The sequence below is a fragment of the Melopsittacus undulatus genome, chromosome 4, assembly GCF_012275295.1.
Source record: "Melopsittacus undulatus isolate bMelUnd1 chromosome 4, bMelUnd1.mat.Z, whole genome shotgun sequence".
Taxonomy (NCBI): Eukaryota; Metazoa; Chordata; class Aves; order Psittaciformes; family Psittaculidae; genus Melopsittacus; species Melopsittacus undulatus.
In genome coordinates, this window is record NC_047530.1 from 73099597 (window position 1) to 73387954 (window position 288358).

The window sequence follows — 288358 nt, forward strand, 5'->3', positions numbered from 1 at the left end:
TTTCATTTCTTTGTCTCTTTTGTCCCAGAACTGCAGGCATGGCACACCCTGGCTTCTGGAAGGGGCTGAAGGCATGCATTAAATGCTATGAGAACAGATAAAAGAAAATGCTATTATCAGTTTGCATTTCAAGGCAGGTTAGTCTTGGCAGAAGGAGACACTTCTTTCTGTGTTTAAAAGGCTTGGATTTCTCCTATTTCTGAGTGGGATGTGGTTATGTGTAAAGCTTCTTCCTCTCCGGACTGGAGATAAGCTTACCCTCACAAATTTAGAAATGAGCAAAAGAGCAATGATGATTTTTTTTTTCACTTGGTTTCTCTCTCACTGACAGGTTTCTCTGCTGCTGCTTCAGAACACACAGAAACCCCAGCAGTGTGCTTGTGCCTGTGTGCACAGAGCATTCCTTGGACTGAGGGATGTAAGGAAGAAATTGCATGGAAGGAAATCCCAGTGTACCCATCCTGGCCCCATTTCTTATAATTCCCATGAGCTGAGCTAGCTCTGCTCCAAGCAGAACTGCCCAAAACTTCCCCATGCCCAGGACCAGGTTCCTTTTGTCCTTTCAGTGGTTTTCAGTGCTAATGCAATTTAAAGGCTCTTTTTGTTACGTTCACAGGATTTTTAGCCCTGTTTTCACTGGGGTTTGTGAAAAGCCAAGATAACATTCTTGCAAAGGTGGATGCTGGCAGTGCTTGTGAAAGTGGTCACCTGTGGCAGGCAGGTTTTTCAGCACCAAGGAAGGAAAGACAGCTAATGAGCTCTGATGAAGCTCAAGTCCCCATGCATGGCTCTCAGTGGGCTCAGGGAGTATGTCAGCTGCTCAGAGGAGCAGGAGCAGCCTGAGCCTGTCCTTCAGATCCCTGACTTGTTAGTACAGCACCACGGTGTGTGCTCAGCCATGAACACTTCATTGGCAGTTAATCTCCCAGTGCTAATCAGGGAGTGAATATTGTCCAAGATGTTATTTCCTTTTGTCCTCCTCCAAAGTCAGGATGCAAAGAGCCCCAGATTCCCTCTTCTGCCAGAAACAGCTGCCAGACCTTGATCTTCATCTCATCTAAGGAGAGACAACTGCCAGAACAGCATTTATTTCTCTCTCATGTGTGGTGGCATCAACATCTGACAGGAGCTGAAATCTTTTCCTGGGCAAAGCAAGTCCTTGGCCACTGCAGAAGCTGCACATCTGGTGACAATTCATTCTGCTACCCTAGGACACATACACAGGAAATGTGGGATAAGGGGAGCACATACAAATCTGCCATAGAAAGGGACAAAACCTAAGGAGACAAAAAATGAACAATGGGACACCAGCAAAGACCTTCATTTGGGAAACATCCTCCCAAGGACTAACAGAGAGCAACCAGTGTCACCACCTGTTTTCCAGAAATGCTGTTTGGGAAGAGGGTGGCCAAAGCTAAATGGGACTGTAACCCACTCCATGCCCAGGGCCTGACCTCACAGTGGGCACTGGTGGCTTTGACCCTTGTGTCTTTTAGGCTGGCGATGGACAAATGGCCATTACGACCACCACCGTGTGAAGAAGAATTCAACACGAGCAGTATGTGTTGATACAATCAAACCACACCTTGGGAACTGCAAGGGACTCAGTGTGTAGGGCCATTAGTTTTCTGAATGTTGAGCACTAGCAGTGAATATATGAGCCTAAATACTCAAACTAGTATGGGTATGTACAATAGAAGAACTTGAAGGTTCCCAATGACATGCTTCTCAGAAACTTGCTTATAGCATCTACCATCAGCCAGGTTTCTTGGATCATGTTGTTGAATTTAGCTGTGTAAACTCCAGTCAAATTGCACTTCCTGGCTCCCATTCCAGAAGATTCTAATCAGTGAAGAATTGAAACTCAGTGTGTAAGAGCCAGAGACAAAAGGATCACATCGCTGGTGGTTTTCTTGCTTTCCTGCCATTGTATATAAAAGCAACATTAACGCTCTCCCATAAATGGGCTTTCCAGATACAATATTTAATTTCCTCCTAAAGATTCCCTCTGATAAAAGTGCTAGAGATTGATCAGCTGGAGGGGAGTGGCTGTGCACTCAGCCCTGATGTCCCAGCTACCACACAGGGGTGCGGTGAGCCCAGGTTCTTTGTCTTTGTTATCACACACCTGCATATCTACACAGCATCTAAGTCCCAGCTAACAAAGTTGGCACCTGTTGCTCTTTTAGTTACTATCCTTGCTCATAAGGCTGAGAGTGTGGCTAACGTGAGCTTGGAATATGGCTTTAAGGGTATATTTGTACCAGACTGTGGGTGATAACCGAAGCTGAATAAGCAGCAAGAGCAGAGAAAGACATGACTCACGGCACACCAGATGCTCTGCTGATGGACTTGCTGTGTCTTGACCACTTTGACACGAAAAGTAGCAAAGTGACAAAAAACCCATCCCCAACGTCACAATTGTCCTTGAAGATGTGAATTGCTGATACTCATTTAAATTAGGACACAATTCAGGTTATCGCTAACAAGTTAGGCACAGTAATGAATGCCATGAACCACAACAGCACTCTTCAGACAACTCAGCTGCTCCAGATGAGAACTGTTTAACACAGGCTATGGACAATCTGTTTTATTCTTTAGATAATCTTCAAATAAAGCCCAGATTTGACTGAGAGTACTTTCATTTTGTAGCATAGGCTCCTAATTTGTACATAAACCACTTTCTGAGAGATATTAATCAGTAAATGGATTATCTCTCCATTTATCTCTATAACCATTTGCAGTTCTGACTGAACTATCAACAGATTTAAGAACAGTGTGAGCAAAAATTCTCCAGCCCATCCATTGTAATATGGGAAACGGCAGGATTCTATTAATCCACCTTCTCTTGAATATCACACAGAGGATCCTCCTGACAGCTTGGAGGAAGACAAAAGAGAAAAATATGGGAGAGGGAAAAGCAAATCTCCCCATTAAAAACATTTTTTAAGAAAGATGGTGGGCTGAGTTCTTCTGCCAGGACCAGGTGTCCAACTCCTTACTCACCAGCATACACTGAGCTACTCTAACAAGGAAGGGTGGCAGAACCAGAGAAACATGGACCCAAGTCCCCATTGTGTTGCCTGAGCAGCCACTAAAACTCTGCGGCCCACATTTTTAAGCCCTATTCTGGAGGGATGTAAACAGTTGTTCACCACAGCAAAGTGCCCCAAACATCAGGCTGCAGAGGAACCTCTGGTACCTTCAGCTAGCCAATTCTCATACAGCTGCATTCCATAGAAATACTACTAATTGGTTTGAGCCCAGCTCTCCCAGCATCTGTCACTTCCAGACTGCAAATAGCTCTTTACAAGTCAAATCAGACAAGACAATCACAACAGACAAACATCCTACCACCAAATTCCCCAGCACGTGGGAATTCCTGCATTTCCATCTACCAAAAATCAAGATTCGGAAACCTCACCTCTGGTTCTCCTAACTCCTGCCATGATGGATCTTTCTATTGCTGTCACTTGTTTTTACGCATGGTCCGTGGTCTGCTCCAACAGACATACGCCAGATTCCCAGTCCAGCTCCAAAGCTCTGCAGGCATACCCCTAAAGCACCAGGAGCCTGAGAGGCAGTGGAAAGCAGCTACAAAGTCTTGAAATGCAACCAACTTTTTGCCTTATGTAATTGTAACAACAGTTACATTTTGTTAGAAAACAAGTCTATGAGGAGCTTTAAAATCCATTCTCATTTAAAAATTACTCATTTTCACCATAAATTCTATTTATGTGTTGCATTCTGAGATGACTGAAACCCAGCAAGTAATTGTCACTGAGCTATCTAGGTCTGAAAAACATCAGCAGCATTTGCCCCAGAAAAGTCCTTGCTTTTCATATCAAAAAGTCTGCTGCAGTCTGCTGCTGAAGGCTATTTTAAAAGAGCCACTTCCCTACATCTTAGTCAATGTTTAAGAGATCACGTTAACATCAGCCCAGGTAATTAAATTGGACATCACAAGAAGTGCAGGAGATGCTCACAGTGATGGGAGAATGATCCCCATTTCAAAGTAACTCACTTGAACAGTTAGTTTTTTTTGTGATTTGGAAACATGAAATTCAGCAATACTTGGATAAAACCAAAGCACTGCTTTTACTAATGATTAGCTCCTTCTTTTAAAGCAACTGCATTTTAGGTGGACAGCACATTAAACTTTGCCACAAGTGTTTTCACCTCCCTCATTTTCTACTTGTGGTTTGCTTCTGTTACCTTCAAATATATTTTATGGTTTATTATACAATTGGATATACTGACAGTGTTTTACTTGTGGCTTTTTAATTTCTTTTGTTTAGATTATATGGAAGAAAATCTATGAAGAGTAATGGTAAATTTTATAAGAAGAATAAAACTTTAGGGCCTTTATAAATGAGATAGATAAAAATGAAAGGCACAGATAAAGGTTTCTTTTGTTAAGGACTGTAGTCAAGCCTGAGTAAAAGTTCTTCAATAATAAGTCTCCATTGTTTCCTCCTGCTATTTACAGCAACAGAAATGTGGAACAAGTGAGAAAATCTGTTTATTATTATGTTACCTTATGTTATTGTCTATGTGAAGCAAAGGATTAAACAGTTTTTGATGGTGATCTCTCCTATGAGTAGTTTTTCCCAGGATCAAGTGATTCAGCTTGTTCTAATTGTTTGATACTGTTACAGGCAATTACAGAGGCATTAAGAGATGCATCATCCACCAGTAAAGTGAGATTTATCTTGGACAGTTTATGTTCTCCATGGCCCAAAAGCTTGCTGTACATACTAAACAAGTTCCAGGGTTATTAATGGGAACCTTTTGGGAGCTGTCGTGGTTTAAACCAAGCTGCACAGAGCTTGTGCACTCCCCCCCTGCCCTTGCTCCCCCAACTCCTGGAGAGTTGGGAAGGAGAATCCAAAGACTGTAGCCCCCACGGGTTGAGATAAGAACAGTTTAATAACTAAGGTATAACACAAATCACTACTGCTACCACTAATAATAGTAATAATGATAAAGGAAATAACAAGTTAAGAGAATACAACACCTCACCAGCCATACCTCACCCATAACTCACCCCACCCTGCCCAACTAAGCACCGACCGATACCTCCTCCAACCCCCCAGAGTCTCAGCCCTTTTGGGTAATGCTCAGTTACATCCTGGGTATGACGTGCTACGGTATGGAATACCTCTTTGGCTAGCCTGTGTCAGGTGTCCTCCCTCTGCTTCCTCCCGGCCTCCCCTCCTTCCCTGGCAGAGCATGAGCTCAGAAAAGGCCTTGGACAAACCAAACATTTGAGCAGTAACCCAAAACATACTTGCTATCAGCAACTGTTCCCAGCCTGAAAGTCAAAACACAGCACTGCACCAGCTACCAAGAAGGAGAAAAATGACTGCTACTGCTGAACCCAGGACAGGAGCTTGTTTTAAAATGCAAGTATTGTGCATGAGCAGCAGCCATGCAATTAAAAATAAGTAACTACTTAGCAGGCTATGTAAAAAAATTTTAGAGGTGCTCAGTAGAGTGTCATGGACAACACCCTCATGCCATGTAAATCAGCAGCAAAATTCTCAGACATCTCAACAGTTGTAATAATTTATTATGTTTCCAGGAATTTCTTCAGTACTTTTTTTCCCATGCAACTCATAAATCTCCAGTGGGTTAGGCTGGAGTTACTGCTAGTAACAGCTAGTAAAGCTGTTGTACACTAGGAGACATCAGTCCTGACCACAAAGTCATTTTCATAGAATCACAGAATCATCGAATAGTTAGGGCTGAAAAGGACCTTAAGATCACCTAGTTCCAACCGCCCTGCCATGGGCAGGGACACCTCACACTAAACCACGCCATGCAAGACTCTGTCCATTGAACTGAACACTGCTTGTGATGGAGCATTCACAACTTCCCTGGGAAACCCATTCCAGTGCCTCACCACAGTCACAGTAAAGAATTTCTTCCTTATAGCCAATCTAAACCTCTGCTGTTTAAGTTTCAACCTGTTACCCCTTGTCCAGTCACTACAGTCCCTAATGAAGAGTCCCTTACCAGCATCCCTGTAGGCCCCCTTCAGATACTGGAAGGCTGCCATGAGGTCTCCATGCAGCTTTCTCTTCTCCAGGCTGAACAGCCCCAACTTTCTCAGCCTGTCTTCATACAGGAGGTGCTCCAGTCCCTGATCATCCTCATGGTCCTCCTCTGGACTTGTTCCAACAGTTCCACATCCTTTTTATGTTGAGGACACCAGAACTGCACACAATACTCCAAGTGAGGTCTCACGAGAGCAGAGTAGAGGGGCAGGATCACCTCCTTTGACCTGCTGGTCACGCTCCTTTTGATGCAGCCCAGGATATGGTTGGCTTTCTGGGCTGTGAGTACACACTGATGCTGGCTCATGTTCATTTTCTCATCGACCAACACCCCCAAGTCCTTCTCCGCAGGGCTGCTCTGAATCTCTTCTCCGCAGATTTTCACAAAGTACATTCAGACTCCCTTGTTAGATGTAGCTATACCACCTCACAGTATAACACTACTCCTGGTACATTTTGTAGACATGCACCAAGTATGATGCCCATGTTATCAGCCTGGCCTAAACTACAATACTATGGCTTAAAATGGATGCAAGCATGGTGCAAATATTGAAGATGTGCCTCAGCTCATCACTAGGGGAAACAAGGACTCATACAGGCATTGCTGCGTCCTTCAGCATCTCCCCTGCCACAGATGTTGCTTCTCACCCCTGCCCTCCCTCAGTCTGCTTGGATTATTTTTGCTTTCTCTATTTACCCCTTGCCCTTCTCTGCTCTGTGTGATCAGTGCGACATTTTTCCTGAGTCTTGAATGATGAGATCCCAGCTGTGCATATTCTGGGGCTGGTATCCGAATGGAATATGCCTTCAGCAAATAAGCACACCCAGCCCTGCCTGCCACCTGTCCCCAGCTCTAGAGGTGTGAGAGAAATTATAATTTTTATTCTCTGCAATGAGTATTTGGTATTTAACAATGATATTCTACACTCCTTGTGATAAAATAGTGTAAGCCAAAACCAGAACCTGTATTCTCGTATTTAAAAGACCCAGCATACAGGTACCATCTCTGCAGCTTAGCAAACCAAGAATGCTGCTAGCACAAAAGCCACTGAGCAATTCATTATAGAAAGCCTTGTTAAACACAGTTTGGGGCACTTTGGATGCCTCATTTTCATCAGAAGTTAACCCTGCAGCTAATTGAGGGATCATAACTCGACTTTCTGATTATTCTCTGTAGGACTTAACAACCCTGAGAATATCCACTTGCATCATTTTGATGACACTGAGCGTTTTAATCAGGCACCACAGTTTGCAAGGTCTGCAGTGTTAGTTATCTGTTATAAATAGTTCACTGCCAAAAAATATCAGATAGTTTCTGCAATATTTATGCAAGAAGACTTACTGAAATGAGCATCCTGGCATTAGCAGAGGAGCTATTTCAAAAAGGGTGATATTCAGAAAGGTTCAAGGTGCTGTAAACTGTGTGATATGCTACTTAAAAATATATAGTCATTATGTTCCATGTGCTGCAATGTCTATGATGTTAATGGAAGCAAAGATCCCTTGATTTTTCTGTCCTACTGTCATTTCTTAATTCTGGAGTTGCCCTGTGGGAGTCCCTACCAGAGGGAGGGCTGAACCAGAGAAGAAGGTGATGGTGTGGCAGTTGCAAGGGCACTAATGCACAGGGGAGGGTATACAGATATGGTTTTCATGGCAAACTTTACTGCCAAATAGTTGGATCTTTTTCAGGGTTTTTATCTGGATTCAGAGGTACAGCAATGAAGACAAGCACATCTGTCCAGCTCAGTGGGTAAGATACAGTCTTATTTGAACTGATTGAAATTACCAGTAATATTGATATCTGCTGTTGACTTCATATATTTCGCATGCAGCTTATACTTTTGGGAAACAGGCTCATGCTTTATCACTCAAGTAGACAAAATGAGTTTGGGTATACATCTTAGGAAATTCTGCTTAGGAAATAACACTGACCAGATGCCAAAAGATGTAAAAGATGAGTATCTGAATAAAAAATGCCAATCTGCAAGATAAAATATTCCTAACTATAAATAATGAATATTAATCCAGCAAAAATGGAAGACATAAGTGGGAAGCATTATTAAAAAGATGGTTATTAGTCTTTATTTATCTCCTTTAGCATGATAAACACTCCTATTGTCTCCTCAGTCTACCTAATTGCAACTGGAAAACTGTTGCCATGGATGCCACCAAGGTATGCAGATTGATAGTTTCTATTTTTTTAATGTTTCAATGGTTCTTTGTACAATACGAGTGGAAGTGCCACCAGAATTCAGATCAAAACATGCAGTTAGCTGAGTGATGAGACTCAGCCACTTTGCAAGTGGACAAAAGCAGAACACGGTTTATATCACTTGCAAACCCTTTTGTAAGACTTCAGCTGCTCAATTAGCACACAATGCTCTAGGAAAGGGACAGGGAGCTTTGATGAGCTCGCCTCCGGGACAAGCAGCATTGTGCATGTGGGGTGACCTGGCTGCATCCTACAGCAGTGGCTGCCGCAATGGGATAGCATCTCGTTTCACCATGCTCTGGCACCAGCCCACAAATCTGGGCTAAGGAGCAGCAGGCAAGTATTGTAAGCAGCGGCCAAAATGTGTATTTAGCAAAACCACCACAGGTTCAGCTCTTGAACTAAAACTCAGTGCTGGACAGCAGTCATTGTCTAGACTTGTGTCAGTCCTCAATTTCCCCAGTGATGTGCCAAATGAAACTCTTGCTTCGTCATCCACCTAAGGTCTGCAAATGCCATTGACCCGTAGTAACCAACTGTCCAACAACAAAAAAGAGGGACTTTTAACAAGGGCAGGTAGTGATAGGACAAGGGGGAATGGCTTTGAACTGACAGAGGGCAGATTTAGGTTAGATATTAGGAAGAAGTTCTTCACTGTAAGGGTCTGGCACAGGTTGCCCAGAGAAGCTGTGGCTGCCCCATCCCTGACAGTGTTCAAGGCCAGGTTGGACAGGGCTTTGAGCAACCTGGTCTAATGGATGGAGTCCCAGCCCACAGCAGGAGGGTTGGAACTGGTTGATCTTTAAGGTCCTTCCAACACAAACCATTCAAGGATTCTATGCAACCAGTCAACAAGCTTTTCAAAAGGAACACTATTACAAGCAGTTTAGTTTGTCAGAGAAGGAGAGAGAGAGAAAGAACAGGAGAGAAAAGAGTGGGTTTATATTTTGTTTCACCACCTGCTTCTCATGCCTTTCCCACAAACTGTTTACCTTTTCACAGATCAACATGCTGCACAGACCTCCCCAAACTGGTATTTTAAAAGATACCTAAGAAATCAGATTATGGCCACAATAATCAGACACACCACTCCCTCCTCTTCCTCTTTTACAGATTTGCAAAGAAAAACTGCGTGTCCTGACACATCAAGGAATGTTTCCCTGTAAAATGATGTTCTTCATCTCAGTTACAAAACCTAGTTCTGTTCCTCCATTCAGGACCAAAGAGTAACAAAATAAAACACCATTTCCCAAGAAAACTGGTAGTCGCACTGGTGACACATATTTGTTTTTTTCTCCCACTGCCGCGGCCAGGTGGAGGGGAGAAAACACCGATACGATGTAGGTTCACAAAATGCTCCGTTTATTGATTACAAGGCTGCTCTTAATATACTGTCTTACACGCGATCACGCATTACTTGATTGGCTGCTTCACTTTGCCCACGAGGGGTACAAGCTCCACTTTGCCTCTCCTGATTGGTTTCACACCTTCGCTTCAGCTTAGCGTTACATCATGCTTCTGGCATCTTGTTATTGCGTTCCTGTTTTGCTGATCTTGACGCTTCTTCTTTTAGCCTGGGGTCAGAGGTTCACTTTCTCACAGCTTGCTGTAGGCCTGTTAAAGCGCCCATGCTCGACCCCCAACACTCCCACCCAGGCTTTTCTGAGCCTGTCAGCCCCACCAGGAGTGAGCAGGGCTGGGGACGGCAGCTTGCGCTACTAGGGACCTGTTGGGGTTTCTGCATGTGAGCCAGCAGCCGCAACAGCAACAGCACTTAAAAGCTATTTCACAAGCCTGTTGTGACCATTAATTACACCCTATTTGCAGAGAGCTTGAAGGATACTATTATGTGAGGAGCAGCCTTTAGGAAATCATTTAATACCTATATATAACTTCCACACAAAGTACTATTTAACATTGGTCTACAAGCGTCAGTACTAGAATCTATCAAATGCCAGTGGTACAAACTAATAGCTTTTTCACATTCAAAAATGCTAATATATTTAGATAAAAACCCAGAACAATAGAATTTTCTATTTATTTATGTCAAAAGCATCAAACTCAGCAAGTCACATTTTAACTACTGAGCTAGATCATTTTTAAATCATTTCAGATTAATAATCCTCCAAGTTCAACCAGGCTTTCAGCAACCTGATGTAATGGAAGGTGTCTCTGCCGATGGCAGAGAGTTTGGAACTAGATGGTCTTTAAGGTCCCTTCCAACCCAAACCATTCTGTGATTCTATGAATAGTAGAATTCTGTCTTAGCTGACATTAAAAAGATGAGAATAAAGTATTTTAGTAGGACTTCTTTAACCTCTTTATACTTACTATTTCAGCCTCTGTCTTTGATAAAATAAGCAAAAAAATACAAAACTAGTGCCACTGCAGGCTGTGGTTGAAGGTGCATGGTTTCTTTACACAGCTTTCCCCACTATTCCCCCAAAGGTAAGTAAAACAGTAGAAAAATGCATGTTGCAACATGGAGACTGCCTTTAGGTCCTGATGTGACCAAAGCCTGCATTGACAAAAGGGCATTTGATAATATATGTACACATTATTTTAGTCTAGCAGTCTATAGTTAATATAATAAAACTTGGCAAGAGAATTATATGTTGGAGTCTTAGCAAGAACAAAGGCTAAAGCTCTCTGGGAAAAGAATTATATATAAGCTGAGTCTCTCCTAGCTTGTGTTAGCTCTCTTGCCCCAACAGGTATCAGCAGTGGCAGATAGACAGCTGATGTTTGACCACTCTCAAAGTATCAAATGAGTGGCACACTACTCAGAGCAGCAACAGTGCAGAAAACATAATCAGTATCATAAAAACAAGACCTAGTACTAATTTCTTTAGTGTGAGGCTGAACTGGGCAGTTACAGTCCTTGCAGTGATTCTAATCCTGTCATTTTGAGTGTCTAATGCCAAAGGTAGTTCCATTAACACCAGCTGACATTCTCATGCCTTTTGGCTTTCTACCATTCATCCCCAAGCACAGCATAGAAAGGACTGCCAGATTCATGACTAACAGCTGGTCACAGCACCAGTGTGGAGGCCTATAGTACTGGCAAAAACCCGTGATAGCAGTAGTGCTTATTTTCTAACAAGAGCAGAAAGAGAGCAACAGGGTTTGACAAGTGGTTCTCAGTGCCTGATACCTATGTCACCTTGTTGGGAGGAAAGTAAGACTTCATTTGGTTGACTGGCACTGCTGCCTTCTGCCATCTAGAACTATGTTCATAGACCCCTAGACTGGTTTGGGTTGGAAGGGAACATAAAGGTCATCCAGTTCCAACTCCCTTGCCACAGGCAGGGACACCTTCCACCAGACCAGCTTGCTCAAAGCCCCATCCAACCTGACTTTAAACACTGGTAGGGACGGTGCAGCCACAGCTTCTCTGAGCAACCTGTTCAGTGCTCTTGCTTTGTTCCCAATATTTTGCATGAGACTCACTGGGTATTTTTGTAATGCATCTTTACTGCTAAAAAAAAATAAATCAGCAAGCATCTCAAAATAGACATGCACAATATTTCACTGCTGACAAAGCAGGACAGCAAAGACCTGTTTTGAACGGCAGAAAGAACAAGAAATTCTCATCTAGCTTGCAGTAAATTTGCAAAGAGCTATTTGATGAATAAATTAGCTAAAACAGCATCATTTGCTTTACCTGCAGCTTTCGATGACAACTTGCTTGTTCTCACATGGTGTAGTCAATTATAAAAATGCAAATCAAAACAAGTAATAGGCTCTGTTTCCAAAACAAAAAGAAAAATCTAGTAATATTTAAAGGTACTACAAGACCAAAACAAATAGTACCTATAATGGTAATAGCCTATTTAAAGAAATATTTTACTAGAAAGGCATTTGCTTCCCTTCCATTCTCAGTTCTTTGCACAGGCTCCATCAGCAGATAACCAGCGCGCCAAGTTAGAAATTCGTAGGTGAGCCCATTTCACAGCAGTTAAGCTCATGGTTCCCACAGTCTGTATAAATTGCTGTATCAATTCAGTATCTCTAGGAAAATGCAGACATCTGTGGCAGTAATGGCTACTGGGACTAATGTTTTGGAAATCCCCACTTCGCCACTGGCTGGTGATGAAGATCACTAATGAACCCAGCATTTCCTGGGCTCCAGGAAGAGTTAGGAGTATCTAGAATGCTGCATAAGTAGCTGAGGCTGCCCAGGACCGGTGTTCCCACCAGGTACAAACACATCACATCACCAAGGGTGGGATGGGATTCCCATGGATATTCCATGTTTCTTAATGGTGGGGTTGGTCGAGGTGTCTTGTTTTAAACACCTTGCCAACTTTAGCTCCTCTTTCTCATCAGATGTATTCTTTTAAATTAGTGAAACAAGCTAAAGTAAAGATCTCTCATCTCCATTATGAAACATGAACCAATGCCTCAGGAACAAATGTGCTATGAAATGTTGATCTTTCCCTCGCATAAAGCCAACACAGTCCTCGGACTGAACCATTCTCCCTCAAAATCATAGCAGCTTAGTCTGAGTCTTTATACTTTTAACTCTTACAGTTTTGTAACATATATTAATATTTCACCAGTAAAGAACTGGTCCTCAGGCATAAAGTTGGATCCTGTTTTATGTACTCATTCCACCAGTGGCTGGAAACTTAGATACATAAATGCTGCACCATCAACCTCTTTTCCAGTTGCTATTCTTTAATTCCTTCTGAAAAAACTTCTTTCCCATGTCCATTATAATTCAAGGCAGAAAGCAGAGACTCCATATGCAACACTTTTGAGCATCATTCAGTTATGGTAACCATTTTACCTTTACTGCCTTTTCTCCATCTTCTGTGGTTTACTTGACATGATTTTATCTGGCCTCCAGTAGCCCTTTCCCCTACCATAGCACAGGACAAGTGCCAGAAGGGGAGGAACGATGGGATCAAAAGCTCAGTCTGGATTTCTGAAGCTACTCTTGCATCTACAGTATGTGTGAGCATCTGAATAATTCATTGCTTAGGATATTATAGTACTGTTTTTGTAGGTCACGGTCTTCAGCGACAGACGTTTAGCATACAGCAACTGCTTTAAATTGCTACACAGAGTGAAATTTAATCCAAATCTGTGAATTATTTGGAAATGCTAAAAATAAGCTTTAAAAAACCCTAGTGAATGTTATGCATGCTCTAGGAAGCACAGACAATGATTTCACACACTGTATAATAAGGAAATAGCAAATCACCTGCAAATGTTAAAGATGTTTTGGACACATTCAGGGGGATGACACTGTGTGGAATGACTAGGGCTGAAAAATTATGTTTCAAACCACAAATGAGTAAAAAAGAAGCCACAAGGTATAATGCCACCCAAGCACAACTGCATTAACTCTCAACACTCAGTGACATGGAATTGGACTGTATTGACCATCATTGCTATGAGCCTCCTGAGAGCTGAGTGGTGAGAGAAATCCTAAATCTATAGCAAAAATCTGACTCTGCTCAGAAGGAAGGGTGCAAGGGTGTACACCAGGGCCAGGCAGTCTGTCAAATGCAGCCACTGACCATACAGCAACCTTCAAATCACTCTGCAAAAAGATCCAAACTCTCTATTTGTGTGCTTCAAGAAAACTTGATTGAAAACCACCATGCAGCATAGTACCCTAGCGAGCAGAGATATACCATGTGTCACCTGCTTGCCAGCCTCACATGCACACAGGGGATTTGTCTCCATTCTTCATGGGAGCATTGATCCCTTCCTCCCCACAGCAGAGCAGCTCTTTCCCCACCAACTAGGCAGGACTCTGCACCAGCAACAGTCCTTCCAAGTTTCAAAATGCATTTTATTTAATAGAAATATTTCCTGAAATATCTTAATCAGACCCTGTGGAACCCTATTAACTATAGATGGTAGGTTTTTTCCATAATTCTTCAAATCAGTGATAGTTAAAAGAGACTTGGAAAGGGAGCAGCAGTTTGCTTTCCCATCCAACTGCTGGAGGAGGAACAGGACGGACCTTCTTTGACTGCTTTGTATAACAAGTATAAAAACTTGGCATAAGATTTCACAGATGTTGTGTGCATTATTAAAAATATATTTTTATTCATTTTTAATTTGAGTTGTCAGTCATAAAATACCTGCTGTGATTATGGCTGATTTTCATTCACATATTTGAAGAAACTTGCTTTGACAGGCATATTTTCATGGTTACACTGCAAAGCACAAAGTGTAGCTTGGATGACAAGCTAGATGGCCAAGCTGGCAGGCAGGGTAAATGATTACAGCACCTTTCTCAGTGGGATCTGGTGCAAGGGAAGGGTACTACCAGCCTAATTCAAAGAAAGCTCACCTTTTCAGTGAGCTTGTACTTAATCCAACTGTGACCCATTCCCAGGCACTTTAATAAAAGCAAAAAATCCAGCACACTCTTTTGATAGCATGGAAATACACAGTCTCATGCAGCTGCGTTTTAAATAAAGCTCCTTTTCCAGATCAGTGATACTCATGAAGTCCACTTAATCCATGTACTTTTTCTTTCTTTCTTGAACTGTAATAAAGCAGCATGTAAAGAAGGACAAACATGTAAAGGATTGCTCTATGATAGGGAACTTTTGGCTAAAGCTGTCTCTGCCAACCAGAATTTTGCCACTGCTCATCTTTTGAAGGAACCGTTCTTCACTGGACAGTAACAACAGGAATGCAAAAAGAACACTGAGAGACACAAAAGGAAGGATCAAACCTATTTCATGTGACCGTAGAAGGATGTGGATGGTTCAAGAGGAGGAAAGTGTAACTTACAGAGGTCTCGCTTCCTTCTTAGCTTCTCACAAGACAAGAAAAAGGCCTGACTCTCAAAGGGTGAGCATTTCTGTATGAAATACATTGGAGAGCAGGATCTGGAGATGTGCCCAGGCTCCCAACACCAGCAGGATCTCAAAAAGAGCTGTCTGCACCATGTCCAGACAGTTGTGAGAAAAGGACCCGTCTGTGTTCACATCAGCATTTCAGGCAAGCACCACACTTCGCTGAACAGGCTGGGGGTCTCAAATACAGGTTCTCAAGCTTTACCAGAGCTCATGCTTGGTCTCTCCCTTACATGTGTAATAGGCAAGACATATCAACAGCAACAGATAAAGTCCCTTTCCTGCTGCTTGCATTGGGCATTCCAAAGGGCTTTGCAGGTCATGCCTCCCACATCCAAATGGTCTTAGAAGGGAACTTAAGGATCTTCTTACTGGAGTTTTTTAATACCAAACTGGGTAAACACTGAACTTTAGATGCTGACAAGCAGATTGGAGAAGCAACAAGTTATCTTGCCTTTACTCCAGACTGTTGGCAAATTAAGGGGTATGCTTTAATTGTACCTGGATTTCAGCTACGGTACTCAGCTATGAAGTCACTGGCAAGCTGGCACCTGGCAATCATCTGTGTCAGCTAGTCCATCAGTAGCTGCACAGGACACAGCACACAGGAGGAAGCACTAAAACAAACACAAAGTCTTCCAGACCCACCCACCCCCATAAATAATCTATCACAGACATATTTATCCTATTTTATATAGACATTTTAATCAAGTGTAATACAACTGAAGACCACTTTACATGCACCAGCTGAAGAAAATTACATTAGACTTTCCAGAACGAAAGTCTGCCACTAACTCAATTAGAAAAGTGCTGCATTCATAACCCTCATTCTGCCTTAAGCAGAGAACGTAAGAATTATGGGCTTGAATAATTGAGACAAAGGGGTTTTCAAGTGAGGAAAGGTTCACATGGTTAAAGAACCCAGGTGAATCGTTCCACCTGCCACCAGTGTTTGAAAAGGTATGCACAAACATGCCAATAATAAGCTGCAACAACACAGGTAATAAAATATGGGTTAAATCAAGTAGATTAAAGTGTAGTATTTTGATCTACAGTATTTTCTGTGCAGTGCAAAGTGAAAAAAGGAAGACACTGCATTTGATGACAGCTACATGTATAGATGTACATAATGAAAATTCAATTGCAAATACATGTGTTTTCATATGGAAGCAGGTTTTAGAGTATAGTCAACTACTGTTGCATTTATCAAATCAAATACCAAGATTGTAAGTCCTTAAGTATATGGACTTTAAAAGAATATACATGTATTAAAAGTGAATGTTTTGTCACAATTTTAGTTATGACATAAAACCACTTCACATTTTTCTAAACCAGACTTTTTTCCTGATAAATTATATTAAGCAAATTAAGTGAGACAAACCAAACTCCATCACCTGTTGCTTAACCATACGTGACTGCAGGCCCGGTCTTCTCTAAACACAGAAGAAATACTGCAGAGAAAGAAAGCAGCTTTATATATTTGGTAAAGATAAAATCCTGCATAATAGTTCCTTCTGCAGTTGTTTTGTGTGTACATCTGCAACACTAATACAGACCAGAGGGAAGTGTGTAATTTTAATTACACCATTTTAATCTTTTGTTTTCTGTCAAAGTTTTTTTATATTCCTAGTGAAATTACTTTTGTATAATCAGCAATGGCAGCACACAGCTTCATTCCTTGCAGGTAAACACCAAGCAGTTTACACACAAGATTGAGATAGCTTGTAAAAAACCTAGGAAACAGCAACATCTAAAATCAGATATTAAAAAATCATTTTTTCTCCAAATCAAATAAAAATGCTTATATAACTCATTCCCCACACTGTTGGAAAATAAAACAGTGTTGTACAAAGAGAGCCCAAGTACTCCACTATATGAACTAGAAACTGATGATTTTTATTAGGTGTAAGTTAAATGGCAAGAGCAGTGGTGGAAAAAAGAAAAAAAGGTTACTGGACTTTGTCATATTTTGAACTGCACCTTAGTTCTGTCTCCTTTCACCTTTGCCCCTAAGGCACAGACAAAAAAACCCACAAAAATATATTAAATCAGAAAACATCCCATGAATTTGAAACATTATCTGTTTTCCCAGAAGAGTCATATCTTGTATGTAAGCACATGTCCCCTTTCCTTTTTCCTTACACATAACACCCACCAAGTGTAAGGCTTCCCTGTAGATCTGAAACACACAGGGAACAGCAAACTATTCTATTTTAAAACCTGAACCACTGCCAGTCTCTACAGCGTTAAGGCATCAAACTCCACCAGTAGGCTCTAAGCACATCTTCAAGGAAGCATTACCAAACACATTGATCACCATACCAGCCACAGCAAGTACCATAAAAACACAAGAGCAGCCACCACACTATTTGGGGCTGCCACTGTACAAACAATACAGAAAGAATGTCCTGTTGGTCCTTGTAGAAGGAAATTAGAATGCTGATTAATACTGCAAAATTAACTCCAAGCTTTACCTGTGGCAGACTCCTCCTCCTTCTTGAGAAGACTAAGGTAAAAGGTAAAGCCATGGGTAAGCAGACATATCACTCTGTATAGTTTTATAGATCCCAGCAGGTTGAGGGAGGAGATTCTCCCCATCTCCTCCACTCTCATGAGACCTCACCTGGAGTACTGTGTCCAGCTCTGGGGCCCCCAGCCATTCTGTGACTCTATGACTCCTATAAGAATGCATGATGTGAGATGCTCTTCTGAGACACATACCTATGCATAACAGAGGGCAGACTCTGATGTTTTGCATGGGCATTCATACTGTTTCTCTTATGAATTTTTTGTTCTGCAATAAGAGCTAAGATCACCCAACAGTTTTCCTTTTGTGATGGGGAAAAACACTGGCTCTTCCACTGATCCCTTTTCTTTCCTACTCCTTTTTTTCTGTCGTTCCAGTTTTGACAAAGGTGCCCAGCAGGCTCCAAGGGTCCCTTCTGGGTGGTGATGGGGAACAAAACACAGAAGAAATAGACAGCATATGCCCTCATCTCACAAGCTCCACTTTATCAGAAATGAAGCTAACATAACAATTATCTATAGGCTTTGTAGGATTAGGAGTTCAGAAATCAATTCAGTTGCTCCAGCTTTCAGGGGACTTGCTGGCTGCAGCCACCAAAGTGTGATTGCTGCCCATGTTCAGCAAAACAGAGGAGCACAAAGGACCAAATGGGCAGACACTTCAGAAAGTAAACACCTTGGATTATTGTTTTAAAGCATCCCTTAGCAGCAGCAGAAAACCCACAAAACATTTTTATCCAAACAGAAAACGTTCTCAGATTTCTACAACATGCCCTAAATTCAAACTCCTTGTTAGTGGATGCTTATGCTTCCACTGGAGCTACTGGGTAGCATAGCAAATAACTTTAAAATAAAATCTGAGCAAAAAAGCACAAAGAGAAGAGAACCTTGCATGCAAACCTGATCAGTGTTTTGACAAGAACAAACATTAATTAAGCTCTCCTTCCACTATCTTCCAGACAGCTGTAGGATCCATACTGAGAGAGACAATTTGCAATCATTTCAGCTTTACAATTTAGAGACTATATTGCCAAAAGCCATTAGCAGCAATCTTTATATAACATGGTCAGGATCCAGTCTTCCATGCAACCATATGCTGAAACTTCAGAAGAATTTTAGATATTTATAACATATTATCTTCAAGGTCCTGCAGTGTACTTCCACTCTCCAATCCTTCCCAGTCTGTGGTAGAAACAATAGTTCTGATATACAATCAGCGCTGCTCGCACTCCTCGGAGCCCTGATGGGAATGTAGATGATGACAATAATTCAGAAGTAATCTTTGCAGAAAACACATTTAAGCCGCAAACTCTTCGCTATGGGATTCAGGGAGAAGTTCTGGTCAGGAAAAACATTTGGCTCTTGAAGAAAAAAAAAAAAATGAAGCACACACTGGTGCAAGAGTCCTAAAACCAGAACACAAGTACGAACAGCAACAAGCTTGTCCCTGCCTCTGCAAGCACCTGAGCCCACACATCACTATCAGGTTAGTGCTACAACTGCTGACAGCTTTGCTCTGATCTAAACCACCTATTTTAATGCTATAAAGCATGAGAAAAGGCACCATTCCCATATTAGCCATCCATAGTGATGAAATAGCTATGCATCAACATCCTGCTGTTGTAGGAAGTGTCAGTTATCACAGCACTAGCTCCCTGTACAGCATTTTCATGGAAGAAGGCAGCAAACTGCCTGCTGCAGGACCTCTGCCCTGGTAGATGCTGGAACTCCCTGAGACAAGACCCCCAGTATGGGAAGCTGATCCTCAAGGGCTGGCTCTGCTCTAGTGCTGGCTTGGACCAGGCAGCCTACAGGGACTCCTTCCTTCCTCAGAGTTAGATTCAAAGATGTTCATGAACACAACCAACCACATGATTGCTTTCTGAAAATATGCAAGAACTCCCTCCAATTAAGATTATTTAAGAAGTGAGAGGGAAACAATGAAAATGGACAGCAGAACTTAGGCCCAGCTCAATACAGTAGACACTGCCAGAATTAAAATACAACATATTTTATTTGCATTTTGTATACAAACTAAAAATAAACCTGATTATATCCAACATCTTTAAACATACATAAAAATATGCAAAAAATCTTCAAGAACTCTCTCAGAATCATGGCCAACTCCATAAGCATAGGAAGCTGATTAATTAAATGTCTTAATGATGACAGTAGGCTTTGATCTGTCTGGTTTGCCCATCTGCAGGATTAGACAGTCATCAGGAAATCCCCCTCCTCTAATTCATCTGCAAACGCTTCTTCAAACCCCGATATTGGACAAGGTGGTGGCCCTGTGGACTTCTGCTCCCCATGAAAATGCACTGTCAGCAGAAAGTGTTGGCTGCAGGACACACTGTTCTGCTCTCTACACTGGCTGTGCTGTGAGCACACCCGGGGGGAAGCAGTGTACCAGCAGGAAAATGTGAAAATCTGACTAAAACTTTTAATTGTTGGCATTATTAAAAAAGTTGCCTTACCAGACTTTCCTATTGTGCATAAGGAAGAACAGTAAAACTGCTGAACTGTGCCAAAAGCAAGCAGGTGTACAGACAACATTTGGTACTGTCAAACTGATTTCATTTTCCATTAAACACCATGCAGGTTGCCAGTACATTTGAACAGCATGGAAAAAATGAGCAAAAACATTTTACAGCAAGGCAGGCTGAAATTTTCTCTTTGTAAAAAGGCCTCCAGAGCAAGAGGTAGGGGTAGCAAATATTCAAGTCAAAGTCAAATGAAACACTAAAAAAGGTCAGTCATTGTAAAAGCCATTTTAAGCTGAATAGAAACGTATGGGGATAACCAACCAGGAAGTGCGGGATTTTTTCAAATGAATTACTGAAAGAGACGTTTTCAATTTCCCCATTATTTCATCCTGTGAGCATTTGTCAGTGCAATTAAAAGGCTTTTTTTTAAGGGACTATAGAGAGCATCACTTTGGAAATGTGCTCCTAACACCTCTGTCACAGGTTACTTCCAGGTGTATGACAATTAGAAAAGGAACTGCTTTCCGTGTGCCATACCTCTGCCCACATTTCCCACGTTCAGCATCAAGTTAACATATTTATTTTAGTTCTTTTGTTCCTCTCATACTATTTTTTGCAGGGTTAAGAGACAGATTAGAAAATGCACATTCAATAGGATGGTTTTTTTTGAACATTTAATTGTGTGTAGTCCTGGTAACTTTTGTTACCAAAGGTACTCCTGGACCTTTCCTTACAATGAGCTCAGAACAGGATGTGCTGTAAAGTAACACCAGAAGATTTAGATAAAGCAATCCAAGCAAACCCTCTCTGCTAAGTGTTACGTCATTTCTGAAACACTCTAATTTTACATCCTTAAGGAATTCATCTCAACCTCCATAAAAAGCTCTACAATAACTGATGACTTTCACATTGACTGTCATGGTAAAGCGCCATCCTATGAAGCGAATAAAACTAACAATAAGATTAAGCTCGGTTTTATGCAACAGCATTACAGATAGTAAAGCCTACTTTCTGTGACCCATTAGACCAAAATTTAGCTATCAATTTGCTTATACCGATAATACTCATACGATGTTTAGGCACGTAAGAACAAATCAAGGCCACCAGAAACAAGGAAATACATTTTCATCAGAAACCTGATGAACACCATTCTTCTGTGTGGCCAAGTTCATTTACCTTGATTTTCAAGCTTAATTTCACAGAAAACAACTGGAGAGACAACTTCCTGGATCATAACAAAGTGACTCTTTTCTCAATGAATTAAAAAGTTTCCCTAAGACACAAACTGCAGAAGTGAAATAAAGTGTGTAAGACTTACTTGCACTTGGGGGTGGAAGGAAAACAAAAATAGCATTCAGGAAGATTATCAAAGATTTCATTTGCCTTCCTGAAGGACAGGCCACTCTGGGGTAATAGAGCAAGCTGCACTTCCACAACTAGTTCCAAATATAACCTTTTAGGGGTTTTGTTCTGACTTTTCCATCACACTTGACATTAAGTTGAAAGGACGTCGCTGTTTTTCTCTCAACTAAAAACCCCTCCTGCTGACAGGTGCCCTGAAGAGAAAAAAAACACCTTCAGAAAAAGGAAGAATACCCAGGCATTATAAGATTTCTCTTCTTACTGCTAAGATTGTGAATTAAATGTAGCTCTATTGCCCTTCAAGCTTTAGCCCTACGCTTTTATCTTTACCTTCATTAGTCTCTTTAGAACACATTTCAGACAGGCTTTAAAGCTTTCCCACGTAGAGAATAAACATTTCCAGTAACCTGGACTGCTGTTTTATTCTGATTTTTCTCACACACTGCTTCACTCCCACCATCCCCCCTTTTATTTCCCATACTTAAATGTTTTGAAGATTCATAACTGTTGGTTGAGAGGGCTGGATGCTATTAAGCAGATGTCATTACTCTCTTTGTTTTTTAACATTTCGCTTGAGAGATTTTTTTTCCCCAACTTTAATCCTCTCTTACGACTTCAGGATTTGTTTTTCAACCAATAGTCCAGAGCACATTTTTATTTCTAGCACTTGCTGGTAATGAAATACGGATTATTTGTCTTAAATCCATGAATTCATCAGCTATACAGCAGTAGGATCAAGCAACAAGCATTACTGATCCATGTTTCAGTGAATGATTTTATGAACCAAAACAAGCATATGAAAACAATGAAGTGGGATACGCAATTATTTAGCATAAAACCCCTTATTAGCTTTATCAAAATCAATAATTAGTCACTCTCAGCAAATTTTAACTAAGACTCTGCTGAAAAGCAAATCAAGTGGAAAAAGTCTAACATTTACCATACAAGACCTGCAAACACACAAATTATCCAGCTCAGAGTGAGATTTCCCTTGGGCATAACATGCAATCACAGAGCCATAAATTACCCAAGGTGAATATTAATTTCTTTTTAATTGTCACATACTTTTGCTTTCCATTTTGCCTTAACTTCCTACAACTGCCTCACATCCTTCCTTCAGCACTGGGTTTAGGGTGCTGCTCCTTACAGCATCAGACAGTTAAAGTGCCACTTAAATATTTCCCCACAACCTGAGTTTCTCAAGCTCCCAAATTCCCAAAAAGATTCTCAGGAAACAGACACCTCCACGATCAAGAAGCTCAGAGGAAGTTTCAGCACAACCCCCCCCCCCCCCCGAGGTACCACCTCATTTCCAGAGGTATTCCTGTTCTGTTTCTTCTGCTATCTATGACTGTAAGCGTGCCCTAGAAATAATGCTGTATTAATTCTTAGCTTTAGACTTATGTCAGGAAAAAAAAGTCAAACATGCTCCTGTTACTCTTCCTGATATTGAACTGATCTGAATCCAGCCTCCTACTGGTCTGACGTTTTCGATTATGACAGTGCAAGTAGAAGCAGAACACCATCACAATAATATGCCACAGTAATGCAGCACCCAGCATAAAACACAATTCCACTGTTTATAAAGCCAAGCATGTAACTGGAAATTTAAATTAATTTTTCATGGACTAAAGAGTAAAAATAAGTAGAATTATTCAGAGGAAGAAATAAACTGCAAAGAATATGTTCAGAGCATGGGAAAAAGCTCCCCACAACTCTTTTCAAAAGAGACCAGGGATATATGCTGAATATATCTAACTGGAATATCTTGGACATCCCTGAGACTCCTTGCAAGGAGCAAAGAAAAACTAGCCAAACTCACCCTTACTACAACATCAAACCTGCATTTTTAAAAAACAAAATCAACTCAATTCTTGAATAACTGATGAAACTCTAATGAGAAAAAAAAAAACATAATCCTTCAGTATAACTTAAAGCACATCTGTTGTGAAATAATCAGACACACCAGCAAACCAGAAACACAGCCAGCTTCACACACAATGGGATTTCACCCGTTTTGCCCTTTTTTTGTAAATGCCCATAGAGATTTCTCTAACTCAGTGTGTTAGAAATCAACAGTTCTAATCTATCCAGAAACTAACACCATAGTTGCTAAGGCAACACTGCATTTTAGACCTGCTTGCTCTTGCTTAATAGGCCAACATTTGAAAATATTTTACCAGGGCATATGAAGCAGGATAGAATTGTAAATGGCACTCCAAAATACTAATTTAAAAGAAAATAATCTTACAAAGTTTTTTGTTTTTTTTTTTTGGTTTTTTTTTTTCTTCCATAACAAGCTGCTCCTGTTTTATTAACTGAATCTCAAGACAGACAAGCAGGAAGCTTTGCTAATATTTCCTTTTAGATTTCCAGTCTTAAAGCTTATTCTGTGTACAAGCCCTCTCCCTGCTGGCCAGACAACAGAGCGTCTGTCCTGGAAACCACCATGTTTCCAGAAATTAAGCATCCCCACAGAAAATTACAGGCATCTAGAAGACACTGGAGAGTAATTTTTAGTTTATACATCGCAAGTGTAAGCACATTTCTAAGAGCAAAAATAAAAGACCATGGTGTATTTAAATATACTCTAACTAGTAGTGCTGTCATGCCATTGTAAAGGAAACTTAAGCATTCCTCCTCTCTCTAGGTGCCTATGAATTCTGTATTTCAAAATACAGAGGTACTGGCAGGGGATCTTGAGACAGGATCAGAAAGGAAGGAAGGGTGAAAGATAGGTGCTCTATTCACACATATGCAAACCAATGCAAAAAGCTAAAAACTTCAGGGAGGGTGAGAATCACTTCTTTTATGCAGCAATGCTTAAAAAATAATAATAAAAAAATGACTGGGTTGGAATTAGATGATCTTTAAGATGATCTTACAATCCAAACCATTCTGTGACTTTATGACTGTAAATAGCAACCTTACAACTCAGGATAACAAAAGCAGCTTTAACCCTCTCTTGAAGCTATGCTCGCTACGCAAAACTGAATGCAGACAAACTCACCTCCTCTGAACACCAATGTAAAACCTACTTCATCAGTCCTTAGACAACTCAGGCTTTGAAATCAGTCCAGGCAGGGCAGTTCCTGTAGCAGACTGGGGGGCTCACTTCACATGCATTCAAGTCTGAACCCAAACAGCAGAGAAGGGGAAGAGCCAGAGGGTAAAGGAGTGCAGCAGCCACTGGGAGTCACAGCCAGAGGATGCAAAAGCATGCAAAAGGAGTGAAGGACTCACATGAAAGGAGCAGGGTGTCTTTCAGGTGTCCTCCTTTGGGAAGATGCAGCCAAGAAATGAGGAACTGCACCTACAGCTTATAATGACCTGTGCCTGAACCAATTGTCAGTCATAAGGCTAAGAAGAGTGACTCAGGGAGGGCTGGCAGAACCAGAGGAAGATGAAACATGCACCTTTGGATTTAGAACAGGACCCCTTCTTTTCCTCTACAAGGTGAGCAGATCTCCATTGGACAGGAAGACACTTCATATTAAACTTTATGCTTTAGAAGCATTGCTAGTTCTTGGTAACTAATTAAAGATTTTAAAATTTAATTTCACCATGGCAGAAAAATCTGACAAAGGACTTCTAACGTTTAAGTATATAGAAATGGTTAATTTGAATTCTGCCAGAGGTGCAAGGATTATGATTTACAGTTTTAACTCTGAATACAAGATATGTGTGAATTTCACAAAACAGTGATCAGTATCTCCACCCTGAAGTGGCAGAATAGGCTTGGTGTGACACTGGCAATGGGAAAAGCACTGCCAGTTCGATTTCACTACTGTTACAACATTTGGCTTAACTTCCCCCTGTTTATAACAAACCTTAAAAGCTGAAGAAGCAATGTCTACAAATGGGGTAAAATTGTCTTTCTTCTATACCACTGAAGAGTAACACCTAGTTCAACAGCAAACATTAACACCCACATCAGAGATACTATATAAATTCCTCACCAGAATATCATTAATTCATATACTGAATAATGTAAAATCATAAAATCACAGAATGGTTTGTGTTGGAAGGGACCTTAAAGATCATCCAGTTCTAACCCCCTGTCACAGGCAGGGACACCATCCACTAGACCAGGTTGCTAACACCCCCATTCAACTTAACCTTGAACACTGCCAGGGCTGGGGCAGCCAGTGCCAGCACCCCACCACCCTCAGAGTGAAGAACTTCTTCCTAACTTTTCATGTAATTCTCTCCTCTGTCAGTTTAAAACCATTCCCCCTTGTCCTGTCACTAAGTATTCTTGTCAAAAGTCCCTCCCCAGCTTTCTTGTTGGACCCTTTAGGCACTGGAAGCTGCTCTAAAGTTTCCCTGAAGCCTTCTCTTCTCTCAGCCTGTCTCCATAGGAAAGGTACTCCAGCCCTCAGAGCACCTCCATGGCCTCCTCTAGACTTGCTCCAACAGGTTCATGTCCTTCTTATGTTGGGGGGACAGAGCTGGATGCAGCATTGCAGGTGGGGTCTCACAAGAGTGAAGCAGAGGGGGAGAATCACCTCCCCTGACTGTCTGGTCACAGTGCTGGTGATGCAGCCCAGTATACGGTTGGCTTTTTCTGCTGTAAGTGCACACTGCCAGCTCACGTTGAGCTTTTCATCAACCAACACCCCCAGTACCTTCTCCTCAAGGCTGCTCTCAATCCAGTCTCTGTTCAGCCTGATTCTGTGCAACATATAAACACATTCCTTCAATACATATACACATGTATATGCATTGAGTGAAAATTTTACAAGCTGGCTTCATTTCTAATCTCTAATCCACAACTTAAGAACTACAGTGGGTATTCACAAAGAAATTTTCCTGGATCCCACAATCCAAGAAAGATTAAAATGGCACTCACAGTGCCTCCTACTTGGCTCTGGCTGGGTCATCTAGCCCTGATGAGCTGCAGAGCTGTGCTAACAAGCCGACTCAGTTCCCCATTTGTGGTGGCTTAAAGCTGCTGTCTCAGTATCTTAGCTAAAGAAGCTCACAGCTGACTGCAGAAAAGGGGTTTAAATGTCTGTACCCCCAAAGTGTAATATGAATAGTGTTTGATCATAATGGTGGAAATCATAATACCAGCATAAAAATAAAAATCACATCCCTGAGTATCTACTCTCTTCAATAGGGAAGACAATGTAACATGAGATAGCAGTGTGAGGCTAGGAACTGTGAAAATTGAAGTTTGGCAGTTAGAGGAAGTACATTCCAGTTACAACAGTAACACCAAGCAGATATTAGTTCCAGGATCTCTTGAACTCTGTTGGTGTGAATTTCAGGACAGCACTCAACAGCTCTGCAGCACCATGCCACTGTTAACTCACTGCACTCAATGTCCTTGGCCCTTTCCTACATCACTGTTGCATCAGCTGTTTCCACAGCTGGACCTTAGAAAACAACCTCTATCACAGCTAAATCTGGTGTTTCAATTAAATGTCACAAAACAAAACTATAAACTATTTGGAATTTTTCTACCTTTATCACCCCTCCAGCCCTTCTCCTGCTCTATTCAAGTACCTATCCCACTGACAAAGTTCAGACATTACTTTTAGTATTAAGGTCATATGAAATTATTTCTTACACATGCAGTTTTGCTGGTACATTCCTATCAGATTCCCATTTTCTCTAAAACCAGAGCATTTTGTCCAAGTTTAATGAGCACATCATATTTTAAACAATACACATTGCGGGAATACTCATTTGAAAGGCTTCCAGTTGCTCGGTCAGCCCACACGAACAACTCTACATCATGGCAAATCAACAGGGCTTGTTTCTTCTGAGACCCCTTCTTGGTGGTTTGCTGCTTAAGCTGTCTGGTGAATGGAATGTATTGGTGTCATCAGCAAAGGAAGAAATCCACTCACTTGCCCTCTGGAGAGACTGAGAACACAGATCAGCTGCTACACAGCTGGTTCTGTCCAAACAAACTGCTCAACTTCCTGCCATGTTCTTAAACAAGAGATTAGGTAAATTCTTCTGGCAAAACTCTCAGCTTCATTGTCTATTGGACACTGTCCCCATGCCTTACAGGCATCCATCTCTGTTGTCAGCTTTGAGTAATAATTGTTAGGTTTTTTTACAGTGAGTTCCTGTAACTGCCACGAAACTTGCTGGAACAAACAGCTGTTGCCTTTGCCAAGGGCACAAGTTCAACCCTCTCTGGAACAAAGAGAAATCATCCAGGAATCCATTCACAAACACAAAAACTTAAAACTTTGTTTCCTCTCTTGCTTGCTCCCCCCATAAAAGAAATAAAAGTATCATAAACCAAAACTCATGTCTGAAATTGTTTTGCCAGCGCATTAGAGTCAAACATCATCTTTACTGAAGGCAACAGTGCACTAACACATCTGAGCTTTCCCTGTGAAAAGCAGGGGAAAGTCTCCTCTTAGATGTTGCCACCTCAACGGCGACACATGGCAAAGTCAAGCCTGCCACAAAACCCATGGGCTCCACCAGTGTGCAGACCTACCCCACTGTTAGCACCTACCTCTTCACAGTTGCTCCAACCACATCTTTAAGACAAACCTGGTTATAAAGGAGCAGGATTTCCACCGCTTTTCTGACACAGACAGTAGCCTTTATTCATTGTTTTATCACAGGAGCAAATCAGGTGAACAGCACTGATAACTCATCCAGTGAGACCCAGGATTTTGCAGACAGTGGCAATTCCTTCACAGGACAAACACCAGAGATCTTTTGCCAGCAGTGTGCTGCCTGCGACTGCATTTAAGCCATGCAACACAGCTGCACCTACACCCTATTTATACAGAAACGGGCTAGAAAAGCATACACTGGTCATTATGCAAAATACAGTTTCCAAAATAATCTTCAAATTTACATTTGCCAAAGTGGCAGTGATTGAGATACATAATTTTGCATTTGAAAACATACTGAAGCTTAAGAATCAAATCTTAAGTCATGCAAACAGACACAATGAACTGTTAGGAAAGGATGCCAATTTTATAGACTGATGAAGATAAAGTAATTTTTCAGATGACAGAAATCAATAGCCTGTCCATAAGCTGCCCTGCTTTATGACATGGCAACACACCTGTCCAGAACTTTGACATGCTGAAAACACACATTAAAGTGCTGCTATGAATCAGTAACTCAATTCTTCTGCATTATTACTCCTGCTTTTTAATTTTCTCTTTTGGTCCTGGCAAAAGTTAACATCAACCTGAGCAAATTTAGCATGTTTCTTCACAAAAGGATAACTAAGAGGCAATCAAAAAGATGCTGCAAGTTAGAAGCGAGGTATGTAGTTCAATTACTGGCCTAATGCTTTTGTCTCCTTGAAGACACTAATATGAAAGTTTGTTTAATGTGATTAACTTTCTCACAATTCACCTACAAAACCAGCTGAAAGCATCCAGATAATGCTTATCTACAGTCATCTGACAGAGAAGCACAGTCTGCTCTCATTGCACAACTAGCTGAGAATACCTTATTCAGATAAGAGTTCTCAGTTAGAGCCTCTCACACAAGCCCAGTGACATCAGACATATATTCTTTCTGCCTGGATGTAGTATTTTATTATAGTATACATTATAGTATAATATAGCACATATTGTAGTATTTACAGAGTTCTAAATCTGTGCACTTCACACAAAAGAAATTAAGTTTCAATATGTTTTGCTCCTTATTAAGGGACAACAAATGGATTTGACAGGCACATCTGGTACAGAGTGAAACCAGTGGCAGAACTAGAAATTATTTCTATCAGCAAATTCCAAGTTCCACTCCAATCATATCACTACGGTAGGATGATCCCATTGTACAGTCACACAGACCACAACTTTGGATCTTTGTAGGACTGCAACTTACACAGATCCCACTAGTTATTACATGAAAATTACGAATGCTGTTAAACAGACTTGTGAAGCTACAATAGTACAAAACACTTCCCCATTTAGAAGATGGCACACTTATTCCCAGGATCAAAAAAAAAACCAAGCCAAAACAACCTTCCACACTATTGCATCTGAAGTTCCACACAGGCTTTAAAAATTTATAAAAATATGTGCCTTCTGGTCACCTCTAAGTTACAGATACTGAGACATAAAACACTGAGTTAATGTTACATAAAAGAAACATATAATTTTTACTACAAAAAATTAACTTCTTTCTCCACACTAGAAACTTTTCAGGTGTACATATGTAGGTGTACATATTCTTATCAAAAGCTAGCTAAATACCACATGCAAAAAAAAAAAAACAACCCAAACCCAGATCAACGCAGATTTTACGGTTTTATTGAGAAATGAAATTACATTTTATACTTAATTTCAGTTCAAGTTACAATGAGTTTTAACACTGGGTCGAATTTCAGCTCGCCTTTTCTGGCCTCTCCTCCTCTTCCCCCATTTCCAGCACTGAACATCATCACAAACTACAGAGGGGGCAGAAGGACCAAGACAGTTTCCACTGCAGGCCTGAAGTGGTAAAACACCTTCTGATCTGAAGCGAGACGGAGATTACGAGGTGAGAGAAAACACAAAAACACAGCGTGAAACAGATGTTTAAGAGTCTGTTGGATAAAGTCAAGCTCTATCAAACCCTGATTATCTAAATAAATAGCATGAAATAGGATTTCTTCGTAATTAAGATTACTTTGAATCCATATAAATGCCCATCATATTATCTGTAAGGGCATTTTTAAGTTTCCGATTTACAGTACAGGGAGTTAATGAAAATGCTGCACAGAACTCATGAAACACCGACACTTGCAACATCACACCTTGTCCAGCGCAGCCTCTTACTCAACTCTCATGTGAGGCAGCTGAACAGGACCCCTAAAAGGGACAAAAGCTTTCAGTTTTTTCTCCAAGTCTTCTTGGAAAAGGTCAAAGACTTTGGTACTCAGAAAAGCCCTAACTTAAACAGTGCTCGACAAGTACCGCAACAGTGGTTACTCAGATTTAAACTAAACGAACTAGCGATAGGAGCTTAAGGCACGGCACCTTTCTCCTCTGAACTGGAATAAGACCTGCAGAGCTGCCAGCGCAGGGTTTTTGTAGGGCGACCGTACGGAGCAGCGCTAGCCGTTTCTCTGGCCACACAACTCCTCCATGACCTACAGCTCTCCCCCGGCCGGAGCGGCACCGCGGGCCCACCTCAGCCTTCCGCCCGAGCAGTCCCAGGCTCCCGCTCCCAACTACGGCCTCGTGCTCAGGCGGCGCCTACCACCACAGCTCGGGGCGGCGGGAGGAACCCTGCCACCGCACGCCTCCAGCAGCCCGCTCGGCACGTACCAATCCGGCTCTGCTTACGGGGGGACGATTGGGGAGGAAGACAATGAAGCAGAGCCGGCAGGAGGGCGCATACCATCTGCCGTAGAGCGGAGGGGAGCGCTCCTACCACCTCCCCGCGTACTTGAACGAGCAGCTAAGAACGCGGTGAGCGTTTTCCCCCCTTTCCTTTAGGCTCCCCTGGTGCCGCCCGGGTCCTAGTTCCCGCCCCCGGACCACGTGAGCCCTTTCCCAGCGTCCCTTCGGCTCTGCCCCCGCCGCAGCCACTTCCCCCCGCGCGAGCTCTTCGGCCCATCGGGCCTGAGCCCCTCTCCCCGTCGGCAGCGGCCCGCTCTCTCCGGGAGGTGTCTCTGCTCGCCGCCGCCGTGCTCTCGGCCCGGCGAGCTGCCTTTTCTTTGCGGCTCCCCCGCCCCGGCGCGGGGCCTCTCTCTGTCCGCCGGGTCTTTGCCGCCACCAGCAGTTCCGGTCGCTGACGCTAAGAGAGGCGGAGAAGAGCTTCTTACGGCTGGGCCGGCAGCCAGGATGTCAGGTGGGGACTCAGCGGCGGCGGCGGCGACCGCCTCCCCGCAGCCGCTCCCGTTTTCCTTGCCGAAGCCCCCTCCCCTCATGCAGCTGACGCCGGGGGATGCCGTCCGCCCTGTGGCTTCCGCTGCGGACCAATCGCCGAAGAGCGCCCGACTGGCGGGCCGTCCGGATTGGCCGGCTGGGAAGCCAGTCAGTCTGCTGGCCCCGCTACTCCCGCCCCGCGGGGAACCCGAGCCACTCATGCCCTTTGGCCCTTCGTCGCGGCAGCCACTCAGAGGAAGGCTTCTTGGCAGGTGCAGTGGGGGCAGCCTGCTTAGCCCTTCGATGCGGCCCGGTGGCGTCGACCGCAGTTCCCTCATGGTGAGTGCGGGACGGTGGAGGGAGTCGGGCGGGCGCGCGCCACCGCGCTTTGTGGTGTAAACGGGGCAGAGCTGGGAGGGCACCCGGCCCGGGCGCGCTTCCGCCTCCGGAGGCGGCGCGTTGCTGTGGAGCCGTGCGAATGGGTGTGAGGCTGTGGGGTGTGGAGGTTTAGCCCTTCCCCCCTAAAAGCCCCCGTCACAGCGACCGATGAGGAACAGCGCTTGGTTGGCGCGTTCTTCAGAAATTAAAAATGAAAATGCGGTTACACTTAGTGGAAGGACTGAGTGGATTCTAAGGTTGTTTTCCTTTACCTTGAGTTACTTGAGCAGCGCCTGAGACTCAATAAACGGGCGAGCTGCCTCTGCGTATCTTGGGAGACTCAAGGATAGGGTGGAGAGGTCAAGTGCTACGTTCAGAAGCTTCAGACGTTTTTAGTTGATCGTGACTTCTTTATGTGAACCAGCTTTGGAAAGTTTTCTGGTACTTCAAGAAAGAGTAGAAAAATTCATGTAAAATATATAAAAGAAAAATATTCCCTTTTATCTGCTAAGGACCATTCTAAAGTAGTATTTTGCTTAAAAAAAGTTCTCAAATAGTTAAATTTGTACACTTCTCTTATTTCTTTATGTGTGTGTAAGTGTTACGTTCTTTGAAGTAAAATGGTTTGCAGGGTTTATTTTAAGGTAAAGTCTAGAATAGAAAGCTCTTAATGTTTAATGTGTTATGGTAATAAAAAGGTAGGAAAAAAAGTCCATATCCATTTTCATACTAGCAGTGACTACACTAAGTATTAGAACAGCATGTTTTGAGAATATGGACACAGGGTGGTAGTCAGTGTAGAAACTCTTTCAAAGTTGGATATTGGTAATAGAAGATGGCTTGTTTATCTGATTGACTTCTGTGCCACAGGATTACTTGAGTCAATTGTCTTTGTAAGAGTGGTCCTGAATTTAGTCTGTTTTTCTGTGACAAACCATAAGATGAAATATTATGAGGGTTGGTTGGTTGGTTTTGTTGTGGTTTTGATTTGGTTTCGGGATTTTTTTGGGGGGTGTTTTAGGTTTGTTTGTTTTTGTTTTATTTTTTGACTTGGATGATGGTTTTGAAATTTTCAAATGAATTTGTTAATTAGGATTAACTGGCTTTAGAGGATCTAGAATAGTGAAGAGGATCTTGCTTGCTGATTTGTGATACCAGTCTAAAATTGCCTAAATAATTTTCAGTTCAGTGTTGAGCACTGCTTTGTTGCTAATGATTCTGTGGGGGTGCAGGTGTTTGGCTTCATGCTTATTTTTCTTGTATGTTGCTGTCTTTCAGATGGGACACCCAGGCATGCCACATTATCCTCCCATGGGCATGCACCCTATGGGTCAGAGACCACCAAATATGCCGCCAGTTCCACATGGAATGATGCCTCAGATGATGCCTCCCATGGGAGGACCACCAATGGGGCAGGTAGGGCAGCTTTACAGAACATTTTTGTTCTTACTTTCCTTCCATAATGATGTCAGGTGATCCTTAAGGGAGGTGAGTCTCATGCAGTAGCTTACAAATGGTAAGGTTAATGATTTGGGGCTCCTATCCATGCAGAAAGTTTTCTTATTTGTAACCTCTTGTGTAGCTCTAATTGTAAATAGCTGTTAACACAAATCCATAATTTTTTTTATTAAAGCTTTTTGGTAGTTTTCTTTAGATTTTGAAGAAGATCTTACTAATGCATACTAGAAGCAGAAAGTAGTGTTTTTTTTCCAGAGGTGGTAACAGTAGAGAACTTCATGCTTCTTTAATTCTTGTTTTAATTCTTCTTTACTTCTTGTAATTAAGTTTTAAATTTCTGCAGAATTCCTTCTTGAATCCTAGTGGTTTGTAATTCTTTATACACAGTTGTTGCTAGAGCCATATGATTGAAAAATGGACTTGGCCATTTAGATTGACAGGTGGTAGCCTGGGTTGACACGTAGAGTAGGCATAATCATATCTGTGTTTTTTGCAGCTTTAAAGCTTTTATTTTCAGAGATAATCTCACATGTGGTTTCTAGTTAAATTCTGAACTTCTGAAAGAAACAATTATGTTTCTGGATGTAACAAACATTCTAGTAGTGCTGCTTTGTGAATGATGATTTACATAAGCAGAAATGGAGTGTCGTCAACTAGATCAGAAGGATGGAGTAGACCAGAGCAGACGGAGGACGGCAAGAAAGATAAACCCTTTGAGAAAAGCCCACTAGGTCATGCTGACAACTCCTTGTCTTTCTTTGCAGTACCATGGATAGAGTGTGTGTCTCTTTAAACTGGTGTGGAAGGGCTTTGTAGGAGTCTATTCAGCATGGTTTTTCAGCCTGTTAGAACTGCTGGTGTAAAATAACACAATTGTACAATATGAGGATTGTTAATAGCACGAGCTTTTGTGTTTACTAGGAACTTGGGTAGCAATTCTATTTTATTCCTCTACTTAACAGTTCCCTTGTGCCTTCCGTTCCACTGTTCTCACTCTCATGCATCAAATATGTCAATATTTATTATTTTAGTGTGCAGCATAGAGAATTTGGGACTTTTTGGCAGATGTAGAACAAAATAAATGGTATGATAGGGAGTTAGAGGCTCAGTTACCCTACAGCTTCATGGATGAGGCAGCATGGTGATGTTCTCACACCAGACCTGTTGTGCTGAAATTATCAGCCCATGTTGGTTTGTTTCCTTGATCAATAAGTTATTTTTCTTCCAACAGATACCAGGGGTTTATCTGTGACTTTGCTGAACGGGATGTTTTTGTAGCTTGTTTTTCTCCCTTCTCAAGTGAACCCCTATAAGACAGGTACTTTCCACAGATAATAGTAGCAGCCTTCTGTCAGCATCATTCAGAGTAAAGTCTTTTGGAAAAGAATTCACTCTCATCCCCATTGTTTTTTCCTTTGCTGACTGGCTTAGTGTTATGCAGAAGCTGAGCAGTGCTCAGGGTTTCTTCAGGACCTGAGTCAGGGCTTTTAAGGAGTTTCACAGTCTCAGAGCCCCCTTAGTCACAAGTAGAGGTGGGGCAAGAGTGCTTTCTTCTCCTGCTTCTACAGGATGGCGAGAAATAGGAGGGGCCGCCTTCCAGTCTTTCCTTCCTCCCTTGCCCTCCCAAGAAAACCTTGTGGATTTGAGGGTGGAGCAGTAGCCCTACCACATATCCCTCTCTCCGCATGAGATGCAAGATGAGAGTGGTAACCTGATGCTCCCTGAAGATACAGGGGGATGGGGTCTCTTGGCCAGCCTGCCAAGGACAATAAAGGTAAAGGGGCATAATGGAAAGGTTGAAGGGGGTTGGCTAACCTCTTTGGGATGAGTGGCCAAAAATTTATGTTCATAATGACCTAAATTAAATATTTGTTCATTTCACTACTTTTTAATGTTAGTTCTTAAAAGCCAGGATCAGCAAAATGTAACAGGAAATGGGCAAGGTATTAAACATTTTAAGCAGCATTTTTAACATCTTTTCAGTGCATTGTTTCAGTGATGCATAGCTTGTGCATAACTCTCCCTTTGAGACTATAAGCATAAATATTTGAGCAAAAGCTGCCTTATTTGAGCAGCAGTTCTGTGGTTTTTTGGTCTCATCTGACCATACAAACTCAGATACAAGTCTAGATTCAGACATTTCACTTACGTAGCATCGTATGTCCCCATTTACCAAGTTCTCACTGTACCTGCTTTGTTTAATATTGTATGTCTATATTAAGTTTTTTCCAGTCCTTTTTTTAAAAAGTTCAGAACTGGTTTAAAGGTTTGATGCTTAAATTGAATAGCTCTCTTTACCTTGAAGTTGTTTGCAGAACTTCATTCTTCTAGTGTCCCTGTAAAGTGTTTCTTCCTATTTCCAGAGGTAAGAAGAAAGGGAGACATGTTGGAAGTTGTCAAAAAATGTGAGCAGAAGTAATCTTGGGCTTTAAGTTTAACTTTTCTTTGTTCCATGTGGTCTTGGAATTTTGCAGAAATCTTTCCCAAGCTTTATTTTTCCTGCTTTAACTTAGGATTTCTTTAATAGCTTATTAACAGATCATGCATGGTGTCTTCTATAGTTTAAAAGGTTGTCTTATTAATAAATCTCATATCAGACTTCAGAATACTGTAAGTGTGTTATTCCTAATGTCACTTTTGTGGAGTGTAGTGAAGGGAATAAGAATTCTACAAACCTGTCTTTCTTTGCCAAGGGTTTTTTTTTTATTAAAAACTAGTACCAGATAATAAATAAAACAAAAAATAAATAAAAATAAAAGAATCTTCACATTTGTTTAAAATATTATAAAATATATCTAAAATACTATTTAATTATAGATGCCTGGAATGATGCAGTCTGTAATGCCTGGAATGATGATGTCGCACATGTCTCAAGCTGCTATGCAGCCTACAGTTCCGGTGAGTTTAACTTCATTTTCCTGTTTTTTGGAAGATCTTTATGTCAGTTGCTGTCATTACTTCAGTCTGGGATGTCTTTGCTTGAACTGGATTATGAAAAAGGCATTGCTAACTGCAATGAAGTTGTATCCAGTTCCTGAATTACTGTAAAAAAAATTCTGTGAGAAGGACAAGTGATACTTGGTATCTTGTGGATTTTCAACAGTCTTTAAACTTTTCTCTGTATCTCTTCGTTTTTCCCTTCTGTTTTCTGTATGGATTCTGCTGGTCACTTCCCTTGTCCTCACGTGCATATGGCTTGGCAGGAATCCAGTGTGGACTGTGGCTGTTTGGAGCAACAGCTGATTGTAATACCACTGTGTATCTGATTTTTCATAAATGTTTCTGAAATTCAGCATATTTGAGACCTTGAGTAAAGTTTGCTGAAATCTTCAGAGGTAAAAAGAAGTTATTTGGGTGGAAATAGGGTGGAGTTAACAAATTACAGATGAAGTCTCTAAAAGTGGAAGAAGCCAGTTTTCTATGAACATAATCTTTTAGGAGATTTAAAATAGCTATAGGAGACCCACTTAACAACAATTCTAGCAGCTTAAATTTAGAAATAAATTAGTTTTTTTATTTTCTTGCCATGCAGATACTATATCCCCAAGTCCCAAGTTCACCCTTGTAGAACTTTCAACTTTTCTATAGCACTAAGCACAAAACCTTTGCTACTGCATTTGATTAATTTTGAAAATAAGTTGGTTAATACTCTACTTTTTTTTTCTTTGTTAAGGGTATTCTGGAAGAGTTCTTTAATTCATCTACTGAATAGTCTGTGTGTAGCCAGATGTATTGTGCTAAACAGTCCATCTGCCCTCTGGACTAACAAGAGAAATCACAAAGATACAAAGTTTCTGTGAAAGAAATGGGGAAGGGACTGTTAGGAAAAGGATGTAATGTCATGTCAGATGTTGGCACGTGTTAAATGTCCAAGAATTCATACCAGAGGAGGGACATTAATTGTCTTAACAGTGGAGGAGAACTTAAATTTAGTGCTTGGGCTTTATCAGGCAGTAGAGAATCTTCCTGCTGGTTACAAGTTTGTTTCTCAGTGCTGGTCTCTGTTTAATGAGATGTGAGCATGTGTTGCAGCCTTAATGAAATTGAAGTGAGTAACTCCTTAGGGCAAATTCTTGGGAAGTGAGGTTCATTAGTTTTTGTGCTCACATAGGTACTTTCTAATGCACTAAGTAGTTTAGAAGCTACCAAGTAGATTGAAGTGATTTTCTTCCACTTATACAGAAGTTGTTACAAATTTCTAAGTGATGCTCATAAAAAATTTTGAGATCGTTTTAGACCTTAAGAGGAAAATCTTAGAAGTGCTATGGCCAATTAAGATTTAAAAGGTGAGGGAAACTAAAATCAGTCTAATCTTAAATTTCTGTCTATTTTGGCAAGAAGGCAGATAATTTGGCTTTCTATTACTGGATTAGGAATAAATTTTGAACTGAATCTGTGGATGCATAGTGTTTGGGAGTAAAAGTAGCACAGTGGAGGGCTCTAGCTTTTAATTCTGCCCTTAAACCTTTTTGTAGTGATGCCAGGACCTCACACATTCACGCATGTGTAGAAGGCATTTGTCTGTCACAGCAGCATCCTTGTACCTCTGTCACATGTGTACCACAGTCTGGAAAGTGCTTTAGGCAGAAAAGAAGAATTTTACCAATTCCTAATATAAAATTTGTAGATGTGTAAAAATTACTGTGATCAGCTTTGCAGCCCTGATTATTTGCTTGATAAACTTCATGAGATTATTGGCTTGTTATAAATTTGGCTGCCTGATGGAAAATATGTTCTCAAGTGAAAAATGTAATCTGCAGCTCGCTGAGGCCAAGTGGATGATTTGTACTGGTGTGAGGGATCTTTGGTCTTGGCTGTTTCACCTAAGAATGGTGGTCTTTCAAACCATTCCTGTGCAGGTTCACTACCTGTTGTGATCTACAAAGTGTTTACTTCCAGAAAGCTGATTAGAATCAGTGTAATTCCTAAAAATGCTTATTTCAATTAGTGCTCTTGTGCTACACAAATTAGAATGGGATTTGGAGAAGTAAACATAGGCACAAGTAAAGAAATATGTTGGAAGGATTAGTTACTGGAGATACAAAATTAACTATGGCCTTGCTTAGCTGACCTTACACTCACAGGGGTATGCGCACACAGAGTTGCTGAAATATTTAATATACAAAATGCATTTTAAAGGTGTAAAGTTTGTTGACAATTTGTCTGGTTTAGTCCTATTGGATAATATCACATATACTTGATCCAAGATGATTTCTATTTTTAACAAATTCTGCTTTTTTTTTACTCCTCAAGGAGTTTTCAATTAATAGTTTGTAGAAGAGAGCTGAAAGATTAAACCCTAGCAAGGGATAAACCTATGAGCTATATTGTTGCTTACAGAAGAAGAAATTGGGAAAACTACTTGAATTCTGTTAATCTTTTTCCTTAGGTTGAAAGAATTTCAAGAAGGGCATCCATAAGAACTTTGGCTATTTGCAGGAAGCGTTATGAACACAACACCAATACATTCAAAGGCTTAAGTCGCATGATTATAACAGAAGCCTACTAAGTTACTTGAGCAGAAATTCAGAATCTTTTTTCCTCCTAACCTACTTAGTTAGAATCATAGAATCACAGAATAGTTAGGGTTGGAAAGGACCTTAAGATCATCTAGATCCAACCCCCCTGCCATGGGCAGGAACACCTGGCACTAAACCATGTCACCCAAGGCTCTGTCCAACCTGACCTTGAACACTGCCAGGCATGGAACATTCACAGCTTCCTTGGGCAACCCATTCCAGTGCCTCACCACCCTCACAGTAAAGAACTTCTTCCTTATATCCAATCTAAACTTCCCCTGTTTAAGTTTAACCCATTACCCCTTGTCCTATCACTACAGTCCCTAATGAAGAGTCCCTCCCCAGCATCCCTATAGCCCCCGTTCATATACTGGAAGGCTGCTATGAGGTCTCCATGCAGCCTTCTCTTCTCCAGGCTGAACAGCCCCAACTTTCTCAACCTGTATTCATATGGGAGGTGCTCCAGCCCCCTGATTGTCCTCGTGGCCCTCCTCTGGACTTGTTCCAACAGTTCCATGTCCTTTTTATGTTGAGAACACCAGAACTGTACACAGTACTCCAAGTGAGGTTTGAAGGGATGAAGATGGGTACTGCACACATGGCAGGGGACCCCCTGGTGTAGTTTATTGTATTTTGCCTTTCTGAAAAGTAGCTTGATGCTCCTAATTGCCTGTTTAAGAAGCAATGATAATTAAGTGGATGACAAGAAGCTAGGAATCCAAATAGAAGGCTATACAGCATTTTGTTGCTAAAAACAGTTGAGTATGTGCTTTATTTATTGATGATTTAACTACAGCTGCACTCAATAGTTAAATGTTGATTTTTACTTTTTCTACAGCCAGGAGTGAACAGTATGGATGCACAAGTAGGTAAGTAGAAACAATTTGTTACCATTTCAAAATATGTTACCAAATTAGGTGAAGTATTAAAAAAAAACACAAAAGCCCAACCAGATGAAAAGAACAAAACTCTTTTCGGTAAACCGTCATTTAGTGCTTTAGTAGCTGACATCTTCGTTAATTCCCAGATTTTGTTCTTTCAAACATTGATTAATTTGAGACTTTGTACAGAAAAATAAAGCAACCAAACCCTTTTAATTTTGTTTGTTTGTTTGTTTTGTGTAGGTGTAGCACCTCCTGGAACTCAGGTATGTAAAAACAAGATTGTACAAGATTGTGTGGTGGTATGACTTTAGAGGTGTAAAAGAAAACCTTATATCATTGGTTTCTTCTCATGTAGAGCTTCTCTGCTTGTTTGACTGTCACTCTGTAGGTAATGTTAATAGTTAAAGTAGATGTGTTTTCTGTGCATTGAAATCTGTTTGTTTCTAGTTCTTGCAGTATGCAGGTCAGCAATATGAGATATTTCTTGTAATGTTTGTAGGTCTTTTTGCCCTGCCTGTACAGCAAGTGAGTTGTAGCCTAGAGACGAGACCTCTGTTACTCTAACACTGACTGTTTTCAGATTGAAATCTTTGCAGGTATTGGGCTAGATTGTTTCTCAGGGTGGATCTGGGGTGTTACATGCACAGAAGAAGACTGAAGGTTGTTCCCCTTATTGTGTTCTTACTTTTTTTTCACTTTTTTTTCCTTCTATACCAGTGAACAGTTCATAAACAGACGTTTGTTCTACTTAAATTTGGGTAACTTTTCACCTGTTAAGAGATTTATGAGTGTTTCGCTCTGCAGTTCTGATGTGTATAGCAGAATTTTGTAGCCAGTGATTAAGTCTGTCTCGCTGTTCCTTAACTCACTTGCACTTAGGAGGAGAAACAGGTCGAAGTTCTGTTCAAAACTTTGTTCAGTCCCTTGAAACCTGCTGGAACCTCTGTTAGCATTGTCCGCTTACTGAGAATTTTATTACAGTTAGCAATAAAATGAGTAGTCTGTCCAGTTATCCGTAATAATTCTGAAAGCTTTTGTGAAGAGTATAAATTACTAACCTCAAAAGAATGGTGATTACCACCTCATCAGTTTTAAGCTAAATTGTCAACAAGCAGTAACTCTCTTCCACCCTCGATGTCTTGATATTATTTGAAATTTGCCTCTCTTAGTGTGTGTGTCCATGTTTGTGGAACACGTTATGTTTGTTAACATCTCTCAGTAGCTTAAATAGGAAAAAATATTGGCTAGGTTGCAAGGAAGGTAATTCAGCATGGAATGAACTTGTATGCAGGCCAGAGTTACTTCCTTTGGTGACTTTTTCAGTAGTTTTTCACCTTTCCACCAGATGGATTGGAAATAGCTGATGGAACAGAACTGGTGTTATATATCTTAATAGTGAAATTTTTGGACCACAAAGCAAGGTAACTTTGTATTGGGGTAGGCAGGTCATCTGGAATTAATCCCGAATTTGTCTTGCATTGAAAGATGACAAATAGCTTTCAGTCACTATCAAAATTCTATTTAAAATTTTGTAAATATTTAATTACTTCTCTAGACGATATCCCAGACATTTACCTTTGAGATTTTAAGATGAGGAAGAAAATAGTTTAAATAACCAAGAGGCAGGAATCTGAGAAAATAAATCATGTGGCCTTGAAGATACCCTGCTGTAATTTTTTGGTTGTTGCTCTGAAATTTGGGGATCTTGTATCTAGCTTAATTATTAAATATCAGTGAATATCAATTGTCCTTTTATTCCTATGAGATTTGTATGCTGTGGAATTGAACAAGGCAGTTGAACCTATAGGAAAGTTGTTTCTCTTCAGCCATATCCAGTAACTGAAATGGAGTAGATGTCTAAAGCTGCATTCTACCAGCCCTTATTTCAGTGAGTTTATATAAGCTGTCACTGAAAAGCAGTAGGAGGGTGCTCCCAAGTTCAGGCCAAACTCTTGAAGTCAGAATCTTCTTCAGACAAATTTTTCTTACGTTTTGAGGACAGGGTGTGCTTCTGGGACTTTCACTTGTGGTTGTTAAGACCTGACTGCATGCACTTTTGCTTTCTTTTCTGATGGTAATTGGTTGCCTTGGATTGCTGAATGACTGGGGAGAGATTCTTCACTCTTTGTCGCAGTTTCTTGAAAACAATACAGGATTAAATGTGTTCAGATTTTTGCATTGCTGTCTTCCCTTTGCTGATAAATTACTTAGTATGTTTAATATACACATGCAAATGAAAAACAAATATTAACAAGAATGTCTTTTCAGAGTTCTGTTTTGTTTCGCCCTCAGACAACACATCCTGTAGTTTGTGCAGCCCAGCAAACCACCACAACCAACAGTTCTGTTAGTGAAGAGCACTCTAAACAGGTTTATCTGCTTTCCACTTGTATTTAACCTTTTAGTGGCTTTTGATAACATTTGGTCAGCAATTATTGTTCATCATTAATGGTGTCTTTTATTTTTTCCTAGAAATCTTCTACGTGGACAGAACACAAATCACCTGATGGAAGAACATATTATTATAATACTGAAACTAAGCAGTCTACATGGGAGAAGCCAGATGATCTCAAAACACCTGCTGAGGTAAACTAAATTCAGATGAAGATTGCTGTTCTGCGAGTTTGTGTGAATGCCAGAATTTGGTAGCATAGCTATCATGCATGAGGATAGCTGTGCCAGTAGATCTTTTTTCTAATGGGAGCAAACTCTTCAAATAAAAAATGCTGCAAAAATGTTTATATTGTCATTCTTACATTGATAGTACTTGAGGCTGTAAAATGGACAAAATTCTCAACTACTTTTCTCAATCTTTTGATGAATTTTCCTTATGCAAAGTATGCCATTCTTCAATATTTAGGTAGTTAATGTGTGTGTTTACCACTGGCTATGATTTTCTTTGGAAAGTACATGCCTTGTATTCATTGGTCCTTAAGTTATTTCTTGGTGTAGTGTTTGTCTCACTTCTAACTATCCTTTAAATTTTAGAACACCTTTGCAAGTTTGATTTTATGTATTTGTTTTTTCTCCATTAGCAATTGTTGTCTAAGTGTCCCTGGAAAGAGTATAAATCTGATTCTGGAAAGCCCTACTATTATAATTCCCAAACAAAGGAATCGCGCTGGGCAAAACCGAAGGAGCTTGAGGATCTTGAAGGTAACACTAGCAAAAATGAGTAGGGAGGGTGACAGTGTGCTGCAGACTGTGCATATCAAAGCGTGTCAGTCAATAAATCTACTGAAATAAACTGTATGTAATAGAGTTAATGCAGCCTGGGATTTTAATGGAGCAGTCTTGTCTCCTGTGTCCTCATCACCATCCCTTTTTCCATTATACCCTTAGTTCTTCCTTATGTGGCATCAGCATCAGCTCCCCCTCGTGTCCCTAAGCAGTAACAGGGTTATGATGTAACCTGTTGCGGCTTGTTCCAGGGCTTCATGTATGCTCTCTCTCTGTTAACAGCAGGTAATGCTTCAAGTCTTCATTTTAGGGCTGTTGTGGAATTTGGTTCATACATAGCCACCAAACCTTTGGAAACTTGCAGGAACTTGGTAGGTTTGTGATGTGGTTCAGGTTGATCAGGCAAGACAAGAGGCAGAGGGGCAGCTGTACTAATCCTCAGTCACCTGGGATACTAGGATAAAAGGCTGCTGGACTTCCGTGATGCAATATAGCTTATAATAGAGTAAGAATTGCTTTTTGTTTTGATGTCTTGAAAGAATTTGAAAACAGTAATGTATTTTATACTCTAAGCAGTAGAGATACTGCTGCCTGGGTGCAGAACCTGGCGGTGAAGGTACACCATGTAGATGCTCGTGGCACACCATGTAGTGGCAAGTTGGGCCACTGAGGAACACCAGAACAACCAACAAGTGGATAAAGCTGCTAAGATTGAAGTGGCTAAGATGGACTTAAATTGGCAACATAAGGGTGAATTATTTTTGGCTCGGTGGCCCATGACACGTCAGGCCATCAGTACTGGCTGGCTGCTGAAAGGCAAAATTGTGTGTAAGGCTTTGCTTGGGTGTCAGTTCACTTTTAATTTGTTACAATAATTACTTGAGAAACTATGGTGTGGTGCAGATCTTAGTAATTTTTTGTTGCCCTTTGTATCATAATGGCAGTGTCCCCTTTTGTACAAACTTCATACGATGTTCTGGTCCTGGTTTTCTCTTTTAGAAGGGTTTTGTTTAGTATTGTAAGGTGGTGAAAAATCTACAGTGTCAGCCGGGGTAAGAAATTAGTATTTTAAAAAAGTACTACAACAAATAAGCACCAGTGACTGTTAGAATGAAAAAGGAGAGGTCTGTTTCAGTGAGCCTGACTGTTCTTTAAACTAGTCTTTTAAGGTTGAAATAATTATTCCAAACTGAGAAGTTGTTCATTGTATATCCTGATCTTTCTTCAGTGGGATTTGTGTGAGTTTATTTCAGTCTTTAAAGGGTGCAAATATTGAAATTATTGATAGTAACAAAACTATTTAAAGCTATGCTTTTATTAAATAATGTTAACAGTAATTTTTTACCATGCATATATAAACTATTTTAGAAGCTATATTTTGATTGTTTTCTCCCCCCCTTTCTCCTCTAGCAATGATAAAAGCTGAAGAAAACAGGTATGTTTTTAATGGTATGCTAATGTTTTTTTCATTAAGCTGCCTTTTGCTTAAAAATGGAATCACATCCTTGAACCTTATAACATTCTCCTTGCAACTTTTCATTCCAAATAGTGGCTTAATAAATAAAGCCTCAAATAATGTATTCTAGGTTGCTTTTTGACTGAACTGACTGATCTACATATGTGCAGTTTCAGTAAAGCATTTACTTTTTCTGAGTGAAGATTATTTTGTGTTCTTCTGAAAAGTCTTTGTCGCTAGACTTAAATCTTTCTTCTTGTGCTTAATTAGCCTACTTAAACAATGTGCTTCCCTAAGCCGTTAAGTTGTTGCATGTTCATATGTGACTGTTCCTGTTTTTTGATACCCGTAGCACAAAGACTGAAGAATCGACTCCGGCAATATCTACTCCGGCTGCTGCAGCAGAAGTGACAACCACCACAGCCACAACTGCTGCTGAAACTGCTGCAGCTGTTGCTACCACCACTGCTGCTTCTGCAGCAACAACAGCCCCTGAAGCAGAAACTGCTGCAGTCTCCTCTGGGGTAGAAAATGAGAGTACTGGCACAGCCACAGCTGAGGAACAGGGACAAGCAACTTCTACACCTGCTGCACAGGAGCAGAGTGCAGAAAGTGCAGCTAACACAGATGACTCTATCAAGCAGGAGGCCTCAGCAGAGTAAGTGAAATGAAAAAGCATATGGCTTTGCTGCAGTTTATATTTTTTTCTAGGATCTGGTTAGTCTCCAGTTGTAAGTGGCTCGGCTTCTTTGACAGCATTTCTGCAGCAAAATGTGAGCATGAATCAGTAGTAGCAGAGAAGAATAATCAGGAACAAAGGGAAGTATTAAATACACTTTTCGAAAAATGAATGCCCTCCTCTTGCCAACCATCTCCCAAAATTCTTAAACCCTGCAGAGAACATGAACATTTGCTAAATATTTGATAACTCTAATAGTTTCCCAGGGTAACATAATATGCTTAAATGTTTTCTCTTCCTGTGCAACTGGCTGTTAGAAGAAAATGCAATACTAAATAGATTTGTATCTGTCCCAGCAGAAGCAGCAGATCCTTTGTTATTTAATAATGAAGAATTAATTATGTGGAGAGTTAAGCTCATGATTTTTATCATTCAAGCAAAAAGAAATGTGCTTTGGGGGATTATAACCAGCAGGAGATAATTAAAGGCGAAAGGCATATTTTTAGGGACTCCCCTTTGTACTTTTATGTAATACATATATAAATATTCCTGCTAAATTTAAGTATTAGTTTTATGAATCCTTTCTAGATAACTTGAGCAGGTAGCTAATTGTGTAAGTGGTAATAACTCTTCTGAAACAGAGTTTGGGTTTGCTTTTTTTGGTGTTTTTTTTTTTTCAGATGTGTATGGTATCTGTAAGGAAAAATCTTGTACAAATTGTGCTCTTAGATGTAGCATTATTATTTTCCTTTGTGTTGCTATATAAAAAACATACTCTATCTGAATATGATGGTTTGTGACTCTTCAGTGTCTCTAATTGAAATAATAATACTTAAATATTAAAATTATTGATTTCTGTATATAGTGCTGCTTTAAAGAAGGAGGATGATGATGCCCAGCCTGTTAAAAAAACCTACACATGGAATACAAAGGAAGAAGCAAAGCAAGCATTTAAAGAACTGTTAAAAGAAAAGGTATTTTGGTCAACTATTCTTAATGCATTACTGAACTGCAAAAACTGCTTTTGTCAGAATGTTTCTTTGGTGAAGAATTCTTCACTGTTGTGGAAGAGGACTTTTGTACTAGACAAGAAATGAGGGAAAGGATACTACAGTGGAGAAAATACACAGTTTAAACTTTTTTCCAGCATTTTGGGTGAGTGAGGAAGTGCTAAATTTTCATCAGGACTCTCAGTTCAGTTTTGCATTTTCTTCCTTTTACATGACCCCCACAGTCATCCAGACTTGTAATCTGGTCTTTGTTAAAAATTCAGACTGGAACAGGGAGTGATTTGATGGACAGCTTCTCTAGATGCTTCAGTGACAGACAGTGTAGAGGTCCATATAGAAGAAGGATGAAGTGTTAGATTTAGTTTCAATGGGTAGTCTGATTTAAAGACTTTTCCCTATGAAGTAGTAATTCTAAAACTGTATTTAAAGTGTTGCAGAAATTATGGTTCTCAATATTTTTGCTTGACAGTGAGGTATGTTTCTAATAAAAGTGACACCTGATCACTCGAGACCTCAATTTCCTACCTGTGTTCTAAAGACGGAGATGAAGTGAGAGTAAAAAGAAACTGGCTTGGGTTTTCCTTCAGGGTATATGGGGTCTGTTTGTGTTCTGTACAGTGAGTCAACATGGTTTTATAGTAAACAGAATTCCAGAAGAATTTATTGTAGAAGCAGCAATAATCCCAAAGTGCCATGTTTCATTTCTGTGTTCACTGCTAACAAAATCTAAAAAACAAACAAAAAAAATAATATTTGCTAGAGTACTGTTTTAACCTCAAAAGTATAGTGCTTGTTTTTTTCCACTAAGGAATTTTCTTTTAAGGAATTGATTGTTGTTGTATATTTATTTCAAATGTAATCAGTTTATGATTTTATGTCTTCACAGCGGGTACCATCCAATGCTTCTTGGGAGCAAGCTATGAAAATGATCATTAATGATCCTAGATACAGGTACTGCTTGATTCTTTCCTCCCTAGATTTCTGACAAATACTATTTTAGGTAGTTTGACTTCACTGACATAACTCCTGCTTGTTTTAATAGGTATTTGTGCATTTGTGAATGTGTACCATTGGCAGGGAATTTTGTTTCTTTCCTGTGTAAAGAAATAAGTCTTAGGCTTAATTTTTCATTTGGAAAAGATTTGGCAGTTGTTGGTTGTGTTTTATGTGTATTATTTTCATTGGAATAAAAGCATATGTTTACAAAGATGGAGCTGAAGAGTTTCTAGGTTACTTTTGGAAATGAGTGACTCTTATAAAAATTGTCAGAAAAGTAGTTGATATCAATAATAAAAATAGTATTGTAATGTGAAATGTGTAAATGTAACCTGAAAGTATGATAGTAGCTTGTGTTTTAACTGCTTTTATTAGTAAGTACTGGTTTTATTGTTTGAGTTTTTTAAATGATTTTCCACTAATCTTGAGAGAGAGACAGGGTGATGACTGGCTATTTAGGTTCTGTTTGGTTTTGTCTCAGAAATCTGGATTGTTAGAATCTGTTATTTCTTGGTTCTTTGGTTTTGCTTTTCTAATTTAATTCCATTTGGTATCATTGACATTGTTTTCCTTTTCACATGAAGTGCTTTGGCAAAATTAAGTGAAAAAAAGCAAGCGTTTAATGCGTACAAAGTACAAACAGAAAAGGAAGAGAAAGAAGAAGCAAGATCAAAATACAAAGAAGCTAAAGAATCCTTCCAGCGTTTTCTTGAAAACCATGAAAAGATGACATCCACAACAAGATACAAGTAAGACCAGTATTAAATGAACTTCTAGCCTTTCCTAGCTTGCTGAGTTAATAATCAAATCTTGCTGGCTTGCTCTTAGTGAATGCTAACCCTAGTATGTGTTCAGCCGGGAAAAGGCTGTAACTGAAATTCTTACAGAGCACAAAAAGTCTCATTTTCATAAAATGTGTTTTAAGACCCAGGCAAAAAAAAATTCATGAGTGGTGTGGTGATGATAGTGAGTTGGGCTTCTGGTAAGTAGAAATGAAAGATACATAACAGAGGAGTTTTATATTACACCTGCCATTAAGAACAAAGTAGTTCTGATAACTTGTTGATGGAAGTTCATGACCAAATGGATATATATATATAATAAGCTTGCTGCTGAAAACTTTGTAGCTCTGATGTCATAGGATGCTTGCTAGGCCAGTGACCTGAATATGTGCTCCCCCTCAGAAAAAGTACTGGTGCAATGCACTGCAGGTGAACTTCCACTGCTATGGAGAGGTGTGTATAGTGGCATTGGCTTTAATTTTTAGCTGGTACCTTTGTTAGTAAGAGAAAAAAGGTGTCACAGAAAAAGTTTCCCAAGAGAGAAAATTGGAGAGATGTCATATAAAAGTATTACTGCTTAGAACAGAGACAGTTAACCTTATTGTAAGCCGATGGGACAGTTTAAGTTGGTGTTTGCCCGTAAATGATTCCATACTTTTTCTTTGTTCTGCACAGAAAAGCTGAGCAAATGTTTGGGGAGATGGAAGTCTGGAATGCGATATCTGAGCGTGATCGTCTTGAAATTTATGAAGATGTCTTGTTTTTTCTGTCTAAGAAAGAGAAGGTAACTTTCAAAATTGTTATCTGTAAGATAATTTCTACCTCTTAGTAAAGAAATCTTGCAAGCAGTGCAGTTCTGAATGTTGGTCAGAGACAGTCAAAAGGCTCACAGCAGGGGAGGAATCTAGGAAAGGCTTGGAGAGCCAAATGAGAATGTTTCTGTGTTGGTACAAACTGTGCTGCTCACAGGTTCCAGGGTCTCTTACCCTCTCTCCAAAGGGTGTGAGAGAGAGCAAAGAACTTTAGAAAGATGTGATGAGCAGGGGCACAAGTAAAAAAGGCACTGGTGGAGCTCTTGGAAACTATGACTTATTTTGTAGGTGTGAATTTAGAGACAGTTGTTCTGTATTTCTTGTTATACAATACAGAAGGGAAGTTCAGTAGAGGTAGCAGGCAGAAGGTGATGAATCCTTACCTAAGCAAGTTGCTGGAAGTTCTGTTCTTGCACAGTACACAACTGAAGATGAGCTTTTCAGCATCTTTCAGGGACAGTCAGAGGTAACAGTACTGAAACAGTTTATCTCCGGATGCAAGCAGTCATACTATGTAAAAATTCTATGTAAATCCAGTTAGCATATGTTGCTTTACATATAAATGAAAGGTTATTATTTTTTTGTTTTCATGGAGAATAGATTTAAAGGGTCATGTATTTTTGCCTACCCAACCTCAAATGTAACGACCAAAAAATCATTTTTTCTCCTCAGGAACAAGCCAAACAGTTACGAAAGAGGAATTGGGAAGCTTTGAAGAATATACTAGATAACATGGCTAATGTCACTTACTGTACCACTTGGTCAGAGGCGCAGCAGTATCTGATGGACAATCCTACGTTTGCAGAAGATGAGGAACTTCAGAGTATGTTGGAAGTCTTACATGTTTCTTTTGAGAGAGGGAATGAATTTGTCTTTAGCAGTGAGGACTCCTGACTGGGTATAGCTTGCTCTTGCCCAGTTCATAACTGCTCTGACAGCTGCTGATCAACCTCTGTAAAGGACCCTGTCTTGTTTCATTCCTAGGAAACAGTTGTCAGCTTCAAAAATCCTTGCTGATTAATCTTAATGGCTGAACAAAGGATACCTTTCTTCAGGAGGGAATTGAATTGCCCTAGTAGTTGGTAGCCTTTGAAAATTGAAGTATTATTTGACAATGTAATCTGTGTTGCAGATACTTGAGTGAGGTTTCTGAGAAAAGTAGTTGGTTTTACTCTTCTAGAGTAAGAAGGCAGTTTTTCCATTATGAGCACATCTTCTCAAAAATGAGTTGATGCTGTATTTTAAGAGCACCATAGCCATTTACAGAGCTGCTAAAACATTTAACAAAGGTGCTCTGTGTTCTGTGTTTAAGATGCCTGTGGTAATGCAGGGAGATGCACAAGTGCTCATCCCCAATACTATTCTTATAACGTACCTTCTGTGCTCTTTATTGGCAATGCAAATTTATCCATGTTGGGGGAGGCTGGGTTTTGCTACTGCACAGGTATGCATGTATTTCAGTGCTCAGTGAAGCTTCTACTCACAGTAACAATGAGCAACCACTATAGTAGGAAACTCTTTACAGTTAGAAGAAATGCCTAATTTTTGTTCTTATCGTTCTTGTAATCTTTGCTAGATATGGATAAGGAGGATGCGCTGATTTGTTTTGAGGAACATATAAGGGCATTGGAAAAAGAGGAGGAAGAAGAAAAACAGAAGAGTTTGCTTAGAGAAAGAAGGCGGCAGCGTAAAAATAGAGAATCTTTTCAGGTTGGTGGACTTCACTGTGTCCTAGAGGTGTCATGTGGTTAGATATTCTGTGCAGGTTTTTAATTTCTTAGGGGGGGGCTGACAGGTGCATATATGGCTTTTATCAGCATTGTAGTATTTTGTCTGCTGCATAATACAGCTGCTTGCCAGAAAAATACAAGTTTAGGGAAAAGGAAAATGGGTTAGAATGGAAAACAAATGCAATTGCAACATTGTAAATGGTGGAGGAAGGCAGGAAGAAATTATGATATATAAAATTATTTTTTAACTGCATTTTTAACAAAACCAGAATTCTAGTTATTAATAGTATCTATTCCAGCTGCTAGCCAAGTAAAAGGATGATGAATGACTACAAATTTCCATTTTATTTGTATTTTGTAGCTATTTTTAGATGAACTGCACGAGCATGGACAATTACATTCAATGTCGTCTTGGATGGAGTTGTACCCAACAATAAGCTCAGACATCAGATTCACTAATATGCTTGGTCAGCCTGGTAAGAGTACTGTCTCTTGCAGCCCTGTAGAAAGTAAGATAAAGGTCTTGGATTTGGGGCAGTCTAGAGCAGGATTATTTGTATATTTTTCTAAGTGTCTAAAAAAATGCAGCTCTTGTATTAGAGCTAGCTTTTGACTTATCTAGTTTTTTCATCAGGATCCACAGCACTTGATCTTTTCAAGTTCTATGTTGAAGACTTGAAAGCACGTTACCATGATGAGAAGAAGATAATAAAAGATATCCTAAAGGTGAGAGGGGAAAATGCTCCTCTTTGTGGTTTCTTCTTTTAATGCCCAGTTCATCATTCAAATGAACTCTTTGCTGTTCATTTGGGGTGTGATTTCACATTGCATTAATGTCACCTGCATTAGAGCTGAAGTGAGAGTTCCTGACTTGCTGATGCCAAAGAAGTGCTTTTCTTACAGGATAAAGGTTTTGTGGTTGAAGTGAATACTTCCTTTGAAGATTTTGTTACGGTCATTAGCTCAACTAAAAGAGCTACTACTTTAGATGCAGGAAATATCAAGCTGGCTTTCAACAGTGTAAGTATTAATATATAGGAATGTTCAAAAACTTGCAATACAAAATCTCTTGTTAAAGCAAGAATTGGCACTTACTTTTACTTAGACTACTTTCATAATACTTGAGAGATGCTGTGCTTTGGAGTTGCTTATCCTCATATGAGTTCCCAAAATAAGGATTGCAGAGGTATATCTTTATTTAAAACATAGCATTACTTAATTCCTACTACAGAATTTCTCATTTTCACTTTCCTCACGAGGGAATATTTTGGTCCGTGTGTTTCTGTAGTTCTTGCTTGCATGATGTGTTAACTCTGAGATTCTGTTTGAGAAAAAGCAGTTGCATGCTTTAAAAATAAATAATTGGTTCATTTTCCTGTGAGCCCAAGTGACCTGTCATTGGGCTTTCCAAAACTTGCATGGAACTAAATTATTAGGTTTTCATCTGGTATCTTTTGAGCAGTCTTGTGACTTATGTTTGATACAGCTGCTAGAAAAGGCAGAAGCCCGTGAAAGAGAGAGGGAAAAGGAAGAAGCTCGCAAAATGAAGCGGAAAGAGTCAGCCTTCAAGAGTATGTTGAAGCAAGCTACTCCTCCAATTGAATTGGACGCTGTCTGGGAAGATGTATGTATCATCTCTGAGTTATGCAGGTCTTTCCAAATAGATTTAACAGGCTGCTTGTACAAGTAAACCTGGGTTCTCTAAGCTCATGGTGCAACTCTCGTAAAAATTGTCTTGCCATTTATTCAGTAAAAATCGAAATTTGATGGCAATAACTCTATTGACTGATACTTTCATTCGGATACAATTTATAACAACCACCGCACCCAAACCCAAACAAAAAACCCCAAGCAAACAAGCACCCTGAACAATAGCAAAGAACCCAAAAATTAAATCCAAATAAACCCCCAAAAAAAAGAAAAGAAAAAAAAAAGTCATACAATGCCCTAAACTTAAACTAAATGGAGATAAAGCACTTTGCTTGCTTAGAAATCTGGAATCTTGTTCTGGTCAAGATAACCTTTAAAAACCTTTCCTCTCAAAGTATACATTGTATAGAAAATACATGCTGTAACAAGCGTGTGGCTTAAATGGCACATGAGGGAAGAACAGTCTAATTCTGGTACAGTCTCATAAAGACTGGTTGTGAAGCTGGCATAAAACCCCCAGTGTTTAGCCTTGTAACAGTAGAGTGGCTTTTTCAACTGGTGAACTTGTGTCTCTATTATTTTTATTTCTGACTGGGTGTATTTCATATTAGTATTTCATTGCTGCTTTTCTTACAGATCAGAGATAGATTTGTGAAGGAACCAGCATTTGAAGACATCACTCTGGAGTCTGAAAGAAAAAGAATATTTAAAGATTTCATTCATGTACTAGAGGTAATTATTATTTTATCATGATCAGAGGGTATACAAAAAGATTCTTGATTGGTTGACTCTTAAATGGTGTAGGAAGGGAGAGGGATTTAGCAGAATTCTACTGATTTCTGTTTCAGTGGACATGGCATATTACCTAAAAGTAACAGATATTAAAACTTCGTTGTGAAAGGAAGGAACTGAAGATGTGTTAAGAGTTACTTGAAATTCTTTAATACTTTAAATCTGCTTCCCAACAAGAATTCTCAGAAGTTAACATCAAAATTTCCTGGTTTATTTTTAGAAATACTGTTCAGTGCTGTGATTTCATACAAAACCTGATGCAACAGGAAATAGGACTTCTGCAGTATTTTATTCGCTGCATATCTGCAACTTCAAGAGCATACTAAGCACTGCAGATGAACTTTATTATTTTACTGTAGCAAATTTTTGCTGATGTCCAAAAGGGATCATGTTGTTCAGTTTCATTCTTAATTTTTGGGTGGGCCACAGTAGGAGTTAAGCTGCAGAAGATTTGACAAGCCAGTCTTATTAAATAAGGTGCTGTTTTCTCCTAGATAATGCTAGCTTTGCTTTTGCAGCATGTGCTCTGTGGGGTTTTTGTTCCAATTCCTGGGGTTTGTAAGAGGTTTTTTTAAATGGCTTAATTGGCAGAGCAAGGCATGCAGTGTGTTCTAGGCCATCTTGAGCAGTGGTTTTAAATGGGGAACACTGAAACAGGGTTCCAGGTAATAGAAGCGGTGTGCATCTGTGCCTGTACTTTTCCTTGCTCCTAGACACTTGTTAAGACAACTTTAACATGGGAATACTGGTAGCTGTTTATGGGGTTTGTTGCAATAAATGTGTGATTACGTTGGGTTTTTTTAACCACTGCTAGCTGTAGATGCCTTTGTGGATGATGAGAAACGTCGTTACAGTTTCTTGCTGTGTCCTATAGACAGACAATGATAACATTTCTCTTGTCCTCTAGCATGAGTGTCAGCATCATCATTCAAAGAACAAGAAGCATTCTAAAAAGTCTAAAAAGCATCACAGGAAGCGATCGCGTTCTCGCTCGGTAAGGTGTTACACAGCTTAAAATCTGCTTCTGTAACCATCTGTAATGCTGTGTTCGTACTGATTGCATTGGGTTCATGTCTCAAGGGCTCAGAGACTGAGGATGATGACAGCCATTCAAAGAAGAAAAGGCAACGTTCAGAATCCAGATCAGTTTCTGAGCGCTCTTCCAGTGCAGAATCTGGTACGAGATTTTTCTTGTTAATTTTTAAATTAATGTTACTTTTATTCTGAGTCCTTATAATTTTACTGATTGTGATTGTGCTTCTTTCTGTGTCTGCAGAGAGAAGTTACAAGAAGTCAAAAAAACACAAGAAGAAGAGCAAGAAGAGAAGACATAAGTCTGTAAGTACAATTGACTTGAGTTGGCTAATGGACAACCCAGCACCTTACAGTTTCAGTCATCCTTTCTGGGTATCTAGTCAACTCTGGTGAGACCCCCATTTGGAGTACTGCATCCAGCTCTGGGGTCCCCAGTATAAGAAGAATGTGGACCTGATGGAGCAAGTCCATACGAGTCCACAAAGATACTCTGAGGGCTGGAGCACTTGTTGTGTGGAGACAGGCTGAGAGAGCTGGGCTTGTTCAGCCTGGAGAAGGCTCTAGGGAGACCTTAGGGTAGCTTCCAGTGCCTAAAGGGGCTGAGAAGAAAGCTGGAAATGGGCTTTTGACAAGGGCAGGTAGTGCTAAGACAAGAGGGAATGGTTTTAAACTGACAAAGGGTAGATTTAGATCAGATATTAAGTTCTTCCCTGTGAGAGTGATGAGGCACTGGCACAGGCTGCCCGAAGAAGCTGTGGCCGTCCCATCCCTTCTAGTGTTCAAGGCCAAGTTGGAAAGGGCTTTGAGCAACCTGGTCTAGTGGAAGGTGTCTCTGCCTGTGGCAGGGGTTGGAACTGGGTGGTCTTTAAGATCCTTTCCATCCCAAACCATTCTGTGATTCTATGATCTGTAATCGTCCAGTTGCCTTTGTAATAGGGACTGCGTGAGATCAGGCTTGAGGGGAGGGTAACATAATAGCTTTCTGTTTAAGATTATTAAATTGGGTGGCTTAACTGCAGCCGTGCAAGCAAGGTGTAAGGGATTGCACTAGCAGCCTGATATTTGCAGTTTATCATGGCAAATCTTGGTGTTCACTTCTGCTGTGGAGAGCTGTGAAGGTACCCAGCCGTCTTTACCTTTTGCCTAGTGCTGGGCTTCATTCCTTTTGTCTGCTTGTGTGTCAGGGTCACATTAGAAGTTCTGGATCATCAAAACCATGTGAAGAGCAAAAAGCTTTTACAGTATCAGTTGAGGGCAAAGAATATATTTTTGTCCTGGGTAACGAAACCAACTTGGGTCTCTGCTGGCTGCAGAACTCTTCAGAACCTGTCTATTCTTTTGTGCTTTTCACTTACAAGCAGTTAGCTGTACCTTTCAGCAGACAGTGTTCATAGCGAGAGGGGAGATTAATAGTTACCTGTTGAGTAAGATACTAGTGCTGAAGGGTTCTGACACAAACAGGTTCACATAAGCTTAGCAACATTGGGATGAAATATGGAATAAAACCACCATTGTGCCACCTATTCCCTTACAGTATGATTAATATCCAGAAAAAGCCAAGCAGCTGTGTGACAGAGAAGTGTTTACCCAATTTCACCCTTTCTGGAGATGTTATTGAACAGATGACAGTTGTGCCCAGGAGAAATGTAGATGTACTGTATGGCATCCAGCATGTCCCAGTGCTGCATGCACTGGGAATGGTGAACATTCTTTGGTATTGGACAAACTTCTCTCATTCTCAGATCACTTCAGTGACCTTTCTTGCATTACTTATTTCTGTGATGGTTAATAAGGTGTGCTTAATTAGTAACCACACAGCTTTCCTAATATGGTCTATACTGATATGAAGTCAGCCAGTTTTGAGGTGTGATTATGCTAGAAATAAATATTTAATATATTTAATATTTCCTCCTTATTTACACAGGATTCGCCAGAATCAGACATTGAACGAGAAAAAGACAAAAAAGAAAGAGAGAGGGAGAGCGAAAAGGATAGAGTTAGGCAAAGATCTGAATCAAAACATAAATCTCCTACTAAAAAGCGACCTGGAAAAGATTCTGTAAGCTTTCTTGTTTCCTTTTTATCTGGTGCGTTGTGCTTCCCGTGTAGGTGTGATGCTCTAGTATAGTACTTGAGCTTTACAGGCATAATGTAAGGCGCTAGAGCTTTATTTATGTCCTGCTTCCATTTATATATATAAAAAGTACCAAATGCAATGCCTGCCCTCTGGAATTTAAGTAGCAGCAGTGCTGGGCTGACAGTGGGAGGAAATCTCAGTGGAACAAAGTTACGCAGTTCTTGCACTTTTCAAGCTAGCAAGTCCTGTGGGAGCGTGTTTGACTGCAGTCCTGCCTTTGGCTACCATGCTGTGCTCTCTGACTTGTTTTGGAGGGGGTTATGACAGTGTTTGAGAAGATGCATACAGGTATTTGAATGAAAAAGACAAATTGCTTGTGGTTCAACATTTCTGGGGTCTCTTGGAGGGGGAGATTTTTGCCTTGCTCTGGTTATTTAGACTGTGATGGTGGTGGCCTCCTCCTGGGTACAGCCCCATATATTCCACCTTCAGGAAGAGGTGTCAGGGCAGGTGTCTACTTCTTACATTATTGTCTTAAAATAAGCTGCTTGTGCCTCCAGCTGCCTTTGGAAAATGCATTTCCTGAGAACTCGGGTTTGAGCTTGGATGTGATGGAGTCTACAGGAGGACCAGGGCTTAGCTTGCTGTACCTCCTGTGCCCTCCCCACTTGTTCTGGCTGCCACTGTTAGGGCTCCAGAACATGACACAAGCAGCCTCCTGTACCCTGTGATCCTGTATTGCTGCTGTGGCACTGGAGTAATGGTTGGGCACAGGTGGCACCACTGATGACCAACATGGCCTGGAAGCCCCATCGTTCTTACTACTAACTGTGCTTCTCTCTGCAGGGGAATTGGGATACTTCTGGCAGCGAACTGAGTGAAGGGGAGTTGGAAAAACAGAGGAGGACTCTTTTGGAACAACTGGATGAAGATCAATGAGAGCGTTATTTATACCAAATATGTTTACATTGTGGCATAATAAAAGAAACCAATGTCTAATTCAGGACGCGGGTTCTGATATCCTGAGTTCCATTGCTGAAATAACAGTGGGTTTTAATTTTACTACATAAATACATTTGAGTACTACTATTATGGGCCTGGCATCAAATCTAGAGAAGCAAATGACATTCCAAGTGCAAAGCCGAGTGTCCATCCTGGAGCTGCCAGGCAGCACGGGTGCTCTGCTCACCATGGAGGGAGTGCTCCTCAGGGAACACTGCCAAGGAAGGCGGCGTGGTGCTCGCTGGATCTTGTCTGCAGCCTGTTGTCTCCTTCCTAGCAACGCATCGCCTCAGTCCGGTCCTTCCTAGAAAGGTAGTAACACTGGTCATCTGGCCCGTGTAGGCAGGTAAAACTTCATTGTAGAAAGAGATTCTTAATATAGTTTCTTGTGGCTTAATTTTTTTGATGGATTTGTGTTTCTTTTGGGGAGGGGAAGGCAATGGGAGTAAGGAATCCAGTTCTTGCTCTGTGCCGCTAAAACGTACCCGCTGTCGCCATTGCTCTTTTGTGAACTGCGTCACTGGCCAAGCCACATGTAAGCTTTTGTACGGACACCTGACAGCAGCTGCCTCAGGCCTGAGTCTGGTGCTGTCTGAGTTTGCCCTGTAAATTTTCAAAGCCCTGGATGTGCAGTTGATGGGGATGTTGACCAACCCTTCCTTGTGGTGCCAGCAGGGGGGCGCACGCCTCGCAGCTGCCTTGGGTTCCCCTAAAACCCCATTCCAAGCAGCCATGGGCATTACATCAGTGTTTATCTCCACATGAGCAAGATCTAGTACTAAAAATCACTGTAAATTAATGTGTTGCCTTAAGAACCTGCTGAGGAATGTACCACCACCTTGGGCTGCTGCCGTGGCCAGCTGCTTTGGGGGAGGATTCCCAGCCATACCAGGGGAGTGGTGGCTGCAGAGACCAAGGTCAGAAGCTGTTCCCGTTGGACTATTTTTGTACATTTTTATTGATGATTAAACTTTCTCTTCTAGTGTGTACTAGTACTCATTTCTACTTTTAAAGGCTCTGTACAGCTCTGATAGGTTATTACTGTCTTCCACGTTTTGGGTTTAAGCAACAGTCACTCCAACAAGGGGAAGACAAGTTGGAGTTCAGCTTCTGTTGCTGCACTTTCCTAACCCCGCATCAGACAGCGGTTAGTAGTGCATAAATCCCGGAAAGGCCTGATTTGTACAGTGTGCTTTCCTGCTGGGCCGGTTCTGTGATTCAAACTAAGAATGCTACTGGACTGGAATTACTCATTAGCATTAGAAAATTCTGGTGATGGATGACCCCTGTGGATTGGCAGAATAATTAATAACCGATTACTTTGGGCTTCGCAGGAGGCTCCATATAGAGCATGTGCCAATACCACTGTTTCCCCCGGAGTGCAGAGCTCTGGGGGAAAAATACCCAAGTTTGGTCAAACAGGATTTGAGTAACTCTTTGTTACTGTGTGGCATGTCTGGGAAGTTGCCACTGGAGGCAGTGGTGGTGGTGGCAGCTTTTCCAGGTTCCCCTGCTGCAGAACAAGTGTTTCTCCTGTGCTAGGGGGTGAGTGGGTAGTACTTGATCCTCCCAGGTCTGCCACCATTCCATAAATGTGTGTTTTGTGAACTGTGTAAATTCCCTTTCCTAGATAGAGATTTAAAATGGAAACACACAGCTTGTGTAGCCCACAGCATCACCTGGGTGCAGAACAGCCCCACAGGAGTGTAGTGGAGCAACACAGCTGACAGAGCACTGGGCTGCAGGAAACAACAGCTGAGGGCTGAAGCTGTCAGCTGTAACAGTTTGCAAATGTGTTAGAAAGTCTGCACAATGTTTTGTTGCTGCCTTGCATTTGTGTAACCACCCTAAGGAAAAGTGTTTCTAAGTCAATATTACTTTTCAAAGATTTGCCTTTATTTTTCCATTAAAAATAAAAAAGCCACAACTATGAATTTAAATTACTCTAATGGGATTTTTTTTTTGTATGTCTTTAGCAAAATCCAGTTAAGAAATGCATCTTAAAACAAGACTGCTTTCAAATAATCCTGGGAAGGCCTGGTTTAGTTTCTTAAGGGAAATGAGTTGGGACTTTTTTGTAGGTTGTTCTTTTCAAGTTCAGGACTTCTGTTTGTCCTGGTGGTGTTTGTTTCCTTATGGCAAACTACTTACTCATTGTCACTCACTTTCACAAGGAGGGGTGGCATCTGCAGGTGTGCCTGGTGTCTCACAGTTCAGGCCTTGAACAGGGATCTGGAATTCATCCCATCTTCCTCCTGTGAGTCTGGCTGTGCTGTAGCCAAGGGTGAACTGATGGTGTGAAGGACATGGAAAATTATCTCCAGTGTTTATCACTGGTGGTGGAGCGCAGGAAGTGAATTCTGAGATCCCAGTGGATGGGAGCACTGCTGGGGGGTGTCTCCCTTCCTCTCCCAACTCCAACAGCCCCAAAGAACTGCACTGCAGTGTCAGCACAGTCACTTCTGCCCTGCTGCTGCTGCTGGCTCCCAGCAGTCACCTGGCACATGCCACCATTCATTAAAAAAACCTATGAAAGTGGCCCCAAAACACCCCTCTGGATTACTGTGTAGTAGTGTAAATAGTTTATTTGATCTTATGCCAGGAACAGACCAGGAAAGTAACATGAACTGCTTTTATAAAACATTTCTAATATTGCTAAGAAGCAGGTCTATTACTAGAAAAATATTAAAGAGAACATGCCAGCATTGTATTCTAGTTGTATAATAATTTTTGCTTTCCATTAAAAAAGGACCTTTGAGCTTAAGCCTGTGAGAGCAAGTGCTTTTAACCCTTTGTCTAACAATTGATTAAATTAATGGTCAAATTTTCTTATGCAGATTAAAATACTCTTCTGTCACTGCCCGTGAAGAAGGAGGTGGGATTGGCATGTTCTCTTTAGCTTGTCAAGTACACGTTGCTGTAAATGCAAGAAGGTGGCAGTTTTTAAAGTAAACTTCCTGTAAATAGGTAAGCAGAGGTCAATGTGGTAACTTTGAGCTCCAAACTGTCCATTTAGTTAAATATAAAACCAAAAACTATAAGTTAAAATAACATTCAGATTGTATAGCACAGGCTGATGCATTTCTTTTTAAACAATATTTACAGTATTACCCAGAGGCTAAAGTGGGAATAAAAGAGAAGTGTAAAAACCATACAAAACTGCACCAATTTTGTAGCAAAATATCTGTACATTTAAAAACAGATTATCATATAACTACACATTATCCAAGAAAACAAATGGGACCTTCACCAGTGGTTCACATAAGCACAACGTAAAAGAAAAAGAAATTCAGTGGTTAAATACTATACAATAAATTTTACAATTAACATATTGATGCAATGAGACCAGGCAAGGTAAGCTGTAAGCAAAACGTATCTCGGGAAGTTCAGTTCAGTCCAGTTCTGTACGTGTGAGAAGATCGCATGCCCTGCCAGCACGAGCTCGGCTTCATCTTGCTGCTCGGGGATTCTGGTGCAGACCAGCAGTGCGGGGGGGCAGCATGTGGCTACAGTCACTCTCATGTCCCTTCTACCTTTAAAAAGCAATGTAGAACCTACAACCTAACCGGATTTTTAGGCTGGGCTTTCCTTTGCTGACCAATGATCTGGAATTTGAACCAGATTGTCCAAGGAACTTTGCATTGGAGCAGGGTGCTAATCCGACAGGGCAGGGAAGAGGATGGTTCTCTGCACAAGGAACTGAACCATGACGGTCCTCAGAACCCTAATACTGATTACTGAGATGTTAATACCGTAGTGCTAATTAATAAATACACTGTTATTCCAAAGCTGATGCTAGCTGGAGAGCCTTTGCCACCCTCCTCCCCCTGTGCATTCGCCCCCAGCACTGCCATGGCCTCAGCCCCGCGCTGCACACCCTAACTACTGCAGCTGCAAAGTGAAAATTTGTCTCCATTTGTTGCACACCCGATGCTCACTGGTGTACAGGGTAGCACAGCCTCGCTACAGTGGTACACACTCTGGATGGCAGGAAAAGGTACGGGTCTCTTCCAGGAACTAATTCCATATTACCTATAGAAAGCCCTTAAATGTCTTCCCTTGTTTTGTTAATGTTGGGTTTTGTTTGGGTTTTTTTTTTCTGATAAAAAGGAAAAAGCCAGTAAGTGTGGCTGAAGCCAAAGTTAACCCCTTGGTGGACAGCACAGGAATGCACTGAAAAGCAGAGCAAGTCCAGGTATTCCCTGTTTACAACCAGTCAGGATGCAGGTCAGGTCCACAAGAGACCAGTCACTAAACTTTTATATAACCAAACCAAACTAAACACCCAAACCAACACGGTATTTTACATTTTGGTTAAAAATACTGAATAATGTATTGGTGTAAAAAGATACCCAATCAAATCAAGTCCTATTGCTTTGATTAATTTGAGCAGGTACTTTAGGCACTTGTTAGCTACAGTTGAGTTGAGAGCCCATTGCTGACGTTCCTATGCATTTTCTAGGTCTTTGAGCCCTTTAGAAAGTAAATTTTACCATTCCCCAGGCTGTAAATGAGTGGCAGAACATAGAGCTGACACGGACAAGGTATCATGCAAGCACCCCCTTTCCTTGACACCTGCAGGCCTCCAGCTCACATGGTTATTTCAGCACCGTTTGCAGAGCGCAAGTTCTGATCATCGAAGCGCCGCCTGACGCTTCTCCTCACCGCGTCGGCCCGTCGGTACGGTTGGTTTCTAAGATCTGCAGAGAGGAAAGTGGCGTTTGTGAGCACGCACGGCTCACCCCATGCACGCACACACACACACACACACGCAGTCTAGACAAGGAAAAGTCCTGCTGGAAGCCAGTCAAAGCAGCTTGTGTAGGAACAGGAGAAAGGACTTCACCCCAACCAGAGCAGAAGTGAGCAAATACTGACGTGCTCTTTTACTACGCCCCCAAGCAGCAGGTAATACTGGTGAAATGTGCCAAAATGCTGGCAAACTAACTGGAGTTATGCTGACAGGTTGGTTTGACCGTCTTCCCGCCCAGGGGCCATTACTGCTTGTTAGTGTCAGTCAGAAAGGCAGCATCAACTGAAATCAGTTTGCTTGATATACATCTTGGTCCTTCACACAGCTTCTGAAACACCAGGGTGCGCTGAAGGGGATTTCTAAGGCAGGATGATGTGTGACACACTGGAGACGTGTGACACATTGTACAATGGTGCAAGTGTTTAGCATCACAGAGTAGATCTACAATCCCTATGTACCCATTTATCTAAAAGAGGGTGCCCTGAGATAAAGCAGCTGCAACTGGCTTGCAGAGCTCCAGCTGCCATCCTGCCCCACTGACACCATCCTGCCAGGCTGCAGCAGAACAGCCAACCCCTTCCTTCCTCCTGGACCCAGCCTGCTGCGCTGCTGCTGTTGGGAGGTGGGATCTCAGAGGGAAGAATAGATGACATGAAACATGCAATGAATTGAACAGTGAAAAAAGCTGAAGATGGACATACTGATGAAAGCCTGTTACATGTGCTGTTACATGTCCAGCTAGGCTATAATAAGCACATCTGGAACACCTAATTCAAGTTGGAAAAGAAATTTGTGTTGGACTTGGAAAAGCCCTTAAATGTTTTGGGTATTTTTTTGCATTGGACTGGGCAAACCCTTCCTCCAATTTCCTGAATGACATATGCCTTGCTTTAAATACAGCTCCCAAACTTGTCAGCTCTTGGTGTACCCAGCAGACGGTGCGCCTTTGTTCAAGACTGCCCTCTCCCGTCTGCATTCTCCAAGCTGCTGGCTGTCCACTTCTCCTGCCCTGTTCAGTGGCTGTAGCAGGGCCAAGACAGGAGCAGAGGAGTATTCAGGGCTAATGTGGGTCTGAAACAATCTGGGGACAAGACTGCCTACCTCAGGCTGAACTAGGAAGGGCCAAAATGGAAAGAGCGTGAAGATGTTCCCCAGCCAATGGCTTGTGGATCCCCTGCACCACAGAGGGTGAAAATAAATGGCCTCGGTCTCCACTGGCCTTTAGGTTCTCACCAGTATTACGCTTAGCCACATCTACCAACAGGCTGTCTGGCAGACAGAGAGAGGAGGAAGCTAAGTAAAAAGTGATGCTTGCCAGCTCTGTGTATCCTCCACCACCGGTGTGCTAGAAGAAATCCTTACCCTCGAGTGAACATTTGGAAATTTAGTGATATTATTCTTCTTTAGGGCTAAACAGAAAAAAAAACAAAAAACAAAAAAACAAAACAAAACACAAAATGATGGTTAAGTAAAAAATGGGATGGAAAATGAAGAGCAAGTCAACTCAGCATTCAAAACTCCCAGGCACATCAGCCAACAGAGCAAGAGTGGGGAGGCCAAGGCTATGAGAGGAGGTTAGACACAGAGAGGAAAGGACAGGAGGGCCACCCTCGCTTCTCGCTAACCGAATTCCAAGCTGCTTTGAAGATTGGCTCCAGGAAGATAATACTGCAATTAACTTGAAAGAGCAAATAACTGTTGAGCTGATTATAGTTTGCAATTTTATTAGAAGCATTCATAAAAATACATATCATAGAAGAGAAACACTGTTGTCTTCTTAAGCCACAGAGTCCTTAATTCAAGACAACAGTGTTAACAGACATGCTGGGTTAAACACACCCTTCTTACACTTTACACCACACGATGTAAACTGCTCAGTTCCATGTCAAGTTTCTCACTGTCACCATTTCTACAGTTCTGGCATGTACCAAAGCGTTTTCCCAGCTCGGCTCCTTCTCTCTTCCCCAGTGGATCACATACCGAGCTCAACCCCAGCACTGTCCAAAGTCCAAGTGAATTGGAACTGGTTAGCACTCAGTGCACGCTTCTGATTTTCTTTAGATCAAGTTGGCATGGAACTGAAAAGAGTTAATGATGGATGTGACCGAATGAGAGAAGATTTCATGCTGTTTATTTTATCCCATATCTCACATGCAGAAAAACATGCAGGTGCTGGTTAAGAAGTCTAAAACACGATACTCCTCACAGAGGATGCAGGTTATTGCAGAAACCCCTTCCAAGCCAGAAAGCCAACCCCAAGAAAGTCCCACTTAATTCATGCCACTTGTAATTCTGCTTTGGCATATAGCTGATGTATTGCATGCATTTTACATTGGTAGACTGGCAGACAGAGAAAGATCTGTAGGCCAGAAGAGATGACATAGAAAAGCCAAGGGAACTGTCACTTTTTGACTCCATTTGATCTCCTAAGTCTTGCGAACTGTAGGAAACCTGTACCACATCTACTGTGACTTCTGCCACTTGCTGTTCTATGGTATTTGTCATGAGGGTGAGAGATGCCTTTGAAACGCAAGGATGGCCAAAAGCATCAAGTGCAAAGTTGATGGGATGGAATAAAAAGTTACTGAAACACAGACATGCAACAGGGGTGATATAAATACAACTTCAGGTGACGCTGGACACTACTACACACTCAACATTCACATGATCCTGGCTGAGATCCGTACAAATGGAGAAGTGTCAAAAATCTACAGCAACCTTTCTTTTTTCTAAGAGCATCAGATGTGAAAGAGGAATAGTTTAGTAATGGAATTCCTCAGTGAGAACAGGTTCGCAGAAAAACCGAGAGCCCCGCTTGGCGGTTCGAGCGGTAAAGGGCACAGTCTTCAGCACTGCATGGGAATAACAGCCAAACAGACAAACAGAGCCGTGAGAAGCAGATCTATTGCATTAGTACAGTGTTAGTGCTCGGCTACGGACACCCAGGGACAGTTTCAACCAGCTGCCTAATAGCACTGCACTTCAGCAGGCTTTCAATGAGGCAGTTGCAAATCTCGGAATAAGTATTTCTTATATTACATCATTTTCAATTGGCTTGAGAGACTATTGCTAAACGTGCTCCAGAAAAGGGTGTGGTGTTAGACAGAGCTCTGCTGTGGAGCAACAGAGCTTTCTTCTGCATTCTATGCACAACACTCTAGATCACTTCCATACCATTGACAGGGATCTCATAGGCAGCATTCACCTGACCTCAGTCCTGCCTTTTTGTGCTTAACTTTTAGTATTACTTTATTATTAGTCTAGCACTCCCCCCACTGGACTGCCTTTTGAATGTGGATGGTCTTTTGCCACATGATCTGTTTCTCCCACAGAGCAGAACCACTTTACCAATTAAACGAGCTTCCAGGATTCTGCAGGAGTTGTAGAAGCAGTACCAGATTAGATATTATAGCAACTCTGCCCCTTAAATTAAAAATAGTAGGAAGCTATTAATCAAGGTTAGAAAGAGTTGTGAAAGCTCCAAGCATTTCAGCCCTATCATCTAGTTGGGCAAGAATTCCCTACGTTTCCTTAGTCAGTGGTAAAACAGCTCTCCTGTCCTCCTACAGGAAAAACTTTCAGGAGCAGTACCCAAGAAAATCCTACCCAGTGAGCTTTTTTTGAGCTTCTGTGAAAACAAATGACTGTTAAGCTACTGAAATACCAAAATCACGTTCCTTCCACACCACAGGTGAAGAACATGCAGTAAAATCATTGCAGTAAAGTACTGCAATCAGAGCAGCTGTACAAACTAAAAATTATCTGATTCCTGGAAAAATGCAGTTCAGAAGGTGTCTCTTTTTATCAGCAAATACTTGCACTGAAGTCCTGACTGTGTTGGGCTACAACAGTGGGTTCTGCACCTCTCCCTCCAGCTCTGGGTTGGAACCAGTGCAGACTTTGCCTACCAGTCTGAGAAGCAGTAAAACCAGAAGCAGTTTAGGGTAATAAATCATTCAGGTTTGACTAAATGATTTGCTGTAACTGTGCGATAATGTGGTGCCATTACTGTTAGTACATTTTAATGAAAACGTAGGCTCTTAATTATGTTAAACATCTGTCATTCATTCCATTTACGGGGAAAAAAAGTTTCTGGGAAAGATCTGCACGGCATGCATATCCCCACCGGAGCATCCGCTGAGATCAGGCACTGAGCTGGCTACTCTAAAGATCAGAGAATGAGCATGACCCCCATGCTAAAAGAGAAGAACTAAGAAACCAAGCATGTGCCTGAGCTGTGTGCACACAGCACTGGCATTGACACCTGAAGGCAGGTTATTGGGGTTTGTTTGTTATATACCATTAGCAAAGGTTTCTATACTTGCTTCACATCATATAAACACTCTCCTAAGCTCAAGTAAGGGTTTTTCAAGAAGTACATGAAGCACTTACAATAGCGACTAGGCAAATACACATTTTTATCCTTTGTGAAAGGGCCTCTGAGATTACAGAACAAAAGGTTGTTACCTGTTATAATATCTTCAATAGCACCATCCTTCCCTTCATATACATGTCTGTTATCCTTGACTTGCCGCCGCCTGAGCTCTGCAATCAGCTCTTGCTGCTGTCTCTTTGTTTTATGCGAAGGAGACTGAAAGAAAAGAAGAGAGGATTTGTAAGGCCTGACCTCCAGCTATTCTGTTTCTCTTTTCCTGAGTGTGAAACACCAGGTGATTGCACTGGTGGCAACAGAAACTGCCAGTTTTCTACCCAGTTTTGCAAGACTGGGAGAATACGGCAGTTAGCTCACATCCCATGAGGAGGATGGACAGAGTCACAGGTTAACCTGGCTGCAGAGTTTCTTACATTTGTAGCCTATTTCTAAGCCTTCTCAGCACTTAGAACTGGAGCTTCACGCTCTCACCCCTGAAAAGCATTAGGGGAGTAAGGAGAACCATCTTTCCTTCTGAGGGAAAAAGCATGGCTGGAATGAACGATCCCAACAACAGCTGCTGGAAGATAAAATGTGTTTTAGAGCCACGGGCATCTCCAGCAAATCTGAAATGTTAACTCAAAAACAAACAAACAAAAAAAACAGGAAAATACCTACAAAACAGTAACATGGAGCTCAGTCCTGCCACCAAGCTCTGACAGGTTAGGGCTGGGGAAGATTGTTCCTTGTCCCAGTAAGCAATCGGAAGCTCTGCACACTGAACACCCACCGGATTTTAATACAAGGCCACAGAAGAATGAGGTTTAGCTAATGGCAATATGGATGAGATGACTTTCTCAGTCATTAAATTTTATTTCATTCAGTTTTTCTTAATTTTGCAGAGTTCAAAAGTAGCAGAACCATACACTATAACACTTCCAGCTTATTTCAGTTCTCTCTATGTAAGAAGAAGAAGTCCATAGACCCTATTTCTAGGGAGCTGTAAGTTGGGCAACTAAATTTCTTACACAGAGCTGAGGTTTCTGAACTTTCTAGGAAAAAACATGAGATGGCTTCTGCCAGTTAAGATGTATCTGTTTTTTACCTTTTGGTCCTGTTGTTCCATCAAAGCTTCCTGCTCCATAAGTTTTTCCATTAAGGCCTGTTCTTGCTTTTTTCTCAATTCATTCTCTTCTTCTGCTTGCTATTTATCACAAAAAAAACCCCACAGGTTATAGCTTTCAATTGCTACAGGTAACCTAAAAATTACAAATTAGTAGCGCTATTCACTTGCTACCATGGGGTTCTCCAAGGAAGAAAGATCATGTACAGTAATTTAGCTGCCTCTCAACACAGTCTGAAATCACTAGGCTGGGAGAGACCTTCCTAGGTTGCACAAACCATCCTCCCCCAGTCTCAAAAGACAAGTATTCAGTGTTAAAGGTGTAAGCTGCAGCCACTCAGACATTCTGAGGATTCCTCCAGTAGGTCAGACAGCCCTGTTGTCTTTCAGCCCTGAAAATAATCCCAAAACAACTACTTGTGCTGCCTCAGGCTGCTGTTGCCGCGCGGTCAGGGATAGCTTACACTGCATCAAAGCTAGAGGGAGCCATAAGGTGGTTTGTTGGGAGTCTGGAGCCGTGCAGGTACCAAATTGGGTTTGGAGGGACAGAAGAAGAGGATGCTCCGTTTACCTTGTAGGCCTTCACAAACCGGACAAACACTGGGAAAAAGACAGAGGGGGGTGTCGTCTTGGGATTCTCCCCGAAATACTTCACAGCATCATCAAAAGCATCCTACAAAAAGAACAGATGTACTGCATAGCATGTATTTCCAGATAAACTCCCCATCCATTACTGCAGTATTCAGCATAAAGAGCCTGGATTTCATCCGCATATGAAACCCCTGGCTCAGACGAGCACATCTGCATCTAGCACTTGTACACAAACCATTCTATGATTCTAACATTGCTGCACCTTCTCATCCCTGCTGTATATATAAAGCACTTCCTTTGCAGTGACACGCTACTACTCACAGTGTCACTCGCACACTAAGAATAAATAAATACCTGGGCTATTTTGGCGTCATCCTGCAGTTTCTTTAGCTTCCCTTCATTGTTCTGAATGAACTCCTTCAGCATCGTGTTGTGGTCATGCATGGTGTACTCACGCTTTGTCAGATCCAGGCCCCTCTGCAGCTCCTTCACATCCAAGAGGACATTTTCAAGAGACACTGGGAAATCAAACAAAAATGCTGCATAATTTCTGCTGTGCAACTGCCTGAAGCTTGAACAATTCCCCACCAAGAGCTCCCATAGTATACTGTGAAGTCCCTTGCATAGCATGCATGCCACCACCACTCATCAGGGACAGCAGGGTCACAGTACCTGCAGCAGCCTTCTCCACGTAATGAAGTTCATTGTAAAAGAGGGATACATGTTGGTACTTCTCCTTGACCACATTAGAAATATAGTGCAGCAGAGTCTGCTTTCGGTCTGTTGACTTTGTTTCTAGGAGCTGGGGAGAAAAGGCGAAGAGACTGTTGGGTGGAGGCACAGGAGGCTCCAAGCAAAAAGACTCAGCCACAGCTTCTCCATCTGACAGGCATGGCTGTAAAAGCTTATTCAGCTGCTTAGGAGGTAGTTTTCAAGCTGTGGTCTGCAGAGCCTCTAAAGACATGTGCCTTCTCCTAAGCAGCTCCCCAGGACAACAATAAGCAAAGCCAACTCACACCCCTTGGCAGGGAGTGCCTGCCTTCACCACATGCCCCAGAAGCCGCTCTTGCCATATACATGAAACATGTTGCCACACCTGGTGCCCGAAAGGCACCTCTGGTTTACTTACCAGATCTAAACTCTGTAGTTTAAATCCATACACAGCTCCTCGTTTACTGCTATTCATGTAGTTTCCAAGAGCCAAGATTATCTGCCCAGATGAAACAGAACAGAGGATGAATTTTCAGGACAAACGCATGGTGCTTTAGAAACCTCTGGAAGGAGAGCTGGTATGCCAGCACCCACATACTGCTTTGGTACATGTAAGAAGACACACCAGTGAGTGATGGAGGCATTGAACATATCTAACATCACACCTACCTCCAGTATTTTCTTAAGCTTTTGGGATGACTTTATGGAGACAGATGCAGCTATTATTGCATGAAGTTGCTGCAGGTAAAGACAGGAAGTGCTTTGGTTAATGCATGTCCAACCCAAGAGTGAAATTAAAATCAGAAACACTCCAAGAAAACCCTCTTGTTTTTTGTGCATCCTGTGGGCCCTAGCATGAAAGTTATGCTGCCCTGACACATGAGGATTTCCAACAATTCATTTGCACCACAGACTTAGCACACTCAGATGTAGTTGGGTAAAACCATATTTACATTTCAGTCATCATGACTGTGAAAGATGCATCAGGCTGAGTGGTACACACTTCAAAGAGCCCACGGACCAGCACTGATGATAACTTTCCCTAACAGTCCAGGCTATAAGCTGCTGTACAAACAGCCCCTGGGATACTAGAGTCATTGCTCTATGAAAATACAGCTAGAAAACCACTTTTTCATTCATGTGTTTCTCATTCTGTCCCTGTTGGAACTCACAACTGTCCCACAACATTTGAACAATCTCCATGTCTTAGAAAAATTAAAATCTCTATAATCCTCTCTGACCACCCCACACCCTGTATCGCTCCCCACAAGCTGACCCGCATTGCACAGCGCAGCTTTTAGGCAGTGGCTGAACCTCATGCATCACCACAGTGTCCCCAAGGGTTGCCCCTCACTCACTGGAGTCAGCATCTGGATGCTTTCTGCAAAGTTGCCTATAAACGCCATGATGGTCATCTTCTGCATCAGCCTCTCAATCTTGCTGAACTGCATCATGAACCGGTCTTCGTCAGACAGGTTCTCGATGGGTTTCCTTTCCCGCTCGTAGAGCCGCAACACTTTCACTTCGTTCTCAGTGGGCAGGAACCGCATGAGGCATTCAACAAAATCCACCGGCAACGTTTTCAGGTCAAACCTGCATGATAACAAACCAGAAAAAAGTGGTGTTAGGACAAAGCTCTACATAAAATGATGGAAAAGTAAAAGAAGAGAGAAAGCTGCCAAAGGCAGCTCTGCTTCCTACACTGCTCAGCTACACGTTAGCCTGAGTCAGTAAAGCAATGAGAAACTATGAAGAAGCTGTGAAGTGACTCTTGGTCTTGTTGCCCTGGCTGGGTCTGGGGGCATGGTCCTACATGTGAAACTCTCTACACATGAAGATGTGACCAAGGTCACTGTGCTGACATGAATGGTGCTACTGGGCACCCTGTTTCTGTTTCCAAAGAATTTTCATCAGAGAAGACAGGCAGGGAGGAGCAAACAGCAGTTTTATTTAATTGGGCCAGAGCCCTGTAAACCCCAACTGCTGAACCTGCATCAATCTGCAGCAGGTTTGGGTCACCCTACTCACCAGATCAAATGTAAGAATTATGTATCCAAACTTTGAAGATATTCTTTATTGGAGAAATGGCAGATGTTTGTCATCGCCACAAGTACTAAATGCTTCTGGATGGATTCAGGATCAGCCCCACAGAGCAGGTATACCTGTGGTCCATCCCTGGAACCTGCTGGAGTCAGCTGGCAACAGTCCATATCAGCATGAGATGAGACACACCTGTATTACACTGGGGTTTGGCACTGCCTGGGGCCATTACATAAACCTAATTCTATGCAAAACCTTCTGCACTTGGACTAAACTCATGCTTCATGGAGCAAAACTAAAATGATTGCCTCTTCCTGATACTCTGGCTTTTGAGTGTTCACTGTACCAGAAAGTACCGTGCCAACAGAACGAGAGATGCAGTATGCAGTGGCATACTCTGTATATATATGAATTTGCTTCTTTAATAAGAGAAGTGTTAATCTGATAAGCCTCAATAGTGATACAGTGACATAAAGCTGCAAGTTTTTACTTTTATTTCAAGGGAATTTGATTTCTGGGAATTCAGAATGGTTCCATCCTTACTCCTGGATTTTCTCCAGATGCAAAAACATTTACATCAACTGCCAGTTCAAACCATTCCACTTACCAAAATCACAGTAAATCTTGAATATGATTTCTTTGCTGACAAGTGTTTTACTTACACGTGAATAGCTTTGCATATTTCATCTGCTGTCTTTCCAGCTTTTCTTAAAGTAATAGCGAGATTTTTCGCCCTGTTGGCATCCAGTAATGTGACTTTGTTTGACCCTTTCTGAGTTATCTTTTGCTTGCTTGAAGTAAGATCAATGGCTGGACCCTGGGCTTTTGTTTTAAATATTTCTTCAAATTCATCCACATTTAAATCCTAAAAAGGAAAGAAAACTATTTATCCCTCCTGCAGTGAACACTAAAACCCATGCTGCCTAATACTGTGCCAAAACTACAATAAAAACCTTGCGGTGGCTGAGACTATAGCGAAGTACTTCAGTCAGGGGCTGCAGATGTAACCACCACGCATTCCTGAGTTACTGATCAGGAAATGTGGCCTCTTCCCCCAACAGCCCTATACACGTTCAAAAGTTCAGGAAAACACTCATGTTAGCACTCGTGCTTTATTCAGCCACGTGGATCTTCAGGGCACAGGGAGCACGCAAGACCTGCATGCTCAGCTCTGCTCTATGCTGCTTTAGGCTTCGTTCCCTGGCACACAGCCATCACCCAAGCCTAACTCCTACAGACTGATCAGCAATTTTAGGCTGGGAAAAAATAAATCATTCTCATCTTGGATCATCTGTTTTAAACAAATGCACACAACAGGTATGAACCCTTTACTATCAATACTACTAGGTATCATCCCTAATTCTCAACTAAGGCACTCACGTGGACCCATGGGGCATCAGGGGCCACTGGATGAGCCATCTGGTAACACAATTTCTGGGATCACTGATATTCACTTGTGTTATGGACAGAAGTGGGAACAGAAGACAGCAAGTGGCATTCATACCTCCAGGATCCTTTCGTCATCTATTTCATTGAAGACCGTCCCATTAATCTGGTTGGGTTTCAGGGCGACCCAGTTGAACACTGGCATGCGGAATTTGGTCTTGATTGGCTTCTTGATTTTCACAGCTAAAGATACCAGAGGAGAGGAAATGACAAATTCTCCCAGCAAAAACACCCCACATGCCTAGACTGCAGCTTTTGAGTCGGCATTTCAGCACTGGAGGAAGAACTGTCCAGAGCTAAATTATCACACTCGAAAACCTGGAGAGATCTTGCTGCCTGGACAGGCAAACAGTGCTGAAAGGCTTTCATCCAGCCCTCCATCTCTTTCAGGCCCAGCCTCTGCAGAACAGGACTAAATGCCAGAGACTGTGACAACTTCACTAAACGAAATGTGTTATTAGTTTATTACTGCGTGATGCTGGAGTGATTTAAAAGCCTGAGCTATTTTTAAACACTACAGAAAAAGGAGAGAGTGGTCCAATTTAACCCTGTCCTGCTTGCTGAAGAGCCCACTCTCATGTGAACTGATGCACAGGCATGTGCAGCTGATCTGTGACTTCTGTCACAAAACTCAATGCAGAATAGGTGCCAAGAAGGGAAAAAAAGCCTCTTTCCTCAGGTTTTGGTACAGGGAGCAGCCCTTCCCACTGCCTGCTCCAATGGGGCATTACTGCTTCTCACCAGGTTTGTCTTTTCAAACAAGAAGAGGTAGGCTGCAGCACACAAGTTTTAACAAAGTTGAAATAACTGGTTTAATAATCTTCCTGTGCTGTGCAGAACCAGTAAACTATTTAGTAACTTACACAGATAAGCTATAAAAATGAAGACTGACTACTCATTAATCTGTGCAAGAGTACAGAAAAGTGACGTTAGAGCAAGGAAAACAACATGTTTCTGTTTCTTTTGCAAACAGGTCTGGAAGGCACATGAATAATTTCTGTAACTGAGTTCTCATTTCTTTGTATCTTGATGTAAACATGAAGTTGCTAGTTGCTACAAAACCAGGCTGCTCATTAAAGTCATCAATCAATGTTTTGCTCCTGAAGTACTGAGAAAATAAACTGCTTCTTTCCAAGGTGCAAACATGAAACAGAAAGCCCGGTTCTTCCTCTCCAGTGCTGGAAAACGCCAGCCATTTGGTTGGTGGCAGAGGGGAGGCAGGAGTACCCCCACCGGGGATGCCCAGCCCTGCAGCACACCTAAGCAGGTTCACTGCTACCCCCAGGTGAGCATGGATCATGTTTGGTTTTGTGCAGCCCAGTGTTTGCTCCTCACTCATGCCTACCCTGCACTTGTAGCATGAGTGATCCTGCCAAGTATTCCATGCTCTGTAAGGTTGCTAGATTTTTGTCCCTCCATTTCAGAAGATTCAGGGTCCCAGGCTGCAAAGCACTTGAGCAAGTAATTATTTTACTTTTCCATAATGATTCTATGTGCATGTTTTCACCAGGACAGAGACGACCTAATTCAGGGCACAGACCCATTGTGCAGTGGAGTCGGGTGAATGCTGAAAACACTTCTCTTGCTTTGTCATTCCACTTTAAAAACAAGAATCAAGTTGTATGTCCATGTCCCTTTCATGCTCATGCTCATTTTGCATCACAAAGAAAAAATTACTGGCAAGAGCATTTGCTTGAAACAAAGAACCATAAGTGAACAACAGGGAATATACATAATATTTAGCTGTGTATTTTGGGAATTATGTTTATTCAACTGGAAGACACGAACACACGTGATCGAATTCTGTTCATCTAAACTAAACAGAATTTTACTCTTTAATTATTGTGGTTACTTCAGAATAATCCCTAAAATGAAACTAAATCTTGCTTTTTCCATCTGAAGCAACCTTAAAAAAAACCCAAACAAACAACATTTCCGCTTGCGCGTGTATTAGAATGGATTATTAACTGCTCCTGGGTTATTTCAGGACAGGAAAGGAAGCTAACTGCCTCATGGGCCAGTTCCTGATATAGCTAATCAAAATCTCTTACAATTTTCCTTCCTCCTCCACTATAGAGCCCTGGCAAGGTGACATTCCCAGGAATCGTGCTGCTGCCAGCAGCACAGTGGGGATGCAGTCACGCTGGGGACCAGGCCTCACAGAGGGTTGTCACTGCTGGCAAGAGCTGCTGCAGCTTCACACTTGTCCTCTCTGGAAAAGGCCCATCCCTGGTGTGACCAGTGCAGAGAGCACAGCTTGAGTATAGCTCAAAAGAAACCATGTGTCTTAATTACTTGCTGAAGTGCTTTGCTGAATCAGGGTCTCCTCGGTGCCAAATCCTGATGGCTGGCAGCATATCCAAAGCTAACACATGCTCCGGCTCTGATTTTGGCCAGCAAACCCCTGCACCAGCCTCCCCCCACCCCTCCACTGCCTCCCCATTGCAGGACGCAAGTCCACAGGCACACACATAGGCACAGCACAGAGGGAAAAGCGGAGAGGTAGGTAAATACTTAGCAGAAAGCAACCTACAGAAGAGCTTGATTGGCCCATCTTACCAGGAAGCAGAAAGAACAGAGAAAAAAATGTTAGCAATGGTCAGAAAAGCACATTTGTTCCTTCACTTATTCCCCTCTGACCCAGACAAAGTTCCTGCTCTGATTTCTGTCAACGCTCCTTTCTGTGCAGCCATTGAACCAGGACAAGATGCTTTCTATCTCCTTCTTTCTCCTAACCCACTGAAGAACAAAATATCCATCCCAGCTGGCTTTTGGCATCTCATTCAAGCACATAAGCAAGAAGCTCTTGCTTCAGGGCTTGCTACTTGCCACTGGTGCAGCTCACAGGAGCCATGTGCAGAAGTAAGGCTTGCCGCAGTACTCCCATCCCCAAGTAATGCCACAAGGATGTAGGGCTAAAGCTTGATATCTGGGCACCTGGTGGCACAACCCCTGCTGCATGCAGCAGCTCCTGTGCCCCCGTCAGCCCAGCCCCAAGCCCCACCACAGCCACATCCAAGCACTCCCTGCCACTGTGGACTGCATGCCAAACAACCACTGTGGACTCTGCCAAACCCCCCAGGGAGGATCAGCCTATAACCTCAGCTGCATTGCGACTTCCGTGCTTTTTCTTTTTTGCAAATACACTCTAGGACCCTGGAGTTCCATGACGCTTTCAGCTTACAGAGAAAACTTTAAAGGCTGGAATACTTAATCAGTTTAAAAATTAGAAAAAAAAAAACAAAAACACCTATCGATCAGAGCTCCTCAGTCTCTCTTTCTGGGCCCAATAACATGCTCATGAGAGAGGGACTGGTGTGATGCCAGTTAGCATTCACTTGCTGCCTGAGATGCCTGTCATATGCCAGAGTGCATAAAAACATGATCAAAGATGGTCAAGTAAATTCTTTCTTCTTTCCTTTCAAAAAAATTACCATTTGCTTGCACAGATATTTCTTCACAAAATTCTCAGAAGAAATCGAAGCCATGAAGCTTTGTGTTTCTATCAAAACCATTTTTGTTTCCTTAAAGCCAAAAATGATCATGTTTGAAAAATATTTTTGGCAATAGCTTTAGTTTCACTAAAGAAGGCATCTCTTCCAGACCAAACCAAAACTGTCTTCTTGATACATGCTCTTTCCTTTTATAAATCCTTCTTGCTGTAATACTGGTAAGAGATAATGGGTGACTAAGTCCCACCTTGGCACCCTGTCCACTCTAGCTGATGTGCCCTGACCTTGCCTTTGCTTACTTTGCCAGTGACCCGCAGCATACCAGGAAGATGGACAGGTGTTTTACCTGCAAGTCCTGAGTTGAACACCACGGTGGGAGAGGCTGTCCCAGGCAGCGGGGGTGCTGATGGCGGGGGTGGTGGAGGCAGCAGAGCTGCGGGAGCTGTCTCCAAAGCGGGACCTGGGAGAGGAGGTGGTGGTGGTGGTGGAGGCGGTGGTGGAGGTGGTGGTGGAGGTGGCATCAGCACTGACACAGGACCATTTTGCACTACAAGATCAGGGAAAAATTAGGTATTTCAATGAACATAGACTGAAATAGTACAAGCATGCTTAGAAAAAGTCACAACATCCACCTTATCCCCCCTATACATCTCCTCTCCTTCACCAGACTGGCCCAAGCATTAGTGGACCCTTCCCCAAAGTACTTCAGTGCATTAACATGGGATGAAACTACCCTAATGAAAGAAACTAGTATTTTTTTAATGTTGACTGAAGGGCTCAGAAATGGATCAGACAAACACGGGAGCCACCTGGAGAGTGAGAGTGCAAACACAGCTGGGCAACTCAGCATCCTCAGCTGCTGCAAGGTGCCGTGACCTGCAGGCTCGTTGCAACTGAAGGTGGTTTTATCAGCATAAGGCTGCTGTGACTGTCCCCAGCACAACAAACTCCACCTTCAGCTCCCAACCAGCCCACATCTCAGGGACAAAATGCTTCTTACCTGCCTCAGATGCCGCTGTTATGGGGGGTAATGGTGGTGGAGGTGGTGGCAACGGTACTGAAGATGTAGCTCCAGCAACTGGTGCAACACACGTTCCAGACCCAGCCTCTGACCCTGCTGGCACCATCCCTGAGGCCAGAGCAACAGGAAGGATAGAGATGTCACCATCACCTTTCTTTTGGATCTTAATGGTTCCCTGCTTCTCCAGTTCATGGATCTTTTTCTCCAGTGTTGACTGTCGCTGAATGGCTTCTTCTTTTTCTTTCACCATTTTTCTCAAGGTATGAACCTGGGTATTTGCATCTTTGTAGATTTCCTGAAAATGCCACAGAAAACAAGGAATTTGCACTTGTATTCACAGAACAGAATACCAATGTCAGAAACAGAAGAACAGCCTGACACTGGATGGTCACTGCACAAGACTGTATCTAACACTGGGCTCTGACACAAAGCATGTCTTCAACAGTGAGGAAGAATTCATTTTGTGTTTTTCCCAAGGTAGCAGCAAGGCTGTGTACAATACTGAGTCCTGGGAGATATCTCACCCGTGGGCATCAACACCTGGGGGTTCAGAAATTCTCATCACTGTTTTTCCATGATGTCTCTCATTTCTTATGCTAGTCTTGAATATGTAAGGTAGATATGTTATCTCAGTTTTGACTTCAGCAGATTATCTGCCACCTTTGTTGGTTGTTCTACCTATAAGCAGATGTTGGCCCATACAGTGAAGCAGGAACAGAGCTCCTGATCTAGAGAGGAGACCGTGCCTGCACAAACCCAGGGCAGACCCTCTGAACGAATCCTAGAAGGAGCCACCCTTTCAAATGACATTTAGGCTGAAGTCAGTTAATATTATATCAATATTTTTGTTACTAAAGTTTGTATACCAAGAAGTAATGAGTCTGGACTGTTCACGGAAAGCTGGCTGTGCTTGACAGCATGGACACAGGGCACTTGCTCCTGTCCTGCAGCTGCACAGGCCAAGAAGGACTTCAGGTCAACCTCAAATGCCCCTCCACAGCCAACCACATGTGGAAAGCTCCAAATAGCAATGTTACAGAACAAAGTGATAGGATGTACCACATTCACTGATGTGCTGGCACATTCAAAAAGCTTTTATGTCCATCTTCGAGTGCGTGCACAAGTAACTCTACTTGAAATCTGTCTTAGGTTCAGAATCAGGGAGCTACCAGAGGTCACTTGTGCCAGAATTGTTACCTCCCATACACCAAGTGCTAGGAAGACTGCTCCCCTGAAGCATGGCATCCAGTTAGAGCTTTCCCACTGCACTTACCCGAATCACATCCAGTTCTTTGTTTCTTTGCATAAGCTGTTTTTCCAGTTCCACAATCTTTGCCATGGCTTCATTCTCCGTATCTTGGAGTTTTTCAGATAACTACCATTCAAAATGAGAAACAGATTATATAAGTGGGTAACAATAGTTTTCTCAACCAAAATGTCAGTAACAGTTACAGCGGGGGTACATGGTAAATTATTGATCTTCCACCAAATCCTGAAGTTTTTCTTTGGAAAGAGATAGGGTTCCTGCATGCGATCAGAAGGCACTGAGTGTCCTGCTGAAGGTTCTTCTGATTAAGAATGCTGTCCTTCGGCTATTACCAGCAAGTAACCTGGCTGAAATGTAGCTATGAAACTGTCCAGGTTAAGAAAGTCTATTCTATAATAAAGCACATAAAATGCAATTATTCTCATAGACACTAAGTCTAATCTGAAACCCCAAAACCCCACAGAATACCACAATGGCACTGTTGCAAAATGAACAGATGCTGAAATGGTGGAATGTATAAATATCACCTCTCACAAGGAGGTTAATTTGATTATTTATGAATGAGTTTATTTTGTTTTTTACTTCCATTGTCTTCTGATTCATTTTCATTTTCTGCCAGCCCCACAACCCTGAGATCTGAAAGCCTCACAATTCTTGTTGGCTTTTCCACCACCACCACTATCACACTTCCTCAGGAGAGGCTGTAGTGGTGAGGTGGCACCTGTTGCTGTGTTTTTAAAATAAAACTTCCATAATTCTATTATTAGCATTTCTGTCAACACATGACAGAAAATGATGTCCGTGGTCCTGGGATGAGTATGGTTTATGTAACTAGATCAGAAACAAGCCCTTAAAAATTTGCCACCAGAGTAAGCCCATTAAATTTCTGAAGAGCTAGAAGCAGATCTATGACGTGAACAGTGCCATTTCTACTAAACTGTCTCTCACAGAGAGGCACCTCAAAGGGGAAAGTGCTGCACAGCAACTTGCTTTAAGAACATTCATTCTATATGATGGCAATATAGGAATTGTAACAGAATGATGAACCGTTTATGATTTTTTAATGCATGGAAAAACATTTTGACTTTAAAAAAGCCAAACCATGTTTTCTGGACTACAGTAACTGACAATAAGAAGGTACGGGACAGAAAAGCCGTGAGCAAACAATGAACTGTGCAAGAACTAGTATCTCTTTTTCAGTCCCTTCTTGTATAAGCCCACTAAAGTGTTTTAAGACACTGATTGGGGGGTTATCTGCTCGATTTACCAGTACTGCATTACTGATGAATTTGCAATTTCTATGTAAATTAGCTTCCCCAGCTTATGAGACAACCTGCACAGAGGCTCCGTGTGCCAAGTGACTCTACCTAGAACTGCAACCAAACTGAAGCTGAAGCCTCTGAAGCTGCAAACCTGCTGCATCAGGGCCTTGGGGGACCTCTGCTCAGCTGGCCCCCAGACACAGGGGGTCATCACCTCCCAGCTCACAACAGCTTTTAGGGATAAACTGGCTGATGTTACTGAGGTGTGATGGCACTGCAGCTGTGTCCACCCGAGTAGTCATACAGGCAGACACAGGGCAGCACAGGGCAAACTATCCCTTTATGTACACAGAAATACCATGTCAAGCCCCACATTAATAAGGCAATGACAACCCTTTGTAATAAGCTAGGGGCTGCATCAGATAGGAGAGTAAATAAAATGACAGAATAAGACATTTTCTCACCAGGTCAATAAACACCTTGTAAACAAGCCTTTGTAGCATGTGGAGCACACAGAAAACTAAACACACAGAATATGAGGTTCAAAATACAGCTTGAAAGCACCTGGGAAGTTTACCTGCCCTACATCTCCCAGATTTCTTCACTTGCCAAAAACCTGATTATTCCCCCAGTGCAGAAGCATAGTATTCATAAAGGCTTTTTCTAAGTGAACCTGACCCCAAAGTTTGTACCCCCTGCTGTGTCTGTGCTTCCACCTCCCAAAATAGGCCATAGCAAAGCCCATGAGCAGAGCGGGCTCTGAACTACTTCAGAGGCAAAGGTGACAAAGCGTGGTACTAACATGGGAAATGTTTTCTTCCAGTTCTTCAACTCTTTCCAGGGCTGCATTCTTGGTTTCAGCATCCTCTAGTAAAGCTCCTACATCAAAAACGTTATCCAAGTAAGCTTGAATTTGCACCTGCAGTTTGTCACTCTCCGTGTGTTTCAGCTTCTGCAAATCCAAGAAGACAAGCATGTCACTCAGCACTGACAGCCATTTGCAGCAAGAGGGATGCAGACAGCAAATGGGGTGGAGAGAGCAGTGAGACCTCAAGCCACTACCATCACTCAGGACACCACAATCTAATGTTAGCTGAGATCATAAAATAAAGTCATTTTTTTTAAGACCAAAAATACAGACCTTTCAAATAAAGCTAAGCAGCATCTTATCTTGTGTTACTACAGAGGATGTTACTGCTTTCTTCTGTGCCTGCTCATTGACTATGGCAAGCTCTGAACGTCATGTCTCAGCTCTGGGACAGTGCAAGGCCAGGGAGGCATGCAGCCAGTGGGGCTGGCCCTGCTGCTGCCCATGGTGGTCACCTGCTCAGTGGCCAGTAGGCAGAGGTGAGGCCTGTTTGGGTTCCAAGCAGCCACATGGCATGGAGCAAATCCTCAGATTGCTCTCACTGACCTTGCATTGGAGTTTGCTGTGTTCAAAGTGATTGTGCTTTATCTCCAAAGATAACACCAGAGCACCAGTTTTGATATGCTCTGCCTGTTCCCAGTGGACCTCAGGGTTTGTGCCACCCTGGATCCCCAAACAGATCTGTGTTCAGTCTTGCAGACAGCAGAAAACCTCTCTCCTGGTTACTGCTGAGCAGAATTCAACAGGGACAAATTAATCCCTCATCAACATAAGTACCATGTTCATGTGCACTCCCAAGGGCAGGAACAGGGAGAGAAAGAAAAATACAAGAACAGGAAATATAAAAGCAGCTTTCTTCTGAAAGACAGCATTTCCCTGAGGACATGAGAAAACACCTGGCTGTCAAGAAAAAACTCAAAGGAGGATTTTTTCATGCAGAGATGGAGGGGGCCCTGGCAGTACCTGAGCTGGGGTCAACACAAGGCCTGTAGCCTGCAGCTGGAGGTCAGGGACGTGGCATGGGCGAGGACGACTGCGGTTCATCCTCCCTTTGTTATAAGGCAAAGCTAAAAATTTAGCTCCCACTCTGTAATTGCAGTTAGTTGCAGCTGATTTTTCTTCTGCAGGGATGGCTCCAGGCCACAGCCCCCAGTCAGCAGCCAAGGCATGGCATTTTTAGCAGAGACCATGGGACAGCCATGCTCTGCCCTCCCAGAAGCACTCGGGTGAGGGCTTTAAGGAGGTTTAAGGCTAAGCTGGGCAGTGGCAGGGCTGAGGGATGTGGTGTGGACCCACCATGGCTGTAGGTGGGCATGGCTCACACGTGCCCAGCCTTGGGGAACAGATCCATGCTGCGAGGCAGTGGAGACCCAGATCATACTCACATCCAAGTACTCATCCAGGCCAAGCTTTGTAAATTCGTACTGCAGGTGGACTCTGAAGTTCATGTCCTCCACTGAGTGGACAACGATGTTGATGAACTGCATGCAGGCCACCTGTAAGCAAAAACGCTGCACGTGAGAGGAGGCGTCAGAGGGTCAGACACAACAAATGACCACATTTCCTTGCAGTTATTACAAGGGGAAACTGTGATCTGCTGTTCTGCAGGTCTTTTCCAAGTTGGTGCTGGACTTGGGCTTGCAGAGTGTTCATCTGCTGTGATAAAGGGAAACAGGGTTCCAGAAATTAGTCATGTCTGCAGTCTACCTTTTCTGCGTGCTGGTGAACACAAATGCTTTCCATGCCAGCTTGCATAGCCAGACACTGTACAAGCACACAAGCTCTTTAAGAAAATAATGCCATTTCTACGACAGCCTGTAAAAGTGAGATTAATTTTGCAACTGGAATCCCTAGTTTAGGAAATGGAACTTTCACAAAAGGCACTTTGTTGTTTGCAAAAAGCATATTTCCAAAGCTGTGGTTTGGTAACTGAACCAGATCATAGGAGTTGGCATCCAAACACATCCCAAACAAAGTGAAAGAAAGGAAAAGAATGAAGCAGGTTGTCAGTGGTATGAGCAGTGAGGGAAACCTCCTGCACAGCGGCCAGAATCAGGCTACAAATCCCAAAAGGTTTGTCCTTTACTTGAATGTAAGGCACAGCCAAATCCTGCTCTGCACAAGTTTCCCCAGCCCTCTTTCAGCTCACAGATCATCATGTCTATGATCCTCTGAGCTGCTTTAAGAGAGGGTTTGCCTGGTCCTTCCTAGGCTTCTCAAGGGCATAACCCTACCCTGCTAACAACACTGCAACTGGGATGGTAACCAGCTTTGCAACATCTACTGAGATACTTCCCAAATTTCCAGAATGAACCTGAGAAGATAAATAAAAGCAACCTAATTTTACCTGCAGGAAAAGTCCCCAGGAGACCCCACATCTCTGTATCATTTTTTGGGACGAATGAACTGAAGGACACTTGCTGGATCACCAGTTTGATACAGGAAAATGGCCAGTTTTCTGTGATCTCTTGCAGGGCCCAGAGGATAAACTCATAGGCAGGCATCTGCCTTTGACTGCAAGTCTGGCCAGGATGCTCAGAGCTGCTCCTTCCCACCAGCTGAGCTGCCACAGAAACTTTCCCAGCCAAACTGTCCAGTACCATCCAGCTCCGGAGGAACTGGGACCACAAGGACCCAACAAAGGTCAGTCAGAATCTTTCAGTTACATCTTCCCATGTAGAACTAACTTTAACCATTCTGCTTCCAAAAGGACTTCAGCCCTAGATAATGCAAAGCTGTGAGACTCATAACACAGCTAACCCCATGGAAGAGAGAAAGAAAGAAAGAAAGAAAGATGGTCTAGAGACTCATTGAGGAACCCCTGTGATATGCCATCCCCACCTCTCAGTGTGTATGCATCTCTTGAATGAACAATCCAGTCCATGCAGTTAGAAACCTAGCTCCAGGTTTCAAGTCTTTGCAGGACCCTTTCCAGTTCCTGTGGTGAACTCTGTTTCCTTCCAGTGCTAGTACTGGCCTTCGCCAGCTGAACCTTGCTGTCCCGTCATATAACGCAGAGCCAAATTCCCCTATTTCAAAAGTGCTTTTGTTATGCTTGCTTTGGCTCTCACAATGTTAGGGCCAAATTCTCATTTCCCTTCTCAGATCCTTACACACACAACTAAGGAATGTATCAAGTGAAAGAAAACTAATCTAAGAAAGTTGCTTTTAAAATGAAGTAAGTCAATGTCAACAACAGGAACCTTCTCTAGAATACTTTCAACTTTTTGCTACTCTTCCCTCCCTCTCGATCCATGCAATTAACCACAGCCCCCACCAGCTCCAGTTTCCCAGACAGCTCTTGCCTTCTCCATTTAGGGCAGCATGAAAGCCAGGTCCTGAGTGAATAGGTCTTTGTTTATGTTCAGTCGCTGCAACTCCTTGAATTACTTGAACTTTAACTTAACATCTGGGAGCAAGGGCTACAGCACCCATTTTATCCTGACCTGCGTAAAGGCATGATGCCTGCCCTGGGCACAGCTGGTGTGACCCGCAGGCTCCCGCAGCTCTCCCTGTGTGCCCCTGAAGTGCGCCCGCCGGCTAGCGCCTGCTGAGCACAGCATGTGGAGCTTGTTAGGCCAGATGGTGACAAGAACGAGAGGATCTGCCAAATCGCTTGTCATAAGCGCTCTCTTCTAGCTTTAGGCTTGTCACAGAGTCAAGCCCATGGCTGGTGGAAGCATCCCAAAGATGCAGATTTTATTAGTATTTAAGCAAGACCTAAAAAACCCATATTTATTATTTTTCAAGCAAATTTCATCACTACCTTCAACCTATGGCCTGAGAGAACCAGGGAATTTTCTTACATGCCGTCTGGATGTTGAGTATTCGCAGGCTTGTACAGACACACGCTCACATGCATATTGCCTAGTATATCCTTACAATACTCTGATTAATATCTTAAACAACAATGAGCGATTATTTTATTTTTAAAATGGCTCACAGCAAGGTGGCTGCAGGCTGCTGCCATCCTCTTGCTTCCAGGCTTCTCCAGGCTGTGCTATTCTCCCACTCCCCAAGTATGATCACTACTACCTGTGAGCACAGGAGAAATGACTAAGAGTGGATGTTGAGAACTGACAAATCTTTCTGCTACATTACAGACTAAACTGTATGCACATCTGGGAATACTTAATGTATACTATGACTACCAACATGTCCTTACTGGGACTGCAGTAACAAGGAACAAAACCAACTGTAGTGCATCAGAGTTACTGACAGCAGCTTGCTAACTTGAGTAAAATTGCGAGGATCACTAACTTTTCTTTTTTTTTTTAACAGAAGAAAGAGACCATTCTATCTTGCTCACACCACCTCCTTTTTATTCTGTTGTCCCTTCAAGGGTGCGAGCCTGCCTTGGCCATCAGGGCTGCAAGCCACTGACACTGGAGTGTACAAAGCCTGTAGGAAGCACCATGCTGGATGCTTTAACACCTAATTTCTGGCAGAAGGAGGTCTTTAACACAAAGCTCAGCAGTAAACCAGAATGAAGTGTCACAGATGTTTAACAGAGGCTTCCGGGTGGAAAGCCCTCCTGCTCTGCTCTCACCTCAAAAGAGGATCACATCAAATCTGAGGCACTGAGTAAGAGCAGCATAAGGGAGGCTGCACTGACTATGCCAGCATTTGTTTTCTAATTAAGAATAGGACTTAAATTTCTCACACTTCTGACATGATTACTCACTTGCCTTAGACTTTAAAAACAAATGGATACAGAAATATTTTTGATACCAGACACATAAGCAGCTGGCTCATCCTCACTGTCACAACCTCTGCCTTTCACGCGATGCCAACATGCAAGCTGGCACTGGTGTCTGTGGGTGACAGCCAGAGCTTCCTCTCTCGCCGTTCCCTCTTGTGCTCCAGGGGAAGTGGATTTGGTGAATAATCATGCATATGCACACTGAGGAACTAAAAGTGGTGCAAACTAATGCTATATTTATCAGCAGATAAGGACAGACAGCAGCTGCAGTGAGTCTCTCCCACACTTCCCTGTCTGTGACTCTTAAGATATTGGCACACAGACAGAATACATATCTTGATACTGCAGAAGCTGCTGCTTTGCCACAGAGAAATAGCACACGCAACCAAGAGGATGCTCTCCTCTTACCTTCAGTATGGTACAAGGCATTTCTTGAAGATAACTAAATTGAACAGAAGCTAAAAATGAAATATACATTATATAGGTTGGAATATAAAAACATTTTACTGTTTTATTTTTAGGCTAAGGACAAGACAGATACATCTCTGCCTATGACAGCAGGACCAGACATAGTAAACACTGAAACCAGAGTTTGCTGGTGATAAGTAGCGCTCACCATGAAGTCTATATTGTTGTCTTCATTTCGGAAGTGCTCCATCAGCTTCTCAAAGCGCTGTTTCTCTCCACACACCTGCAAAAGAATCACCACATGTTGTCAAACTACAGCTTGCTAGAGAGAGCATGAAAAACGTTCAAAAAGCAAACACCATCTCCTTGCTCAAAATCCCTCTAACAGGTCAGGTACAATTATAAGCCTTTGTATCTCTTTTCCCCTACAACATTTAATTATACTCACTGATGGTGTAAACATAAACAATAGAGTTGCACTAAGCTATGTCACAGGAAGACTTGGCCTCTCTCACACATCAGAACTCGCTTTCCACTGTCATATATTTTAAAAAGATGACCAAATTACTGGGAGGAAAACCAGAAAATTTTCACCAGCTAAACAGGGAGTGAAATACATCAGCATAACTATCGGCTGGTCAGAATTACAGAGCTGTAATACAGGGGTGTTGGCAGGAAACACAAGCAATTTGAGGGAGAAATAAGACCTAAGACAAAGCAGGATACTGCTAAACCTTACTACTTCCCAGTAGCTTCTCTGGCTCAGTCCTACTTTTCCCAGCACACAAATGACCTAGAGTAATCTATACCAAAATCACAAGCTACTAAGTAAGTCAGAAAGCAGAAGGGAGCAGAGATTCATTCCCCCATTCTCTCTACTTAGAAACTGCAACTCCTCCCTCTGTGGTACATCATTTGGGATATTTTTTCTGTCCCCACACAAACGGACTACTATAAACCCCTAAGCTGTAGGTCTAGGAGCCAGCGCAGGGAGCTGCCCCACACACAGCTGCCCCAGCGTGGTCAGATGGAACATGATGGGAGAAATGCAAAATGTCCCACATGTTCCCAAATTCACTGAGAGCTTCCTCATATTCTGCACCACGAGTTGACTTCTCTCACCTGCTGGATTTTCCTGTCAAATTCAGCAGTGAATTCAGGAAGAGCACAGGCATGCTCTTCTGAACAAAGTGGTAACTGCCTGGGTAGGAACATCTGTGCACTAACAGGGCTCAATGTTGCTCCCAGCTTCACCCTCCTTAGATGCTGGCTGCTTACAGAGGGACAGAAGGAGCTCTGAAAGAAGCCATTTTGCTCTTAGAGGTCCTGAAAAAGAGTCATCTGGAGAACTGAGACTTCCCTTCTGCTGAGGAACAAAACCCTCAGTGAGCCCAAGAGGCTCCTTCCTTCCTCAACCAGATTTCACTCAAATGTTCCAGAAGCACTGGGAGATACTGACCAGGAGCAGGGGACACAGCAGTGAGACCTCCAACCCAGGCTGTCTGGTTAGGGTTGACTGGCCTCTGAGCAGCACACCCCTCTAGAGATCAGACGCTGTGCCCTTAACAACCAGATCATGGCCCAGCTGTTATATGATATTATCCAGTGGATGGTAATTAAAGACAAGAGCACTGGCTGCTGCTTCTTTAGAAGCTATCCTCTCTGGGGCAGGTACCAGTTCTTTGCAGGTATTTCTGTGTTTGTGCCCTCCATAAGAAAACCAAATTCCCAACTAGGGTTTCTACATACTCCCAAAACTTTACGAAGTACACATGATTATTACTATTCCTGTATCACCTTCCTCTTTCTAACTATATCTATCCTATAGTTCACAAAGTTTAAGGCACTGAACAGACCTCACTGAAGTCACAGAGCGTTTAGCAGCACCTAAACTGAGCTAATCACAAGATTTGCAAAGCACTGCAAGAAATGGCTTGCTGGGTGACCTCTTGCCATGCTTCTGCTGTTACAACTGAATGAAACATACTTGTGGTGTATGTGATACAAATTCTGTTGTTCTTAAGCAAAATTGCCACAACTGTGTTATTATCAGATATTTGTGGTCAGTACCTGACGTCAATGGGAATTCTGCCACTGGATCTCTGCGAGAGGACAGGGACACTGGTTATGAAGATAACATTACCATCAATATTCATGGCCATAATCCCACAAGTTGCAACTAATGGGCTCTGTGTGGGCTCCGCAAGCCCTACTCACATAGCTCCTGCTAGAAGGGTGCTGAAGTTGTGTTTAAATGTGTCCAATTCAACCTTAAAGACACACAATGTAGAATAAACACAAATAACAAAGCATGCACCCTCATGAAAAACAGATTACGCTTGCTGGTCAAGCAAATTATCATGATCTTAAACCCAAAGGACTCAGCTCTCTCTGCAGTCTATGCCATGGAAGTGGTTTTGAAAGATTAAACACCTTTACAGGGGCTGTTCCTCATGGCTCATGAAACACACATTGAGGTCTAAGACGGAGTAAAATGGAGCCAAGACAGACCCACTCTCTGATGGAGCAAGTCCCTGGCATACACTGGGCTCGATCCAACCCTTGCCCAAAGCAAACCCCAGCAACCATGTCCTCTTGCACCACGGGCTGCTTAGGTGCACTCACTTTATCATCCCAGGCCACTTTTTTCCTACTACAGTAAATGGGATAGTATTTCAGTTAGATCAACTGCAAGTTCTGTCAGCACTCTCTGTACTCTCCCCTCCCCACAAAACAGTTAAAAATCAACATCACAAAAGAAGAAAGTAGGTTCATCTAAACTTTGAGCTCTAAACAACAGCATCTCTCTTGTACCCATTTCAGAGAAAATGATTTGAACAAAATCCTGTATTGTGGAAAGAAACGTAACAATAGTGCACACAAACTCTCAACAATAAAAGCCAGAACGACTGATTTCTGGGAAATCTAATGTAAACCATTCCACATGGATGAGGAAAGCTGACATAAACAACTACAAGCCATTTATGGCTGATTAATTAAATCAGGGACCAACTTGAAATTATACAACCCCAGCAGAGAACTGCTGGATCCAGGAATGCAAGCTGGCTAGCTGGAATACAGGAGCTGATAGCAAGAGGAAAAGCAACAACCTGCGGCTTTCAGTGGCTACTTGCGCTATTTCACACTGTCATCGGATGAGTCAGTGCTGGGAACATGTGCATTTCCAGAGACAGGGAACTGCCTTTCATGAAATGATATAATTTATCCTGAAAGATTAAAGAGAGTGAAACTATAGATGAAGCCTACAGCCTGAAAACTGGCCAAAATCCAAGATGAATGCTGAAATCAAATCCCACCACATAAAACCATATGTTGCCATTTATATTTGAATAAATTTCCAGGGTCTGTTATTTGAAAGCATGGCTGGGACCTAAGAAAGGCTGATCTTTCTTTTATTAGCATTACTTGGTGAAGAAGCAAGATTAAATGGGTTACCACAGCTATAAAAAAACCCTTCTGTCTCTACTTACACTGTGAAAAAAACTTTTTAGGTTGCGTTAAGCCCACGTCATTCTAGAAGAACAATGTGGCTTTATGGAAAACCACCCACGAAGGGTCCTTTCTCTGGAAAGGCTTTGGGTGCTAACAAAGTAAACCCATCACAGATCTATTACAACGGTAAAATACAATCCTGCAAGAAGGTAAAAGGAACCATTACGAAAAATTTAGTGACAATTATATCCATATCCACCTGGCATACAGCTCAGGTCATACAGCTCACATCCAGACCACCCAAAAGTAAAGTTCAGCTACAACAATCCTTCCATTGCTCCTGCTCACATGGGCAGTATTACTGTAAGATGCTCCAAAAAGGCAATGTGGACAGACAGCAAAAGACAACAAGAGTATTTTGGAAAAACTGAAGATGTTTTCATGTGCAGTATCAGGCAGAAAGTGAAAATGCAGGCTGACCAAAGCACGTCCATTGTCCTCCTACCTCAAACAGCTGTCTAACAACATGAAACGCCACCTCATCTTGCTGGAGAATGCAGCTCCTAACTAAACCTCACCACAAGCAAACACAGTATGCTCAATATGGAGATGGCAGCAAATACCAGCAGTATTTAAGGCTTTGGAGCTGCATCCTGCTGGCCAACAGTACAGTATGCACACTACGAGATGCAGCTGCCAGACTGCTCTCTTCTCCACATCTGTAGGACTGATGCTCCTAAGCTTGAGATGCAGTGCCCCATCCACACACAGCAACTACTGACTGCAACTGCCTTGAGGCTAGTGCCAGTCTGTCAGCAAAGCAGGGGAAGAGAATGGTAGCTCTGAGCTAGCAGCATATGTTCATACAAACAAACTGTCCTGTGCCAGGAAGCAAGTAATATGTGGTGTTCCCGAATACAGAAAATTAAATCATTTTGGCTGTATTTACACTTGAGGTGAATATGGTATGGCATGGCAAAGGCAGTTAACAGTGACCTCAAGGCAGGGAAAACAATTCCCTGATGAGCCAAATTTAAAATACCTAGACCTCAGGAAAGGCTTTGCTACACAGGACATTTCTGTCAGTGCAAATGTTAAAATTACTATCTAACTACACGTTGCCCAAAAGTTGTTTTAAGCTGGTTTCTCCTCCTTCAATAACCTTTGAGTTCTGTAACAGCAAGAAGTGCCAGCACAATTTCATAGCAAATATGCACTGTGTAGATGAACACAGCCCATACTGGATGTGGTGTTATAAACAGGCTGATGTATACACAACCCAAAAATATTCATGGGACCTTTTGTGAACCTTTTCTCCTGTCTGTGCTCCTTTGTCCGGAGGGACAATGCTGTCTTTCTCTCCCCCACAACAGCCCACTGTGATCAGCAGATCCCACCACTGGCAAGCAGCACTCCACAGGAACACTTTGTTTGGACTGACCATGCTGACATTTTTGCAGTTTGCTGAAGAACAAAAAATGAGTTTTCCCATAAGTTACTGGTTAAGTAAACAGTTACTTAATACTTACTAGGTTAAAATACCCTTCTCTACCAGTGAGGTTAAGACACTCTCAAAATACTGCAGTGCAAAAGATAACAAATGCATTTACATTTTCCAGCACTTACAGACAGTTTCTTCTAGTACTGAGTTATTATAATGACTGGTAAGAATAATTCAGAACTGCTGTTTTCAGTGTTGCCATTCATCATTCAAATAAAATAAATCTGACTGAATTAAGCATTGTGAAAATCAAGGGCTGAACAATATTGTCTCACTTTGCTGGAGTGAAAACAGACGGAGGTAAACAATGAGGTCCATTTGCCATGCCCCTGCTTTCAGGGTGCTGCTGCCCAACAATTCAGATGAACCCTCTGAACTGGCTTACAGATGGCCTCTGTAAGCTCAGCATTAATAGTCACAACTGAGTGTTGTGTGATGGGATCACAATTCTTCTCACCTGTCAGATTTTCTAGAGCAGCAAACACATAAGCCAATTAAACTGATGTTAGAACAAGAGGGAGCACCATCGTGCTCCTCTCTCATACCCTGGTCTCCAACAAGTTAGGTCAGCTCTTCTCTTTCCAGCACCTAGGGAAGTTCAGATGCTGGAATAACCACCAGATGATAAGATTCCCCAAAATTTTTTTATTACCTGAATTCCAATGTATTTTTTGGCAATTATTTTGGTCTTGGAGCAAAGAGAATGCTTACACTCACCTTATTGAATTCAATTATTCTAGTATATGCTTGCATGATAAGCAATTTAACTGCTTTGATGGACGAGACCCAAAGTAAGGAAGTGTTAGCTGCAGACAGCCAAGATTATTTTTGACTGGCTTTCTGTCTCACTACAGATCCCAGTCAATTCTTTTGCCTCCTCAGTCTGGATTAATTTTAAAACCACTATTGTGCTTATCAAAAAAAAAAAAAAAGAGAGGAAGTGGAAGAGTCCTTTGGTCTTTTCTCAGAAATACTGAGTTGTAGTGAAAGTAAACTCTGCTTTATTTAAAATGGAGATTAACAAAAAGCTGCCTAAGGATCTAAGATTGTCCTCCTTTAAATGTTAGTCCAGAGTGCTGTGAAGTATATTCAGAAACTGTCATTTTCAGATCTTAACTAAAGCTGAGGAAATTAGTATTTGCAAAACAACCCCAAACTTCTTTGTAACTGTTTTCACTATGCAATTGCATTAGTGCTGTTGGGTTATGACTTTTTTCAACATATCTGTAAACCTACTGAAGCTATTCATTTATTGGCTGCTATGCTTCCAGTAAATAAAAACCATGTAAATAAAACAGCTAACTAGAAATGCCACAAAAAATTTCAATTTTGAAGCAAGGCCATAAGTGAGTTGGAAAACACTCATAGCCTCAACAAGCCTTAATTCCGTGGAACTAAAACTTTTATGTTACTTCTGTTTCTGGATGTTCTCACACAACTTCTTAACCTGTCCATATGATTTCTGTGCCTCAAGAGACACCGGCCTATGGGGATTCCTCCCCTGCCTTGCAGATGGGGACAGCCAGTAATCAGCCACTCACTATCCCACCAATGAAGTCAAGCCACATACATCTGCAGTGTGCTGAAATTTCCCCCTTCAGCAGTTTTGCTATATTTAAAATTTATTTTCCCCTGTTTCAAAATATCAGCCACGTAGAAAGATGAATTTTCCCACACATTGTTTCCTGGGCCAAGACCTAGCCAGAGTTCAGCTGACTGAGTTCATCTACACTCCTGACTGGGAAGTGCCTGGGTTTTCAACCTGCGGAAGACACCTTTATCTCAACACAGAAATTCTGACACAATAATAGCAGGTTGGGTTATCCTCATACACTTTTTGTCAGCTCTGTAAAATCTTTTTTATCTTCCAACCAATATAAATTTCAGTAAAACATTTCCTGAGCATTTTGCTCTTGGCATACAAGTTACATATCAGAAGTATCCGGTCCATGGCAGCGGTGATGAAAAGATCTTCTCAACCTGTAGAATCTCATCAACACAAAAACATCCTTCCTTGACAAGGCAGCTATGAACAAAAGCAGTTTGATTATGGCAAGATGTCAGTAAACAGACACCAAGGGCAGCTTTGAACAATGCTCATTCTGGGTCCTGAGTGAGTTATCACCTCATGGTTATGCTGTGTTTTAAGCAGCATTGTCTCCATGCCACATCTATGTGAAGTGAGCAGAAGGGAGTGTGAGAAACCACACACTTTCTCCACGCTGGCTCTCACCATTTCTGATGGCAACAGGCAGATTCACCAGGACACAATCATGCCTAAGCTCCAGTAGTGCACCTCTGCAAATTCCAAACAGCGTTTCCAGGAAACAGGGGAATAAGTAATGAAATAATGGTAAAACAAAGGTTTATTCTTGGTGGTAGAAAACCAGCTTCATTCTCTGTATTCCCACACATGCGATCACACTATTAAAATGAATTAACTACTCTGAATAAGCATTAGGAAAATACACTTTATTTTCCAACAGTGCCCTCAGCCTGCTTCAATTTAAGTGGGGCACAAGCTCTTAGCACCTGGTCTGTGACCCTTGGAGCTCCTCTAAAGCTGTCTTGCAGCTAACTCTGCTCTCCTTTCTTCCCCTGGCATTCTGCTGAAATGCATTTGCTTGTCCTGCAACACAAATCTGAGGCAACTTGGATAAGAACGTGTAGCCAGTTCTCACAAATCCATGGAAACAAGCACAAAGGACCAAGACACTGCTGAGGAAGCCTGCTGGCAAGTGGGTAAAGGCAGGGGTCATGGCCATGCTGAGGAGCTCACCCAGTCAAGCCTGCAATACCCCATTCAAGCAGTGTTTTCCCTTCAGTGCAAGGTGCTGGGAATAAGAGGTGACCACAAACAGAACCAACAGCAGTCCACAAAGTGTCAAAAAGATAAGGGAATAGCAAACATCTGCAAGTTACGAGTTACCTGTGGCACAGTAACTTCAACTATTTGCAATAAATACAGAAGAATTCAGTCAAGCATCACTCTGAAAAAGGAAGTTTCCCAGGTACAGAGTGCAGGCAGCCAGAGCACGCTCAAAGCCACTTGCAGTAGTCGAAGGCAAAGTCCTGCTCCTGCAATGGGGCTGAGCAACAGCCTCCAGAACCACCCCAATGCTCTGGGACAGCTCAGAAGCTGTTTTGATGCCTGATGACACCCAGAACAGCTGCAGCTAACCTAAGACTTCTACTGGCTGCCTGGCTAATCAAGCTCCTCACAAGCAAGACCTGACCATCCCGCAAGTCCAAACTTAGCCAAGCAGCTGAGGCTTACTGTCACCTAGAGGCTAAGAAGCACCTTCAACAACAATGAGAGTTATGAAAGTAGTACCTTCAAAAGAGAAACAGGGGATAGTGTAAAAATCCACCTTGCTCAGGGACAAATAGTGTCAGGGTCTTTGCAGTTTAATTTGAACTTTCTTTCCCATATAGCACAAGACTTGTTGAAAATGGATAGAGCTGAATTCAGGCTGGAAACTGAGGGTGATTCAACCAACATCAGCACTGGTCTGCAAGGAACAACCAGACCCAGAAGGTGTGAGTACATTTGGGGCCTCTCTCTCTCATAGATCTGGAAGCTGCTGTTCTGTTAATGACAAAAACTGTTATTTCCAAAATGTGGAGCAGAAAGCAGACATGTGCACTAGGAAGGAATGAGCTGAACCATCCTCTGCTTGTACTCCCCACGTGCAAACTCCTTCAACATTACACAACACAATACAGAGACGGATGAGAAAATAATACTGGTATATCCCTCAAAATTCCTGATTCATTCTGTACAACAGACATAGATTTCTTCCTGCCTTTTGGCAAAATTAATTAAAAAAATTTATTCAACAGCTCTGCCACTCACTGGCCTGAAACAGGGGTCTCACTTTTCCTGCCACCAGTGGTACTACATGAAGCTCCTTCCCTCCCCTGGTCTCCATTCCCTGTCAGTAACAATGGTTCTGTATTTTTTTTCCCTGTTGAATTCAGCTTTATTCAATTCCATCTCAAGCTCCTTGTTTGTTGTACCTTCTTGGTGGCTTTCAAATAGCTCCATGTCTCTGTTTTCAGAAATTACCTGTACAACATGATCTTAACCCTGTACTGAAAAGCGAGCACTGAGCTACGTCTGTAATGTGCAGAGCCAAGTCCCCTGCAAAGAGAAACAACCCGAGCACAAGAATCAGTGATTTCAGGAACTGGACAAGAACAATTTTCAAGAGACAGCTTAACAAAACAAACCATCCTCCATTTGAGCCCAGCCAGAATAAGACCGGCCTGTAAAAACATTTTCAAATGAAAAGTCATTTTCAAAAAGAATTCTTGACAAGATTCATATCAACTGTGGTTTTCCAGCTCAGTCAGACCCTGAGAATCAAATTCTGTTCTCATTTACATCAGAGAAAGCTCAAAGCTTGATGAAATATTTTATATTCAACCTAATGTAAATGAGAGCAGAATTTGGTCCAAAATATCCTGTTTTCCCTACTGACTTTATTACAGGGTAAGTGTGAGGCAGGAGTTCAGGTTTCTTTTGAAGTTATTTTATGGCAAGGAGATAGAATGGCACAGATCTAGTTCGACGAGTCTAATCTGTCCTAAATACTCACACAGTGCCTGATGAAAGACCACAGAAAAGTTACGTAGCCCTGCAAAGCATAGTTACAGAAGCCACACAAATATTATTGAGCTTACAGCAACTTAAATTGGAAGTACACTGCTAGAAATCTAACCCCAAGTACTTTATATGTCAGCAACTCAGAGATTCTCAATATACCAGTTGAATGAATTATAAACATGAAAACTTGAAACCATTACTGAAAACTTGCCTAGGAGGAAACTAAAAAACAACAGCACAGAACAAGAAACAAACAGCATAATTAGATACAAAGAACAGCTAAGTGCAGAACTGAGAAAAGTGAAAACCCCTTTTTGCACACTCGCTTCACCTGCAACATCTAACAGTTCTGTTATAGCAAACAATTTGATCAAGCACAAACAGGAATGGAATAAGCAAATAATGGCAGATAAACTGAATGCTTTACATAGGAATTTTTGAATATCAGCAGGAGAAAATAGAGATGACAGAGCAAAAACTTGACTAAAGATGTCAGGCAGGCAGGAAAGTAAATGGCACTGTATACATCCTTCCCTGTGATATGTGAAGGGCCTAATTAATAAGGCTTACAGATCATCCCAAGCAGTGGTGTTTTGCCCAGTTTATCAGTAATCCCTCACACCATCCTCCTTAATGAGTCATATTTCTTCTATAACATATTGCCAGAAGAACTTAAGACTGGAATAACAACATCATACCTTGCATATTTACAGCACTTCTCTCGTATTATGCAATTGTTCTTCTTAACAACCTCATCTGCATTCGCTTCTGTGATTCCTTCATTTCAGAAAGGTGCAAAGACAAAGATACTGGCAGCTTGCCCAAGGCTACAGATGAATAAACTAAAGAACCAAACTACAAGTTCCAGTTCTGTGCTGCACTACAGGACTGCAGACCTTTCCCCAGCTGGAAGCAGAATGTCTTATTTCCATGTTCTGACCATCCCTCCCACTGGTGTATCCCAGAAGCAAAGCTTTGTCCATGGTCACACAACAGACACTACTTCCAGCTCGACTTCCACTTCACAGCTGGGGAAGCCTCCCCAGCAGCTGTGCCATTCCCATTTACCTCTCTCCTTCAGTAGCTCTGCATACACAACACAGCTAGGACAGGTCTAGTCTTGCAAAGCTGAGGTTTCTACAACAGGCCTGCACTGGAGGTTACTTCAGACCTTCTGTTCTGGCTCTGGCTTCTGAGCACCTCAGAAACACAACTAATTGTCTACGACATGCAATTATTTACAGGGAATGTAAATCAGAGCTTGGTATCTCCCAACCAGAAATAATTCCCCAAACAAAAAAAGCAAGAAAGTAACAACTTGGCTTGTTGATCATCTGCATTAATGCACATAAAGGAACATCTGCATTAAGGAAAAACATGCTACATGTTTATACATAGTCCAGTCAGGACTCATCAAGTCTTAACAATTCTTGAGCTGGAAAGCCTAGATCCATTTTTTTTCTTTGATAATATAACCACACATATAACCGATAACCAAAATAAACAATAACAGCAGATTTCTAGGGCTTGATTCCCCCACTAGTGCTTCTGAGCCTTCATACAATGTTCTCAAATCCCACTAACTACTGTATGCAAACATTTGATACACTTGAACATACAGACCTATGAATGACACCTTTTTGTCCCACTTGAGCCAACTGGAATACCTGTATTGATTTCAGCAGTCAGTGTTCCATCACAGAGACTTGATTTTGTAGTTTATTCACAAATGAAATTCCTACTGATAGTAAAATCAGGAGGCTTGGGTTTCAAGAGCTTGTGTAAACACCTCTGAAAATGGGTGACCTTATACACCATTCCTGATTGTTTCAGAGACAGAAGAACTGGAGTAAAACTCTCAAGACCTCCATCAGTTTTTCACTTCAGGAACACAGCTTGACTGACCAAAATGTAATGGAAGCAATTTACAGTCTGGGTTCATCTTGTTGGGATTATGGCTCTTACACCCTAACATGAACAAAATAATGGCATTGACACCACTGTCTACTTTGCAAATCAAAGTGACTCAAGGAAAATCTACGGTATTGGAAAATCCTTACTTTAGGAAATCTAGCTGAATGAGAAAACCACAGCCAATAGTAAGAGGACTATCAACACACACACCCAATTCTAATAAAGCAGAATAAAGTACCTCCTTAAAGTTATCGAACGCAGATAAAATGATTTCATGTCCTCCTCTGACGAGGCAAACAGCTGCTAGAAGTTCTAAGACAAGGGCCTTTGTCCTGTGAAGAAACAGAACAGTAACCATCAATGATCATCACATGCTGAACCACCTTCTTTCTACCTGCTGGAAACAGATGTGGAGACATAGGGAGATGTGATTTACATCCTGTGTATTTTTACATCTCCAAAAATAGTAAACCTGCAAGATGCATCATCCAGGGCATTTTGACTCTCCCAGGATCATGCAGCTTTGCCCCAGTTTAATGCTACTAAAAACATGCAAAACTTTAAATCACAAACTGCATTTGTGGAAATCCAAGCAAACCAAAGGCAATTGCGTAACTCTGGTAAAGGCAGACAACGTCAGCCTTTGATAGCTTGTTCTCCCGGAGAGTTCACCTGCACAAACCCAAAGAGAAGGCAGTTTTACACAAGCCAGGATCACCACACATCAGCCATTAGTCTTCACGGCAACACAGCCCATTTCACTAAGCCCAGTTTTTAATGAATGTGCTTATAATTCAAATCTGTATTTCTCCTGATACAAATCTGAATTATTTTCTACAGTTTGTATTATTGATAGCCATTAAAAAAAAAAGACATGGTTCACTGTAGTAACTATAGGATGCCTTAGCATGTCTTTCACCTCTTGAATGAGAAATCTGGGCAACTCATTGACTGCAGCATTATTAATGAGGGAAGACAACACAGGCATATTAATGAGGGAAGACAACAGAGTACTGAGGGAAAAGCATGCAGCAGACTCAGTGTAACCCTAATATAAACCATCCCCAGTATTTTCTTACAGGGTTCACATAAGGCAAAAGCACCAACCGGACTTTATGGCCAGATGAGCTTTGAGCAGGTAGTAAAATCATGCAGACACATGAAATTAGTCTCATGCTAAAGCATTTACTCAAACCAGATGTTACAGAAAAAGAAATACCTTTTGGCTCTCAAAGTGTCAAGGTTATCTTTGGAAACCAGATAAAATGTTCATTTTCCTAGGAAATTTTAAATGTATAGTTTTCAATTCTTACTCATCCTTTTTTTTCCTGCCACAAGAAGAAAACCCAAGCTCTTTCAGATAGCATCAAGGAGCTCTTACTACAGATCTTATCCCCTCCAATGGCAGGCTAGGAGCTGTGTGTGTGGAGAGAGGGGAGGATGATCTCTGTGGGCAGTGCACTCAGGGGATGTCCAGGTCTCCAGTACTGCTCAGCGCACTCACCCAAGAGCTGCCCACACATATGGGGTGGAGACAGGGAGCAGACAGGTACAGCTGTGTCTGTGGCATCCATATGGGCACAACCAGAGAAGAACGAGTCCCTACAGTCATCATTCACCTGCCCTGACAAATCCTGCAGCACTCAGCTAGCAGCATGAACGGTCTGGGAATGGGATCACCTCTGCAGAATCTCTCAGACCTGCTGCGTCCCTTTTTGCATATCCCAACCAACCCTAAGCAATCAAACCTCAGGTTTCTTCAAGAATTAAGATGAAGCTAAAACAAAAAAAAAAATCAGTTTGGAACAGCACTAACATTATGTTTTGTCTTCAGCCAGATTTGAAAGCAATTTTTCTTTTATAAACAGAAACTTATATAACCTACTTCTCTGAAAAATGAAAACTCAGGCTCCATTGATCACGTGATTTCCAGGCACAGGACACCAAAAATGATAAAAACCAATAAATATCTTGTACCCTTCCCATTTATCCTGTGCCTAGGCTCCTAGGCTTGCTGACTTAGGGCTAAATGAAAGAAAGGAAGGAAGTACCTACTTCCATCAGGACAAAATTTCAAGCAGTGAAAGACAAGCAGACAACCAATGCAAAGGATATATAGATACACACACACGTATACATAGTGCTCTTTAGTTTTGTTTCATCTTCTAGTTTTACCTTTCCTTGCAAACATCAGTATGTCAGATTTGGTTTCATTAGACATGCAAGAGGTTCTTGGCTCCAGGCTTTGCTGGAAGTGGCTGCCAGGGTCACAGGTGTGTGGGGGAAAAGAGGGGACACAGCTTCACAGCCATCATTTCCTCTGCACAATTACAACATCACTGCTGTGGTTGAACAGCAACACAACACAGAACAAGAATGAAGCTTCCTCACAAAAAATTTCAACCCTGAGGAACTTTTACACAAAACTCTGTAAAGATTTTCCTACTCTTCAGGAAAATCCCATACTAAGCTGCTCATTATCAGCAGGGTCTTCTTTGCACTGCAATACTGCAGGAGCGCTTAAGCACCAAACTTTCACCTGAGTCATAAAACTGTAGAAAGGTTTGGATTGGAAGGGACCATAAAGATCATCCAGTTCCAAACCCCCTGCCACGGGCAGGGACACCTTCCACTAAACCAGGTTGCTCAAAGCCCTCTCCAACCTGGCCTTGAACGCTTCCAGCAATGGGGCAGTGACAGCTTCTCTAGGCAGCCTGGGTCAGTGTCTCATCTTCTCTCTGTCATTTTAAAGTCTTTCTTCCTTGTCCTCTCCCTACAGGCCCTTGTTACAAGCCCCTCTCCAGCTTTCTCATTGGTTCCTTTAGGCACTGGAAGCTGCTCTAAGGTCTCCCTGGAGCCTTCTCTTCTTCAGGCTGAATAAGCCTAGCTCTCTCAGACTGTCAAACTAGACAGCAACTGCTCATCTGTTTGGACAATTACACAGATATAAGCCAATTCAGAATGAAGTCTGATTTTTGCTGTGGGTTTATTCATAAACATACCCCTGCAAAACCCTTTCAGGTACTCTTTACTTGCCTACTTCTTAAACTCTCTAAAAGCAAGTGCAGCCTACCTGGGATTCTTGTTGTTCAAACTTAGTGCAATTTCATTAACGGCATGTGGATGTGACATGACCATATTGAATCCATACTGAAAAGAGAAGGGGAAAATATTATTTCAATTTTAAGACTGAAATTATTACTTTTAAAATCCAACAAATTACATATCTCTGACCAGATCTGGAGGCAGTCTATCGCAACACTGTAAGCCAAGCAAAATGTAGAGTTTACCAAGTCAGCCACAACATTTCCATATACCACCGTGCCTAACAACTGCTCTGCCACAGTGTCAAAAGTACTTGGTTTAGCCATGTCAGCCAACTAAAAGGGGTCCCAGAACTGCTCCTACACCACTACCAGCCCCTCCGCTTCTCCTTTCCTCCTCTCTAACTCCTTTTAAATTCTGACAGCAAACTGTATCATTTATTCTCTAAAGAGGACTTTGCAATTCAGCGGCCAAAATCTCTTCTTTTCCAGGACACGTGCTGCCATACAGCAACTGCATCTTGCAGTTTTTACACAAGTATTGCTGGCTCTGCTCTTAAAAAATGAAAAAAGAATTCCTTTGGAAAATACTGTACTGGTTATTAGCACAGGAACATTGTTGGCATTCTTCCCATCAGAGGTAAGATACCCTGTAAATCCCAGGGAGCTGGTATCCCCCAGGGCAGAGTTCACATACACAGCAGTGTTACAAATACCTTGTACGACTGTACAATTCATAATAAAGGTGTTCACCACAGGCTTTCTTTGAAGCATATACTTTTAGCTACTACTGTTTTAGCAAAAAATACAAAGCCTCTGAAGCTACCTGGGCATGCCATATGATCACAGCATCCCTCTAAAGAGAAAAAAAAACCTCATGAAAATAAGATTTCCTTTGGTCTGTTTTATTCTTTGACTTGCAGTTACTGCAATTGCCTTGCCATAAAAATGTAACAAAAGTAAAAGCTTGGATATTCCATCAGTTTATAGCTCTTCTGAAAAATTTACGCATTTCCTAAGTGCTAGTACTAACTGCTGAGACAAACTGTAACTTCAGTTGTGTAGCTGCATGTCTAATCAGTTAGTGCAAACTACGCCCATCACTGCAAACAGGAACTGGTCCAGCATGCACATACTCTTGTCTCTATGTATCTTCACACCTGTACTAAATCATCTGCATGGGTACACAAGGACTGTGTTATATTGCTTCCCAGGCACACTGCCTAAGAATAAGTAGGAATTTAAACCTTTGCATTAGTTTGTCTTCAACAATCAGCCATTAATCTTTTCCTCCCCCCTCCCAATAACAAAACAGTTACATGATCCAAAAGAACAAAAAGGAAAATACCTGGTAATTCATTATGGCCCGTAAACACATGATGCAGACATGAACATCATCTTTTTTACTCACTAATCTGGAATTTTTTAGTGTTCTTCGGCTTGGCAAGGTGTTATACCTGCAAACAAAACCAGCTCTCATCAATCACAAGACTATTTTTAAGGTGGTAAGGATAAAGGAATATGAAAATGCAGACATCTTTAAGTTCTGCAGAGCAGACAACCATCGGACAATACACATGCAAATAAAGCACAAGAAAGGTCCTGTTCTGTTTACACTGGCAGTGTAGGGAGCTCCAGATGCACAGCTCCATGACAGGCTGCTAGCCACCCAGCCCCAGGCCAGCACAGACCATGAGCTGCCAGTCCCAGCCCTTCCACCCAGAGCTGCCCATGCCACCAGCCACGGTGTGACTTGTCTGGAGCCAGGTACCTCCATCTCTCAGATCATACAACAGGGAAAAAATTATCCACCTGCAAGGAGAGGTATTCCACATTTTTTCCCATGCAGTTTATTTTGCATGAGCAATGGCACAGGCTTTTAATGGAACTGAACATTTGTAGGCATCAGCAAATGTATTAATTCCCGCTGCATTTCATTTAAGAATGGTGCCTCTCTTCTATTCTGCAGCTGAGCTTCCTGAAAGCCCTCCAAATTATTTGAGGAAAATACAGCCTTTAGGAACTTCCCTCAGAACAGAGGCATTAATTATTTTAATGGTAACTCCTAACTAGTAAATCAACCTCGAATTCAATTAAATAAGTACACAGAATAAACACAAAGGGAAATCTTTAAATCTGTTGCTTCCATAGCATAGTAAATGAAAACCACATTTCAGCTCTTCTTCAGATACTGCTTATTTTCTTTAAGAAAAAAACATGTTTCATGAGCTGAGCACAGGAAATTGGAGACAAGGAGACAGACTGCCATATGAAATACGTGTCTGTTCTTATGTATTTGAAACTGAATAAGCAATGAGAAAATTATGATTATGGTCAAAACCTCTTTTGACAGTGATGCTCTAACTACTGCAATTGGCTGATGGTGTTCATGGTGCCGCTGGCAAGCCCCAGGACCAGCACAAGCTCCATCCAAGCTGTAAGGATCTGCAGGGCCACCACAGCTATGCCAGGGACATGGAGGATGTCTGCAAGGCTGTGCAGGCTGCCCTAAGCAGCCCCAGCCAGCAGCATTGTAGGTAATACCAACAGCAAAGGCAAAAGGTGGTGTTTGGGTTTGGAAAAACACATTATTGATCCCGCTCCCCCAATTTACAGTGTAAAAACAGCCCAGAGAGGTTCTCAATTAGTCACATGGCTGCAGAATACAGAGTTTTCTCCCAATTTAGACCAATGCAGATGAGAGGAGAGACCAGAAGGGCATTGGTTCGCCAGCTAACAAAGCCTCTAGGCAAGCACAGTAAGCCTTTTGCATTTCCAGTTATCACACTTGGGCTGAAAATGGAGGAAGTGTAAAATTTGCTGACAGAAAGACAGAAAGAAAAACAATGAGATGTACGTGCAGTGATGTGCAAATTCTGACATTTCTTACACAAAGAGCAATTCCACTGGGGAAGGAAAGAGAAATTCATAGACAAAACCTGACCACTGAATTAAATGCAATCTCCAGTAAGAACAAGGCTTCTTCAGACAACTGCAGCATTGCCTGACGCTCACCAGTGCCACCTTTGGAGCCTGAAGAACATACAAGGGAAGGCTTCACTTCTGTTTGATTTGGGAGATCAACTGCATTGGGGAAAGCTGATGGGTTACAGCATCCTTAGCTCTCTCTCTCACCACAGTCCCTAACCAGGAGTTAGATGTATCAGTGCTGATACCCAGCAATGACTCAAAGCACAACTGCAAACACAGACTGAGGCAGAACAAGAAGTGAGGCTGAGAAAAAGAGAGCTTCCAGGGGCCTTCCAGACCCAGCCTCTTCTATGTGAGAACTATCCCAATGCTCCAAGAAAGTATGACTGTCACGGAAGAAGTCAGTGGGGAATGATCTGTAATTATGCAGCATCACACATAATTATCAGGTGACAGGATCAAAAGCAAACCCGGTAATTTTCGAAGCACTCCTCCACACAGTGCTCTGGAGAGCAGGAGTTCAGCACAACCACTGCAGAGCCCAGACCCTGGCACAGGCTCCAGAAGCACACCAATTCACAGAGGAAAAAAGTTCCATCAACAACTATTAAACATGAGATGCAATCCTTAGATCAGGATGCTTAAATCTCCGGAATGCTGGAAGCACATCTGCAGGAGCATGACCCAAGAGAAACATCTCTGGGTATCTGCCTTGCTAGTACTAAGCAAGTGCTCTAAGCATCTTCTGCACTAAGCATCTGCTCCTCAGCAATATGACAGAGGGGTGTTAGATACAGCTTTGTTGTTATCACACTTCACTGTTTTCCTCTTTCCTCTCCATATTTTAAGTGCATCTGGGCTGCTATCCTGTTTACTGTTGATGCTGCTGTGCAGTTACTTTTCTAATCTGTGCTAATTATCTTGTTTAAAAGAGGTGTAACTTTTAAAATCCGTGATTAATATTATTCTATTAATAACAGCAATTAATAATGATATATAACATTAATGATTAATAATAATACATTAACAATAACAGACTTGTTTTATTCTGACTCACTAGCTCATTCTCTGACATAATGAACATACTTGCAAATTTTCTAACTTTAAACATAAAAACCAAAACAAATGAGGTAGCTCATAGGAGGGTCTGGGCACACAGTGTCCTGGGCAGTGATCACAGTTCAGCAGCACCCTTGCCGTGTCTGCCTTCCTGGCTGCAGAAGCCCTCCCCACTCTGCAGCTCCAGCACAGGACAAAAGCAGAACACACAGTGAGCTCAGAAGCCCGGTGCCAAACCACCCTGCCCACGGACAGCCAGTGACTCTCAGGCTTCAGCAATTACTTCCCTTTGCTTTCATTTTCCAGGAGTGCTAAGATGAAAGAAACCCCAAAATTCAAAGTAGAATTCAGCCAAACTACTTTTTTTTTTTTCCATATATATGAATACATAAATCAGCTCAGGGCAGTCCAGACAGATTTCAGGTTTGCAGGAAACATGACCTAGTTTTGCCTGCGAACAGTGAGTGGTTAATGCATGGGAGCTGTGTTTCAGGAACCAGACCCGAGGAGGAAAGCAGGCTGTGCCTTGGAGGACCAGCACAGGACAAGGTTGTTCCCTGCACTGCAGGGCCATGCCAGCTGGCCCCAAGCCACCATGAGCACTTTGGATGGGTACAGCACTGTACCTCACACCTTGGCTCCGGGGCACTTTGTCCAGCTGCTCCTGGTGGGAATGTGACAGGCCAAGGAGCTCCAGCCAGGCTGTGCTGCCTGTGTCCCCATGGACAGGCTGAGTGCCCACACACAGACCCTATGCTTGGGGATTCATTTGTTCCCCAAATCTCCCTTATCAAGACAAAAGAAGAGTACTGCAACCTTTAACTGGGAGCCCTGTGCTGACTCTGAACTGTGAAGCATGGAAGCATCACCAGTGTCGTCTAGAGAATGTATAACTAGCATATTTCCATACATTCATTTCACTAAATATGAAAAACACTGCAATAAGAAGATTTAAAAGTCATTTCTAGTCATACAGAGATTGTTCCTAAACTTATTTATCTCACTTTTAAGCTACTAAAGGCTGCATACATTATTTTCCTTTAAATTGTAAATAAACAGGATAAGATCGTTATCATGGGACTGACAGAAGAGAAACAAAATCTTCCTCAGGGCTCGGTGTATTAACTCCTTCAATTTCAGAATGCCTTTAACCATCTGACAAAGTTTTGTCAACTTTAAAAAATGGGAGCAAGTCTTCTTAAACAAATAAAAGATCACCATAAAGCCAGAATTTGGCATTTCCAGCTGCCTGGGGAGTGAGGAGAAACAGAATCAGGGAGCAAGGATACTCTCCAATGCAGCAGGACCCTGAAGCACACTGAGTTTGAGCTCCCTGGGCACTCAGCTTGATGACTCAGTTTGGGATCCAGCCACCTGGATGGAATCTTCTCAGGCTAGGAGATGGAGATGCTCCCCTTCCACACTGCTCACTACCTTTCTAGGCACCTTATCAAAAGCCCTGCACTGCTGACCAGGGCAGGGACCAAAAGGAAGGGCTGAGGTCAAAACAATATTCACCTCTTTTGAAGATATGGAAAAGACTTGATGAGGGCTGCAAACATCCTGTACAGCAGTAGCTGCCTGCAGGAAAACTGCTGTTTTGAAGCCTGGATATGTTCACTTGGAGGAGTCTTATGACCAGCCACATGGGCAGAGCCAGAGGTAGCCATTGTGTTATTCTCCCAAAACTAAGACAACCTCCACCTCTGCGACTGTGCTCCAGCCCCAAGCTGCGTATCATGCTCTCTCTGCATCAGTCCTCCTGCCCTCTCCACCACCCTGTACACCCCTAATTGGCAGTGTGCTACTCAGTGATATCACCAGTGATATTCAGAGCCTGCACCCTCCGGCTTGCAGAGATTCCACCTGTGTTAGTTTATGATTAGGCTGAGAAATGGGTATGGAATACACAATTGAGAGCTGCAGTGCAGAGAAAATATCTCTGGCACAGATGGGATTCTGCCCTAGATTTAGATCACCTCCCTTCAACAGATGCAAATTTCTTCACACAGACATTAATGCCAAGAATTAATAACGGTTGGGTTTTTTTGTTTTTCTTTTTTTACAGAAACTCTTCTACAACTCTGCACACTGGAACTATGGCTCAAGATGCTTTGCCTGCATTAGCAGCAACTGCAATGACCCCTAATGTTATTTGTTTCCTTCCTAAAGGCAAGGCAGACCGGTAGTAGCTCTAACACCTCCCTTTATGTGACATGAGCCAAACCAGGGTGGATGATCTTCTTTTGCTTTTATTTCATTTCTTATTACTAAACATTAGGCTGATCCGAGCATCAGGATGAGTCGTTGGTTTTGATTTCCTGTCTGCTGCAGGTCAAAGATTATGTCACCAAGAGTATATTTATCCTGATAATTAAACTCATATGGTTACTCTTATTTCCTCTGCCGCTCCTTTAAAGAAGAACTATAAAACCTTACTTCTGAAAATAGCAGAAGCAGAAAACCTGACCACATGCAAGCTCCTGCAATGTGTAATGCTTTCCTCCTGCCATCCACCAGCGGTGGGTATGGGATGTCACATGTAGAGAGAGAGCTGCTCCACAGCTTCATGCCTTTGCTGCTGGAGGTTGATGGGGGAGGATGCAGGATTCAGCATCTCCACCGCTGGGATGCTGCACCCACGTGGGAAAACCAACAACTGTTAAAATCGAGGCTAAATCCATGCTGAAACATTATAGTTTAAGGTTCTTTTTCTCTCCCAGCTCTAACAGAATTACATCTCTGTTCAAGAATAACTCATTTATAATTTTTATTCAATTTGTTAACAATTTAGTTAATGCAGTGCCTGTAAAGGCACTGCTGTGATGTCTCCGGAGACCAGGCTGGGCTTTTACCCACTAGCCTCCTACAGAAAGGTGAAAAGGACCATTCAGCTCAGCCAGCCTGAAGAAATTATTTTGCTAAACTACTAATGCCTCCATGTCCCACGTACTTTGTTAACATGATCAGTCAGAACTGGTGAAAACATGTAGTGTGTCCCAGATTCACACAGAACTTTGTATAACCAAGACCTAAAAACCACAACATGCAAGGGCATCTTCTGGTGCAAAACAGCTCACACTGACACTGAAGGCCCACAAATGAATAATCAAAACTCCTACTGTGAAAAAGCTGGTATAGGCAAATAAGGACGTGATAATGGATAATCAATACACCTACACAACAAACTGGGATACTCAAAGTAAGTAAAAGCCCTTTCCACCATGGTAAGTGAGCACAAATCTCAATACAAACTCCTGCCATCTCCACCAATGACAACAGGAGAACTAGCATACTTAAAATGAGGACATGTGCCCAGTACAACAGTGCAGACTTCTAATGCACTGCATTAATAATGAATATAAATTATAGATGGTTATTCCCATCATTTTTGTTTCATTATCTGCTAATTAACTATTACGCCCTCATTTGCCTATATGAGCTCTTTCACAGTAGGAGCAAGGAGAGCAGAGGACACGAGTGAGGAACAATCAACTCCTTCATTTGTGCAAGGGAAGAGAGAGCAGATAGCTGTGCTGGCCAAAAATGCCTCCTTTCTGTCACTTCAAACACGGTGGGAAACCTGGGTTGGTCCCACACATGTAAAGAGAATAAATGACGTTAAGCCTGCTGGTTTTGTCTTCATCTAATGGAATCTGGGAAAACTATTAATCCTTAAATCTGAGGACATATCTGCTACTTTAAAAAGGTGAGAAAAGAAATGGAAACAGCCAGGTTCAGTCTTCCTTCCTCCTCCCACGTTACACAGCCAATGTGTGTCTACAGATGCCAATGTACACCCAGGTGGCACTTAGCTCTGCTGTGCTATGTTCATCCCATGTAAACTCCTGTGAGGAAACAAGCATGTTTTTCCACTTCCATAAACACACACAGGTGGAGATTCTCCCTCAGTTCGACCAGAACAGTCACCTACAAACATCCCATAACAAAACCAAGCAGGCTACATGAAAACAGGTACATGCTGCATTGGAGTTATGCTCAGCTGCCAGGGACACTGCTGCCTGCCTAGTGCCTAAGGTCTGTGAAAATCCTGGTCTTCAGACAGAGGAACCAGAAGAATTACAAGACCAATTACTTGCTGCTCAAAAATATACTCTGCTAAATTAGCAAGTATCTGACACAAATTACGACAACAAAGTCAGCTGATCCCTGAGCAGCGAATGTGTTAATGGCAAAGTTCAAATTAAATCTTTGTAGCATACAAAGTCAGTGTCAAATTTGAGTCCAATTGTTGAATGCTTTCAAAGCCCATTTATAGGTTAAGATACATTTCCCTAGATCACCCTCATTATGGACTCCACAGATTCTGAAGAAAGAAAATAAGTTTCTCAGTTCAATCCATATAAAAAATGAAGTATTTGCCTCAGAAGAAAGGGAATTTCTAATGGGTTGAGACATTACAAAGTCTGCATTAATATTTATCTGACAGGAGAGTATAACTCTCATATGAAAGTAATACTCCTTCTCCCCCCAAAAAAGCAGCAATAAAACCCCGAAAGGTTCATCCTTTCTTTTATTCTTCTGCCCTCATTTTGGTGGTTGCTTCCCAAATCCCTGTCCCTCCTCTTAAAAAAAAAAACCCTCAGTTGCCAAGGAAACCCAGTGAGCAGGGAATTGGCAGGGTTTAGCACTACTAAAATAGACCTACTGGAAGCTAGTGGAAGTCACAATTAGAAATGGATAGTCTAAGCCACGCAAACAAAGAGAAAGCCTCCATGCCCATGTCACTGCTGGGAGAGTTCACACCACAGCAAGCTTGCCCGTAACCACTCACTACAATGGAGCCACACCGTTTGAAAGCGTGCATGGGGTATAACCTTGCCAGCACTTCCTAGTGTTGCTTTGTACTTACCTCCTGTTTGTTTTGTATAACTAAATCTCAGGGTTCTGAGGACTACAGCAGGTTTACTACTATTGAACCCTGAGGACAGGCAGGAGAGCTGATGAAATGACGCTGCCATACAGACACCAAAAATGAAAAAACATGGTGTTAAACCTGACAAGTTAAATACTGTCTCCCCAAATCTTCTTGGTATTTTAATAAAAAGGAATCCAGGCCAAATCTGTTCTCATTTTTCATACTGGTATGGCATTGCAGGGATGAGTCTAGCTCCTGAATTTTAAATTACCCTGTTAAGATTATCAGCCTCCTCCTCCTTCATCCAAGAGGGAGGACCACTTCTTTTCCCTCTATTTGAATGGGTTGCAACACAAAGACAGAAGAGGAGCTTCCACACAGAAGAACCTATGGCTTGAGTCTCCGTGTACCCAAAAATGCTAATTCCATGTAAATGTTGGACAGTTTTTACCTGTCTGGATATGACTGAAGTCTCTATTTGTAATAAAAAAGAAGAAATAAATGGGACAATGACTAAGGGCTCTATGTGTCAGGTATGAAAGTAATAATATTATCTGCAATATGATAAAGGAAACTAATTTTTTTAAAGTAAAGCACATTTTGTTTTCTTTTAGAAAAACCCACTCTACAGAAGCAAACTACACTTTGAATTTATAATGTGATAACCGCACGTTTTGGAACTGAAAACTCCCCCTGATGCTCAGGTGGTTGTTTTACCAAGACGTACTATTACCATATTATAAGGCATGGGGAGCAGTGCTGGCCACATGGGTCCCATGCCCTGCACAGCCCATGTTGTGGGTAACCTTGCACCTGGGACTTACGAGGTTTTCCAGCTCGAAGCCTCATCAGCAGAGCACAAAGTGAAGCTGCTCCAGAGGCAGTTGGTTGAAAAGCAGCTCTGGCAGCATTTGAACTGAAGTTGCTCAGGGAGAGAAACCAATCTGATGGTATGTGAAAGGCAGATGAGAGCAGAGGAAGGAAGGATGTGAAAGAAAGAGAATTGGAGAAGATTTGAAAGAGGGAGGGGAATGAAGTGTGTAAGGAAGGAGACATTGACAAGGAAATAAAAGAAGGTAAGGAATAAAGGGGGATGTGAAAAAGGAAAAAGGATGGAAGGAAATGAAGAGAAAAAAATGTAAGAGACATTTAACATATACCTGACATGCATTCCTAGTGCAACTAATCACAAGCATGCCTCCCAAAGAGCAGAATCAGACATTCTCCTGCAAGACTCTACCATTTCTCTGTCATAGCAATTAAAGACCAAAGAAAACCAAAATCACTAAGAACACCTTTGCAATATTAAAAAAAAAAAAAAAATCAACTGGTCAGATGATTTTGCTGCACTCATAGACTGTATTTCTTTACCAGAGCTGTCTCCTTCTCTCTACTGCCTTGTGTCTGTGAACAACATCTTTCAGGTATCACATCCATGACCATTCAGGCCGTAGATGGAAGACACCCAACATCAACTAAAGAGCTAATGTTACCATTGACTGACAAAACAAAATTGAACTTCTTGTCTAAGATGGAGGAAAAAGGTCCTCTCACTGGCTCCATCTTTTTTAGACTCTTCTGTGCTCACAGTACTACGTAATAAAACTCCATAAAAGTTAAAAAGCATTCAGCACTCTGAGCTGGGTCCTGAGGTAACAGCACTGCTAGTTTAAGGGTGGTATTCAGCATATTTTATAATGGTAAAGCATCAAAGAAATATAACAGAGTTGACTGTCATTCAGTCCTTTTCCAAAAACAGAATTAAAAAATCCCCAACAGTATTTGGAAAGAGAGGCTTCATAGTAAAGCCCAGGGTGGTGCAAGAATTAACAGAAGGTTTGAAGAAAAATAAATCTTTCATAGCAGCATGGAAGGAATGTGCTGCTAGAAGAGACCTTTTTGGATGAGACACCAGATCAGAGCACCAGACTGGCCGAAACCATGGAAATCTTGAGATACATTTTGGAGAAGAGGAATTGCTTCCTCTGTGCAAGCCACATTGTACCTGATGGAAATGTAACGTACATCCTTAGGTCATTCTGCCACTGGAAAGGGAGGGAGAGTTATTCTTGCCTCTTCCTCAACTGCCATGTAATGCTGCCCTGTGCCACTAGCTTAGTATTTCTTTCCACCTCAAAACCATCACTACAATGACATGTTTCCAACATATGTCAAGCCTATGCTGTGAAAAGAGGGAAGATAAAAAATACTCTAACTAGAAAACCATACTAACTTTTCTCACTCTGTCTCTCGCTATTTGCAGATTACCCACTGCCTGATTAAAAGCCCTACCGTAAAGTCGAGTGTCTGCCAGAACGGGAAACGCTGTTGCCAACTGGTGAGGGTAAATTACTGCCTCTGTGCAGGTCCTCAATAGATCGGCTCCAAGGTTTGGACTTGTCCATTGAGTTTTCCACATTGTTCTCCAAACTTTCAAAGTCAAACCTGAAAGGAAATAAAATCCCATCTCCAGGTTAGACAGAAAAGATTCACATGGCATCTTCCTTCCTGTTCAACGTCTGCATATTTTAGCAGAATCAGAAACAAAGAATTGTTTAGCTTGGAAAAGACCTTCCAGACCACCAAGTCCATCTGTTAACCCACCAAGTCCACCACTAAACTATGTCCTTAAGTGCCACATCTATATGTCCTTTAAATATGGGTAGGTCCCAAAAGATATCAAGAAAGGAAGGAAGCAATGCATGCTAACTTCCATTCGGCTGCAATTCAGTGTGAGCTTCAAAAGCATAGTGCAGCAAATTTGGGCCTTGACAAAGGGAGCAGCTAACCACATGAGCATCCAATTTCAGAAGGATCAAACAGCTATGTATTATTCTACTTCAGTGTAAAATAAATACAACATTGACTGCTTTCCTGATGAACAGGCTCTGCCTTGAAGAGTGGGAATGCTTAAATCTGTCTCTATTTTATTTCAATAAATCAATATGTTGTACAAGTACTAATTCATTTTCCTCCATCAATATACAACCCAGCATTCACACAGCCTTGTTGGCTCTCATGTATCTCCCAGCATATGTAATATATTATCATAATCATTACTGATTTTCTTTGATTTCTGTCTCATTGCCCATTGTACTGCCATTTCAAGCAAAAATTGCTTGTTCCCTTTACAGCTTTTGAGGTTATTACTCATGTTTACCACGTTAGAGAGAGGAAAAACGCAGCAAGCTAACTTGCATACATTCGTATAATTTTAGGAAGAAAGCCTTTATACAAACACTTCTTTTTTGCTATGCACAGTTTTTTCCAGTGTTAGCAACATTTTAAAACATATAATTTTCCTGCATTAAATTTATTGCAACCCCACCAAAAAACTCTCTTCTGTGCAACGATATACATACATCTTGATGGCATCTTTTCTAAAAATAAAATATCGACTTTACTCAGCTTCAGCTCCTAAGTACAACAGTATCTTTAACCTACTGCTTCTTTTCACACTTTCATACCAAAATGTACTGCTGCAATATCCTGAACGAAAGCCTGTGGATATACAAAAACAGAACCTCAGCTAGAATGACTAATGAAAGCTGATTTTTTCCCCCTGATTTCCTTAAAGAGTGTGTTTAATGATGTATTACCTAAATGACTAAATCTGATGCCCAATTAGCCAGACATTAAAACTGAAAAGACTGTCTTGAAATTCCTTGAAATTGCTGTCTTGCAACACATCTACTGCACAGGATGCTAACTGCTTTGCTTGTCAGGAACCTTGTGAGAAGTGGTTTGTGTGTGGATGTTACTTTGAACATGGTAGGCAGTATTATAATCCCTTGGAGTTGGGCACTAATTACAAACTGATTCTTGCCTGCTTCCACACATCTGTTAAATTTTTTTTTCACTGTACCCCTAAGACAGTTTGAGGCCAAAGCTCAACATGGTCTTAGAAATAATCTCAAGGCTTACATTTTTTTTCCTCTGCAAAACATTATCACAGAATCCTAGAATCAACTAGGTTGGGAAAGACCTTTAAGATCATCAAATCCAACTGTTACCCCAGGACTGCCTATGGTGCAACAGGTTTGCATAGGACCCCTATAAGGCAATAGGTTTGCACTATTAGCATTTTCCCTGCTCTAATGTATGTACATAGTATTGTACCAAGCTACTAGCAGGAGAGCTCTGATGCAGAGACAGCTGCAGCTCTGCCCCGGCATATCCTTCTCTTGTTCTGTATAGATGGTAGGGTTCTTGCTCTGCCTTGCAAGCCCAGAGAGTACAAGGCAAGTCTTACTTACGTGACTGCATACTGTGCAAATGACAAGTACTCCACCAGAACATCCAGGCCTTTGTTTTCTTCATTCAGGAACTCCCTGACCCATCTGTTAGAAAAATCATCAGACACCAGAGCATTTAGTGGTCTTTGTGAAGTTACTGGAATTCTTGTCAGATAAACCAGATAGAACCATTGCAGGAAAGGCAGAACTTATGAGTAGACCTTTGCTTTCTCAATCAGGAGAATAGGGCTTTTTAAAAATGCCCTTTATTATTTAGAGGACTTCACAAATGTACCAAAACAAGCTTTTTTTTTGCAGCACTAAAGTGGGAAAAATGCCACAAAATAAAAAAAAAAATTAAAATGCATAACCTCCCCTCCTCCCCCCCGCATACTCTGCACTGCTCAGAAACTAGGCATTTGCTCTTCCAAGCACTGAGCTCTGGAACTGGTAAGTGCCTTTCCCATCATAGTGGTGGTACTGGAAGAGGCCCTGGGTGCTCTGAGATGTTCAGCTGCTGCCCAGCTTCACTCCAAACCCAGGCTCATCTCCAGCACACACTACTGTGCAAACCACGAGGCAGTGACTACAGCCACCTTCTAATGCATGAGTCACAGGGACCTGGCTTATTTTTTATCACATCCTTATCTCCAGCAGTCTTTGAAAGCATACAGACAGCACACCAGCAAAAGAGTAATCTGACATCTTGGATGTACATTTAACAGTAACTTTGCCTTTTGTTGTTTTCTTTTTAAAGGTATTAACCTATTACTGCAAATTTTGGCTACTAAGAGTTATATAAAATAATCTGCAATTTGGAGAAGTCTGTTACCTTCCAAAACCTCAAAAACACCATGTAAAGTTTGAACCAGTTCTGAACCAGCTTCTGATCCCAAGACCCAGAGGTAAGACCAGTGGAAATGCAGACGGGAACAACATGTTTGATAAAGAACTACATCTTTGGTGATTCCTTTAGTTTTGCTATTTGAGAGGAAGCTATTTGTGGAAGTAAAAGCCTGGTAACCTTACTCACAGTCAGGCTTCATGAACTGCATCATGTAAAAGCTATAAAACAGCATGGGGGTGTTTTTTATACATGTACTTACAGCTGCAGTACTATTATTATTCTAGACACATAATGCCCACTCTTGCTCTGACTGACTCAGGAAGAGCAGAAGTTAACTGCAATCATTTTGCAGCCTTCACAGAGATGTGGATGAACCTTATCATGAAAGAATTAGAGTTGAATTATTCTCCTGAGATGCCCAGTTATCCCTCAACTGAGCCGTTCAGGCTTTAATAATCAATCAAGTGGTATCACAGCTTTACATGCAGAGGTATTTCCTCAAAGACATCCATCAATAGATGCAAAAAAAAAAAAATTAAAAATTCTTAAACCAGATGTCATCAAAAATTCTTACCCGATGTGATTTGTTCTTAAAGAAATTTCCAGTTCTCGGAGTACTTGAGTAGACTCTTGGACTCGTCTTCTGAATTTCTGTAATTGAGCAAGCGGGCAAAAAGAAAAAAAACATTTAGATTCATGTGATGCTATTAAAAATATCAACACCTCATAAAGCACAGATTGAATAAATAAAATATTAAGGTAGAGTGAGAACGCCTTTAAATCCTGAAGAATGCAACAGCAACAGTCTGGCAGTCAACAAAAACATGCACAAAAAATAATCACTTCTGTTCCCATGCACATTTTTGAGTTTCTAGTATTAAAACAATTAAAGGCCTGTAGATAAATAGACACATCTTTATAATACAAGCTTATTATTATATATATATAATATATATTATCTGTTTGATATATATAGATACTAAACCAGTATATAGATATTGGTTTACTATTGAACTCTCCATTGAGAACTACAGTGTTTGGGCTTCATTCTCAGTCTGGTGCTTTAATCTTGCTCTCGTGACTTTACACCCACACCAAAAAACCTGACATCCTTTCTGTAAAATTACCATATCTGTGGGTGTGAGCCAGTAATGAAATACACATGTGCTGCCATCTGCATGCTTTAATAATCTGTGCACACTAAATTGTATTTGCAAAAACAGATGCTGGGGAAAGGCCATAAAATATCAGAAGTAAGACACTGCAGTAGAAAGGAGACGAGGTTTTGCATCATCTCCATATGGGAGGAGAAAGAGAAACCTGGCAAAACCTCACTGGGACACAGTGAGAGACCCACTTCACTCCACAGCTCAAAGCAGGCACTGGTCACAGCAGAAGATCTCTAAGTGCACAGTGACTCATCTTGAGTTGGGTCAAGCAGCTCATCTTCATTGTCTGCAAAACTAACTTGCAGTAGGGCTGCAACAGGGCTTTTGGTATGCAGGCAGAGTGAGCCAGCAATGCATTCTCCTCTACCAGTCAGAGAAAGACTGTCCCCTTCTCTCTTTCCTTCTGTTTCTTGTCCATGGAAAAGTACTAAAACAGCTGGATAAATTATCCTGGAGCAGTTATTCTGGTAAATTCTCATTTGTGAACAAGGTAAATGAGAGTAGAAGTGGATGGGCAATCATATCTTGGAATTGCAGTACTTAACAACCAACCTGGTCATCCTTTATCACACACACAGACTTGATGTGTTTGGAAAGACTTTATAAAAGCTTAGGATGCAAGCAGTGCTGCTGCAAGTAGGACTGCTCTGAATACAAGGGAAAAAGGATTTGTTCTCAGTGCAACACAATAAAATCAAGGGTACTACTTGTCAGTTAATAATTCTCTCGAGTTCATTTGCTGAGGTGAATATGATGCAAGGATAGGATTCACCTTGCCTTGCTGACCTATGTGAAAATTATCAGCTGCCTTTTTCACCAGTCTTTTATCACATGGTAGTTAGTACCACAGGCTTTCTTGAGGCATGACTAAATCCAACCTCAGAAAGGCCACTGGCAGACTGAAAAAGAAGTCTCACTGTAAAGTCCTAGTAGACAGAAGGTGCTATTAATTTTTACTTTGAAACAGGTCATTGAGAGCAGAAGTACAGTTTCTCTGGGCCTCAGTTAATTAGCTCAGAGTACAAAAACACAGTACCTTCTCTCCGAAGAGTTTACACAATGTAATTGCAAGCAATATGAAACCTTAGCTCTCTAGAAGTAAAGGTAAAATACTGATGTAGCAAGACACAGGCAGGAGGCTGGGGTGAGAGGGCACAGCAGAAATAGGAAGCACGTTTCCACATGCCCCATGTGGGGCCACCATCCCCCCAAGGAGACCAGGCTGCTCTTTGCAGCCATGGCAGAGAGCAATGAACAGGCTCCATGCCTTACAGGACTCCAGTAGCCACCAAACTGCAATTCCTTTATAGATGTGTAATTTCAACACTTCAATTTTCCAAAATTCAGCTCAGATGAAAAGCAACTGTTTTCCCAGGAAGAGCCACTATTGACCCCAATTACAAGCCAAAAGGTACACTTTTCAGCAGCATTTGGAGCCACCTTCACTTGGCCACACTGGGGATCATCAGCCAAAACACTGACACCACTTCATTTACAGCAATAATCCTGGTAAGATGAGCTCTCCCCACAACATCCATCCAGAAGCCCATTTGTAAATCTTTCTGCCTCGCAGCACAGGCTGAGGAAAGGCTGCTGGTGATACAGAATAACAAAACAAAAGAGAGGAACTCAGTGGAGTTATTTTTAGGCTCCTTCAGTTTTGTCATTTGTCATGGGACTCTTATAGTGGTATTAGGATAAGAAAGGCTTCAATGTGTGCCCATGGAGTAACCACAGAGCAAAGCCAAACACTGAAAGAATTTCAAAAACCCTTCAGGAGAAAACACACAAAGACCCCTGTTCACCATTATTTTATTTTTTCTTTAAACTATACTCAGCTACAGGCAAATTTAAGGGTTTCCTACCAAAGGGCTTCCTACTCCTTGTCAGAGTCTGCAACAAGAGAAGCACTGTCAGAAGACATTACTGCAGCCCTGAAGACAGGAGCTAGTGACGGCACACTGGAGCACAGGGTGCCCAGTGTTTGCCCCTTGCCTGTTGCAGGGATGGAGGTGCACCTCCACCACAGCTGGAGTTGGCCCCAGCCTGGAAGCCCTGTGTCAAGATACGTATTTTACTGCAGGGCACCAACCTCAGCTCATTGTACAGCCACACAAAGCAGCAATTGTGGAGGACAAGGCACAGCCAGTCAATGGCAGGATCTGTTATGCTCGTGCTGCCTTTTTTTAGTTTTGTTTTTTAAAGGCTATTAGAACTATCAGCACAGGATATGAGCCGATACCCAAAGTGGTTAAATACCAAAGGTTCAGCAATGGTCCTCTAAATGGGATGTAGGTTTACTGTCATCCTAGAATCCAGGAGGCTACTATTAAGCTCATCAAATCAGTGCAGAAATATCAGAACCTGCCACAAATACAAGCAGATACAGAAACTACATTCAGGGATGCACAACATTCACATGAAATCATTGTATGACTATGATTACAAAAGTCCAAGTGAAGTTCCTGAGTATCTCATGAGTGATTAGCCAACTATTTTGAAAAAACAATACATAGAAGCATGGATGAGACTGTGCCATGTAAATACAACACAGGTTATACCTTTACTTCACAACCCTGAAACTGCAGATGAGAATGCAAGTGAGAGGGGAGCTGTGCCAGCTGTATTTAACTGCTGTCACACAAATGTCCAGAGAAAAGGACCCAAAACTTCAACATCCCCTTCCCATGGGTGAAAAAAGTGCCATCTGACAGAGATTTCATCCACTAGCACTGCCCGCATGAAAAGTCAGACTTGGAGTACAGCACAGTGATAATTTGTCAGACCATTTATTGAAGCTAAAGTTATTAAAATAAGTTGTTTCATGTGTCAGATGGTCCTTTTGTTTGCAACATCTGTTCTCCTTGCTGAGCTGTGAAAACTGCAGTGTCTTTCCCACTTCTCTTTGTTTCTCTCTGCAGTTTGTTGCATCTCTCAGACTCTTGAGACTTTTACTGGGCTTTTTACACAAAGGCAGGAAGGAACCCAGACCCCAGGACCATCCTCACCAAGGAATGAGGGACAGAATGAGGAATGGGCAAGAGGAAACAGGACACTCCTCACCTTCCTGGTTACAGCTGGATCCAGATAGCCCTTCAACTTCTGGATGTATGTGTGCGGAGGATTTTTCACCTGAAATCTTTCCTGCAGAGGATACAAGAATAAACATCAGCCATTTTAAAACACCTTCTGTACTTACTTACTACATACAATGCATACATACGCATACGTATTTAAAAATAGAGCTTCGTAATATCATTTTATAAGTCCATACCTTATAGAATCATGGAAGCAACCTAGTTGGAAAAGACCTTTAAGATCATCAGGACCAAGTGTTACCCCAGGACTGCCAAGCCCATCACTAAATCGTGTCACTAAGGGCAAACTGATCTCCCCTCATGATCTCCAGTCACAGCAACCCCTCATTTGCCCCCTCACAGTGCCCCATACTATACAGCTGCCACCTATACCCCTCATGGCCACCCCTCACGGCCCATGGCTGCCCCTGCTCTCACCTCATGATCTTCCTGCATGGCTGTCCCTACTCTCCCCTCATGGCTTGTCCCTGCTCTCCTCTCATAGTCTTCTCTCATGGCTGTCCCTGCTCTCTCCTCAGGACCTTTCCTCATGGCCATCCCTGCTCTCCCCTCATGATCTTCCCTCATGGCCACCCCCGCTCTCACCTCAGTATCTCCCTTCACCCCTCATGGCTGTCCCTCCTCTCCCACCACGACCATCCCTGCTCTCCTCTCATGATCTTCCCTCTTGGCTGCTCCTGCTCTCCCCTCGCTATCTCCCTTCTCCCCTCATGGCTGTCCATGCTCTCCCTCATGATCTTCCCTCATGGCCATCCCTGCTCTCCCCTCACCCCTCATGGCCACCTCCCCTGTCCGCTCATGATCTCCTCTCGCCCCTCACGGCCACCCCTCCTCCCCCTCCCAATAACCTAGGCCTCCTGATGCACCCTGGAGCTAGTGGGAATATTTGCAAGTATACAGTTTATGCATTTGTATGCACACAAATAAAACACATTTACGTGTATCTTGATATTCTCAAGCTTGATATATAAAATATACCTTACATATTCAAAGACAATTCTGAATGTTATTTACACATACAAACACACGCACCTGAATTAACAGGGTTTCTGCTAGCCAGGAGTACCGAGAAAGCCAAAGGTTAGAAGAGCAGATGTGTATCCATGTTTGACTGAAAACCATGACCACAAAAGCCAGACACCTTGTTTATCACTTGGAACAAGTCTAAAATGACACTGCATGGTCTAGTCTCATTTTATTGTTCGGATTCCAGAAAAATGAATGCAAGAGCAATATGTTAGTAATAAATAAGTAATATTTTAACTCCAGGATATTAAACTGGATTGCATTTGTAAGGCAATTCTATGTGAATACATCAAATCCCAGCAGCACCCTGCTTCCTATGCCGACACAACGCCTGAGCACCATTGTGCTCCTTGTGCCTTGGGATCAGCTCCCTGCATCACTTCTGCCAGCACCACCAGCATGGGAAGCATGTTGATACTTGAGCCTGTCCCTTCCACCCACAGTTCCCAGGATTTCTTTCCACATCTGTGTCACACGAAGGCAAAGCTGAGGGATCTCCAGCGTGGTGGGAAGCAAGCTGGCAAATGCTACTGAGGCCACCAATCCACTTACAAGTGAAATTATGGACGAGATGCCCACCCGTCCCACTGGGAAAGCCCAGGAAACACCATGTGCCCCTGCTAAGGTTGGAATCTGATCAACCTCAGGACACAAAGGAAGATAGGCTGCCTGCAATGGTGAGCTTTATCCAAGTAAAACATCTAATCATGCACACCCACATTCCCGTTTTCTGTCATATGCCAGCTGCATCCCTGACACCCTATCCCTATCTCACTCACCTGCTGCTATTCCAGCACAGAAAAATTCCTACCTACCTTTGAGACTCATTTCTCACCAAAGGTGAGAATTCCAGCGCAGAAAAATTCCTACCTACCTTTGAGACTCATTTCTCACTGAAGGTTTCCAAATGCCTAACAGTACAGGGGGATGCCTGATCTGCAACCCAGCATCAGCCACATTCAGAAGTGAATTATAGATTTTGATGACAAACACAAGGTCTGCAAATTTTGTATTTTGGGAGCTGCTTGATTTTTGCTTGCTTTACCAGTTGCACTGCCAGCCTGAAATTTATCCTACAAAAGCTGCTGTGAAACACAAGTTCTGAGAGGAGTATGCTGTGTCCAAACCTGTTCAGAGCATTACCAAAAGTTCTGATACTATTTGTATCTTGAAGAATTTTAAACTACTCTGCCTTTTCCCCTGAGAAAAGATCTCATAACAATTTCCTCCTGAAATTTTGCCTTTTACAACTGATATCTGAAACCTCCCTTTATTAGGTCAGGATGCAATTTTGACTACATTATCTGAAAGTTATTTCATAATGAATAGGACACTGCTGCCCAGTTACCAGAATGTACTGTCAGAACACCAAAAGTCATTCCTGTTATTATCTTGCTGCTTGTTGTAATAAAAGTAATTCATAGTGGCGAGAAGGAAAAAATGAACTAAAAAGTCTGCCAGTCTGTGGTCCCTCGGCCCCAGGTGAGAGCTCTGTAAGACAGAGTGCAGACATTTCTTTCCTCTTTTACAACCAGATTTTTTTTCCATGCACCTTCACATATATGGGCCAAACACAGTCCTGGAATTGGCATTTCCTTTTTATCTGAAAAACAGTTCAGAAAATGCAAAGTTCCTCATTGCCAGTCCCTTTCACGTTCCTGTATTTCAATTTGCCGCTAACTGGAACTGCTACTGCTGTGTTAAGGAGAACAGAGACACAACACAGATGCATGGAGTTACAGACGGGTTTTGGAATGATGTGCCAGGGCTCCATCACACAGCTCCACTGGCACAAGCAGAAATCATCTGCCACATCCCAAGAGGTGCACAACAGTCCACCCAAGCATCCAACTCTCACATGCAATAAATGGGAGCAGGCACACCCACAGATGTTGACAGGGGCTTTAAAGGAAACAGAAAAATTAAAACCAAAAAACAGAAGCTCATAAAATAAATGAGTCAAAACACGAAGATGTCAATATTCAAGCTACCCCAACTGCTTGTTTAATTTTTGCATTTTTTACAGGACTGTTAAAGAAACTGTTAGACCAGTTTCTCTGTCAGACTTACAGCCCCCTCAGGATACTGTGGCTTCCCAGTGGGCATAAATGTAAGTTATTTAGAAGCAATTTCCACCCGTTAACCCATTTTAAAACTTCTTCACAGTCGCAGACCGACAAAAAGCACTTTGCAGCAAATGAGAATCTGGCCCACTGCAGACTAGTAAAGAGTCACAGAGGTATCTGGACCTTGGAGACCACCACTGTTTTTCATTTTGCTGCTCAATAGTTTAGTATCAGCTCCAGAGACATTACAGCATTTGAATAACCATGTCTTTCTCTACAAAAAAAAAAGCCCACAAAAGTAGAAGCGTTTTCATTGTGCCACTTGACAACTATGTCCAAATATTATTCTCTGCATTTGCATGTGGTGGAGCACAATCTGAAAGTCTGCTCTTGAGGAAAAGTAGGCAATGTGAGCAGCAAGCAGCAGGCACAGCAGGAGCCTGCTCCTAACTGCAGTCTCAGACTACCAAAACTACGACTTCACATCAGCTCTCCTATTCATTCCTCCCCTTTTTGGAGATTTTCTCATGATGATGTGTAGCTCTGCTGTATTTAGTCTAATCCCCCAGGGAAGCTATTTTGCTCTTATGGGTTTATTTCTCTTACTAACTAATCAGCCATCATCTGCTAAAGCAACGGGAGCTTTTCCTAACTGCCAGTTTTAATTATCAGGAGACTTCAAAATGAAATGCTTAAAGAGATTTAACAAGCACATTTAGTAAGCTGTGATGCAGATACTATACTGTTTTGTTTGTTTTCTTAAAACTTAGCTGTAATTACGTATTTATGTAATAATCTCATCAGTGATTTAGGTTACATGTAAGGAAGAAGTTCTTTACTGCAAGGGTGGTGAGGCACTGGAACAGGCTGCCCAAGCAAGTTGTGAATGCTCCACCCCAGACAGTGTTCAAGGCCAGGTTGGACAGGGCTTTGAGAAAACTGGTCTAGTGGAAAGTGTCCCTGCACATGGCAGGTGGGTTGGAACTAGATGATCTTAAGGTCCTTTCCAACCTAAAGCATTTAGGATCCTATGGTTCTGTGACTTCATTAAAAAAGATGCTGATCATTACTGGATAGAGGAATTATTTGGGCTGAAGGATTTTAAAGGCATTATCCATGAACACCAGACACCAGAAATGCTCTTCTCTAGCTCGTGACCACCATTCACTTGTAGTAGACATCTACTGGTCCTGGAAACATTTACAGCCCTTAAAGTGTTTTTTCTGCTTTGGAAAGCCATGAGGGATTAGCCTTTAAAACTGCCCTTCCCTGACTATTATTACTGTCTCAATTTATCCAGCTTTGACTGTATTAGAGTCTGGTACATGGCAAGCTGAATGGCAGCCCGAAGCTCCCTGACGCCTCTGGGACACTCTGAATGTCTGCTTGCAGCCATCGTCCTCTCAAAAACCTGATGCTCTGCCAGAGCTCACACAGGGTGGGAAGGGACAGGGCTCATCAGACCAGCATGACTGCAGTCTACTATTGCGTTTGCTGTGAATGCTGTAAGCGACTGTGCAGGTTGGCCAGTGTGGGGTCCTCTCAAGGTCCTCTGGTGCTTCTTTAGAGCATTTAGTTCCCCATAGGTCCTCCTGTAGAGACAAACATGCTTCTTGGCTAACACTGAGGCACTGCTGTTCACACACAACTCACTTGCCTTAGATACTGTAAACAAGGAGTTAAAAATCATTGCTTTTTCCTGTCTGTTCCTTCTCTCCACTTTTGGCAATTCCCAATCACTCACTGATCAAATCTGCTCTCAAAATAAGAATTTATATGGCATGGGGTTTAACGCTGTTTGAATGGCAAGGCTGGGGATTTTTACCACACACATATAGAGTTTAAAAATCCATATCTGAGTCTACAAAGTTCACTGAGCAAAAAGCATAATCCAGTGGGTGACATCATGACTGGGACATGGTGGCTTTCTCTCCCAGTCGCCTCAGGACTGGGCCATTCAGACACAACAAAGTTAGTAAATCCTGATGAAACCTATTTTATCTCCACTACGTGACTCATATAAGCACCAATGCTATCTACAGCCCTGAAAGAAGAAAGGCACAGACCAGCAATAACTCAACCCTGCCTTTGTTAGCCACCTAGAAAGCAAACTAACTGACTTCACAAGGATAAAAGGTTCTCTCTTACTTGAAAAATTGCTGAGGAGCAGTGCCAGAACAACAGCTAAGCGTAGAGAAGTGCATGAAAGGAGCCAGCGGTACTGGACCACAGAGCAGTGAGATGACCTGGTCCTCAAGACCTTCCTTTTTACGAGTATTCAGGGAAAAAGCTTGGATGGGGGAGCACAATACCACCCCTGTGCTTCTTTTACCAGCAATTGCCAGAATTAGCACTTTATTTCCTGATGGATACAAAAAAAAATGGGGGGTGGGGAGGGGAGGCCTGGAGGGGGCTTTACTTCAGCATCAAAGAGGAACTGCTGGATTTCTACATTTCCTTTTTCATGAGCTCCTACAAATAACACATCTCCTGTTCACCCAAATCTGGAAAATGTATTAATTCCGCAACCAGGAAATTGTGGCTTTTCCAAAGATCTTTTGCTACCAAAAACATACAGGACATTTTCTGCATTAGTGACACATGCTGTTGTCATTATTATTATTATTATTACTACCCTCACTAACTTGTTTCATTCTTAGGATTCATACATGTTAGGTAAGCACACAGCACATCCAACTTGTTATTTCCAGCTTGACAGAAATCCCAAAGGCAGGCAGTAACTGCTAGGAGTGCATGAAGCGCATGGATGGTGAACACTGGTGAAAGGAGGTGGACAAGCAGGGCTGAAGACCAGTGTCTTCTCACACCAGGTTACAAATGCGGTGCAGATTTCTACCACCCAGGTCCCACCTCACACAGACCTGGAGAGTGGTTCAGTCCTGGCTCCAGCAATCCAGCCAGCTCACCAGCAGGACAGTATGCAACTTATATATGACTTATTACATTATATATGACTTATGTCTTATTACAGAATGAGATGATAACAGCCGCTTATCCCTGCAGTAAGTAGACCGAATGGCCATGCTTCAGGAGAAATTACCCCCAACACAGGCAGCCCCTGGAAGCAAAGCTGAGGGGCAGCAGAGGACCCCCACCCAAGAGGCTGCTAGAGAAACCCACCACCATCCTGGTAAGCCCTAGAAGCCAGCAGCTGCCTTCATTCAGAGTTACACTAGGAAAGGGAGCGAGTTCTACAAATACCTCACTGATGATATTTTGGATGTAAACCACATGACTTTCATCTTTGGTCTCTTAATTCATTATTCTGCACACACACCTCCAGTGTCTCCAAAGCTGAGGACATGGTGATGCCCCTGCTATAATTTGCCATTAGAGGGCAATGAAGAACTTTGTTAAGATGTCCCAAACATCTGTGCCCCTTCCGTATGTCTCATGGCAAGCAACTGGATAGAGGCCTAGACTACACTAAAGGGATGGCTCGCCATGCCAGAAAATGGTATCCTCTTGCCTGCCTGGATCATTCCCAACACTCACCCCCCAGATGACTCTCAGCCTTCTCCAGGATGGGCAACAGGTTTACTGGCTTTGCTCTTCTTCTCCTCATAAGCTAAGCAGGAGACGTACGGAGCAAGCTTTTAGGACACCAGCAGCAACATTTAAATTACTTGCAAGGTTTATAGACAAAGGAGTAGAAAATACCCCACGGTATGAATCCTCCACAACCAGCCCAGCAACCCTTACAATGATTCACTACAACATGCACAATCCTACTTATGGTAGATTATTATTATTATTGGGTTTGCTATTACTATCACTATGAGGCTGGTAGCTCCCCACTTTTGTAAGTCTCACTTCTGCAAAAGTGAGAGCTCCTTTTGGGAGTGTAACTCTCTCCCCTAACAGATTCAAAATATTTCACAGATCAGGGTCTGCTTTACAGAGTGTTTAGAAAATATCATCTAAGAGCAACCTCTGGACATGTTTTCCTTTCAGATGTAAGCTGAAAACCAGCACAGAAGGGTAAGAGTTAATTTCCTCAAGCTGTTACATTAATTAACATCCTCAGTTCTTCATTAAGCAAAAGAGGGTAAAACGGTGCAACAGGTGATACCAATAGAAAAATTTGCATCTACACTAAAAACACTCTGTGCAAAATCTATTCCTGGAAGTACTTTTAGCTATGTACCATAATTATGTGGACAGATATGAATATTTCACACCCCATATGTTGCATTATCGTGGTTTACAGACACCTGCTTCATGATGCTCTAATTTACAGCAGCTGGCAAGCACCCATGAGGAATGCCAGAGAGGCTATGGAGCTGTGACAGATCACAGATATACAGCCCTTAAATGCCCAAGAACCTCCCCTTGGATGGCCAGACCCTGGAAGCATGGCACACGGTCATCTCCCACCCTTTTGAGATCCTCACAGTGTTGAGCTTCACACTGCTGGTTACAACAGTCCTGTGCTGCTTCCCTGGCTACCCTCCCCAAGCAATGGGAAGCAGACTCATCCCAGCCCGGGGGTGGACTTAGTGTTGTGCAAGGAGCTATTAAGATATGCGATTACTCTAGATTGCAAATTTCCTTCATTTCCATTTGCTCATCCCTCCTATCTTCCTCCAGAGTTCAGGAGTGAATCAGCAGCAGCTGCATGCTGCAAAGGGTGGGTCAGCTCTGAGGTGGGAGTTTGCACATTGAAGTTGTGATCTAACTGCTTCTGTCTGCTCCACTGCCAGCTCCAGCACAAAGCTCACACTTACTTGTACGTGCTCTGAGTGTGCATGCTCTAAGCAAACATTCATGAAACAAATCACAGTAGATGAAGCGATTTGTTCAGTGTCTCATTAAACTGAAACTTTAAATAGGTCATCGCTTTACACAGAAAACTCATAGAAAACAAAAGCTAGTAATTCTTCATTCAGCTTTACTTTAAGGTAGCTGGATTTTTTCAGAGGCTCCACCATAGGAACAGCTAAACAGGAAATGTCCCAAAAACCTATTTATTATAATGTTCCTGACCTCACAGCATGACTGTACTTTCTGCCAAACTCTCCTCCTGGTACCGCTGTGTTTACATTTCAAGGAAACATCCTACTTTCATAGTCCTGGATCAATTATTTTCATTAGTGATTACTTCTGAAGTTTATGGCAAAACCTTATTTTGCTGCTAGCTCAAAATGCAGAACCTACCTTCAGTATGCTTCACTTTCTCTAAATAATAACATTTCTGTTCATTTGCCATGGCAGAGCCAACCTGTTAATTGCTCTATACTGCTGCCAATTGTGCATGCCACAGCAGAGCTCATACACAGAAGATCCGTCAGCATATGCAGCTGCTTAATCCCAGATTGTTGCTCAGCCTCTAAGACGAAGAGGAGTACATCACCATTCACCTCTCCCTGAAGGCAACAGCCACTGCCACCTGCGACAGTGGCTCATGACATGAAAAGCTAAATACTTGCTGGATGGAGACTATTCATACATTCATTCATTTTACACAGGTCAAGACAGACCAAACTCAAAGCCTTCTCTGAGAGGTGACTGAAGGTCAGTCTTTTTGAGTCTGTGCCAGACAAAATACTCAGCATTCACCACTCAAGAGGAAACAGGCACAGGGGTGATGGTAACATCACAGGGGAAAGAAATATTGCTCTGTGGAAAAAAAAAAAAAAAGAATTCTTATTGCAAGACTTCTATGAGTTGTTACCAATAATGGAGCATAAGGCCAAGGAAATGAGTGTTTGAAACTATTCAAAAACTTGGTCTCTGCAAGGTCCCTTTTCTAAGCCCAGGGACGCCACTGATGAAACCCAGTTGGTGCTCTCGATGAGATGCACTAAAAGCCCTCCAGACCTCCCTTACCTGGTCACAGATCAGCTCCCACTTCTTCTCATTGTCATACTGCCGCAGAAGCCGGGCTTTGTCAGGCGGCAAGTTCATCGCATTCTGTGGAGAAAAGAGAAAGCAAACGTGAGGGACCACAGAGGGCTCAGGCTCCAGCAGAGTCAGACATGAGCAAACCAAGGCAACGTGGCTGTGGTTGCTTTAATTGTTTTATGTGAATTCCTGTTGACAGGGTTATTCAGAAACGTTCCTTCTAAATGTCGTCTTTGGCCCCAAAAGCGCCAGTGAATCACAAGGCACCAACAGACAAAGCTTGGTGCTGGGACACAGGAGGAAGGGAGTGACTGGAGCTCATGACCAGCCACCTCCATCCAGAGGAAAGGACAGGGCTTTCTCCTCCTGCCATGGCACAGGAGCCACCTTCCAGCCCAGATGGGTCCCTGTGGCGCACCACATCCCCTCTTCCCTTTGCCAGCCCTGGCCTGAGCTCTTTCATAAGGGAAACAGAAACTCCAGCTGCAGGCTGGGGACTGCAGAAGGCCAGTTCTCGCCAAACAAGATCTTGAAATGCCAATTCATTTTATTTCAACAGCAAGATGCTATTCAGGTTTTTAAATGTCACTGCATGCAGTCTTATCTGAATAATACAGATCCCAGAGGCAGGACTGCTGCTGCCCATCCTGACGTTGTGCTACTCACATAAGGAAAGATAACAATCATAACAATCCTGAGACTGTGAATGACAACCTGCAGTAACGAGTCAGAAGGCAGAGGAGAGGCAGCAATTAAATTATGCCTATCATTTGCTGGCTCCTTTGATGTCAGTTGAGATACCTCTCTATGGGCAGTTGTCTGGGGTAGGGCAGCACAGGCTGGCTACTCACTCCCAAGGCAGTTTTCCTAAGAGCCATATCTCTAAATGCGCAGCATAACTGTCATGCTTACACTGCTGGAGAACCCAGGAACACCTTGAGAGCTTCGCAAACAACAGGTCTGGAGAGCCTCCCTATCAGCACAGCAAGGCAAAGTGGCTGAATGAAAACCAGCCAAGCACCTTTTTGTCTCCAGCACTTGCTGGTCTCCAGCTTGGATTCCCAGACCGGCTAGTTATCTCCTGTTAAGCCTCAGGACCACAGCCTCTGCTGGTCCATCTGGACTGCTGCAGGGACAGGAGCATAGTGCCCGTCAGTCCCTGCAGCATGCTGGATGGAGGCAGGCCAGTGCTGTGCACATCTGCAGTACCAGCAGGCAATACCCTTCTGCATTTAATTTTTAAAAGGCTGTGGGAGGCATAAAAAGAGGCCAGAACCAGAGGCTGTTAAATAAGCCTGTAATGAAGCAGTAATCAATACACTGGCAGTTAGGTACCGAAACACTCTGCTCTAGAAGTGTACATCTTCACAAGCTGTGCAAAAGGAAGATTTACAGATTTATTAAAAGCAGGCTGTCCTGGAAGTCTTCAGAAACACTCTCAGACACCAACAAGAGCATCTGTTACGATCAGCCCAGCCTGCTGACCCTGAATGGCACACCATAAAACCAAAATTAACGTAAGTCCCCAGACAGGGACTGCAGGAGCCAAGGGCAATCCCCATCCTGCTGGGACAGTGTGCATAGTGCTGACCCCACTGACAGGCACTGCACCAACCAGGTGAGCTTTGGGGGATGAGGGGCTTTGAAGGAAAGCCAAGAGGTTCACTGGTAGCAGCTGGCCATCAATGGCAAAGCTTTCCAACAGTTTCTGGGTGACTGAGCACTATGTCCCCACTGTAAACACAAGGTTTTTCCTGCTCTTATTGCAGGGGTAATGTATGATGCAGGACTACCCTGCCCTGCAGCTCCTGCAGGGCTTACACATCCCAGCTGACCTGCTAACTCACAGGCCAGGCTGTCAGTCTGCTCCCAGCCCAGCTCAGTCCTGGTGGGAGGCAGTCACAGGGCGAGGGCTGCTCCCTCCCAGTTTCAGATTTCCTTCTCCCTGGGCTTACTTGTGCAGCCTGAGCTGAAAACAGGAGGGCTTGGGAGTGACTCAGGAGCAGATGTGGCATTCCTGCTGGCAGCCATCTGTGCTCCCCCTGTATGAGGCTGCATGTAGTGATCCCCTCTCGTCTGAGGCGCCCTGGCATGGTGCAACCACCACTTTCCCTCTGCTGCTGTGCCTCACCAGCACGCTCCCTGAAAGCACAGGAGCACAGGCATGAACAGTGACACATGCACCAAACACTGCCCTTCCAAATCTTCAGTGGGACAGCAAATGTCTCTTCTTTACCGGCAATACTGCGGACCCCTGAGGGCCTCTCTCTGATGCACACAGAACCATTGAGGCAGGCAAGGACAGCACGGGTCTCCAATCCATCCGTCTGCATGTTGCAGTTGTATTTGCTATTGTCTCACAAGACCTTATCTCCATCCATCCTGGCTGATGAGTGTCACCCACTCTTGGGGATCCCCTCCACCAGCCTGCTGTTGTGATGACTGTTCTTCCTAAGGCTTGTTTTCCATCAGATAACAAATACTCTTCCTTTTGCTCATCTGTGCTGTCATGTTGACAGTATTTATAGGCTGTGATCATATCTGCACTTGATTCTCCTCTCAGTCTCTCACCATGTAACTTATCAGTTCTACTTATCATTTTAATGCACTACTTGGTATTTTTCCTGGGGCTTCTTCAAGCACCATTCCTTACCTCTGAGGATGCAACATATTTCATAGCTAAGCCAAGTCTCAGCTGTAGGAAAAGCTTCACTGCTTACATGCAATACATGCCTTGTCAAACTCTGATCTTCCTATAGCTCGCCAGCTTACCCAATCAGGCTGGCACTTGGAAAAGAAACCTGCCTGGAAACCTTTGCAGGATTCAGCCACGGCAAAAGTTCAGTGTGGATGAAAGTCTGAAACAGGGAGAACAAGACCCAGGCAGCAGGCTCCAGTGATCTCATTTCAAACTGAATTATATCTGATCTCACTCTGAAATGCGAACTCCTTTGCTCCACATAATTGTGCTGCACACAACCATTCAATGTATTTCAACAACTACTGCAGTTCACTTCAGATGCTCCCCACCTTGGTCTGACAAACAAAATTATTTATGAATATATTGTGTGCAACCAGGTTCAAATCCCTGTAAGCGCTGGATGATTTACACCTACTCACTTCTCAATAAGAGATTTTAAACAGTTTTAAAACCTGTGTGGGTACAAGTCCATTACCACGCTCTAGACAGGACCCTCCACCGCAGCAAACAATGGCAGGCCACCAATGAAGTCCTTCTAGCTTCTTCCTTCATGTCTTCTGGAGGGAACTGTGAGGGAAGCTACTTCTGCTGTCTGCAGCCCCTCTGGCCTCATCACTCATGTGGTAAGGAGGGAATGCACTTGGACCAGGGCTCTTCATGCTAGCAGAGTCAGTTTGACATTTAACTTTTATGTCTTATACATAAATCAGTTTGAATGGCCTTCTTAGCAACTGCTATCAGATTGCAGTCATTTACTGGAAACCTTTGCAAGACGTTCTCACTCACAACTTGAGGCTATAACCTGAGGCTCTCCGCTTGTTGCACAGGCTTATTTCTGCACCACACATGCCCTTTTCTCCATCCAAGACACCTGGTGAATTGGATCTGCTGCTCCCCTGGAGCTCCCATTCCTTTAGCCAGGCTCTCCTGCAGCCTCCAGGCTGATGCCCCAGCACACCTGACCCCACTCAACATCCAACTTCATCGAGGCCATCAGCCTTGATGAATGAACCAAGTAACCCTTGTTTTGTTGTATAAAATAATGCAGGTGTAGATCATACCTTCTCTAAAAGCTGGACTAATGGTGGTCTTCATGTCTTCCTGTTAACAACTGCTCCCTGCTGGAAAACTACTTTCTAAACCACAGCATTTTTACTTAAATGGGAAACAATGTATTTTCCTTATGTCTATGCATGGCACTGTACCAATGGGCTTTCTGAAATCAAAGTATACTACATTTAATTGCATAACCTTTAACTGTTGCATCAGTAACTATGGCAAAGAAGGCTACTGAATTTGCTGGCTTAACCTGACCGATTGCAATAGTTTTGACTGTAGTCATAACTAAACAGATGCGTTAGCAGTCTGGATTTCTTGCTCTCTGTGGATCAGTGAAATGACTCACAAGCGTCTCCTGGCCACTTCCAGCTCTTACAACTATGGGCTTCACAGATACCAGCATTTTTTAGTTAACTACAGGTCTATGACCTGGGATATCTCTTTCCTTCGTCACCCTAATTAGAGTTCATGCTTTGAAGGCTTTCGATAGCATAACTATTCCACTCCTGATGCAACCTAAACCCTTCCTGTTGCCAGAAGGGGTGGCACTCTACTCCCTTCCCTGTGTCCCCAGCCAGATTGTTCCTTACCTTCCCCCCCATATCACCACCAGCACTGATGCATGGAGGCTTCTTGCCAACAGCACAGACTTTGACCAGCTCAGGAAGAACTGTACTTTAATACTAGCTACCCATCTTCCATCAGGATCCCATCATGGGCCATAAGAGATCATTTCTTTTAGTGGCAACAGTAGTTAAAGCAGCCCCACTGCCTTGTACCCCACTGCCCTGCATCCCCATCCCCAGATAGGCCTGCACACATGCCCGCATGTGTTATGCTAAACATGACCTAGATTAAAAATAACCATTTGTGGTCAAGCTCTTCTTAATTCAAGTCAATGCCATGAGTCCAACAAACTTCACTATGGCACAAACTGAGAGGCTGCCAGGGCCATGCCACAGCTCTGTGCTGGACCCCATAGCAGCTGTGATACCACTTCACCATGTTCAGGTTTTTGCCTCTTACACCCTGTCATTATACCAGGTCACACAGCCCAGTGTAAAACACTGGCACCCACCAGCCCTGGCTGAGCATCTGTGCCAAGGTGAGCTCTGCAGCTTTGCTCCACTCCTTCCTCCCACAGACTCACAGCCTTAGGAAATTACTCCCACTTTCCTTGCTGTACTGCAAGTTTCCATTACATCACACCACTGCTAGTACTGAGGAGGGGGAAACAAAAACCCCTCTGGCACATCATTCTGCCTTGCTGTCTGCGAGGCAATAGGAAATCGGTGCGTATCGCTGCTTTACAGCCTCTGAGTAAGGTTTCCGACTCCTCAGAAACACCTACAAACACAAATCTGGAGCACTGCGCTCAAGAATAATTGCAATGAGATCCTACACGGCATCGTGCTGTCTGCAAGGGCTGGTTTCCAATCATATTTTGGCTCCAAAACCACATAACTTCTCTTTTTCCCCACAAATTCCAAAGTTATTCATGTCTACTTCTACATGCCAAATAATATAGGTAAGGTTTCCATTCCATTTGCTCTGGGTTGGCATTATAAAGGTAGAACTTAAATTAATCACAGTAGCAGATGGAAAACTGGGTGAAATACTAGCAGACCTACAAAATATTAAATTGCTTAAGAGTTAAAAATAAAACCAGCAGCACATCAAGGAAATATATGTATTTTTAACCTATGAAACAAAGCCCAGCTCTGTCCAAACTGGCAGTCCCAACAGTGTCTCTGAAGCACGGGGCCAGATGACTTGCTAACTGTGCTGTGCACCAGCACACATCCACACTGAGCCTCATTCCAAGGAAGTGATTCCACCCATCCCAGTGTGACAATGAGACCCGTGGTCCAGCACAGGGCAGGAAAATACTCTCTGTTTCCCATGCAGCAGTGTTATCTTCTGGCTGTGAACAGATGGAGGAAAGCAGGACACTACTGCAGGTATCTCAGCTTTGCACTTCACATGCCACCCCCCAGAAAGAGAAGAGCGACTGTAATTACAGCTTCATCACTGAGAGCCAAAATACTCCATAATTCAAAGTAAAAGCTGTGGGTTGCCCTTTGCTGCCCTGTTTAAAATTAAACAAATTTTGTGCCATCTACTATGATGGGCTGGTTTGCTGACTGTAACCTTCTTATCTCTGTTCCCCAGAAGTCTCCACAGAAAAATGGTTTCAACTTAGGTTTTGAGTCAACAGAGCATCTGAATTTGCTACAGAAACTTTTTGACACTAAAATCTATTTCTGTAAGCTGATTTCCAAGACGTGGGTACCACTGCCATGGCACTTGGCTTCACTCTTTGCTTTGAACCTGGCCCTTGGGATATGCACACCATCCCCTTCAACAAAAAAGGAAGGTACCAGTTTGTCCCATTGAGCCATTAAGTGGCCATACATGGTGGCTCCAGGCCTCAGGGGCAATGCACTTGCACAGCACCATTTTTATCAGCATTATCCAGAAAAAAATCTAAAGAAGTAGCCTATGTGCTGCAGATGAATAAAGCACCCAACTCCTGAGTTTATTCATATTACAGAAACATCAAAATGTTCAGCAGCATCTGTGGTTTAGGTAAAGAAAGGGATGTCATATAACTACAGATTTGAACTGCAGACCAGGTCCTGCTGGCATCAGCACCACACACTAGATGCTGGTGATGGGATGACTGAGCTGTATTCTTTCTAAGTTATTCATCATTTTAATGTCAATTAAAGGCTCAATGTTTTGGAAAACAAGTGTAGCAGCAACTTGACTGACTCGAAAGCCTAAGGATTGCTAATTAATAACATTAGACTGATGCTCACTCTTATTAATCTTATCATCTTCAAGTCTAAATCACTTCTATTTATGAATCAGGACATTAGTGTACTAGCAACAAACACAACACAGTTGTCCTGATCCATTTGTTCCCATGAATGATCCTGCATGTGTTAATAAGACAACTGGAGGACATGTATCCCTAAATTAAGAGATGTTTCCACCAGCCAACTCCTATCTGCCAGATGGTGATGGAAAAAGCAGCTCTGCATCACTCCAGGCTCTGGTATGGCAGCAAAGCTCAGCCTGGCAAGGCAAGGCAAGACAAGTCAGTCAATGCTGAGAACTTCAGAGTTGAAGGAAGGCAATATTTAAGGCCCTTTCAGCAAAGAGTTCAGCCTCCCACTTCCATAATGGCACAGTTAACTCTGAATGAAATGAAGGTATCCCTTATTTGTAACTATAGCACCTCCAGTATGACAGGGAATGGTGTAGGTTATCATCCACTCCTCTGGGAGACCCGGCAGAGCAGTTTATATTCCTGAAACCCAATTCCCAGCTCGCTTTCTCCTCCTGCCCTTCCTCTGACTGCAATTATTCCTGCCTTCCACTACTACCAGAGAGACAGGAAAACAAACCTGGATACTTTTCTGGCTTCACAAAAGCACTGATGAAAAAGGTCATGGCTTTGATACTTTAAAACAATATTCCTGGTCCTTGTAAATTAGATTCAGATTCAGGTACTAACACTCAAAGATTTCTCATTACACCAGCAATTGCAGACTTCATAGACCCCCTATCCTCACCTCAGAATAATCTGAGTTCATTCTTCAGCTCACCAGTTACATTTCTCAATTCCATGCAGAGTTTCGTAACAGCCATGCCTATTGCATTTTGCCTCCAGCTCTCCTGCGTTTATCTCCACTATCTCCATCATGATAAGCTGCAACCTTCATTTTTTTCTGCATTACCATCAGGGCTGTTTTAAGGCACAACCTAAGCTATTTTAAACTTTCATTAATATCTAGTGAGTTCTACAAAGTAGATCCAAATTTGGTCCGTAAGTCAAATCCATACCTCCCACCTTCATAAAACTGAGACAGAGCAGCCCTCTTCCCCAGCTACAGCAAGCCTGAGAACAGAACACAAGCTCCTGAGTGAATTCAGGTTTACTTCTTGGCCCTGTGAGGCACCTACATCTTCCCAGAAACCAGGATCCAAAAATAATAAAGATAATTGAAAGCAATATAACCTGCAGTTCAGATCTGTTCATGTATATTCATAAAGACATTGACATTGTCAACCTTCATTGTCAGATATATACAGTTCCTGAGTTTGCAAATGCTCTATCACATTTTCTAAATTTAGTCGATGTGGAAAGAAACCAGTTCATAATATTACAAAGAGAAGACATCTTTACTGAACAGAGGATGCACAGGCAGCAGCGCCAAGACAGGTTTTTGTACTCCTCCTTTAAGGCTTGAGTGATGAAGGATGGCTCAGCTCTTCTGGCATAGCCAACTTGAGAGGAGACAGTGGCTGCTTGGTATTGATTTGGGGCCATCAAATTATCACAAGACCTCCTTATTAAACCCACTCAGTTAAGTTACTTCTGACATGAGGTCTACTAAAGCTCTACAACATCTAAAGCCTTGGTACAGCATTCTTCATCCCAAAGGACTTCCTAGGTGAAATATACACTGACCAGGCCAGCCAGTGCCGCAATGGAGAAGGCTGGTGCCAATCAGGTCATTTAGCCCTGGGTGAAACTCTGTAAGAACTACACTCAGCCCCAAACTCACCTCACTTCCTACTGCAGGGGGTCAGCTCACAGCACTGCCCAGGAGGAGATCCCTTGTCCCTTTCCTCACCTTGCCCCTCACCCTGACCCTCACTCTGACCCTTTCTGAAAGGGAAAGAAAGAAAGAAGCCTATTGGTAACTTCAGTAGCTGCCTACTAAAACACCCTTCACTATTTTTGTTCAGTATTAAAATTAATTCCAGGACCTGGCCCATAAAACAGCCCTTAATATCCTACAATATTAAAATTTAGCTTTTTACATTTTTCTGTGCTACTTAACTTCTCAGTCCTGCTACGGTGTGTTTATTTAGGAAAGCTAGAGGCAAGTGAAGCAATGTCAAAGTTTGATGACTTTATGAGGAATCCAAGCTAGGCCAAAATTAAATGTATTGATTGTTCTAATCCTCCTTTTTTTTTATTTTGTTAAGCTGGTGTTTGATCTAAAAATATCAATGCTCTTGCTGCACAAGTCCTTTCTCCTCCTAAACACACCCTGGCTATGTAGGGAGAGCACTGGAAGAGCAGTACTAGACTTGCCAAAACAAGGTGACTTGCTGGATGCTGCAGCATCCCCTCTCAGACACACAGCATGTGGAGAGTCATCACAGCCCAGGGCTGCAGGGGCAAGGACACTTGCATGAATCTTATCCTCAGAAACATGGCTGGAACAAAACAAGGCAAATTCATCTGTGATTCCCCCCCCCATACATCTCAGTGGGCCTGATGAGGTCATCCAGCAATGTCTATTTTACACATTGAAGCAGAATGCTGGAATCCAGAAAACTGCTGTGAGTACCTGCAGTTCCCCAGCAGGCAAGGAAGGACTAAACCATCCAGAAATCCAGCAGCAGGGAAGGATAAATACTTCTTGGGAGGTCAATCACCTCCTGGGTGTTTACAGACAAACGGCCCCACTAGCAGCAGTTCCGCTGGCAGCACATCACCCCTGAATCCTGATGGAGCAGAGCCCAGAGACATTTCCAGTGAGAAAGCCAAGGTGTCCCTGCCCCATGCAGCAGCAGTGGACAATGTCCATGTGTAAGGCTGATGCTCAGATGCCAAGAAGATTGTTTCGATGCCTGTGTTTTCCCATCACTGTGGTTCTCCACGACTTCCCAAGCCCCTCCACGTCTGGCCACACTCATCAGCTCTCCTCTGAGCTTCCACGATATGCTTTTCACTTCGCTTCTCTACTTTGTTTTATCAGCATTGACATTTGCATATTTATGATAAATTAGCATTTAACTTCAAAGCTCTTCACAGAGGTTAATCCACACTCTATAAATACTAGCAGAGGCGCTCTACAGATGAAAGCACTGACAAGGAGATGTTTAACACTGCTACAGATGAAGCTGCAGGTGTGAGCAGGCATCTCAGCATTTCCTGCTGCTGCTGTGGACTTGTTCCCATGCAGACACAGCCACAGCTTGTGTCCTGAGTCAGAACACCTTTGTCTCAGCAACGCAGGTCTCACTGAGCAGTCACCATGCATCTGATGCCGCTGCTGGAACTTCATCTGGGAAACCTGTTGAAGGTCTAGGTGGCCAAGGACAACTGCTGTACCAGAGAGCTGCTTGTTCCTGTCAGAAACTCAGCCTTGGCCTAATGTGTTTCACATTTTGGAAAAGCAGAAACCTCATTAATTCACCACTGAAAAAAAGTTTCATGCTACAAAAGCTTCAAAGCCCAGCTCGCCACTGACTCACCCCGCCTGGAAGATTGCTCCAAACAAGCCCCGCAGCTTTATTAAATCATTCAAAGGCACTCACTACTGATAAGGCAAACCACAAAATCCAAAATTAATGCTGTTTTAGTGAAAAGTCTGAGAAAGTGTCTTACAAAGAACCAAAATAAATACATCAAAGGCTGTGTTTGGACTTGTACAGACTGTGGTCAGTCTGCATGACCTCAGGCACTCAGGATGAGAGGTGTCCTTGCCACACTCAGCCTGGCTGCAGGAGGCTGCAGGACAGGGAAATGGTGAAAGACATACAGACAAGGGCTTTCAGCAATATTTACATCTTTTCCAACACTGCGCTGGCACACAACAGTGCAGACAGAGGGGCAAAGTCACAGAATCATAGAATAGTTAGGGTTGCAAAGGACCTTAACATCACCTACTTCCAACCCCCCTGCCATGGGCAGGGACATTTCACACTAAACCATGTCACCCAAGGCTCTGTCCAACCCCACCTTGAATACCAACAGGGATGGAGCATTCACAACCTCCCTGGACAACCCATTCCAGTACCTCACCAGCCTAACAGTAAAGAATTTCTTCCTTATATCCAATCTAAACCTCTGCTGTTTAAGTTTCAACCCGTTACCCCTTGTCCTATCACTACAGTCCCTAATGAATAGCCCCTCACCAGCATCCCTGTAGGCCCCCTTCAGATACTGGAAGGCTGCTATGCAGTCTCCACGCAGCCTTCTCTTCTCCAAGCTGAACAGCCCCAACTTTCTCAGCCTATCTTCATACAGGAGGTGCTCCACTCCCCTGATCATCCTCGTGGCCCTCCTCTGGACATGTTCCAACAGTTCCATGTCCTTTTTATGTTGAGGACACCAGAACTGCACACAGTACTCCAAGTGAGGTCTCACAAGAGCAGAGTAGAGGGGCAGGATCACCTCCTTTGACCTGCTGGTCACGCTCCTTTTGATGCAGCCCAGGATACGGTTGGCTTTCTGGGCTGTGAGCACACACTGAAGCCGACTCATGTTCATTTTCTCATCAACCAACACCCCCAAGTCCTTCTCTGTAGGGCTGCTCTGAATCTCTTCTCTAAAGTCTAAGCATCCCAACAATTATCCCAAATTTGCTGATGGTTTTTGGTTGTTCTCCTAAACTACAGATCTCATTGGAAAAAAATGCTTTACTATACATCAGAGGATCCCATCCCCTTGTGATGCTGCACACTACAAACCCTACTGAAACAACAGCAAATGTTACAGAGCTACTTGTGTAACCAGACTGATGTTCATCAATCACTCAGTTGAAAAGAAAAATGAAAAAGGCAGCAGCACCTATCAGCAGCTGCCAAAACCCATCTGCCATCTGTGCATGCAAGACAATTGCAGAATCTTGGCATTAAAGCAGCTGCAAAGAACAGTCAGTTCAAAGGCCATGTTCTTTCCACAGGGTAAATCTCACCTGCTAAATGAAGCAGTACTGTGTAACAGGCCCTTGATTTCAAGAGGAGCAGAGTCAGCCCTGAGTACCCTGCAGTGAGCACACTCCTCAGCCTGTGACAGAGGCATTTTGCCTCAGTGCTTCTCCACTTCTCCAGTGCACCCTTCTGTTGCCCCAGGAAGAGCTCAGGTAGTGAGAGGATGCCCTGGGGTTGGAGTCAACCAGATGTCCCAGCAACAAGGCAAAAAGGATGCTACCCATACACATCCTGAATGTTCTGGAGCTCCATTTTAGATGAAGGCCCTGAGGAAGAGAGAAGTGATTTGCAGAGGGTGGGTGGAACACAGTACCTCTGATCTCCCCTCCAACTTCTAACTTCCCCAGGACCTAAAGCAATGACCTGGTCACAGACAGTCTACAAAGTCAACCTCACTGGGTAAAAGCTGCAAGCTCTCACAAAAAGAGCAGTTAAACTTCACATAACTGCAATTTTAGAAGCAGCTGATGATCACAAATTATCCTACATGCACTTCAACAGAAAAAAACAAGCCTTTTCCCCACAGCAAATACACAGGTGATGTAAGGTCAGCCCAAACCATTCAAAGAGCAGCAACATGCCATTTCAATGGTGACAGAGGGACTGTTTGCTTACCCAGAAACAATGGGAAACAAGAGAGGAGCCATCCTGCCCATGCTCAGCTGTGCTCAGAGATTACCACTTTTCACACATACAAGTGGGAAACTTCCCTGGTGAAAGCTGGGGGAAGCAGCAATCCTGCTTTTTGGGCAGAGGTGGGTGAAATGGCCAAGTCCACACTGCTTTAGCAGGTATCACTGCCCCCATGCATTCAAGGGCAAGCTGTTGCTCACAAACTCTTCAATTTAGCGCTGGGCCTGCGCTAAAAGTGTTTGGTAAAAATACACTGCAACATCACTGAAGCTTTTTCCCTGCAAAAATATGCTGAAAGAAGTGCTTTGGAATTAGATGTCAAGAGTAAGAAAACAGGGGTTTGTGTTATTGCATGTACATTCTTTTTCCCCTCATGCTTTGTGTTATTGCTCTACTAAATGTCTATACAGGAAGGAAAACATAGCTACTTCTGTCAGGTATCTGTAAGAATGTTTCTAAAACAGAAAAACTTGTGTTTTTCACACTAGTGTAAATGCAAAAAGAAAGCACTCCCTTTCTCAATTACCATTTTAAGAACATACATCACATTGAAGATTCTAATTGCACAGCTAAATTTGTGTGGTAGCACAGCTCAAAAAGCCTGAATTCAGCAAAAGCTTGAACAGTTTCATGTACATGAATACACCTTTCCCCTACACACATACACAGATGGATATAAATACATGTAATTTATTCAGAGTGAGTTTTTTATGCAAATGCACACTGGTATTCTAAAGTGCCCTAAAAAAAACCACAAAACTACAATAAAATCCAAACACCACCAACACACAAAAATATGCATAAAAGACCTTTTAAACCATACTAAAAATACAGTGACACATACAGTGGGCATAAATTGAAATATAGGGAATTTCACTTAAAATGTGAGACCACACCCTTTCACACAGAGGGCGGATGGGCAATTACTCCCCAGCCACCTCCATCTCCTCTGCTTCTCCATCACTCACAGGCTGCGACAAGAACCCTGCAGGAACACTCACTTGCTCTGCACTCCTTACCCAGTGAGGTACCCATACAAACAGGAGAGAGGCTGCTGGCCTGCCCCAACCCACCCTTCTGCTTAAGTTGATACACATATGAAACAGAGAACAAATACAAGCTAAAAGCAAATAAAACCCACAGAGCCACCACTTTTTAGTCCTAAGGACAGAGAAGAAATGGTGCAGGTTGGCAGCTTCCCTGATTTATGTTGGTCTAGAAACAAAACCTTCATTTGAGCAATATTAAGGGCTGAATAAACCAAGAAAAATAAATGAACTCAGGGATAAAAAGCCTGGCCCTCACCCCGGGCCCAGGTTTTATGTCTCTGACGGATGTCAGCATGAGCCCTCCTTGCAAAACCACATCTCAGACAAAACTCTTCTGCTTCTGAAGCAGACGTGAACTCAGTGATCAGGTGCTCAGAGCCACTTAAGCAAAAGCAGCCTTTAGTGCCTATTTTATATTTTCCCTGTACGCAGCTGAGCTCTCTTCTCTGCCTGACAGTCTTCCTGTATAGCCAGTGAGTTCAGGTCCTTGTGGCTTGCTTCACACTGCCCAGAAGAGAGTAGTGATAAGCACTTCTTTAAATTGCAAATAATTTATGTCTCTCTCTTATTCACTCAAGTACCTGATGAACAGTGAAAGGAATTCATCTGAAAGTTTGTCACACATACAAATGTAAACACAAGGAAAGGAGCTCATATCCAAACTTCAACCCCAAGAGAATTTTTAAAGGCAAGTTATAAACTTTGGTTTATGTTGGAAATATTTACAGATCTAACTACTGCAGGCACTACCGCAACCGCACAGAAGAGGTGTGCAGGAAGCCAAAGTAAACCACAGATGTGTGACTTTCTAGCCATAATTAGGAATACTTCATACAGCAGGGCTGCTTTGTCTTTGACTCTGGTGTAACTGCCCCCCAAGGCTCTCTTACATTATGTCTGCTGGGGTTGACAATTAAAGAGTCAGTAAAAATGTCTCACACACAAGCATGTACATCATGCAGATAATTTTAAGTGCCTACAAATTATGTATGTTCAAACTATCATCCCTGATATTTGCTGTTTCACCAGTCACAGTTTCACATAACTTTCTTAAAGTGTTTTTTTTTTCCTCGTTGCATTTCAGTGTTCAAGCGTTAGGCTCTGAGTATTTGCCAACTATGAGGCATCAGGATTTGACTGAATAATCATATGACTGAATAATGTGGCCGCTGAGCAAACACCTCTCTCTTTGCTCCCTTTGTTCCTTTCCTAGAAAACCTGTCCTTGATGGGCACTGGCAGCCCTTACTCCATTCTCATTCTGAACGTGTCCACGTGTCTCGCCTGGGTAGCTCCCTCCTCCTCATCCCCTATGCTCAAGAGGGACATTTTACAGCACTACAGATGTCAAACTGAACAATACATTAGCGTTTGCGTAGCACACACCCTGCCAGACAATTTGGCATGAAATATAAATGAAGAGTTGCTGCAAGCAGGGAAATGGCCTCAAGCATTGCGCACAGGTTTGCTGAAGTGCAGACTTGCCCTGTACAGCTCCTTGCACAAGGGCACACACAACACTGCCTTAAACACAACCACAACACTGCACATGTGCTGCAGAAACACTCCCCTGCCTCTTGCAGAACCAGAATTTACTACTGCAGCCTGATTTCATACTAACCAAGCTGAAGATGCACAGGGAATTCAGACACATACATTACATCAATCTCCATCATTTTTTCTACAAGTATTTATAGCCACACTAAAAGCTCCAATGGCAGGCAAGTGGACCTCATAGTGACCCGAGATGCTACAATGCCACCAGCTCTTTGGTTAAGTAAATGAATTTCTACAGGCATAAACTTTCCTCACTCATCCCCCATGGGTTTTAACCCTGTAGCCTCAGGATGCCCAATATAAGGAGCATTAAGGATCAGTGTGGATGCAGCTGACCCCCTTCAAACTAGCGGTGCTTCCCGATGTCTGTGATCAAAGACCCACAGTCTGGCACACTGAGCTGGCCGTGTAGTACCGAGAGGGTCTCAGCCTTACAGAAACCCTGCTGAGCTCCCAGGCTTCAGGGGGACAAAACCCTCCTCAGGAAAGCTCCACTTTGGGAACACACTCTGGTTATGCTTTAAGCACTTTTACTGCAGCCATCCCAAAACCAGTCTTAAAGGTAGATGCTAGACCAATAAATGTTTAAACTCTCCCATAAAAGTTTCTACTAAGTTACTTTTTCCAAATAAAGCCCTAACCGCATTTTCCGAACTCCTGCTTATGTTCAACATGAAGTTTCCAGCACACACCAGTCACTGGCACTTCACAGACCTCAGCTTTCCTTGCATGGTTTCTAATTCACTTCTAATAAACTTTCACAGCAAGTCAGCAAGTCATCTACAATGCACATTACCTAACACCACACTCAGACATGAACCAAATAAAGAGGCTTGATGCAGAGGTTTGTGCTCTAAAGTTAACTTGTTTAAAATACGTGTGTTGGAAAATGACGAAGCAATTCTGGATGCTATTTTTATACTCTGTAAGAAGATGCATACCAAGTTTCTGGAAACTTCCTGTCTGTACCACACACAAATGGATACCTATAGACAGAAATACAGGTTTAATTCTTTATACAAGCTGTGTACAAACAGCTAAAAGCGCTTTGTGTATTCAATTAGGTCTTAACTCTGTGCAGGTGCTGCGCACAAACCAAACTCACGGCACATGCACTGCAATGGAAGTATTTGCTTTCTTTTTCTTTACTGCAGGACAAAAGTTACCACCTGATTCATCACTGATAAGATATGCCAGGACACCAAGAGGAAAGTCGTTGCCCAAAGGGCTTACTCCAACACGCCAGCTGATGGATTTCTCTCTAGTTCCAGTCATGCTCCCAGGGTCGTCTTTATTACGGATTCCCACAGGATTTCTTACCTGATGATAACACACGTGCTACAATGGCCTTTGTTTATCCACAAATATGTTCCTAATTTAATCTCCTCATCTTGAAGATACTTCACCTGCTCACACTCCAAGATATTCACCTTGTGATTTTTCTGGTGCATGAAGACTGTAAACAGATGAAACTCATATTTCATCACAAATCCCTTTGATGAATGTTTATAAACTACAGAGCAATCAGAAATGTGACACAGTATCACAATGCAGCACTGTATACTTAACATCTTCTGCCTGGAGCACACCAAGGATGGTGGCTGTTGAGGGCAGAATTTAATTGCCTCATCATTGGTGTCTCTTTGACGATGTCTATCACTGATATCCCCTGAGTTCCAGGACACCAGCACAGGGTGGGGAGAGGCTGGGGCAAGTAGGAAACAGTACTCACTTGACACCTGGGGAGCTGGAAGCCAAGCAGGTTACCCATGGTGCTTAAAAAGACATTTAGGTGATTGAACATCTGAATCATGAAATCCTAGAATAGTTTTGGTTGGAAGGGACCTTAAAGACCATTCAGTTCCAACCCCTTGCCATGGTCAGGGACACCTTCCACTAGACCAGGTTGCTCCAAGCAACATCCAACCTGGCCTTGAACACTGCCAGGGATGGGACATCCTCCTAAAATCCCATTCTCACTGCCAAAGAGATGGAGAAAATCTACAGGTGTTCACAAAATACAGATCACATTGGTATTACAAGAATATATACACCTTTTATCACTGTCTAACTTACACTTTGGAAGCTGCCTGCTACTTGAATTTAAACCTCTCTCCTGGAGTTAACCAGAGTATTTTCCATTTAACAGGGGAGATGCTGTGAAGCCCAGGGTGCAACCAGAGGCACATGGATTCAGTGGTCCTTCTCCCTGCTCCAGCACTGGAGCACAGGGAGGCAACCTAGCTGGCACAAATTGTTGGTGCGGAGCTCATTGCTCAAGAGAGCCCAGCATTTACTACCCCTGCCATGGTACAAACCAATCACACTCCCTTTGTGAAGATGGAGCTGTAGGTGAGCTTTGCCTGGGCTCCCTGTAGATCTCAGCATCACTGGAAGAGCACACTTCCAGCAAGCATTACAGCTTTGCTCCTCCAGGCTCTTGGCTCTGGCAAGGGGACAACATCAGATCACACCAGCTGAAAATCCAACTCACTGCTTTACAAGCCTTTCATGCTTTGTCATTGTGGTGAAAACTTGTATCGGGTAACAGGGAGCGGGAGGCTGTTGCACAACCATCCAGACAGGATGTCCTGGGAGAACCAGACTGGGTTTCCTGGGAAATACTGCCAGGCAAATCGCAAATACCTCACCCCTACGAAAGAAAGCTCAGACCACACAGCCCTCCCATGCGCCTGCTGTAGTTTTCTTCTTATGACCTTGACACTGTAATTATCAATAAACAAAGAGGAAAGGGAAAAAATATAAAAGGAGATGAAGATATCTAATTCCTCTCCAGAAGGCTGTGCTGCTCTTTGAGAGCCCCAAATTAAGTGGTGATGCTCTTTTGATTAACCCCATTAACAAGTGAAGGTTGTTCACAGAGGTTTCCAAGTGTCTCTAAACCTGAGCACAGCAAACACAGGAGCAGGGCAAGGGGCTGATCTGTGCCATCCAGTCTCTGCCCCCAGCCCAGGGAGAGGGCAGCTGCCTCCTCACCACTTGCTCTCACTGAAGTGCCACTTGGGCACAGCTAGCATTTTCAGATGCTGCTTGAAGCATAGCCAATGATCACTTCCCTGAATTTGACATTCCCTTTGGGACAGGGTCTTAGATCAGCTGTGCTCCTAATCAGAAAGGGGTCGCAGACCTGCACACTGTGCAAATGGACTTTGATTTTACTGCCAAGGTAACCACACTATTGATTTCTGCAAAAGGGGCCTGGGGGTTCTCCAAGTTCTCTCCAGTCCATACATAGGTTCTGCCCTACTCCTAGAAAAAAGCATCCCATTTCTTTAGCAGATCTCCTCACCTGCTGCTTCTGTGCAGCATTCACACAGCTGTGATCATTACACACAGCAGCACACTTCAAAACAAGTCAGGCAAACCCAAGGTAATGCCTCTCCTGTCTTTATCTCCAGCATGTAACTAGCATTTCCTCCCTCAATCATCCTTAAATCAGTTATCCAGTACAGCACTGCCAGGATGAGGTCTACCACCAGAGACCTCAAGCCAACTTAGCTGTCACCATGTAATAGCCCAGCTCTTCCAGAGCAGTAAAGAAGCCTCCAGGTACTTCACGAGTGATTAAAAACCTGAACTCTGCTTGAGGAGGTCGCATGGGTTTGTGTCCCACAAATCCGGATTCTGAATGGAGAACCCCAGTTTTTAAAATAGAATCATAGAACGGTTAGGGTTGGAAAGGACCTTAACATCATCTAGTTCCAACCCCCCTGCCATGGGCAGGGACACCTCACACTAAACCCTATCACCCAAGGCTTCATCCAACCTGGCCTTGAACACTGCCAAGGATGGAGCATTCACAACCTCCCTGGGCAACCCATTCCAGTACCTCACCACCCTCACATGAAAGAACTTTTTTCTTATACCCAATCTAAACTTCCCCTGTTTAAGTTTCAACCCATTACCCCTTGTCCTATCACTACAGTCCCTAATGAAGGGTCCCTCACCAGAATCCCTATAGGCCCCCTTCAGATACTGGAAGGCTGCTATGAGGTCTCCACGCAGCCTTCTCTTCTTCAGGCTCAACAGCCCCAACTTTCTCAGCCTGTCTTAATACAGGAGGTGCTCCAGTCCCCTGATCATCCTCGTGGCCCTCCTCTGGACTTGTTCCAACAGTTCTGTGTCCTTTTTATGTTGAGGACACCAGAACTGCACACAATACTCCAGGTGAGGTCTCATGAGAGCAGAGTAGAGGGGCAGGATCACCTGTAGATTAGAAGGGCTGGTCATGCTCCTTTTGATGCAGCCCAGGGTACGGTTGGCTTTCTGGGCTGTGAGCACACACTGAAGCTGGCTCATGTTCATTTTCTCATTGACCAACACCCCCAAGTCCTTCTCCGCAGGGCTGCTCTGAATCTCTTCTCTGCCCAACCTGTAGCTGTGCCCGGGATTGCTCCGACCCAGGTGTAGGACCTTGCACTTGCCATGGTTAAACTTCATGAGGTTGGCATCAGCCCATCTCACAAGTGTGTCAGGGTCCCTCTGGATGGCATTCCTTCCCTCCAGTGTATCAACCGAACCACACAGCTTGGTGTCATCAGCAAACTTGCTGAGGGTGCACTCAATCCCACTGTCCATGCCACTGACAAAGTTGTTGAACAAGACCGGTCCCAACACTGATCCCTGAGGGACACCACTCATTACTGGTCTCCAGTTGGACACTGAGCCATTGACCACAACTCTTTCTTTATCCACTGAGTGATCTACCTATCAAATTGATGTCTCTCCAATTTAGAGACAAGGATGTCACGTGGGACAGTGTTTAACACTTTACACAAGTCCAGGCAGATGACAACAGCTGCTGTGCCTGCTGTCCATCAGTTCCGTGGCCCCATCATAGAAGACCATCAGATTGGTCAGGCAGGATTTCCCCTTAGTGAAGCCATGTTGACTGTCACCAAGCACCTTTTTGTTTTTCATGTGCCTTAGCATGCCTTCCAGGAGAATGTGCTCCAAGATTTTGCCAGGCACGAAGGTGAAACTGACTGGTCTGTAATTCCCCAGGTCATCCACTTTTCCCTTCTTGAAAATGTGGGTTATATTTCCCTTTTTCCAGTCGTCGGGAACTTCACCTGACTGCCGTGATTTTTCAAATATGATAGACTTAGCTGTCTAAGCTTAAGCTTAAAGTTTAAGCTTAGCTCAAGCTCATTTCCTAACTGCCACTGAAATACCAGCAGGGAGCAGGGACAGTATTGTCAGTGGAAACCTGACCAGTAAGGCTCTGCCTCACTACATCCCCAGCCCAGGCATAGAAATGGCAAACTTACTCCACGTACCTGCTCTCCATCAGCTTCTTTAAACCAGGGCTGCTGTCCTTAATTGCTGATTATAAACTGCCTCTAAGTTACTTAAGAGTCAAGATGGTTACAGAGGAGGAAGCTGGATTCAATCATGCTTCACAGTCTTTGACTAAATAACCAAGGACCTTGACTTGCAGATCCCAGGCAGAAGGAGCTGGAATGGCTGTCAGCAAAATCTGTAAACTAAACAGATTTGAGCTTAAAAATATCAGAAGAGAGAAACAGCTGAAAACAGCTATTTGTAAGGAGACTCTTTTTTGGAAACATGTTTGTCCCTGTTGCATGCTGAGTAATTTCTTCACCTGGAGGCACAGGTATTCATTATCTGTGCAGCCTGCTACACACCCTGAGTAGCACCTACATGCTATGGCACACAAGTGAAAATCTGGGTTTTAATGTTTTCAGTCACTTGGGCATGCACTGCAGTCAGAACTCTTCAGAAGTGTTGAAATGAAGATATCTTTCTTACACTGAGCTCCAGCTTCCCTTGGCTTCCCACGCTGGGAGCTCAGGCCATCCATCCCTGGGATGGTAATTAAGTGAAACAGCTCACAGGCTCATACCAAAGCAGAGCATGGTACTGAATGAAAACAAGCTTGTTTGCGAGCAAAAGCCCCTGTCCAGCATATGACCAAGATAACAAGCAGAATTAATCCCACATCAGCAGCAACTAGCCCCCAGCTTGGTGTTAGGACAAGAAGCAGTGGGAACAGGCATCAAATTCCACTTAGGCAAAAAAGAAACAATATAAACCCTGACTTTCTATACAGTAAGTATGATCCAAAACTGGCACAGCTGCCTAGAGAGGCTGTGCAGCCCCATCCTTGGAGGCCAAATGGGACCCACCTCTGAGCAACCTGCCTTGCACAAGGCTGGGACTGTCTGAGCCCATCATTGAATCAAATGAACCAGCACAGAGAACTCACAAGATCTGCTGGCAACAGGACAATCAGCACCAACCACACAGCAAAGCACACTTTCTTTGACAGACAAATCCAAAGGAAGTTTTGTGCTCTGGATCACAAACAGCCTTTACCCTTAGTTGGACTTGGCAAGGAAAATAGATCCTTCCCAGTAATCATACATCCTTATCATACTCACACTTCATTATCCTCATCTGCAAAAACTTGCAGATGCTATCGGACAAATCCTTACTATGCAATTCCATGGCTGATGATGCCTCAAGGAAGAAATGTCAAAAAAACCCATCAAATTCACATGTATGAGTTCAGATACACTTGCTTTATACAGTGTACTGGAAAGCGGCCAGGTCAGCTCCCTTTCCAAGCTGGCATGGAAAGGCATAAGTCCCACTGCCAACAAAAGCTCATGACCCACGATGGAGATGATTCCTGCCCAGGAGCACTGTGCTCCTTGGCGCTGCTGTGCTTCCACTGGGATGGGGTGTCAGCCTGAGTGCTTCAACAGAAGACAGGCCCGTGAGCTCTGCAGCTATTAAAACCAAGTGATGCTTTCTGGAAGCGTTATGTGAAGTACTCCTACGGGACCTGAATTTTGGGTGCCCATGCAACATGCATCTGGAGAGCTTTGGGAAATCTCATCTCAGTGCCTCCCTGCTTCCCATCCTCCCCTACACTCCTCACTTGTCCTTACAGCTCTTCAGGACCTCTAAGAGATGGCCAGCATGACTTCGGAAACCTCTAAGAGATGACCAGTATGATGTGTGGGTTAACAGCACAAACTCCTCAGCAGAGTCATAGGAAAGAAGAGAGAACCAGAAACAAATGCAGAGCTGTGGGTCTGGCAAGCACCCACTAGCCCACATTGTCACTGATTTGGAGTAGTGACACTGACTGAGGGAGTGACGGCACACCCAACATAGCAGCTGCCTTCATAATTAAATGCAAATGCAGCAATGGTTGGTGATGGCTCTCCTGGATGATGTTTCAGCACAACACAGAGCAGGGTGGCACCACCAGCCCCCTGCCAGGTCCCAGCCATCAGGGTGCCACCAGCAGACTGATCCCAGTTTGGAGACAAATGGTCATCAGCCAGACACAAACTTTCAGGCTTCCAGTCCTGAGCCACCTTCAGCAGAGTATTCTCAACCCTGATGGGCACCCAGGATTACTGGAGGACTGTAAACCTCAGTATTACCAAGGTTGCAACTAATTGTTCCTAATAATGCCTCTTACGAACATATGCTCAGCCTTCTGTCTCGAACACAATGTAGGCTTTGAAAGCAGACAAAGCAGAACAGTACCAGCAGCAGTCCCACAAACAGGATTTCACACTCCCGATGTGAAACCCTTCTTTTGATGAGAGGTGATGGGGCTGCTGCACAGCAGTGCCTCACAGCATCCTTGGGATATCTCCATTCTCGCTTCTCTGCTACACAAAGTACAAAACAGCCACAAAAAGACTGGAATGAAAATTTTTACAACTTACCTACTTCAGATGAAACACCTAAACTCAGGTTTTAGTGACCTAAACTTTCAGAGGCACAACAGGGCAGGCAATTCATAACTGACTTGCTACACTGACAGCAGACAGTTACGGAGAGCTGAGACTAAATACCTGACTTCAAAACTAAAAAGAGGTGAGACAAATCCCATCATAACATTTAATCAATCAAGCATTCAAAACAAACATCAGTGAAGAATGAAGCTGAGGGCAACATGTTGGGGGATGCATCTTCAAAAGGAACCTCAGCTTGTCCAATTATGCAGTCTCCTGCCTATCTACTGTGTACGCTTATGTACGCATGAGTTGAAATTCATACCTTACAGGAATGCGTTTAGGTTGTATGTTGCTAGCATAAGTTGCAGTCTTCTTGTGGCCAAGTTAACTTTCCACATTATGCATGGCACTGGAAACTCAAGCAAGCATCTTAAAGTATGCTTCAAGTAGCAGCTGTGTGCCTTTATAAAAGATAACTCCTGGTCTCCATGAAGAGTAGCAGGACCTACCAGATCACTCTTTTGGCTATTTTCATTAACAAGGAGGGTATGGAGGCATGTCTTACAGGCAGGTGTAAAGGAAAACCTTTTCTTAAGCCCCCATGCAGCCTTCCCCACATCCTTGACAGATACTGCTTGGAATTCGTAAGTGCAGAGAGAGCTTTTGAGCGCCTGCAGTCCCACAACTGCTGCATTGTGCTAGGCTGACAATTTCCTCAACAAGAAAGCTGAGGAGCCAGCTTTCCTGCTAGCCAGCCCCCAAAAACACACAGGGGGACAACCTGCAGGGCAAAATCAGGGCAGGGGGAAGTGTGGGACCACCACAAAGCAGAGAGAATGCACTCGATGGGAGCTGCAGCACTGTGGCTGGGCAGGATGGGTGCGCAGGCAGCTCAGGGCAGCCTGCCCGGACATCCCCAGACAGCCACACAGTGGAGGGCAATGCCAATGAGGGAGGCTGGCTCCACTCCTAGGAACAGCACACAGCAGACACACACTAAGCACAGCACAGGCTAATTAGTCTTCCTTTCCTGCTAAGCTAATGAGGGTAGGAAATGAGCACTGCACTGTCACTGTGATGTCTGTATTTCAGGAGGCTGACACAAAGGATTTCCTAGCTTGAGCTGCTCAGCTGAGGAAAGGACTGGGATAAGTTTCTTCTGCATGATGAGAGAGGACAGGTCCTCACACCTCCATGGACAGCTGTGGGAGAGAAGCAAACCTCTCTCCCTGTGTTTCAAATGACAACAGTAGTGAAGAGCAACTGAACACACTGTTCTTAACATTCACAGAGGTTTGCTTAACCCCAGCAGGGATGCAAAGCCCTAAACTAGAGTCATCATTTCTTCTTTAGCATGCATGGATGCATGCCCAATAGACAAAGGTGCCCCAACTAAGCTGGCACACCATGAGGGGATTTGGGGCTATCAGGATGTAAATCTATTAAATACAGCCAAACCAAACCTCACATAAAAGCAGCAATTTTATAACACACATCTTCACATTTCTGGAAGCTATTCTAAGACACATGGACAATAAGGATGTGATTAGTGACAGCCATGTCACTACGATGGAGCCACGGCACTGGTGCGTTAAGGGAACAGTGACTGATGTCATATACCTGGCAAGGCATTTGACACTGTCCCACATGGCATCCTTGTCTCAAAATTGGAAAGGCATGGATTTGACAGGTGGGCCACTCAGCAGAGAAGGAACTGGCTGGGTGGGCACACTGCAAGAGCTGTGGTCAGCAGCTTGATGTCCAAGTGACGATTTTTAAGGTCTCTTCCAACCACATTCACACAGTAGATTCCCGTCAAAATATATATTGACAGCTAAGTTTGGTGGGATGGATAGGGGAACTGAGAACACCGTGTACCAACTAATGGGGGACAGGGAGGGGCACCAGGCACAGCACATTCTGACAGGGGATGGCCAGAACTGCCTTTTAAATCTAAACAGAATTCAGGGAATTCAACCCAAAAACACAGACTCAAAGTTACCCTCAGCACTTGGGAAGCTCAGCTGCATCTCGAAATGCAGCAGTCATGTTTTATTTCTCTACCAAGCTGAAGTGCTGTGAGTTACATAGGATCAGCTAAGGAAATGGCTGAGTAAGGCTGCTGAACGTTACAGCACGGGCCCATCTTCCCAAACATCTGACACACCAGCACATGCATGCAGTGCCGCCTGACACCTACCCTGCTAATGCTCCCAGGCTGAGCGCAGGGAAGCCAGTGTACCAGCAATGCAAAGGACTTTGCCACAACTACTGCAAATGCTTTAAAAAGCAAGTTTTCACCCAACCCCAAAAGTGAAACAGTGATGTATACAAATCTATACTTGCTTGACATAAGAGCTGTCAGTCTACAGAAGATCCACAGATGGAGAAGAGGAACAGCTGGGACTGCTCCAGCTGGGAAATGGGTCACTAAAACAGGACTTAGCTCACAGTTAAAACCTCTGTGTTAATCTCTCTCCTCAGAAGGATAGGAGCCACCAGCAGTAGCTGCTCATGTGCAGAACAGCCACCTTTCCTGCCAGCAAGGCAAAACATCAGCAGAACTCATGTCTGCAACCAGAAAATAATTTGGTATGAGAGCTGCTGATGGGACCCAGCCACCCTGAAGACCAGGAAACACCTTCACTGCCCAATGAGCTCCAGCTACTGGAGGTCCTGCCTCCGACACCCACCAGCACCAAAAGGAGGATGTATGGCAATTTGCAGAAGGCGGACAGGAGCCCTCACCCTCAGGCAATGTTTATATCCCACAGTCATTAATCAGGAGTTTGGCTCATGCCTTGAAACAAGACTGATATTCCCCAAAAGAAATACCAGCTTCAAAGGAGCCATAGTCAGAGCACTGACCTCAGCAATCCCCTCCGCATGGGAATTTCTCCCTTCAGCTGGCATATATATTTACTTCCATGCTGTGCCAATGTATGAATGAGGCTGGTTTTAATGAGGACTGGGAAAATTCTGCATGGATAAAAGATAAAATACTGCATGGTCTAGGGACTTAGCATGCATCCAGTCTGATCCACACAGCAGCAACTATAAGGAGGTGTATATTGTACCTGCACTCCCATCAGTTAATGCAGCCTTCATTTTGCAGATCTAATACTGTGATTTCGTTTACAACATTATCATACAAGCATGACAGCATGTCAGGGACCTAAATAACTGGCCACTTTCTCTTTAAGGAAGCAAACTAAAATGACCATTTACAGAAGAATTTTGCTTGCAGATGCCCACCTCCACAGGCACAGTGCTGGGGAGTGGGGAATAGAGCCCTGTGCACTCTATCAGAGCTGGTGGCAGGCTCTGGCTGGAAGACCTCTGCAGTCTAGACACACCAAGGCTCTGCTCTACCTCCTCACCTGCCTCTTGGCTTCCCCAGCTTCCTCCCCAGCTTGCACTTTGGGGTGGAAAACAAGCATCCCTCCTGGGATGGGGCCAGGGGAATGCTCCCAGCTTCAGGCTAACAGAACAAGAGGTTTCATTTCAGAGAAGACTGAGGCCAAAGCTTTATTTTTATAAATATTTGCAGCAAAGCCTAATAACAGAAATATTCAAAACACTTTTTTCCTTCTAGAAAGTGGCAATTGAAACCTGTTTCTTAAGATTCCCTTGCAGCACTTGAAACCCAAACAACTGGAGCACTGTACACACCATAGGCTGAAATTCATACCCTCCATAAACAAGTTAAAAGCAAAAAGCTGAAGCTGAAACAGCTTTTCTGTCCAAACACAGACAGGAAAACAAGCACAGATGAAAGAAAAAATCAGGACAGAGAACAAGGAGTGGTGAAACTGCTCTGTGGTATTCAGAGGCCAGTGGGTGGCTGGAGTGCTGCTGTGCTTGGTCATAGCCAGCAGCCCTGGGAGGCAGATGGGAACACCTTTGGACACACAGCGTACTCAGTCAAGACACCCACCTCCACGGGACCCATCAAGGAGCAGGAGACTGTCTGGATGTGACAGTAACTCTCAGGCACCGCACCCTGAGCAGGTGGAGGTTGACAGCAAACTGCAAGAGATCTGTTCCCTTGGCAGCTACATCGTTCACATGTGAGGGACCTTGACTGTCTGCAAAACATTGTGTTTCTCCTCATCCTGGTATGCTGTTATCTGGGAACAACCTCCAACACCACCCCTGTTCCCAAAACAAGCCTGAATGAGATCCTGGATGCTGCATCCAGGGTGGCACTGGTCTTGAGCATCCCTGGTGCCCAGGGATGCTGGATGTTCTCAGTCCACTCCATAGCCAATGCTGTGCATGGGGCTGATGGGCTCAGAGCCACTGGGGCACAGTCAGGATGCAGGTCATTTGTTTCACTCCAAAACCAAACAAACACAGAATTTCAGGATTTTTTTTTTCAGGAATTCAAAAATGTGCTGGATGCTCACAAAAGTTTCTTTAATTTTACATGACAAAAATCCCTTTCCCAGCTTATACCTTGCCCATCAGCTTTCAGCAAGGAGCAAGCCAGCAGGACCAAGTTTCAAAACCTTGAAGATCCAGGGTTACCATACTGTCACCACAGCCAGCCACATCACAGAAGCATGGCTGGCACCACAAGGGTGCAAGATTGTCCCAGGGAAAATGGTAGTAGAAAATAACAACATGAAATCCTGCTTTCTGAATGCCTGTTAAAGAACAGTAAAAAAAAAACAGCTTCTAAAAGAGGCGCATGAGTCAAGTCCTCCTTCAAACCACTCTGTAGGAAAAGAGCATGGAAAGAGCGAGACATCAGCACCAACCAGGTTTACACTGATTTCAGGCCAGTTTGTGCACTGATAGTGAATACCCAACAGCCATTAAACATCCACCACTATTGGCCGTGGACAAACACACGCTTCTCCACAGGCACTGGGGTCTGATTCCCCTAGCTGACAATTTCTTGAATGAACTGGTACCATCAGCAAAGGTACGCCCAGGGGCAAAGCTCAGACCCCTGAGGTGAAGCATCAATACCACAGCACAGACCTCCACCAGTCTTCACAAACAAACACCAGTGGGGCACAGGAGCCCCTTCTTCCTCAGTAGTTCCTCCAAAATGACAAATGCTGTCCCTGCTTCAGTGCCATGAAACTAACACTTTATTTCTTGCCTTGGCTTTATTTCCCAGTGGAGATGGAGTTGCAAGGCATGTTCGCCTCTGTGCAGGCTGCAGCGCTTCCCTTGCAAAATTGGGTTGGTGATACTAGGTTGTGTAGACACTGAGTAGCAGGCAGCTAAACAGGAATACCACCCTTCCTCTGCAAACAAATGATACCTCACTACTTCTTGGCCTGAAGGACCATTGATTTCAAGCCATTTGCTCACTGCAGCTAACCCTGCATGTCCCCGGGGCAGGCAAGAAGGAACTCCCGATTATCACTTTGCCAAAATGCCCACTAGTTGGGTTGTTAGGAAAAGGGAACATTAATATTTAGAGGTAAGTGGTGTGATTTCACAGACAATATTTCCGTTAACTGCTATTCATACCATTAAAATTGGTTGTTTTACTGCTCAGTGACACAATTCACACCAGCTAGAATTATGGGCTGATGGTTTAAAATGAGACAGAGTATTATAAAGCCAGCATGAAACCCTCTGAATACCATATCCATCTTAATTCCTCTCTGCAGGAACAAATGCAGGATCTGGCTGCATAATGACCATCTTAACACTTTGCCAAGAAAAACACAAAGCACTAGATATGCTATAGCACTATGGGGTTAGAAAAAAATGATCAATTCCCAAATCACATAACTCAAAACATCATAATTAATGCTTCTTCCAGGCAGACACATTCAGTCCCAAGACATCGGGCAGCTAATGGTCAACAGTCTTCAGCAAATTACTTTTGGAGCAGCAGCAGGCCTGCCTAAGCAGCCCTCTCCTGACCAGGGAACCCCTAGGTTTGCTGATGCTTAAGTATTCTTAATGTTATCTGAGATGTGGCTACACTCATTTGCACTTGGAAATTCCTTCTGCTAGAACTGCAGCACAACAACCCAGAGAAAGTGTGCCAAGAAAGAACAGTTTCCAGCTTCCAATCTTTACACTGTAGTGTAAAAGCCGTGGTTGCAGCTGAAAAAGGACATGCACATGCAAAAGAATTCCTAAATGAAAAAGCGATACCACAGGACACACAGGATCAGACACAGGTGGTCATGGTGGACAAAAAAATAACCATCTTTGAAAGAGGAGAACAATACAACACTGTAATGTATTTCTTGCATCTCCCTTTGTGTCTGTCTGTAACAGGATTGTGAAAACACCTCTCTGGTTCATTAATACATTTTTAGCAAGTGCTCCAAGATCCCAGGTTAAAGGTAATCTTTATCATTGCTACCAGAAAAGAAGCAATCAGATCACTTCTGGAAACACACTGCAAGGGACCATGCTTTGGAACACATCTCAGTTTAACTGGAAAGAAGGAACTGGGTGCTGCCAGACCCAGCAGCCATCAGCCCCAAGAAACCACAGCCCCGCACCCGGATTTGGCTCATCGGGTCTCTGCTTCTGGTGGTGATGAATCAGCTTGTGTAATCAGTTCTCCACCACTCTGAGAAACACACGCCTTTGTCCAAAGTATTTGTCAGAAGAAAAACAGAACCACCCAAAACTGAGTATCACTCAACTACTTAAAAAAAAATGACTTAAAAAAGGGAAAGGGTAAGCACCCACCAGAAGGCAGGGATGGACGTCTTCATTAACAGCCGTCTGAGATGCCTGTGAACTAATGAATGAAAAAGCTAGGAGCGAAATTTATGCCATGGTTGCTGTAGTTTGACTATACTTATGCTAGTGAGTTTCCCAACAAGCAGAGGCTGAGCTAACAGTGAGAGTTTGCTACCCCTGATACCATCCATGGAAAGGAAAATCAGAGAAAACACCTTTATGCTAAAAAGCACCTAGTACAAACTGACTGTGACACTTCTCCAAACCACTCCAAAAGTAGGATCGTGAGTACTTATGTTTATACAGATAAAGGCAACTATTGCACTAGAAAAAAATATTTTTACAAGAAATAACATAAACAGCAGAATTGCATTTGAATCTCTAAATCTGACTTTGTTTTCCCTTCCCAATCACAGATCACCAGTGCAACTGCTGGCCATTTACAACATGACTATTGGATCCCTGAACGACAAGAGGCTGAGGACTCCCAGGCTGTGCCATAAATACAAAAAGCAAAGAATGTCCCAGCCTGTGCTGTTACACCAGGTGCCCAGGAAGACACCTATTCTGCCAGTTGAGCAGGACCAGGCAAAGACAAGGTCATTAGCGTGTTTAAGGGATCCAGCACTCCCAGCATAGCCAAATGCCAAAGCTGCAGCCTCAGCCTTGCTACCTGCTTCACCTCCTGGTGCTGCCCGCAAAGGGCATGACTTTGCAAGTGTGAGAAAAACCCAGTGGAGCTTTCACAGCCTATTAGTTAAGACTGCCTGTGGCTTGCAAACCTGTGGCAAGCAGCATAGCAGCCGGCTGGGACTGCAGCCTGGAGTCCAGCTGGACCCAAGCTCCTCACAGATACACCCATGCAAACCTCACGCCAGTGAAACAGGGGCGTAGCCCTGCTGGGATTTCAGCATTCCTGCACTTCCCATCTTTTCTGACAAACACTGTCTCTGCAGAGAGCCAAGCATGAGGGCAGAGGGCTCTTTTCACAAAACATGTTTTACCAATTAGGACCTCATGGTATCCATCAAAACACCCAACACAACACAGCAAAGCCATTAATAAAGCTCAACACACGTACTGGGGTTTTACAGGTACCATCTCAAGCTGTGGGCCCTTTCTTCTCCTGACTGCATCACTGTCCATCAGAACCCTGTGAAGTCCACCTAAGTGGATTTAATTAATTACAGTCCCTTGTCATCCAAGTCAGACTATTTCCCCCTTCAGGCATGTTTAAAACTTTATTACTCTATTCCATCCCAGGATTTTCTTCCATTGCAGATTTCCATACACATGCTTTGCTATGGCCATTTTCTGCTCCGAGAGGTATAAAAATCTCTGGGTCCTCAGAGCTGCCAAGGGAGGGAGATGGCTGGCTTCTGTACCAAACACCTACACGGATGCATGGCAAACCCTGTTGGGGGAGGAATGCTGGGGAATTATGAATAATGCAGAGATATTAGCATTGATCAAGGCCTGTTATGATTTCGTTCAACAGGAACCATTCTGCTTATTATTAAAATAAAAACTCCTTCCCACTCTGTACAGTTCAATCAAACATAACAAGCTCATGGAGTTTGACACCATGCTGGCAGCCACAGCTGCTTCTGCCTGGTACAAGAACAACTGCAATTATTCGGTACATAAATATGTCAGAGCACAGGATGCTCCTTGCTTCCGCATCACGGGTATGCCAGGGATCATTTATGAATGCTGTGATAGTACCGCAGTAAAAATTACTAAAATGCAAATGTCCTTAGTTATGCAGCATATGAACGAGGTCAAGACAAACAGCACTCAAATTTCTCCCGAAGTCAGTAGAAGGCACTTCTAAGGCCATTACCAAGCAGATTTTAGAACTGATTTTTTTTAATTATTTACTATCACCTGATTTCAGCTCCGTGAAAAAACACCACATGGTGTGAGAGCAAAGCAGACATCCTGCCTGTGGTGATGAATGGCACAACCAGTGCTGGAGCACAAGCAGTGGCAGACACCAGAGGAGCTCCTGACAGAGAGGAACAGCAACAGGGTGCAAACATACCCTTAAAACGCAGCAGCAAAACAAGCTCCATAATCCCTGATGCACTGAGCTAGGTTCAGTGATCCTCAGCCTCTCAAAAAAGCGCAACACAAGGAGGATGTCCAGAATGGTTCCTGAGACAGGGCTCAGCCTGGGGAGGGACTGCATCCCAAGGACTCATCCTGTGCACCAAAACTAACCCAGAGGGAGCTCTGGCTGTGTGTTCAGTTATTTTAATGCAGTACTAATGAAAACACAAGCAGTTTTCTCAGGATTCAGTAAACAAACTTCTTCTGCCAGTTATGCAAATTTCATATATATTTATCTTAATAAACTTGGCCAGTCTTCCCAACCAAAAAAACACCACAGCATCTTGATCATATCTCTCCTGTCTCAGCTGCTCCATAAGAGGGGATCCTGAGCCAAAGCCACACAGACGCCTCAACATGCCCAGGAAGCACTCCCCTTCTTGCCCCCCACCCTTGCAAAGCAAAAACAAGGTGCCTATTGCACCTCAAATTGCCAGTACCATACCGCACCCTAACATCTTTATCACCTTTAGTTTGCATTTCAAAGCTTTCACTTGCTTTTCCCTAAAGCTCACCCAGACAGGACATGCACGTCCAGACCCTTCCTTCTCCATCCACTACCTATGGAGTTGGAGCATCTACAAACACAGAGGGGGAGAAGACATTCCTCACAACAAAAACCCCACTTCAGCCCCAAAATCCAACGGGTTTTGGTTCTTGGAGGTTAAGCATAGGACTGTACAGCTTCTTTAATGGGAGCCCAAAGCATGAGTTTACATCCTTGAAAACTTGTTACTGCTGTCGTAATGCCCAGGAGCTCCTGGCAGCAGGCAAAAACCTGGCAGCAGCTAGTGCTGAGACAAAGGTGAGTGTAGAAGGTATCTGTAACAACCCTGGGTCAAGAAAGAGGACTGCCACCCAGTACCCTGAGGGTATTTAAGTGTTATTTCTCTGATCAACAATAAGACTATTCTGTGCCCAGAGTGATCCACAGGAGACACATCCAATCCTCCCCCAGGCGCAGCTCCCAGCAGGCTCTTCCTCCCATCCCAGGACAGGGGATTGCACATTCAGACAAAATGCCAGTGGTGGGAGCAATGTGACACAGCATTTAGGGGAGGTGGGGATCAAGCATGAAGTCTGTCACCTTCAGCACCTTCCATGTAAACACCAGTGTGACCTATTCTTCCCAATGGCAAATAATTCACACTTTTGAAGGACTCCCACACTGTGTGCTTAGCACTGTGTGTTAAGTCATAATTTCATTACTCAGTTCTCATGGAGAACGTGTCTCTTATTTGGAAATGTATTATATTGATTTCCTGGCACACAACATCTATTGAAATGGGTATTGGTATTAGTTTCCTGTATGAGCTGCTTTAAGTCAAAGTCTCATAGTTCTGCTGAGGTTCATGTTGCCAATGTGTACATGGCACAATTTAAATGTAGTGGGTTTATTTTTATTTTAATAATAACAACCAAAAACCAAACTAACAAAATTAGAATAATTTGATTACTTTTCTTAGAGTCAACACCTATTTGGCAAACAGTATGTGCCAAAAACTCCTATGCAAATCATTAGGATGTCTCTTCACCATCCTGGTCATTTTCCCAAGTAATATTTGTTCATTTTCAAATGAACACCATTCCCTACCCCTACACAGAACAACTCACTCTGCTGTAATTCACTTTATAAACTCACATTCACACGTACATTGGAAAATTTGACTTGTAAGTTATTCCAGATGAGCCCTTTTGGAAACCAACACCACCACTCCCAGGGTCACACCTGCAGAAGACAGGACCTGGGGACTCACGGCTCCCTCTCTCTTCCTGCTCAGGGGAACTTTGCAAAACTCACTTGAACATGCTCCAGGGACAGGACAAGGACCAGGATGCCCTCAAAGGAGGGCTGAGCCCAGCTTTCAAAGTTGGCTGCTCACCAGATGTGTGCTTAAGAACTGAAAAGACACACCCTTGGGAAAGGAATATGCTTATTTAAGTGATCACATTATGATTAGATATAGGAACCTATCTTTAGATCCCAGAAAGCTTTCTTAATCACTTACGATGCAGTGGCTAAACTGTTAGTAAGACCCATGGATACCCAGCAACAGCAGATCAACCTGACAAGATGTATCTGGGCAGAGTCTCGACATCCACTGCTTTGAGGCTGGGAGCTTGGATAACTGCACCCATCCTCTATTCCTGCCAGCTAGTTTCTCTTAGCCCCAAAGCACCAGGGACCAGGTCAGGAGAGCACAGAGGATTCCACCACCATCCAAAGTGTAAAACTCTGCATAGGCAATGTGTGATGTAGGTTACTAATTAAAACATTACAGGGGAAAAAAAAACAAAACCCTTCTTAAGATTCCTGTTTAATTAGATTTGTTTTCAATAGCAATAGTATCGTTTGGAAGATATTCTGGGAAGCCTCCTGACAGAAGTGATTTACCTTCCTCAGCGGTAAAGGTCAGGCAGGGTGCAGATTTAGCACTTTCATGGACATCTGCTGATACATCCGGAAGACAAAGGAGGAGGCAGGAAAAGCTGGAGTCAGCCAAACCCTCCAAAATATGTTATTGTACAAACAATTTTTTTGTGTATCCCAAGAACAATAAAGTAAACTTGGCTGGGCGTGTTTCAGGGCTTATTAAAACTGGCAGCTCGCTCTCTAAATCCTGCTTTTTATGATTGCGAAATCAGGCCGGGGCTGAACGGTGATGTCAGGCTTTAACACGCTCCGTGAGCCCAGGCGAGCAGACGGTGTGGGTGTCGGGGAGAGGTGCAGCAAGGCCAGACGTGCATTTCAGACTCACCCCAAGAGCCTGAACTCGACAGGAGTCACCTGTGAACTAGGAAATATCATCCCCATCAGCGCTTGTGTGTGAAGAATACAAATTAATTACAGCAAAACTAGGGAGTACCTCCAAATAAAGGATAATTGTCACCTGAAATTGGTCACATCTCTTGAATGCCTTTCATTCCTGGATCAAAGTTCTTTATGAACCTGAATCAATTAAGATTCACAAAGCCTATGTGAATCACATACCATTTCATTAATATTTCTTCAAACAGAACCTTCTGCAAACTGAGTTTGAAAGGAGACACACTAATGTTCCTTTGAAGATCATTTAAGTTATTCAGGATCACTGAAACTTCTGCAGGATATTTCAAAAAGTCATAAATTTATGCTGAAAACTATGCAAAAACGGGATATAGTTGCAATACGGCCTCATGCCCTGACACCATTCCAAGAAGGTGTATTTCTCATGTTTTCTTTCCCATACTATGACCCTCACCTTAACTGTATTTGCATAAGTAATTACCACAGTAGGTTTTTGCCTTCAAAGTATAACAATCCTTCCGGCTCTGAAAAGAGCTTTAAAAGCCAATGCATCAGGATGGCTCTGCTGCAAAGTGGTGCTGTGTCCCTTCTGGATGCCAAAAGCTGCATCAGACATCCTAGCCAGGCCAGCCTCAGTGCACAGCCTGGATGGCAGTCTCTGACAGCCACTGCTCAGCTGCTGGTGTCTGAAGTCTCCACATCAGCGGTCACAAAGAACAGCACTGGAACCCAACTGCAGCATCCTGCACCTCCAGCAAGCGAGACATAAATGAAAACTGTAGGGACTTTGCAAGACAAGAAAAAAGGAGCACTGTAAATATACACTTGCAATAGTCTTGTGTGGTCCTCCAAGAAATTCTAATGAAATTCTTCCCTGTGAAGGTGGTGAGGCACTGGCTCAGGCTGCCCAGAGAAACTGTGGCTGCTCCATCCCTGGCAGTGCTCAAGGCCAGGTTGGACAGGGCTTTGAGCAACCTGCTCTAGTGGAAGGTGTCCCTGCCTGCGGCAGGGGCTTGGAGCTGAAAGAGTTTTAAGGTCCCTTCCAACCCAAACCATTCTGTGATATGATTCCATAAAATACAGTCTCCTTGGAAGACAAGGGACTAGCACTTGTTGGCTGCCTGCAGCATGCACACCATTTACCTCGGATACTAGCTACTACAGCACTACTTATCCAAGTACCTCTAGATGATAAGCGGGCTCCAAGAGTAACACCTGGCACGCATATAAATGTGCTCAGAAGGAAAGTATTCACCATAAGCCTTAAACAAACAAAAGCACTATTCTGGAGTACTCCAGATCCACCACCAGTTTTCACTCACAGAATGCATTTTCTCACTTCCATCACAACAAACCCCCATCACTTGTTTCTCTCCTCTTCCAGAGAAATGCAAGGAAAGTTATTTCAATTTTCATGCTGTTGATTCTGGTATGCCATGTGGAGAACACAGAGTACACATGCTGCGTCCCAGTTGCTCCATCAGATAAATTGTCTACACTTCCTGACCTTCTCTGGCAGCCCAAAAAACAAACCCATTTGATCCAGGCATTTGAGTCAAAGAGAAGACAGAGGGCGGGGATTTTGTATCTGGCTACAGGATTCTTATTTTGTTCTACTTTTCAGTGAAGCATCAACAGAACATTGACAAACCCATTTAAACTGGGAACAAAGTATTTTGCTGGTTTCCCATATACTAACACAGATTTTGTGTCTACACACAACACACACGAGCCCTACCCTCCACAGCCAGGGGTTCACAGCCTTTGTCCATAAAGAATCCAGATGAAGGGACTATTTTGAAATTGCACCACTTTCAATGAATCTGGCCCAAAAGTCATTTCAGCCAGCTGCTGGTGCCATGTGTACATATTGCAATGGTAAAGTAAGCAATTACGTTTTGGACAGAAATCAGAATAACAACTTTAAATTGAGCTTTTGGCATCATTTTTGCTATTCATGCAGCAAACACACAACTCTGAGCTTAAAAAATTACTATGGAAATGAAAGGGAGCACAACTAGAAAACAAAAAAAGGTAACAGGAGCTTTTCTAAGTAAACCTCTTCTTGTAATTATAAGAATATGGCATAATTGAGAATTGAGCTCTGCCCACCCCTTGGCTGTGCTTGTGAACTCTCTTCAGCAGGTAGGTGTTGTCTGTATAGTAGCACCTGAAGACATCCAACTAGGCTGCACTGGTTACACCCGTTATAAACGTAACCCCAAAATCTTGCTGCTGTCTTGCTGCTATTTCAAGACATGGAGTAGCTGGCACTGCTCACCCCGCCATTACTTTCTGCCCGCAGGAGCAGGGAACAGGCCTGATGCCAAGCTGTTCTGTCATGCCTCTCCCAGCACAGAGCACTGCAGAATCTCTTAACTTGTGACACAAGACCAAGCTCTCAGCAAGAAGCTGTTTACTTTTCCGTGCTACCTTGGCTCCACCAAATCCTATTCCAGGTGATGGGCTGCCCTGACAGTGACTATCCCAGCACATGGCTCTCATAAGAGCATTTTTCATTTCGAGAGCTCAAAACTCTCCATGTGCATCCACTACAAGAGAGGCATAACCCCAAAAGCAGGACAGGCAATGCTCATGCTCCTAGAAGCTCAAGGCTTAAAAAGCTTCAAAGCAACTTGCAGCTGAGCAGCTTTACTCATCTGTACATGTCATTTGTGCTCTGCAAGAACCAAACTGCCAGGGCACAACCAATGCAATGTGATGCAAAGTCACTAGGAATTAATCTGCCATTTTGTTATGGCTGCTGTTGCTGCTTGAGCTCATTGCTGCCCCAGCTAAGACAAAAATATAGTTCCCGACCCAATTAAACTGCCATCTAAGACAACAAAAGGTGAAGAGAGGGTAGGGAGCAACCATAGGCTCTTTTAATTTGAAACACAGCCCTCCCTCCAAGCTGGTGAGCCACCAACAAGAAAAACACATGCAATATGCAAAAAGAGTATTTAGCCAGCTTGTTGCTTCTAGGTGTTTCAGTGGATCATCAGAACGGATTTGCATAAACAATTATAATCTCTTGGGTTTGATCCTGTGTTCCCTGCTCCCCATATACTTCCTTTTGATGTCACTGGGAATTTTCCCTGCGTGGGATTGCCAGTCAGGCTCATTACCCAACAGGACTGCTTCCTGCAAGATGCCGAACAGCTCACACAGGCGCAAGGACTGCTCCACAAAGTTATGACTGGTCTTACACGAGATGGTAAGTGGCCCTCAAATTATAACCAAGCCTGGAGATTTCTAACAAGTCTGAGTAGAGAACTGAAATCCTGACCACTGAGAAGGAAACAGCAAAAATCCCTCTTAGCTTAAAAGTTTCACTGCCTGGATCTAACATTTTATCTCTCTACTTTCCTTATCAGATGCAAAAAATTCTCCCGACAGTTTGTTTTGTGATTGTTTTTAATAACAGCTATTTTTGCGATAACTTCTCTTTTATTATCTATGGAAAACTCCCAGTGCTTCAATACTCCAGGCATCATTTCATTCTTGGACGCATCAGCTCTGCCTTCAAAACACACATTACCTTCAGAAATCCTCCTCCAATTTAAAACCTGAAAAAGAGTGTTCTGCCAGTGACTGTATACAAAGCAAAGACAAATAACCGCTGAAGAGCAGGAAGCTGGACACTGCTGCTGCTGTGCGCTCCAATTCACACAAGCCCATCCTACACCCACAAGAGCTTTGGGTCATGAGTTCAGACCAAGAACCCTTTCTGTAACTGCAGCTATCATGAGGCAAGGACTGTGCACAGTATCTAGCCAAGGAGAACAAGAAAACAGTAAATGTTTCATGCTAAAAAGCACTTTTAAAAAGCACAGAGCTGCAAAGGGCTCCCCTTCAGGTCACAGCACTATGGAGGAAAGCAAGACCAGGCACATGGGATCTAGAGATGCTGCAGAGACAACACAAGCTGTGGCAGCCAAAGCTGCAGTGGCCACCTGCTTCATTTAGAGGGTTGCCTGGAAAGGTGCTGGCTACTGGTTCTGCACTGTAGACTGGATGGACCAGTCTAAATTAGAGTAAAGGAGACAGAGCAAGAGCAGGGTCTGCCTTTATGCACCATAGCCAGTCAGACTGGTTCGGCCCACACTACTGCATCTGGCATGAGACCATCCCAGAGCAGCTCCCCTCCAGCAGCAGCACCCACAGCCCTATGCAGGGGGTGAGCCGGTGAGAGATGAGCCTTTGCCAATGACACTGAAGCTGATGCTCCTGATGAGCACCAAACCACTGACTCCCTTCCTCACATAAAGGCAAGAGCAGGCAGTAGGGAAGGGATTTTCACCCTTTCCCACTGACACCGAGTCTCTTCCAGACATACCACTCTGGCTACGGGTACTTCAAGCAGAAGTTAATTAGCAATGTGTAACAGCACAGCTGGGGTGGCACAAGCCCTGGCCATGTGCTGCAGGAACAGCCATGGGGCTGGGCAGCGGGGCTTCCACCCACTTTCGGAAAGGCCACATACTGCTGCACACAAACACATCCTCTGCTCTACTGCTACAAGCTTCATCCCATTAACACTCCACGGGTACACAGCATGCTCCACTAGCCGCTTGGCCACAGCAGTTCAGGTAGACAGCTCTAGAGTGGGCTGACATCTCTCACCCCACATGGACTGACACAGGCCCTCTGATTCCCCCAGCTCCAAATCCAGACTAATGAAAACAGTATTGTGCTGCTGAATCTGCTCAAGTGACTGTGCAAGTCAGTCTAAATACAAAGGCAAATATTATCATATTGCTATTTTCTTTAACCCAGCTTTATTCTGGGGGTTCAGATCCTTTCCACTTTTGTGATGGGCTTCTGCTGGTTGTGCACCTGCATAAAATAAAAGGCTGGTATCGATAAGTTTGAGAGAGGAAAACAAAATGCATGAAAAGGCTCTCCTTTCCAATCTTGCTTCTGAGAGGTCTGCAATAACTTGCCATCAACTTCCGATTTGTTTGAGAATTTCCTCTTTTCCTTGGCCCTCCACTCTTCGAAGGGTTTGCTGATATCACCATGTAGCTTGTTCTGTCACTTACCCAAAGAGCGGGTTATGCCTGTTCAGGAGCAAACCAGCAGCAATCTATGGTACTTGTACCTCTCAAAACCACAATGCTGTAGGCTGTACTGCCCTGGGGAGGTACATCTCCACCAGGTAGTAAAACAGAAATTATATAAAAATAATACTTCCTTCAGAGAGGTTTTCTTGTGCATCATGCAATATAGGGGAAAAAGGTCCCCCCTTCTCTAGGGCAGGGAGCTGGCATGCCATGCTGTGCTTGCCCCCAGCCCCGGCCCCCTGGCTGGACGCCGCTGCACAGTGAAGGCGGCGTTGTTCCTCACAGCCCTCGCACTGCAGTGAGGTCAGACCAGCTAATTCTCGGAGGCGGCCAGAAAAATAGTGATTGGAAACATATGGCAAGCAATGCGGTGGGTTACCTCAGCTTCCCTGGCCCCGGGCTGGCCTTGGATGGCTGAACACACAGCTCTCCAGTAGCACACGATGACCATGCTTTCCACCAGAGGAGCTCACCTCATCCAAACACTGCTTCAACTCAAACCCCCTCTGCTGCTGCCCTGTCAACCCCCCAAAAGTATCTTTCCACAAGTCTCATATACTTTCTCCTTCTTGGTTGAAAATAGAGGGGCAATAATGCCATTTCTCAGCACTGCAACACCCAGGTGGCACTAATCGCTACCTGGATGAACCAAGGCAGCTCTGTTTTTCAGTTCGCCCCATAAATTATGTGCGCACAGAGCAATGTGCCCTGTCCCTCTCAAAGGATGAGCTGCCAGTGGAGACAGTCCTGCCCACTTCCACACAAGGCAATCAATTTTCAGGGCAGGAGAAGCTTTGCTGCACTTGGGCTGATGACAACTTGAATGCTGCAGAGCTGCGGGCCTCAGGCTCTGCTCCATGGATGGGAAATGCAGGACAGTATGTCCCTTGGCATGGGAAGTAGGAGAGGAATCATAGAATCATAGAGTAATGCAGGCTTCCTCCCTACTAGGTTCTACTCAATTTCTTATTATGTAGAATGCATACACAGAAAAGAATAAAAATAAATAAATAAAAAGCAGAGAAATAAGGGGGGGGGGAAAGGGAAAATAGCAAAAAAGGAAAAGCATTCTCAAAGCACTGTGTTTGTGCCTGCACTCAGCTACGCAGCAGAACTACTGCTGGCATCTGTGCCACAATAGGCAACCCCAGGATTTCATTTTATGATTTTAGGAAAGGCCAGGGAAGGAAACCAGCAACTTCCATGGGCACCTTTCATGTGCATTTTAACAACAAAGCCGCACTGCTCGTTAGTGGAGCTGATGGAAGCCATCTGAAGACAGCCACATCAAGTGAGGATGGCTGCAGCTGGCAGAGTGTGTGGCACAGCCCCGGGAAAGGGTCATTAGAATTAAGACGGAGGAACTTTACTTCCTGCTTCTGAGGAGCACACTGGGGCACGACTGAGCTACCTGAGCAGCACCATTGATGCAGAGCAGCCTCCACACAGCTGCTCTGAATGACTGATGGGCATGAGGGAGAGGCAGGGACCACCACGGCCCCCTACCAACCTGCAACGAATGCAAGGATATGGATGCAAGTTCTGCGCACAGTGGCAAAATTTCCCCTATTTGTCATTCCCTTTTGACACGGAGCTTCCTGCAGCAGCCTTTCATGCAAACGCAGCATGAGTTTAAGCATCTCCACAGGAAAATACATTTTCTTTAATTTCCTACACATTTTTCCTAGAATATAAAGGGACAATACACACTACATTCCTCCTTCCTTCCTTGGGCAGTCCTGCCCCACTGGGGCCTCCATTCAAAACTAGGTAATTACTGGAGATGAAAAGCTTTCACGATAGTTCAGTCATTTTCTGATCTTCAAATTCAGTATTCTTACCAGCAATAATCTGGCACACCAGTTACAGACTCTTTCGTGTCCTTTTATTTTTCACAGAATTCAATGGTTTTCAGGGAAAGCAGAAAACCTTTCCAGTACCAATTCAACAAAGGCACCAAGCTACAATACAGCATCTTCAATAATTTTAGTATCTTCTTTCATAGATGCTTGGTTTAAGTATCTGCTTACAACTACCCACATGGCCCTCTTGCTCAGGAAGCACTGGGAACTTCGCAGCAGATGATGCTGAACTTCTCCGTAAATGATGTGGAACCTGACAGAGCACAACAGAAACAATGGGGGGTTCACCTTGCACATCGACATATCCCTCTGAGGTCATGGTCCTTTGTGACAAACAGCAAAATGAGTACATCCAATACCCACCTCCCTCATGCAAAACTACCACAGTCAAACCTCTCACAGCCCTGAGCCCCTGTTTCTTCCCATGCTGCAAGGGGCTAGCTCAGATGTAAACAACTCCATTACTGACTACAACAGGAAAGGAACACCCTCCCTTTGCCTGGGGTGGGCAGCTCCCAATGGCAATTACAGCCCAGCTTGGAAGAGCTCAGCATCCAACATGATCGGATGCTTTGAAAATCCAGTTGTTCATTTACTACTTCAATAGGAGCTGAGCTCTTTTGAAAAATCTAGTCCTGACTAGCCACTGAGCTTCTTTAGAAAACTGGTCCTTAATCTCTCCACATCTCGGTTTCCTCACCTTTAATTAAAAGGTACTTAATACATAAACCTCCTCCACCGGGGCTCTGTCAGGCAAACTGCACTCTCCCTTCCTGGGAAGGACTGTGCAAATATTACCTTCAGTGGTACACACAACAGCATGGCTTAAAAACTGTATGCTCCCCAAGAAGAGAGCCAAGGGGTACACCCTATAACAGAAAGCATAACATTGTGTCTACAGGCCTCCTCTTATTTCATGGCCATTGCACACTAAAGCCATAGCCAGCAAGGTTTCTCATCCCTATTCCCATAGTATTTCCTCAACTACTCATTGCATCTGATGACAGACTGGGAGCAGGAGAAAGTTCACACCATCAGTGGTGGTCACAGACAGTTGCACCAATTGTCCAGCAGTCTCCTACTGCAGAGCTGCCAGGAGAAGAAACCACAGCTGAGTTAAGAGGCACTGGCCAGGGAAATGGATGCAGATATGGATTAGGTCACTAATAAAACAAGTCTTAAATTAATCCCAGGGAGGATATGCATCCCAAACACAAAATCCCTGCAGGTTCTAACATAGATGAAAATCTCTTCCCAAGGACTGTGCAGGAAAAAGCAGAGATGGGGAGGGAGGAGGGACTGGAGAGACTGGTTAGCCCTGGATTCCATATTGCAGTCATGCAAGGTCACCTGCGCCAACCCTTACAGTCTTCCACTTTCGCAGGCATCAAAATCACTACATATTTTAACTAGAAAAAGAAGAAATTATAAACAAACAGAAACTCACACACACAATCAGCCTACCAGCATGTGAAAAGGCGCCTCTGACTGAAGGTTGTGCACTTGTTTGGGGGAAGACTGCTGCTGCTTTTGTCAGCAGTGACCACATCCACTTGGCAGGAACCACAGCACTGAAATCACTTTCCCCCAAATGGGGCTCCACTGGCAGCCCTCAGCAGAGATTGCTATTGCAACACTCCCACAGCTAGGTGTTCTCGTACAGCATACAACTTTCCTGTAACCCTTTCCTTACCTTCAGTACCATACCCTCCTTCCAGGTACTGAGCAGCTCCTCAGGCACGGAAGCTTCTTCTGCTGCAGAAGCTGACCCCAACCACATGCCCTCCATGCTGCCCCAGCAGGTCCCCAACACCAGGATAGCCCCATTCCAGGAACAGAAACATGATGGGTCAATGCCAGGAGCTGGGCCAATACAAGGGGTTCATAAACTAGTAATTAATTGTTACAATGCTATAGCTACACCAATTAAACATGCCGTGTGACCATCACACCCAGATCCCCATCTGGTATAAAGAGGTAATGATGCACTGGAATTAATGCAGCTACACCAATTCCCACCAAACAATGGTTTGTCCCAGACAGCAGCCTGTATTTTGCCTTCGGAAATTCAATGCACACTGGGGGACCTACTGTGCACCTTTGCAGCCCACCCCCATCTTCAAGCCCCAGCTCCACAGACCAGTGACTCCAGAAAATAGAAGAGTTGAGCAGCAAGCAGGCATGGAGGAGATAGTGATGATTAAGGGGATTCTGCCTTCATGTGAAGCCCACTAAAGCTATTTATATGAAAACACAAGTTTAAGCCAAACACAGAATTGCATTACAAACACAAATAAATGGCTATATATGCTTGGCTCATCCTCTCCCTTGTAGCTGGCAGCCATCAGCCTATCAAACCTGTCCCATGCCTCACCCAGCATGGGTCCCTGTCTTTCACAACTTATTTTCCCATTCATGTGTATTGGAATTGTATACCGGAAAGCCAATAACTTCCTTGAAGTTTTCCATAGCAAAAGGCTGCACACTAATTGATCCTTCCCTAGTGCATCCTCCCATGTCTATGTTAAGCCATGGGTGTCCCCTCATTTGCTGATCCACAGCAAGGCAGAGCAGGGACACCTCCAGGACTGAACCTGAGCTGCCTGCCCTGCTCCTGCTGCCAGGCTCCCCCCATGGAGAAGTAACACATGCACTGTTTGGCCAGCCACAGCGTGCTTGGAAAAGACATCCAAGGAGCATTTCACAGGGAATAACTTTGTTTGCCACAGGCACTTCAGGGCACCAGCCAACCCTGGGGAGGGCTCTTCACAGGAACACCAGAACTGCCCCAGGCAGGGTCTCACAAAGCCAAGTGTAACCAAAGCAAGGGAACAGCCGGCATCTCCTGCCTTCACACCTGCTTGGGATTAGCCACACACAGGAAGCTCACTGAGGTCCAGACTGCAATCCCCAGTACACGGCTAGCTGAGCACCCACAGCAACCTTACTGCTGTCCTGAGAAGCAGAGCTGGTGCTCCACACACTCACTGAGGCTGAGGCAAGCAGGAGGAGTGGGGACTAAGCCTCCTTCCCAGTCCTAGCAGCCAAAAGATAAAATTGCCTCTGGCGCCACACAGATCTCAGCTGATGGAAGACACCGAACCCAGCTCCCGCAGGCGGGATGGCACTGCGGATCTGGCCAAGGATTTCTACACATGAAGGCAACAGTATCCCCCTTTGCAAAACAGATTCTTATTGCTTATAAAACAGTATTTTCGCTGCTCACATTCTTCCTATAGTCACTCCAGTTCTCATCTATTTCGTAAGGAGTGATTATTGCCATGCTTCAAGGTGAATAATACTCCTATTAAAAGTGAAGAAACAATGCAGGGATTTTCCTCAAATGTTACAAGTAGTGACGGAACCACCATCAAGTCATAGCCTGTCTTGTCTTAAATGCAAGGCAGAATAAAATGTGTACCTACAGCTACAGTTTATAGGAGGAACGTGACCGTTTCCAAAAACCAACCAATAAACCAGTAAGATAATTCACTGATTCATTTTTAACACTAGTTTAAACTAGCATTTGCAGGTTATGAGTAGGGATGCTTGGCTAGGATGGTGAGGGGCTTCCCTGCAGCTCACCCTGGGCTGCCTGGAGAGAGCCTGCACACTTTCCAACTTCTTGGGGTGTCCAGATGGCATCACTTGGTCCAACTTGCTAGTCCCAGGTATTGGGGACGGGTGGGCACAGCAGGCACTGCGCAGGCTGCACAGCAGTGTGCACTGCCAGCTGACTGGCATTTCATTCCTCCCATCGAAATATGTGTGGGGACCATAGCATCAATACTCCTTTTGTCATCTCCTCAGCTGACTTCATTCCTAACATATATCCGAATGGAAGAAATTAAATTACATGACAAATCCATGACATTTTACATCTGATGAATGCTGAGGAGAAGTATACTCACTCATTGAGATGAATTACATTTCACTGCTGCCAAGCATGTATCTTAAGGAAACTGATAGTTATTCTGCCAAAGGGTGGGGGGAGACCAGATTCCCTTCCTGTCTATAAATATTTTTCTGCTGCTCTGCTGCCTTCACCAGAGCTCTTCCAGATTTCTGTCGGAGGAAAGGAGAGCTGGGGCCGACTCTGACGCAAGTCTGGAGCAACTCCAGCGAGATCAAACACAAGAGCAACACCAGAGCAAAGGAAGAATCAGGCATAACTCACACATATCATCTCCCACTACTCCTCTCCTCCCAAAGACTTCAGCCAAATCCCTATGCCTATCTCACCAGGCTGCCAGCAAGCAGCCCTCACAGGCCTCCCAGGTGGCTGGGTCACACTATGATAATGCTCTGCCATTCAGCATCCCAAGGGTCTCCCGAGGATGCTTCCAGAGGCTCTCTGGTCCCCTGCCCAGGGCTGAACTTGCAAAATCTGTGTGGCAAGTGGCTGGTAATCTGAAAATAGGAAGCCTCAATTTGCCTCTGCATTTCTGGAGCCTCCACAGGCACTTCTGCAATGTGCAAGAAGAAGCTCAGCAAGATTCTCAACATTTTCACCAAAAGGGAGGTCTCCAGGTCATGTGTTTAGAGAGCAAGCAAAGAAACTACTATGCAAACACTGGAGGCTCATACCTTAAATCTGCTCACCAGATGTTGAACTTCAAAAAGTCTCTAAGTACAATTTAGCTGTACAAAATAGCCTCTAAAGTCCTGTGTTGTGTACATCTGACCTACATGCCGGCCTCATTCTCTGCTTCTTCTGCAAAACTCTTTCTTTTTCACTTGACCTCTGATTGTTTCCCGTTTTATCCCAAAGGCTTAAAAGCCATAAGAAAGTGCATCACCAGCAATTTACCAGCAAGGAGGAGAGGCATAGGGCTCAAATGAAAACCCTTCATTTCTGTTATACCCTCAAGGGCCAAGCATTTCCAGGCAGACATCTAGCAACCCTCTACAAACAAACCCAAGAGGGCCATTTGGGCAGAGGTAGCCAGACAAAGGCGTCGCTCACTTTGTGGAAGTGCTAGGCTGAAATTTTCTCCCCAGGTACTCTAAGCAACAATTAATGGCAGGAGCGTTAATGCCTGGTCCATTTCCAGCTTTCAGGATGGCTGACTGCTTGCTCTCATCAGATCAGTCACACAGCATTTTGCTCTGCCCCACCACCACCACCACCCTCGCCTGCTGCAGAACTTCCTCATGTACTGCACTTGCAGCTACAATGCACACAAGCCTATCAAGAGACATGCACAGGTGAACCCAGGGCAGTGCCCCCATGTCCCACACACACCTCCCCAGTCCTTCTGCACATACTGCAGGAAGTTATTAGTGCTCGGAAAGAGCTTCCCAATGCTGAGCAACGGAGAGCATGGAAAAAATACGGTATGATGCCACACAGCTGGTCCAAAGCAATCTTAAAACTCTGCAGCACAGCACTCAGTGCCAGCTGAGGCTATAGATGTGCCACTAACCCAGTAACACACTAACTGCAGGCAGCCACATGTGCAGCCCCAGTACTGACATGAAACAAGCACCTCCAGCAACACCAGACCTTTTAAAGGAATGCATCAGGTGCTCCAGCACATAAAACTAAAGGATGAATCAAGAGAGGCTGTGCTGGCTAATGCTCCTACATGTCAGGAAAAGGCTCCTGCAACATAACCAGAGGACGGAGGGAAAAAGTAAGTTTCTGTCCACTGTGGAGCTGTACTCCAAAGCTGTTTACACCCCCACATTTTTAACATTAAAAAGGAAATGTGTTTGATGGCTCATTTGCAATAAAGGTTTTCACTCGAGCAATACGTTGCAGCCAGGTAAACCACCCAGTCACAACTCCAGAACAAACACCACCAAGCCCCAAAAGCTGCACCTGCAGCTGGACCAAAGAGATAAAAAAATAATAAAGTGCTGGGAAAGCCTTCCCTGTTTGCAATCTTTCTTCAGTATCACCAAATACAGCAGCAGCAGCAGAAAGGCAGTGTTCCTCCCATGCTCAATAATATCCCATGATCCAACGTTCATCTTGATCCCCACTTTGAGCAGGAGGACCAGAGATGTCCTTGGGTCCCTTCCAGTCCCACGGCCACTGCAAGTCCCTGAGCCTCTTCAGCCTCCTAACACACAGTGAACATCACTGAGTGGGATTCTCATCCTTCTACACATCACCAGAATCAGTTGCACAAGGACACAGGGGTGCACTGCATCACTGGAGCTTAAATCATGTATCTGATCTGAGAGAGATGTCAGACATGGGTCTTATCCATGCAATTCCCACCCTATATTTGATTTGGTTGCAATCCTAACTGAACAATGCTGAGCATCCAGCCTGTGCAGGATGTTAGCAAGGTTTGGGTGCTTGGTCTTCATCAATCTGAGACAATGACATTTCCCTTTATTGCTGACATAGTTTTTAAAAATAGGAGACTTGCTCATAATGGAAACAGACACACCCACATATACAAAACTGTCTCCAGAATAGCATCAACACTAACCCGCTTTCTCTCTTACTTTCCTACAGTAACTGATTTGCATCACAAGCACAGACACATGCTTTATGCCTTTGACTTTTTTCTTGCATTTTTTGATGACAAATTCCAGAAGCAAATCCTGCAGACACAAGCCTTTCACCGCAAACCCTCCAAACTGACCGGAGTTTATTTCACAATATAGAAGCAAACATTCAAGTACTACCAGGAAGGGTCTTGTATTTTTTTAGAGGTTATATCTTTAAAGACACAATTTTGTTATTTGCCAAAAAACAACTACATGGAAATGGACCAAGATTATGACCTATAAGACAGGGAGAGGTGTCCCCCAATGAGGCGGGCCCAAGGCAGTCCAGCAAAGTCCTAGCATATCATGTAGTGATGCCAAAGCAGCACGCAATGCCAACCATGCCTGCTCAAGCTCTGGCCCAGTGGTGGACACTGTCCCTGTGTTTCCTTGGGCATTTAGGAAGGAACAAGGAAGGGATAAAACTTTAATCAAGACACCTTGACAGGAGCAGCCCAATAGCTGTTGTACTTGCTTACAAAGTCCCCTGGGGGGGACAGCAGCACTTACTGCCAGGTTGTGAGGAGGCATTTTTACACAGCCGGAACCTAGCACGGGTTCCTGGGAGGACAGGTTTGACAGACAAAGCAAAACCTTGTTCCCATGTTACACACTGCTTCTGGAAACCAACTACAAGGTGTGTTTTGCTTCATTTGATAGCCAGAGCCAGACCCAGCAAGGAGTTGGCACCACTTTCCCACATTTCTGTGTGTCATCTCCCCCACATCTTATTTAAAAAGAACGAAATTACTGATAACACATATAAAAACAGGAGTAGCAACGCTCAACAGAGTGCAAATGAGCACAAACACATGCTCAAGGACTCGTGCCATCACATTTTCCTTGAAATCCTGTCCATGTTTCAGCTGAAGCCCTTGTCCTTCTGCCCACTTCTCCTCCCCTCTTAAAAGGATCCACAGCCTGTTCCCATAGGAACTGTCATCAGGTCACCGGCACATGGTGACTCAATGGCACAAAGACAGAAAGGAGCCTATGGACCCCAGGACATGCCAAGCTCCTACTGGAAATGCAGAAACAAACTCACCGGTCCATCATCATACAAAACCACAACAGATGTGCTGGTTTGCAGGGGAATTTTTTTTAATGAAAGAGTCCTTTCAACTCCAGAAGGTATGACAAGGAAGTAAACACGCACGTGGGTGTAAGAAAATAAAGCCTTTTCATTTAAGCAACACTTAACATAATGTCTAAAACAACAAGAAAATCCAGGCGTGCTTCTGCCGTTTTGTACTTGGCCAGTTTGACGCTTCATAGCACGAGCAGGTAGTGGTGTCTCTGCAATGTGCACAAAGCCTGCACCCCTCAGTTACCCCCTTAAAACCTCCCTTTTGCTATTTTGGGAAGCTATCCTGAAGCCACTGGAGTTACATCTACTGACTGCAGATCTGGCTGACTTTAAAGCATTACTGAAGCCTTATGGAAAATCTGGGGGAGAAAGTCCATGTTGTGGCTCTTCCCCTGCCTCCATCTTACCCAAAGATATGAAGAAAATAGTGTCAGTGGCTCCAAAGCAGAATGCCTACTGCAGATCTGCAGCACCTCTAATGAGCATCAACATAGTGACCCAGCCTCTTCCTCATGTCAACTCAAGAGGCCAGTTATGTGTCTATTGATATTCTGGCATCTCCTGCAGCGCTAGAGAGGGTGCAGGATTACAGTTCATAGTTCACAGCCAAACTACGACCCATCACAGAGTTTGAAATGGCAGGAATGCTGGTCATGCTAAAAATCTGCAAACATCTTTCATGAATCATCTTCCTCTCCCCTACCTTCTTGTGCCACGCTACATCCCTCACCTGCTGAGCCCTGTGAAGGGGAGTGGGGGGTGCCAGTGGAAAGGCAGAACAAGAGGAAGCACCCAGTGCTCCCCTGCCCACAGAGCCTGCTCTACCACAGCTCACAGGGGACTGACACTGAGCAAAGGTTAAAATCCTTCCTCAAACTCCCACTCCCTCAGACAGTCAAGCAAAGGAGAGAAGGGAAAATATGAGGCTGGAAAAAACCTTCTTTCTAAGGTGAGCATCCCTGCATCTCCCCCATTACCCAAACCCTCCCTGCCCTGATCTCCACAGGGGGAATTCTCTCTATGGACCAGAAGGGCTCGTGTTTTTCTTTCACTTCTAGTTTCCCAGCCTGCTACTGCAAATCTCCCTACTGTTTTTGGATCAAGACCATCAACTGCCTTGGGCAGGAGCCAAAGGAACATCTCCTGGCATCTTCACAACCAGGGCCAGCCCCATGCCAGGTAATCTACAGGCTCCCCTCCACAAAGGAACATTTACTGACAAACCAAGGACACTTTTAAAAGGGTTTATCCAGATGTGCAATAGGAAATAAAATTGAACTGACTATATATTCCTCTAATTGAAGTCCAGGCTCACTTTCCTTCTGTCACTTTATCTGCTAGAAAAGCAAACATCTATGCAACTCTATGCAAGAGAGCACGTGTTCACACAACCACATCAAAGCCCATCAGAGCCTCATCCTCTTGGCACTGGAATGGAGCAGTGTGCATCTAAAAACACCAAAAAATCCAGCGTCACAAAATCCTTTGAAGAAACAGAATTCACAAAACTATTTTCAAGTCACTCAAAGAAATTCAAACCACTTTGCATTTAAGTCACTTAGAGCTCCTGCATTCTCTTGCAATGCATCTTTAAAAGCAGCTCATGCTTCATCCAAACACCAAAGTCAGAATTCATGGCCCCTTTTCAAAAACACCCCCCCGCTTTGATGCATTTTTATGCAGCTTAAATAAAACCAGAATTAGTGATCTCTACAGAAGTTCTGCTGTAGGCAGAGACTTGAACATGAACCCAGCTGCCCATTTTGCAACAGCATCGTTTCAGACTTTAAATCTGACTATGCCATTCTCATCAAGTTAAATCAGTATGCTTGGGTGAACTGGGGCTCATATTATTTCTGCTCTTTGCTAGCATGTCTGGATGTGCAATCCACATAATTATTAGAGATAATACCCCTCGTTTATGACAATCATACAGAAATTAACATTCCTGAGTTCACAGTTAATGGCTCCACAAAATACATTATTTTTTTTCTACACCTCCTTTACAGTAGTAATGTTTTGCACTCAGATTTTACTTTACAGCAGTGATTTTGTACTCACATTTTACTTTCATCCTTAGATACCTAAATGTTTTAAGATAGATATGTACAGTATTTTCCAAATTTGAGGGAATCATGGAAGGTTAACTTGTTTCACCTTTACAGCTGAGATTTACTAATATCTTAATGCTCCAGACTTTTAACAGGTCCTCGCTGTAACTGAGGCTTTCAGTGTTCACCTCCCTATGTGGATACCCACACACAGAGCCCATGTTTCTAATGTGCCCCACAGCCCTTTGGTTCCCCCTCCCAATGGTTTTGCCTAAGCCGTGCATTGCACCACAGCACCCCAGCCACACAGCATCCCCCTTCCAAAGGCTTGGCACCAGGGCTCCTCTGTCAGAGCAGCTCCAGGGACAAGAATCTGTTTAGGCAAGTCCAGTGCTGAAGCTGTAATGTTGCAGAAGGAAGAAGTTGCTGTGAAACACCTTCCCATGAGTGTGGGCAGGTATTTACAGTTATCCCAGCACAAAAAATGCAAAAACTGTTTGTTCAGACATGTGGTCTGACTTGGAAGCACCAGCGGGTTTATGGTGTGAATCTGGAAAAGTAGTTCAGGAGAGATGTTTCTCCACTGGTACCAGTATCCTGTTTTGTTGTTATTTTTTAAATACAATCTTCCTTTGCTGATCCTTAATATTTAGTTAGGATGTTATTTAATTGGTAAGTATATCTGGTAAATGGCTCAGGATCACAGGCAGTTCAGAATAAAGCATTTTAATCACACTCTTGCTCGTTTGAAAGTTACTGACTTGTTAAGGTTTTTATTTCATTTCCAAGCACAGTAAACTCACTTCATTAAACTCAATCAGGCTCCAACAGGTAGCTTTTGTATCGGCATCTATAAATTACCCCTAGTAATCAAGAGAAGAAGGGAAGGAGACTGCATATTTCTACCTTGCTCCAGCCCCCCCACCATTCCCAAGATCTCTTTATAAGCACACATGTCTGGACCAGAACAGGCACAGGCATAAGGTGGCTGCAGCAGCCTGGGCTGTCCCACCATCAATGCAGCCCGGCAGTGCTACAGCTCTGCTGCTTTCCCCAGACCCCAGCCCACCTCTTGCATAAGCCACACTAAATCACCAAATCACAGAATGGTTTGGGCTGGAAGAGACCTTAAATCTCATTCAGTGCCAACCCCCTGCCAGAGCAGGGACACCTTCCACCAGACCAGGTTGCTCCAAGCCCCATCCAACCTGGCCTTGAACACTGCCAGGGATGGGGCAGCCACAGCTTCTCCAGGCAACCTGTGCCAGGGCCTCACCACCCTCACAGGGAAGAACTTCTTCCTAGTAGCTAATTTAAATCTGCCCTCTGTCATTTTAAAGCCATTCCCCCTTGTCCTGTCCCTACAAGCCTTTGTTGAAAACCCCTCTGAGGCTTTCCCGTTGACCCCTTAAGGTACTGGTACATAGGAGAAGTGCTCCAGCCTTTGGGGCATCTCTGTGACTTCCTCTGGACTTGCTCCAACAGGTCCACATCCTTCTTATACTGGGGGCCCCGGAACCGGACATAGCACTGCAGGGGGGTTCTCACAGAAGTGGAGCAGAGGAGCAGAATCCCCTCCCTTGACCTGCAGCCCAGGACACAGTTCAATCTTCATGTTCACCATGCTAAAGGGATACAAGATGGCCTGAAGTGGTTACACCCATCCCAACTCCTCATGGCTCCCAAGACTGAATAGCTCCCTTTGCCATTGAACATTTTACAGTGCCAGTGTTAATACATTTTAAAATTTATCACTAATGGCTCCCAAGATGAGATTGTTACTTTCCATGAGACCCTCATTTTACTCATCTAAAGGCAAAAGCAGAGAGGTGCTTCAAGGGCACCAAGCAATGTGCCTGGTGAAGAGCCCCGTGCCAGCAGTGACAACTGCCATAAGGGCGCATGCAGCCTGCTCCTGCACAGTAGCCTGCAAGAATGTGCATTGAAACGAGCACAACAGACGGCACTAGCACCATCTTTGCCAACAGCTTCTGCAGGTGCCAAGAATCAAAGACCCACCAAGGGCAAGGGTTGAGTCAGGACAAAGCCCAAGAGGCTTGGGCAGCTTTTTGGTGATCAAACAGGAACAGGACCACAACTGCCACAAATCCCCTCCTGCTCTTCCCCAGAGACTCACATTAAAAATAAATAAATAAATAATGTTCTGCAAGTAGTAAGAAAAGTCTTCTTTTGGGAGAGGAGACTGGGGGGGTGTCACAGAGAGCTGATGTTTAGCCCAGCCCTATCTGGTTTGGAAGGTGTAACTCTCATGCCAACTAAAGAACTATTCCTTTTGGGCTTCCCCTTCACAGTTCAGAGCACCCCACTAGGAGAACCAATGCACCCACTCCAGGCACCAGCAGGTTCAGAGACTGCACATCTGTAAGAGCAAATCAAGAAGGATCCCATGACTCCTGGCCCTGTGCAGTGCACATACAATACCAACAGGGCACACAGGCAGCGCTCTTGGTTCACTCCGATTCAGAAATGAGGTGTCAAAGAAGCGGAACAGCATCCAAGCCAAAAGAAGCAATTCCAGATTCATCTACATCTGTGCAACTCTGTACCTATCCAGAGAACAGAATTTAGTCCATGCCTGTAAAGCCACTTGATTTCAAAGCAACAAATGTGTACCTCAGCACCCAAAACCATGTCCCTAAATACAAACACATACAAATTGACAAACAGGAACCAAGTCTCTAGCTTTCACTCAAGCATAAGAATCCCAAATGAAGAATGTGGAAAAAGCAAAGTAAGAAACCGTTAATATTATGAGACTGCAAAATTTAAACATATAGCACTGTTTGTACAATTCCTTGACCTCCCACTTCAAATGCATCTGTGCTGTGTATAACAATAACAGGGCAAGAACACTAACCAGATCTGTGTGGGACAGGAATAAATTTGGGTCTGAAATGAGGGGCATCTGTTCTTTGTAATGGCAGACACCAGAGATCTGTATCTGTGAGCCAAAACGAAAGCAATAGATGCATAAAATCATGGAGAGCCATACTGCTACTTGCATCCAGCTTCTCTTGACGTCAGTGAAACTGTCTATAAGTTAACTAAAAACAGAATTTGACCATGAATATATACAGAACTGAACACAAATTAAATGCAAAATGAACTCTTCTAAAAAGACTGTATTCTGCTAAAAAAGAAAACACAGGAAATACGAAGGATGAAACTGATTACTCAAGAGAAACTACCACAGGGACAAAATTTCCATCCTTCCTGAAAATAAATCATAAATTGCATATACACAAATCTAATTGTTATGCAATGGCTAGAAAATAGAAACTTTTCATATGTATCCTTAAGCTTCTTCTTATATACTACAATTAGAAGCTATACAGTGATATTATGAAACAAGTATTAATGCTATACTGTTTTCTACCACATCCTAAAGAATGGGATAGCATGTTGCAACACCCTGGGCAAAGAGAGAGAGGCAAACCTCAAACCAGTGCTGACAGCCACCCCCCCAAAACTGAAAAATAAAGTGTGCCAAGATCCCCTGGGCAGTGTTAATTTACGCCTTGATGGTCACAAACAAAAGTGGCAAAACTGACCAAGGCACAGCTCATCCCATTGTTAAACTATTCCCAGATAAAGGATCTCTAAGCCCAGGCTCACGTTTGCTTAACAGAATGGGAAATGCCTTTCACTCTCTGAGTGTTAGCAAAAAGAAAAATCCCCACTGCTACTCCTGAAAATTGGAAAGGACTCATTCTCTTTCAGCCTGCTTATGCTTCAAGCTTGCACCACCACCTCTGCTTCCAAGCCCCATTCCCTCACAGTGCTGACAGGATCCCAAGGCACCAACGGAGGACCCCTAGGCACATGTCTGCATAGATGGCTGATGATCACAAAACTGGCTGCAAGGTAAGAGCAGGTGGCTGCTCCAGCTGGCGCCCACTACCAAGTCAGCAGGAAGACACCTTGACCACTGACCCTGAGAGTCTTCCATAGAATCACAGAATCCTAGAACAGTTTGGGCTTGGAAGGGACCCTAAAGCTCATCCAGTTCCAACCCCCTGCCCTGGGCAGGGACATATTCCACTAGACCAGGTTGCTCCAAGCCCCATCCAACCTGGCCTTGAACACTGCCAGGGATGGGGCAGCCACAGCTTCTCTGGACAACTTGTGCCAGTGCTTCACCACCCTCACAGTGAAGAACTTCTTCCTAATAGCTAATCTGAATTTACCTTCCATCAGTTTAAAGTGATTTCCTCTTTACGTGTGAGTTTTGAAAGTCACAGGACTGGCATAGTGACTCATCCAAGCCTTTCCCAGGAAAGAAGATGCAGAAGCTATATGGCTACAAGGGACTTTTGGGCCACAGGCCACAGACTTCACCCATGGATGCCACGAAAGAAAATTAAAAGATGTGACACATTTGTGTGTAGAGGTGGACCAACAGCACAGGAGCAGTACAGACTACACAAAACATTCTGGTGCACACTTCCATGAAAAAAACAGCAGCTCCACATGGAAAGCTACCCAGCAGCATGTACAGGGCATGGTGTGAGCCAAAGGAGAGAAGAAGGTGCTCTGTTCTGGACACAGGAGCATTGCTTCTCACTGTGCACTACAGTTGTCTCAACTGAACAAGCATTATGTTAAATTAACATTACTAGACAAAAACGTGTCTTCTAATCTGATGTCAAAAAAGCTTTATTTAGGGTTTTGTTTCTTTGTCAGATCTGTATTTCCGCTCTGCTCTATTCTGAGAGAAGGTAACACCAGCTTATAGTATCATGATATCTAATGACCTGCAGACCTTTTGGTACTCAACTATTTTTTACTGGTCTTTCATTTTGTATCTGCAGTGATTATGGGAAAAAAAAAATATTGGTAGGAAAAAGAAAAAAGCAAAACACAAAAACAAAACCGCTACAAGTTTGTCACTGGCCTTCAAGTGAGAAGTACAGGGGCAATGCTCATAGCAAAATTCACCCCCAAAGCAGCAGAGCTGGACTCACCACTGACTGGGCGGCCTTTGAAGGAAGGTTTCACACCTTAAGACGTATTAATGCTAACACTGCAAAACCTGCAAAGGAAACTATACAGATTTAAAAAAAAAAAAAAAACAGAATTATTATTAAATATATCTTGAACCCCAAGGCCAAAATGGGGACACATTCAGATCTAACAGGCTAGCTAAGCTGGAAGGTTTCAGGTGAGAAACCTGGTGAGACCTGGTAAGGCAGAGCAATTGTGGAAGGTATCCTGTACCTCTCTGCGCATCCACAGGCTATCCACCCAAACAGAGCACAGCTTAGGGGGCTGTCACACAAAACACAGATTAGGAAGGTGAAACCTTCCCAGATTTCTCATTTCTCTTTGTTAAACAATAAGAGCAAAGAGATTTCCCACCGCGCTTACAGCCGATCAGCTGGCCTAATCTCTGGTGCACATACCATCTGCAAAATATATTGCAGTAGATATCCCAAAAGCACTAGTCTTACGAGAATTAAAAGACGGTTTTGGAGAGAAAAACAGAGTTTAAAAGGGGAGCAGAGGGAGAGAAAAGAACTCTGGCATTTCACAAAAAGAAAAGGGAGCCAGAGAGACATGCAGTCTGGGGCTGGGAAAAAGGCCATTGTCTTCAATAGCTGTTTGTTAACTTGCTGTCATGTGTGTCTTTTGGGGCTTTTCTTGTCCAGATAGACTTATTTATTAAGTCCACTCAAAAACATTTCTAAAGCACAAGCTACTCACAGGTTCTGGGTATGAAGACTCAACATCAACCTGTTTCAGCTCAGCCTGTTTCGCTGTACAAAGCAGTTGAGAGACAGCCAGAATCTCAGTGCAGCCAGGGAGAGTTTGCAGCAGAGGAAGATTTAGAGAAGGTTCAATGAACAGATGGCCAGTTGAGAAATAAGGCCTAATTAGGGTGATTTTTTTGTCCCAAAGTGTTAACGGGTAAAGCACAAGAAAATGCACACCAGACTACTGAAAGTCTTTGAACTAGGCTGTTCTCACGGTAACTATCACTAATACACTGCCCACCAAAAAGATGTCTATCCATGTTGAGTGCAATTACTTTGATTACTCCCTCTTTACACAGAAAACCTGAACTGCAATTAAATTAATCTTCCTTAAAATAACGCCCCATTTTCCTGATTAACACCTTCCATGTCCAATAATGAGCATCTTTCAGTAAAGTCTCGCAGTGCTCCACTCCATTAGCTCCTCTGGGCAATTTCCACAGCCAGGGCAAACCAGATAAAAGTTTCATACTGGTGAAGGGGTGGGTAGTATTTAAATTAATGTCTTCTCTTTTCACTGTATCTCATGCATCTTCAATCCTTAATTTTTTCTTAAGTTGCCCTTAACCACTTGTGTCCCATCTTCCCCAAGAATTGCTTTCAGAAACCAGACTGCAGCACTAACTCCAGGCTGCACAGCTGAGCCTAGGCAATGATTGCCAAAAACTATGAAGAAAGATTTGTTACAGTGCAGAGTCAAGAAACAGCCTTCAGTAAGGCTCATTTTGCACCAATAAGCCTAGATTTCAGTTTGCTGTCAAGAAAGTTTAAGAAATTGAGAAATTAAAATGACCTACATTAAAAACACTTGCTAGTTTTCATAGGAACATCCTTTCAATTGTATTAACTATCCACCTCTACTAATTTTCTCAACTAATGCCATAATTAAAGTATTAGTCAATCAACTCTGAGTTATGTATGCTTATATTTATGCATGTATTCCTACATCAGTCAAGGTCTATGAAAGCACTCTACTTTGAAGGCCAGATGTTGCTCTGGTGACAGGCAAAACCATCAGGCAAATAGGAGGGCAGACACAGCCTAGAAACATCCCAGCTCTCAGGACTCTAAAGCTTTTCCAATGCATGCCCTAAATTAATGCCAGAAAGTTTATTATTGCTGCCTTCAAGTTATTATATAGTTACTATATAGTTATAAGCATTATGTCATTAATGCTATTGCCTTCAAAGAAATTTATGGAGATTTATCATAAGAAATATAGCAGAGAGGATTACTGTTGTAAGCATTGTGCCACTTAGCTAATATATTATTGATTTCTGTAAGTTTTAATCTTCTAGAATCACAGAGAAGCCCCTGTTCAGAAAATACACAGAGAAAACACAAACCTTGATCTATCTGCGATTCAATCACATCATCTTGCTAGATGGTAAACTGCATATTGCCTCACAATTGTATTGCTCTCTCATTTAGCTGTTTGGTGCTACAGTATTCATCACCAAGCACCCATGGCATTAGCTCAACAACGCAGCCTCCAAGGCAATAAAAAGACCATTTTTGTTTTCCATAGTCCAGGAGTTAACCCCAGCTGAGAAATAAAGACAAGCAGTGTGATTCATTTTAAACATCTGTGGGCCAGAGCCATGCTTCTTTACATTAGGCTGTGTTTAAGTTGGTTTCCAACCAGGTCTCTTGGCAAAAGGCAAATGACGGCCAGGCCCAGTGCTTCATCCAGTGGGAACAGCACAGCTGAGAACAGTTTGCTCCACTGCACTGCTCCTTGCTAACACGCTGCAGCCCACTAACACCTCTGCATTGTGCTTCACTTTGAAAATACAGGCTAAGGCATTTCTATGAACAGATAAAATATATTGCACCTTCTGCCCAGGCACACTTGCAGGAAGCCAAGCAAGTCATGACTGTCCCTTCATGGGCAGCACTTTCCTGCCAGGTACGTCTGGTTGCTTCTTCCCCAGACAGGGTCTTACTCTTAGTGAGATCAAGTGCTCTGGGCTACACTGAGACTCCACGACTGATTGTGCTATAAATAATCCTTGCACTGAACTAGTGGAATAACTAAGTTTTAATTGGGTAGCCCAGGAAATTACTAGAAAGTTATTCTTACTTTCATATGTAAACTACTTAAGGGACATACATTAAGGTATTCCACAGGTTAGGTAAACCTATGGAATATTGAATAGAGACAACCAGAGGATAGTATTATCTGTGAGGAAAGTGGGAAAAAAAAAAAAAAAAACAAAACAAAAAAGGATTGATTTAGACAGATAAGGATTAAGATACGGAAAAGTAGCTCTTCTAGCTCAGCCCAGAAGAAAGGAATCAGATACAACATAAAAAGCTGCATAAGGAATAACAAACTGTAAGCCTTGCAGCTAGCACAAAAGCAAAGCAAGTGCACAACTGCCCTGGGGTGGAGAAGACCACTGGAAAGCAGGCAGTTGGCCAGTCCCTCATGAATCTAAACACCTGGCTGCACCTTTGGTGAATTTCCAACTCTAATATTCATTCACATGCTAAGATGAAAATAACTCTACTTGGAGAGCTGGAAGTCACTTTTTAAGTTATGCATTTTCAGAGACAAAATCTCATTTGGCCTGGTGAGAAACATAACTGACTTAGGGCACTATTACTTTCTGACCATCCCAAGTGGCTTGCAGGTTACTGTCCAATTACCGAAATCTACAAACTTCCTGCATTTTTAGCACTCTAAAAATGCTGTATTTGAATGGGAAAGTGTTTTGTTTCTCACTGGATTTCCACTCCAAATGATTAAACTTCATCAAGCAGAATGCAAGACTGCCTACTCTTGATTTTTATTTAGAAAGTAGCTGATCCATTAGCTGTCAGTTAGCATAAATTCTCCTGTTCGACACACTGTCTCCATCACACTCAACACTCCTAATTATTTTCAGGATACTAAGAAGAAATTGGAAAACATGGAACAAAGCTCTGATTTTTCTTTTTCCCATCTTTCAATTAATCTTTTTTCTATTATTCAATTCTTTATAATTCTTTCAGCATTCAATACATATGACCAGTATTTATGCATAAATACTAGTAATAGATTTTATTAAATCTCATTCAAGGTTTTCCCGGCTTCCTGATAATTAACAAAAACTACTTGATGTTTACAAGGGAAGCTTGTAAGGATTCAATATATGAAATTTGATAAAAACACATATTTGGCTGTAACAAAGGTCTAAGGAAAAGTGAAGTTCATGTACAAAGTGATGAACTACTAATCTGCAACAAAAGTAATAAATCCATTGACAACCAAAATCAAGTTGCTGCCCAGATTACACTGAACTCAGGTATGATGTATAGGCCAGTACATTATTTTTTTCTAACAATATGGTAAGAAAATACGGTTTTAAGCAATTTAAACTAAAATTCCTGTGAGTAAATGGTTTCATCATTATTTAGAAAACTCTTCTATTGGTAACTGTTTCTGAGTAAATACCCTTGGACCACACATCCAGATTAGTCTCATGCAGAATTCTGTCTTGTATTTTTCAACCATAAAATCATACCAGGAGGGTGACTGCCATACACTTTGTCACTGCTTGCACAGGCAGGACACCCACCCTGAAAAACTGCATTCACAGTTAGCAGACTGGTATTGAAACGGACCCTGAGCATCCCCTGGTACCAAGGTTGCTGCATCCTAGCAGCCCTTTAGCATCTTCTGTTCACACCATCCAGCGAACTCCCTGCCTGCCTTCCAGGACAGCAAAGGAAAAGCTGGCATGAGACTCTTATCCACGAGCAGGGCAAGTTAGCTGCAGATGCAGAGCAGAATGCCAGGGAACGAGGCAGACTGAAACAGCACATAGGTTTTCTCATGTAAAATTACTGTTCCCTGGCACGTAAGCTTTAAAACAAAAAGCTAATTTTTATTCCCCTGAAATAACATCTGCTTCTACCTGGTTCTCAGCTGCAATATCTGTTTAAAAGAAAAGATAAAAACCTGTGCTGTGTGCTTATTCTTGGGATTATTATTGTATTAAGAGTCTTGAGAAAGGAAGCTTAGAGCAACTACACTCAGAGAGCAGTCTGCAAGCTTACTGGGTAAGGAGAATTTCTCATCATCTGAAACTTCTGCACCAGATTTTGAACACTATTAAGCTGTTTCTGACATATCCCACCCTGACCACAGATGTTCTGCTGAGGTGGAACACAATTTCTGGCTGCTCAGAGCTGAATGCTGAGGAAACTTTTGTCGACTTTTAGATTGGTTTAACATCAAAAAAAAACAGACAATGTAAAACTTAAGTATGTTTTCCAAATGATCTGACTATTAAAAGAACAGTAAAAACCTCTACAGATCCTAAATCGTGTATGACTAAAACTACAAGGGCAGTGGTTATTCATGTAATATAACCTCCACAGATTACAGTGCTACCACAAGTCAGGGACTCCAGGAAATCTTTGTAAAGATGTTGCTTATTAAAATGGAAGTTTTGTATTTTCATGTAATCTCAGGGTTTGAGCACATTATGGAAAGAAGTAAAGAATCCATTGTAACATACCGTCCAAAGAAGTCTACATTGTAGATGTTTGTAAGTACAGTTATTATTTTATCTGGAGTAAAATAAAACTGTTATTTTCAGGAGTTCATAAATAAGATGCTATATTTAGAAATAAACATATCCTATAGGTAAGAAGGAAATATTGTAAACACCAGGAGTTAATTTCCCTCCTAAACTTTCAATTAAATTTGTACTTAGAGTTACATGAAACTCTAAGTACAAAAGTCCATCTTGTTAGGCTAACAAGATGATTTATTACTCTGTCCTTCCTGACAGCTTATCTCCAGATGCTTTTAACTGTGACAAACATTGACTATTTCATTGAAGTCTCTATGTTGGGTCTGTCTCAGGCTGAATATTCAACCCAAGACTTTTCTGTTCCTTACAAGAGCCAGGCAAGATAAAATGAGCAGTTTCACCCATATTAGAAGGGCTCTGGAGATACCAAAAGGCACAGCCCTGACACAAACCCCTTGAGATGAAACCCAGCCATCCCATGACTCCCCACTCTAAGCTCGGGGTATTTCAAAATGCTTACAGTCTGTATTTCTAGTGTGAATCTTTTCGAATTTAGGAATGCAGGCTGCTGTAGATTAAAACTACAAAAATACAGGACAAATTCAGCCCTCAACTGCATCAATAAAGCTTTCAGAGAGAACTGTATGAATTTCATCTTGCACATCCAGGCAAGAGAACAAAATCCATTTATCCTACCTCGTAATGCAGAGAATTACCACACTTGTAAGAAGTATTCTTGACCAAGAAGGAGGAGCAGGGATCGCCTTTGGAGTCCATCAGCTCCTCCTAAATTTGTCAGGTTAGGATGAAGGATTAGATTTGCATCTACAGACACAACCACCAACAGTCCTTGCCAACCTTAGATACAAAGATTTCTTGCAAGTTAGTGCCTTTTGCTGCTGTTGCACCTCACCCCCAGCACAACCAGATGGTGTAATTTTAAATAAAGCAAAGCCCTGGTTTTTATCCTCCCAGCACACCCACGTATCACTTTAGAAGTGGAAGAGCCTCTAACACCAGCAAAATCAGGCCCCATGAATGCACTGAAAAGCATCTTTCAGAAATATCAGTGGCATTCAAATTAAAAGTGGTATCCAACAGATGTTATCAATGAGCCATACATTTCAGAGGGCAAAGACCATTAGACTGAGGAATGATACCTGCTTCAGCAGACCTTCTTTGCTTGCACATTGAGTGCTCCAATACATACAGACTCCAAAGAATTAAAAAGCCAAACTCGTTAGTGTACCGAGACACCTGCAAAAGGCTGATCTTTTGATTAACATTATCTCTGAGCAAGCTGACACCATCCACGGCCATACCAGCCCAGGAAATAGAGGATGTCCTCACCGTTGTGGGGGGAAAGGCTGTTCCCTCTCCTTGCCACTATCTCCTGCCCCCTGGACTGTGTCTGCTCACCATAACCTGATAACCAGCCACCCAGCCCTGCCACCACTGCTTAGACATGGGTCCAGTGGGGTAGGAAGAAGCATCCAGGAGGCACAAAACCTGTTTCTAGGACAAGCACACTCCAGCATTAGCCTGTGGCCACATGTTTGGTCACTTGCAGGTGACCTGAGGGACTATTTTAGCACCTGGATAAGCCTATGAGATACAGGCTTGCACTGGGCAGAGCCCAAAGACATACAAATGCTTCTGCTTCCTGGGGAGGGAGCAGCAATGGCAGGCAATTATTCTAAAAAGAAAGGACTTGTCTTTCAATTTCTTACTCAACTGAAAAACTTGGTGACATTTTCATAAGATCATAATGTGACAGAAGAGTAGAAAAAAATGGCATCACAGCTACATATTTAAAGAAATGTGTTCTGCACTAGTACACACTATGAAGATGATGTGCAGCTGCCACCGGGTTCTCATGACAAAAAACCCAGGGACAGTGCTCAAAAAAAAAGCCTGGTCATTTCATAAGCTACAGACTGCTTCGATCAAAAATGAAGAGAATGAAGAGTGGAAAGGTAATCTTAATGTGATAAAAATGTGGCATAACAGTTCACATCACTTATCACAGGACACACGTCCCTCAGCTGACAGACAAGATAACTGCATCAGTGAAGGCACAGATAAACCCAGCTTCCTTAAATTGCAGCAATCCCTGAAAAGGAGCACTGCTTCCCACAGCCACAGCAGCCTCCTGAGCACCTTAGAGTGCACAGCAAGGGAAAGCTGCTCCAGCAAGTCAGGGGCTGGTGTGGCTGTGGGACAGCAAACCCAAGCCTTCTCCCCACTCCTCCTCCAGCTTTATCGTTATGATACATTTTTATTATATACTGTGAAACTGCTCCGGGCTGCTCCAATGCACAGCGTGCAAGAACCCTCCCTCAATCCCCCACCAACTACACAAATAAGGCAGAAGAGACACAGTTCAGCCTCCTACTAACACAAAAAAATTTAAACAGTGCTCCTTAATGAAGTGCAAGTGCTCATGGCATGTTGATATTTCTTCAGCTGCATTCCCTCCCACAAAGTTAGAAATGCCTTCAAGATAACTAAAGGGAGGGGAAGCAGGCTGCTCCTCAGCCATGCAGGAAGGGTCCTGTTCATGTGAAGTCAATGCCTGCAATGAAGCTAGGGTACCCCTAGTTTTCTAATAAACATACTGAATGTGCCAACTCACCACCCCGCTCCTCCTACTCTTTCCCATGCAAGACCACAACATTTCCCCCATTATTGCATGGATCCACAAAAAAGCAGAGCAACCCAAAGCAGAGACTGTGCAGACCAGTGCTCATGAAAGTACTAAAATGCCTCCAAGGTTCCCACACAGGTATTAAACAATGCTTGCAACCTCTCCAAAAGTGCTGTTGGGTCTCTCCTTTTCCACAAGCCTGGTGGTTCAAGAGAAGCAAAGCCAACCCCACCAAAAAGCACCACTTGGTAGGTAGAAGATGCCACATGGTAAAACTGCCAGGGTGTGACATGTAGACACAAAGATATCCATCATTTTGAAGTCTGTCCTACACTGGCAGTTAACATGGCAAAAACAGCAGTGCAAACACCACCTTCACTGAGGACCAGACTCCACTCTCAGCTGTGCACAACTTCTGAGAAGTACTTGCAGGAGGGGCTCACACAGATATCTCCACCAAAGGAGTATGGCCAAAAAAAATCCATTAATCTGTTCTCTTTTAAGCACTCACTAAAGCCATTACTATTATTATGCACTGAGATGCTGCAATAGCTGCTGATTCCCACTCCTATGAGGAAAGGGAAAGTTTCAACCCAAAACCTGCTAATCAAGGGAATAAGCAGAAGACTAAAAATTTCTACTAACTGAAAGAAGAGGAAGCAGCCAACAACCAGGCCCCTGGCACCTTGAGTAAGTAGCAGTAACTCAGAAACCAAAATTAGGTCATTACTGAGCATTGGAGAGTCAATGTATGCAGCTTCCAGGGAGGTATAGCAGATATGTCCACGGATGTGGTATCTATCATACAGCACAAGGTCAGCCACACTAAAAGCTCAGCAGGATAGGAGCAGCCCCATTCAAGGCCTTAATCGGTGTTTTGGCTATGCTGCTCCACAGTTCAGGGAAACACTCCTTGTTTTTCAGTAGCATCTTTGTGAGAAAAGTTCTCCCTGCAGTAAACCGCAGTGCTAATGGTTCACCGAAGCATTAACACATGGCTCTCCCACGAGCCACCAGCTCAGCCGGGAGGCAGCACTGGGGCAAATACAATGCATGCACCTCCAATGCAGAGCTATCACACAAGGAGCATCTTAGAATCATAGAATAGTTAGGGTTGGAAAGGACCTTAAGATCATCTAGTTCCAACCCCCCTGCCATGGGCAGGGACACCTCACACTAAACCATATCACCCAAGGCTTAACAAGTGATTCCTAAACCTATCATTTTTGAAAACTGAATAAATCCAAACATTACTTTTTTCAGTGTTAAAAAGGAGTTTTTTTCCTCCTTACACATCCTTCTGTGGAATGCATTTTGGCACAGCAGTACCAACTGAGAGAATATACCCAAATAGGCTTATAGATTAACCTTAAAAATATTACAACAGCTATTCTTTTTTCTGTTTTAATGTATAGATTTATATGCTTATTTATGTATACAGCCTGGATTATTTTAACACAAGAACTGTGCTTCGCACTAGAAACACAAGTATTACCCTGGTCTACACAGGCTGTCTCACCTCAAGGATCACCACTTCCTCAGAGAACCTAAAACAATTTTAACAATTTACTGAATGCCTTACAAGTGCATCTGGGTAGTTTTCACTCCACTTGCTAAACAGAAGGAATAATTCACCTTTAACAAAGATTTGACATCAGACATAAAATAAACATTAGCAAAACCAAACAATAGCTTTGAGCTTTCTAAGTAGAAGTCCTTTTCCTTTTCAGTTGTGCAACCTTTTGTCTCTGAGCCAACCAAGAATTCATTGCCAGAAAAGAATTTCATGCTTAATCAATTTTTGCCTCACTCACATTTGCAGGTATCAGAGTTCCTCATCTTAACCAAAAATCCTCTGTGCTCATGATGCACAGACTGCCCTCTGCAATCACTGCAGTATCTGGGGATACAGGAGCAGTATCAGCATGCAAAAACTGTGAGGTGGCTTTCCTGCCCTGCCCGGTGAAACAACAAATTCATTTGCATCTCACTTGCTGATGAAGGATGCTGCTGCTGCTGCTGAACACAAGGACTCAGCTCATGTAAACTCTTGCACAATTTCTTTTATATTCTAATTGAAGCACTTAATCTTCTGTCAAAATATTTCTCTAGCACAGAGAAAGCCCACCTGCCTTCTAGTCTGAACAACAGTCTGAATTTACAGGCACAGCTTTATTTCTGGAAAACATCTCTGTTGCTCACATACAAAGCAATGGCCCACAAACAGATAGTTGGACAACTGTGGTAAAGATATAGTAGCAACAATGTGCTGTACAAAGCTTTTGAAGACTCACCATGTGTGAAAGAGATACCTTGCTTAGGAAGAAAGGTCATCAGTTACATACCTGAACACATAAGCCTGCATGTGTGCTGATCTGAAAGGTCAGTTAATTTTAATCCATACAGAAGCTGACAGCTTCCTAAATTCCTCTTCTCCCATTCTTTTGCCATTTGATCCAAGCCAGCTGAATCTCTTACTTTTCATGAATACATACAGCATAGCAAACACATACAAGTAAAACACTGGTGATTGTCTATCCCAGGTACTACAAGTTCTCATGCAAAAGGATTTTAACAATAATATTAAAAGCATTTCCCCCAAGTGTTTTGTGTACACCATCCATCTGCTCAGACATCTCTAGATTAAAGAAGAAAATTGCCTTTTTTCTGACTGATAGAAAGCACAGAATTAATTTCCAAGTCAAGACGATTCTTCAGAACCTCACAACCTCCTTTTATCTTCTCCCCTGAAGCTCCCGTTTTCCCCCCTGAAACAAACTCCACCACTGCTTTGATACTGCCATTACTTCTCCAAAAGAGGTCTTCTGCATGGCATCAGTGCCGCAGCACTTTGCAGGGTGTGCTGGAGAGACTGCAGCACCAACCAGCTTTTTCAGACTGAAGCATCTGTGGATGAATATTATCTCTCTCAACTTCATCTGGACTCAAAGGCCAATTACCTTTGAAATAGGCCTTGTGGTCAAAAAGAAGAGTTTCAGTTCATACATATGTGCATATACAAAGAGGGATAAAAACCTCATCTCACCTCCAGAACACATCAGAAAATAAAATGCTGGAAGAGAAGGCAAGAAGCAAACAAAGCCATTAACTCTGTCCCAGACAAAACCAGTACAAAATGAGATTATTTTTTTAAATACATCAAAGAGAAAAGATGCCCTGAAACACCATAAAATAAACAAACTAAAATGCTGCTCTTCAGCTTCCGTTTAACTGTGCTAGACAAATGAAAGACTTTAAAGGAAAGCTGACATAGATCTGCAAAGGTGACTTCAAAGAGCCAAATGCCATCTGCCACATCCCAGATCCCCACTCTAGCTGGAAAGACACAGCATGGGCTTCCCAATGTGTCAAACACATGTTCACAGAGGGAGGCAGCCAACATTCCTATTTTCTTTTCCTAGGAGTTACAAGTGCTGGGAAGTGGGGAAACATTATTTCTAACTTCTGTCCTGTTGCTCAGATTCTGGGGGGCTCACAGCAATTCAGGCTTCCTTTTTCCAAAGGTAACAAGTGTATCTCTCACTCCTTATTTCCCACTGCAGCACTGTGAAGCTTGTGAATGATTCATGGATAAAAAATCCTGTGAAGTTCTTGTTTTATTTACCAAAAAGAATTCTGTACATTTGCCACACTCAGATATTCATTTACATGATCAAGAGAACAGGCATTGTACTGGAAGCCCTGATACAGAACAGAACTGTGTTTTTGCAGACACGCTGCCACTTCCCTATGTGGTGGGAGAGGATTGCTGAGAAGACAAGTCAACTTCGAGAAGATTTTAAGAAGCTGTAGTTTTTAGAGAACAAGATTCACACCAATTCATAAGAGTTAACTGTAAGCTAGATGCTATCATAGAAGTGTTATTACCAAAGGCTTAGTGGCTCAATCCATGGTGCACTCTATTAATTATCACTACATTAAACTGACTTACTCAGTTTACCAGAAGAGTGTTGTTGGCCACCAAGCAACATCTTACGCAAATGCAATGAAAAATAACCTTAGAGCCAATGCCTTTATAGCACTGGCATGTCAACCAAGCCCACAGTCCTCAATGGCATCACTACACCATGCAGCGATTTGCTTATCATTGGCTCCTCAGTAAAACTGTGAACACTGCATTTCATACTGATGGCAGGTAACGTGCTTGCCTATGAAGGTGGAATACAATTATTTAGATTTGCAGTATCAGGCTTATTACGTCTGAGAGGAGACAAATACAACAATGACCCAACATATTGGTGAGAATGTACACATACACAGAGGCTCTCATACACGCACACAACATCAAAGTGCCTATCTGACCATGCTTTAAGTTAAATATTTGTGATAGTTAATTTATTTGATCTTCTGTATTTGCAAGGCTCAGCGCTGGGCAGAAAGCCCTTTGAAGCACTCCCAAACACACTAAATTATTGGAAATGTTTGTCAGAAAACTGCTGTATAAACTCTGCCAAGCTATTGCCAATGCTTCACAGACCCTTTCAATAACGGTGCCACCCACCTCTGCTGAACAGCTGGCTTCAAACCATCAGAGGTAGGCATGCGTTGTTTGTCTGCCTCTCTTGTGGGGTGGAAAGCAAGACAAGAGAAGACAGTAAAGGGACATGCTAGAGCATCAGATGGATGTACAACCAGAATTTCTGTATTTAACAATTTGCTTCATTTTAATTGCTGGCTTCTGAAAGACTTCAGAAACTTTGCCAATTTGTGCAACCCTCTATTCTTCACTTTTGGCCTCAACTATACAGTCATTTTGCAGACAAACAAGTAACAGATGTACAGTCTATATTCACCCCAAATCCTTTTATAGTAAAATTATTTCTGGCCAAATAATACACATTAAGCAAACAAACAAAAAAAAGACACACCACTGATTCTTGGATTTTAAGATATCTGCTACAACACCCAAACACATACTAAAGAAAAAAAAAAAACAAACCCAAACAAGAATCCAGGAGCAACTTTTGCCCTCAGCCAATACCCCAAGGGCAGAGCAGCTAGAACAGACCACAGATGTCATCAGAAGGCAAGGGCAGCTTTCTGGGCTCCTACTGCCATCACCAACCACTTCTGCCCACTGGATCAAGATATGATTTCTGAAAGGGCAGGAGGACACCATTAACATTCTGTGCTGTTCAGACAACATGAAATAAGTTTCTACAGGTTTTTTTCCCCAAGGATCTTTCCAATATGGGAGTTTTCTCTGGGGCACAGATCAGGATGCACTGGCTGCCATCACCCCAGCAGTCCTAGCATATTGCAGGTCAGTCTCCAGGGGCAAGGGCCACAGGGTCCCCATGCTCAGGCATCCCCGCTTGCCTCTCCAACGCTTGAGCTGGGAAGCTGCCGGGCAAGTTTCCAGCTTATGATCAAGTACACACAGTTGGTCTCAAGAGTTGCAATACAGAGTCCTGGAGGTCCACGCATTGCACAGCACGCATCTGAGGACCATTCATGCCCAATACAATGCAACTATTATGTTGCTTTATGAATATCCTCCCCAAATATATGTTTAACGCTGCACAGTTACAGAAGACAAGCACTTGTTTTGTTATAGATCCCATGGTAAACTGAAAACCAACATATGTCAAATTTCTATGGTATGTTACTTATAACAGAGTATGGGCAAGTTAAACATCATCCAAGCGCTCATGCAATGAAACACTTGTAAAAAAAAAGTAAGACACTATTTTAGGAAGAGACAAAGCCTGGGAAAAAATTATGGTTATGTTTTTCAGTATATCTATATATAATGCTGTACATCTTGAGTTATTAAAACTACAAAACAGATTATTAATGCCAAAACAATCAGCCCAAGTGAAGCGATATTCATTTAAAGCAGGGGTGCATACCACGTACCTTCTGCCACCTACAGACCTGGAAGTCCTTTGCAGAAGTAACTGGCAACACAGCATTTCTAAGCAGCAATGCTATGAGGGTAAAAGCACAGCCCTCCAGGGTGAACTAGAGCAATCATATAAAGTCAAAGTACTAAAAACCTGCTCATTTTACTATACTGACCCTTCAGAATTGAAATTAGCAAGATGTGTTAAATGGGAAATTACTGCTTTTTTAAGCAGCTGAAAGTGCTTTTACCTGACACACAGGCTGAGTGAGGCCTTTGGTTCCAGTGATGCTGCAGCTCCTAACTGCCGGAGGCTTGGGCTAGATTTTTTTTAACTCAATTATAAATCACATTGAGTAATTTGGTGTCACTTATTTCCTACACCAAAATCCCCGATGGACTTTTCCAAACAAACAAAGAAGAAAACAAGTAATAATTCAGCTCAGTTTGTGTAAAATGTGGCTGCACACTGCTCACTGCAGAAGTCTTCCAGCGGCTGGAATGGCTGCTTCACTGCCTGCACATGCAATTTAAACTATTCCTTTTGGAACTAGCTGCTCCACAGCTAGTTTTCAGGTCTGATCTTTTGGGTACAAAAGGAAACTATGCTTACATCTCCCAGCAGTGAGAGAAAAACCTCCAGAGTGGAGTATGTTGCATCCGCAAGCACTCCAGGGGACCAACCACCACCTTGGAAAGCCTGTCTGAAACAGCCATGCCTTCTGCTGCCATGCACAACTTCCAAGGATACAGCACCCAAAAGAAACAAGGAAAAACAACTACCTGCCTTGCAGTTTTCTTTATGGCTTCCTGCACTGGAAAATATTTTGATCCTGATCATGATGTGATTAATTCAAACTCAAGAGGCAGCCCAGATGCTTAAAAATAAACTGGTACCATAGAGCATTGCTGCATTAACATGTTTTGAATAATTCATGTCATCGTGCTGTGGAGCTCTTCAGTTCCCGCTCTGTGCAAGGTCACGATGGCAGCACAGGCATGTGCTCCTCCTTGGCTTCCTCCAGGCACAGCCAGGCATCAGCATTCCCTGCCCAACCGAATCAAGCCAAGGAGAAGGTCTGCAAGTGACACAGGGGATGGCTGCAGAGATGATGGTATTACCTCCAGGCCTGTTTATTGCCTCCCCTGGAGGATCACCCTTGAAAAATGTAAGCAGGGTAAAAACCTTACCATTTATTAAACAACTTTCAATTCCTGCTATAGAAGAATGCTCTATTTAGGAGTACCCTATTAGCACTTTGATTTAAAAAGAGTTCAAGAAGAGTCAGGTTGATGACAACTTTTCACATGAAGCTTCACATTTGGTTAGGCACAAGCCAGCTCACCAACATCTGTCAGACACGTCCCCTCATACACAGAAGCACATGAGTGAGCCATGGTGTGAACAGCACTAAACTCCACTGAGGGACATCACTGACTCCTGATAACAGCTTATGCAGCAGAATCCACAGCAGAACCAGAGGTAAATTTAACTTCCCCATGCTGCAAGTCAGCACTGGGTATCAGTGCTGACATGGGACCATTTCATCTGGACGCAAGTCGTGATGGTGCCCACTGGAGCAGAAACCTGCCCCATGACACCCTTCACCAGTCCCTTCCTGCTCACACCCCCTCAAGAAGCTGCAACTCCAAAGCAAGTTTCACATAAAGAACAGTAGTTGGGTCAGCACAGAAAAGCAAAAGCGAAACTGAAATCAGTCACAGGGATTTTCCACTTCAAAAAATTAACAGTAGGCTGTATTCACGTTTGCTTCTCTGCTATCGAGTTGGAAGAACACCACCACTGAAAAAACAGCATATATGCTGAAAGCTCAAGTCTAAAAAAATGTATCTGGGGGGAGCAGGCAGGAACTGGCACTAAGTCTGCCTTTAGTAACACCCCAATGACCACACAAAAGATCAGAAAGAGAATGTCAAAGCTTGGTTTCACTTTAGGATGCATTCCAAGCTACAAATAATGAGGAAAAATTCCTGTAGGGCATCTTACTCCCTTAGCTAAGAACTGACAGACCAAGATGACAGATTTAAACCACCTTTTCTAACAGACTTGGGGGGAAAAAAACATTTTATTCAGCAGGTGCCAGCCTCAATGCAAAAGCAAAAGACTGCCTGGACCCTGTTAAGAACAGATATGGCGTTGATCCAACACAAAGCACCAGACCAGTCCTTTTTGCAACTGCAAGGAGCACCCAGCACCTAAAACCCCAGCAGGGGAAAACACTTCTCTTCTTCTCTTAAGTGGCCATACAAGCATCAAAAATGGGTTGATAATGAGCACATGCAGCTTCAGACAGCTGGTTTGTTTTAAAGTCACCTGAATAATTTACAATCTTTGTCAAATGATGCAAAAATGTAATAAAAATAATAAGTACCACCATGAACTTTTGAACAAACACATGAGGGAAATCAAACATTTGTGTCTGGTTTTGTGTTTGTGCTGGGATTTTCTATTTGGGGAAGGGGAGAGGGAGTTTCTGCAGACTTTAATACCTTTTCATACAGCATGGAAAGCTAGTGATTTGGGTTTTTTTAATGAAAGTCTAAAGGCAGACTCCAGTGGCTCCAAGTCATTCACTTGTCAATCAAAAACAACTCAATAGCTACTGTTTTATTTAAGATCATCTTGTAAATTCTGAATTTCACTTTGCACCTCTTTCAAGTTCTTTCTTCAGCAGCACCCATTACATCCCCATTACACACCATGGCAGAAGAGACCATTTAACACTTCAGGGCCAAGTTTTGCATGACCTTGCTTGTGAAGACAAAATAAAACGAATAAAAAACAAACAAAACCTTACCTTGAACACGAGGTTAAGAAAGTTGACAGAAATGCTTAACAAAGCTTTAATGCACTGGAGGAAAGATGATGTTGCAGCCTAGAGAAAAAGACAGGGGAGCCTGCTAGCTCATGCTCAGCAGGAGGAATTCAACACCTGCAGAAGTGATCACTCCATGAGCCCAAGGGTCACTGCACACAAGCCATCCCAGAGGCAGGGAGCAACCAGGAACCACACCATGAGCTAACCCCACCAACACTGCGCAAAGGCCTGTCCACTTCCCAGAAGAAACATGGGACTTCAGCCACCAAGCACAGCATCTACGGGGTCCTCCCCAGATTCCTGCACAGCAAAGGAGCTGCAGATGGGAAGCAGGGTCTGTACGGCAAACAAACCCTGTGTACACTTAAAGAGAGAAGAGAAAAAGAAAGCATCCTGCCAAGTTTGTAGAAGTACAAGTTTCTCACCCCATTTGGTTTTCCACCTTAAGCAGTTGATTGACCCACTGTTGTTCACATTAGACAAAAGCACAGGGTAATTTGGAAGGAAATACAACATGATGATGATGGGTTTATAGAGCACACAGCACAAAACACTTAGAAAACCTCTATGCCATCATTACCATAACTGGGTTTGCAGATTGAGGCTTTAACACCCACCTGAAGCAGCAGGCCCTTTGGGGAGAGGGATCCAGCCCCACTGCTTGGGCATAAAATGGCTATCCCTTTCACCTGGGTCTTTTGATAAAAAGCTGACTACTTTCTCTCAGGCTATTCAGAGCTTAAGAACCAGTGACACACGCAGTCTGACAGAATGGGTTCATACCTCCATCACTGGAGCCCAATATATAAAGATTATTTTGTATGGAAAAACGGTACACAGAAAAATACATGCATCTACATCATCTTAGCTATTTTTTAAAGTCTTCCAGGTTTCCAGGATCTGAAATAAATTTTAGGAATGTGACTAATTTGCTAGTAGCTAAATACCCACTACAGTATCCTCATATTCCACTCAAAAAAAAAAAACAGTTTGACAAAAATATTCTCCTGTGATGTCTAGGTGGAAAAACTTACAAATGCCATCTACTGATTTACAAAGCAGCTTGACAGATATGTCACCACCAAGTAATACTTCTCTCTGCAAGCTCAACTCTTTAGAAATATATACATACAGAACAATGTGCTTTATCAGATTGTTTCTTCAAGCAAAAGGTGTCATTGATTGAATAATTTAAATACCTTGAGGAAAGAGCCCAGTGGTAGAGTCTGTCAGAGATGAAGCCTGAACAACAGGTCTTTCCAATATCTGAATTTTAGAAACTCCCTTCTCCTGAAGATTGCTCTTAAATCTGATTTTAGTGTCTCCCAACTTCCATAGCATTGCTTTAAAATTCCACAAAACTAACTCAAGTTACCCTGACAGGAAAGTAAAGGATCTCAACTGAAATTCATTCCAGGAGAGTTCTGTTAAATTTAGGAATTACAACAAAGAAGCCAAGTGCTTCACCATCCCCACTGAAGCAAGGGAACTAATACTACCTCGTAGTATCTCCTGCAGCCATGTCATGCTCTTTAATGATTTGCAGACTCTAAACCATGCATATTATAAAACAATGCATAATATATTCGATGGACGATTAGGAAGAGGAATGGAAAACAGCTGGAAAATGTTACAGAGTTTTCACACTAAGCTTTCAAATTCTTCAGCGATAGACACTAAAACTTCCTTGACTGGTATGGAAAATGATGCTTAGACAAAATCCACAATGAAGAAGGAAATTCTAGTGAAACAAAGAAGCTCCTCTGAGCAAAGCCTCATGTGAATGCAACAGAAGCAGAGATGATGTGCTGCCTCTAACTAGGTACCATTATGTTAAACTGAGGACAGAGCACAGCAGGGCTGGGAGTGGGGCAACAGAAACACCTCTTTCCTCCACATTTTCCTCACGCTTCAGACCCCTCTCTCTATCCTCCAGGACTGGGCACAGAAGACTCCTTTGTAAAATAAAACACCACTTGGTGGGGGTAAAAGGATATTTCCTGTTAACCTCACTGCAGATTTGTAATCCAACAGTCAAATTATGTCAATCACAGCTCATTAGGCAACAGTTTACCCTGCCAACTCTTTCCTGGCTGCTTCCTCCAAACCACGTGTCATTTGCAAACGTGCAACCCCGTTACCAGTTCAGAGAAAGACCACCCTGCTGCAGGAGCTGGAAGCCTGAGTTTTACCCCGCATCTCCAAACACATGACTCCCTACAACAGTGCCATAATGTCTACAGACACATTCGGCACTCTTGGTTTGCAATGGCACTCATGCATGCTGAGCAATGGTTCTCTATGCAATAAACTAGGGTTGGTTACTAGAATTCATGATTTATGCACTCTTCCCCTATGTGTCCCTATGATAAAGCCAGGAAAAGAATCCAACATAGCTGAGAAGGAAAAGCAAGCATGGTGGGGAAGGGGCAACGGTGGGAGGTTCCTACAGGCTGCAACTTGAGTGCTGGCAAACTCAAAGTCAGTGCTACAGCTGGGATTCTACTCTCAGCTTATCCAGCACCCCTCCTGGGCAAATTGGGAACTTGGTGGCAATAACACGCCTTCACTTTCCTGGACTTTACACTCTCGCATAGACTTTAAGGGAGTTATTTCATACATTCCACCAAAAGAGGAGAATTTTCATCAGTTTGAGAGGATGGAAGAAACACTTGGCTTACAGACAAAAACCTGGATCTCTCTTGGGTTATCTTCCACATTTTTCACTTTGAAGTACAACCATCAAATACAATGTCTTCTTGAAACACGTAGACAGACCCTGCTCCTCACTAGCAGAGACAAGCACAAATCTCAACACAACAAACAAGCCAGGGTAGCACATTCACTGCACCAGTCCCAAAACCAGTACCATGAGACACAGATCCACAGGGAAAATCCTCTCATGTCATCTGTCCAGCAGGCCAACAGGTGTGACACAGCCAGACCTGGCATTGCTGTCCTTCACCTCAGTTGGGCACTGCCATACACAATCTCAGTGCATCCTCAGTAATGCCAATAGCGTGATTACAGACTGGGGGAGTGTATCAGCACAGTCAGATTTGAGAGCTTCACCAAAAAAGTATGACCTGGAGCATTTCCCATCATCTCCTGCAATTTATGCACCTCAAACCTCAAAGAGCGAGGCTAACCAAGGAAGCAGCAAGGTGACCATGTATGTTTGAAGCGGACAAGCTACTTCACCAGAGACCTTCCTCAAGACTAAGTCTGCTAACAACCCAGCAAGTGCAAGCCAGCACACACATGCAGCACCTCCAGGTGCACTGCTGCTCATCCACCCCTTTGCTGAAGGGACCACAGAGATCCTGCAGATCAGGAGAGTATGTTCAAACTGAAAAAAATAAAACAGTCAATTGTTGTGGCATGTGCTGTAAAAACATGGCCAACCTGTGCTCCCCTCACAGACATGGATGTGTTTAAGAGGGCTATGGCTCACTGTGCTGGTTCTGCACAAGGAGAAAAGAATAAAACCTGAAAATAGTTTTGTGACACTGCACAGGAGGAACCTTTCCCGCACGGCCCCACTATTTACACACAGAAACAAACCACTCAACATGATGAATGTACCCGCATGAAGCTGCACCTCAACCAAGCTGCATGTTCATCAATGTCAAGAACAGTCTTGGAAACTTCATGAGTGGTACAAAAATTGCTACTGTCAGCAAAGCCCTTCAGGACCTCAACAGGGCTCTCCAAGTGCATAAGCAATGCCCATGCCAGGCTAATTTAAGGCAGCATGTAAAGAAGTTAAGATTTACTCGTATAACCTTCAGCATCTTCATACTCTCATCTCCTGACTGATCCTTTCTCCCTACAGAAAATATTCCTCATCTTTTTCCCCAACCATCATTCCTTTCTCATTAATCCCTGCTCTTCCACTGTCTACCCCATTCTGGGGTTTGACCAGTGGCACAGTCATGTTCCCCTCAGAGCCACAGAGAAAACAAAGTAATAACAGCCTAGGAGTTCATTCTTTCATAAACTGGTCAGATATTTCCTGGAAGCTGCAACAAACCCCAGCCATCCTCAGCTGGCTTCAAGAACAGGCTGAAGGCAATTTTGGGCTGTTACAGCAGTAGTGTTTCGGCCCCATCTCACAGCTCCTCCCGATGGGAGCACAGCATCCAACACCGCATTTGTACAGACATGCATCTGCATGGCCTGCCTCCCCCTCCAGCAAAGCTACAGCATTCGTCCTCTGACCCTTCATTTAAATCCATCTTCTAAAAACAGATGCCATCCACTCCTTTCAAGTACCTCAGAAATTACAGACATAATCCTGTTATCTTCCATATTTACGTTATATGTATCTAATGCACTATGCTTTGCCAAATGATGCCTCTTCCTTGTACTGATCTCATCAATCGGTTCTAACTCAAACCCACTAATTTTCTCCCACAGACCATGCACACAGATTAAGCCAGGCACCCTTTCAGTAGGCTTAGATTAATCAAAACCTGATTTTAAGCCATGGCGCTGCTTGTGGGGACATCTTCCACCTGCAAAACTGCAAGGCAGGATCGGGCTTTTTCCACTGCGACTAATAATCGTAACATCTCACTCACCATTTGGCTCGTCAGTGGGGGTTCTGACTGAATAGGCTTATTCTTTTCTTAGACATGATAATCTAATTGGGTCTAACTAGAAATAATCCCCAACACACACCAGTTTGTGAATCCTCACTCAGCACCAGGAGTATTTAAAATACCAGAGGGGTTGCTGATATGGGAATTACTCTTGCAACAGCTCGCCTTGCTGGGTTTCACATGGCATTAGAGGGAACGCAGGGCACGGCATGCACATGGGTTTTATTCGCTCTCCTGACCTTGCTTCTGTTTTTCATATTAAACGTTGGTCAGAAGTAAGAAACACATGGAAAAACAGATGGGTCGCGATAATCTACTCACAACACTTAGGTACCTAGAAAACAGGACGTTTGCCCAAAACACTCCCATGCAACACCAATGGAATCACTGTCTTTGCCTGGTAAGGTCTCCTTTGGCTGTGATCTTAAACACCCAGTCCATCGAGCTGCTCAGAAGGGAAAGGAATGGAATGAAGACCAGAGCTCGACAGGACCGCCGGCAGCTCAGAACCAACCCGGGTGAACCGTACACACGTGCTAGGGACTGGGGGGCAGGAGGACCAGTGTGTCCACGGGACGCATCGCCCCACAGCCGGCCGGGGGGCACGGGCTTCTCACAGCCCGGGCTCCTGGAAAGGGCCAGGCCGAGGCGAGGCCGCACCACGGGCTCCGCATCTGTCCGCCCGCTGCTCTCCGCCGACGGCCCGGGCCGGCACCGCCACAACCCGCCGCGGGCTTTGCTCTCCCGGCTGCTCCTCACAGGTTCGCCCGCGAGGAGGAGCAGACCCGGGCGTGTGGGAACCGCCTCGGCTCGGGGGAAGGCGGCTCTTCGGGGGCTCCCGAGACAAAGAGCCGCAGCCGGCACACACGCCTGGCCCCGCTCCACTGCCCTCCCACCCCCCTCTGCTGCGGCCCCGGCCCCGTCCCGCCGCCTCCGGCTGGGATGCGGGCGACACCGTCCCGCGGAGCCCACCTGTGCCACCGGCCCCGGCGGAGCCCGGGCGGCCGCGCCGCTGAGGGGAGAGCGCGGCGGGGCAGTTCCCGTCTCAGTCTCCAACTTTTCCCCGGCTCCCAACCACGCAGCAGCCGCACCCCGCGCACGGCCCCGGGCCAGGAGCGGGGCCCCCAACTCTTCATCAGCCCCTCCGCGGAGGCCCGCGGGCGGGCAGCAGAACGCGACGCCCTCTCCCAGGCGGCCCGACCCGCTCCCCACAGACAATGGGACCGGCACTCACCAGGACCACTGCGAAGCGCTCCTCCAGCTCACCAGGTTCGGGCATGGGCAGCTTGAGAGGTACGCTGTGCGCCCTGAACTCCGTTTGCTGCGAGTCCACGCTCCCCGCGTTGCCCATGGCGGCGGCGGCGGCCCCTCCGCGCTACCTCCGCGCTCCGCGCCGCCGAGCCAGGCGGGCTCCGCGCCCCGCGGTCGCCCTCTAGCACCGACGGCGGAACGCGGCGCCGCCGCCCGTCATGGCTCGCCGCCCTCGCCCTCCCCCCGGGGCGGGCTCGCTACGGCTCCGGCTGCGGCTCGGCGGCGGCTCCCCCGCATGCCGCCCCGCGGCCGGCACGGCCCGCACAAAGCCCCGCTCCGCCCCCGGCCCGGGGCGCGCTGGGACTCGTAGTCCCACCGCCGTCCGGGGGAGGGCCGGCGGGGAAGTGGCTGGCTGTGGGGTTGGCGGGGGCCTTGAGGGTGGGTGGGGGCTGAGGCGACCCCTCGGCGTCCATTTTCCCTCGGCGGGTTGCGCTGTCCCCACAAGTCAGCCCGCCTGTCGCTGGCTACCCCCAGCCTTGCCCGTGGGGTCTGCGTGTGCGGGGCGGTCGGGCCCGTGGTGTGCACCTCCAGATGCATGCAGTGGTGTTGCACTGAGGGACACCGCTTTCTGTGGCTCAGGGGCCTGTTGGCTTCGAATGGCGGGGAAGCCTTCTGTACACTGAGGGGTTCCAGGAGCTGCGGCCTTGCTTGCTGCCCCCACAGTCCACACCTTGATTTAGTGATACTGGAACAGCAGGATGATCAGTCTCAGGGTGTCGCCACCCAAACAAATCCGTAATCGAAACAACGAAGCCTCAGCGTAACCGGGAGGATCATCTTCCTCCCAACCGTATCAAAGCTGCCTGGTCTTCACATGCTATTTATCATTTCTTTATCGTTCCCTTCAAGGGCTCTCTAGCATGGTATTTAAGCATTGTGGTGGTTAAACCCAGACCCCACTAATGCTTTAACCTGCACCATGTGCAGAGGCCGAGTCAAAACACCAGCACCAGTGGCATGGTACCTCAGTACCTATATCCAGTTTGGGGAAATTCTGCTATGCAGCTTGAGATGCTATCAACCTGTATGGTGGCTGTGTTGCCTTGCACTTACATCTGGCTTATTCTCCAGTGCAAGACCTAATTCCTGTCATGTTCGTGGTCCCCCCCCCCCCCCAGTCCATATCTCATTGCCTTACATTAACATTTGATTATCTTTCCAGAGAAGAATGATTTTCACTCAGCTTTCACCTTCACAATGACACTCCTACTGCTGTTTCTCCTCCTGATCATCACTTCAGTCCGATCCTACTTTGTCATCCCAGGGAGGGGTGTGCATGTGTGCCACTTTGGCGCTCTGCATTGTGCCAGCTCACAATTACAGATAAAGCTGCAAACACTGTTAAGGGCTCTCCATGATTATCTGTAAAGTTCTGCCTTTTGCTGCCAGCTAGTTCAGGGAACTCAGCAAATCTCATGAATGAAGATACACGATGATTTACTAGTGCTGCTACCTGGCAGCTAGCGGTAAACGTACCAGTGCACTCTGCAGTGGGATTTGTATGAATTTCTGCTGTGATGTGGAGGCGTTTCTGATTTTGCCTGATAGGAGATGGTAACTATCTACATGGAGATTAACTGGGGTGGGGGAAGGCAAAAAGATAAACATTATTGTTTAGAAAATTACCATTTCCTAATTTTTGTTATCTGGGATGACAGTTGTCTTAGAGGCACAGCTTACAAAGCTGCTACAAAAGCAACATGCTGGGAGTCATGTCCTGCAACACACACTCCTGCAGAAAAAACCCAAGGAAGTGACAGTACACTTTTCTCTGTGTGTCCTCTAAACCTCTAAATTCAATGCAGTAATTCTAATTAAACAAGGATGTAATACATTCACAGCTGGAATGGTGAGCAGCACACCCTGTCCTGGCTTGCACCTCACCAGGGCACCTTGCCCATGGAGCATCAGCCGGCACAGGACTTGGCCTGGGACCCTGAGTGATGCTGAAGGTGTGGATTCCTGCTCCACAGGTGCCAGGGAGGGTTACTCGAGAGACAGGTGAGAATTTCATGTAACTCTTTTGTTAAAAGCCTAAAATTCTTGCAGTATCCTCACTAAACAAAGTTTTAAAATCCTGGACAGTTCTTGGGAGTTAGTGTTACCATCAATAGTGAGGGAATTAGTAACAGATACTTTGCCTGATGTCTTTTATCTAAGACTATCACAATTCTTTGAAAGATTAATCAGTTAATTAAGCTGCTGTGAGATAAAGGAGCATTGGACTATCACAGATAACAGAGGAGGGTCAGGGCACTGAAGACAGTCTCTAGCCAGGGATCCTTCACTCTTCCAGCAGCAGATTGCCAGCTGTGCTGAGCAGTCACCGTTCCCCAGGCTCCTTGTGTGGAGCAGGGTGCCTGAAGCTGAGCACTGCAAACCAGGAGTCACCCACCATCAGCCCTCAGCTCCCTTTCAAACCCAGCAGCAAACGCAGTGCTGAAGTGTCGCAGCTACAGCAGTTACGTAGTATAGGGAATCGTTACTTGCTTTACATTGCCTACAGGAAAAGGAACATGATACAGCTTTGCAGAGAAACCTGAGTGTCCTGTTAATTACCTACAACAAACTTACTCCAATAATGAGGAGTCCTGGCATTTTCCAGTCAATACCTCCCACCGTGGAAGCACTTGTGAGCCTTAGTTTTCTGAATCAAGGGGATTTCTAAGTCACTCTGAACAAAGGGAGATGTTCGGGGACTGGGAGCTGCTGCTAGCCATGCATACCTGGGAAAGGTTAGGATAATTGCAGGGCAAACTGGATTCTTTGGCTTACATTTAGGCAAGAAGCCAAAGGCAGCTCTGAGTTGTGCTATGAGGCATATTCAGTTAAAAACAGACTTGCAAAATTTTTAATGAAATTAACCATCATTTATGGTGATGGTTTATGCAGTAGTGCAAAGGAAAGGGATTCTTTTAAAAGAACAAGATGATTTTGGGGCAATTTGTTGTGGTCTGTAACTGGGATGTTGACATTTGCAAATGTCAAAATTAGTGTGGCAACATTGCTAATTAAAAAAAGGCACCTACCTGGCTCACACTTTAAGCTAAAGAGTCTATTCTGGGATCAAAATTAATAAACAAGACCTTAATTTTTGCATTTATTAATTAAAATCAGATACACAATGTGTAATTTATAGAGCTCATACCAGGCACCTCTGCAGCTCATATTGGGGGATGGCCACTAACGATTAATGGCTGCACCAGCTCTGCAAGGCCCTTTGCCTTGTGCACATGTGGAATTTCACTGGTGAATGAGACAAATACTTCTCAGCCTTTACTGAATCTAACCAGTACGTCTGTTTGTCACCGACATCTCCACAGTGAAACAAAGATGGACATTTGGGGCCAAGTCCTCTTCTGAACCAGCATTCTATGGAAGAAACTCCAAAAGTAAAATAAGATTGTTTTATGAACGCTCATGTTCCCCCATTGCTCAGCATTTCCAGACAGATCCTGAGCTGACACTTCAGTGAAGTTCCAAGTGATCTGATAAAATGTTCTTAAAGCTGGAGGGTCAGGCTTTAATAAATAGTTAGATCCTAGCTCAGCAGTGGTAAAGGTAGTACTCATTCAGAATAAAGACGTAGTGCAACCATAAACTCCCATCACGAGAACTGAGCAGTGTACACTTAAGAAGAGATTACTGATTGTAGCGCATGAGCAGCTGACCTTGCCTAGACAGCTACAGAGGACTTGTTCTGCAATAAATGTAAAAAAAAATAAATAGGCTGCTTTCTGAGACCAGTTTTTTCAAGGAAAATTGGCTTCTGCCAGGATTTTCTGATGACAGGAAATAAATATTTGCTAGTCTTTATCCTCATGCACATCTACTGTCAAAGAAGGTGAGGTTTCACTTCAGTTCATCATGTTTTACCTAGCACGACATGTCTGCTATCTACTTCAGTGCCTGTTAGTCTTTTATTTATAGCAGTTTCCGACAAGTACCAGAAACCTGCCTTATCTAGCCTCAACAGATTATAGAAATAAGTTGCAAAATAATGGTCAGGCCTGTTAGCCTTAGTGTTATTGTAGGTTATCTTAGAACAGCATGCATTTTTTTGAGAATTAATGAAATACAAATCTAAAAACCACCTGGAACCTTTCTAAAGGACATTACCGATTGCAGTATCGACACCTTTTCTGCAGCATGTTCAGCACATAAAGCCTCATTGGCTTTGATCCTACCCTCTGCCACATAGGTGGCCATGTCTGTCTTCTACTGTCTCTTTCCATGCCTGTGTTCACATCCTCATTGCACAATTGCTGTTTCTGCATCTTGTGCTGAGATCGGAGCTGATGATAACAGATGGAAATACTGAGTCCGAGTACACAGAGTTATTAGGTTCACATATTATTAGTCCTCTGATTTTTCTCTGTCTCCTAGAAATCAAATTATTAACTTTGAATCTGATTTACTTGCAGCAGCTATGCTCTGGTTTAACTGTGCTGACGTCCACTTACTTCCAACACTTGCTTGTGCAGATCAGATGCAGCTTCATCAAAGCAAACTGTGATGTCAATTGTGATGAGATCAGCCTCCATTTTCTGCTCAAGACCACTCCTGTAGCACCAGCAAGCACTAAATATCACATCCAGATCTCCTGCAGGAAGGGTGCATGCAGTTACGCCCGCCTAATCCAAGACCAATTGATCTTTTCAGTCTTGCTACTTTTTCCCAAGGCACAGGGACACCTCCCAGCCTGTGGCACTGGACTGGCAAGCCTGAAGCCAGGCTGTGTGCAAGGCCCACACCAAGCGTGGAATGACACACAGCAACTTGCAACAGGATTAAGTGCAACCCTGACAGTACTGCTTTTTCTCAGCTTTGAGGAGAAGTGCCATGTGGAAATACTTAGCACAATGATTTTGCATCTTCCTTCTGATTTTTGAGTTGTTGCTTGAAAATACATAGGCTTAATTGGAAATGGAGGGACATGTGTGCAAGGGCAGCATGGCAAGGGGAATGGAACAGGGCTCAGCAGTGAGATCTCCTGCTAGTCTGGAGAGTGCTTTTCAGAGGAAGCCTAAGCAGATGTGTTTAACAGAAAAGCTGCAGTAATGGCAAACAGCCCTGTTTCTGCCACTGCCGGTATACTGACCTGGATTTCTGAGATGTAAAGTAAGGCCCCCATACTCATTTGCCATGTCTCTGTCGGGCCCACGTATAGTTTTCTGCCCACTAACTAGACAGAAGGCAAGGCTTTGGAGTCAGCTCGTCCCACCTGGCTGCTTTAATGCAGCACCTGGAACACATGTGTTATCTGACTCTTCACGCGGGCACCTAGCGCCTGATGTTGTCCTTAAATGCTTGTGCCTTGTCCTGATCCTGGTGCATGCTGCTGCCATCTGTTCAAACCAGTGGATACCCCATAGATAGCACTTCCTTTTCCTTTTTTTCTTTTTTCCCTGTAAAAGCAAATGGGGTGTGCAGTCTGTGATCCCTTCCTTCTCCTTTGGAGAGAAGTCTGGTGGGAAGAGCAGACACAGGATCACAATACCATGATGGAGGTCTGATTTTTGCAGCAGCTTTTGCATCAGCCCTGCCTGGACTCTTATCTCACAGCACCGTCCACCTTCACAAGCATCCTACGGCTGCAGTGGTGAAGAGCTGCATTTGAGGGAGCGAGTCTCTTGCCTGAAGACCCAGGTGCCTGCAGTGGCACCATACAGTTGAGGTGAACCTTGGAGAAGGATGAGCACAGGACCCCCACATTCCCCTGCCTGTAGTCCAGCATAGACCAGCAGTAGTCCAGCCCCAGATCAGCACTGGAATGGCTCCTGAGAAAATGCCTCCAGCAAGCCCAGCTCCCTCTGCCTCCAAGCCAGAGGTAGAGGAAGCATGCTGCCCACCACCCCGCTCAGGCCTGACGACCTCCAGGATCTTGTCAGGTAGGAGCAGTGCAGGATCCTGTTAATTTTTAAAGGTGAGGCCACACTGTTTTGGCAGAACTGAGGTTGTTCTTCTCAGTCAAGTGCAAACCTGCCTGGCACCATGGGCTGCTGAGGACTCAGTCCAGTTTGTTTTTAGTAAAGCTCAGATTCTTCTTCTCCAGACAGCTAGTCTGAATGATTTGCTACAGTTTGGAGAAAGAATCAGTTATAGAAAACAGCACAAGCATTTGTTCTGTGGGATGTAGTACAGAGGTGTCTGCTTTTAAAACGTCCCCGAGAGAGGCACTTATGAAAACAGGGTACTTGCTCATCTGTTACACTTCAAGAAATTAACAAAAACTAAGGCTAAAACATTCCATGCACTGGAAATAAGAGGAAACAGATTTGTGATCCTCACTCAGCCTGTATCTGTGCACACCAGAGAAGCTCCCAGAATATGCACTGACAAAGAGATGTGTGGTCAATGTACATTAAGCTTCCTGCTATGGTGGGCTGCCTGGTGGAGGAGGTGAACTGCTGAGCAGGGTCTGAACACTGGCAGTGGCTCACAGCCTGCAAATGCAGTCACATTAAAGCAAATGACAAGCCACCAAAGCAGAGCTAATGGGACATGGGGGTCTCCCCAGCATGAGGAACCCAGCTGCCACACAACCTGAACACCCTGCCTCTTCCCTTCTCCCTCTTCCCAACATGTTGTAGATAACTTGAGCATCACACATGGAAACATAATGCAAAGGCTGGGGCAGAGGATCCCCCAGAAGAGCAGTGGACAGTGAGAGGGCACCGAGCACTCCATTTGCCTCAAAGCCCTTGATAGCATCACAGCCTCCAGCCCACAGCCAGTGCTCACCAGAGGAACCCTTGCGTGTGCACCCACCCTGTACTAGGGTGGTGAGAAGAGCCTGTGATGGTGACATCCAGAGCAAGCCATGGGATTTCTGTGTTCAGCCTCATGCCATCTCACTCATGAGTAAATGTAACACAAGTGTTATTTTCTGGTATGATGCACCCTGGCCAGGAGCTCATTCATGATTTATTGACAGAAAGGCAAGCGGACAAAACACAACTTCTGAATTCCCAGAAAGGCAAAGAATTGTAAATGCTAATGAAACTGAGATAATGGAGCAGAAAATAATGGAAGAGAATGAGTCAAAAGTTAATAACTCTTATATTTGAATATAAAGCCGCACTTCCTGAACTCAGATGGAGTCAGAGGCTAGAGTAGATGTGTGTCTGTGTGCCTGTCTTTCAGCTTTAAACTGGCTGTAAAAACCATAGCTAGGACAGAATAATTTAATACAGGGACATTTTCTAACCTTTATGGACTGTTATTATTAATTGCAAAAAGATTTTTCTCTTTTTTTTTCCTGGGGCAGCTATCAGTGTGTGGAGTGGAGGGGCTGTATCTGAATACAGCCTCAGCCCTCAGCCTCATCTCCTCAGCCCTCAGCTGGCTCATCGCTCCAAGCGACAGCCATGGGACAATGCTGGTCATTGTGCCCACAGCAGCAGAAAAGCTCCGTGTGCTTCCACACAGGCTTCAGACAGAAATGCCCCACAAGTTTCCATTGTTTTTCCACCAAAAGCTCTTGACAAAGAACTCCCAAGGATGGTTAGGCAAGAGGAATAAAATTAATTTAATCTTTTCAGCTGATAGAAGTTGTTTAGAAGCCTTAAATGGGTTTCAGAACTCATGAGAAAAATATGGATTTCAATTTACAGGACTGATTAATAACATTTGTCTCCCAGCAAAGCAGGGGGAGGGGGAAGATTTCCAAGAGCAAGGTTTGTGCAGTCACTGGAAATACCTTTTCCAGACCTTGCACTTTAAAGCATGTTTCCTGATCTCACCATCTCTCTGTCAACATCTTGCAGTGGTCAATGGTCCCAGCAGTGCTGTTGCTGAGCATGGCCCCCACCTCAGCCCTCCCTTCCCATGCAGACATCAGGGCAATGCAGGGCTGGCAGTGCTGCAGCCCTCTCTTTGCTTTTGTTTTAAATTTAGGGTCTGTTCTGCATTCCCCAAGCAAAAATGTTGCTTGCACCCATTTCTACATCCCTGAGAGCTGGAGCATGAGCTTTCCTGGGAATGCTTTCCACCGCTCACCAAACAAGCAACCCTGTGAAGGTGGGGATGGCTTCTCTGTGTGTAGCTGTAGCCTGTGAAGTCCCACCTGCTCCTATGGTGTGACCAAACTGGTGTGACTGTCTTTACCTCTAACACCCTATTTGTAGTGGATACTGATTTGAGATTCATCAGGCTCAGCTGATAGCTTTTCAGGGTAGCAAAAAGCACTGCTGTGTGAGCTCAGGTACACAGATCTAGAGTTCCTCAGCTGTCCAGCAAGCTTGCTGGGAGCTGGACACTTGGATGAGTCACTGCTTTGCTCCTGCCTGTGTCCAGCAGGTCCATTTCCCTCCAGGTCCCACAGTGAAAGGTTTTGTTCTGATGCTAAATTGAACGAAAGGTCAACCATGTGAGTTTTCCCATAAAAGAAAGATTTCCCCTTTCCAATGAACTCTAAACATCTCAACTTCTATTACAAGACAAGGATAACAGAAGTTCACACTGAATTATTTACTGCTTTAGTGAAACAGGGGACTGAAGGCAGACTGGCTCACTTTGGCTGAACTCAAGCAAAAGTGAAATGATGTTAGATGCAGGAAGCATGAAGACAACTTGCTGCATCTTTAATAGCTGTTTTAAGAAGCCAGCTGTGGGGGGACCGGAGATACCAGCTGATACGGCTTCTAACATCCCTGTTTCTTTCTGGCCCACTGTACAGCTATGTCTGATGATTGCAGTTGTGTGTGTCTTTTAATGCTGCCATGAATACCAGCATCACCTTTGAAAGGCTCATCCCAAACCCTCCTGCCTCTGGAGACATGCTTGTGATGTTGGTTGGCTGGGGTTCAGGGACAGCATCAAGGTAACCCCTCCCTCAGAGATCTTGTGCTCCCAGCCAGCAACAAGACACTTTATATGAGGAGCTTTGAAAAGTATGATGGTGGTGTAGTCCTGTACCGGCTCACACACGGTTTGTTTCAGAACAAAGCAAGGAACAAACACTAAAGCACTGCTTCAGAGCCCACTGCGTGCTCTGCTCTTGTTACCAGCAGCAGCTGCACAGCTGGAAGGACTGCACCGTGTCCTTGACTGTCTGCACTTTCGGCTGACAAGGCGGAGGAGCTCACAGCACCACCTCCCTGGGATAAAGCCATATGACAGAGAAGGCTGTTTTCTGAATTTGTGCTAACACAATTAAAGCACATTTCCTAGAAAACTGGATGAGGTGACAGTCTCTTTTGTGCATGGCTCAAAACTCAGGCTAAATTAAGACGTGTGCATGTGAGTGCCTGCTCTATTTTTTTTAAGGCACGTGCCTGCATATGTGTGCATGTTAGAACTACAACCTTTTTAATGTTTCAAAGGAAATGAAGCTGTTGCTAGAGAAAATATTTACAGATGGATAGCAGTCGCTACATCCTTTTGGCTGGTGTTTGAATGCTTGCATTGCAAATCATATCATTCCACTGCAAAACCAGGCCAAGCTAGTAATTATTGTTTGGGATGTGAAACGGGAATTGAGTGTGACCAGTGGGCATGCAAAGTGCTAAAATGTGTGTCAGAGAAAATGCTTATTCAGATTCAGACATTTTAAACAGTGTCCTGAAATGGACTGCAACAACGTTATCTAAAAGCCATTTAACAGAGCACTTTTCCATACATGATTGCTGTTTGATTCCTGCCGACTCAGCTCCTCTTTGTTTTGCTTCTTCTTGCTAGCTAGAACAGAGATACTGCAGTGCACGACTGGGTGGGTGACCTCAGTCTCAATGCCAAATGGATGACTAAAATGAACACAGAAAACACAATCCATTGTCTTCTCCCTGAAATGCCAGCTTTGTTTCACATGGAGCTGCTGGCTTATTGGTATAACCCCTTCGATGCTGCACTGAGATTTAAACTCTGCAATCCTTGCCCTATCATTAATTTCAGCTTTAAATAAATGGTGGTATATAAAGGTTTATTTTGCACCTGGCAAATGGCAGACCAAGTGGGATGACAGGGTGGTGCCATGCCACTTACTGAAAGTAGTTCATCCTCCGTGTGCAGAGTATTCAGTTTGGTGCAAATTCACCCATAATGAGGTGTTTTCATCTGTGGTTGTGGCTTAATCTGTGGGTGTGGGCTGAAGAAAGGTTTTTAACATTTTCTCACAAAATTACAATCTTTACAGCCTTCACTGTTGTTGTGCCTGATCCCCTCCAGAAAGCAGCTGGAGAAGCATACTGGGGGTTTTATCCAACATCCCAGTAGCAGATAACTTACTGTGGTGTGCAAGACACTCTCAGCTCTCTCCTCATTATCTCAATTACAGTAAAACATTCAGACTGTGAACCCCACGCAACACTCAGCACTCCAGATTTAGGCACTTAGCCCTGGAGAAGGGTTAAGTCAAACCTCACCCTCTTTGTTTTCCCTTGCCCAACCTGGGCTGCTGGTTGCTGGGCAAGCAGCTTTCTTGGATCTGTACTGGACACTTTCATCTCTCCGTGGGCTGCAGGGGACCCTGGCTTGGCTCTGTGTCAGAGAGGCTAGTGTGAGAGGTGAAGGCAGAGGGATGGGAGGGATGGCAAAAGCCTTGGAGCAGAGAGGTTGTAAAAGGTGCGATACCTCTGCCAGCGAGACAACAAAGAGGATGTGTGATGAAAGTCTGTACCATCATGGGAGGTGGTTCACTAATTATCAAAAAATTAGTCAGTTGTGGGACTCAAAACTGGCTTGATTCATGGAGGAGGAGATTTATTCAACACAGCAGTGCAGGTACAGCCTCAGAGTGAGAAGGTCCCATCTCTGGACTGAGGATGCTCCAGGTAGCAAATGACCAGTGAAAGAACATTCTTTTTCACACATTTCTCAGTGTATCCTCTACTGGTAATTCTCTGGGACAGAAAGCTGTCTGGACCTTTGGTTCTCCTGTCTTTTAAATCTTCATCTCCTTTCCAGCTGAAATTCCCAGATCTTAAGTGTGGACAGAAAATACAGCGCATGCCAAGAGGTCAGATAGCACTGAGCAACATCCGTGCACATGTCCTTCCTTGCTGTGGCTGCTGGGTGGCATCCTGCCAGTCCTTTTGGAGGAGCTGGAGCCAAAAGCTGCCAGTCTAGGGAGAGACCTCACAATCACTATTTACCAGCAAACCGGTTCTATTATCATTATTTGTAATTCAGTGATCTTCATAATTAAAAAGAGCTTGTATATCAGCCAGCCACAGAATTGGCTGATAAATATTTTTGAAGGGTGGGCAAGAAAATGCTCCCTTCCTCCCAGAGCCAGCCCTGGTCAGATTGGGTCCCTGCAGCCAGTGTAAGCAGCAGACCTTGACCCCTGCTTCACCAAAGCTGATGCAGGTTTGCGTTTGAGGGCAGAAAGGTAGGATTTGATCAAAAACTCATCTGTGGGCTGGTTTTAGAAGGAGCAAGGGGTAGCACAAGTAAGAGCCTGGTCTGTGCTAGGATGAGCAGTTCAGACAGGAGTATCTTTGGACAGAAGTCAGGTCCAGGTCCTCTATGCTTGCATGATGGGGAGGACCATAGGTACATGTCCTTCTCAGTGTCCACTTGTCAGACATCAAAAAAAGCTCTAGTTTTTGCTAAATACAGCAGGTTATATTTATGTCCTAAGTGGGTTGCTGTGACTTCCTGGCTGGTTGGGTGCTTCTCCAGCTTCATTACTCAGAAAAACACAAGTGTACCTCCTGTGATCAGATGCTGCTTGTAAGGTTGGAGCTATGGATTGGACTTGGATCACATGGAATCCCTTTCTTGTTTATCTGAAAGCTTGGTAACGTTACTGTCAGTTTGCTGTTGAATTTTCCAAGTGCTTTAACACATGTCTAGCAAGATTGCTACAGGGTCCCAGAAAGAGCACATTTACAGCAGCCTTTTAAATGAGTATGATGTGGACAATGTGGGGGGGGGGGCTGAGCTCAGGGGTGACGGTCAGCATGTCCATCTCGTGAAGGCTCGTGTGGCACTCAGTTACCAGATGTACCAGATAAAAAGTCTTTCCGTTAGATAAGCTGTCACTGTGTTGACAAGGACAAGCACTGGATGAAAAGCAAGAAAAATACAAACCTTGTGGGAGCAGCATGACACGGCATGGGACTCCTGCTCTCAGGGTGTGTTTCCAGTGCACCACTGTCTGTCAGACCATTCCTGCTGTGTTCAGAACAAATGTCTCTGTGCCCATCCAGCCCACTGAGCGTTTGCCCCTGCAGCTCAGCCCCTCACTTCTAGGGATCACCTGAAAACAGGCTAAAAGCAGCAGAGCTTTTTGTGCACCCTGATCCCTGAGGGCTGGGCAGGAAGTCTGCCACTGCTTTCCCACCTGGCTGCTCCCAGCCAGAGACATCCCTGCCTTCTGGCCATGCCAACCCATCCCGGTCCTCATTTGGGAAAAAAGAGTAAATAAACAACCAGCCCACACTAGAATCCACCCTGGCCATCTCCTCACGTCCTCCCTCTGTGAAAAGGGGGTTCAGAAGAGTCAATGATTTTTCAGGACGTGGGTGTGATTAATTAACTTAATCACAGGATACTTTGATCCATCTCTTGTTTTTAAAGGATAGTCAAAAACAAGAAGAACTGCTATCCCCTTTGTGCTTTTGTAATTTTGTTAATCGTGGAAACCAGCAAGACTTTTGCATAGTCAGCACTTGCATGCATTTTAAAATATATTTGCAAAACACAACAACACTTGCTTTTATATTCTGAAGCCAGTGAGCATATCCTAGTTGGCAGAAAGCTCAAAGGAAGTTTATGAAGGCCTAAAAATCTTGCAGGAATTTAATTAAATTTTAATCTGGATAACACACATACATATCTACTTATATAGTGGCATTTTCAAGTCAAGCTGCTTCACTATTTATGTCTCTGGGTCTTCTTAATTCCGTTTGCTGGACACTTGTCTTCAAGCCTGCTCACATTTCTCACCCAGCCCAGTTGGAGATGATCCTGCTTGAGCAAGTCCCTCTGCCCCTAGGTCCTTCAATCCCTTCCCACACACAAGCAGAGTGGGGAAAAACTGCCTCTTTGTGTGTACAGGGCCGTGCTTGTGGTTCTGTGCAAAGCACTACTGAAAAAGCAGTCTGCAGTGGGAAATGAACCATTTTTAGTGAATTTGCAGTGTGGTGGTGGTGAAACAGGGACTGCATGGGCTGGTTATGGAGGGGCTGCATCTACAGCTTCCCCGGTGGCAGAGCCATTTGTCACACCTTGCTCAGCAGCACCCACCAGTGCCCATGTCCCCACTGCCCCCACAGAAGGTCTGACTATCCCCAGAGTAGCCAAAATGCAGACCCACCACTGGCCACCACTTGTCCTTGGCCTCACCTGTTCAGAGAGTTTTAGCATCTTCCGAGACAATCACTATTCCAGCTGCCCCTGCCCTGCTTTCCCCCAGCTCTGAGCACACCCAAGCCCAGAGCTTTGTTCCCTGCATGGAGCTGGCCCCACTGTGTAAGCCTGCCAAGGCAAGACACTTGGGTGAACCCCAGCTGAGGTTAACAGGGACCCAGCAGTGCCCAGAGAAAGCAGCCAGGACATTTATGTAAAGGGAGGAAATTTAGACTGAATTTAAAAATTAAACATTTTTAATTAGTAAATTCTTTACTGAAGAACAATTTCCATTGGTGAGTACATAATTCCTCATTGCTTGAGGGATTTAAAACCAGACTATTCTCTGCTCCAAAAAAGTGCTATAAGCAACAGTTCTTTGCTTATAATGAACTGGAAATACTGGCAAGTCTCCATCTCCTTCAAATATTTTCACTTATATCTTCAGAGGTTAAAATAAATTATTCTGAGATGTAACAGATGTAGAATGCAGTCAGTGATGTTCCTCCAGCTTTTTTAACTGAGTTTTCTTTCCTCTAAAATCCATAGGAAGCAGCAGTGGTTAACGTCTGATCTCTAGAGCAGGCTCCTGGGATGGAACTGTTCTTCCCAAAGCTTGCCCAGCATGCTAAAGCTTCCTAAAGTGGTGCACAGCAGTAGACCACAGCACTGCCATCCTTGTGGGCTTGGGGAGACCTGCCTGGTGGCCAGAGCCCTGTCCCATTGTGAACCCATCAAGCCCCACACTGACACAAGATGAATTTCGTTGCCTGAACTGTCAATCATACAAATCACTCCTGCACGCCAGCACTAGCAGTAATGAAGCTACTAGAAAACCCTGCTGTAATAGCAGAGTCTTCCCAGCAACCTTCTGTGAGTCATTAGCAACAATAATTGCAATCAGAAGGGTAAAAGTGATACTACTAACAACTCCGAGGAACCCACAACTGTTCATACTCCAATGCCAAGGCATAAGCTTTGCTGATCCCTTGTTTCTACGTTAGAAGCAGGACTGATGGAGCCATTCAAGCTATGGTGGCATGGTCTCCCAAGCTCAGTTGCTGCATACCAATGTGACCCACTAATGCAGTTTGCTGAGTGGATGGGGCCAGATCCTGCCCAAAGGTAAACCTGGAGCAGTTCAGTTGAAGCCTGCTGTGGGTCTTTGAAGCAGTGGGGGTGCAAATGAGAGATGACCTATAGTGCTCTAATAGCCAATCTGTTTTGCACACAAGGTTTTGTACAAGATGATGTTCATTTTTGGGTAGCTATTAATGTGCACTAGATCCCACACAGCCCAGCAGGCACCACCAGCACCTGCTCTCCTCTCCAGCCAAAGCAGCCAAACCCACTTAGTGTCCCATAGTAAACATCATGCAAGGCTGTTTCTGAAGAAGCAACAAAATAACGTCTTTTTAAACATAAACAAATCTTGTGTGACAGTATTTCAACTCATACACTCGTTTACTCATTGTACTAATTTCCTGAGATTCAGGCAAGAGAGAATGGTTTGGGTTTCAACACAAATAAGAGACAGGGAGATGTGAGAGGAGGTATTCAAATGACCCACCTAGTATTTGATGGGGAAATGCATCAAGTTAGAAGTAGTTAAACAGGAATTATTTGACAATACCAACATGTCTAGATCAGGCATTTACACATCCACATGTTTCCCAGTATGGAGAAACCTCTTTCCCCTCTCCCTGGCCCGACATCATCGCAGTCACAGGACCGCAGCAGGCAGACCCTTACCTGGCTAGCCTGGCCAAGCAGGAATTATGCCAGCAGACACGATGCTTTTTCTGTTAATTGAATAACTCCCAATAAATCACTATCTGGTAGAAGTTGTCCTGGCTATGTAACATTTGTCTATGTATATAATCCAGCTTGGCTTCATTTAGAAATAAAGGTAAAACACAAGATGGACTGCACTAATGCATTTTCTTGGAGCTGCTCACTGGCTGGAGATTAGAACAGGGAGAAATGAGGGATAACAAGGAAAATGAAGGATAAAATGATTTTAAACGTCAATTAATTATTCCTAATAACTGGAGGCCTCAAACCAGGAGTACGAGCTTCAGTTACAGCCAGGACAGGTGACACTCCCCCTGATTTGTGCTTTGCTGGATTTCCAGTAGCATTTCATAGACATAGGAGTAGGCTGTAGCACATGAAATGCTTTGAGGAAGGGAAATGTTAAGATCCTTGCCTGCTCCTTTTTCTATATTAAAACAAAAAAATAATCAGTTAGTTTTGAGGTCAGCAGCCCTGGTGCAGAAGCAGGGGAGTAAGCACCCAGCCACTTGGATGCAGTCATCTGGAGAGAATCTCTGCTCTGGAAAGGTGAGCAAATCAGCAACACCACAGCTCTACTGCATTAAGTCAACTCTGTGGTTGCCCATGAGTAAGTTCAAAGCTGTAACCTTTTTTGATGACATAAGCAAAATGGGCAGCAGCAGCCTTTCTATTATTTAAACAAGTCCTCAAATCCCTTGCCCTCTTCCTTTTTCTTTTTTTTTTTTCCTTTTTTAACAAATGCCAGAAGCCTTTTCTATATAAAAATTAAAATCGCCGGTGGCCAAACCACCAGATTTGTGCTTTTGGTCTGTGTCCTAATGGGGTGCTAGTGCTGGCTGCTGCTTTCAAAGTGGCAGATGGCTGTCCACGCTGTTTATTTTGCATTTACCCCCACTCACCCACAGCATCCACATGCACGCAGTGTCCCTGGCCGTGGGTGGCCAGTTTTGACTTGCCAACTCATTGCTCCATACTGAGCACCAAACACTAACTGCAGCGCAAGTACTGAACAGAAAATATCACAATGGTCTTACCAGGATTCATTAACTAGAATAAGCTGTAATTATGTTGCCTTCTGTTAAAATATCAAATAGCACAACATCCATCACATGGAGAACAGCTTGCTTCTGGAAGGCAGTTCTGCTGCCAATCATAGAATCACAGAATGGTTTGGGTTGGAAGGGACCCTAAAAGACCACACAGTTCCACCCCCCTGCCATAGGCAGGGACACTTTCCACTAGACCAGGTTATACAAAGCCCCATCCAGCCTGGCTTTAAACTCCTCCAGTTGTCCACCCGAGTGTCTGAGGAGCACCATGGCTTGCGTGGAGACTCCCCAGCCTCTGCTTTTGGCTCCGGTTAGGAGTGCCCAGGGGCAGGTGCCTCCCCGCAGGCATGCTGGACTATCACTGAATGCAAAAGGTTCCCTCTATGTTCTGGAAGGAGCCTCCAAAACACTCTGAAAGGAAATGCTCTACCTAGACATTTACTGTATTTGGGGCTGAGGTGAAATACCCAGAAAGCACCGACCCAGGGAGGGGTCGTGCATCCTTGAAGGAATTGGGGGCTGAGGTTGCCCATTCCCTGGGACAGGGAAGCCCAGGGAGGCTGGGTGAGCAGCCTGTGGCCACCAAGCCATGTAGAGGTCCAGCCCAGGCACTCACTGCTGACTCCAGTTAATGATCAGCCCACCCTGCAAACTGGCCTGTGAATAACTCATAAACCTCCCCAATGTGTTCAGTGCTCACTAAGTGCAGTCCATGACTGGCAGGGTCCAGCCCAGCCACAGGCAGCTTGCAGGTTGCCTGCACACCAATTTCATCTTTCCAATGGCAAGACTGTAAGCAGGAGAAATGGAGACATGGGATCCCAACTCACCTCACACAGTTTTAATTAGCTGTTTCAGTTAATGATCCTACAACAGACACATTTGCTGTAGTTTATGTGACATAAAGGAACAAAGTCAAACTAAGCTGAATTGATTCCCATATTTCAGTTAACATTTACAGGAATCTTTGTTCTAACACTGTGTCTGTACAGCACAAATAGAGAAACAAAAGAAGAAGGAGGCCAGCTGAAAACAAATGAGTTTTCCATTTTTAAAACTTAGAAATAAATTTAGAAAGGCTTTTCTCAATTTATGATAAAATGCTAGCTGGGTTTACAGCAACAGAGGGAATTCTGCATTTGGAGCTCTCAGGACAAGCAATGGAAACTGTTCCCAGACCACTTGTGCGATCTTGCCCTCCCCAGTGTCTCCTTGAATTTAAAATTATCTGTTTATGAGGTTAGAAATAGTTTGGCAACTTACTGTTTTGCACTCATAAATCCTTTTTCATCTGAAGATCTCTGAGTAGTTTATAAACATGAATGAAGCCACAAAACACCCATGCAGGGCCAATCCTCTCATACTTGTCCAACAAGTGTGTAATCAGTACACTGTGTAATCAGAAAGAGAGCTTGCCCAGCTTTGCACAGGAGAGGCCATTTCCTTACAATTTGGGGAATTTCCCTGAAGTCTCACTGTGGCAGACTTTAAATGCATACAAAAAAAAAAACAAAAAAAAAAAACAACAAAAAAACCAAAACAGGACATGAAAACTGAGAACATTTTCTTAAAGGCACTATAAAAGCTATTAAAATGGGAAATTTGGGCAATCCTCTCCGATGCAGTGCTGACTGCAAACTGTACCAGCATAGCGTTGCTGGTCCTGAGGCAGAAGCACCACATCTGGGTACCTGGGTAATCCTCTGCTCCTACTCACAGAAGTACAACAGTATCCTGCTGTGAGTGCTGTGAGTGGGATACACGCCTGGGAGCAAAGGACGTTTCTGCTCCTGATCACTTCCAAAGGCTTCCAAACCCTTTTGGAGAGATGGAGCACCTCTACTATGAGGCAAGGCTGAGAGAGTTGGTCAGCCTGGAGAAGACTTCAGGGAGACCTTATTGTGGCCTTTCAGTTCTTAAAAGAGGTTTGTAAGAAGGACAGGGAGAGATTTTTTAGCAGAGCCTGTTGCAATAGGACGAGGGGTAAGGTTTTAAACTAAGAGAGAAGAGATTCAGATTTAGACTGGATCTAAGGAAGAAATTCTTTACTGTTAGGGTGGTGAGGTACTGGAATGGGTTGCCCAGGGAGGTGGTGAATGCTCCATCCCTGGCAGTGTTCAAGACCAGGTTGGATGAAGCCGTGGGTGATATGGTTTAGTGTGATGTGTCCCTGCCCATGGCAGGGGGGTTGGAACTAGATGATCTTGAGGTACTTTCCAATCCTAACTAGTCTATGATTCTATGATTCTATTTAGATGTGAGGAAGAAAATTTTTACAGTGAGGGTGGTAAAATACTGGCTCAGGTTGCCAAGAGAGGTGGTGGATGCACCATCCCTGAAGACATTAAAGGCCAGGCTGGATGTGTTTCTGGGCAACCTGATCTCGTTGAAATGTCCCTATGTCCCTGCTCATTGCAGGGGGTTGGACTAGATGACCTTTGAAGGTCCCTTCCAACCCTAACTATTCTACGACTCTATTCTATGATTCTAACACCAGAGAAAGCAGAATTATCTAGAAAACACTCCAAAAGGCAAGCTGCCAGAAGGAGTAGAGAGCATGGGCACCTCTGCCTCCCATTCCCATGATGTCAGCTGCTACTCTGATCCTGGACAATGCCCTTGGACAGGAGAGGGTGTGCACTAGCCTTTCCTCTGTTATGTGCTGCTGTCAGTCTCAGGAGCATCCTTTCTTTTTCAGACTGCCTCTGTAGAGGGATCTATTGACCTGTTCTCAAGCTTTGCACCTAGCGCAGATCTTCAGGTGCCTCTGCTTTTAAACATACCATAGGTGCTGGGACTGCAGTAAGGACTGTGCAATTCTTCAAGTATCTCCCACTTTAATTGCTTTGACATTGGAAAAAAAATGGTATTTGATACCATTTAGGAGAGGAAGAGAGTTGATGGAGCAGCACTTTAAAATAGTACAGGAAGTTGCAGGTAAAACTCTGAATTGCCAGCAGTATTACACACAACTGTGCTGGGGGGAACAGCTCCCCATCCAGTGACAAAGAGGGCACTGTGGCTGATGGTGTTATTGGTGCCCTCAGCATGGACCCCAGCTGTGGGACACACAAATTCAGCCTCCCTGTGCAGCCCTGTTCTAGACTATGTGTCTTGAGAAGCATTTAGAGGAAAAAATAACTGCTACAGCTGAACCCAGGACACTATGCTGGAGTCACACTCAGGATCGTACTGTTGAGTGTTAGTCTGGATTTCTAAAACGTATTTGAAGCTGAAGGACATAATCCAGTGCTTAAATTATTGGTTCCTTTTACTACCCACTGCATCCAATTTTTGGACACATTTAATTTTAAGCGGTGTTGCTTCTTACCTGCAGGAGTTAATTTTGTCAAGCTTTGCTAATGTGCTAATGTCCTCCTGAGTTTCTCTTTGATGTGGTTCTGTTTTGATTTGTTCTGGTTTTCTGATGAAGAACTGGAACAAGACTGGCGGCACAAACCGGACACAGGTTTTGTAATTTGGAATCAGCTGATTGCTGAGAATACATAAATGTACATGATGGAGTAGGCATCTCTGACACAGTGACTAGCTGTCTGGGGTGTAGCTATGGTGCTCTGTCCTCTCCCCTACCTGTACATCCATACAGATGGGTGTACGTATTTAGAACAAAATAAAAATTTACATATGCTTATCGCAGAATCACGGAATGGTTTGGGTTGGAAGGGACCTTAAAGCTCATCCAGATGCAACCCCCCTGCCACAGGCAGGGACACCTTGCACTGGACCAGGTTGCTTAAAGCCCCATCCAACCTGGCCTTGAACACTGCCAGCAATGGGGTAACCACAGCTTCTCTGGGCAACCTGTGCCAGTGCCTCACCACCCTCACAGGGAACAACTTTTTCCTAATATCTAACCTCAATATACCCTGTGTCGTTTTAAAGCCATTCCCCCTTGTCTTATTCCTACAGGCCCTAGTTGAAAGCCCCTCTCCAGCTTTCTTGTTGGCCCCTTCAAATACTGTAAGCTGCTCTACGGTCTCCCTGGAGCCTTCTCTTCTCCAGGCTGAACAAACCCAGCTCTCTCAGCCTGTCTCCATAGGAGAGGTGCTCCAGGCCTTGGAGCATTTTCCCGGCCTCCCCTGGACTCATTCCAACAGGTCCACATCTTTCTTATGTTGGGAGCCCAAGAACTGGATGCAGAATTGCAAGGGGTTGTCTCATGAGAGTGGAGGAAAACAGGAGAATCCCCTCCCTCGACCTGCTGGCCATGCTGCTGGTGATGCAGCCCAGGACATGGTTGCTTTTCTGGGCTGCAAACACACACTGCCAGGTCATGTTGAAGTTCTTGTCAACCAGCACCCCAAGTTCTTCTCCGCAGGGCAAATTCTCTTAATCCAGTCTCCACCCAGCCTATATTTGTGCTTGGAATTACCTCGAGCCAGATGTAGGACCTTGCACTTCGCCTTGTTAAACTTCATGAGGTTCGCGTGGATCCACCTGTCAAGTGTGTCAAGGTCCCTGTGGATGGCACCCCTTCCCTCCAGTGTGTTGACTGCACCACAGAGCTTAGTATCACCAGCAAACTTGCTAAGCACTGAGTTCTGACTATTTGTAGCCACAGTTCTGACAAGTATGAATTGCTCTCATAAGGGACTCTTAAAAATTTATGTATTTTGGGATATGGCAGTTGTGAAGGAGTATAAAGCTAGAGTTGCCCCAGTACACGAAATGCAGTCTAACTGGCAGAGATGCAGACAGATCCAAATCTGGTCCCTCATCCTGCAGAAAGAATTGCTTACACACTGTCTGGGCGCATGTTGTTATTGGATAATGAGATACAAAGCAGCGTGCGGCATTTTTCATTCAGAGCATAAATGCTTGCAGTGAAAGGACATTGAACTTTTGAGCTCATGAGAGGAAGCATCTGATCTGAAATTTGGCTTGCACTGTGAAACAACTGGTATTGCCTGATGGCTGCATTCCTCCTGGAATACATTCACTCAGACACAAGGACATGGCTGGGAGGCCACATGGTACCAAAGTGAGGCAAATTTGTTAACAAATTCTTTGATTCTATGAAAATCTGTGACTGGTTTAGAATCTCCTGCCATATAGGACAGGCACAGAAATTCTCCACATAACCCACCACTGAGCAAAATCACTTCTTGCAGGCAAATTTACTAGGTTACTAGAGCAATTATCCCACATGCCAAAACACACATTTCCTCTTGACTGCTGGCTGGAGGGGATGGGTGGGTAGGAAAGATGGCCCCAGAATGACTCTAGTCTCCCTGCCTTTGCTGCCATGAAAGAACAATAGATATAAGGAAGAAGTTCTTCACCACTATGAGGGTCATGAGACACTGGCACAGGTTGCCCAGAGAACCTGCGGCTGCTCCACCCCTGGCAGTGTTCAAGATCATGTTGGACGGGGCTTTGAGCTACCTGGTCTAAGTGTAAGGCCTGCCCATGGCAGGGAGGTTGGAACTAGATGGGCTTCCCACTAGTGGTCATTCCACTGGCACAACCCCACCCTGGCTGAGGCTGTTTTTTGGAAGGAGGTGCTAAGACTCCAGGGCCTTAGGACAGTGGACCTGCCCATTAAACAGGTCCTTGGCCACTGAAATCGCCCCTGCATTTGGGTGGCTATTGGACTGAGACGCTGGGTGGGTGCTGTGCATGAAAAACGTGGCGAAAAGTGGGATGCATCAGTTGCAGCTGCTGAATCTCCCTCCCTCTTTCTCCTCCATGGCAGCTAATCTATGCTTAGAAAAATAAATGTATTCCAGTTAACATCAACATGTTTCCAAGTGTGCTGTAAGATCCACACATGAAAAAGTGTCTGAGATGCTTTTATGGGGAAACTGGGGAACTTTAGTGCCTGAGCTGAATAACAAAAGCCAAAGAAAACTTCACAATAATGAATCAAAGTCTTTAAACACCAAGGGTATGTTCCATTGAAGTGGCATCAGACTGTGTGTACAGTAAAATCTGTTATTAAAAACGCTCAAGCTTTTCTGTACTTGTTCAATGCAGTATCGTTTCACATGCAAGGGCATCATGGATACAAAGTTCATCTGCTGAGCAGAGGGCTGTAAAAAAACAGAACATTAACACTAAGGAGTATACTTCTCGCTGACTTCCTTAGTCACAAGCGTCACCTAACAGTAAACTCAGAACTGAGGGGGAGAGAGACCTCACATACATCTTGAAATGCTTTATACAGAATTCTTTTCAGCATTTCTCTGTTTAATCAGTTTCTGTCTGCATGACTCCTACACAGAGCACCAGAGGACCAAGACCATTATAAAAGGAGAGAAAAATATTTCAGTAAATCACAAAGTAAACTAGAGGGCAGCTGGAGAAATACAGAGAATTCAGTCAGCTAAAAAACAAAGCTTTTAGGAAGCTGCTCCTGTGCACTAGGAAAAAGCTTCCCAAGAGTTACATGAGTTTTCTAAAAGCAAATACTCTGGACAATATAAATTGTCCTTAAAAACATCTGTTATTAAAGCCAAGGCTTGAGATTAAATATTATGACAACACATTTTTACAAAGCAAGTGGGAAAGCTCACAGTTGGCTCAGGGATGGACGCACAGATTGCCAGACCTGGAGTCTGGAGGAAGGGGTTCAGAAATCACTTTTTTTTTTTTGGGGGGGGGGGGAGGGGGGTTGTCGGGTTTTTTTTTTAACAGGTTTTTTTTTTTGTCCTCTCTAGTGCTTCCTAAAGATGTCCTAATGAATGGTTTGTTCCTGCAGGACTTGGGATAACTGGTAGTACCCTAGTATTTCCTTTTCTCTTCCCATCTCTTACTATTACTGTGCATTTTATCATTTACTGTGGGAATCAGGTTTTTCCATTGGGAAAACAACCCGTGGCTGTGGTGTTCTCTAGTGCAGAAATTCTGTAGATGCCTCTGGACTGTATGCTCTTCACAACTGCTTGAAACCAGAAGCTTAGACTCAGTGGATGGTGCTTTGCCGTCCTTCGTTTCTAGGAGGGACAGAAATCTCAGATGCGTTGTCCCGCCATAACCAGGTAAAAAGCAGAGCCAAAATTACTGAAGATGGGTGTTATCTGATTCAATACCAAAGTAACAAAACCAACATTACAGGATCTGAAGAACTGGAGAAGCTATCCATTCATCTCCATGCACAGCTGCTGTGATTATCACACCACATGCAATACTGTGGAGTTAATAGAAAATTCATTGTTTTGAATGATGTGGAACTCATTACAATTTTCTGTTTCAGCAAGACAGCATTAATGTTTATTGTTACTGGACAAGTTGATTCATCCTTCCTTTTTTAAAGCAATTGAGCAAATTAGTGCCTTTTTTTATTATGTCTGTTTCATTAAGTGAAATTACAAGTTTCAATGTAATTAGGAAATTTAAGACTGAGAAAACGACACTCCATTTTGCCTTAAATATCCGATGGGAAGAGTTCATTTCCATCAATGGGTTCAGGATGGGCAATGATGGCTCTGAACGTGAAACAACGGTGCCACCTGCTGACTGTCTCAAACCCTGGAAAACGGGAACGAAATGGGAACTGCATCCAAGAGACGAGACTGGCTGTACAGCAGAGCAAGGGATCAGCTAGTGCGAGTTTGTAACCAAACAAAAACAACAGCACATTTGGTAATAGTGCACCATTGTAGACTCCAGATGATTTGAAATAAATGCTTCTGATGTACAAAACGCTTCAGAAATATGAACTCTGCTATCATTCTGAAGAAATATCAGTTTATAATTTCTAACATATAAAATTCCTTACAAAATATGCTAAAAAATCCTGCCTGACCAATTTGGTGGCCTTCTATGATGGGGCCACGGAACTGATGGACAGGGGTAGAGCAGTTGACATCATCTACCTGGACTTGTGCAAAGCGTTCAACACTGTCCCACACGACATCCTTGTCTCTAAATTGCAGAGACATCAATTTGACAGGTGGATCACTCAGTGGATAAAGAACTGGCTGGATGGCCACAAGCAAAGAGTTGTGGTCAATGGCTCAATGTCCAGCTGGAGACCAGTAACAAGTGGTGTCCCTCAGGGATCAGTGTTGGGACAAGTCTTGTTCAACATCTTTGTCATTCACAATGACAGTGGAATAAGTGCACCCTTAGCAAGCTTGCCGATGACACCAAGCTGTGTGGTTCAGTTGATATGCTGGAGGGAAGGAATGCCATCCAGAGGGACCTTGACACGCTTGTGAGGTGGGCTGATGCCAACCTCATGAAGTTTAACCACGCCAAGTGCAAGGTCCTACACCTGGGTCAGAGCAATCCCAGGCACAGCTACAGGTTGGGCAGAGAAGAGATTCAGAGCAGCCCTGCAGAGAAGGACTTGGGGGTGTTGATTGATGAGAAAATGAACATGAGCCGACTTCAGTGTGTGCTCACAGCACAGAAAGCCAACCGTATTCTGGGCTGCATCAAAAGGAGTGTGACCAGCAGGTCAAATGAGGTGATCCTGCCCCTCTACTCTGCTCTTGTTGAGACCTCACTTGGAGTATTGTGTGCAGTTCTGGTTTCTGTGTAGTGATAGGACAAGGGGTAACAGGTTAAAACTTAAACAGGGGAAGTTTAGATTGGATATAAGGAGGAAGTTCTTTACTCTAAGGGTGGTGAGGCACTGGAATGGGTTGCTCATGGAAGTTGTGAATGCTCCATCCCTGGTGGTATTCAAGGTGGGGTTGGACAGAGCCTTGGGTGACATGATTTAGTGTGAGGTGTCCCTGCCCATGGCAGGGGGGTTGGAACTAGATGATCTTAAGGTCCTTTCCAACCCTAACTATTCTATGGTTCTATAAAACATTTTTTGTATGTGTAAGTGAAACCTAGATATCTTTAGGTTTTATACTTGCATATCACAGCTGAGGTAAGAGATGTGTCCTGGAACTTTGAGATAAGAGGGGAAGAAAATGCCAGTCACAGTCATACAGGAAGCTTTCAGGAATCTTGTTCTCAGTACTTTCAAAGTCCTACTCTTCTAAAAGAAATACTGCCATTATAGTGCTGCTGTGACTTGCTTTTCCATGAGTTCTCTTGTTTAAGAAGTCAAAAATAGGCTCTGATTAATGCACTGACACCACCACAGTGATGACTAAGGCTCACGACTACTCTGAGACATGGATCTAAAACATATGACTGTGCATATTCCAGCAAGCACGTGGTGCTGGATACAAAACCACCAACTCACACGCCAACTGGTCTGAGTTCATTTGAAGCCACATCACCCCTCTGAGAAAGGAGCTACATCGGGCAGCAGCATGGAGCTCCCCTGCTCCTGCAAGCAGCTGTTGATGTCTGCCCACAGGGAGAAGAGGGCCAGGAGGCCTCAGTTGTGCCCCGGAAATGTTTTTCAGGGAGTTTCCCCTCCTTGCACAACTCTGAATGTGTAGCTGTGGGGACAGCCAGCAGGAGGCTTCATGCCCTCCCCTCCCTCAGGATGGGCCATACTTCCCTCAGCCATATGTCACAGAAGTCCAGGAAATAAACTCTCCAACCAGAATGACAGGTTAGAAACTGATATTACAGCAGTACTGCGTGCATAGGGGAATTGCTCCACATATCATGCACAACAAGTTTACAGCTTTTACACATTCGTTATATACATATTAAGTATAATTCTGGGAAATACCCACCCAGTTCTCGTTACTCATGCATAGAGTAATTTGGGTGGATAAGACTATGGCTCAGGTGTTGTGAATTTTGAGGAGTGATCTCTGGGGGTCACAGTGGTCATCTGGGAAGAAATAAACCCACTCATTTTATCCTTTTATGGAAATCTGTTAGAGATTGGAGTGCGTGATTAATCCTGCCAATTAACTACGTGTTCTTCTTTAGTCTAATTTACAACCCTGAGAGGCAACTCGAGCTGTTTTCTTTCGCAGCCGCTTACGTATTTCTTAGGCCTTACCAATAGGAGAAAGGCCTACATTGGTTTGAGAGAATATATCTGGTCCTCTTGTTGTATGCCTTCCTTGAGAATCTTTATAGTCTTGTCTATGTAAGTCTATATACAGTGAAATACTCATTTAAGAATCCTTGCAGCCCTAAGTCTCTACGTAGAGTGAAACACTAATTTACACCTCAACTGCGCCCCCTCAGCCACACTCCCCCCGTTCCCACTGCCGGGCACGCTTTTCTCGCCCTCCACCCCTCCTCGCACTCACTAAGGTGACAAAGCCCATGTCCTCAGGCAGTTTTTGAACACCGAGGGGAAACACCGAGCAGTAACAACTGCACTGAGACCGCAAGAGCGGCGAACAACAACTCCCACCTCACCCGCTGCGTCAAGATGGCGCCCGCCTGACGTCACGAACAGCAGACAGCGCCCCCATCCCGCCCCGCCCCGGAGAGGCCGCCCGTAGCCCTGCCCCTGGCGAGGCCCTCTCCCACCGGGGTGCCCCAACGAGTGCCTGACGCCGCCGCCCCTATTCACCTAGTCCCACTGTGCAGTACTGGCGCCCTTCCGCACCCCCCGCCTGGCCGGCGAGTCGTCGTGGGGCTGCTGTGACGTTTCCTCCGGCACGCGGTCAGGCGTCGCGGGCAGCCACGGGGGCCTGAGGCAGCGATCGGGCGCGGCGACGGATCGAGCGGCCGCTGGCCGGGGTGTCTGGGCTGTGGAGCTGGTGAGCGGCTGGGGGTGGCGACATGCCGCTCTTCGCACCTAACCCCTTCGAGCAGGACGTAGGTAAGCGAGCGGGATGTGTGGCATGGGGAGGCCGGGCGACGGCTGGGCCCGGCAGGGCGCAGGGCCGGTGGCTAGGGACGGCGGCCTCCTTCCGCCCCCCGCTGTGGGCCCTGGGCTCCTCAGGGAGGAAGAGTAAAGACGACCCGCGGTGGATGCCGCGGCTCCAGGCCTGTTTGGTGAGCAGCCGGGCCCCTGGGCGCTGGCAGTCCTGCCGCCAAGCTTCAGGGTAAGCGTGGTGTTCTGTTTGTGACAGGACCCGGCTGTCCTGCAGCTCTAGCCGCCGTCCTGGTCTGCCCTGCCCTGCCCGCGTCCCTCCTCGGCTTTCCGGCCGGAGTTTTGTGGCCGATCGGGTGCTCTCGCGCGGCGGCCTCGGGCTTTGCCCGTCCGCATTTGCTCTCCTCAGTTAAAGGAAGTTTTTGTGGCCCGTAGTTCTAGTAAAGTTCTACAGCTTTTTCAGCATGTCTTTGAGATGTCTTCTTACCTCCTGCCTTTCACATCATGTGGCTCGGTTTGCTTAGTTCCAGTAGAGTGAAGAGGTATGTTAAACCTGTTTTGATGTAGAACTATCGGGAGTGAAAGCCGACTCTATTGGACCACTAGGATCCAATTTTTATGCGTGTTTCGGTACCTAATACCAAAGCATTGTTTAGAGGCTGATCTGGGGACATCAAGTTAACCCCGAGCTGACATTTCTTCCCATTACAAAACCGTGAAGCAACTTGGATGGAATCGGTGTCATCGCCAGAGTGAAGATGATGACTCAGTTGTTTCGGTTTGTGCCTCTGTTTTGTCTTGTGCTTTCTTGACCATCAAACTTGATCTGTGTGTAGCTTTTTTTTAAAAAAAAAAAATAACAACAGTGCCTATTCTAAATGGAAGCACTGGAAAAAAAGTGATTCAGTCAAGCTAGGTTCAGAGTCATATTTGCACTTCTTGTTACACTGGAATTTTAGCTTGAAGAAGAATTCACCATTCTTGGGATTTTTGTCAAGTCTGGAAGGAGAGATGTGTATATATGGAAGAGGCTGTTGTGACAGCATCTGTTAGCACACCATCTCTTTTTGTTGAGTGTAAATTGCACTGGTTTCTTAATGTGTCCTCAAAGTTTGTGTAATAAAAGCATTCCTTTCTTTATTTCCTCACAAACCATCGTGAGATATTTTGTGTTGACCTATGACTGAATTGAAAGCAGAAACTTGCCAGACCAGCTAGGCAGAGTTATTTCAAATACTTTGTGAAGTTTGATGTGTGTTTTGCCAGACTTACCATTCACGTGGCTGTAATGTATTTGCACAAATTAAGGTTTTTTTGAACTGGGGACTCTCACAGCTGTGCAGAATCCTTTGGCAAGCCCACATACTTCAAGAACATCAAGACTCTAGTACTTCAGAAGTGGCAGTCTGCTCAGTTGCAGTTTCTTAAATTCTGCATTACATACACTGACTAACTCTCTGCATTATTACAATTAAACAAGTGCAGTGGAATGGGAACTGTGCAATTAGTGAAGCTAAATCATACAGTCCTTTGCCAGAAAAAAAACTGTTTGCCATTGGAAGCAGTTTCAAAATTTATTTTTTTTTTAATGATTCCACTGTAAATGAAACCACCCAGAATACAAACTCATTGGGTGTCAATGGTCTGTACTTTAACTTGCTGTATTTGAGTGGTTTTTCATGCTTTTAACTTGTTACATTTTGTTTTCATTAAAAAGAATAAGGTATATACCAAGAAAAGAGTTAAGCCCAACTGGTGGCCTGATGCCACTATAAAGGACAGATCCTTTTCCATGGCCCCATCCACCCAAGTTTTGGTTTTTTTTTTTGTTTTGGGTTTGTGTAGTTTTGGTTTTGTTTTCTACCATTGAGCTGGTTCAGCTTTTTTTTGCTGGAAAACTAATTTACCAAAAGAAAGCATTTATCTGGTGAGTTGGATCACCTGTGCAGGTGATGAAAGCTTGGTGACGTGAATCAACTCAGCAAAGGTTGTGAAAAATGGGAGTGAAACAGGAGCCAGACACCCCTGCAAAGGTTGATAGGAAGAGTGGGGCCTGGCTTTTGTTAGCAGCAAGCAGGAGGGTTGATCCAGCACTCTCTTCAGACTACATTTCTAGTACTGCTTTTTTCTCAGGGCACCTCTAGAAAATGTAGGTAAACACATTGCTGCCTTGCCACAGCTGTTTTTGCTTCTTTGGTTCTAAACCCATATGTTTACTCTTCAGCTGAGCTGTGCAGAGTCTTAGTTCCTTGGCATCTGCTTTGGTGTCTTTGTATTATAGATGCAGTGTTGCAAGATTAACCTATGGAATAGTGTTTTAGAGGAGTGTGGATTCTTCCATCTGTTTTTCGTGTTGAAAGCATGCTGCAGAACTTCAGTTCTTCAAACTGTTAGAAGCTTTTATATTTCCTGTCTAAATTTATTCATAGCTCACGCGCACTTGCTGTTTTCCCAGCGTTGTCCTTCCTCTTAAATAACCTTCATCACTTAAGTAGTTGGTCCTGCAGCAGACAACAAGCCTATTCCCTTTCATCTTTTGTTTAGTTAGCCTTCTTTCCTAGGATTGTTGACATGATCCAGGGAGTGGGAAGTGCTTTTATGTGTAGTTTGACTGGCATCCAGAATTTTACACCATCCGTGGGTTGCTGATAATGTGTATGATAGTGTTCCATGTTTCCTTGTGCTTTGCTGAAATGTTTACCTGGTGTGTTTCATTCTGGGTTCATATTTGCCTTTTTGTGGCTGCTTTAACTGGTGACTTTACTTTGTGCTAGAACTTTGCATGCTGGTTATTCTCTTCTTTCCAACTGCTGAACACTTAGGTTTCTAGGAGAATCTTTTATTGACTCTGTGTGAATTTGCAGTTTGTTCTCCTGTTCTTTTTTTTTGCCTAATGCAGTCATCAGGGGTTTACATTTCCCCTTATGTTTTAGCCTTTCCTTTTATTAATGATAACTTCCAACTTTGCACTAACATCTTTATAAGACCCTTATCTTTCTGTCAGTGTCAGCCAGGTTATATTAATACTGATATCAAGACTGATTTTTCAGGCATTTGGGGAGTGAACTCTCCCACCCTCTGTTTCTCTGCAGTTTGAACAGACAACTGATGTTAGGTGAGTCTTTGATAAGGTGTACTTGCCTAGAAGAGTGGCTGCTTTGTGTTACAATTCGCCATGTTTCCCCTTAATTTCTCACTCTGTAAAAACTATTGTCTTCAACATCTGAAGTCTTGCGAATATTTGAAGATGAGATAATGGGTTTTTGCTTGGGTGTTTCTACTTTTCTTGAAATGTAGGAATAATATGTTCCAGTCTTAAGTCTATAGCTTTAACTTGATTTGCCCAATTAAAATTCCTAAATTCTGAGCCTAAATTCTGAGGCTCACTTGTGTTTCTATGAGGATGTTTCGTTATATGGTGTGACTGTTGGTAGCTTTCATTTTGGTTCTTTCTGGGCTCTAGAGCAGAAGTTCCTGTTAATTCCTCCCTAGTCTATTTAATGTTTTTCTTGTAGTTTGCAGATTGTCTGATAAATGGAATCGTTTGTTTTTCAGGTCATTGGCAAATTAACTCAATGAAACAAAATGTCAGGCTCGCTTTTAAAGCAAAAATTGTATCTCATAAAGCTTTCCCAGTGAACTGGATTTGCATTGCAAAAGTTGTTTTGGATTGTAATATTCATAATGAATAGGGATCATTACGAGTAGATTGCCTTTTCAGCAAGGACCAAGTGGACCATGCAGTGTTTCTGGAAATGCAAGTCATATGATTTCAGTGCCATCATGTCTATAATCACTAATAAAATCAAAACTTGAATTTGCTAAGCTATCTATACAAAGGCAAGGCAAAAAAGAAAAATAATATAAAGGTGTGTGGGATTAAATTTCTTGCTTTCATCCATGTAGTTCTGCTTCAGCTTTTGAACAACAGCAGTCTGGTGTAGGATGGTCTGGTTTTTTGTTGTTTTGTTTGTTTGTTTTGGTTTTATTTGTTTTTTAATTTTAGTTTGTTTTTTTATTTTCACTTTCTATCGCTGAACACTGTTTTTGCAAACTTAGAATGGCTCTGTGTAGATGTTGAAATGTTTATATGTAGACAAGATTTAATTTCACATTGCTTCAGGTCAAATCAGTCCCTGGAAAATTTTGGTTGATTGTGGTCTTTGGTGAATGCTGTATCAAATTGGAAAGGTTTTTTTTTTTGCTAAATCAGTGCTTAGGTGCTTGCTTTCTTTGTTTCTAGCATAAAAAAAATGACCCAGGTGGAAAATAATTGTTGTTTTTTAGTATTTTATGTTTTTTTAACAGGCATGTTATCTGACATTGTTGGCAAGCCTGGCTCCAGGGAATTTTCGGGACTGAAATAACAAAATATTTTGCAGGTTTGAAGGTCATATGTGTTAGGCAGTGTAGAGGTAGAGCTGTCATCAGACCAGGACGGCTGACTTTGCTGTGTCAGTGTCAAGTGCTAACATTGTATGTTAAAGGGGGTACAGATTTCCAGCAGAAGCAGTCAGTGTTGTGTAATAGTGTGGTAATACTTTTGGTATTACTCCAACATGTTATGTTGGTTACTTTGCCTGAGATTTCCAGAGAACTTTTGGGGTGTTTGTATCATGTTTGGGAAATTCTGGGGGCTGTGAGGTTCTTACAGTTCCCTTTTTACCCCCATTTTCAAGTTCATAAAGGTATTTTTAAGATTCCCTTGGTTACTCTTGCTGTTTTCTTTGCTTCTTGCCATTGTGAATATAGATTCAAGCATATCCACGGAGTTCTCATTGCCATATTGAAAATGGGATATGTTGCTTTTGTATTTGCAAACCTGAGGGAACAGTGCTGGGTGTGCAATGCTGAAATCGCAGCAGGCCTCAAGAGAAGCTGCAGAGTATGGAGGCTGTGATTTTTGTGTGGTTTCCAGGTCTGTAAGAGTGAACATGCGGTAGCATACTTAATGACAAATGTAGATCTGCGACACTTTGACGTTATCTTGCCAGGATCTTTAGAGGCTGAGGACTTGGTGTTTGAAAAGATGTAAACAGGGAGGCTTTTGAGTATTGCCATGTGTTGTCCAGTTGCACTCCTCATAGTATCCCCTCCCCCCTTGTCTTTTGGTCTTATTTCTTGTGTAGTACTCACCCCTTTTGTGGAAAAAGGGAAAAAGAATGAATGCAGTTCAGCTGGAAAGGCCAGCGTTCTGCTCATCTTTTGGATGTTGTGTGGTAGAGGCAGAGTCCTGAAAAACTTGACTTTAGCATGCACAGATAAAACATTACCTTCTTCTCTGGAGGAGCTGATGACAGTGTTTTAAGGCAGTAGCTTGACAAGCATTTCTTATTTGGCAGTAATATCGGTAAACAGTTCCTATCCTCTTCCCAGATGCTCATTTTAGTGCTATCTCCTCTTTTATGTTGGCTTAGTTTTTTGTGCAGCTGCATTGCAAATCAGATCAGGGAACTGATCCAATTAAAAAGTTTTAATTGTGGTTTTAATTCTTTGGTGGTTTTTAAAAATAAACCAAGCAGTGATAAAAAGATGCATATTTTGCTTTTATCGTTATTTCTGTAGAAGTAAGCTCACTTCGGGTGTTCCTTCATTGGAAAGCTACAGAGTGCAAGTCATAGAGTGTAAGCTGATATTCTCTCAGCACTGAAAGTCTTGGAAAATATGTCTTCCCATATCTGTTTCTTCTGATCAAAGTCCATGTCTTGGCATCTATGAAGTAATTATCCTTCAAGATGATTCTTCAGCTGGAGCTCATGTTAAGCTGGAAACCAGATGCTGTTAAATTTGTCATGCTGGCAAGGAAGAAAACCTCAAAAGTTGTGACAGTTTGCTGTGGCAGCCTTTTTATTCTCACCGGGACCACATCTGCTCCTAGAAACAGCACGTAGATTGAAGAGGGGAGACAGTTTGCTTTTGACATGCCTCCATGCATGAACTTGCTGGCTGGTGAGAGTAGGAGAAGCAAGGACTGTGAGTAAGAAGGGTTAAGTCTCCTCATAGCTATGCTATTCTCCAAGGTATACAAAGTGTGGCATTGAAAATGTCACAGTGAAGACTGGTAAACATTAAACTTTCTGATTGACAGTGCAAGAATTGATCAGGATAGATGGAACATCTCTCATGATGATCAAAGCTGATTTTGATTTCCCCGAAGGGTTGTGGAACACTTCAGTATATTCTCTGGCAAGCAGGTTTGAGCCTTTTGTAGGGGACAGAAGTGACACTTCTGTCTACCTAACAAACAGTGTAAGGGAAAGAGAGGTGTTAATGGGTCCCTACAGACTGAAGGAGCCGGAGACTCACAGAGCTGCACCACTACCCTTGTTTTGGACTGTTCTGTGTCTGTTACACTTTGTAGGATATCTTTTTCTTGGCTCTGCATGATGGCATGCACAAAGTGAGGTGCTTGGTTTTGCATTGTTTACGCATCAGGGTCAGTTTACAAGCTTGCATTTGACAGGCTCGTAAAAAATCAAATTAATGTTATATTTCCTACACATTTTTATGTCTGAGTTCTATTTCAGTTTGTTTCTTTGATATTAGAAGAGTGCTTTTTACTAGCAAATCAGATAGGTGTGTCCTCTGAAAACACCTTAGATGTATTTTGTGGATACAATTATGTTTGGGTTTTGTTTTTTTTTTTTAATAACTTCTCCAAAAGTAAACTATTTGATACATTTTCCACTTTGAAAGGAGAGTAGTGAAGGGAAAGAGAAGGGAGTGTAGGAAGGAAAAAGTTTGGAGGTCTGGCTTTCGGGCTTTGGAGTGAATGAAATGAGAAACGGAGCTGATGTGGGTGATGATACCTGTCTTTAGGATTGTGTCCCTGGCTGTGCCCACACATATGGACCCCTCCAGTGTCTCAGATGAGCTTGCACCCTCCTTAATCAGTGGGCATTGCTGCGAGCTGGAGAAGCCCAAGTACAGCATTGGTTGTTTCTGTTTGTGCCATTTTATGGTTCTGAAGGCTCAGGTGTGAAACACAACCTCAGTTTTTCTTGGATTCCATATCTTTTTGTTGACCTACTGTTTTCTTACAATTTATTCCCTCTCTGCTCATGAAAGAGGGACATTTGCGGAAAGAAGCATCTCTAAAATATTCCAGGAATTTCAGAGGGGCGGCAGGTTTCAGATCAGGATAAAACCAGGCAGTGCCATTAAATAACATGCCCAGTCTGTTTTATAGGCGTCCATGCTATTTGTCATTGGAGGGCAGTCTTTATACACACAACTGATGGCTCCTGTCATTTGATGAGATGGATTAAGTTGACTGACAAGTTTGATGGGAGGATTCATACCACTGGGATGGAGACATGCAAGGCAATGCTTTTAAAAAGCATTTTTAACAGGCTGAAGTTGTGTGAGCTAAATATTGTGTTATGCTTTTGTTATCCTTTGATTGTTCAGTACTTGGGGTTCACATGTCCAAGAAACATGCATAAGTCAGACATTAAAAATGTTTAAAATTGCAGGCACTTATTTATTTTCAAGAACAAGTAGTTACTTTTTTAGTGTCCTAAAAATGCTGATATACTTAAAAGAAAGCTTAACAATGATGTCTTTTGTAAGTTTTTGAGAAGGTTTTTGCTGCGGGAACAATAATTCACAATATTTGCACCAATTTGTGCTTTCAACAAAATATTGGCTTCCTGTAAGTAGTTAGTCTACCCTATGAAGATAATCTATATCCAAAATTACGAATTTCCATTCTTCCTTCTTGGTCTGCTTTTACATCTATAACAAAAGGTTTCAGGGGCACTGTTGGCTGGTATGCTTGCGGTTTCTTTGTGGAAGGCATTCTGATTACCAGCCTGAGTATCATTGCAGCTTTTGACAGCAACGCTAAGTAGTGAAGCAGATTATCAGAGATGCTTAATTGCACACATGAAATTGAGTTTATCCTGTGGTAATATTCCTGTCAGCAAACCTTGTCATTTTGGAACAGCTGCTGTCACAGAACACCATTGCATTAATAATGAATGACCATTATGTTCTGCTTTAATCTTCCAAATAGTCTTTAAAATACCCTATCCCAAAGGGACTTAGAGGCCTTTTACCAAAGTAGGTGGAAGTACTGATTGTGATATTGCCATGACTATAAATTTCATTTTGATAGGATTAACATATAACAAAAAACCTAAATGCACCTATATTTGAATTTAGTTAAAATGTTCAATTGACGGCTTAAAATTAAATCCTAAGGTAGCACATGCAGTGTACAAAATATTTAATTTGCTCTTTATAAGCTATTTTAATACAACTGCTATATTTATTTGTGATTAAATTAACTTGACTGAAAAACTTAAAGCGCAAATAAAATTAAGCCTTATCATTTAATACTTAATTATATGCTGCAAATATTAATTAGGGATACATTCTTTTAATAGAGCAGTATGGTTTTTGTTGCCTCTTTCTGTGTGTGTTTTGTTTGTTTTTTTTTTATTAAGCCTTCCATGGCATTTATTTTTCTCAAAACTTGCTTTGGTGTTCAGATTTCCTGAAAAATCTGATAGAAAAATCTTATTTTAATAAGTGTGTTGAATGAGGAGATGGCTTTCCTTTAAAGTCCTAAAGAGATATTTCCTCCCAACTGTTCTGGGTTCAGCAGTAGCAGTCATTTTTCTCCTTCTTGGTAGCTGGTGCAGTGCTGTGTTTTGACTTTTGGGCTGGGAACGGTGCTGATAGCAAGTATGTTTTGGGTTACTGCTCAGATGTTTACTCTGGCCAAGGACTTTCAGAGCCTCATGCCCTGCTAGGGAGGAGGGGAGGCCAGGAGGAAGCAGAGAAAGGACACCTGACACAGGCTAGCCAAAGAGGTATTCCATACCATAGCATGTCATGTCCAGGATGTAACTGAGCGTTACCCAGAAGGGCTAGGAGCTGTTGGGGGGATGGAGGAGGTTTCAGTCGGTGCTCGGTTGGGCAGGGTGGGGTGAGTTATGGGTCAGCGGCTGGTGAGGTGTTGTATTCTCTTCACTAGTTATTTCCTTTATCATTATTAGTAGTAGCAGTAGTGATTTGTGTTATACTTTAGTTATTAAACTGTTCTTATCTCAACCCATGGGAGCTACATTCTTTGGATTCTCCTTCCTAACTCCTTGGGGGAGCAAGGGGGGGAGTGAATGCACAAGCTCTGTGCAGCTTGGTTTAAGCCACTACACCACCCCCTCTTGGAAAATCCAATTATACATTTGGATATTGAAATGTGAAGTATTTAATGACATGCGAATGTTAGAAGACCTTGAGCAAACGCTAAACTAGGGCTGTGGTTTAAACCTAGAGTAACTAAATGAACTTGTACAGAAGGAGTTTCTTCTTCATCATTTACAACAGTACACTTTGAGAGTCTCTTCTATATTTGGAACTTTTTAATATTTATCACATCTTTTAGTCCAGTGCTGAAAACTGTACGTAACACTTTACAAGAGAGCAAGAGTTGGTGCTAATCTGCAGAAGATGCTGCCTCTCAATAATCTGTGTGTGAAGTCTCTTTTTTTTGGCATGGCTGAGAAAGCATCTGTTGACTAGAATCTGAACCTAATAGGGTATTACGCTTCATCAGTTTTGTTTTTTATTTGCAGAAAAAGCCACAAATGAATGTAACACCAGTGAGGACTGGGGTCTTATTATGGACATATGTGACAAAGTTGGAAGTACTCCTAATGGGTAAGCTGTACCTCAGAGTTCGTCATACAATTTCATGTTTATGTGAAGAATATGTTTCAGAGAGAATTCATCTCAAAACACTTATCGTAGTCAGCTATGCAAAAAGTGCTTCCACTCCGCCTCTGCACACTCTACAGATATATGTAGTTGGCTTTAAAATTTTTTGAAGGAAATGTTCCAACAGGATTTCTAGTAGAGCCGTTTGTATATTCTGAGTGCGTTCCAATTTTTATGGAGTTTCACACAGTGGAACGAGTTATTCATATTTAATGATCTTGCTTAAATTTTGAGAAGCAACTGTGCCAGTAGGAAAAAGTAAACTAGTTTCTTTGCAGAAAATTCGTTAGCTAGGACAGTTAGCTGTTTAGGATGAGAAACTTGGCTGTGTTTTATCCATTAGGAAGAATGGGACTGATGGAGGGAGGGGGAAAGAGAGGAAAAAATATGGGGGGATCAAAACACAGTCTGAATCAGTTTAGCCTAAGTGGTAATACTGAAACGTAAGTGGGAGATCAGTAGTATTAGAAGAGCCCAAAGTATTTGCTGAATTTCAAGGTGATCTTTTTGAGTGGTAATGTTGTTTTCAATTTTGAAGTAGATTGGAATTAGTGCATACGCTGAATTCTTAAGTGGTCCTAGAATTTTTATGAGTTATGTGTAAAGTTTAAGTTTACTACACTGAGAAATGGTTTGGTTTGGGTTTTTCTGGTATTAATTGCCTCCCAAAGGAAATAGCAAATCTATTCTGAGAATCTTTCATCCTGAAGAAAAAAAGTGTAAAATGTCCTTTGAGTCCTTTATTAAAAATCTATTTTATTTTTTTGATGTGCCAAAAGACTTTTTTAGAGGGAACCGTTTTAAATCTACTTGTTTTGTAGGAGGGGAGACTGTAAGACAATGTATTCTTAATTACACATGCAAAATGCATATATATAAATATGTAATTAAATCTTAATGTATTATTTTTGTATATACAAAACCCCTTGAATTCTGAATTCTAAATGCCACTGCTGCTATTTTATTTCAGGTTTGTGTAGTTTTATTCCTTCCTGCCCTTTATGAAGAGCCATATTTCAGAAATAACAAATATTGTTGCCTACCCTTAAATAAATATATAGCTTAACAATAAGTAGGTTGACTTCGTTGGATTATTTGTGCATTAACTATGACCAGACATACTCAATATTAGGAGTAAGACTGTACTACTTTGGCTATGTGGACATCACTGAATAACTTGGCACAATAGGGCTGGAGTAGAAAAACAGAGTAGTTGGTGGTGAAGCCACTGCATGCATCTCTTTTTGCAGGTCAGGACATTAGGGTTTTTTTCCCCCCCCTTCAGAACAGGTTTAGTCTCTTCTCCTGAACTTGATATCCATGCCAGCATTGGTGAAAATTTGTCTGCAGATCCTGTCAGAGGCTCTGACTCTCATAGCTTCTTGAGAGGTTGGAGCACATTAGGTGTGCACAGAGGAGCTTCTGGCTTGATTTCTCCCAAAAGGAAGTATATTTGCATGCACAAAACTCCCACTGTGAGCTAAATGTGCAACATAGGAATGATCAGAAAATTTGTTGCAAAACCAAAGTGCTGCTTTAACCAAAATGTGAATATAGATGCAGCTTCTTACCTTGTTTAATGTAGTGGCATAAACTCTCACTACTGTACACACAGTAAATTGAAAGAGACATATTTTAGAATAAAACAAAACCTTGAAACAAGCATCTTTTTCAGTGTTCACAGCAAAATGGTTTTGGCTTCATCTTTGCACGGTCCTTTTTTTTTTTTTTAAACTTTTGCCTAAGGTTGCCATTCCGCGACAACTTTAAATTGACAGGAGAGAGAGTTTGCATTGAAGAGGGCTATAAAATGTTTTCTCTAGCCCCTTGTGCTAGGTTCCTGATAATCTCACAGTGATAACATGCTCAGTCAGATCATCTCCTTGATCTGAGCAGTGCATGACTGCTAAAGCCTCAAGTCAGGAAGGGAGGGAGATGGCATGCATTGCTCTTGGAGGGGATGGTAGGTGTTTGGTCCACCACTTTTCATCAGTGTCTTTCTCTTGTGCCTGCATAAAGTGAGCAGGGAAGCAGAGCCTTAGTGGCTGGTTGAGCTGAGTTTGCTGGGTGACATGGAGGTGTACGACCTTGCGGAGACATTCCTGTGCTTTGATAATACAGTAGCTCAAGAACACTGCAAATGATAATAGTTGTAAAGATACAGCATCAGCTGTTTGCATAGAAATTTCTTTATTTTAGGGGGTTCTAAAGAATATTGTTAATGAAGCCGTACGTATACCTTGGCATACATGTGGATCATGCATGCCATTAATGCTCATTTTAAGTATGGAACTCCTTAGTAGTGTAACATTTGTAAGGCTAATTGGTGTCCTATACTTGTCTCAGATTTTGCCAAAACAGATTATGAAATCTTCATGTGTCCTTACAGTCTTGAAAATGGGATCCCAGAGCTGACAACCTGTGAGCACAATTTTTATATTAGATCTATAGAGACCCTTTACAGTAGCCACTAAAAATAACTATTTAATCACTGCTCCTTGTTCTTTTATGTAGACTTTCATTGCCTATTTCAAATCCTCAATTTGATGGAAATTTTCAATTTCCACAGCTTAATGACAATAGCTTCCTTTATGACCTGTCAGCAGTTTTATAAAAATGACTCCAAAATGCCATTGTAGAAATGGACTCTGTTCCAATCCAGTGTACATAAGAACAAACAAGTTCCATGTTTTTTCCAGACTAGCTCTGGGAGAAGTTTAGGTTGGGTTACGTTTTTTTTTTTTTTACTTTTTTTTTTTTTAGTTCCTTCCAATAGACCTAGCTTGAGTACTAGGTATCATTCATTCCGCAGAGTATGTCTGTAACTTTTATTGCTAACAGTTTCTTTGCTGCTTTTTCAGAGCAAAGGATTGCCTTAAAGCCATCATGAAGAGGGTAAATCATAAAGTTCCCCATGTGGCTTTGCAAGCACTTACAGTGAGTATACAATCACCATTTTCAAAAAACATTTTATGTGTGCAGCTATTAAATGTGTACTTATCAATTAATACCTTTATATATCATCAATAGAAGTCAGGGAGTGCGTGCTGAAGAGATTATTACATTTAACTATTTATCTATGCTTTTGTTTTGGATTATTTCAATTGTTGTCATGTGTTTTCACAATTGTATTTGTGTTATCAGCTTCTAGGAGCCTGTGTATCAAACTGTGGGAAAATATTTCACTTAGAAGTATGTTCTCGGGATTTTGCTAGTGAAGCTCGAGGTATAATAAATAAGGTAATTTTTTATAATCTTAATGCTGGGGGAGGTTTATTTTGGCAACTTCTTTGCTTTGTCTCAGCATAGCAAAGGATTGGCAAACCTAATGTTCTAGTTAATATGCGTTTACCTGCAGTTGCACCAAAACTAGAAGTACTGACTGTCTTATTACTGAAATTTGTGTACTTTGATTTTTACTATTAAAACCAAATATCTTAAAGAAGTGACAGGCTTATAATACCACTCCAAATTGTTACAAAATTACATAATTAAAATCTGTGGCTCTTCCTAAGCTCACGTAATTTCGTAATGGTGAAGGCAGCTTTTCTTGAAGAGTGTTTTTATTTGGCTTGAATGAAATTCATAGGCTGAAGTGCAAAAGGGAGAAGTGTGAGGAAGTTAAATTCCATTTTTACGAAGAAAAGCATAAAGTCTTCAGATAGCTTGCTTAGTTGCTAGAGGTTCTCAGAATGTTAAATGAAGAAATAAAGACATAGATGGTTAGGGTCAAGCAGCTGATGGGAGCTAAATCTGGATGTAACTGAATGAGCAGAAACAGCTTTCCCCTTGATTATTGCTCCAGTTGAAGACAAAAATGGCTAATGGGTTAAAAAGCATTTAGTCTTCAAATATATTGGAGGCCTGAAATCATCAGAGGTTGAGCAAAGCAATTAAGGAAACTAATAAAATTGCTGGGAAGCAAAATGAGTTCACAGCTTCTCTGTTTCTTGCTTTGTATGGAAAAATAGGTCTTAAAGTCCTCCCCTTTGTTCTCAATAGCTGTGGTCCACTCTGAAACAGAACATTGACCTTCATGGTTTGACAGCACTTTGGGGATATAAAAGGAAACCTTTAATCACACTGAAGAGTGGTCTATTGGAGCATAATTTATTTTGTTGTTGGGAAAGACTTGTTTTACCCATGTCCCTGGCCCACTTGGAGGGATGATCTTCAGAGGACAGATAAAATTGTACTTTCTCCCTTTTCTCCAAAAGAAAATTAGTTCAGGCAAGTGTAACAAACATCTGTGCTGACACTGAGCCTATCAAGCTGCAGTACTTCTTTCAATTAAATGCATGCTTGAGCCCAAATTTGTCAGTATCCTTACTGTTCAGCATATGCTTGCATGTGAGGCATGGGCTTACAGTGTGATCTGAGCTACACTCAAATGAGAAATCTTGGCTGTGCACTGCTTCTGTGCAGCCCCAGGTTCTTACCCAGACAAGCCAAGTGAAACAGGTGTAGGTAAGCCCAGCAGCCCTAGAATGCTTATTCACCAGCAAGTATCCTGAGGTTAGCTCGAATGCTTCTGGTTCAAACTCTTGTCTTTTCATCAACTGTCAACAAAACCAGAAAGCGTTAAGGAGTCTGAAGGTCCGTGTTTTATCCTTGTAGTGTTGGCATGATCGTCGCATACATTAACTGCTCTATTCAAGAGCTGGTCTTTTTGTTCCAGTAAATGATGTTTAATGCTATAGAAAGATGTTCTTTAACAATACAGTAGAGTAATACATGACTGACCTGCTTTACTGAAGGTGGATTATGACCTTGGGTGAGGTTATTAACACATAAAATTTGCAGTGCTGAATGAAATCAGTGGTCCTATGTGGATTTAGCTATAAACCCTGTAGAGGAAGGGGAGCTTTAGGAGCTCTGTCATGCGAGAAGCTGGAGAAGAATGTGGGAACCAGAGGGATTGTGGTCAGAGCATGAACTTGATCTTGGTTTGCCTCCGCTCTCTTCCTTTAACAGACTATGTCCCTGCACCTGTATTACTAATTGAGGAGCTAATAGAATGACCTGTGCTGTGAGCTGGGTGTCATTGTATATAATGCATACATGATGTGTAATTCCATTTCGTGAGAGAATCTGAGTCAAGGAAACACATGTACATATGTATATACAGAGATGGTACAAAGATCAAGTTTTTGTGAAATCCCATCTCCTGAGAAGTCAACAGGGAGAAATATGTTCTGCCATGTGAGAAGACAGCAGAGGTTATAAGATGGTATCTTATATTGGACCAATTTAATTGGTTGGGAGATTAGAAGTAGTGAAGGTAAAATCGAAGGTAACTAACACGGAAGTGCAGAAAAGTTGGGATAAGTGTGGTAGAGAGCCTGAATTTCTTCAAAACCATTGAGGTGGAAACATGGCTAACATTTGAAAGTCAAAAAGTTTGTCAGTCCTTTTGCTTAACCCACCTAAAATTGACTAAAATAACAGCAGCATAGGTAGGTGAGATGCCTGCATGATCTAAGTTTTGACAATACAAGAGAATTTGCCTCCAAGAATTGCTGTAAGGGTTGAAGTAGCCCTGATTTAAAATAACCAGTTGTTTGTTAGAGTCAGGGAAATCTGAACTGCCTGCATTCTGTCGCTGCACTGGGGTAGTGGTGTTGGAAACTGCTATGCCAGCTTTCCAAAGAAAGGATGATGTTCCAGAAGCTCAGCATGTTGACTGTAAGGTCAGAATCAGTGTATAGAAGACCATATATCTTAGGCTCTGCTTTCCAGATTTTCTTAAGACAGTTAAAAGGATATTTATAGTAAAATGGTTTTGCTAACAAAGTTTTAATGAGAGGGAACAATTCTTTCTTCTCATTTTGAGGTATAAATATCCCTTTTATGGAATTTTGTCTTCTAGGCCCATCCAAAAGTATGTGAAAAGCTAAAAACACTAATGGTGGAGTGGTCAGAAGAATTTCAGAAGGACCCACAATGTAGTTTAATATCTGCAACTATTAAGTCTTTAAAAGAAGAAGGTGTAACTTTTCCTGCAGCTGGATCTCAGGTAAAAGCTGCTTTGGGATACATGGTACTGGTAGATTCACCATTCCTGGCGGTGAACAAATGAAAAACTGTTCACATGAGAACATTTATGTTTTCAATCAGAGGAGAGTAGAAACCTCGTTCTAGTAGTGTCCTTATACTCAGGTTCACTTCTATTCATTCTTGTTTTTTATGTCCTTGCATGCCAAAGAAAAGAGCAGACTAATGGTTATTTCATGATGCCCTTATGAGTTGTTCCATTTAGATCCTTGTTTTCTTCTGGTCGTTTTCAGAGCTTCATTGAGCTGTCACCACCTTAAATCTAAGCAATTCTACACCCACACTTTGTACTTGGTGCTTCATGGTCCTGATGGCTGACTTGGAGCACATATCTTTGTTTTTCTTCATGCTGCTTCACAAAACAAAGGGCAGTATCTGGAATGGAGACATTTTTGAAGATGATTTGTGCTATGCTTTCCTTTTCCAAGTCCCCATTTCTTGTTTATGCAGTTACCTGTTCATGTCTCTGCAGTAGGTGGGGTGCTCCAATCCCTAACTTCACCCTTTGCATTTTACTCCTGATGGTGTATTATGCCTAATCTTTGAGCTGGTAGATATAATGACAGGTTTGTTTTTCACGACACTTTATTGATGCTTCTAAATATTTTCATGCTAACTAGGAGTCAGGTGAAGATCAGTCATGAAAATTAGAACTACAGCTTCTATTATATATTCCTTAAATGAAGTTTACTTTTCTTTATATTTAACACAGAGGGGATTTTTACTTTTCCAGTCTTTCCTTTCTCCACAAAGATGTTTTGACTTCTGAATCTAGGATATATGTTAGAACATATGGCAGAAACATGGAAGATCTAGAGTACTGGCAACCAATTAAGCTTTTCCTACAAGTACATAAGAAATGATGTCTTGATGTTTTTACCTCATACACTTTACTTCAAACAAGCAAAGCTGAAGCTTGCTTATTAGTGTTTGGTACTCTTGTACAGAACTGGTTTTGAGGACCACTGTAAGTCCTAGAGATAGCTAGGGTCTGAAACTTGATTCCTGGTATGTGTGGAAAGACTTCCTTGTTGGAATGATTTCACTATGCTGTTGTGGAAATTCGTATTATTTAAGTCTGCAGCTTCCAACTTGATGTACATTTGCTCTTCCTTCCCATTGTCCTACCAGCAGAGAAAGAGGATGGCTTTTTGCTCTGAGAGAGATCTCCCTTTTCAGTAAGTCCATCTGCTGCTTAATCGTAGAATGGGTTGGGTTGGACAGGACCTTAAGATCATCTGCTTCCAACCCTCCTGCCATGGGCAGAGATGCTGTGCGCTAGACGATGTCACCCAAGACTGTGTGCAATCTGGCCTTGAAAACTGCCAGGGATGAAGCATTTACCACTTCTTTGGGCAACCTGTTCTAGTGCCTTACCATTCTCACAGTAAAGAACTTCTTCCTTACATCTAACCTGAACTTCCCCTGTTTTAAGTTTAAACCCATTGTCACTTGTTCTATCACTGCAGTTCCTGATGTTTGCAGATGTAGGAATCCAAAGAGCTTTTCTTCCCTTTTGAAGGTTGAGGTAGAGGAGTGGAGGACAAAAATGGAAAGAGTAGTCATTTAAATAAGTAGTCTTACTAACAAGTGAGACGGAAATAATTATTTAAATGGGATCAGTTATTTAAATGAGATCTGATTATTTATTTTACTTTGTTCCTTGCTGAAAACAAAATAAAAACGTGGGTGAGATTCTGAAGAGTGGTAATTTTTACTTCTAGAAGGTCATCTTGATTCAGTAATGAAATGCTACGGTAAGGCAAATAACCAGGAACAACTTATTACTAATTTTAAAGTATATAATTATAGAGCTTTCTTTTTTGTTCATAACCTGAACTACTTCTATTGTTAATACATTTGCAGGCTTCTACAAATGCTGCTAAGAATGGTTCATCATTAAGTAAAAACAAAGAAGATGAAGATATAGCTAAAGGTAAATTGCTAGTCACAGCCTTGGGTTAAGACTTGTGCTGTAAAAGTTTTGTTAAAATGTAGAGAAATGGGAAGTCTACTCTCTCCTGCATTGAACTGAAAGCAAGAGCACAGCAGGTTGGTAATTACTATAGTGTATCATTCAAGGTGTTATCCTCATGGGTGAGGACTTGGCGAAAAATATATTTTTTCCCCATCACATAGCCATTAGCATTGTTTTGTCACTGCTTTCTCTCCAGAGAGATTGATCTTCTCCCTTCTGCACCCACATGTTTTATTTTAGTCTACATCTTGATGCTTAAAAAACCCCCAACATTTAAATGTTTTATTTTTTTCTCTCTATTGAATATACTTATTGTTGTTCAGATATCAAAATGAAGAATTTATTAGTATTTCTGATCATGCTGATGACGCTACCGACATTAGTAGTGTGTGCACTGCTACAAGTAGTGGGCTGTACCATGAAGAGCAGAGGGTTTTTTAAATGTTTTATTACTTGTGCATGATTGCATTTTGTCTTTTAATCCTGTTGCAGGGCAGAGTAAAGTTGGGAGCAAAGATTTTAAACTTAAAATACTAGAGAAGGAGATACAGACCATGTTAATAATATAGCAGTAAATATTTTTATTTTAATTAGAAAAGCAAACATAACAAGCTTATTTTACTTTTTTTCTTTCCTCCCTGAATTGTAGCTATTGAATTGTCTTTGCAAGAGCAGAAACAGCAACAAATGGAAACGAAATCCTTGTACCCGTCTGCAGAAATTCAGCAGAATAATCAGAACTCGAGGAAGGTGCGAGCTCTGTATGACTTTGAAGCTGTCGAGGACAATGAACTCACCTTTAAAAGTGGAGAAATTATTTTTGTTTTGGATGACAGGTATAATATACTCAGCTTTTATTCCAGAGGGTTGGGTTTTTTTTTGGTTGGTTGTTTTTTTTCCCCTTAAGATAGCAGATTTTTCCTCTAATGCTTTTTACCACCCCCTCCTGACCTGCCCAAAATGTATATTGTGACTCTGGGCCTTCCTCAGATCCCTTTGTCTTCTGCTGTTCTTTCCATACACACTCAAGTCATGATTGGTGCAGGGAGAACCTCACTGTATTACACTGAATATTTCATACTGTGGTGTAGATCCAATTTGTAGTTTTTAAGATAAGTTTTAGTTATATGTCATAAGAATATGGATATACATTACAGTGCTGAATTTCAGTTACTTTCAGAAGTTGTGGAATTTCTGGGTATCTAGCATGACATTTGCTAAGAATAAAACTGAAGAAAAAATACCTATTGTTATCACCGTTGCCCCAATGATAGCTGAGAAGCAGAACTTCTTCCCCACTAAATGCTGTTGTAATTGAATAGACTGTGACAGATCAATTGTATCTCTAATGTTAGTCCCCACTTGTGAACTTCTTACAAACTTTTAGATGAAGCTGTAATGGGCTATCATCAGCCTAAAGAATTGAAGAGTTAAATTCTGAGTGATTGCTACTGAATGATTTTACTTCCCCTGATCCTTTCCTTCTCCCCACCCAGTGTCTCCACTTCTGCCTTTGGTTTTACTGCTAATCTATACAGAACTTCTCCTTTGCCTTCATAGTTGGTTATGAAGGAAAACCGTGCATTAAATATCACAGGTTTTCTGTCAAAAGCCTGAAAATGTTGCCGATACTAAGTGTTAATATTCAGAGTTTTGTAATACATCTTTGTTTTCCCAGTGACACCAATTGGTGGAAAGGTGAAAATCACAGAGGAGTAGGACTGTTCCCATCTAATTTTGTGACTTCTGACTTAAATGTGGAACCTGAGGCAGGTAAGTTAGCTACTAAAAGCTGACAGATTGTTTTAGAAAGGTGGGCTTGTGGTGGAACTAGCCCATGAGCAACATCATTTCCTGAAATCAGCCCAAGGAAGGAATTGAGAAAGACATCATGCCCTCGTTTCAAGCAAGCAAGCATATACCACTGCTGTAGCTCACTTTAAGAGTTTGTATCTTCTAATTCTCTAAGTTGCTACCTTTTTCCTGTTAACAGAAATTAATTCAATTTCTGGTCAAGTTCAGTTTACCATAGTTCTTTGTCAGTAATATATTAGATCTGAATCCAGTAATGTGCCGTTTAAAACGTTAGTCTCTTTTCAGACATCAGCATAGAATCACATTCATACCCATGTCAGTGCTTAGTAAGAATCACATAGCTAGCTTTATTCATGTTCATGATACCAAAATAAAACTTAACACTCATGACTTGCCTGAAAGTAATTGTACATGTGTTGGAGGTGTTTTTAGATGCTAATGTGTGTGACTCGACTGTCTTTCCTTTGCTGGGGTTAGGTTCATAATCAGGCTATTAGCCCAAAGGAAGCAGCTTGTCGGAAGGCTTTCTAAGCAAACCCAAATTCCCTTCTCCAGTAGCTAGGTGTAATTACTGCTTGAAGTACTTATTCAAACTTCTCTTTCATTTAAAGAACTGACAGAAAGCATGGGGAAAAAATGTGTATAAGTTAGCATAGTAACACAGCTGCAGAAAAGAAACTAATGTTTGTTCTTTCAGCAACTGTGGATAAAAATTCTGGTCCTGAGGATACTACAGAAGAAATTAAGAAAGCAGAGCCTGAGCCAGTTTATATAGATGAGGTATGCAGTCACTTTCAATAAAAAAAGAAATTACTGAGATTTTACATTGGTTGAAGCATTCTTTTGTTACTGAATGTTAGCAGCCAATTCTTTTCATGTAAAGAATTTTTGGGTGTTTGTTTTTAATTTGAAAGTTAAAACAGTTTCTGCCATGCTTCAGAAATAACTGTTCCTCATCTTCTCTTCACCTTTCAGGATAAGATGGATAAAACACTGCAGGTACTTCAGAGTATAGATCCTACAGATTTAAAGCTTGATTCTCCAGATCTTCTAGACTCAGAAGGTACTTGAGCACTAAGCTATTTTTTTATTTCTTTAGGCTGGTAATTCTTTTGTGTTTAACCTTAGAAAAACTGGCCTGTGCTAACAGTGTGCTGTAGAATAGCCTATTTCACAGTGAAAGCAGGAGGCTATATGTATAACTCTAGATTTTCTAATAGTTGCCAAGCCAACTCCATGTTCAGCAGAGTAATTTGCATAACTTCCAGCTAGTGTAAAATGCCTGATCTTTGCAAGATCCATCTACCTATCAAACTCTTCTTGAAATAGGCAATTAACTTCGTGTCAAAATTTCCCTAAAATACTGCTGGCTAGGAGGGGAGAGGCAGTTCCATTCACTTAAGAGCCAATTAGTTCAAGGTATGTAATAACAATTCAGTGTACGTTAATAAAGGAGTGTTTCTACAGTGGAAAATGTGAAGGCAAAGGAAGCTCTGCAACACAGTGGATTTATACAGATTGGATATTCCAGTAGGAGATGAAAGTCATAGATCTTGCACAGTGCAAGCAGAAATGCAAAATTTTCCATGTGTTTCATTAATAGTCTTCTGTTTGAGTGGGTAGAGGGAAGAGAGGAAAGAAGATGACAAAGCAGAATCACTGAAGTATTTTTCCTGTCTATTTGGGCTTTAGGAATGGGACACACGTATAACTAGGTGTACTCTCCAATTCTGTATGCTATTTTAGTAGAACTGGATAAAGTAATTTTTGGATGCATTCAGTCTTTTAATTGTGCAAGACACTAATTATGTTGATGCTTTTGTCTTCACAGATATTTGTCAACAGATGGGTCCAATGATAGATGAAAAGCTAGAAGAGATAGATAGGTGAGCCATAATGTAGCTTCTGTGTTATTTACTATTATTTACTTTAAATTGTGCAGCTGTACTAATTTTTTGGGGTGCTTTATCTTCCATCTCCCCAGCTAGAAGGTCTTGCAAGAAAGAAGGTTTGGCAATTTTAACTTTATTTTTTAGTGTTTAGGTACCACAGTCCCATTGCATGTACAGACACTTGATTGCTGCACTCCAAAATTTCCTTCATAGGTTACTGGATGCATTTGGTATTAGCAATTTTTGACTGTAGCCTTTTGCAATCTGTCTAGAACTTGGTATTTTCAGTCTTCTGCTGGCTGTCCTCCATGACAGGAAAATCTGTCCAACTCTATCTTCACTTCTTTCCCCTCAGACTCCTAGGGATCCTTGAGGGTGGAAAGAAATGGTAACTAAACCTGTGGAGTTGCTTACTTATTGCAGCTAGGGAAGAACAGTTCTTCTTAGACTCTCCTTCCAGTCCCTTTGGTATAAGAAACAGAATAGCAGTTTTACAATATAAATGTGTAAGAAATTGACCTTTTAAGTGCTTGGGTTTTTTCTTGCATATTCAAAGCCATTTAAGGAGACACTTTTTTTTTTACCAGCTTAACACTAGGTGTTAGAGAAACTTAGTGTTTGCATGTATTTGTTTTGAAACAGGAAGCATTCAGAACTATCAGAATTGAATGTAAAAGTTCTAGAAGCTCTGGAGCTCTATAACAAACTGATGAATGAAACACCAATGTATTCGGCCTACTCAAAACTCCACCATCCTGCACAATACCCACCTACCTCTTCTGGTGTTTCAGTGCAGGTCAGTATCCCTTTCTGGAAAGACACTTTCCTAATATAGATTTCTATTTAAAACGATGACAGCAAAAATGAAGTGCATGCTTTCTTGCTAGCCTATGAACAGTTGCCTGGTGACTTTTTATAGCATTCAGAATAAAATATCATTTACGCACTAAAACGGCGTACTTTAGTTTGCAGTCACCTGCTTGTACAATAAGGTATATTTGTTAATTTTTCTCTGCTTAACAGAAATGTACTGTATTGAAAATACTAAAAGATCTCTTCCCGGATTAATTTTTTTACAGTTAGAATTATGTGTTTCAGCAGCTTGGTGGAAATTCTTGCTGTGAGTCATGTCCTCAGTCTTAAAGTAAAATGTTACCTTCTTATCTAATAGGGGGGATGTGAGTGAAATTTAATATTAATGCATTAATCATGAATGCGGTGTACTTTTTCAAATATAGAAACACTAGTCTTGTTTTAGCTCTTTTTTTCCTTTAAGAAATGAACATATTGTATTAGGGGGTGTAGTTGCTCAAAACTGTTGCAGTATCTCCAGTGTGCCATATTGATGTTTGAAGAAAACAGAAATGGAGGAGACATATTTTTAAAGATCCTTTTTGGAGAAAACATAGAATGAGCGTTTTTACTTTAAGTGAATTTTGCTTTAATGTTAATTGTTCAGTTGGAAAAGAATAGTTGCCATAGCAACTGCTAGATCTGAAAATATGTCAGTTAAAAGTAATTGCGTGTCCTTAACTTCTGGTAACGATGGAAAATTCTTTATGTTTGATGATTAAAAAGTAATTTAAGCCAAAAGGCAACTGGAGTTTACTCTTTCTTTCAAGATGCATACTTCAGTGGTGAAAAATACAAGATAATGCTAATTGTGCTGAACTTAGTGTTGTTACTTGGTATGACATTGTCTCTTCTTTCAGTGTCCATATACAATGTCCATATACAAAGTGGAGAACCAGTGAGCAGCATAGACTTCTATAGACGAAGTGTGTTATACCACCTGTTCTATCTGAATTCTGCATAAAGATTTGCATTATCTTAAATGAGAAATGCAAGAAACTAAATTTTCTGCTTTCTTTTTATGTTAGTCTTAGAATGTTCTTATGTTTTAATTTACTAAATGTGTTAAGTAACAAATCTCGTATGGTGCCTATCTTCCTACTTTGTGCATCAAAATATGTAAGGATCAAACATTTTAAAGACAAAGCAAATTAGAGGAGGGGAAAAATAAAGTTTCTGTGGGAGGCAGAGGTCTTGTATGTGATGTTCTTCCTTCAGATGCTAAGCACTGACTATTAGCAGTGCACTTGTGGAACAGGAGCTGCTGGTGAAATAAAAGTTGCCTATTTAAAATGCTTGTTGTGAAGTTACATGTTTCAGTTTTAGAACCTTGTTGAAAAAATTAATGGATGCTTATTCAGTCTTTGAACCCTACCACTGTAATGTCATTCTGTGCCATGTTTGCTGCTAATTAATTGAAAATAAAAGGTACACAATGTTGGGTTGTTTGGTTTGTTTGTTTTTTTTTTACAGTCATATCCTGTGCAGCCACCTAGTGGAAACTACATGATCCAGGGTGTTCACCAAGTCACCATTTCCCCGGGCTATAGCCTAGGACCAGATCAGATGGGGCAGTTGAGGTCTCTGCCTCAAAGTATAAATTCTTCTGGAGCAACTCAGCCAGCTCAAGCTACATATTTAAGGTATTGCTTCAGAAAACTGTTAAATCACCTTCTTCCTGTTGGTAGTTTTACTGCTTGGTCTAAAGGTTGTGTGCTCTTGGGATATTTACAATGACGTGTAATATTGTTTGATAACTTTGAAAATAGATTGCTTTTGGACTAAACAGTATTCTCCTTTGCAAATCTGCTTGTCAGATAAATAGACATGAAATTGTCAGCATTTGATTTGTTTTGTTGTGTTACAGCCCAGGACCAGATTCTGTGTTAAACCAACCATACATGAACCAGAACCCCAGCCTTCCATCGGCTGCCAGCACAGCTGCATACACCCAGCAGCAGCAGATGGGAGTGTCGGTGGATATGTCAGCTTACCAGAATAGTGCATCAGGCTTACCTCAAGGACCAGGTTATCCTGTAGCAGTTCCTGCTCATTCTGTTCTACAGCAACAAGCAAATTACCACCAACAGCCTCTTCTTTAAAAACAAACCAGCTCGTATTTCTGAATTAATGAATAAAGGTTGCCTGACCTTGTGATTTTTATGAATACCTGTCACGGGATATCAAGATACATTTTCCTTTTAAATAACCCAATTCACTGCATTAGGGTAATGCAGAGTAAAAGTATTGATCAGATCTGATTGTTAAGCATTTGCATAAAGCTAGCTTGAACTAGATTAGCTGGTGGCTTAAAATAATTTGAGATTACTTTGAGCCCTTACTTCAGTGCTTTCAGAAAGTGCCACGTGTGAATCTTAAGTTAAAAGACTGTCCAAACATAATTTTCCTATAAATGTGTTTCTGAAAACTTGAGGATACTTAATTATTGTCATGTGTTACTCTCATTTTGCATTCCCTCCTTTGGTATCTTAACTATAATCCTTCTATCCAAGTGGCTATAGAGAATCTCTGCAGATTTAGAGACCACCTTCTCTCTGTGCTGCTGTAGTGAGCTTCACAATATGATGTGCACTGCATAATGGGAACAACTGTGCAAGTTCAGCAGTTGAGAGCTGGAAGAGAAAATGATTTGATATTGTGACAGTGGGGACCATGTACCCACAGGAATAGGAGAAATGAGATTTTACAGTGCTGCCTGGTAGATCTCTGGAGAACTTCTGATGTGTTTCTCTTGAAGAAAATAGGTGGGGGTTTGCTAAAATGGGCCTGCATCTTTCAGCAGAGGTAGTACTGCAAGCACAAGTCTCCTTTGCGAATGCAGGAAGGGATGCTTCCAGCTGACTGCGTGGGCACTATGTGGATACAAGGTGCTGAGCCAGAAACTTGTACAGAATATCTTTTCCTTTTTGGATGTATGTAGAAGTGAAGGAGTGTTGTAGTTCCTTGTGATAAAGGAGGGGGCTCAAGAATGTTTGAAGTTTAAGGCTGTGAGAATCTACCTTGCTACCATTCTAATGGGGAGCTCAATGGAACAGAAATCATCTTTATGGGACCAGAAGGTTCTTGCCTCTTGAATTTCCTTTCTCTGCCACCATGTTTAAATAAACACTCATTGCAGTCAGTGAAACTTACACCATTTGGAAAAGGTGCATGTGTGGCACCTAATACGTGTGCACAATACATGTGTGTTGTGACCGGGATTATGCTCCTCATTTAATACAATGAGTGGTTGCATATTGAAAATGACAGACGTGTCTTTGGGAAAGGAATTGCCTCGGAACTGTGGAAATGCAGCATTTGGTGGCTAAGAAAAGAAATTGAAGAATTTTTTCCCTGATGCACTTTTTTAAGGGGTGGGGTTTGTACAAGTGGAGCAGATGGGCTGAATTATGTTTTGGGAATGTGGGACTTCTTTCTTAAATGTTTCAGCCTCTGAAAAAGAAAAAAATCACTTTGTTCTAGTCACCTACTCACTTCAGCATAGTCATTTAGACCTATTGTAATGGTTTTATGATAAGCAATAATCTTCAGATTGGAAAAATAATGGAAGCAAATCATGGATAAAACATCTTGGTTAAATGCATGAAGCTCCCAGATGTGTAAACAAGCATATTTTGTATATGAGTTCTCTACCAAATTGGGACTATCAGATTCCAGACTGTTGACATGTAATAAAAATCACCCTCTGCTCAGCAGCACCCGCATTTCTTTTACATTTTATTATTTGTCATCACAACCTTATTCATTTGCAGCCTCATGCTTTACACATGAAGGTATTCAGTACCTGGTCTTGAAGTAATTTTTTTATTTAAATTTTGTGCAATTGGAAGGAAGTTTTTTTCTTTCCTTTTGACATGACTTTGTCTTTCTCCTTCCCCTGGAAGTAGCCAAGTAACACATGTTGAAATACTGAAGTAGTTTGATGGCTTGTTCCTTGCATTCTCTAAGGAAAAATAATTAATTTCAAAGCTGCTGTTCAAATTTCTCATTGTTTGGAGTTTTTTTTGTTTACTTTGTTCCAAGTTGATGCTAGTCAAACTAAACTTTGGTGTCATTCATATAGATTCTCCATGTTTGTTAGTAAATTGAGATTAAGGTGGATATTTTTATTGGATTCAAAACTTTGGTCCAGCAGACATACTGAGTAACCTAAATTGAGATCACTAGACATGTAATTTGGTGATGTTCAGTTAATAATTAAATATAAATAATGTATATACTCATTTGTCTGAGATTTTCTACACAGCTACATATATGCATACCCTTAAAGCCTGACATTTTATGAAAGCAGGATTTGTCATCCTGTCATCTCTATATTCCTAAACCTGTGATACAGAACTTGTAGATAGTGTAAAATAATTTAATTATTATTAAAATAGTGTATTCAGAGGGGTTTGGTGTTAATAGGATCTGTTCTTTCTCTTCATACTTCTAGACATGATCATATTTATTTTTAAGGCCTGATTATAACTGAATATGCTGCCAAAGGATTTATCTAACTTCAGATTTCTACACCAGGTTTCTACCTACTGTTTTATATCAGGAATAAACAGGTAGATAACTTCTGCTTTTTCATATAAACTTTAATGGTTAACATAAAAATTTGTGCAACTTTATAATGAGAATTTTAGTGTAATGTATTTGTGTCATGGGTGTTAAAGATAAACTTTCTTCTAGTATGAGTTGGCACCTATTATGTCTCAGTTATAGTCAGCTGAAAGCAACAACTCAATTTGTCTGTAATGCCACCACACATTTTGAGACGTTGGTCTTTCATCCAGCCATAGTGCAACAAACACATTGTCCATTTAATTTGGTACAGAAATGACAACTTTACAAAGATCAGATTGTTTCCGTAACAAGTAATGCTGTGTGCTCATTTTGCTTTAGGTTTTGTTCATAGATGTTCATGGACTTGGGGGACAGTGTAGAGCTTTTGAAGGCTGCCCCTTAACCAGGAGCACTGAGTGGGACATGGCTGCAACTGCAGTCTCTTACAGGAATCAGAAAATTATATGAAGCTGATTTTTTTTCATTATTATTATTTTTATATATGCATCTTTTCTAAGAAGTCACTACTCTTGCTTACATTGAACACTGTAATGTATCTGTTGAATCTTTTGAATTTATGGCTCATGCCAGTTAAATTTTACATGAAACTGACTCAAAACTGTTTCGAATTGATCAGAATAAAAAATGAAGTAAAGGAAATGCAGCCAGGGCAGGTTCTGAGCGTGTCTGACCTGGCACGGCTCTGGTTGGCCAGCAAGCAACCTGGCCACCAGCAGATAGCACACCTGAATTTCAGATGAAGGTTGTGCTTCTCTCTGGTCTGGGATTTACAGCAAAGAGGTATCACAGTTCTTGCAGAAAATTGTCCAAAAGAGTTTGCAGTATTAAGGAAGAGTGGATCTGTTTTGTTGCAATATCATTTGGCCTCCTGTCTGCAATACGTGTGCATTTGCCTTGTGTGAATTAAAGTTTGTTTAACGAGCATGGGTGAAGAGTCCTCTCTTTACTATGTCCTTAAGTCCTTGCCAGAAATGAGGCACGAGCAGTGTGAGTTGTGTGTTCATCACTGCTGCAGCCCTCTCTCCTCCCCTTCCCTGCTCCCCTTAGCCTTGCCTCCTCTATGGGTGCCCATCCTGCGCTGGCACTGCAGGCTCGGCTGCCAGCCCAGCTGCCTCCAGCTCGGTGTGTTCCCACACACTGCTCTGGAAGGACTGGTATTTCACAGCTGTGCTGCGCTTCACTGCTGGCGAAGAGCACTTCTGCTGGGGAACCAGAGTTCTGTCCATCACCTAGCTTGCCCATCTATGGGGATCAGGTTAGCAAGAGAGCACTGCTCCGTGCTGGGTGTTAACTGCTGGGGAATTGAAGGGAATAATCCTGTGTGAAGTGATAATATACTTCACTACAAACAATAAGGAAAGCAAATACGCTGCTTTTAAAGCTGATTTTATTGTACATCCTAAGTGAGAGCCATGATTGCTTACAGCTTTGCTGTAGGTTTTCGCAAAGGCTGAACAAATGTCTGGCTCATGCCAAATAAGAATAAATCCTTGTGCTTTAAAGGTACCTTCTGCTACTGCTGTGACCGGACAACAGAACCTGCTTGCGAAGACCTTTACTGAGGCATAAATTGCTGCATTTCAGCACTTATTTACAGCCATGTTACTCAGCTGGGTGGGTTCATTTCAGGTTGCTTCAGGCTGTAAACTTCAATCTTAGTTCTTATGAAGCTGAAGCCTATATGACAAATACTGATTTAGTTTTCCTTTTAAATCTCAATGTTGTGTCTCACTGATGCTTCACACTGAGAACAATCTCCCCAGGGAAGTGGTGGACTCCTTAGCATTGGACACTGTTAAGATTTGGCTGGACAGGGTCTTGAGCCATCTGGTCTAGGTCTTGAATAGTTGGACCAGATGATTCTGTGATTCTGTGAAGTGAGGCAAGGGGGTGTGGGGTTCTGGCCAGTACCTGAACTTGGGAAATAGGCTGTGTACATGAAGATGGAAGCAAAGCACCCTTCCAAGTATGGATTTAATGATTAAACTGCATTTTAAAATAATCTTAATTTAGACTACAGCACTCATGGCCCACATTCATCTCAGATAAAGAAACCAGGCTGCCTAATTCCATCCAATGAATTAAAAAAAAGATGTACACAGTTTGTAGTGGGGAAGGAATGGTTGCACTGTTGTGCTTTGGACCTTCACCAGAGGAGATAGGGTGTGTGTGTGTGTGTGTGTTCACAGCTTTCTGGTATAAAAGTGAGGTCAGGTCAATGCACATGTTTCCCCTCTTACTCGTTGTGGTGGGAGGTGTAATGTGCTTTGTAGGTAAAGTGCAGGAATGGGAAGCTGGAAATCCACATCCTGCTTCAAATTCTTCCCCAGATTTCCTCTTTAACTTCAAGAAAATCACTAATCACTTAATTTCCTGGTTTATCATTTTTTCCCTCTGTCCTCAAGGCTGGTAGTTGATACAAATCAATTCTGATCAATAGCTGGAGTGTTGCTTTACCCAGTGATGGCTTGCACTGCGGCTTACACGGTCGTGGCAGGTGTGGTTCATTTTCAGCTTGAGGATGCCAAGCTCGGCCCGTTCATCTCTACCGTGGGGCCGCAGAGAGCGGGGGTGGGTGACGAGGGCCGTCGGCGCAGAGAGCCGGTGGGCGCCGCATGAGGGTCACTGGTGTTGCTGAGTGTGCGGTTGCCCCGGCGCGCAGCCACCCGTGCAGCCCGCCCGGTGCTCCCTGGGGTGCGACACCGCCGAGCCGAGCGGAGCCTAACCGAGCCGGACCCCCCCGGGCGGCTGCAGCGCACCCGCCTCCGGGGCGGGCTTCCCCCGGCGGCCACTGGCGTGTGGCGGCTGCTCCCGCCCCGCCGCCCGCGGGCACGCGTGTCGCGGCCCCGCCCCGACCCCGCCCCGGTCCCCCGCGCCCGCCCTCGCACCTCCCGCCGCGGCCGCGCTCGGCGGCAGCAGCCCGGCTGTGCCCAGGTGCTGCTGGGCCGGGGCCGGGGCTGAGGGAGCCGCCGATCCCGGCAGCCATGGCCGCGGTGGGTGCAGCCCGGGGGCCGCGGGGGAGGGCGGGGGGGCGGGCGCGGTGTCGGCGGCGCGACCTTGATGTGTTGGCCTCCCCCGGGGCAGGTGACGAGGGGCACGGCGACGCGGCGCAGCCGGCTGAAGCGGTCCGACGGCAGCACCACCTCCACCAGCTTCATCCTGCGGCAGGTGAGGGGCGGCGGGGGGCGAGCGGGCTTCGCTTCAGGAACCACCTCGTCCTGTGGGGCTCAGCGCCGCTGCCCCGGGATGCTCCGGGAACCCTACAAGTTGGGATCGCTGCCGGTCGCCGTTGCGCCCGGGCACCGGCACCGGTCGGAGCTGGGCTTAAACCTGTAAACCCGGATTGCTCCGGAATGAGGAGAGGGGCCTAAAATATCCGACTGAAGGCACGATTTATCCTGGTAAATGCGCCTATCGTCTTTGCCTTCGATACCCGAGCTGCAGTTTACACGTTGGGCTGCTTTTCTAGTTAAAACATTGAGGGCAAGAAACACACTTTACCTGAAGAACAGAAGCTGAGGAGTGATCCTCCGGCTTAAGGGTTTCTGGAAAGAGGTGATTGTAAAGGTGTCAAGAGCATCTCGGTTTGGGGCTTCGGGCTTGTTGGTGCTAATTATATATCAGCCCGGCTTCCCCTGGCGCTGCAGGAGCAGCGTTAGCGATCTAGATGAACCTCCTGTTAATAGTCCTTACCCTTCTCCATTTCCAGCCCTGCCAGCTGTCCCTCGGGCAAGCAAAAACTAACGTCCCGAGTCTCCCCAAAGCAGTACTTTTTCACCTAAGAGATGCTTCTTAGAGTGCATATTATGAATTTGCTTTAAAAGTACAGGAGATAGAGCATTTCTTGGTGCACAAGCCTGTATCCAGCCACTTCCCCCCGATTCCTAGTGACTTTGGTAGAAATTAAAGGAAGCGCAAGGAAAGCGTGACTGGGCCCTTGACGTATTCGGGGATGCCTCTCATGTGGAAGTGTATTTTGCTCAGGACATGGAAGCTGTGAGGTTGTTCTGCTCGGCGAATGAGAAAGAGATTTAAATAACACAGGGAAGTTTTATCTTGCTGTGTGGTGTCTCCTTGTCACTGCTCCAGCCAGAGCAGAACCGCAGCCGTGCCGGGCTGGCAGTCCCCATTCCCAGCACCGGGAGAATGACATGTGAGGGTCGCAGCATGAATCTGACGTTTAATGTGATCTCAGCCATGGGTTGAAACAAGGACAAACACATATAAAGGGAGTTTTAGCCCGTGTGGTGGTGGGAGGAGATTGTTGCAGGCGGCTGTGGGCCCTTCTTGGAGATGTCCTGGAGAATCTTTCAGCTTGTCAGAAGTGTTGTTTCAAGAGGTGGTTTTCGTGCTGTGCTCACATGGAAACTGAGGGCTTGTGGTTAGACAGGCGGAGGGTGATGAGCGTCACCAGAGCACTGACTGTCTGAGGGAGCAAGGGCACAACGTGGGATTTTGAAAGCCTTACAGGCGGAAGTGCTTGCGGGAAGAGCCTGGCTCCTGACACAGGCGCAGCTGCGGTACACGGTCCCATCACACACCTCGTTGGTGTGCAGAACATTTCCTGCGCTTTGTGCTTTTATTCTGGCTCATGTCTCGGGATGTGCTGTGCTCTGCAAGCACTGCACTTGTCCTGTCTTTTTTGGGGGAATATGGGGAGCTTGCATTTATTCCTGCCCCACTTCCCCAGGGGACTGCTTTACCTTCAGTCACAGTTTGTGGGGCACTGACAAATAATAATAATAGGAAAATTGGGTGGTGAGATGATTTTCCTTCCATCATGATTGCAGATCAGTGGGTTCCACTGCATGGCAGCTGAGGGACCCAGCAGAGTATCCAGCCCAGCACCAGCATCGGGGCTCTTTCTCCGCCGGCATCTGTCTGTTCTGCTCTGGCAGAGGATGATGCTGTGTCTGCTGAAGCTAGGACAGCAATGTAACTTCAATTCCATGTTCCAATATACAGCAAAACGAATCAATCCATATCAGAACATGCTTATCCCACAAAAGAAGGGTGGGATAAGACAAACTGTTGTCACTTTCAGAGGTGACCACCTTAAGACCTTTTAAACAGGCAAGTGCGGTAGCTCCTGTTAGGAGATCGGTGAGAAGATTCTATTAAATTGTGTGAGCTGAGCAACAAAGCCAGCTCTGGGATTGTTTCCCCAGCCCTTATTGCTGAGACCATGGTGGGGCTGAACTGGAGATATGCTGGGGTGAGGGTCTCGCTGATCCTTCCCTTGGACTTCATGTGATGCTCCTCACCACGGTGTGATTCAGATTCTCAGGGCAACGTTTCCTTTGCACAGTGGTGTTTCTGCTGCTCCTTAGTATTAGAATGAGTTTTCTCAGCCTTTGTGATTAGTGGTTTTCCTTGGAGAAAGAGGTTTTCTTGGAGAGCTAGGCTCCATGAATGCAGTGTAGTTCCAACTGTCCTGTGTTGTTGTCATCTCCTCCCCTATGAAGTTTTCATTAATAGCAATAAAGCTTTAGAAGCATCAGTGGAAAAAAAGAAGTCCTAAAAGCAGGGATTAACTTGAAGTAACATTGCTGTCGCTATAGGTTTAGCTTTAAAAAACATATAAATTATGTAATTCAGATTTGCAATGAATGTCCCAAAAGGGTTTAAATCTCTTGCATATCTCTTATGCATTCAGAGTTGTGCACCAGCTTCTTGCCCAAGTCCAAAATACCAGCGGAAATTTTATCATTGGTTTCCTTTTGTGTCAGGAGGGGCTCAGATTTGAACTCTACTTTTGACTTTTCATTATGTTGCATTTAATTTTTGGTTTCAGGCTGTTGGTCAGTCTAATTTGGCAAGGAAGTCATGTGTGGATGAGCTTTTGAATTTACATTTTTCTCAACACGGCATGGTGATGAGCAGAGACAGGCCATGGCAGAGTCCTACGTGTGTGTCAGCACAGGCTGAGCTACCAGTTCCAGTATCGCCAGTGTGGGAATTGCCCGTAATTGCCTCTTGCTGTGGGAAACGCTGCACTGGAAGACATGGATAGAGTGATGTACAAGTGGGAATAGGTCAGTGTGTGCTGAAAATCAGTGGGCTGGTATAAAAAAGGTCTGCCCAGCAAGTAAGATCACTCATGTCCCAGGGTGACCAGGGGTGCAGAAGGTTCCTGGTTGTTGGATTTGCACCTCTGTCTCCAGTGACACAGCCAAAGCACTGAGTAACCCTGGTGCTGAAGCTGTTAAGTACAGTATTTGATCCAGGCATGGGTGTACAAAATTGTTCCTCTGACGTGGCAGGTGCTGCTCAATTATATTTAAGAACCCCCTTAAGGGACAGAAGTCAATTATAAGACAATAAGTAGGTCATCTGAAAACATATGCTTATAATTTTACAAGATGCTGTCATAGTAATTCATTATTGCTTTATTTTCTGGAATGTTTTTGTGCTTCCACCACTTATTTTGACGTGGTGTGACTTGTGAGTATATGCAGTTTGTTTTTTCCCTTTGACTTCTGGTGGTATCAGTTTTATTGCCTCTGATTTTTAATGGAATTTATTTCCCTGATAAAAGTGAAGTGACCTATGAGGAACAGTCACCCAAAGGTTGTCTTAGAGCATCATTTCTTGTCAAAAGAAAGCCTGCAGTGGCTGCTCTTTACTGCAGGTGATCCCAAGTGAGTTAGCGGGACCGACTCCAGCTATATAGGTGTGTGTGCCAGAAGTCATTAAAACCTTTTTATGCATGTGCTAATACAATTTGGGGAGGGAAAACAACACATGGTACATGTCTCCATCTGCATAATAGTACTGGGGAGCCCCAGGGGGAGGTCAGCATCTGAGATAGGGACATTTACATTTGGAGGTGGGTTGACAAAGGTCTGAGTAAGGGTCCTGTGTTGCTGGAGGTGGAGGTTCAGGCTCCCTTGCTCTTCCTCTTCTTCCTCCTTGCTCCTCCTCAGATGGGTGTCTCCCCATGGCCGTGCTGGTTTATATATTTCACATCTTGTTGTCCAAACTGCATCCCTTAGGACAGGTCCAATTGAATGTCTCCTTATTTTAGATCTTTCCTTACCATGCCCTTCCTCGTTTAAAGAAGGTCTCTTCTCCCAAGTAACAAGTGACAGGACAAGAGGTAACGGCCTCAGGCTGCAACAGGGGAGGTTTAGGTTGGACATTAGGAAAAATTACTTCAGAAAGGGTAATAAGGTGTTGGAACAGGCTCTCCAGGGAAGTGGTGGAATAACCATCCCTGGAAGCATTCAAAACTGTGTAATGAGGCCCTCAGTGACATGGTTTTGTGGTGGTCTTGACAGTCCTGAGGTAATGGTTGGACTTGATGATCTTAAAGGTCTTTTCCAACCTAGCTGATTCTGTGAGTCTACGAGGTGGCCTTTCTTGAATAGTTGTCAAGTAGCTCCATGTCTGAAGACATAACCAAAACTGTGGCTGGGTCTTGGACTGAGGGTTAGGTCTGTTCCCTAATGGGGATGTTACTTTTCTGCTTGTGCTGGATTGCCTCTCTGGGTAGTGTTACCATAACTTACATGATTGAAGTGAAACGGAATTACATGCTTTTTGATAGCATCAAGGCCTTGTAATAAAATCTTAAAACACTTAAAACAGTGGAGCTTCATTCCAGCTCATGCCAGAGACTTCAAGTGAAACCACTGAGTGTACCTGTTCAATGCAAGTATGTTTAACTTCATCTAAAATTATATTGAGATACACAGTTTATTTTGGGATTTCTTTTTTTGCTGCTTTTGTTAGAAATAGTTGAAGTTAGAATCAGTTTTCTGCTAAGACATAGTTACACCTCATGTTGCATCTCTAGCAATGCTTGTGCTTCCTCCCCCTTTTAAGTAGCATTTTTCCTCTGTGTTATTAAGTGAAGAATTAAAAAAGCGTTTTCTGTTATTAGAACAGCTCTCAAGCTGTAACAGCATTTTTAAGTCGGTGACATTCTGACAAAAGGTGCAACTCCTTCAGAAGTGTTTGTTGCCTTGTTTTCAGAGCTTGTGTGTGTGTGGAGATGGGACTGCAGTGTTCTTTCTGCAAGACCAAGCAGTGTACCAAGCTTAATGTTGACATCTGCATTCAGATACCTTCTTGTTTAGTCAAGCAAAAGTGGCTGTAAATCAGATCTGGGAAGCATGAAGGGTGTCTGACTTTCATTTATTTTTTATAAAGCCTGAAAGCCTTTCCGTTGGCACATGTGACATAGAACCACCCAGTTGCCATCTCAGGTGTGCCCTTGCAGGTGCAAGGCACACAAGGCTGCTTATCGGCTCTGGCAGATGTTGGCTTGGTGACGTGCACCAGTATTTTCAAGAGCAGTCCATGGCTTGAAGTACAGGTTTGAGTTTTGTAGCTGATATTTTTGCTGGCTGTCCTGTAAAGTAACTCTCTGAAATAAGGCGAATCGACATTTGATCTTTCCTCGTCAGTGATGTCCATAGGCAGCTTCAGTGATCATTTCTTAACAAACTTTCTAATGTGTATTGATTTCTTCCTTTTTTTTTTTTTTTGTCTTAAAATTGTTTTCCTCAGAATGAGATGAGACCTCAGCTGATGACTTTGGGACTTTGGTTTTCCATATACAGGTTTTCTGGTACGCAGGAGGAGGTTGATGATGCTGAGTAGTGTGGTCCATTCCAACCTGGGTATGCAATGAACCAGGCATTCCTCAAAATCAAATGCTGATTAGGTTGATAAAATACATATCAGCAAAGAGGCAGATTAGAATTTTGGTAATTTACCAGATGAGTTCAATTCTATGATGAGTCATTAATTTCTAAAATATAGCTTACTGTCATAGACTATGATTATTCCTTAGCCACAGGACTCGATCATTATTTTTCTCTATACAGCGTTTAGAAACTGTTAAAGCATTTGACAGGTGAATAAAAGATTCAGCCCTTTCTCCAAAGAACATAAGCCTTGTCTGCACAGTAGAGTGACATTGTTTTAACTTGCCTTTCTTCTTAAATCAATGTAGTTAGCTAGTACAGCAGTTGCATCTCTCAAGTTAAACTGTGCTTAAGAACAGTTTGCTTTGTAAATCAGCGTATTTAGGTTAAATCAATAATGTCAAGTAAGGCATACTTGAACTGACGTAAATGTCCCTGGAGTGTTGTGCTGTAGTAGCTCTACACCCATCTGGCTTTCAGGCTGGTCTGCGGTTTTCTCTTGTGTACAGAACCATGGAGTACGTTTATTCCTTGGCTTTGGGAGGAGTTGGTGTTTTCCACCAATGTCATTGTGACCTGGATTTAATTTCCAAATCACAGAGGTGATTTGTGAAGATGGCCTGCTTCTGGAGGATAGAGATGAGACCATCCCTTGGGTCGGCATAGGCTATGTGCTATGTACAGGCTGTACCCAGGTCCCAGCAGGAGCTCATGGGCAGTCCTTGGTGGTACAGCCTGGTACTGGCATGATCTGAGTCACACTGGTGGGATTTGCCTGTGATGGATGGGTTGGAAAGCTTACATGGAGTTGTCTTCTGCCAGTTTGAGAGAGACCATCCAACCAATAGGCCCAGGTAGGTTTGGAAAGGAAGGTTTGTTGTGCCCCTTGGTGAAGCTCATGAAACAGCTGCACTTAGGAGAAATACTTAAATGATGAAGGCTGTCAAATAGAACCACACTTTGCTACTGCTGCATGTGTTTCAGTGATGAAGGGTGCTACATCTGAACAGCTTCAGCACTGGTGAGCCCAGTGGTTAGACAACGACTAGATGACATCTCTCCATAACTTCCTATGGGATGCTGCCTATGTTGACTGAGAGTCACGGGATACGCACTTGACAGCTTTTCCAGAGTTGTCTTCTGATATGCCTTGGGAGGCTGACAGACTTGGAGCGCATCCCCTGTTCTTGGCTTCCCTGTTAGTAACAGCTGGTGGCATGTGGCTGTCACACATACATGTGTGCACATCTGCCCTCCTGAAAGCTGCCTTGTACTGTCCAGTGGTGTTGCTTTGTTGCCAGGTGCCTCAAAATCCTGCCTTGATTAGGTTTCTCCTTGTACAGCTGGGAAGAAGAGGTGGGTGGGGGATAAACTTCGTAAGGCTGAAATAACAGTAGAGGGAAACTTAACTGAATTTCATCATAAAACAAAGAGTCATGAAGTGGTTTCTCTCCTTAATTCTGCCATCCCTTCATCTGACCTTGAAGAAGCTGGCAGACTTCTGCGAGGTTCATTTCTTCATCTGGAAAGCGAGTGTAGCTGTGTATCTCTGTGTCACTGGGAAGCTTAATTGAGTGTTTCTTAATCTACTAATTGAATCTCAATTACATGCCCGCTTAGTGTTCTGTTAGCAAAGGAAAGAGATTTTTGTGTGTGTGTATTTGAGTTTGCAAGCAAATAATGATCATGATTGCATTCTTCAAAAAATACAGATCCCCTTGTTGTTTTGTTGTTATTTGTTCGGAGAGGTCTGTCACCCTTTTAGGCAGGTTCACTGGATTATATTTGTAATGAGCTTTCACCCTTACCACTTCATGAGCATGGCCAGTGTGGCACGTGGAAGTGGAACATGATTCATCTCCTCAGCATGCCGGTGCTCACAGTGCTGCAGTCTCTGCTAGTGGGTACTGGTGCACAACAGCAGTTAATAACATTGTCAGAAATCTGTTAGGTGACAGCTAACTAAATTAGCAGGCTCCCTTATGTGTATTCGATGGGATTATTGGCACAGATTCATGAAAAGTTGGAGCCTTTGAAATTCTCACTTTAAAAATTTCATGTCCTGTTCCTCAGCAGATGTGCTGACCGGCTTATTGTCTCCATGGTAACAAGGTTTCGTTTTTAAAATAGCCTAAAGTCACAAAAGAGAAGTCAGATATTAATAGCATAAGCAGCGTAGGTACGAATAAAAAATAGGATTTGGCTATCCCTCATCCAAAATTTCTGGTATTTGGGAGCTGTCTGTCTCTTTGTACATACTGTGGGTGTTTGTTTAAATGTATTTTTATAGTGTGACCTATAAAATTAATTTTCTTTATTCATGCAATGTTTTTACAATGAAATATTTACATGATTACAGTAACACTTAGAATACTAGCAGAATGCCAAATACAGAATACTTAATAGGTAACCATTAAAAAAAATCTCTTTACCAACATGGACAGTGTACAACAGTCTCATGCAAGGTGCCCTTACTGACCCCCTTTCTGTGATGGGGAGACTGGAGGCAGAAGTGCTGTAAGACTTGATAAACCCTGTGCTAAAGCAGGGTCTTGAGGCCCTGGGCAGCTCCGTGCCCACTTCCCATCACCTGCCACCTTCTGAGAGTCTCACCGAGGTTTTTCACCCCCAGCACTTTTGCTGTACAGTAACAGATTGTGTGAAACCCCAGTTGTGTGATTATAGTGTAACCCCTCAGATTAGAGCCATTTTAGCAGATTTTGGGAGTTCAAGCCAGGCGCAGGCTCTGCCTGCCTTTGCTGTCATGCAGTTTCTATGGACACCAATGGTTCGTGTCAAGTGCAATCTCAGTGCAATTGTCTGTGCTGAATATGGAGGAAGCAGAGATGATTATATGGGACTCCAAACCTGTATTTGTTAAAATATGTTCTGTTGCTTTGAAAAGAATATGGTAGAGACGGAAATAGCTTTTTCCTAAAATCCTTAGGCCTTGGGTGACCCACAGAGCTGGAAAAAATAGCTTCTTACCTCCTTCCTGTTGGTTTCAGGGTTATATGGGAAAACCTGATGTGTATAATCTTCAAAATTCTGTTTTAAAAAATAATAAAATAGAGTTCTAGCAGAATAAAATTTAGGTGGGAGCTTCTTCAGCCACTTAAGATGTTAAAAAGATCTCCCATTTGAAGACACCTTTTGCAATGCTGTCTTCAATGTGTGTATGTAATAAGAAAAATCAGAAAATGATTCTGATAATTGATGTCAGATAGTTTGACAGTTGAGGAAAGATGTAAAAAACATGTTTAGAGAGTCTGAATAACAACATATCTCTTGGCTGTTGTATTAATTTTTGGTGGCTTATAGTGAGGTCTCCGGCTGTCTCTGGTGGCTTGGGGCAGAGTGGGATGGGTAATATCTTACATGCCTTCCTCTACCCCTCTAGCAAAACTGGATGCTTTCTAAAGCCTGGGGAGGAGGGATGGAGATCCCCTCCTGCCCCAGTTCTCTGTCCCTGCAAGTCACCTGTGATGAGTACAAATAAAATGTATTTTTGCTGTGAACTGACTTGATCATCTTTCACAAATCACACAGCTTGTAAAAGGGTGCCGTTCCTGTATGGCACTTGGGAGTCTTGGTGTCAGCATCTCCACAGAGACCTTCTCTTAGGTTAGTGGTCCCATACCAGTCTCTGTGGTTTCTGCTGTTTGCAAAGCGACTTGCGTGTGTTTTTTCATGAGATCTGGCCCATAGCATGTTAAATGCTTTAAAGTACTAGGGTAAAAATACATCTTGGTAGTTACACTCCAGTCACATTCTCTCTTAATAATAAACCCTCTTTGCACTCTGTTTCCTTGACACTTTTTGCAGTGAGTATCACAGTTTTGGGAAAACCTTTTTTGTTCTATAAAAGAGATTCAATGTCCTTAAGTAAGAAAGAGTGGTTGGTGAACGCTGGGTTCTGATGACTCTGTGCTACTTGGGGGTCTGGGTTATGGTATCTTTTCTTGCACAGAATAAGCAATATTCTATCTGTAATCTTCATTTGGCTTTACTCATATTCTGTTTCTGCTATCATTTGTTTTTTTATGACGGTCATTCTCTGGATTGATGGTTTTAGTGCTTAACTAGCAACTCTTTTCCCCAGCTTATATAATACATCATTTTTCCATTAATGTGTACAGACAGCAGGAGCTGTCCCTATGCCTCAGTATTTCTTTAGGCTAGTGCACTTAATGCATTTTGTTATCCTTTACAGAATTTAGTAACCTGATTCAGATAATGTAGTAAAATGCTATAGATCAGAATTTTGAAAATGCCTTTTGAAAACTCTTGTTTCTATGAAAGTCAAGATAATCCTATTATTGGGATAATCTGGTAGCTTTTATTCAGTGATATTCCAGTAATTTTACACATTCCATCTGTAGAAAGATTTCCAGTGTGGCTTGTTCTCTGGGAGGAAGAAGAGGCAGTGTGGTGAGACAGTGTGGTGGGCAGCTCTGTAATCAAATTCCCATTGGGTCTGGAGGAAGTGTGTCCTCCTGAAGCACTCCTCCTGTGGTGGTTATTTTGTGGGGGGAATTCTCTTTCAGCTGAAGTTGTAGAGATTTTCAGGCACAATAGTATATCCTGTTTGTGTCATGCCTACAAAAATTACTTCTGTATTATTATAAGAGTTTGTTTATACTTTAATGTATTTATTATTATTTAGTATTATAAGCATTTCATGAAGAAAATCTGTCTTCGTGGTGTTTTAGTGACATTCCCAGTATTGGTGACTGTGCTTCATGTGGCCCTTTAGTTTTGTTGCTTCTGCTTTCCATGAAGAGCTGGTCTCGTACTACTTATTGGGTGGGAATACATTGGGTCTTGTGAACTAAAACTAAGTGTATGCCTGAATTACCATAGGCAGGAGAGACTTCTAAGGGCACTTACCTGTGTGCTGAAAGAGGAGGTGGCACTTCTGGCATGGTTTCAGGAAGCCAAGCTGTTCCATGGTGCATGTCTCTTTACAAAGAGAAAGGTAGATTACTGTATGATTTTCCAACCAAATTATATCTTTAATTTGGATTTTGCTTGCCCAGATTATTGTGGTGAGATTTATCCTTGAATTTGTACCCTATGGGTTTAGTGGTATGTTGTCCTGTGTAAGATCTCTGTGGTGACAATACATCACACATAAATGTTTTACTCCAATTTTTGTGAAGTGTTTTTGCAGCCTTTTATGGCTGTGGCACAATGGCACTTTTATGGCTATGGCACTATGGTACCTTGAAGTTCATGAGTGGAAGTTTTGTATTAGCAATTAGCTGAAACAAAACTCTGCTGAAATTCATCTGCATGTTCTGCTAAAGCATCTAGGTGTGTTATGGCAGTTTTTGTGATCACATTTAGAAATGAAGGATGTATCTACAAATAATGCAGGCGTGAAGTGGTTATACTTGAAAATGAAGATCCTTTCCTCCTGCCTTCCCTGGTTAATATGCCGAGTCAGATACTCCTGAGCTCTCCAGTGGCAGATTCTCCACGGCCAGCTGGCAGCACAGCGCTGGTCATAGGCACTGAGTCACAAAAGGGATGGTTTCTTCTTAAATACAGAAGATTTGGAGGACTGAAAGGAAAGCTCCTCCAAACTCAGTTCTTACTGTAGACTGGTTTGCCTGATCTGCTTTGCCAGAAGGGGCATTCATTCCTTGACTGATCTCTTCTTAGCAATTGAAACTGATTTTCCCATTAGGAGACATTTCATAAGCTGGTCTTTTCCCACCCCCCTCTCTTTTACTCATCCTAAAGTGAAAAAAAAATACCTCGACACTAGGCATTTCTTAGGGCTTAATGATCTGTTGGGTTGTATGTTAAACATCCAGCCAGTCATTAATCTTCAAAGTGCCTGGTACCAATTATGGCTTAAATATTCTTCTCCTCTTTTGGCTTTGATCATCTTGCACCATTAGGAGCTTCTTCATTTCCCTCTCTCCCCTCCCCACATGTTGGCATCCTGGGAAGAAAGCCTCCATCACACAGGTAATAACAGGAGCTGCTCCAACACACTGGCTGTTGATATAAGACATGTATGACCTGGGGGTGTTAGACGGAAGAGTTGGTGGCAGCAGTGCTGGGTGGCAGCAGGAATGAAGCTTACCTCCACGTTTCTGCAGACTGTGATGGGAGGAGAGGGAATTCAGGACTACTGAGTGTAACCTACTTCCTCAGAGAAACAGGTCAAGTTGGAGACAGAGAAATGAAGAATGAGATGGGGTTAAAAAGGCATCAGGAAGGTGAAAGAAGAGGATATGGTAGAGCTAGGACCTTAGTTAGACCATGGGTTGAGTGGTGGGTAGGAAGGGTATTTGTGAAATGAGGGGAGGATTGAGCAGGTTTGGAGGTCACATACTGGACGTGTGGGTAAATGGGCATTGTCACATGCCAGCTTTGTGTAATCCTTTCCTTCTTGCCTCAGTCATCCCTTTTTAAGCTAATATCCCTCTTCTGCCGTTGTTTCTCCTCCCGTCATGAAATTGCTGTCCTTTCATGGCGTTGACTCACAGTGCTCTTGTGCTGCCTCCTGCAGCTCAAGATTCTGTTTTTCTTCTCTGGCCCCTTCCAACTCCACTGTTGTCATTCTTGTCCTACCCTGAAAACTCCTTCTTGTCACTGGCCTTGGCTTGTCTGTCTTCTTTCTCACCCCGTGTGCTTCTCATTCCTCTACACTGAATTTCAGCAGCTGCACTGTTACTCAGTTTTGTACAAGTTAAAAAGGGTAGAAAGAGGGGTAATCGGAGATTTTTACTTAAGTAACTATTAAAATTTAACTAAGCACAGTACGTGGGATTTTTTTTGTTTGCCTTTTTCCTGGGAATGTTTTACTCTTTTTTATCTCATGTTCTGTAAGTCACATCTTCTATTTCTTGTTTAAAACTGATAATGGACTCAGCATGCTGTGATGCTTGCTCCCTAGCTAATGAGAGCTGCCCAGTGTACAGGATGGCAGCTATCAAATTAGCTAAGTGAAAAGATAAGCAATTAAAAATCAAAACAAAACCCCCAAACTTCAAAAACTCAATAAAAAACATGGGCAGAGAAAAAGGCAAGAAGGAAGTATGAAAGGGGGGACTACGAACATATCTCTATATTATATCTCGAACATGTCTCTAGCTGGTTGGCAGCTCTTCAAGGGAAGTCACCACTCAGTCAAGAGTAAGATCCTTATTTACCACAGGAAAAGATGTTATGAAACAATATAAAGATGGGGGAATTCTAACAAAATTATTGCAATGATCGTAGAGTCCTGGCCTGTTCCAGTCCTATACTGCCTTGGCATGAAGGACCCAAGGGTGAAATGTGGGGCTTGCAGTAGGCTGCATGGCAGGATGGTAAGATGCAGGACACAAAAGACAGAAAGACAACTGTTGGTATCACCCTTCTTTGCATTTTTTTAAATCTATTTTTTTTCTTTTTTCTTTTTTCTTTTTTCTTCCCTTTCAGTGAAGGCATGAATTCCCAGTCTTAATGTTTAGCCGCCAAACACCAGCCTCAAGGAGAAAAGACTAAATAGAAGAAGTTGCTTTATTCTCAGCCGTGTTGGGTAGTCAGGAGATAGGCAGCATTTGCTGTCAAACATATGATCTTCAGAGCCCAAAAGTACATAAAAATAAAAAAAAGAAAAGAAAAAACATGATGCAGGTGTTGCTGAGCAAAGCACACCCATCTGTTTGACTGACTATCCAGGCCCTCCTTCTTAGGATTCTTATAATGAAATTGCTTCTCATTGTAAATGCTGAAATAACTATTACAGAAGCTCATTTTGTCTTCTGAACAGTGGTATAAAGAGTAGAATTACAGACAGTGCATCCCTGCTATGCAATGTTCACCCTTTATCCTCATCTGTTTCCATTCATTTCTAATACACTGTCTTCTTGTTAGATGTGGTGGTACAAATGTGTTACTGTTGTTCTTAGTGTATGTCTTGGTGCAAGCTTTGTATTTCTTATTTGTGCCCATCTATTGCTCAGCTTTCTGTTGAACAACTGGAACATGGTTAATTCTTTCCCCATCTTTGCTTAGAGGAAAGACCTGTGGAATTGACAGAGGCCGTGCTGCTTGTATTATAGGGCAGCACCTGTGCATTTTGCACTCCATTCAGTCAACAGGGTAATTGCTCATAATGGAGTTTTTATTCTGTGTATCAGATTCATGTGGGTTTTATTCGTGTTTGAAGCAAAGGTGTTTATTCACTTACTGCACTCAAGGATTTTTCTGCTTAGGCTGTTAACAAGTAATTGAGCAGCTTACATCTCTCCATGACAAATCTAGTATTTTAAACTTCTATGTAATGTTATGCTTTAGGTCCTCTCTATGATTAGTGCTGGTGGTTCAGAAAGACTTCTGTATTCTATTGTTAACTGTGGTCATTGAAAATGAAATAACTGAAAAGTCATCACACAACCAACGTCTCACCAGAGAACAGTACCTTTTCCAACTCTCTGGACCACACGTGTGTGTCAAACTTGCAATTCTTTCACCTATAAATACTTCACCTTCCTTTTTGCAGATGACTCTGTTTTCTGGGATTGTTAAATGAGAGGTTACCACTTACATGCAGGAAAAACAGAAGTGTGATGAATTACAAGCCGGTGTAATTTATGCAGAAGCAGTGTGGGGGAAATGCAGCCCACTCTTGTTCCACATAAATTATGCATGTACCTCTATGAAAATAGCTACAGAGGGTGTTCAGATTTTTTTGGCTAATGAATCATGCCCTAAATTTCTACAGTACATACATTGACTCAAGTATCTCCCTTTTGCCCCACCTTTATTTTTAGATCATCTATAAACTTTCGGTGAATGTGCAGTTCCGGATGCTTCTTTATTTTGCTTACAACAGATCTGTTCTTTGAAGACCCTGTTTTGAAAAGGGGCTCCTGAATTTACTACTTCTCCCAGGGCCCTCCCACGTGAGAGTCTACAATTTATGCTTTGGACATCTCGGAAGAGATCACTTGGCTGTTGTAGTAAGGATATGTGCTTATGAAGATGCAATCTGCCCTTGTGTTGCAAACAATTCACAAAGAAAGCAGCTGTCCACTATGTAGTGTATGTGCTTGGGGTAATATATAAATATAATATTTATTTGGCCATAAGCTAGTGAAGCTTGGGGGTGGTTAGAGGAATGCAGCATATAGCCCTGGTAGGGCTCTGGTCTGAACTTCACTTCGGGAGCAGTTCCAAAGCCAGAGCTCCCTCTACTAGACAGCAGTGGTAAGAGCACCAACCAGCAAGAAGCAATTTTGGAAGGGCTTTGAGAAGAAAAGTGCTTTGAGGAGAATTTGGAAGCTGAGGAACAGTTGTTTGGAGCATGAGAAGATGGAACAGCTTTGGACCTAAAATCAGCTTGCTACGAAGATACAGAATGTTGTGGAAAGAACAAGTCAAAGAGAAGTGTGATTTTCATTATAATAAAGGTGTGGGTAGACCAGCGTAGGCAAGCCTGGGAGAGGAGGTGGCAGGAGGCTTTGGCTGGAGTGGAGGAGCAGAGTTGTGAGGGAGAAAGGGCTTTAGTGGTGAGGAAGGTGGGGGCAGTCATGGAATACCATTTTGATTTTGTCATGGATGCGGAAAAAGCAATTTCAAGATGCTAAAGAGAGGTACTCGGTATAATTGTCATGTGTTAGGAGCCTGCCTAGGATATTTATAGTTGATCTCATGCGTGCTTTCTTGAAGATTTTTCTGTGTTTTTTCCCCTGTTTTATGTTATTTTTTAAGCACAAGTATTTATCTTCCTTTGATGTGCCTAAGCAGTGATTGCGTTGCCTCTGTCCTACTCTTCTTGAAATCAGTGAGGTTCTTTCATGTGCAAAGCAAGCAGGACTGCATGAGCTAATAACACAAACAGATTTTTTTCCCTTGCCTGCATAGTCAGTAAATTGAAGTGTGCTGCCCCTGCACGTCTCTGTTTTGATAAATGAAGAAAAAACATTTGTGGGAATGGCACCAAAGCCAATTTAGTTCCCAACAGAAAAATGAAATAGGATTGGCCCAGGGGAATGATATAAGACATCAGCTGGGCAGTCATGTTTCAAAAGTGATGTGATTAGATAAAGTAGTTTTTCTGTAGTCTAGTCTTCTAGGTAGCAGTGGGCTGATAAACTCTCCTGTTGATAGTCTGCATGATAAAACCAGTGCTAGGTCTTGCGGCTTGACATTTAAGGGTTCCATATGGATGGATAATAAGACATTTCACTAGCCAGTGAGAATAATTATCTTCTGGAGTTGTTCAGCACTGTCTTACGATGCTGTGGGGGGAAGAACCCTAACCAAAATGAGGTAGATCAAATCAAAAAGGGAACAGACAAATCATCAGGAGAGAAATATTTTCACAGGCTATCAAGTACTTGGCTACAGTTCCTGGCTTTGGGATGGAGCCAAATCATGGATGCTCAGAGGACACAGCGATTTCCATGAATGACCCTCAGCAATGACCTAAGCAAGGTCATGTCATGTCTCCCCAGTGGCTACTTGATGCTCCTTTTTTTGTTTGTTGTCCTTGTTGTTTCAGTTGTGTTCAGGCCCCCAGGGGCTGCCTTTCCCAGTGCTGTGGAGCTGCTTATTCAGCCTTTTACTCCCCTAGTCTCCCCACTCAGCGTTGCTGTGTTTTGGAGTTTGTTTCCATTCTTGCATAGGCACATATTTTTGAAGGCATATAGACCTTTCGCCTGCTCATACAAAACTATATACTTGAAAATTGTATCCCCCCTGTGCTTGATACTCATGTTGAGCAATTTAATGGAAGTTTACACTTAATGCAATATGATAATATTTTTGTCACAACCTCTGTTTAATACAAATAGAAGATGTATGGCCATCATTAATGAAGAGGGTGCTAAAAAAGTGAAGTTACGGGGCAGTCTGTTGGGACTCAAAGCATGCTTTATGAAAGGCAAGGCTTGGAGAATGAGGAGAGCGCTTTGTGCATTGGGAAGAGGTGACTGTGCTCTGGACTTGCACTGCCCTATGGCTGCAGCGTCTCTCCTTAGCTCGTTTTGGAAATATCACTCTTCAGATATTTACCTTTCTCCTAGTTCTTAGAAAAGTTCTCAATATTTGAAGACTTCTTTTAAAAGAAAAAAGTCAACCTGTAACAATTCAAAGAGCCCTTCAGCCAATTTTACTAGTATCTTTGGGTGAAAATTGTGTTTTACAGCTACCTAAAAGGTAATAGGTGTTGTTTCACTCCTCTCCAGTTGCAGCTTCCACTCCCCATCTCCCCCAGGCTAGGCTGGGTCTCCAGCCTAACATGCAATTTGGGTGGTTCCAGGCTTGAGTCTTTCCCACTCCTTGTTGTTAATGAGTTTTTGTTCAGGTCTTATTCTCACTTGACCCTGTGGTTGTAAGGACCGGTGCTGGGATGCGGCAAGTTTCTGCTCCTGGCTGGGGCTGTGCTGGCTTTGCGCAGCAAGTAGGAGGAGAGCATTGCCACTCATGCGATGCCCTCGAAAGCCATTGCCATTCCACTTCCACATACAATACACTATTTGTCGAACAAAGAAGCACTTAAGTTCAGGCCCTGCTAATCCAGCTGCTAACAAGCATTGAGAATGCATTGTATTAATTTACAGCATTAATTCTGTGGGGTTCTGAAATTCAGCTACATATGGCTTTTGGAGATGGAAAGCATTGCTGTACGCAGCAGTTTCAAGCCATGGGTTTTTTTTTCTCATTCAGTTCTATTATTAGAATACTTACTTAATACAATCACAAAATAAAATGCACTGTAGCTCTCTGGTATACCCTTTCAGGACTATTCCCATTGATGAGTTCGGCTGTGTTCACCTATGTGTTACTGGTTTGTAGGAGGAAAAATCCTTTGTACCTGAAATGCAGGTACCTAAACCCTAAATTTTTTAGGCCTGACAAACTTGCATTATTCCTATGGAAACAAAATGCTATGCAATGAAAAAACTCCACCAAAATTTCAAAACGTTACTGGAAATTTGTGACCATCTGGAGGGAGAAGCCATGTAGTGAGATGGCTGTGTGTTCACATGACAGTGAGAGCAAGGCTCAGATGCTGCTGCTTCTTAAAAGTAGCTCCCAAGGGGTTTGGCTGCTCCCTCATGGATTTGACTCCCAAACTCGCCAGGGTGCTTCTGTGCCATGGGTGGCATTGGAGATTGCCAGTGTCCTGGAGGTTGGCCCATCTCCAGAGTCAGAGCACACTGATGGCAATGACTGTTCCCCCTGGCTTTGATTCTCCATCTTCCAGGACCAAGGTCCCTGGCTTTGCCTTGGTGTGCTTGTCTCGGTGCTGAATTTGCAGTTGGTGTTTCTTTACGGTGGCAGCATAAATACTGTTGTTACTTGACCCCAAATTCAGTAGCATCCATCTGATCCATCAGCTTGGCTTGGAAAATTGCAAGTCCAGCTTCCCTTTACAAGTCTTTGACATTTCTAATAGACCATGTCACTCCTTGTGCTCCTGGTTATTGTCTTCAGTCAGGTGTCTACTGTACAGCACTCAGTTGATCAGCTTACTCACACTGTGGATATGTGCTGAGGCTGCTGTGGCCAGTGCCATATGCTCTGTTACAAGGCATGCAACTTCTTAGATGCCACAGTCCTTGCTGCTTTGCCCATCCTCCTTGTGCATTATATTTTCTGTGACTGATCTGAGTCAGATCTCTCTGTGCCCTGCTGTGATTACAGGGGGCAGATGCCTGCAGGAATCACCTCCTGGAGTGCAAAGCAGACCATTAGGTCTTCTGTGCATAAAGAGGGCAGACACAAATGACCTTGCTTTTCTGATAGACAGCCAGTGGTAATAATAATCTTCCAAACTGACAGAAATAAATCCTGTGTTTCCCCTGTAACGGGAGCTAGGACATTTGGGCTGTAGAGGCAGAACCGTAGGGTCAAGGCTCGGGGCGGATGCTGCTGGCTGGTATCATTCAACTGGCTATTGCCATGGTCATGTTCTCATCATCAGTCATTTGTTATTCTACAAATTAATAAAAGCAAAAGACCATGGGAGTTGAGCACAAGCAGATGGGCTGTTGTCTGAAACGTCGAGTACTGGTTTAGGCTTCAGAAATGTCTTTTTTGTTGTTGTTGTTGCTGATTTTTATCTTGTGTGGCAGCAGAAGTTGGAAGACTGGCTTGAGTGCTGTCAGCAGTAGATCAACTCCAGTCCTTGCGCTGCAGATGCTCTCACCTGGCAGTTAGCTTGTATTGACACTGTCTTGCATGTTTTGTAGTCCTTCCACCCTAATGCCATTAGTTAAGATATTTTGTAAAGACAGACAACACTGAATTTCATGGGAATTAAATACCTGATCCTAGAAACAGGAGCAGTGTTTCAGGTAAGAGTGTCAGAGCTCTGAGCCATAGAAAGTCATTAATTACTGTGCATTTTAAAAGTTTTCACAAAATTCTGTATTCATGTTTCAGGTAAGATTAACTTGGTAAAGCTGGCTTATCTGATGAGCACAGATTCTGATAGGTAAATGTGAATATAATACCAAGGGTAATAGTGTCAGTCACCAGCATACAGGACAGGTAGCTGAGTTCTCTGTGCTCTTATCTTCTTGTGGTAGTGTTAAGATGAAGAGACTCTTGATATACTGAGAGGTGTTTTATCGCTTATCTAACACACTATTCCCTTTTCTTCATAATATCAGATAAAGGCTTATAAAAACACTTTTTTGACAGAGCTGCATGAAGCTAAAAGTGTCAGGTGCACAGTTACTCGATAGCATGAGCTGTGCTTCTGGGTGGGCTAAAACCCTGCAGTTCTGGTAAAAGCCACAAGGTGGCGCTGTTACGTTAAGGCTTGCGGGGTTAGTGTAATCCCCGAGCGCCGAGGCCTCAAGTCTGTGACCTCCTTGTCTTTAAAATGTAGTCTTCATGTTTTTCGAAGTCATCATCAGAAAGCTAGGCTTAGGCACAAACATCACAAGCTCAGTATCATTAATTTCCAAATGGTTGCTCCTGCTGATTTTTGGGGAGTAATTTGCAGTGCTGGATGTCTGTTAAAATACTGAGGTTATCTCAGGGGAGTTACTGGGGCTGTCAGGAATGCTGCTTCCAGGAATATCTGATTTTTGTAGTCCAGGTAGGAAAGATACAACTTCTCACTCCTGCTTTGAATTTGCAGTTGGAGAATGCTAGAATGGTTTGGGTTGGAAGGGACTTTAAAGTTCATCCAGTTCCAACCCCCTGCCATGGGCAGGGACACCTTCCACTAAACCAGGTTGCTCCAAGCCCCATCCAACCTGGCCTTGAACACTGCCAGGGATGGGGCAGCCACAGCTTCTCTGGGAAACCTGTGCCAGGGCCTCACCACCTTCACAGTGAAGGGCTTATTCCGAACATCTAATTTAAATCTCCCTTCTGTAATTTTAAAGCCATTCCCCCTTGTCCTGTCACTACCTGCCCTTGTCACAAACCCCTCTCCAGCTTTTTTATTGGCCTCTTTAGGCACTGGAAGCTGCTCTAAGGTCTCCCTGGACCCTTCTCTTTTCCAGGCTGAACAAGCCCAGATCTCTCAGCCTGCCCCACAGGAGAGCTGCTCCAGCCCTTGGGAGCTGTGTCCTCCTCTGGACTTGCTCCAACAGCTTCACATCTTTCTTATGTTGCAGGCCACTTCTGTGGTAGGTGTTCAGCTTGCAGGATGCACAAGACAAAGGGAACATTCATGATTATAAAACATTTGTTATCTTCTTAAATGAAATATTTCCCGTACCATTAAGCCGTAAAAGGAGAAGTGATCATAATTTCTGGGCAGGATTCACAGCACTTTGTGGCTGTGTGAACTGAGCTGCAAAACCCCCAAAATAATTAAAATACTCCACCAGCCTTCAAAACTGCTGCTTTATGGCTGTGTACATCTTTCCGTGTGAGAAATGCTTTGGCCTTTGCTGTGCCAGGCTCTGGCTCTCAGCAGACAGAGCTTCCCAGCTCTCATAACTTACAAATACCAACACTGTAGCTGCTGCCTTTCTCTTCTGACTTGCTTTCTATCCTACAGCTGTAATGGGGATCCCTGTGAGAAGGATTTTGCGTTTTCAGCACCTCTCGATAAATGCATGCAAATGACTAATTTGTGCAGTTATGGTATGTAAGGGCTGGTGATATATCAAGGACTGATGTTATAGAAGAAATAGTCAAGATGTTTTGAATGAGACATCTTGGACTGGTGATGGAAACTGTAAAAGACAGTAGCATTTCTGCATCAGCTGGGCACTAGGCTAGACCTCTTCCCCTTGCCTGCTGTCATCCCAAACTCATTTCCTCCTGTCTGTGCATTGGGCTGTTGGACAGAAATCCCATGTTAGTACACAAATGGAGAAGTTTCTGTCCTCTTGGGTCACTCAAGTGGACTCCTCTACTCTTCTTTATTCTCCATATTAAGTGTTTTTCCTGCAAAGAGCATTTTTTTCCCACGTAGTAATTTTTTACAACAGACCATTGTGTAGGCTCTGTGTCTGTTTTCTAGGTACCTGGAAAAGCAGATCCTCATTACACTCAAGCAGGTCAGGAGCCCGATTCTGACAACAGTCATGTATCTCCCAGACAGACAAATTTGATTTTGTTGTTGTTGGGGTTTTTTACAGCCTTTCCTCACCTGCACTCTGTGTTGTCTTCCCATAGTTACTGGGCAAACCCATAAATGAAAAACAAACAAAAAAAACCCTCTGATTGGATAAAGACATTTTAAAAGCTGTACACTCTTTGAAAGATGTTCTCTGAAGAGGATATATATTAAAAGAATGTTGTCTGTGATGAGTTAGCATTCTTTGGGTGTGCAATAGAAATTGCTTGTTCAGTTCCACGTTTAGGACTCTGCTGACACACAGAGTTCCTGTGTGTGTCTCTTTCTCAGTCCCAAGCAAATACAACCTCCTTGTCTTCGTTCCAAGGGGTTCTTGCTCAGTCTTCACATTGTCTGTTGCCTCTTGTTCACAGCCAAAGAGTCCAGCTCCTAATGCTCTGCCCACGGAATGCTAGCACCGTGTTTCACACAGCTGACATCTGTATCAGCAACTGTCTGAAACTCAGCCTCCTAAAGCCACACCAACAAAAGCCTGCAATACTTAAGCCACTGATGAATAGGAACTGAAGAATAATCTTATTGTTTGTATGCCTCCATGTGTATGTCCAAGCATTTGGGGTTTGTTTCTGTGTTAACACCACAAACAGCTATTGCCTTGTTTTGGTGGGGTTTACTCAAAAGTGCTTATTGATTTCTTTTTGCCACCTTACTGTGTCCGCACAGAGTGCGTTGGTGCTGGCTGACACAGTTTCATAGAAACATTTGGCCTGAGAGTAAAGGATGGGAATTACAGCACACACTTTTGGGAGAAGAAAATTGCATCTTATCAGACCACAAATACACACCTAATTTACCATTAAACCTCTGCATTTGAAGCTCATAGAAGCCAGGGGCTGGAACGCTACACTTGTTTTGCTGGGTTTGTTTAGCTTACGGCACTGTGATATGCTGATGTGCTTAGATATATAAATGCCTACCAGGCAATGCGGTAGGGAGCTGTAATGTATGGTGGCACTGCTGAGATTTGGGGTTATGCAAAAATGATTGTTGTTGTTTTTTTTTTTTTTACAAAAAAGCCATAAGCTTTTGACTTCCAGATTAAATTGTTAAAACAAAAATTGGTGAAGGCAGCCAGATTTGCTAATGCAAATGACCCTGTTTCTACTCATTTGGCAATACAAAATTAATAGGGAAAAGGATATTATTCCCACCATGCTGCACTTGGCATTTCTTTGTGGAAGGGTCACAGCCTTATTTTCACCCTGGAAGCCAAGATAAGAGCATGTTGCTGTGTCTGAATCACAGCTTCCCCCTCAGCCCTGAGATTTTCCATGTCTAGCTAGTGACTCCTGACCAGATGTTTTTGTTGTGGGTTTTTTGGAGGTTTTATTTCTGTTTTTTAAATCCATGGATTTAAAATTAAGAATTAGAAAAATGCCATACACATGGAAACTAGCAGAGGAAAAGGTCTCTGGATGTCTTCTGCATGATGACTGCATAGATTTATAATGAAATGCAAAAATCTAATCCTACAGTTATATTACAGCCTTGATGTCTCAATGTGCTGGCTCAAATTCAGTAATTTATTGCTTTGGGCACAACCAGTCCCTTCAATAATATGTTATTTGATTGGGAATTCATAAGCCCAGTTGATAACTGCTTTCCACCTGTGTGTGTTTGCACATTTTAGGGCAGCCTGTAGGATTTCCAGCATCCCCTTGGAGTGTGGGATAGGGTTATCTTCTCTCTATGTCCTGGGCTGGTAGAACTGGGCAGGCTGAGGGGTGATCTTGGAGCTGGCTGGTCATTCTTTTTGTCTTCTTGGAGGCCCAAACTTGGTACACAGATAAGCAGATCTCTGTGCTTTCTCTCCTGATGTCGTAGAGCACAGGGAAAATCTTGAAGATGCTCTAAAGATGGAATTGGTTTGAGTCATGAAAACACTAATAAACACTCCTACACGCTTGCAGTACTCAGGCTTGGTTGTTCTAAATAATTATAATTGCTTTAATTCGTCAGATTTTGTGATGGCTTGTTCATTAAATTATGAGCTTCATGAAAGCTCCAGCTACTGAGTCGATCTGGTAGAAATAGTAAGATAGTATTTAGCTGTTTGCACAAAATTATGCAGCAATTATGACAAAACAAATTCATTCCAGATTCTGCTGATTACCATGGTAACCCACATTCAAAATAGCAGTATAACACCACTTAGCATGAGAAAAAACAGGGTTTCATCCGTTATTAACTGATGCATACTATAGATTTTGATAAAGAAATCCTTAAAATGGAGGTGCTTCCCTTTTTAGTTGCAGTCATGGTGTAGCGCTGTGAATCCTCCTAAGCAAAGGCAAGGACTGATCTTGCTGGGCGGCTCTCTTGCAGAAGAACTAACCTTTTGCTTTGCGTAACATGTGATATGTATTTTTGACTTTTCTGACTAACAGCAATTAGTAAGGGAGGACAAGTGGCTGTTAGAGGCAGAATTCCCAGGTTAGCAAAGTAGCCTATTTTTAGGTACATCTTGAAGTCACAGCGATTAAGTTCTATGCAGTGTTTCCTGTAGCTCCACTTTATAGCTCTGGGCTTGGAGAAACTTGAGCTATATGATCAACTGAGCTAAAAGAATCTCATGCAGATGTAATCTGTGAGGGTTTGGCAACTCCAAGAATTTAGGAGTTGAGAGTATTGACTCTCAGAAATAAAGCTGACTTCAGTTGTTTTCAAAATAGCTGGTTTGGATTCACTTTATGCCTGTGCATATGGTGTATATTTGTTTTAAAGTGGTTTGCAGCTGTGATTTTTTTGAAGGCAGTTTTCCCCAATGGTTTTGGCTGCAAGCTTTTGAATTAAAACTGAGATTTTTATTTATTTATTATATTCTTCTTTCTCCAGAAATTGAAGCATTCAGGAAAGCATTTGAGGTTATAGCACTCATGGTAAAACTGAAAGACTTTCTCATCCTGTACAAATTTACTAATTGGTGTAAAAATATGAGCTTTCTGCTATGAGTCATTCCCCACCATAGCTTCAGAGAAAGGTATGAGGGTATCCTGATAATGCCTTGCTGGCTTTTTGATTAAGAGCCTGAGCCTAGCCTACACAGACCCAACAGAGAATGATGCCTGCAGGTGGGTAGCAGGGGCAGCTCTGATGTGAAAGGGGCTTTGGGGATGCCACCTCAGGTGGTGATGCAGAAAACTTGTTTCCTTGCTTTATGGTGGGTCCCAAGTCTGTGTAATGGAGAGGCAGGCAGGGAACAGGGAGAGGTTGGTAGCACTGAACCTGTAAATAAACAAGGCTTTCATGCTGTAAAGCTACTAGAGTCTTCCTTGGCAAGAAAAGAAAAAAACAACCTGGCTATAACAGATGTGGCTCTTCAAAAGCATGGAAGTGATAGAAATGTTAGTGCCGGGGATGTTCCATGAGCCAGAGGAGGGTGTGTGGGGAGGCCTGGGAGGCAGGCTGCAGGGAGTCGGGTCGGTCAGAACAGAAAATCTGAGCCCTGGGAGCTGAATTCAGCAGAATTACCCAATGCTTTAAAACAGATGGTGAATAACTTAATTGTTTAGCAGGAGGAGAATGGGAAGGATATTATTTCACTGACGACTACAGGAGATGGATTTAGTGGGTGCAGACTTGTGTGGTTTTATTTATCTGTTTGTTTGTGATCAGTGAAGCGTAACAGGGTTGCATCCTTTCTTTCATGGATTCCAATTATTTACTTGCCAGTACGTTCACCAGCCGTACAGAGGGTGGGTTTATACACAGTTCTGTTTGAGGCAGTGGATGCCCAGAAAATGCTTGGTGGGGTTGAAATGTAGTTGTAAGAATACAGTCTGTGAAGCCTTTGAAAATTCACTTTTGCATCACGTCTCTGAGCCTTGATGCAGAACTGAAATTCAAGTTCATGGTATGTTTTCATTCTGCCTAAACCACCAATGTGGGAGCTGGCTCGTCTGTACTTCCTATCTTATCTGCAAACACATGGTGCTCCTCTTAGGAAGAGATTCTTGAAATACTTTTCTTCCTTTGATTTGCTTAATGAAGGATGCAGGGCAAACATAAAGCTGGTTTTGCCATGATACACCTAGTATGGTTCCATATTCTCATTCTGTAAGGTTATTTTAAGTGATTTGCATTGCTTTGTAACAGCAGAAGCAAGATAACAATTTAGTGTTCCACAAAGACTACAGCTTTTCATTTTTTGTGTGACTGGACCACATCTAGCCTAGGCTGATAAGCATGTTTGTCTTACTCGGGGGTATATTCAGTGGCCTAACAGAAATGCTGAAATTCAGAGTCCAGCTCTCTCTACCATTAATTGACCCTTGTTTCAGGTGTCAGACTTCAAGTCTCCGCAAAGGCCAAAGATGAGCTTGTTTGAAAGAATATAACACGGAATGCATGAAGTATACCAGTGCCACAAATGGCCATAATGTGCTTATTCCATTCATTAAATGTATTTAAGGGGCTTATAAAAGTGTTGCCTGTATTATAAATTACCTGTGAAGATTATATTGACATCTGACAATACTTCTGGGCTGTCTGCTATATGCCTGTGGTTGGCAAACTATGCCTGTGAGTTTTCATGGAATCACAGAATGATTTGGGTTGGAAAGGACCTTGAAGACCAATTCCCCTGACACAGGCAGGAGCACCTTCCTCTAGACCAGGTTCCTCCAAGCCCCATCCAACCTGGCCTTGAACACTTCCAGGAATGGGGCAACCACAGCTTTTCCTGGAAATAGCTTCTCACTGTCTTAAAACTGATGGTTTAGACTGCATGGTGGACATTAGAAGGATAGAAAAAAGTTTTGAGAGCTAATGTCTGTTAATGCTCAGAGGGGAGAGGAAAAACTGTCTGCAGGTAGATGGAATATTCTTATACCCTACATCACTGCTCATTTAAGATAAAGGCATTCAAATGTCTGTTTTACAATCTGCATAGAATTTAAGACATTTGGTATTTTAAGAAAATGTTCTCATGAATGTATCAGACCCATCAAGCTTCACCTATTGAGCTAGATAGTCACAGTTCAGAGCGTAATTCAGCTCACTGCTATTCCTTTGTCACCTATGCCCTTACCACCTACTTTCCCACCCCCAAGATTTAGGTGGGTTCTTCAAAAGATGAATAAAACCAAATTAGTCGCACAAAGAAGAATACAGGCTTTCAAATTCAGTGGGGAGAGCGGGCGCACATGTGTGTGGGAAGGAATGAGTCCACTGACAAAAGAAGCTATTAAATCCTTAATGCTTGCTTCCTGCTACTATGAAAAGTATTGAAGACATTTAATAAAAAGTCTTTTATTTATTTTCCATGACTAAGTCTGTAAGGCTGCTATACTGATCTTGGGTTACATTCATCAGCTATAAGATGCTGCGTATTAATACCTTCCTGAAGGACCTTTTCCCTGTTCTGAAAGTAGTGGTGGCTGGCTATATCACTGTTGTAATCTGTGCCTGCACAGGATTTTAGTTATAGAATCATGGAGCGGCTTGGGTTTGAAGGGACCTTAAAGGTCATTCAGTTCCACCCCCCTGCCAGGGGCAGGGACATTTTCCACCAGACTAGGTTGCTCAAAGTCCCATCCATCCTGGCCTTAAAGACTGCCAGCGATGGGGTAAATTATAAGTTTTTCACATTGCTGCTTGCTGTACATCTGCAAAGCAATTACATTTATTACCTTCAACAAGTCGTAGCAGGGCCTGCCCCATGCAGCGAGAAGATGCATAAATGATACACCCTGGAGCAGTGAAGCAGCACTGGTGTGCCTCTTCCTGTATCCAGGCAGCTAGCAAAAGTAGAAGCAGTAGCAAGTTATGTTGACAAGTAGCTGTGGAGAGATTTATGGAGATCCAACTGT

At 43.2% G+C, this 288358-nt stretch overlaps 3 protein-coding genes and 2 long non-coding RNA genes across 14 annotated transcripts; 3 read left to right on the forward strand and 2 right to left on the reverse strand.

Annotated features, from left to right (window-relative positions):
* Positions 1–29711: 29711 nt before the first annotated feature.
* Positions 29712–30720, reverse strand: LOC115947282 (uncharacterized). The gene is made up of 2 exons (XR_004081223.2): positions 30436–30720; positions 29712–29932 (listed from the first exon to the last, which is right to left on the reverse strand). It is a non-coding gene; the product is annotated as an uncharacterized lncRNA (long non-coding RNA).
* Positions 30721–30969: 249 nt separating this feature from the next.
* Positions 30970–57696, forward strand: PRPF40A (pre-mRNA processing factor 40 homolog A). 5 transcript variants are annotated; one of them, XM_031053140.2, is made up of 26 exons: positions 30970–31608; positions 32926–33063; positions 35923–36003; positions 39463–39493; positions 39749–39771; positions 41777–41878; positions 41981–42094; positions 42544–42664; positions 44099–44123; positions 44497–44802; positions 45689–45797; positions 46720–46784; positions 47414–47578; positions 48287–48395; positions 49096–49246; positions 50000–50133; positions 50515–50629; positions 50788–50879; positions 51057–51173; positions 51640–51777; positions 52440–52535; positions 53503–53589; positions 53676–53772; positions 53872–53933; positions 55555–55689; positions 56554–57696. In XM_031053140.2, exons 1-26 carry the CDS (start codon positions 31246–31248, stop codon positions 56644–56646), a joined length of 3069 nt encoding a protein of 1022 aa, XP_030909000.1. In that variant the 5' UTR covers positions 30970–31245; the 3' UTR covers positions 56647–57696. The 5 variants fall into 5 exon arrangements, with proteins under 5 accessions (XP_030909000.1, XP_033917541.1, XP_033917542.1 ...); XM_013130245.3 differs by having other exon boundaries at positions 31203–31608; positions 41801–41878; XM_031053139.2 differs by having other exon boundaries at positions 31246–31608; positions 50776–50879.
* A 1576-nt stretch (positions 57697–59272) lies between these two features.
* Positions 59273–204766, reverse strand: FMNL2 (formin like 2). Of its 5 annotated transcripts, none has more exons than XM_034061648.1 (27): positions 204544–204660; positions 126407–126490; positions 117430–117510; positions 113772–113848; positions 112372–112455; positions 110408–110560; positions 100595–100703; positions 99276–99352; positions 96441–96534; positions 84934–85008; positions 81001–81111; positions 79550–79699; positions 77492–77593; positions 76198–76513; positions 75544–75744; positions 71804–71928; positions 70962–71164; positions 69618–69852; positions 68929–68997; positions 68678–68758; positions 68221–68350; positions 67903–68066; positions 67529–67630; positions 66940–67038; positions 65930–66053; positions 62825–62871; positions 59273–61409 (listed from the first exon to the last, which is right to left on the reverse strand). In XM_034061648.1, exons 1-27 carry the CDS (start codon positions 204658–204660, stop codon positions 61371–61373), a joined length of 3249 nt encoding a protein of 1082 aa, XP_033917539.1. In that variant the 3' UTR covers positions 59273–61370. The 5 variants fall into 5 exon arrangements, with proteins under 5 accessions (XP_033917539.1, XP_033917538.1, XP_033917537.1 ...); XM_034061647.1 differs by having other exon boundaries at positions 62778–62871; XM_034061646.1 differs by lacking the exon at positions 62825–62871.
* Positions 204342–213779, forward strand: LOC117436038 (uncharacterized). Its single transcript, XR_004549542.1, has 3 exons — positions 204342–204602; positions 206462–206621; positions 209045–213779. It is a non-coding gene; the product is annotated as an uncharacterized lncRNA (long non-coding RNA).
* Positions 213780–231173: 17394 nt separating this feature from the next.
* STAM2 (signal transducing adaptor molecule 2) lies at positions 231174–259253 on the forward strand. 2 transcript variants are annotated; one of them, XM_005153738.3, is made up of 14 exons: positions 231174–231428; positions 241007–241091; positions 244010–244085; positions 244293–244388; positions 247018–247164; positions 249069–249138; positions 249830–250016; positions 250859–250953; positions 251693–251775; positions 251971–252058; positions 252827–252881; positions 253530–253683; positions 255213–255382; positions 255607–259253. In XM_005153738.3, exons 1-14 carry the CDS (start codon positions 231389–231391, stop codon positions 255839–255841), a joined length of 1581 nt encoding a protein of 526 aa, XP_005153795.1. In that variant the 5' UTR covers positions 231174–231388; the 3' UTR covers positions 255842–259253. The 2 variants fall into 2 exon arrangements, with proteins under 2 accessions (XP_005153795.1, XP_030908980.1); XM_031053120.2 differs by lacking the exon at positions 231174–231428 and adding an exon at positions 231634–231654.
* The last annotated feature ends 29105 nt before the right edge of the window (positions 259254–288358 follow it).

Coding starts and splice junctions, on each gene's coding strand:
- PRPF40A (XM_031053139.2), top strand. CDS start 31,246: ATGTCAGGTGGGGACTCAGCGGCGGCGGCGGCGACCGCCTCCCCGCAG. Junction 42,665..44,098: donor GGAGCTTGAGGATCTTGAAG/GTAACACTAGCA, acceptor TTTCTCCTCTAG/CAATGATAAAAGCTGAAGAA. Junction 50,134..50,514: donor AAAATAGAGAATCTTTTCAG/GTTGGTGGACTT, acceptor TGTATTTTGTAG/CTATTTTTAGATGAACTGCA.
- FMNL2 (XM_034061645.1), bottom strand. CDS start 204,660: ATGGGCAACGCGGGGAGCGTGGACTCGCAGCAAACGGAGTTCAGGGCG. Junction 79,700..81,000: donor GCCTGGATGAGTACTTGGAT/GTGAGTATGATC, acceptor TTGGATTTGCAG/AAGCTGAAACACACGGAGAG. Junction 62,872..65,929: donor TATTGAAGATATTATAACAG/GTAACAACCTTT, acceptor TTTTCTGTTTAG/CCCTAAAGAAGAATAATATC.
- STAM2 (XM_005153738.3), top strand. CDS start 231,389: ATGCCGCTCTTCGCACCTAACCCCTTCGAGCAGGACGTAG. Junction 250,954..251,692: donor AAATGTGGAACCTGAGGCAG/GTAAGTTAGCTA, acceptor TTGTTCTTTCAG/CAACTGTGGATAAAAATTCT. Junction 251,776..251,970: donor AGCCAGTTTATATAGATGAG/GTATGCAGTCAC, acceptor TTCACCTTTCAG/GATAAGATGGATAAAACACT.